Source organism: Mesoplodon mirus (genome assembly GCF_964341445.2).
Source record: "Mesoplodon mirus genome assembly, chromosome: 5".
NCBI lineage: Eukaryota > Metazoa > Chordata > Mammalia > Artiodactyla > Ziphiidae > Mesoplodon > Mesoplodon mirus.
The window spans coordinates 56906343-57143650 of NC_138980.1; the positions used below are offsets into that span (position 1 = coordinate 56906343).

At 39.4% G+C, this 237308-nt stretch overlaps 6 protein-coding genes across 15 annotated transcripts; 4 read left to right on the forward strand and 2 right to left on the reverse strand.

The window, feature by feature from the left end:
- Positions 1-18386: 18386 nt before the first annotated feature.
- Positions 18387-140018, forward strand: LOC309804872 (uncharacterized protein). 10 transcript variants are annotated; one of them, XM_082622544.1, is made up of 20 exons: positions 18387-18699; positions 22093-22408; positions 23120-23246; positions 23924-23967; positions 24293-24330; positions 29102-29228; positions 29472-29598; positions 30715-32486; positions 33226-33345; positions 33446-33523; positions 39239-39405; positions 56730-57008; positions 59490-59663; positions 65895-66036; positions 70396-70550; positions 84305-84581; positions 86139-86240; positions 97154-97418; positions 126119-126217; positions 138766-140018. In XM_082622544.1, exons 6-8 carry the CDS (start codon positions 29195-29197, stop codon positions 32261-32263), a joined length of 1710 nt encoding a protein of 569 aa, XP_082478670.1. In that variant the 5' UTR covers positions 18387-18699; positions 22093-22408; positions 23120-23246; positions 23924-23967; positions 24293-24330; positions 29102-29194; the 3' UTR covers positions 32264-32486; positions 33226-33345; positions 33446-33523; positions 39239-39405; positions 56730-57008; positions 59490-59663; positions 65895-66036; positions 70396-70550; positions 84305-84581; positions 86139-86240; positions 97154-97418; positions 126119-126217; positions 138766-140018. The 10 variants fall into 10 exon arrangements, with proteins under 10 accessions (XP_082478670.1, XP_082478672.1, XP_082478669.1 ...); XM_082622546.1 differs by lacking the exon at positions 24293-24330 and having other exon boundaries at positions 138766-138954; positions 139389-140018; XM_082622543.1 differs by lacking the exon at positions 24293-24330.
- Positions 113178-115770, reverse strand: LOC309804867 (putative monooxygenase p33MONOX). Its single transcript, XM_082622531.1, has one exon. It carries the CDS (start codon positions 115433-115435, stop codon positions 114524-114526), a length of 912 nt encoding a protein of 303 aa, XP_082478657.1. The 5' UTR covers positions 115436-115770; the 3' UTR covers positions 113178-114523.
- A 607-nt stretch (positions 140019-140625) lies between the features above and the next one.
- SMIM3 (small integral membrane protein 3) lies at positions 140626-162224 on the reverse strand. Its single transcript, XM_082623595.1, has 2 exons — positions 161943-162224; positions 140626-141927 (listed from the first exon to the last, which is right to left on the reverse strand). Exon 2 carries the CDS (start codon positions 141914-141916, stop codon positions 141734-141736), a length of 183 nt encoding a protein of 60 aa, XP_082479721.1. The 5' UTR covers positions 141917-141927; positions 161943-162224; the 3' UTR covers positions 140626-141733.
- Positions 141910-161934, forward strand: LOC309805578 (uncharacterized protein). The gene is made up of 2 exons (XM_082623594.1): positions 141910-141980; positions 161423-161934. Exons 1-2 carry the CDS (start codon positions 141915-141917, stop codon positions 161786-161788), a joined length of 432 nt encoding a protein of 143 aa, XP_082479720.1. The 5' UTR covers positions 141910-141914; the 3' UTR covers positions 161789-161934.
- Positions 162225-186580: 24356 nt separating the features above from the next.
- On the forward strand, positions 186581-219033 carry DCTN4 (dynactin subunit 4). The gene is made up of 13 exons (XM_082620288.1): positions 186581-186739; positions 189500-189570; positions 191962-192140; positions 197528-197571; positions 199685-199792; positions 201392-201465; positions 201695-201807; positions 202132-202241; positions 207572-207645; positions 210321-210375; positions 211393-211500; positions 213580-213677; positions 216407-219033. The coding sequence occupies exons 1-13, from the start codon at positions 186605-186607 to the stop codon at positions 216618-216620; spliced, it is 1383 nt and encodes a 460-aa protein (XP_082476414.1). The 5' UTR covers positions 186581-186604; the 3' UTR covers positions 216621-219033.
- A 6345-nt stretch (positions 219034-225378) lies between these two features.
- RBM22 (RNA binding motif protein 22) lies at positions 225379-233525 on the forward strand. Its single transcript, XM_082621861.1, has 11 exons — positions 225379-225511; positions 225941-225994; positions 226954-226983; positions 227584-227716; positions 228778-228878; positions 228983-229155; positions 229967-230167; positions 231136-231300; positions 232051-232139; positions 232344-232475; positions 233245-233525. Exons 1-11 carry the CDS (start codon positions 225458-225460, stop codon positions 233373-233375), a joined length of 1263 nt encoding a protein of 420 aa, XP_082477987.1. The 5' UTR covers positions 225379-225457; the 3' UTR covers positions 233376-233525.
- The last annotated feature ends 3783 nt before the right edge of the window (positions 233526-237308 follow it).

Below are 237308 nucleotides of genomic sequence, written 5' to 3' on the forward strand. Positions count from 1 at the left end.
TCTTACTGTCCCACTCCCTGGGACATAAATCATCCCTTTGTCCAGTGTATCCTGTCTGTGAAGTCACTTAGTAATTTCGTTTATCAGATCAACTGTCATGGTATCACAGTGCTTGTGTTCAAGTATTGCTTATTTTACTTAGTAATGGCCCTGAAGCACAATAGTAGTGATGCTGGCAATTAAGATATGCCAAAGAGAGGCTGTGAAATGTTTTCTTAAAGTGAAAAGGTAAAAGTTTTTGACTTAGGAAAGAAAAAAACTGTATGCTGAGATTGCTAAGACCTATGGTAAGAACAAATCTGAAATTGTGAAGATGGAAAAATAATTCATGCTGGTTTTGCCGTCACACCTCAGACTTCAAAAGTTATGGCCACAGTGCATGATAAATGCTTAAGTTAAGATGGAAAAGGCATTAAATTTGTACAAGAAGATATTTTGAGAGAAAGGCCACATTCAGATAACTTTTATTACAGTATATTGTTATCATTGTTTAATTTTTAGTTATTGTCTCTTATTGTGCCTAATTTGTAAATTAAACTTTACATAGGATGTATGTATAGGAAAAAACAGAGCTCAATTTCAGGCATCCACTGCAGGTCTTGAAACATATCCCCTGTGGTCAAGGGAGAACTACTGTAGTTATGAATGTCTTTAGGAACCAAAGATTTCAGGTGTATGATAAAAAATTACATACCAAAGATGTTAAGTAAAAACCTTATAATCCTAAATTTGTTTTTCTCCCTAGAGTTATTGAGATATAGTTGACATAGCATTGTGTAAGTTTAAGGTGTACAAAGTGATAATTTGATACATGCAATATATATTTATAATGCGACATTTACCACAATATGGTTAGTCAACACCTTCATCACCTCACATAGTTATCATTTTATTTTTGTGGTGAGATCATTTAAGATTTACTCTCAGCAACTTTCAAGTATATGATACAGTATTGTTAGCTGTAGTCACCATACTATACATTATATCCCCAGAACTTATTTATTATATAACTGGAAGTGTGTACCATTTGACCAACATCTCATTTTTCCTGGCCCTCAGCCCCTGGCAGCCACCAAACTACTCTCAATTTCTATGAGTTTAGCATTTCTATATTTTATATATGTGGGGTCATTGAGTATTTATATTTCTCTATCTGACTTTACTTACCATAATGCCCTCAGGATCCATCCATGTTGTCACAAACAGCAGGATTTCCTTTTTCCCCCCAGTTTTATTGAGATATAACTGACATATAACAAACATTGTATAAATTTAAGGTATGCAGCATAATGATATGCATATATTGTGAAATGATTGCCACTATAAATTTAGCTAACATCCATCACTTCATATAGCTACAGGTGTTTTTCCTGTGCTAAGAACTTTCAAAATTTACTCTGTTAGCAACTTGCAAACATATGATGCAGTATTGTTAACTATAGCCACCGTGTTGTACAGGAATTCCTTCATTTTTTATAGCTGAATTATATATATATATATATATATATAGTCATATGTAGTTTTTTAAAATAAATTTATTTATTTATTTATTTTTGGCTGCATTGGGTCTTGGTGGCTGTGCATGGGCTTTCTCTACTTGTGGTGAGCAGGGACTACTCTTTGTTGCAGTGCAGGGGCTTCTCTTGTTGTGGTGGCTTTTCTTGTTGCAGTGGCTTCTCTTGCGGAGCACAGGCTCTGGGCGCACGGGCTCAGTACTTGTGGCTTGTGGGCTCTAGAGCACAGGCTCAATAGTTGTGGTGCATGGGCTTAGTTGCTCCACGGCATGTGGGATCTTCCTGGACCAGGGCTTGAAACCGTGTCTCCTGCATTGGCAGGCAGATTCACCACTGTGCCACCAGGGAAGTCCTGTCATGTAGTTATAAAAATGACTATTGTGATTAATGCTGCAGTGAACATGGGGCTGTAGATATCTCTTCAAGTAGTGATTTCACTTCCTTTTGATATATATGCCCACAAGCAGGACTTTTTTAGAAACCTCCATATGTTTTCCATAATAGTTGTGCTGATTTACATTCATACCAGTAGTGTATAGGGTTCCCCTTTCTCTGCATCGTCGCCAACATGGTATCTGTCTTTTTGATAATAGCCATTCTAACAGGTATGAGGTTAGAGTGGTTTTGATTTGCTCTTTCTGATGATTAGTGATGTTGAGCACCTTTTCATATACCTGTTGACCATTTGGATGTCTTCTTTGGAAGAATGCCTCTTCAATTTCTCTGCCCATTTTATAACCAGATTGTTTCTTTTTTATTGGGTTGTATGAGTTCCTTATATATTTTGGATATTAACCTCTTACCAGATCAATGATTTGCAAGTATTTCCCCCTCTTCCATAGGTTGTCTTTTCATTTTGTTCATTATTTCCTTTTCTTTTCAGAAGCCTTTTAATTAATTAATTTATTGAGATTTCTAATTATTTTTATTTAAAAAAATTTTTATACATCTTTATTGGAGTATAACTGCTTCACAATGCTGTGTTAGTTTCTGTTGTACAACAAAGTGAATCAACCATATGCATACATATATCCCCATATCCCCTCTTGAGCCTCCCTCCTACCCTCCCTATCCCACCCCTCTAGGTCATCACAGCGCCGAGCTGATCTCCCTGTGCTATGCTGCTGCTTCCCACTAGCTATCTATTTTACATTTGGTAGTGTATATATGTCAGTGCTACTCTCACTTAACCCCAGCTTCCCCTCTCCTGCCACCCATGTCCTCAAGTCCATTCTCTATGTCTGCGCCTTTATTCCTGCCCTGCCATTAGGTTCATTAGTACCATTTTTTTTAGATTCCATATATATGCATTAGCGTATAGTATTAGTTTTTCTCTTTCTGACTTACTTCACTCTGTATGACATATACAATGGAATATTACTCAGCCATAAAAAGAAACGAAATTGAGTTACTTGTAGTTAGAAGCTTTTTAGTTTGATGTAGTTCCACTTGTTTATTTTGTTTTTATTTCCTCTGCTTTTGATGTCATATCCAAAAAAAATCATTGCCAAGACCAGTGTCAAGGAGCTTTTCCCCTATTTTCTTCTAGGAGTTATATGGTTTTTTAGTCTTTAGGTAAATTTAGTCTTTAATCCATTTTGAGATAACTTTTGTGAGTGGTGTAAGGTAGGGGTCTACCTTACACCACTTTCGTGAGTGGTGTAAGGTAGGAGTCTACATTCATTCTTCTGAATGTGGATACCCAGTTTTCCCAGCACCATTTAATGAAGAGATTATCCTTTCTCCATTGTGTGTTCTTGATGAAGATTAGCTGACTGTATGTGTATGGGTTTATGTCTGGGCTCTCTAGTCTGTTCCACTAGTTTATGTGTCTGTTTTTATGGCAGTACCATTCTGTTGATTACTATAGATTTGTAATATAGTTTGACATCAGGACATACATTGCCTCCAGCTTTGTTCTTCTTTTTCAGTATTGCTTTGGCTCTTCAGGGTCTTTGTGGTTCCCGATAAATTCTAGGATTGTTTTTTTCTATGTCTGTGAAAAATGCCAATGGAATTTTAATAGTGGGTGCATTGAAACTACAGATTGTTTTGCTACTATAGACATTTTAACAATATTAAATCTTCCAAACTATGAACACAGATTATCTTTTCATTTATTTGTGTCCTCTTCAGTTTTTTAAATTGGTATCATATAGTTTTCAGTTTACAGTTTGAGTTTATACCTAAGTATTTTATTGTTTTTGATGCTGTTGTAAATGGGATTTCTTTTTTTGGCCATGCTGTGTGGTTTGCAGGATCTTAGTTCCCTGACCAGGGATTGAACCCAGGCCCTCGGCAGTGAAAGCACTAAGTTCTAACCACTGGACTGCCAGGGAATTCCCTGGGATTGTTTTCTTACTTTCTCTTTCCAATAGTTCATTGTTTGTATATAGATGAATAACTGATTTTTGCATATTGATTTTGTATCCTTCAACTTTTCTGAATTTGTTTATTATTTTAACAAGTTTTTTGGTAAAGTCTCTAGTTTTCTGTACAAGCATACTTTGCTTTATCATGCTTCCCTTTATTATGTTTTGCAGATGTTGTGTTTTTTACAAACCAAAGGTTTGTGGCAAGCCTGTGTTGAGCAAATCTATTGGTGCCATTTTTTCAACAGCATTTGCTCACTTTTTGTCTCTGTGTCACATTTTGGTAATTCTTGCAGAATTAGAAGTGGAGCCTGAAGATGTGACTGAGGTGCTACAATCTCATGATAAAACTGTAACGGATGAGGAGTTGCTTCTTATGAATGAGCAAAAAAAGTGGTTTCTTGAGATGGAATCTACTCCTGGTGAAGATGTTGTGAAGACTGTTGAAATAACAAAGGATTTAGAATATTACTTAAACTTAGTTGATAAAGCAACGGCAGGGTTTGAGAGGATTAACTGCAATTTTGAAAGAAGTCCTGTGGGTAAAATGCTATCAAACATTGCATGCTACAGAGAAATCATACGTGAAGGAAGAGTCAATTAATGTGGCACACTTCACTGTTGTCTTATTTTAAGAAATTGCCACAGTCACCCTGACCTCCAGCAGCCGCCACTGATCAGTCAGCAGCCATCAACATTGAGGCAAGACTCTCCATCAACAAAAAGTAAGACTCGCTGAAAGCTCAAATGGTGGCTAGCATTATTTAGCAATAAGTTATTTTTAAATTAAAGTATTACATGCTTTTAGATATAATGCTATTACATACTTAATAGACTACAGTATATTTTTAACATAGCTTTTATATGTACTAGGAAACCAAAACATTTGTGTGACTCACTTTATTGTGCTCTTCACTTTATTGCAGTGGCCTTGAACTTTACCCTCAATATCTCTGAGGTATGCCTGTATATAAGGTCATGTCATCTGAAAACAGAGACACTTTTACTTTTTACTTTTCAATTTGGATGGCTTTTTTCTTTTTTTTGACTAATTGCTCTGGCTAGTACTTCTAGTATTATGTTCAATAGAAGTGTCAAGAGTGGGCACATATTTGTGAGCTTTTCAGTTTTGCTTCTGTTATTGATTTCTTGTTTCATACCACTGTGGTCAGAAAAGATACTTGATATGGTTTCACTCTTCATAAATATGCTATGACTCGTTTTGTGATCTATCTTATGATTTATCCTGGAGGATGTCCTGTGTGCCATTGGGAAGAATGTATATTCCTTTGCTGTTGAATGAAATGTTGTGTATGTGTCCATTTTATTTAAAATATAGTTCAAGTTCCTTTGTTGATTTTCTGTCTGGATGATCTATCCATTGTTGAAAGTGGGGTATTGAAGTCCTCTCTATTACTGTAGTTTTATTTCTCCCTTCAGATCTGTTAGTATTTGCCTAATATTTAGGTAGTCCAATGTTGGGTGTATATATATTTATAATATTGTATTATCTTGATTAATTGACCCTTTTATCATTATATAATGAATTTTTTGTCTCTTTCAGTTTTTAACTTACAATATATTTTGTCTAATATAAGTATAGCTATGCTTGATCTCTTTTGGTTTCCATTTGCTTGGAATATCTTTTCCCATTCTGTAACTTTGAACCTATACATGTTCCTAAAGCTGAAGTGAGTCTCTTGTAGGCAGCATATTGTTGGGTCTTGTTTTGTTGTTGTTTTTTTAATCTATTCAGCCACTCTATGCCTTTTGACTGGATAATTTAATCAATTTAAAGTAATTGTTGATCAGCAAAGATTTATTGATGCCATCTTATTAATTGTTTCCTGACTGTCTTGTATTTCTATTTTTCTTTTCTTCCTCTCTTGCTGTCTTCCTTTGTTAGTTGATGATTTTCCTTAGAGGTGTTCTTTGATTCCCCTCTCTTTATCTTTTGTGTATCTACTATAGGTTTTTGCTGTGATTATCATGAGGCTCACATAAAATATTTTATTCTATTGTAAGCTGATGATAACCTGATTGCATACAAAACTACCCTTTACTCCCCCTCATTTTATGTTTTTAATGTAACAATTTATGTCTTTTTATTTGTATATCCATTAACAAATTATTTTGGCTACAGTTATTTTTAATACTTTTATCTTTTTTAACCTTTCTACTGGAGTTAGGTGGTTAATACACCATTGTATGATAGTATTAGAATATTCTGAATTTGACTATGTACTTACCTTTACAACTGTGTTTTATATTTTCATGTTACTAGCTAGTATCCTTTCATTTCAGCTTAAAGAATTCCTTTTGGCATTTCTTGTAAAGCTGGTATAGTGGTGATGAACCTCCTCAGTTTTTGCTGTCTGGGAAAGTCTTTATCTCCCCTTCATTTCTGAAAGTCAGCTTTGACAGGTGGCTTTTGTTTAGGACCTTGATCCATTTTGAGGTAATTTTATATGTGGTGTTAGATAAGGGTACAAATTCATCCTTTTGCATGTGGCTATCCAGTTTTCCCAGCACTATTTATCGAAAAAGACTGTTCTTTCCCCTTTTAATGGTCTTGGCATCTTTGTTGAGATCATTTGACCATATATGCAAGGGTTTATTTTTGTCCTCTCTATTCTATTACATTGGTTTATGTGTCTATTCTTATGCCAATACCACACTCTTTTGATTACAGTAGCTTTGTAATAAGTTTTGAAATCAGGATGTGTTAGACTTACAACATTGTTTTTCTTTTGAAGATTGTTTTGGTTATACAGGGTTTCCTGAGGTTACATATAAATTTTAGGATGGATTTTTCTATTTCGGCAAAAAGCATTATTGGAGTTTTGATGGAAATTACATTGAATCTGTAGACCACTTTGGATGATATTTACATCTTAACAGTATTAAATCTTCCAGTCCATGAATATGAGATTTCTTTCCATTTGTGTGTTTCTTTAATTTCTTTCAGCAATGTTTTGTAGTTTTCAGTGTACAAGTCTTTTGTCTCCTTGATTAACTTTAGTCCCGTGTATTTTATTCTTTTTCTTGCTATTATAAATGAAATTGTTTTCTTAATTTTATTCCTGTTTTCATGCCTAAATGTTGTGCAGTCACTCAAACTGTTCAATTATCTGTGTATTTTAGGCCCACATAAGATCATGGAAATTCTCTATATTCAGATGTTCTATTCATACAGTTCAAATCAAAATAAAATTCCCATAACTGTCCTTGTACCTTTAAAAATCTAGAATCCTGAGCTTGGTGGTAAGAACATAACCTCACGTCTTCATAAAACCCATCGAGAGAGAAGACTTAAAATCCTCTGGGAAAACACTCTTTCCCAACCCCAAAATAATCTCACATAGGCAGTAGAACACAGTGACCTTCTAAAATGAGGGGGGACAAATTCACATTTTGTATAATATACACTACAATCAGTAATGCAACTAGTGACCATAAGCTTTCCAATGTACAATTTATTCAAAAGTCTAAAATGTTCAGTGGATAAGGAGACAGTTATGTGCTAGAAAGATGTAATATTTTTTGCATGGTTCAATTAAAATATAAAGCTATTTGTCCAAATAAAAGCCATATTCATTATGTACTTGGTTGTTTTTTTTTAAAGGTCACTGGTACATGTATAGTCTGGACATGCTGGTAGTATCAAAGTCAGTACCTCTTCCCATGGCACTAACAATGCATTTAACATTAACTCATGGGTTAAATCTGGAAATGACTTCATAGCATTACTTTGGCTAGCACAACAATTTTAGACAACACTCAGATAAATATAGGTATTTGAAATGTGAAGGATTTATCTTATGCAACTTAAATTGTGGTTGAAAACTATCAAATGCAAACTGAAAATAAAAGCACTTTACAGTAGAAAAGTTTTGTAAAGATAGGGTACCTTTTAAAGTCTTTACATCACATTGTTAGCAAATTTTGTTTTTAACACTATTATGGAATAGCCTACTTGTGTTAACAGATTTTTGAAATAAGAAAATAATCAAGTGTGCCACGGGGTTTTCTAAAAATCAAGCAACACACACTTATATATACAGTATCAATCAGTACCTGCAAAATGAATGTGAAGATTACAGGGTCTAATCTCTTATTCTACAATAGTAAACAACAGAAACAACATCCTACCAGTGAAGGCAGAAAGTAGGACTTAGAAGAATCTAATCTCAGTTGACTTTAAAGCATTCATGTAAGAAATAAATGCATATTGCACAAACAATGAGAAAAAATGTTCCTCCAAGCAACTCAGTTCCAGCTGGGGGACAACACAGCAGCATTAGCCTGCACCTAACAACAATCTCAGAAGAGCACATGTTCTTTTCTGTAAATGATAAAGGTATGAAAACATAGAAATGTCTGCCACATGAAGAGTTATAAAGAGACAATACAAACCCAAACTTAGATGTAAAGCAAAAAATCCTAAATATTGAAAAACTGAAAACTGGCAGATCAAAAAATGCTGAATAACTGTCTTCTGTGAGAGCTGAAAGTTTTTGTTGACACAAAAGTATTTACGTACAACTAAGGCTTGCTGATTAAATATCTGAGGCATATCTGGCCTTGAACACTTTCTTTATATGCTGGAGTTGTACCCAAGTTTTCTCAGTTATTTAAAATAAATAAATGAAAAACCCCACTTCTCAGCAGCTGCATTAACATGAAACAATGACCTTGATACAAGGGAAAAAAAAGAAAAACAAAATGAAGCAGAAATCCTAGATAAGTAGGCAATTGGCAGCATATCCAAAAATGATAGCCTCCAAGAATCCTTCCCAGTTTCCAGTGACTTTCAGTTATGGTCCATGGGATTACAAATATGTGCAATTCCATTACTTGCTGCTTTTTATTTAATTTGGAAAGTTTGCTTATGACTCTGATCAAGTCCCCATTTTCATCCTTTAGCCTCTGGTTGACTGCTTTTAGATGTGTTAACATTTTGAGCTCTTCTTTCACTTGAGATATTCTTTTTAGAGCTCTCTGTCCTCTTTTTTCCCAACTTCCAATAGTGACCCATCTGCAAATCTTTCTTGTCTCTGGGTGGCCTTTTCCAATTGCAGTTTAAGATCTGTCAGTTCCATATATGTATCATGTAGCTATGCTTTCAGCTTTCCATTTTCAGTTCGAATTTGTTCATAAAGCTTTTTAAAGTCAAGTGAGTCATTCTTTTCTAGCCTGCTACTGTAAGTCTTTCTTTTTGTAAAGTAACTGTATGATCCAGAGCAACCCAGCAAGGAATTAATACCAATCACTAGATGACATAGAACTTTTTTCACATCTAGAAATGGAATCCATCTAAGTTTCTTTCTTATTGGATCTCCCATCTGTATCTGATTGTTGTTCTTTTTCATTTTCATCTCTATCTTGTGTCCAAAATAAAACTCCTGTAGATCTTCTTTTCTCTCTTGGTCACTGTTGTTCTCTGATTGATTTAGGGTGTGCTTTATTTTCTCCTTTTTCTTCTCTCTTTTCTCCCTCTTTTTCATTTTCTTTTGTTAATCTTCTGGAATACGCAGAAGTTATACCTACAAGATTGTTTGGCCTGTTTAGATGACTTGAATCGTAGAGTGAACTGTTCATGGTAGAAAGTGAACAGGATGCCCTCGCCCCCCACCCTGAGGTCTGTGGCACAGGGTGACTCTGGTCACTGGGCCTGCTTGCTCTGTGGGCCATGTGCTGTGCTTCCACCTCCCACTCCTTCGCAGCTGCCCCAGCTCAGGGCCAGGGCCACATGGTGAGTGAGGCGGGGTCTGGGGAAGGCGGCACTGCCCAGGGACCCTGGGTCATCCTAGTTGTGGGAGGGGGTGCTCAGGAAGCAGGGGCCCGCGGGTCCCCAGGTGCAGTGGGGGAGGTGGGTACAGCACGGACACTAGCTGGTGGGTCAGGCAAGGAGGCCACAATCTTCAGGGTGGAGGTCATGCAACAAGGTGTGGCCCTGGAGGAGGGAGAGGTGGCGGGAATCCGGGAGGAGTTAGGGTTGCTGGTGGAGGACATCTTGCAAGTGGTGGAGGTGGTGGCAGAGGAGGAGCAGAAGGAGATGCAGGCGGAGGAGTGGGAGGAGAAGCTCCAGGAGCAGGGGCAGGAAGAGCCAGAGCCGGGACCCATGACCACCCGGCCCCTGCTGGAGGCACTGGGGGCCCTTCAGTTAGAGCTGAGCACTCTGAATGCCCAAGCCAGCAGGGCAAGCGCAAGATCACTCAAAGGTGGAATCCTCAGTTGGATCGCAGAAGGCCCATCATCCAGGGCATTCCTGGCTTATGGGCCAGAGCCATTATGAACCACTCCCAGATATCGGCCATGATCAGTGACCAAGATGAAGACACGCTCAACTGCATGATCAATTTGGAGGTGCAGGAACTGGGCCATCCCAGGCACCACTGCAGGTTGATGTTTTTCTTTCGGAACAACCCTTGCTTCTGGAATGACATGATCGTTAAAGAGTATCGCCTTAGCATTGCTGGATATAGGGCCTCTCGTTCCACTCCCATCCAGTGGTTCTGGGATTATGAATGAGGAGCCCCCAACTGCAGGCAGGACACCACCAGCCTTAACTTCCTCAACTGGTTGTCTGACCACAACTGCCCAGGGTCTAACAGGATTGCTGAGATCATTGGCGAGGAGCTGTGGCCCAATCCCCTGCGCTACTACCCCAGGGTGGAAGGCCCCACCAGGACAGACCCGGAGATGAAGGTGCGGGGGGAGCCTCAGAGTTTGGCCAAATAGCACAAGAGGCAGGAGGCGTCTACAGATGCGGGAGATGCGTGGATGTATCTACCTACGCGGTTCTGGTGCCCAGGGGAGAAACGAGGAAAGGATGGCCAGTGAAGGTTCCAGAGAGCTGGGCCCCACATGTGGGGAATGATGCCCAGAGAGACATAAACAAATTAACAAGTTACAAAAAAAAAAAAAAAAGAAAGTGAACAGGATGGAGTGGTTGAACTTGAAGTCAGTTATTGTCTGTAAGGCTGATACATTTTTTTTTCTTTTCCATTATGGTTTATTACAGGATATTGAATATAGTTCCCTGTGCAATACAGTAGAACCTTGTTGTTTATCCATTCTATATATAGTAGTTTGCATCTGCTAATCCCAAACTCTCACTCCATCCCTCCCCACCCCTTCACCTGCCCTTGGCAACCACAAGTCTGTTCTCTATGTCTGTAAGTCTGTTTCTGTTTCATAGATAAGTTCATTTGTGTCATATATTAGATTCCACATATAAGTGATGTCATATGGTATCTGTCTTTCTCTTTCTGACTTACTTTACCTAGTATGATAATCTCTAGTTGCATCCATGTTGCTGCAAATGGCATTATTTTGTTCTTTATTATGGCTGAGTAGTATTCCATTGTATATATATATATATATATATATATACCACATCTTTATCCATTCATCTGTCAGTGGACATTTAGGTTGTTTCCCTGTCTTGGCTATTGTAAATAATGCTGCTATGAACATAGGGGTGCATGTATCTTTTCGAATTATAGTTTTGTCTAGGTATATGCCCAGGAATGGAATTGCTGGATCATATGGCAACTCTATTTTTAGTTTTTTGAGGAACCTCCGTACTGTTTTCCATAGTGGCTGCACCAATTTACATTCCCAGCAATGGTGTAAGAGGGTTCCCTTTTCTCCACACCCTCTCCACCATTTATTACTTGTAGACTTTTTAATCACAGCCATTCTGATTGGTGTGAGGTGGTACCTAATTGTAATTTTGATTTGCATTTCTCTAATAATTAGAATGTTGAGCATCTTTTCATGTGTCTGTTGGCCATCTGTATGTCTTCTTTGGAGAAATATCTGTTTAGCTCTTTCTGATTTTAGTTATTTAAATCTCTTTTTTCTTAGTCAGTCTAGTTAAAGGTTTGCCAATTTTGTTGATCTTTTTGAAGAATCAATTCTTGGTTTCATTAATTTTCTCTGTTGTTTTTTTATTGTCTATTTTGTTTATCTCTGCTCTAATCTTTATTATTCTCTTTCTTCTGGTAGACCTAGGGAGCATAGACTCTTAATTATCATTATACTGTGTTTTATCACTGTAGAATTACACTGTATTATGAGTCTGAGTTCTTAGATGACTGGTTAGATCAGAATTCTCTAAGACTAGCAGACCTCCATGTTTGATACAACAACACTCCCCTAAGCATTCCTAATTTTCCTTGTTTTATTTCACTTTTTAAAGGGTACTTTTGTCATATTGTAACTTATCCTGTTTATTGTGTATTGTCTATCTATTTTGGTAGCATTTAAGCATGAATGGAGCAGGAATATTTAGCTATATTAAAATGATATAGCTGAAGCTATAGAAGAGTGCATGACACATAGTAGATGTTCACTGAATATTTGCTGAACAACTAAATGATAGAGTGAATGAACAGTTTTACTCATTTAATAACCTGAGTGGAATTACCCCCCAATTTTTGTGTGTGTGTGTGTGGTACATGTGCCTCTCACTGTTGTGGCCTCTCCCGTTGTGGAGCACAGGCTCTGGACACGCAGGCCCAGCGGCCATGGCTCACGGGCCTAGCCACTCTGTGGCATGTGGGATCTTCCCAGACCAGGGCACGAACCCGTGTCCCCTGCATCGGCAGGCGGACTCTCAACCACTGTGCCACCAGGGAAGCCCTACCCAAAATTTTATACATCAGAAAGCTTTTAAGGTGTGGCTAAATTGGGAGTAAGAAAGATGAGAAGAGAAGGGAAGACCAGAAGAAAAAGGTATTTTCATTTTGGGGAGGTAATCTAAATATTTCTTATTTGCTATGGTAATTGGTGAGAGTAGTGATAAATCTGTATACTAGTAAGAGGAGCATTCTCAAAAGCCCTAAAGTGAAAGTGAGTTGAGGAAGAACAAGAATGTCTGAAGTGGAATGAATGAGAGGAAGTGGTTTATGATGATGTCAAAAAAATTGAGGAAGATAATGTAGGGCATTTTAAGGCATGCTGTAGGGTTTTTTAAAAGCAGGTTTATTGAGGTTTAATAGACAAACAATAAATCGCACATATTTGATAACATTGGCTTATGTATACACCAGTGAAACTGTCACCACAGTCAAGACAATGAAAATGTCCGTCATCCCCAAAGTTTCTTCTTATCGCTTGGAAATTAATTCCTCTTCCCCAACTGGCTCTCTGCCTCATCCCCAGGCAACGACTGACCTGTTTTCTGCCACTATATATTCATTTGCATTTTCTAGAATTTGATATAAGTAGAATCATAACGTATGCACTCTTGTTTTTACTGATTTCTTTCACTCAGCATACTTATTTTGAATTTAATCCGATTTTCTATGTGTACCAAGAGTTCATTCCTTTCTCTTGCTGATTAGTATTCTATCGTATGGATGCCTATGATGGACATTTTAGTTAATTTTAGTTTTTGGCTTTTACAAATAAAGCTGCTATGAGCATTCCTGTACAAATGTTTGCATGCACATATATTGGATATTGTATGTTGTATTGTGTACATGCCTAATACTTAATTCTCTTGGATAAACATTAGGAATGGAATGGCTGGATCATATAGTCAGTGAATACTTAACCTGAGGAATTGCCTGTTTTTCAAAGGGATTGCACCATTTTACATTCCCACTAGCTGTGTGTAAAAGTTCATTACATCCTTGCCAGTATTTGGTAATATTCGTTTTTAAAATTATAGTCATTTTAGTAAGTGATTAATGGTATCTCATTATGATACCATAGCATTTCCCTGATGAATAATGATGTTGGGCATCTTTTCCTGTTCTTATTTGCCATCAGTATATCTTTAGTGAAGTGTCTGTTTAAATCTTTTGGTAAGTTTTAAATAATTTCGTTGTTAGAGGTCTTCATATATTCTGGCTGATGGTTCTTTATTAGATATATGACTTGGAAACAATTTCTCCTTGTCTGTGGCTTCTCTTTTTATTCCCTTAAACTGTGTCTTTTGAATACCAGAGGTCCAATTTATCATTTATTATTTTATGATTCATGCTTTTGGTGTCAACTAAGAAATCTTTGCCTCATCCTAGGTCACAAAGGATTTCTCCTAAATTTTATTCTAGGAGTTTTATAGTTTTAGATTTTATATTTAGGGCTATGAGCCATTTTGAGTTAATTTTTTTGTATGTAGTATGAAGAATGGATTAGGGTTCAGTTTAAGTGATCAATATCCAGTTATTCCAGCACTATTTGTTGAAAAGGTGATTCTTTCCCCCACATAATTGCCTTTGTTATTGTATCAGTTGGATCTATTTCTGAACTATCTATTCTGTTTCATTTATACATTTTTCTATCTTTACACCAATACCACACTCTCTTGATTATTGCAGTGTGTGTATAATAAGCCTTGAGATCAGGTAGTGTTAAGCCTCAAAGTAAAATTTTTTTTTTTTTTGCAAAGTTGTTTTGGCGATTCTTGGTCCTTTTCCTTTCCATATGAATATAAAACTGTCCTTCTCATACAGTGACAGTTTTATTTTTTTCCTTGTCAGTTTCTCCTCTAAAGCTTGCTGCTGTTTTGAATAGATTGCACTGAACTTATAAATCAATTTGCAGAATTTGACATTATAAAAATAATGAGCTGACACATGAATGTGATGTAGCTCCTTTAAGTCTTCTTTCATTTCTGTTAGCATTGTTTTATAGTTTTCAGTGTACAGGTGTTTCACATCTTTTGTTAGATTTGCCCCCAAACCTTTCATACTTAAAAATTCTACTGTAGATGTTTTAAATTTTAATTTCTGGTTATTTATTGATTGTACATGGAAGTACAACTAATTATTGTATAATTGATCTGGTATACTTCAACCTTCCTGAGCTTACTAATTAGTTCTAGTACCATTTTTTGGTAGAATACATTGGATTTTCTGCATAGAAGATTATGTTATCTACAAGTGAATGTGGTTTTACCCTTTCCTTTCCAAACCAGACAGTTTTAATTTCTTTTTTGCCCTATTGCACTGACTAGAAACTCCAGTACAATGTTTAATAGAAGTTGTGGGAGTAATTCCTTCCACTTTTTTCTTCATTGTCAAGATTGTTTTAGCTATTCTAGGGCCTGTTCCTTTCCATGTAAGTTTTTTTTTTTTTCAAAACAAGCAACTTTTTTTTTTTTTTTTTAATGCGGTATGCGGGCCTCTCACTGTTGTGGCCTCTCCCGTTGTGGAGCACAGGCTCCAGATGTGCAGGCTCAGCGGCCATGGCTCACGGGCCTAGCCGCTCCGCGGCATGTGGGATCCTCCTGGACCAGGGCACGAACCCGTGTCCTCTGCATCGGCAGGCGGACTCTCAACCACTGCGCCACCAGGGAAGCCCAACAAGCAACTTTTTATTGAAGTATAGTTGATATACAGTGTTGTGTTGGTTTCAGTTGTATAGCAAGATGATTCGTTTATATATATATGTATTCTTTTTCAGATTCTTTTCCATTATAGGGTATTACAAGATATTGAATCTAGTTCCCTGTGCCATACAATAGGTCTTTGTTGTATATCTGTTTTATATACAGTAGTGTCTATCTGTTAATCGTAAACTCCTAATATATTCCTCCTCACCTTTCCCCTTGATGACCATAAGTTTGTTTTCTATGTCTGTGAGTCTATTTCTGTTTTGTAAATAAGTTCATTTGTATCTTTTTTTAGATTCCACATATAAGTGATATCTTATGATATTTGTGTTTCCTCTTTCTGACTTACTTCACTTAGTATGATAATCTCTGGGTCCATCCTTGTTGCTGCAAATGGCATTATATCATTCTTTTTTATGGCTGAGTAATAATCCATTGTATATATGTGCCACATCTTCTTTATCCATTCATCTGTTGAAGACAGTTAGGTTGCTTCCATGTGTTGGCTACTGTAAATAGTGCTGCTATGAACATTGGGGTGCATGTATCTTTTCAAATTAGAGTTTTCATATTTTCTGGATATATGCCCAGGAGTGACATTGCTGGATCATATGGGAACTCTATTTTTAGTTTTTTTAAGGAACACCATATAAATTTTAAAATAATTTTGTCTAAGTCTACAAAAATCAAAACAAAACTTGCTGTCATTTTTAAGAGAAATTGCTTTAAGCCTATAGATCAATTTGGACATAATTAACATCTTTACTGTTTGTAGTCTTCATATCAGTGACCATGGTATATCTCTATTTATTTGATTTCTTTTAATGACATTTTGTGATTTTCTTCCTAAAATCCTACATGTTTTGATAAGTGTAAGCCTAAGTGTTTCAATTTCTTTGGAGTGATTAAAAATGGTACTGTTTTTATTTGTGCTTGCATGTTTTTATTATTAGTATAGAGAAATGTGGTTGATTTTTGTGTTGATCTTGTATTCTCTTACTTTGCTGAACTCACTTAGTTTTATGCATAATATTGGTAAATTCCTTTGGATTGCCTACATAGACAATCATTCATGTCATTTGCATATAGGGACAGTTTTATTTCTTTCCTTTCTGATCTGTATGCTTCTAATTTTTCTTTCTTGTGTTATTTTAGTGGGTAGAACTTCCAGTATTATGTTGAAGTAGAATGGTGAGAGCAAACATCATTGTCTTGTTCCTGATCTAAGAGGGGAGTCATTCAGTCTTTCATCATTAAGTATTATATTTTCTGTGGGTTGTATTTTTTTGTTTTTTGTTTGTTTGGTATATGCTCTTCATTAAGTTAGGGAAATTCCTCTCTGTTACTGTTTTGCTGAGAATTTTTTTTATCCTTCATGAGTATTAGATTTTTGTCAAATGCCTGTTTTGTGTCAATTGATATAATCATTTACGTTTTCTTTGTATCTTGTTGGCTAATTTTCTATTTTGAGCCAGCTTTGAATACTTGGAATACATTTCACTTAGTCATAGTGTATAATTTTTTTATAGATTGTTGAATTTGGTTTGTTAATATTTTTTTGAGGATTTTTATGTCTACGTTCATGGGACACATTGATCTGTAGTTTTCTTTCACTGTACAGTCTTGGTAATAATTTCCTGATAAAATGATTTGGGGAGTATTCTCTCCTCTTCTATTTTCTGGAAGAGATTGTGTAAAATTAGTGTTAATTCTTTAAATTTTGGTAGAATTCTCCAGTGAAACCATTTTTCCTTTTTTGTGAGGTCTTTAAAAATCAACTTTTTACTTAGTTATAGGACCATGCAGATGATCTATTTCATCTTAGTTGAGTTTTGGTGTTTGAAGAAAGGTCCATTTATTCTACCTTGCCAAATTTATGAGGCTAAAGTTGTTCATAATATTCTCACATTATCCTTTTAATGACTGCAAGATCTATAGTGACTTGTTAATATCTATCTCTACAATTTCCAACATCTTTTTCAATTCTGGTCTGTTTTTCTTCTTTGACTGATTTTTCTCTTCATTATGAGTATCATTTTCCAATTTCTATACATGCCTGATAATTCTTGATTAAGTGGTAGACATTGTGAATTTTACCTTGTTGGATGATAGATACTTCTGTGTTCCAATACGTATTTTTGAAGCTTTTTTCTATAGTTCAGTTAAGTTACTTGGAAACAGTTGTTAGGTGGCACCAGAGCAAGCTTTAAATATAGAGCTAATAATTTCCCACTATTGAGGCAAGACCCTTCTGTGTATTCTTCCCAGGGAATTGTAAAGTTTTCCAGTCTGGCTGGTGGGGACAGGCATTAATCTTGGCTTTTTGTGAGCTCCAGTTACTGTTTCCTCCTTCCTTTCTGGTGTCTCTTTTCCCACACTCTGATTTTCCTTACATATATGCACTGAGCAGTATTCTCCTAAATACTTGAAGTGGACCCTCTGCAAGTCCCTGGAGCTCTCTTTCTGTGCAGCTTTCTCCTCTTAGGCCTCTGTTGTGAATATAGCTGCCTTGGTCTTTCTGTACTATTAGTTCTTTCTCCTCCACTCTGGAAGTCTGTTGGCCCCTGCCTGGACTCTCTTGTCCTGTGTCATACCTAAAAGTGTTCTCAAGGCAGTAAACTGGGCAGTCAGAGGGGTCACCTCAATTTGTTTCCCATCTCTCAAGGGTCACTGTCCTTCACAGCCTGATGTCTAATACCTTTAAAGCCATTGCTTCATACACTTCTCTGGTTTTTCCATTGGTTCAGGTGAAAGTTCCCATCCGTTCCCTATTACTTCACTTTGATCAGAAGCAGAAGTTTGGAATTGGTTTATAAAATTTAATTTTGTTTTATAATTATGTACAATTTTTTGTGGTTACAAAGTCAAATCAACAGAACATGGTATATTCAAAGAAAATTAGGTATGATTTCTGTCCCTTCTATCTTATTTCCTTGCTCCCTGGGGTAGGAAGTGTCTAAGGTAGCTGCCAGTGATTCCCACCTCCTGATATTCATGGCCTTTTGTAATACCCTCTGCATAAGTAAGCAGCTTCTAACCAGTGGCATATGGCAATATAGAGGGGATGTCACTTATATATTGATAATAAGGTTATAAAAGTTTGTGACTTCCATCTTGCTTACAGACTCTTCTCTTGACTCCCTAGATAAGCAAGTTGTAAATTGGATGGCAAAGTACTGTGGGTGGCTTCCTCTCAACAACCAGCAAGGACATGAATGCCCTTCGTCCAACAGTCCTTGAAGCATTAAATTGTGCCAACAATCATGTAATGGAGCTTGGAAATGAATCTGTCCCCATTTGAGTCTTCAGATGAGAGAGACCCCAGCCTGGGCCAATACCTTGATTATAGATTTGTAGAAGACCCAGAAGCAGAGGACTCAGATAATCCACGTCCAGATTCCTGGCCAACATAAACTGTGAAACAATAGATGTGTGTTGTTTTAAGCCACTAAGTTTTGGGGTAGGTTGCTACAATTCAATAGATAACTAATAATACCTTTTGTAGATTATATTTTATTTGATGGCTTATTCTTCCATCATTTGCTTTTTATTTTTAAGGTAAACATATACAGTTGATTTTCATTATTCACAGATTCTGTATCTGTAAATTCACCTACTTGCTAAAATGTATTTATAATCTCAAAATCGATACTCACAGTGCTTTTTCAGTCATTGGCAGACATGCACAGAGCAAAAAATTTGAGTTACCCCATGCACACCTTCCCGGCTGAGTTTAAACAAGGGGATGCTCTGCCTTCCTGCTTCAGCTCTCATACAGAGATGAACAGATGACGGGGATGGTAGGGGCAATTCAGTGTAGTGCAAGAAACTCCAGCTCTGGAGTCAGTTGGATAGGGTTTGAATCTAACTCTGGCCTTTGTTACTGGACCTCAGGCAAATTACTTAACTGTTCTGAACCTTGGGGGTTTTTTTTGGTAAAATAAAGAAAATAGAATCCACCAACATAAGTTGTTTTTAAGGTTATAATCTTAATTATACAAAGTTGTAATTTAAGATTATAATCTATTTTATGTTGATTTATTCCCCTTTGGAGAAATGGTTCAGTATTCACTAATTCTGTGTTTGCAGCAACTTAACTGAACATAGCTACCATGAATAAGTAGAATTAACTGTATACATATTCACATTTTTAGAAAATAAATGGTAATAACAAACTATTTTCATTTTTTCCCCTCATATAACATTATATCCTGAAGTTACCTCCATATTAGTACATAGAGACACTTCTCTCTGTCTCTCTCTTACAGCTGAATAGTACTGTTTTGTGTGTATACTGTAATTTATACAGCTAGACCTGTTAGTAGATGTTTGGGTTGACTGATATCTTTTGGTATTAAAAATAGTAGCACAATGAGTAACTTTTTTTTTTTTTTTTTGCCAATGTGTATTTGGGATATATTCCTGGAATGGAGTTTCTGAGTTAAAAGGCAAAAGCTTACATGTAGTGTTGTGGTTTTAGACTCTTTGATAATCCTCCCCTTAAGAGGTAGAGCTCAATTCCCATTCATTTGATTATGGGCACCCTTAGTGATTCACTTTCAGGAAATAGAATACAAAAGAAGTAATGAGATGTCATTTTAAATTTAGGTTATAAGAAGACTATGGCTTCTATCTTGTGTTTGCTCTCTCACTCTCTTTCCCTTGACTCACTGGTCTGGGTAGAAGCCCGCTTCCATACTAAGAGGGAGGCTTGAGAGGGAAGACCCCTACCATGTCATGAGGATAATAGAGTAGCCGAAGGAAATCCCCCCATGGTGAGCAACTGAGCTTGGAAACTGAAATTCTGAGGCTTGTCATCAGCTACTTGATAGAGTTTAGAAGCATAACCTCCTCCAGTTCAGCCTTGAAATAATTGCAGCGCTGGCTGACAGCTTGACGGCAACCTCATGATAGGCTAGACCTGAACCACCCAGCTAAGCTATTCCCACATTCTCCAATCACAGAAACTATGAAACAGTTAACTACAACAATGTATATAGTGTCAGACTGCTAAATTTCAGGTAATTTGTTACACAGCAATAGATAATGAATACATATAGTTTTGTTAACTATTGCTGAATCTTCTATGTAGGGGCTATACCATTTTTCTGTCCCATGAGTAATATATGAGAATTCCAGGTTCCCAGGACTTTACTAACACTGTGTATTTCCAAACTAAGAATACTTTTTTTTTAAAACAAGGTAATAGATGAGAAATAGTAAATTACTGTGGCTTTCATTTTTATTTCTTTCATTATAGGAGAGGACTCCTCTCCACCTTCTTTTTAAATTAAATATTAAAATAAGGACAGCTTCCCATCATGCTTAGGATAAAGAGCTAACATTTTCACAATTTCTAAATGGCTCTGCACAATCTGATCCCTTCCCATATCAACTTCCACTGGTACCACTGCTTTAGGATTCTGAATTAATCATTACTATACCCTTAGTGCATAACACAGGGAGTGACTACAGTGTCTTACGCACAAGACATGCAATAAAGATTGATGTAACTGTGGAAGTTTAAATAGAAGTGCTGTTGGTTGCCCATTTCTTACCCTCTTCTTTGTCTTGACCAAATGTTAGGCCTTTTTCCTCCCCTCATACTCCTAAATTTTGGCTTGCCCCCAGGTTTAAACATACACTAGAGGGTAAGGATATGCGCAACATCCTCCCTCAACAGCTTATTCTCAGAATCCGAAGACCCTAGAAACATTTCCTGTTAAAGTACCCTGGTTTTGCCACTTCCACACCTCCATCTCTTGAAAGTTCCTGCTAACCCTTCTTACACCTCCCTACTAAAGAAAAGCCTTTTTCTGTTTGATTTTGTGAGGTGCTTGCAGATTTCTGAGATTGGTGCATTCTCCCTATTGCAATAATCTTTCTGAATAAAATCTCTTCATATCTAAATCCAGACATGTTTTTATTTGACATGGGAAACAAAACTGCTAATGTAAAATTGCTGCTCATTTAATTATACACAAGCCAGAAATCATGGCTCTTGTGAAATCTATGGTGATTCAAAATTGTATCTATTTATGTACAGGAAACATCAGTTTGTTAGTATGCCTTTTTTTTAAGTAAAAAAGCTTGATGTAAGGTATAGGTTATGATAAGTGTTTCGTTGGTTCTTTTTTTTTTTTTTTTAACCAAGTGATTATTTTTCCCTGAAGTCTAACCTCCTCACTCTCTTTCTCTCTTTTCTTTCCTTCTGTTGTTTTAGTCTCCTCCTTCTCGGTCTCAGTCTCCCTCTGAGTTTCCCGTGTTGTGTCCGGTTTCCCACTTCTGTTCCTGTGCTTCCATTTTTCACGCTTAAGTTTCCCATCTCTCTGTCTCCACAAGCTTCTCCTTTGCCCCCATTATTCTTGTTTTCTCTTAGTCTGATTCTCATCTCCTCTTCCCTCTCACTTTATTTTCTTCAGTCGGCCTCTGCAACTTGTTACTGCAGTAGTAGTAGTTTCCCCTAGAGAATTCCATATAATCGTTTTTAGCGTAAAGTTCATTATTTCTGTGTGTCCTCTTTCTCTGCTCCTCAGTGAACTCTTCCATCACTCTGGCCCCTTTTTCCCACAGTGGAATCTCCATTCCACGTTTTCACCCCTCTCAGCAAGTAGAATCTCCCGGTAGAGGGCTGTGCCATTTACAAACACTTTTAGGTAAAGTCGCCAATGAGAATATTTTACTGTTCCAAATTCTTCCTCTTCCACCAAATGAAGCTTTCTAATAGAGAACATTCAAACTTCTTACCAAGTCCTCCTATAAAATCTCTCTGCAAAATTTTGCATGTTACTGGTTTGTATAATTCTCCTTTATGTCATCTTTTCCCCCTCCCCTCGCTGCCGCGGTGGTACAGCCCAGCCTCCGAATAAACCGAATTCCTCTGCTTGTACGGAACTGGCCGGCCTCTCAAGATGGCGGCTCCCACTGAGACACAGCGCATGGGAGCGGCCATATTGCCTCCTGAACAAAGCCGCCCAGGGTGCGGAGTGGGCAAAGCTGCCCGGTACCGAACAGCGCAGGCCCGGGAGCCCAGTGCTTTGCTCACCCAGACAGGAAGCGGGAGAGTTCGCCGCTATGGATGTGACAGCTGTCCCGGGTTAAGCCGTGAAGGGCGTTTCTAGATCTGATAACGGAACTGAAGGTCAGAAGGCGGACATGTGTGGTGATGAGTGAGTCTTTTGGATTGGTAATGGGAAGGGAGGGGTCCGTGAGTGTCAGTGATTGGAGACTGATGAAGTCACTGGTGGGGAAGGTATGTAGGATTAGGGTTGGGCTTATTTGGGAGTCAGGGATGGGGTGAGCTATGAGGTTAGTAATTGGATAACGGTGTGTCAGTGACGGGGTTGTCTGTGGGATCAGAAATGGTGTGTAGGGGGACTGACTGGTGATGACTGGGTCAGGGATTTAAGGGACTCTGAGGAATCAGTGATTGGTGGGGGAGGCTGTGGACTAAATGATGAGGGCATCCATGTGGCAGTCAGTGATGTGGTGGGCATGGGGCAGATCTGTGGGGTATGTGATTGCTAGGTCCGAGGATTCAGAGATTTGGAGGGAGCAGTAACGGGATCAGGGCGTCTTGATGATCAGCCCTACTTTTTTTTACATACATTAAAATTTCCACAGGTCATAGGCAGCCTTAAAGGTCAAATCTCTTCTCAACCATTATGCCCTTAGTCTGGTGCCCTGCATAAAAATGATCATTTTGAAACAAGACCAAACAAATCAAAAAAGATAGGATTATTATGAAAAGTGTGATTTTCGTCCTACCTCTTTCTAAGTTTATTGAAATCATTTTATATTTTATTCAAGAAACATTTATTGAACACCTGTTGGTTGCCCAGAGATAAGTATGACTATTTCTCCTGGTTGTTTCCTTCCAGATCTATTTTGACAAAGCCTGGAATACCCCATATAAAACAGTCTGTCTATCATGGGAGCACCCACTTCCTCTGAACCAGTTGAGTCTTACCTACCTGACTCCTTCTGGGACTGAGAAGGATTTCCCAGGTATGTACCTTCTTACGTTAGGATATATTCCGTTGTATCACTGGTTCCAACATACCACCATTTTTATATGCAGACAACCATATTGTTGAAATCAGCAATAAAAATTTAAACGGAAAACATCTTAAAATTAACATTTTGGTCCATGAATATTGATTGGCAGGAAAGTCTGCTGAGTTGAAGGAAAATATGAGAGCTCTTGGGAGATTATTAGAATTCAGCTGCTGATTCCTTTCTGGGGAATAAGGGAATACATTCCTCAGTTTTTCATTTGGTCATTAGCCATTCTTATTGCCGGGGAGCTTCATCTTTGTGTATGTGTGTGTGTGTGTGTGTGTGTGTGTGTATTGCCTTATGAAAACATTACAGTGGAATTGCTGGTTCATAGTGGGGAAAATAAGTTGTTAATAAATCAACAGGAAACATATGTTCACATCTATACAGTTAAATTAAAAAACCTTGTCCAAGTTCTGTATGATCATAGTATGTAGTCACAAGAGGACTTCCTTCACATGATACGTGCTTATCTTTCTATAAAGACCGAACAGTCTTCTCCCACAGGTTGGCCTAACATCTACCTGACTTCTGTGGTAGTTGTTTCTAGACTGGTGAATATGGAACCTGCAGTCTGCGTCTGATCTGTGAAAATGTCCTTCTGATAACCAATTTTGCCTTTTCAGGCATCTACCTTTTTAGAAGAGAGCAGAAAATGATGAAGTCCCAGGTGAGTTGCTTTAATTTTTAATTTCTTAAATTTCTTTTTTTGGTTCTTCATACAATCAAATGGAAAAATGAAGATAGCTAAAATTTGGATTGGGGAAAGACAGCCAAAATAAAGATCCAGACCTAGAAAGAGTTGCTAGGTAATATTTAGATAACCTGGCCTGAAACCATTAAAAAAAACTGAGGTACCAATTTTTCTTATCTTTCTTGCTGACATCAGTTACATGATTTGCAGACCTCTGAAGAGAAAGCAGATACATTTCCTATGGGAAGAAATTATTTCTTGCCATATAAGACTAAGATTTCATTTTTGGATCTTCCTCTAGGTGGTGGAGCGTGCAGTGTTCTCACCAACACTCCTGTGGTAAATGCAATAATAAATTTCTTGTAGCTGTATCACACAGTGATTTCTTTTAGAGGGAAGTTATCATAATGTCATAGCCAAACTCCTTAACTTTATCCTTTAGAGCTGGAGTCACCAAACTATTGCCTAAATTCAGTTCTCCAACTGTTTTTGTAAATAAAGTTTTATTGGCAGCACAGCCATGCCATTTGTTTACATATTGTCTGTGGCTTTTTTTGTACTACAATGGCACCATATGGCCTGAAATGCTGAAAATATATACTTTACTGAAAAAGTTTGTTGACCTCTTCTTTAGAGGACCAGACTGATTATAGAGGCTTCCTGTTGGCCAGCTTTCTCTACCGATGAAGTCTAGATAATATAGGATGGATACATTTTGAATGATCTTCCAAAATACATATTTCTTTCAAAAAGCAGTTCTTGAAATATAATTGTCTGGCAGAGCTTTGGAGAGCAGGGGTCACTGATGCTCTGTACCCTTTACTGTGGTTTCAGAGTTTGTAGGATTACTGTCTAACTTGGGGCTAGTTCCTTCTCTGTGTTTCTGTTTTTAACAGTCTGTTATTTTTTCTCCCTGCCAATATTCACTATATATGCGGTATAAAAATCTTTAACTATATAAAAAGATAAAAATTTAAACACTGAGGGACTTTTTAACTTAAACTCCCCTCCTCCTGAGATTATCAGTGTTAACCATTTGTTTCTAACCTTGTGATGGAGCGTACATGTGTAATAGTACCAGTGCCAGGGGTGTCTCTTACTTTCTTGTTTCTTTTTTGGGGAAAAATAATGTTATAGTAAACATTCTGTTTTGCAACTTGATTTTTAACTTTACTGTCCAGTATAACAATTTTTGTATACATTTTGAATATCTTCCTATGCCAGTATATAGAATTCTCCTTTATTATTTTAGCAGATCCATAATATATCCTTGTGGACTGGAATTGTTTCTTCATCTGTAAAATGGAGATTGTAATCCTCATAGGGTTGTTGTGAAAACTGAGTAAAAACCACGCTTAGAACTGTAACTGGGGATGGTTTGTTTTATATTTAAGTATTAGCTATTATTATTATATCATCATTATTATTGTCAAATCTTGGAATCAGCTTTTGCATTAGGAGTTCTTATGTATATTTTACAATGGAGCTTAACAAATGAGTTCTATTGTGAAAAGACAGGTGTTTTTCCTTTTTGGATCTCAGTAGCTTTGGAGCTGTGCTGTCCAATACAGAGCCACCAGCCTCATGTGGTTATTGAGCACTTGAAATTGGCTAGTCTGAATTGAAGTGTGCTTTGAGTGTAAAGTACATAGTGGGTTTTGAAGATATAATTGCAGAAATTCATTAATAATTTTTAAAGATTGATTACATGTTGAAATGATATTTTGAATATACTGGGATAAATATATATTATTGAAAATAAGTTTTTGAATGTTGCTACTAGAAAATTTAAAATTACTTATCTGGTTGGCTTTATATTTCTGTTAGAGCTGCTTTAAAGATGAAAATGGATTTTTTATTGGCCCAATAAATCCAACTATCATGGCTAATTAACTTGCTTGTTAGCTCAGGAAGAAAGATTTGTATTTTTTCCATACAGTCCAGAAGTGAAGTCATTATTTTCACACATACCTATCTTTCTTTTCTCCCTCTTAACACCTACTCCCCTTCCATTTCCTCCATCTCTTCCATTCTTCCAGTCACTCAAGCTGTAAAAATTGCTTGTAGCTGATTGGAAAGTACATTTTTCCACTGATTATGCACTATTTTACTCAATTTTACTCAAAATTAACAAAATTTATACATATTTAGTATATTAAAGCATTCTAGTATCATTGATAAAGCAAAATTAGAATGTCAGCATTACGTTTATTAATTTTCTTATCAGAATGGTTTCCCTCTACATTCTACATTTATCTTCCTCATGTTACTGTTCTTTAGATCACAAGAATATTATTGACAGTGCACAAAACTGTTCTTAACTAAGCATGAAATTTATTTTATTCTCTATAATTTTCATTCATTCCTTTTTAGCAAACATTTCTTGAGTAGTCAATATATGTCACAGGTGCTGGCTGGCTGTGGAATATCTCAAGAGTTACACATGGTTCTTTCTTGGGAAGAATGCAGAGAAAAATGAGGTGAACAGATGTGGAAACTAACATTAACACATAAAGGCTCTATAATAGACATGGGAGCAAGGAACTTTTATAGTTGATAAGGGGGAGCAGCCAGCTTTATAAATAAGTCAAGGATAAGAGTCTTAAAAGATTATTAAACTCTGGATCATGAAGGAAGTAGGATGAGGATAGGAAACAGCATTTGAAAAAGTAGAAGAGGCTGAGAATTTGAGGAAAACTAAAGTGGAGGGTGTCTCATGGCAAGTTTGTCTGAAGGTGGCATTAAGGTAATAAAATATAAAAGGTCTTGTTTACAGTATCAAGGAAGGCATTGTGGAATAAGTACAGTGGTCAAGAACCCAGCTACTGAGTCAGGACACCTGCTTTTAAATCTGACAGTTAATCAGTCATATATTCAGTGTAACCTCTGGCAAGAAGTGACTTAACCACTGTAATCCTCAATTCTCTCATATGTAAAGTGGGAAAACTAAAGGGGTTGTTATGGGAACAAACTGAATGCTTGGCAGCTTGATGGTGTGAATATGAGACTTGATGTGGGGTGAGAGAAACCTTAACATTGAGATGATTGAGATGAGACTAATTATATATGCAAGGATGGACCCAAAGGAGTCTTTTAAGCAGGGGAATGTTGATATTTAATTTTTTTTATTCTGAAAGCAATATTTGATAATAATGGAATAATTAGGGAAAAACCCTCAGAAGTAGTTTAAAATAATACAAATCACTCAGATTCCACTATTAGGTGACAACTATTATGAACATACATAATGGTGGCATAATTAAAATAGTCAGTTTACCCTCCAGAAACACCTCTGGCTCTGCAGTTACCCAAGTCCTTTATTTCAGTGTCATGTCAGTGATTTGTTATAGTTTTCTCGTGAATGTTTCTTGCATATTTCTTAAGTGTGTTTTTCAATATTGCTGTTATAATTGATGTATTTCATTATATTCCTAGCTATTGCATATATATAGGAGAACTGTGAGATTTAGAAGAAGCTAAGATTTCTTTCCTATGAAATGAGGGGATTGGATTAGAATCTTCAAGAACTCTGACATTCTCTGATTCTCTAAATGCGGCTTTTCTCTTTTTTATATGTTATACTTTAAAAATCCTTCTATATAATTATTAATAAAGGGCTTCCTTGGTGTCGCAATGGTTAAGAACCTGCCTGCCAATGCAGGAGATACGGGTTCGAGCCCTGGTCCGGGAAGATCCCACATGCCGCGGAGCACCTAAGCCCGTGCGCCACAACTACTGAGCCTGCGCCCTAGAGCCTGCGAGCCACAACTGCTGAGCCCACGTGCCACAACTACTGAAGTCTGTGATCCCTAGAGCCCATGCTCCGCAACAAGAGAAGCCACCGTGATGAGAAGCCCGCGCACCACAAGGAAGAATAGCCCCCGCTCCCAGTAACTAGAGAAAGCCTGTGTGCAGCAACAAAGACCCAACGAAGCCAAAAATAAATAAACTAATAAATTAATTTTAAAAATTATTAATGAAAATCTTCCTAGCCAGGTTTTGTTTTGTTGTTATATAATTTTGGGTATTTTTAGAGCTTAAGTTTTTGCTCCATCCAGAATATATTTTTTTCTCTTTTCCAAGACATAAGATATCATTGTATTAGTTATAATTGATGTATTTTATTATGGCAGCTAGGGCTGCCCTAACAGAATACCACACACTGTGTGGGATAAACAACAGAAATTTTTTGTGTCACAGTTCTGGAGACTAGAAGTCAAAACTTAAGGTATCAGCAAGGTTGGTTCCTTCTGAGGACTGTGAGGGAAGGATCTGCTCCAAGTCTCTCTCTTTGGCTTGTAGATAACTATCTTCTCCTCATGTCTCTTCATACTGTCTTCCCTCTGTGTGTGTGTGTGTGTCTCTGTTCAGATTTCTCCTTTTGATGTGGATCTCAGTCATATTGGATTAGGGTCCACCCTAATAACCTCATATAACTAATCACATCTGCAGTAACCCTATTTCCAAATAAGGTCACATTCTGAGGTACTAGGGGTTAGGACTTCAACTTATGAATTTTCATGGTATACAATTCAGCCTCTAACATACGGCTTCAACATTATTATTTTCCTGTTAACTGTCCAGTTGTTTCAGTACTATGCATTGAATAATACATCTTCCTCTCAGCTGTGTGTTCTTTTTAATATTAAACTCAAATCTTTATGTAATGCTAGTTCTTTTCTAATTTATTAGTGCACAGAGATACATTTTCATAGTTATATTCAGTGTGTACATATTAACTTATGCTGTTTCTTTTCATTTATTCTTTCATGTAAGTATTTCCACATGTTGAAAGAGCTGTATATTATTCCATCAAATTTAAGTAATTGTTTCCTTATTATTAGATACTTGAATTGTTTTCCAAAATTCCTCTCGGCTGCTTTAATGCTGCCCTTATCACTTACTAAGTTACCATTTGTATTAGGTAGGCATTTTATGATTTACCTCTTCTGTTTTCCTGTACTGTCTGGGTCTTCTTGCTAAAGGCAGGATTTTACATTGGTTCTCCCAAATACTCTGATACAAAACTAGATGTAGGTATAGTTTTGCATACTATATTAGAGATTATAAGAATGATCACTTTAGATTGAACAGGAATATACTGTTACAGGGGTTAGTATCATTCAAGGATGTGGCTGTGGATTTCACCCAGGAGGAGTGGCAGCAACTGGACCCTGCTCAGAAGACCCTGTACAGGGATGTGATGCTGGAGAACTACAGCCACCTTGTCTCAATGGGTAAGGATGACTTCCCTGTATAACTCAGACTTGTCCATTCAAGTGCCTTTCCTTATCAGTCTCTGTGATTAGGTGGTTCCTGACATATGAATGACTTTTATGATCTTCGTACCTTCCCCAGTGGAGGTCATTACTTTGCTGAGGGCCAAATGTACTACTTCATTGTAGACCTCCTTAAACTGCACCTTCTCTTTTGCCTTCTGTGCAGTCTATCCCAGTTCCTCTGTGATTTCCATTTAATAGGGCATCCAGTTTCCAAGCCAGATGTCATCTCCAAGTTGGAACAAGGAGAAGATCCATGGATCATAAAGAGAGACGTACCAAATTGGATCTACCCATATGAAGATCAGGCAGATGGGCGACAAGGGAAGTGAAATATCAGGGTTTTTTTTAATTGATTGATGCCTGAGGCTTATGTTTCTCTCCTTAGTGAATTCTCTTATTCTTTGTTCCTATGCTGAGAATTTAGTAGGCATTCAACAAATAATTTATCAATTAAATAACTGTGAACCTTTATAGGGGATAGCTATTTCTTATTGATTGTATATGTATATATTATGTATTAAATATATATTTGTTTAATATATTTAATATATATTTAATGCATTTTATGAAAAGGCTTAATAGGCAATAGAAGGCAAATTCCTTCTAAGAACACAGGTTGCATTACAGAATTAAATACTGCTACTGTTTTTAAAAGTTCAGAGACAATTAGAGTCTAAAGAAATGAAACAGAATTTGAAAAGGCATTTTTCAGAGCATGCAGCTGTAGCTGCTTTGAAAAATATATTGAGTATTGATGATGCTGAGAGAGGGAGGTGAAGACAAACTGTTGATGGGGGGTGGGCATGAAGAGTATATGAACGAAACCTTGAAGTTAGGGAAATATGGCTTTTCTGGGAGAACTTTGCTAGTTTTATTTGATAATGTATAGAAAGAATTTATGGGGAACTGTGGAATTCAAGCTTGGATTCTTGGTGTGAATCTGATACTGAATCCACAGCAGGATTTTGGGTTTTTCTGTTGTTTGTATTAGTCGTTAATTAGGAAAGTAGACTGAGGAGAGTTAAAGTATTTTGAATACATAAGAGACCTTGTTTCTTTGGCTAGTGGTGGCAGGATAATACTAGTCAAGTATATAGAGCAAATTATAAAATAAACGCATTTGAAAGGTGAAAAGCATTTCCCTTCAGAAAGCAGGAGAAATGGGAAGACTCTAGAAGAGTAATCCAAGATTAGAGTGATAATAACTCAGATAGTTTTCTATCTCCTTCAGGTATAGTTTTTCCATAAATATTTCACTTTAACATCCTTGTCTAACCATTTCCCTCATCATACTATTTGCTGTCTGTCTTATGAAATGGCCTGTCTCCATCCCTGTTTTGAGTTCATCACCTTCATTGGATCAGTCATTTTTTATACTCCTCTGCATTCTGTTAATTATTCTTTATGACTGTTTTATCTTATCTTTCTTTCCTTTAGACAGGAAAAGTAACCTTGACAACACCCAATCATGTATTTTGGGGTCTGTTTCCTTCCGTAATAAGATACTGAAAGGAGTCACAAAGGATGGTTCACTTTACTCCATTTTAAAAGTCTGTCAAGGTGATGGCCACCTGCAGAGATGTCAGAAAAACAGACTTTTCAGGCGAGTAACAGTCATCAACAACAAAACAATGACTGTGGAGTCAGACCACAAATATAATGCATTGGGGAAAATATTTCAAGAATGCATAGGGTCAGATACTTCAAGACAAAGATCCCATAACTGTGGTGCATTTAAAAATGACTTGAAATCTAGTATTGACCTACCTAGTTGTAATAAGAGCAATTCAGGAAAAAACCCTGATGAGAGTTTTGGATGTGGAAAATCATCCATCCATGGTGTGTCCAATGCTGATCTTGAGAAAATTCACAATCGAGTAATTCCCTGTGATGATAATGAGTGTGGAAACATTTTCAGCAAGAAACAATCCCTTATTCAGTATCAGAATGTTGAAACTAAGGAGAAAACCTGTGTATGTATTACATGTGGAAAAGCCTTTGCTAAGAAGTCACAGCTCATTGTACATCAACGAATTCATACTGGGAAGAAACCATACAATTGTGGTGCATGTGGGAAAGCCTTCAGTGAGAAGTTTCACCTCATTGTACATCAAAGAATTCATACTGGGGAGAAACCTTATGAGTGTTCTGAATGTGGAAAAGCCTTCTCTCAAAAATCATCCCTCATTATACATCAAAGAGTTCATACTGGGGAAAAACCATATGAATGTAGTGACTGTGGGAAAGCATTCTCCCAGAAATCACCCCTCATTATACATCAGAGAATTCACACTGGAGAGAAACCTTATGAATGTAGGGAGTGTGGTAAGGCCTTCTCCCAGAAGTCACAGCTGATTATACATCATAGAGCTCATACTGGAGAGAAGCCCTATGAGTGTACTGAATGTGGGAAAGCCTTCTGTGAGAAGTCCCACCTCATCATACATAAAAGGATTCACACTGGAGAGAAACCCTACAAATGTGCTCAATGTGAGGAAGCCTTCAGCAGGAAGACAGAACTCATTACACACCAGTTAATTCACACTGGGGAGAAACCTTACGAATGTACTGCATGTGGGAAGACCTTCTCCCGGAAGTCACAGCTCATTATACATCAGAGAACGCATACTGGAGAAAAGCCCTATAAATGCAGTGAATGTGGAAAAGCCTTCTGTCAGAAATCACATCTCATTGGACATCAGAGGATTCACACAGGAGAAAAACCTTACGTTTGTACTGAATGTGGGAAAGCCTTCTCTCAAAAGTCTCACCTCCCAGGACATCAGCGGATTCATACAGGAGAGAAACCTTATATATGTGCTGAATGTGGAAAGGCATTTTCTCAGAAGTCAGACCTTGTTTTACATCAGAGAATTCATACTGGGGAAAGACCTTATCAGTGTGCTGTATGTGGGAAAGCCTTCATCCAGAAATCACAACTCACTGTACATCAGAGAATTCACAGCAGTGGTAAAATAATAATGAACTAAAAACACAGACAAGCTTTCAGTATTAGCTCAAGCCTTAATAAACAACAGAAACCTGATTAATTTGATAAATTTGTGGACAACATCTTTATAGAGAAAATTTTACAAGAGAATTCGTGTCTGTAGTGTGGTGATACCTAACTCAGCAGAGATGATGGGAAATAATTACATAAATGAAGGACATTTCACCATGGCATGTAAAGCTTTTAAAGTCATGAACTGAATGGTCAGTAGAACAAATTATGTATATAGAATATTGTCAAATTACATATTCCTTATTATACCATAACAATAAACACATTGTGAAATTGCTAATATTAGCTTGCCATTATTTTGGCCATGTACAGTAATTCCCTATAAAGGACATGAAGAAAACTTGAGTTAATAAAATCAATTCCTAGAAACTGTATTAATAAGGAGGGGCTTGGGAGTTCCTTGGTGGTAGGACTTGGCGCTTTCACTGCTGTGGCCCAGGTTCAATCCCTGGTCGGGGAACTAAGATCCTGCAAGCTGTGCAGAGCAGCCAAAAAAGGGGGGGGGGTTGCTTAACATGATCCCTAAATATACATGTAAAATTCTTATACAAAGATGGAAAGATAGGTTGATCAGATTCAGTAAAGGTGATAATTATACATTTTTCCATCTCAAGCATATAAGTTGATCTGTATCTCTGGAAGGACCCTGGACCTTGAAATTGATGCTTCTTGACCAAGTCTCCTCTTTACTCTCCCTTACTGGTAATTTGGTATTGAACTGACTTTGGTACTGACTTTGGTATTGACTTTGGTACTGAACCAAATGGTTTAGGTTTTAATCCTGGCTCAACTACTCAAAATATTGTGTGACTTCAGGCAAGCCTACTTTACCCATCTGAATATTTTTTCTTATTGGTAAATAAATGTACAGTGTAGAGCACATTTTCAGTTAATATTAGTTCTTTTCATCTTTCTATTGTCCTATAACAGGATCCTAAGACTAATATGATACATCTGAACTTCCTATGCAGTCCGGATACTCTGCTTATGTACCCCATTCCTATGACTGATTGATTTAACTGTCTTTGACCATGGTAGTCTTGATTCTTGGTATGTTAAAGTGAGATTTTATTATACTTTTATTATTTTTACATACATTTATATAAGCCATTGTGTTTGCACATAAAGACCCTGTCTAATGTCACTTTAGTTCCTTTATGACCCCTGTCCTGCAGCTGCAACTGTTCTCCCTGGAACTGAGGACACTTAACAAAGGAAAACTCTTGGGGTAAGAATTCATGCCTGCCATAGATTTGAGAACTTAATACCTCTAAAATTTCTCCTGCCCTCCTTCCTGTGATCCCACATATTCCTGCATGAGCAACTTAAAATGAGGATTCCTGCTGGAGCTGCTCTGCAGGAGAGCATACCTGGCAAGGATGAGGGTGTCTATATGGTCAAACATGGTTTACCCATGTTCACATTGTTCTTCCCTTAGTTCCTACTTGATTCCTTCACATTTCATGCCCACCTTATCCCCTTCCTGCATGGCTGAACTATCTATTATGAAACTGGGTGAGAATCTCTGCAGGGGAGAGGGCATACCTGATGGAGAGGGATGTGGGAACCTGTATGGGCAAATTTCTGGTCTCATTATTAACACTGAGTTGATAGCACTGTCATCAGATATAACTGGCCATTCAGATCTGGGATAGAAGGCCTAAGAGTACACCTCATGGGTTGAGCTACTCTGAGGGTTCCTCATGGAAGATGTCCTAACTGGCTCTTATGGAGACATGAGAAGGACAAGGGATCATATTGGGAATATAGAGAAATTTATTGAAGAGGGGGTTTTATATAGTGACAGGTATGGACCTTATATAGGCTTAACAAAGATTCACAGTTCCCACCTCATAGACTTCCCATTTGATCCTTCCACTGTTACAGCTCCCGTGCAGCCTCATTGATCTGATAATGGGTTTCTATAAAAATCTCATTTCAGATTTAGCACCTCCTGGTTTAACATTTCACCAGCTTTTTTTTTTTTCCAGCTTTTTACTAGAGGAGCTAGCCAGTGCAATGAGGCAAGAAAAAGAAGCAGTAGGCATATTCAGATTCTAAAGATACTTAAAAGTTATTGAAAAGATTTGAATACAACTAAATTAAAAAGAAAAAAGCCAATTCTACAATATCTATTCCAGAAAAGAGAAGAGGAAGGATCCCTGGCATTTTTTATGAGGCTACCATTATCCTGATGCTAAAGCCAGACAGAGACATTACAAGAAAAAAAAATTAGTGACCAGTATTTCTCCTGAACATAGCCACAACCATCCTTAACAGACTATTAGAAAATCAAGTCTAGAAATATTTTGAAAAAAAAAAGTACATCATAGCTAAATAGAGTTTAATTCAAGAATGCAAGTTTGGTCCAATGTACAAAAAATTTTTTGTATAATTCACCATACCAATAGCCTAAAAAGAATAACTATATGGTCATTTCTGTAGATGGGGGAAAATTATTTGACAAAAATTCCACATTGATTTAGAATAAAAACTCAGCAACTAGGAATAAAGGGCAGCTTCCTCAAATTGTTGAAGGACATCTATAGAACATCTAAAGTTAGCATATTTAATGGTGAAAGACTAAATGTGTGCCCCAAGATTGGGAAATGTTAAAGATGTCTGTTCTACTCTTCCTAGTGAATATTGTACTGGTGATCTTAGCCAGTGCAGTAGGGAAAACAAAACAAGGTGGGGGGTGGGGTGGAGTTGGGGGGGGTGGAGCATACAGTCAGAAAAGGAAAATAAAATGGTCTTTATTTGCAGATAACATGGTCTTCTACACAGAAGATTTCAAAGACTACAAAAAAATCTACTAGACCTGATAAATGGGTTTCACAAAATATCTAAAAAAGTGAGGAGATATACTGTATTTACAGATGGAAAGATTCAATATTGACTGTTAAGATATCAGTTTTCCTCAAATTGATCTATATATTTATTGCAATCACCCACAAAAAAATCTCAGCAGACACTTATGTAGAATTTGACAATCTGATTCAAAAATATACATGGAAATGCAAAAGACCTAGAATAAACAAGACATCTTTGGAAAGAAAGAAGAAGACTCATATTACCTGATTTTAAGGCTTATTATAAAGCTAGAGTAATCAAGTATATAGTATTGGCATAAGAATAGGTCAATGGAACAGTATAGTCTAGAAGTCAAACCACACATATGAATAACAGACTTTTAACAAAGTTGTCAAGGTAACTCAATGGACAGAAGGTAGTCTTCAACAGACAGTGCTGGAACATTTGGAAATCCATATGCAAAAACAAAACAATACAAAAAACTCTTGATTCCTAGCTCATACTCATACTATATATAAAAATCAACATGAAAAAGGTCATGAGCATAAATGTAAACGTGGAAACTATAAAGTTCTAGAAGAAAACAAAGTAATTGTGACTTTCATTATGCAAAGATTTTTCAAAGACAAAAACCCCACAAAACATGACATTAAAAGCTGATAGAGTTCATTATAATAGCATCTATTCTTCTAAATACAGTGTTAAGAAAATGCCTAGTTATAATATCCCAGTCATTAAGTTTAGACCGCCTTCGGTGGACTTGGAAAGGGATCAGAACATACTGTTTTAAATTGCAAGTCTGTACTGTTCCATTCATACTTTTCATAAAATCCTTAATATTTTACTAGTATTTCATCTTACACTGAAAATGTTTCCCAACCACGTTAGCAGAATTACTAAATTATTTTGCTTATAGTATGCTTAAACAAACTTCAAATTTTCAACACCAATATTACTAAAACAGTAAAAACAACAGATGAACAGTCTGTTCTTATGTCAATTCCTTAGCTTTAATATTTTTCCATTTCAATGGCTATAAAAATTCAACCAAGTTAAAAATAGTTACATTAATAAGCTAAAAATGCCAACAGGATAAGTATTCAAGGAGATATAGTTGGAAGATCTGTGAAAGCTCAACTTCCCCTTCTTTTATATATATATATATATATCTTTATTGGAGTATAATTGCTTTACAGTGTTCTGTTAGTTTCTGCTGTACAACAAAGTGGATCAGCTATATGTATACATATATCCCTATATCCCCTCCCTCTTGAGCTTCCCTCCCACCCTCCCTATCCCACCCCTCTAGGTTGTCACAAAGCATCAAGGTGATCTCCCTGTGCTATGCATCAGCTTCCCACTAGTCATCCATTTTACATTTGGTAGTGTATATATGTCAATGCTACTCTCTCGCTTCGTCCCAGCTTCCCCTTCCTCCCCTGTGTCCTCAAGTCCATTCTCTACGTCTGTGTCTTTATTCCTGCCCTGCCACTAGGTTCATCAGTACTGGGTTTTGTTTTTTGTTTTTTTTTTAGATTCCATATATGTGTGTTAGCATACGGTATTTGTTTTTCTCTTTCTGGCTTACTTCACTCTGTATGACAGACTCTAGGTCCATCCACCTCATTACAAGTAACTCAGTTTCATTCCGTTTTATGGCTGAGTAATATTCCATTGTATATATGTATCACATCTTCTTCATTCATTTGTCAATGTGCGTTTAGGTTGCTTCCATGTCCTGGCTATTGTAAATAGTGCTGCAGTGAACATTGTGGTACATGTCTCTTTTTGAATTATGGTTTTCTCTGGGTATATGCCCAGTAGTGGGATCATATGGTAGTTCTATTTTCAGTTTTTTAAGGAACCTCCATACTGTTCTCCATAGTGGCTGTATCAGTTTACATTCCCACCAACAGTGCAAGAGGGTTTCCTTGTCTCCACACCCTCTCCAACATTTATTGTTTCTAGATTGCTTGATGATGGCCATTCTGACCAGTGTGAGGTGATACCTCATTGTGGTTTTGATTTTCATTTCTCTATTGATTAGTGATGTTGAGCATCTTTTCATGCGTTTGTTGGCAATCTGTATATCTACTTTGGAGAAGTGTCTATTTAGGTCTTCCACCCATTTTTGGATTGGGTTGTTTGTTTTTTTGATATTAAGCTGCATGAGCTGCGTGTATATTTTGGAGATTAATCCTTTGTCAGTTGCTTCATTTGCAAATATTTTCTCCCATCCTGAGGGTTGTCTTTTTGTCTTGTTTATGGTTTCCTTTGCTGTGCAAAAGCTTAAGATCCCACATGCCTCATGGCCAAAAAACCAAAAAACATAAAACAGAAGCAATATTGTAACAAATTCAATAAAAGACTTTAAAATTGGCCCACATCAAAAAAAAATCTTTAAAAAAAATGATCAACGTGAGGAAGTATGTCAAGGATTCATCTGCAAAGGTGACTTAGAAAGAGAATTTTGTGGGTAGAAAGAGGAAGTTAAGGATTCTACATTTTAATGGCTTGTGCTCTAACTGGACTACAGAGGTTTTGATACATTTCTGCTATAGGGAAATACTGTATTTCTGACTTGGTGAGGAGACTGAAAATTTACAAAATTCTCTAGGAAATCATTGTTACTGTCCAGGAGCTAGTTTTGCAAATCTGGAGCTGTGGGGGATCTCAGGTAATCCTTGAGATGGTTATCTGGGGTCATCTCCAGTCTCCTAATGGACTGAACTTCTTTTTCACCACCAGAAGCTTCATCATCTTGTTGGTAATAGGCAGCACACCCATCATGGCCTATCTCTTTACCAATGCATGCTATTGTCATCACACCCTCCTCTCTGAATCTTTTCACCAGACCGAATAAGAGAGCATCTTTATAGAAAGGCTGATATCAATATTTTAAAACCAGAAAGCTGCTTTGAAAGTCAGCACACACTTTCCATCATCAAAAGAAAACAAATAAACAAAAAAACTGTCTTTAATTCCTTTCCTCTATACCTAAAAGAAAATCAAGATACCAAAAATAAAGCAAAACAAAAACAAAGAGTAACTTAGTTTCCATTCATCAGAAATCATAATTCAAACCCAGATATTCTGATGCCAGAGTCTACACTCTTGACCACTGTGTTATGCTGCCCCTCTTGCCTCACTCTCCATTGTAGACTGTTTTTTGAACTAGTTCATGATTTGCGATGCCTGCACAAAGGTGCTCCTTCTATTTATTTATTTTAAGTGGTTCTTGTTTACGTGTTTAATTTTTTTTTGCAATAAACCATACTTATTTATTATTAAAATTCTTTAACGGATTTAGAATCTCTGGTTTTGAAAACTTCTACAGCATTGCAAAGCACATCTCCACAAACTTAGATACAGGAATTAAAGATTATTAGTCAACAAAAAAGAACATTATTCTCACATGAAGCTTCGGATAACTAGCTGTTAACAATTTTAAAATCATTTTTCCCTTGTAACTGAATATATTATAATATATAAACAAATGTTCTGAATTGTATATAAATCTTGAAGCCATTTTCGGTTTTTTTATATGACCTCTGCAAGTTACAGGAAATGTTTGAGAAAACAATAAAATGCCATTGTGTGTATTTACATTGAAAATTAAATTCAGACTTACATGATGTGTATAAAAAGTTAAATCTTTTCTAAAAAATTGTTCTATAAGAATCATCAGCTCTAGATGATTTATTCCAATGTTGTCAGTCCATAAAATACTATTAATAGCTCCAGTAACAGTTGCATCAACAGAAAAATTCTTCTTAAAATGCTCCTTCTATTTAGCCAAGATATATTATTGAAAAAAAAAAACTCCTTTAAAAGTCACTATTTTAATTGATTTAAAGATTTAATCTTAATTCTTAAGTTTTGGTGTTCAGAGCAGACCTCTCCTAGGTCCTGGAAATGAGATAGCTTGTTGATAAATGTGGAAATCAAGTAGGATTTTTAAAAGAGCTCAGAGAATTGGTATCTGAAGAACATTGGGAAGCCATTGATACTACACATTCAGTGGACTCCCTAAACTCTGGCCCTCTAAGATTGAATCATCTAGAAATATAGAATCATATAGAAATATAGGAGGTGTGTCCTGATTGATGATACTGTCTCTTTGTTGCAGGTGGTACCAACAGACACTGGCTCCAGATTTTGTTGAGATGATCTAGAGGAAATCTAATCTAATGCCTCATATTGCTTTGGGATTCCTTATTTAAGGAGATCCTTGGAGACCTCCCAGGTATAGCTGTCTGAAGAGTGTCACATCATCCACAATTCTACCTGCCAGAGGTAGGTCAAGCCAATCTTTGGAGGAGCCACGTGGTCATATAATGGCAAAACATGACCATGAACATATTGTAAGGCTCTTATACTATATATGAAGTTGTATATTACTTGCAGGTAGATTGGGATAAACTAAAGGTATATAGTACAAATGCTAAATAAACCACTAAAACAACAACACAGTTATAGCTAATAATCCAAAATAGGTTAAAAAGGAATCAAAAGAAACATTCAATTTATCCAACAGAAGGCAGAAAAAAGAAAAAGAACAGATAGGACAAATAGAAAATAAAATGGAGATGATAGACTTAATCTAACAATGTAAATTATCACATTACATATAAGTCCAAACACACCAATTAAAGGAAGAGGTGGTCGTATTGGCTAAAACAGCACAGCCCAACTATATACTGCCTACAAAAACACGCTTTAAATATAAAGACACAAATAGGCTATTTTTTTTCCTGTACAAATGTTTGTTTTAAAATTTTTATTTTATATTAGACTATAATTAATTTACAATGTTGTGTTAGTTTCAGGTGTACAGCAAAGTGATTCTTTTATACATACACATATATCTATCCTTTTTCAAATTCTTTTCCCCTTTAGGTTATTACAGAATACTGAGCAGAGTTCCCTGTACTATACAGTAGGTTCTTGTTGGTTATCTATTTTAAATATAGTAGTGTATATATGTTAATCCCAAACTCCCAATTTATTCCTCCCCACCATCTTTCCCCTTGGGTAACCATAGGTTTCTTTTCTAAGCCTGTGATTCTCTTTTTGTTTTGTAAATAAGTTCATTTGTATCTTATTTTAGATTCCACATATAAGTGATATCATATGTTATTTTCCTTTCTCTGTCTGACATACTTCACCTAGTATGATAATCTCCAGGTCCATCCATGTTGCTGCAAATGGCATTATTTCATTTTTTTTAATGACTGAGTAATATTCTATTGTATATATGTACCACATCTTCTTTATCTGTTCATCTGTCGATGGACAGTAGGTTACTTCCATGTCTTGGCTATTGTAAACAGTGCTGCAGTGAACACTGGGGTGCATGTATCCTTTTGAACCATGGTTTTCTCCAGATATATGCCCAGGAGTGGGATTGCTGGATCATATGGTAGCTCTATTTTTAGTTTTTTAAGGAAGCTCTATACTGTTCTCCGTAGTGGCTGTATCAATTTACATTCCCACCAACAGTGCAAGAGGGTTCCCTTTTCTCCACACCTTCTCCAGCATTTATTATTTGTAGACTTTTTGATGATGGCCATTCTGAACGGTGTGAGGTGATATCTCATTGTAGTTTTGATTTGCATTTCTCTAATAATTAGCAATGTTGAGCATTGTTTCATGTGCTTCTTGGCCATCTGTATTTCTTCTTTGGAGAAATGTCTATTTAGGTCTTCTGCCCATTTTTTGATTGGGTGTTTGGTTTTTTTTTATATTGAGCTGAATGAGCACCTTGTAAATTTTGGAGATTAATCCCTTGTTGGTCCCATCATTTGCAAGTATTTTCTCCCATTATGTGGGTTGTCTCTTTGTTTTGTTTATGGTTTCCTTTGCTGTGCAAAAGCTTTTGAGTTTAATTAGGTCCCATTTGTTTATTTTTGTTTTTATTCCAATTACTCTAGGAGATGGATTAAAAAAGATATTCCTCTGATTTATGTCATAGAGTGTTCTGCCTATGTTTTCCTCTAAGAGTTTTATAGTATCCCATCTTAAATTTAGGTCTTTAATCCATTTTGAGTCCATTTCTGTGTACGGTATTAGAGAATGTTCTAATTTCATTCTTTTACAAGTAGCTGTCCAGTTTTCCCAGCACCATTTATTGAAGAGACTGTCATTTCTCCATTGTCTATTCTGCCTCCTTTGTCATAGATTAGTTGGCAGTAGGTGCGTGGGTTTATTTCTGGGGTTTCTATCCTGTTCCATTGGTCTATATTTCTATTTTTGTGCCAGTACCATACTATTTTAATAACCATAGCTTTGTAGTAGAGTCTGAAGTCAGGGAGCCTGATTCCTCCAGCTCCATTTTTCTTTCTCAAGATTGCTTTGGCTATTTGGGGTCTTTTGTGTCTCCATACAAATTAAAAAATTTTTTGTTCTACTGTGAAAAATGCCATTGGTAATTTGATAGGGATGGCATTGAATCTGTAGATTGCCTTGGGTAGTATAGTCATTTTAACAATATTGATTCTTCCAATTCAAGAACATGGTATATCTTTCCATCTGTTTGTGTCATCTTCAATTTATTTCATCAGTGTCTTATAGTTTTGGGAGTACAGTTCTTCTGCCTCCTTCAGCATGTCTTTTATCCCTAGGTATTTTCTGCGCTGGGTCTGCATTGCTGCACTTGGGCTTTCTCTAGTTGCAGGGAGCGGGAGCTACTTTTTGTTGCAGTGTGGGGGGCTTCTCATTGTGGTGGCTTCTTTTGTTGTGGAGTGCGGGCTTCAGTAGTTGTGGCACGTGGGCTCAGTAGCTGTGGCTTGTGGACTCTAGAGCTCAGGCTCAGTAGTTGTGGCGCTGTATGATCCCTTTGCCCTGCAATAATGTCATCAAGTCAAGCATTGTAGAATGGGGCTTCCTTCCATAAAATATCCACTCAGCAGGGAGAATTCATTGAGCTCAAAGGTTTTTTTGAGACCAATGAATCCCATAGACTCAGGCGATCCTTAATTTGTTCCTTGGTCTTGCCATACCCGTGTGATGATCCATCTCAGCATAACTCTCAAACAGCTGACACCTTCAAGCTCATCCAGTTCTGTGTACACTAGATGGGCCTAGTTTCTCTAGCATTCAAAAAACACTTTTTTGGAAAACAATCTCATTTCCAAACACTTTCAGAGTGGGTCTATCTTCTGCAGGATGGGTGATCGTGATTCAGGACATGCATCAATTTTTATGTCTCTCAGTTTGAACTCAGCTCACTTCCACCGGCCGGAGAGTGAGCTCAGTGCTACCTGGAGATGTGAGGAGATTTCTTTCCCAAGCCTGATAAAACTATGTTCTCCTTCAATCCTCAGGTTTGCTAAGACCTTAACCCTCCTCTACTTTCCTCCTATCTCCCACTTACTATAAAACAGCCAGGCATTCTGTGTTTCCTGCTGCTCTAGAGCCTTTTGCATGGAGAGAGGAAAGGAGAGTTAGTGGTCCATTGTACATTTTAAGGAAGATATGAGAAGTGGAGAGCAATTCTTATTCTCCCAGCCTATATCAGGAATGTAAGGGGGTTTGGAGGGCACGTGGAAGCTATTCTCCACCAAAATATTCGGGGTCATGGAGAATTCTTCCTTACCGTTCTAAACTTAGGACTCTCAAACTCCAGTTCCATTTTGCGAGCATGAGGAGTTTGTTGCTTACTATTCCTGGAGGTTCAGTGAGAAATTCTGGCCCTTTGATGCCTGTGTAACCCCAACCATTCCAACCATGGCAGTATACAGTTCAAAATAATGACGGAACAGGGGGAGGGCTAAGTCCAGCTCCTGGGCATGGTATTTATGGGTTTTCTCATTTTTCAAAGCTTCTGAATATATTTTTTTGGTTTTATAAGGGTGTATTATAATAAGTATTAAGCAGGATATCTTCAGAGAGATAAATGGAGCAACTTGAGATGGCAGTAGGTGCCATGCCACCATCACTGGCCCTTCCTAACCCTCATCAGCTTCAAGAAGTCAAAGCTATCTCTCAATAAGAGGTAAAACTGGCCTCTTTTTTTTCTCCAAGCTCTAGTTCTTCGGATACTCTAAACTTCTCACAAGTGCAGCAGAGACAAAGGACATTATTCTCCTTTTAGAAGAAACATATATATTTGAGATCATAAGAAACTGAGCACATCCTCTTCAGTAATGAGAAAGCCAGTTAATTTTCTCTAATTGTATGGAAACATTTGAGAGAAGTTTTGCTGGCAACAGGGAGGGAATAGAGGAGGAGTTTATGATTGACCAGAAGAAACACCCACCCCCAGAGACAGATCCTGGGGCAGGTTTGAGGCTGGTCTGTTAGACCTGGCATCCTTGGTCCAGGCTCCCTGATCCGCTTCAAACACAGTAGCTCATTCTGGAAGCTCACAATTTTCATGAGTTTTATGATTCTGACTGTGACCTGCCTATTGTTTAGAGCATTTAGCAACTTAAGAGTCTACTTGTAGGTATCAAAATGTGTTCCTCAGCCCTTTCATTTCCACAGGGATGTAGGGATCTTTGTAATCACAGGAAAATATATCTTTGAACTCAGCCTGGGCCTTGAGTTCCTCAGGCAGACTTCCTTTCCTTGATTAATTCTGCACATAATCCCATTTTTTCTTTAGGATCTAGCCATTGACTGACTTGTTCTTCTGAGTTTCAATATCCCCTTTGCCCATAGAGGCAGTTCTGACTTCTAGTGGATCTGAACTCTGCACAGAAGTTGACAGTGTCTTTGTTTTGTGCCATGAATCTATGTTTGTTCTATCCAGTGGATGAAACCACTGGAGCACATACTTATTCCTGTTTTCCAAGTACTGTTTCATGGACTCTATGATAGGTGGTAGGATGACTTGTTCCTAGGAGTGTCTGCAATAGGCTGTCCTGAGCAGAGACTCTCCTCCTTGGGTTCTCCAGTCTGCATTCCCTTTTTGCTCTTCTCCAGCTAAGGGTTTCCTAGAATACTAAGGATCTTTTCTCTATTAAGTTGGTGATAGATTCTTGTCCTGTTTGCTCCCCTCCCCAGCCTGAGCCTATGAGCAAAATTTTAGGGGGATGACCTCATGGCCATCTGGCCCTCTTCACCCACAGGTAAGCATGCAGAAAAATGATTTTTTCTTCTCCTTGATCTGCTTGAATGTTTCCTCCAAGGGGCTTTTCAGCTTCAGCTATATACTCAAGCTTTTAAATATAGATGACTGAAGAGGGAAAGGTATCTTCAGAAGTGTGGGGTCAGGTAAGGAGATATGGTACAGAGGCAAAGCGGGCCTAGTTGTGAAATAGGGTCCAGGATCTGAGTGTTCTCTAGGGGTACAAAGGAAAAGGGAAGAGGGTGGTGTGAAAGAAGGTCCATGGATATTGTTGGATTCAGCATTAAATGGAGCTCTGATGGAAGTAGGCCACCCAGTGTTGATATTGAAAGCAAGGAAACTGAGAAGGTGGTTCAGTCCAGTGGGAAATTGGAGGCCAGAGTGTGTGACGACGTGTGACGACTTAGTGAATCCCAAAGGTGATAGAGTCAAAACATTTCCTCCAACTTCTCCCATAACAGAATATTTGCTTCTGTGGTTGCTCTGTTACACTCCTCAGAGCAGGATGTTGCTCTGACTGCTCTAGAAAGCCACATCAAAAGAGAGCTTGTGCAGGTGCCTGTAAGAGACCAGAGGTAAAAATAGCATCCAGGAGCAGAATGGGGACAAGCTGGCCTAGCAGGCCTGGCAAAAGTCATGTTTCTCCACATTCCTATTCTCTCATTCCTATATCTCTTAACCCGAGGCTTCCTTTCACTTTCCATTCTCTATATGTCCCCTTTTTGTGCCATCCCCAGACTGCTATAGGGTCTTGGAATTCCAAGAAGCAAGCCAGGAAGAGGGATATGTGGAAAAATAAGAGATTAATCATTTCCAAAGAGAAAACTGGTGCCTTTAAGGGAAGCTCTCAAGTTAGGAAAATAGCCTATAGGTTAAAAGAAGGAGCAAGGGATCTTATAGGAGGCTTTGTAGAATGTTCAACTGAGAAAAGACTATTTCAAAATTTACCCTAAGAGCCTCAGGAATTAAGACTTAAGGTCAGTGAGAAAATCATAAGGCTGATATAGGTCCAATGCTGTCATTTACAAAGTGCTTCCATGCACATTGTTCCCAACTGATTATCACAACATTGCTGTGCTCTTGGCAAGCCAGATGCTCTCTCAAAGGATGAGTCTGAATATTAGAGAAGATAACAACTTGTACAAAGTCAGGCCCCAAAATGTTGCCTCCAAAACAACCTATATTGCTTCTACTATCTCACATCACTACCCCACCCCATGGGCACCACCCACTGCCCAGCTCCACCAGTTTAAATTCTTGTGGAGGAGAGAGAAGGGATTAGAAGTGTCCCCAATTCTGATTTACTTCCAATGAGCTCTCCTCAGAGGGCTATGTTTTTTGAGGATTGGCTTTAGGAAGTGACATCCCAACAATTGTGGACCTGGGACCATTTGCTCCACAATGAAAGGAGCAAAAAAGGTATCAATGGGAGAGGCCTGGGTTGAACAGCAAAACCTTAGCTCTTAAAGTTCCCCTTTCTCTTCCTGCCACTGAGTTGTTCCTGAAAGACAAGACAAGAAAAAAAAAATGAGAAGTGGGACCCATTTCTTATACTCCTTATTCTAAGCAAGCAGCAGACATTCATTAATGAGTAAAGTGACATTCTATATTGATAAAGTTGAGTCCTGTATTGTTTCCATGTTACTTATTTGTAAAGTAGATATGTTTTCTACTGATTCTCCTTTGTCGAAGAAGAATGACAAAGAATTCTTTGAGAAGAATCTTTCTCAAAGAATGGGCTTACTACCTTTGGTCCTCAATTGGTATTTCAGATAGTAGTCCTCTACTGTAAAGGGGCACAGAAACACATTTTCTGGCACATGTTTGCTCCATTCTATAGGATTCTGCTCCATGAGTAGAATCTGTATCAGAGGCTTTCAGAGGCTCAACATTGCCCTCTGGGTCAGCCCAAACACAAGAGAGAGGCTTGGCCGGGTAACACTATAAAGGGAAAGCAGCTGCTGAACAAGCATTGAAGGCCTCTTCTCTTCAGGTGCCCTGAACTCTCTTTATGAGCCAATCCATGACCCATGAATCACAGTGTTTGGATTTTAACCTGGAACTCTTTACCACATCTAGGTAGATGGTCTGTGAACTTTGGATAGAAACCCTAGTCTCCACTATACCCATTGTCCACCCAACCAGTTTTCCTAGTCAAATGATGTGCTAGTCTCTCCTGAGAATTCCCATTCCTGTTATCTCTCCATTCCAAAAATTGGTTTAGAATAGTGGGAGTAGGAAAAGGAAAAATAAGAGTCAAGTCAGTCTCTTTTGTGGGCTGAGCCTAGAATTCCCTTACCTGACTAATGTCTCTGTTTTTTTTCAAACACTGGTAATTATGCACACCACTGGGTGCAGTAACAAGACAAAAAGGTGATCCCAACTTTGTACAAAAGTAAAAGATGGAACCAAGGACCCAGGACTCACTAAAATGCAGAAATAACCAGCCAAAGTTCTCCATCATCTAAAATGCACTACTACCTCAGGAAGCTGAGCACAGAGACTACCCACTCCAGTCTGGAGTTCCAGACCTGCATCACAGAGCTATGGAACAGTCACAAAGGGTTCTGGAATGTGGGGGAAGGGAAAATGAGGAAGATGAACCCAATCCCCATCCCCTACTATCTAACCTAGCAGATCCCATCATGGCCCCTATATCTCTCCTGGTTTTTCCATTTCCTACCAACAACTTTTCAGCATATTTTATATATATATGAACTGATTACTTTTGCTAGGCACACTTTTACGCCTTTCATGTGTATTTACTCATTTAATCTTCATTATATCCTATTGTTTAAATACTATTACTGTCCCCATGTTAACTATAAGGAAACTAGGGAATATAGAATTTATGTTATTTGCTGAGGTTACACTGATAGCAAATAGCAGAGCCAGCATCCAAGCTGGGAACTCCAGCTCCAGTCACATTCTTTACCACCAAGCTGTGTTGTGTAAAATATCATGGCAGTCTGGATCAACAGTCCAAATCAGTGCAGTCAGACTTAGCTCCATTTAGCACTTTGCGCAGGATTTCAAACATACTCTTAATTGATATCCTTTCACCTATGGCTCAGAACACTGTTCAAAGGCATGAGACTCTGAGAGGAGGGACTTGCCTAGGGTCACAGATGTTAAAGAGCAGAGACAGATTTGAGCCCATGACAGATTAGGGTACATTATTTTCTTCTGCATTTCTCAGAAGGCAGGAAACTGAGGACAGGAGACGTTAAATGAGTAACACTGTCCTGTCTCCAGCTGGTCCAGCTTGGCACTCTACATGTGATTGTTGCTAAACTTGTATAAAGTCCTAGTTAGTCCTTGTCTCTGTATTGAATATTTAGGTGAAACTTGACTCTTCAGACTCCTTGGGGGAGTCTGGGTTCTTGACAGCACTCCTGCAGGTGATAGGAGGTTTTCTTACAGTCCAGGCAGATGCTATAGGAAGATAAGAGAATTAGGGAGATGAATGAGGCAGAGGGTGAGCAGGACAGAGGCTCTCTATGAATTAGGGGATCTGGTAGGAGTGACTAGTGGACACGTTACCTGTCCTTACAGCTCACAGTAACTTTTGGGGAAGAGTGAACAGCATACACTTAGTGCTATAGGCTTAAGGGTTTCCATCAGCACAACTGGGTTCAAATCCTAGCTCTGCCAGCCACTGAATGTGCACCCTGAATAAATCATTCCATCTCTCAGGGTCCTGCTTTCTTTGTTTGTAAAATAGTGTTGATAGTATGACTGCTCACCAAAATGACAGTTTCATTAAGTAAGGTCGTCTATTATTTAGCTTATAGGTGGCATGAAAGTTGCCATCAATACATTTTATTTCTCTTCCCTACATCCTGTCTTTGTTGAACTCTTCCCTTGATACTGATCTAGGGTAAGTATCAGTGAGATATTACTTCTTTGCAAAAGAGAAATGAAATGAAAAATAGTGTTTTTTTTCCTAAGACCACTTCATGACTGAAAAAAAGCTATACATATGTAATATATACAACTGGATGAGTTTGGAGATAATAGTGATGCTTTCTTTGAATGCCGTCTTAGCGTTGGGTGGTTTTATTAATCTTGCATGACTGGCAACAAGGCCTAACTTAGATATATTCAACAGAGAGAAAAGAACATTGGATATACAGGCAGAATGACTGTGAAAGAGAATAAAGATGTATTATGTACTGATGAGCAAGGATAAGAATGACAGGAAATTCATCAGTGGAAGTAACGCAAGTCAGAAGACAGCGGAGTAACTTCTTTACAGTACTAAAAAAAAGAAAAAAGAATAACTGTCCATCTAGAATTCTTGGTGCATCAGAAATACATTTTAAAAACAAAGGTGAAATGAAGATGTCTTCAGACCTACAAAAGCTGAAAGAAAATTTATCACCAACAGACATGCACTACAAGAGAGCTTAAAGAAAGCCCTGCAGTCGCAAGGAAAATAGAGGAGATGTAATCTGGATCTATAGGAGAAAAGAAAAGCATATAGATAAATATAAGACTTTTCCCCTTTATTTAAAAATCTCTTCAGAAGATAATTGACCTTTTAAGGCAAAAATAATAACAATGTAGTGAGGGTTTTCTAGCATATGTGTAAGTAATATGTATAACTTAATATATCTGCATAAGAGTGATACAAAGGCAAGGAGAAGATAAATGGAAGTATATTCCTGTGTGCTTCTTAAACTGTACCTAAAGTGGTACAATAGTTCCTGAATATAGTTTAAAATAAGTTAAAGATGTATGCTATAAATGGCTGGTTAAGAATACAAGAGCAAAACAGAATCATAAAAGAAATACTTGATTATTCCAAAAAAGACTGAATAAGAGAAAAAAAGTAGATTGACCAAAAAGAATGAATAGCAAGTTGATAGATTTAAACACAAACATATCATTAATAGTATTAAATATAAATGATCCAAATGACCCAATTAAAAGCCAGAGATTTTCAAATTGGATTAAAAAACAATGCACAACTATATGTTGTCTATAAGAAATTCATAAAGACCAGATTGATTAAAAATAACAGAATGAAAAAATATACCATGTGAACACTAATCCAAAGAAGGAGTAACTGGGGCTTCCCTGGTGGTACAGTGGTTGAGAGTCCGCCTGCCGATGCAGGGGACACGGGTTCGTGCCCCAGTCCGGGAAGATCCCACATGCCACGGAGCTGCAGGGCCCGTGAGCCATGGCCGCTGAGCCTGTGCATCCGGAGCCTGTGCTCCGCAACGGGAGAGGCCACAACAGTGAGAGGCCCATGTAATGCAAACAAACAAACAAACAAACAAAGAAGGAGTAACTATATCAGGCAAATCAGATTTCAGAGCATAGAATATAACCAAGGATAAAAAGGGTCATTTCATAATGATAAAGGGGCCAATTTATTAAGAAAATGAAGCAATACTAAATTTTTTTGCGCCAAATAACAGAGCTTCCAAATGCATGATGCAACACTGATAGACCTGCAAGGAGAAATAGACAAATCCACAATTAAAAATAAAGATTTTAATAGCAATCTCTCAGTAATTGGTAGAACACGTAAAAAGTTCTTTGAGAATATTGTAGAACTAAAACACTCAACTATTTTGACCTAGTTGACAGTTATAGGACACTCCACCAAACATTTTTCTTATGTGTGCATGGAACATTTACAAAGACAAATCACATTGTAAGCCATAACATCCAGAGACATAACCTTAATTTATACTCTGATTAGCATGAACCTACTGAAAAAAATCAAGAGGCAAAGGAAGAAATCTAAATAGGTACTAAAATGATTATAGTAAGTAATGATTGTTAACTTTCTGGATAGTGGTATTGTGGTTGAATTTTTTAAAACCCTTCTATATTTTTTAGAGATATATAGTGAAATATTTATGGTTGGAAAGGTGCTGTATCTTCATTTGCTAGTATTTTGCCCTGACGAGAACTGTAACTATAGGGTTGAATAGAAGTGGTGAGAGCAGACATCCATATCTTGTTCCAGATCTTAGGGGAAAAACTTTCATTCTTTCACCATTAAGTATTGTGCTTGCTGTGGCATTTTCCTATATGCCCTTTAGCAGGTTGAGGAAGATCTCTTCTATTTCTAATGTGTTGAGCATTTTTATCATGAAAAGGAGATGAATTCTTAAAATGCTTTTTCTACATCAATTGATATGATCATTTGATTTTTATCATTTCTTCTATAAATATCATGTATTACATTGATTTTCATATGTTGAGGTAACCTTGCATTCCTGGGTTAAATCCCACTTGATTATAGTTTATAAACTTATTTTATATGTTGCAGGATTCAGTTTGTTACTATTTTCTTGAGGTTTTTGCAATATTCATAAGAGATATTGATATATTTCCTTTCATTGTGGTGTCTTTATCTGGTTTTGGTATCAGGGTACTACTGGCCTTATATTTACAGTGGATTAGGAAATGTTCCCTCCTATTTTATTTTTAGAAGAATTTGAGAAGGATTGGTGTTCATGCTTTCAACATTTGGTAGAATTCACCAGTGAAGCATCTGGGCCTAGACTATTCTATGTGGATTTTTTAAAATTACTAATTCAATCTTTTACTTGTTATAATTCTATTCAAATTTTCTGTTTATTCTTCAGTCAGTTTCAGTAGTTTGAGTGTTTCTGAGAATTTTTTCTGTTTCATCTAGGTTATCTAATTTGTTGGCATAGGTTATTCATAGTGTTCTCTTAAAGCCATTTTTATTTCTGTTCAGTCAGCGGTAATAGTCCCACCTTCACTCCTAATTTTAGTAATTTGAGTTCTTTTTATAATCAGCCTAATTAAAAGTTTCTCAGTTTTATGATATTTTTAAGAATGAACTTTTGGTTTCATTGACTTTGTTTAATGTTTTTCTGTTCTCTATTTCTTCTGTAATCTTTATCATATCCTATGATTTTCTTGTTTTGCTTTTAATCTGTTTTCTTCCCTCTGCTTTTTAAGGTAGAAGGTTACATTATTGATTTAACATCTATCTTTTTTTTAATATTAAAAAATTTTTTTATACAGCAGGTTCTTATTAGTCATCCATTTCATACACATCAGTGTACACATGTCAATCCCAATCTCCCAATTCGTCACACACACCCCCCACCGCTTTCCCCCCTTGGTGTCCATACGTTTGTTCTCTACTTCTTTGTCTCAATTTCTTTTTTCTTTTTTTTTTATTAGTTTCTGCTTTATAACAAAGTGAATCAGTTATACATATACATCTGTTCCCATATCCCTTCCCTCTTGCGTCTCCCTCCCTCCCACCCTCCCTATCCCACCCCTCCAGGTGGTCACAAAGCACAGAGCTGATCTCCCTGTGCTATGCGGCTGCTTCTCACTAGCTATCTACCTTACGTTTGGTAGTGTATATATGTCCATGCCTCTCTCTCGCTTTGTCACAGCTTACCCTTCCCCCTCCCCATATCCTCAAGCCCATTCTCAAGTAGGTCTGTGTCTTTATTCCTGTTTTACCCCTAGGTTCTTCATGACATTTTTTTTCTTAAATTCCATATATATGTGTTAGCATACGGTATTTGTCTTTCTCTTTCTGACTTACTTCACTCTGTATGACAGTCTCTAGGTCTAGCCACCTCATTACAAATAGCTCAATTTCGTTTCTTTTTATGGCTGAGTAATATTCCATTGTATATATGTGCCACATCTTCTTTATCCATTCATCCGATGATGGACACTTAGGTTGTTTCCATCTCCAGGCTATTGTAAAGAGAGCTGCAATGAACATTTTGGTACATGTCTCTTTTTGAATTATGATTTTCTCAGGGTATATGCCCAGTAGTGGGATTGCTGGGTCATACGGTAGTTCTATTTGTACTTTTTTAAGGAACCTCCATACTGGTCTCCATAGTGGCTGTACCAATTCACATTCCCACCAGCAGTGCAAGAGTGTTCCCTTTTCTCCACACCCTCTCCAGCATTTATTGTTTCTAGATTTTTTGATGATGGCCGTTCTGACTGGTGTGAGATGATATCTCATTGTAGTTTTGAGTTGCATTTCTCTAACGATTAATAACGTTGAGCATTCTTTCATGTGTTTATTAGCAGTCTGTATATCTTCTTTGGAGAAATGTCTATTTAGGTCTTCTGCCCATTTTTGGATTGGGTTGTTTGTCTTTTTGATATTGAGCTGCATGAGCTGCTTATAAATTTTGGAGATTAATCCTTTGTCAGTTGCTTCATTTGCAAGTATTTTCTCCCATTATGTGGGTTGTCTCTTTGTTTTGTTTATGGTTTCCTTTGCTGTGCAAAAGCTTTGAAGTTTCATTAGGTCTCATTTGTTTATTTTCTTTATCTCAATTTCTGCCCTGCAAACCAGTTCATCTGTACCATTTTTCTAGGTTCCACATATATGCGTTAATATACGATATTTGTTTTTCTCTTTCTTTCTTTTTTTTTTTTGGCGGTACACGGGCCTGTCACTGTTGTGGCCTCTCCCGTTGCGGAGCACAGGCTCCGGATGCGCAGGCTCAGCGGCCATGGCTCCCGGGCCTAGCCGCTCCGTGGCATGTGGGATCTTCCTGGACCGGGGCACGAACCTGTGTCCCCAGCATCAGCAGGCGGACTCTCAACCACTGCGCCACCAGGGAAGCCCCAAAAATAAATCAATTAATTAATAAACTCCTACCCCCAACATTTTCTTTAAAAAAATTTTTTTATGTTCTTATATATCGCTATTACCTCTATTATATTTTGTAAGTAATAAAATATTTTAAAGGTAAAATCTTTATATTTAGTATCTTCAGTAGTCTTTTCTTTTTGATTTTTGAACAAGGGTTCCCATATTTCCGTTTTACAATGGAACCTAAGATTATACAATGTATTACACATACTCCTATTTTCTCAATTGTTTTTATTTTGTAATAAAAGTTTTCATTTGTTGGGCATATATAGTTTACTTTAGTATTCCTTCAGTCAGTTTATATGTTGATGCATTTTATTAAATTGCATACCTTTAAGAAAATCCTAAAATTTAACATTATGCCCAGAATGCACTGCAGTGGTGTATCAGCTGTACTTGAAGAAACACTAACAGTGATTTATGTTATTTGAAGGAAAAGTAACAAGAATCCCACTACCCCGGTTTTGATCCCAGTACTCTAAGCCACTCTCTCATTGCTGTTCCTGGAATTGTCCCCAAAACTTAGAACAGTTCTGTCACAGAGACAGCTGCTGAATTACTTGAATAAAAATTTCTTTGATCATGTGCAAGGGAAAAAGAAGATTTAGGTAGCGACAGCTCTTCCATGTATATTAAGTGTTACTTATATATTCTGTGGGGCAGAGAACATGACCTAGGATTGCCTCTAGCTGAAAAGGTGGTTGTTGGACAAAAGGTTGGCCTGGGAGAGTAGATATAACATTGTAAGAGTCAGAGAGCATCAGCTGAGATTGGCAGAAATGAGGTGGACTCACTTTTAAGACAGCAGCAACCATGTAAAGACTAAATCACACAGTAATTATGATCGGTTAATTTACGTGTATGATGACTTCTTTGTGTTCCTGGTACCTGCCCCGTTTATTGGCCAGAAAGCTCTGTGAATCAGACCTGCTGCTGCTGGCCTGGGTATGATGGCTGTTGTGATACTGGCAGCCACATTCCAGGGAGTGAGGTCATGAGAGGATTTGTTTGGCATCTGATTCAAGTGACACAGTCTGTAGAGAAAAGTCCAGATAAGTTTTTATGTCATTGCCATAATTATGATACTGGCCTGAATATTTTGAAAAACAAACATCAAAGCTCTCAAAAATTATAATAACCATGTAGCTTGAGGCTAATGCCTGGCAAGAAAAATTTAAATAACAATATAAGTGACCTACTTGAAAACTCTTCTACATTTGAGTTAATTTTTTGGATATGTTTTACTTCATCTTATTTTAAAATTATTTATATTGGATAAAAATTTTAAATGCATTTCTCTAAAGTGCTTATTAACTCACTGTAATTATGTATACTATATACAGATATAGACGATTTATCCCAGTTGAATTATTTACTTTGTCCCAAATATTCTTTTTTATGCTGAATCCCCTTAGATTTTAGATTCAAAATCTGAATGGTCTCACATGACATTTGGCACATAAGTTAGATCTCCATGGAAAACTAAGCCAAGTGTCATGGGCTCCATGATAAAATATTTAGTTCATAAATAGGGACCAAATTAATCATAATATGGAGTAATTTTTGTTTTCTAGTTATTGTGAAATTGAGATTATCATTTAGACATATAATTCTCAAAGTTTAGTTCACTCTAGGTTCACTCTAGTCCAGCTGAATTTTTGGAGTTGTGTAAACATGAATCCAAAATCCACAAATGTTTTCTAAGCTCTAGCTAATGGAAAACAAGCTTGAAATATGGTGACGTGGAGATGTTTTCTGGAAATATCAAGTGATAACTCTTTCTAGTTATAGTGGATCCAACAATTACCAAGAGTTTGGACTCTATCATTCTCAGATTCATTTAGAATGCCACACAGACACTGAGAATAGTATGCACATATACTCTGCAGATTTTATTGAGTGTTGAGTAAATAGGATTTCTTGAAATGAGCGTGAGAGAAACAAAAGGCTCATAATTGCTTGATGATTTTTGGCCCAATCTAACTGGAATGATGAAATTGCTATTCATTGAGTCTAGGATAATTGGTGAAGCAGGTTTTGGAGGGAAAATAATAGTTCCATATATAATGTTCATCTTTTTATCAATATGTAAGAGCTTCTTAATGGTAGGAAAATATAGCTTTCACTTGATAGGAGTTGTAATTTTTTAATTGTTTTATGAGTTATTTTTTAACATAGCTAATTATAGATATTGTTGAATTTAAAATTTTGATCATTGTATCTTTTTGTGGATTCATTTTTCATGCTTTTAAATTCCTTTCTTACACACAGGTTTTTAAAACCTTTTCTCTTAATTTCCTTTAGTATATTTTAATTTAATCTTATATCTTTGATCTATTTGAAACTATTCTAGAGTAAAATGTACAATATGAGTGAAAAAAATTTTTCCCCGTAGGGCTTTCCCATTCCATCTTTTCAGGACTGATACTAAGGACCAACTTTATAATATATAAAATTTTTGTGTATGATTGAGCTTTTAGTTTTGTTCTTTTGAGAAGATAGTGTATATAATCCAAGTTTGAAAATTTGGATATCAAGGGCCATTGGGACATCTGTCTGTCTCTGAATACTTCCTCTAATTTGTCTCCATTGTTCATAATTTTCTGCCTCATTGAAGTCTGATGTACTGCATATATTGAAGCATGCTTGAATTTCATCAGTTGCAAACTGATCGATAGTATCATTTCTATTTCTAAATTACTGTAAATTAGATCATTCCATCTTTCACGCTTGCTGCCTTGTTCCCTGATTGCATTGCATGCCCTTTGGGTCCTCAATGTGGATCAGAGATGGAGAGCTGGGAAATGTATAAAAAGAAGCTTTAGACTGTGAAGAATTATGAGCCCAGAGGATAGTTAAGAAAGGTGAGGGCCAGAAACATTCTCATTGGAGCCAAACATCCATTTCATGCATGCTCAGAAACATGTCATTGTCTTTGACCAGGTGACCTAAGAGAAGCCAAGTTCCACAAGGCACAGTATGGTGTCTGGGCACTGCATCTGTGAGTGATCTGACATATACTGATTCAAACCCCTGCTACTCTTAGTACTGCAATTCATGCAGATCCCTGCAAAAGGAAAAGAATTAACAACAGCTCTGTAACTCTCTCCTCCATGTAAACTTACAAGTAGGAGGATAGCCAAAGAAGGTCTCATGTGAGAATATTTTTACCAGAATTTTTACATTGCTTATTGTAAACAAATCTGGAATTTATTGATTATGGAGCACAGCTTAGAGAACAGAAATTAGTCTTGTAGATCCCCTCTCTGCATGACTGATGGAATATAAAAACTAAGAAGCTCTAAACTTAAATAGCTCCCAAGAGCTGATTTTTACAGCACGTGTCCAACACACACAGTGAACACTCATCTCTAACTCTGAAACCAGAATGCATCCCAGTACAAAAATCTATTTTTTGGAGGTGCATATGATAGTTTGGACCCTTCCAGAGATAGATGTTATGCTTGCTTTTTCGCTTGTATCCTTAATTAATCATTAGTAAAATTTGCTGTTAAGTAAGTTGCCTAATTTCTCTGAATCTGCTTTGACAATTTGACTTCTGTTGTGGTATAATAACTTTTGATTAGAACTGTGCCATTCAACCAGCTTTTAGGGTGCTTCTGAAATTACTATAAATTGTTAGACTCAGCTTCTCATTATTATCTTCTTTTCTTCCGTATTTTCAATTGTCTCAGTTCTTAAAAATTACTTGTTCTTGCCTTTTTCTTCTATATATGATTCCTTAGGATAATTATGTATTTTGATGGAAATTTTTCATTGTTTTTACCTAAGTTATACAGGAGATGGACCATCCTTTGATTTGGTTCATCATATTCAAAATACTGAAACTAGAATCAAACCACTTTTTGATTTCTTAATTGAGCTGCTTGTTCCCTTCTCATTTCACAGGAATAGGAAGTTCCTCACATGTTCTCATCAAGAACAGTGATGCCAGCGTGGTCCATCTGGTATGTAAAGATGCAGGATGGTACCCAGAACCTGAAGCAAGCTGGATAGATCTCCAGAGACATAATTTAAAACCACACTCTGAAAGTAACAGAGCAAATGGAAAAGGCCTGTTCTCCATTGAGTTTTCAGTTCTAGTAACTGAACTCAAAAAGATTGTGCCCTGTTCCAACCTCAACTCCAGGCTCAACCAGAAAAAGGAAACAAATATTTCTGATTCAGGTTAGTTTGTCTGTAATTATATCTCATTTCCTGGAGAAGTGTTTTAAGACTGAGTGCACACTGTTGAGTTCCTAATTGAAAGGGAAATGATACTGAGTTCCTGTACTGTACTTTTTAGGCAGCTTTACCTAATCTATATTACTTCCTTCTTTCTGCCAGCTTTGGGTTTAGGTTGTTCTTCTTTTTCTAGTTCTTTAAGAGAAAAAGTTAGGTTGTTGAATTAAAATCTTTCTTGTTAAATGTAAGTATTTACAGTTATAAATTGTCCTTTTAGCAATGCTTTTACTGTTTCTCATAAGTTTCAGTGCATTGTGTTTTGTTTTCATCTGTCTCAATATATTTCCTAATTTCCCTTGCAATTTCTTCTTTGACCCATTGGTTGTTTAAAAGTATGTTGTTTAATTTCCACATATTTGTGAATTTTTCAGTTTTTCTTCTGATATTAATTTTTAGTTTCATTTCATTGTGATTTGAAGGATACATTGCATAATTCCAATCTTTTAAAACTTATTAACAATTGCTTTGTAGTCTAACATATGGGGTCTGTCCTGAAGAATGTTCCATGTGCACTTGAAAAAAAACATATATTCTGTTGTTGAGAGGAGTATAGGTGTCTGTTGTGTCCATTTGTCTATAGTATTGTTCAAGTACTGTATTTCCATACTGATGTTCTGTCTGGTTGTCTTATACATTATTGAAAGTGGGTTATTGAAGTCTCATACTATTATTGTAGATCTGTCTACTTCTCTCTCTAATTCTAATAATGTTTGCTACAGTTTGGAGGTATGTTATTTGGTGCATATATGTTTATAGTTGTTATATCTTCTTGGTGAATTGATCCTTTTATCAATATGTAATGTCCTTTTTTGTCTCTTGTAACAGTTTTTTTTTTTTGGCTGCGCCACACAGCTTACAGGATCTTAGTTCCCCAACCAAGGATTGAACCCGTGGCCTCAGCAGGGAGCATGGAGTCCAAACACTGGACTGCCAGGGAATTCCCTCATGTAACAGTTTTTTACTTAAAAGTCTATTTTGTCTAATATTAATATAGCCACCCCTACTCTCCTTTAGTTACTGTTTACATGAAATACCTTTTCCCATAGGTATTTGTGTTTTTCCTTACCCCTGTGAAAAATGGAAAAATGATAACAGACAATAGATTTTTATGATAAAATATACCGTACTTGCAAAACTGTATATATAATATACAGTTAATATGGTTAAAAATTTAGTATCCCTCTGAATATAAGATGTCATCAAGTATAATACATATTGTATTTTATGTACCACTAAAAAAGAAAAAATTATACCAATTAAACTGACACAATGATTTTTTTGTCACTTTGAATTTTTTATACTTATTAAATTTTTTTTCAGACTTTGGTTTTAACATTTATCACCGTTGTAAATACATAAAAAGTAAAATGTATTAAAAAACTGACTAAGGTGTATTCATGATAATGACAGCTATATCTTGAGACCATCCAGACTTCAGAAATGTGAAAATATTAGAAAATAAATACCTGTGTACCCACCACCTTGTTTATGAAATAGAACAATCGCCAACACTATTGAAGCTGTTGTGTATACTTCCCTAATAACATCTCCTTCCTTTATACCCTATAGATACTTGCTTTTTTCTAATTTTGCCAAATATATACTCTAAATAATTTATTGCTAGGTATTATTATTAACTGTTTTATACATTGAACTAAAGCACATGTGTTCTGTGACTTACTGTTTTTACCCTACCATAGGTGAGATTCATTCATGCCTATGTGTCTAACTGCCACTGTTGTATAGTATCCAACGGTATATGTAGTCCATAATTTATCAGTTCCCCAGCTGATGGACATTTGGGGCTATTTCCAATGTTTTGCCCTTATATTTTGTTGCATTTTACAGTTGTCTCCTGGTACACATGTGTTAGAGTTTCTCTTGGGTATATACCCAGAAGTGGAATTGCGAAGTCAAGTCAAGATGGTAGCCCGACAAATACTGCTGTTTCCCTCCTCCCTCCCATGAGTATACTGAGGAAACATGAGTCTTGTTCTTGCTTGATCTACAGACCAGACTTAGTATCTATGTTCAGGGGCCTTCAAAGGGAAGACAAGCAAGAGAAGGAGGTGGTGGTGCTTTCCAGCCCATAGAAGGTGACTTTCAGCCATAACCTTGAGGAACCAAAGATAGACAGGGGTTAATGTGGGGTAGAGTGTTTCTATCAGCTCCATTGAGCATGGGTATGAGGTGAGGCTCCATTTGACTGGAGACTAGGGTCGTCTCAGGCTGAAGCTTGGTTGATGGCACAGAATCCACTGTGAAGTCACTTCTATGCTGTGGAATACATAAGTTCAAAAAGAAGATAGTAATTCATTCTAAAAATGAATTTAAAACTAAGGGATGCTAAACTGAAAACAGCTTGGTTTCATGTTCTGGCTCTTCTTCTGATGGGCTTAACAGGTTACTGTCTCCTTGTCTTAGATATGATGGCACCAGTGACCTCCAGCCCTTCCCCACGCTCTTCTGTCTGTGTGATGGATTACATGCTGCTCTCCTCCACAGCTTGCGACCCGATGATGTCCACCTCTGTATTATGCACAGTACAGTAGGCATTGAGGTTCTTGCAGAACCCCAGACCACTGTCTGTGCAATAAGGTAGGCTTTGAGCTTTGTCAGCAATGAGCCAGTCCTTCTGGGTCTCTTATTTTCAGAACCTGGGGCCACTATGGAGTAGTGTGGGATTTGAGGTTCTTTAACAATGAGCCAAAACTGCTGTATATTCTTACTCAGAACATGGGACTACTGTTTGTGTAATAGGGTAGGCTTTGAAATTTATTTTTTTAAAAAGCCAGTTGTACTGGGGCTCTTACTTGAAGCCCTAGATAAAAGAGCCAGAGCCATAAGCAACAAAGGACCTACAGGGACAACGAGGGAAAGAAGGGATTTTTACTTTGATCCTCAACTAATTCACTGATGGATTCTGATTCAAAAGCCATTAATAATGTCTATATTAATTCTCTGCTTTAAAAAAAAGCCACAGTGGCTCTCCATTGCCCAATGAATCAAGTGCAAACTCTTAACATAGTATTTGAGACCTTTGGCAATCTGGATACAACCAAATTTCAGAGTCTTATACATGAGTCCATACTGATATAAATAATTGAATAAATAAATGAGGGAGAAGAGATAGCTCTTCCTTGCTGTAGAATTCCAACTAATGAGTGTGAAAGGAATGAGGAAAACAGAAAATCACCATTAGGTCAATACCACAGGAATAACTGCAGATAAAATCCACTGATGGATGCTAAAATTAGGAGGTGAAAATTTGGGAAGAAATATACTTGTAGAGCTTCGTACCATCTCTTCCAAAATATTTATTAACTGCAAAGGAAAATATATTACCTTGAGAGTGGAGAGACCTGATAGAAACCCTCTTAACCAAGTGATCAAAGTCAAAGTCAAAGTCACCAGTAATAAGACATATCAACAACCTAAATCCTGTGATGGGATGCCCTCAGGAGGACACAAAATCATTTCTGCAGTGTTCTTGTCTAAAATGCACAACCTCAGACTAATCATGAAGAAATATCAGACAAACCCAAATTGAGGAACATTAAAATAGGAGATCAATACCCTTAGAACGTGTCAAGGTCATGAAAGACAAGGAAAGACTGAGGAACTGCTGCAGATTAGAGGAGACTAAGGAGAAATAACTAGTGCAGTGTGAGATCCTGGATTGGACCTTTTCAAAAATAGTTTCAGTGGAAAAACTTATGAAATTCAAATACAGTTTTTACAGTAGTTAATAACATTGTACTAATGTTAATTTCCTGATTCTCATGCTTGTACTGTGGTTATGTAAGATGTTAACATGAGGGGAATCTGGTTGAAAGATATCAGTACACTGTTATATTTGCAACTTTTATTTTTATTTTTTAATATTTATTTATTTATTTTGGCTGCGTCGGGTCTTAGTTGTGGCACACTGGATCTTTCATTGCGGTGTGCAGGTGCTTCATTGTGGTGCATGGGCTTCTCCCTAGTTGTGGCGTGCGGACTTCTCTCTAGTTGTGGTGCACGGGCTCCAGAGCACCAGGGCTCTGTAGTTGTGGCATGCAAGCTCTCTAGTTGTGGTGCATGGGCTCAGTAGTTGCAGTGTGCGGGCTTAGTTGCCACAAGGCATGTGGGACCTTAGTTCCCTGACCGAGGATCGACCTGGCATCCCCCTGCATTGCAAGATGGATTCTTAACCACTGGACCATCAGGGAAGTCCTGTAAGTTTTATATAACTTTTATATGCTTACTCTTTAAAAAAAATACCCATTTTCACTTATTACATTAGTAATTAGAAGAAATCATTCCCAGTATATGGGAAAGAGCACAGGTTATATAGTCAGACACAGCTTGATATTCTAGCTCTACTACATATTAGCTTGTTTGACTTATGCAGGTCACTTCAGTCCTCTGAGCCTCCATTTTCTTCATATGACTTTCTTCAAACTGAGATGACAATTCCTTAAGCATAAAATTGTTACAAGCATGAGTTATGCTTGTAAAGTACCAGGTGCAGCACCTGGCACAGAACAGGTAGCAGCAAGTCTAAGTTTTTCTTCCCATAAAGAGACATTCAATTCACTACACAATTGAATTGACCCTGTGCCCTATAGGAGATCATGGTCCAGAGATCATGTGCTATGGAAATCATAGTCCAGAGAGGAATGCAGTCAGATCGCTTCAATTTCACTCAGTTTCTTTCCTGTGCTTATCAATCTACCTTGCATGATCCATGTTTGGTATTTGTGATCCTCATGAGCAGCTGAAGAAAAAAAAAAACATAAAAGTTTGCAATCCACTCTACTACACTGCAAGCTCCTTGAGAAGAGGGTTACTGTTTCATTTATTCTTCACAGAGGCCTTAGTATAGGCCCTTTCACAGAAGGAAGGGCTTTCTGGCCACCCACTTAGACTCCTATGTGGTAGGTTGAGTCCAGTATTTATGATGGGGGAGAAGCTGCATCCTCTCTCCCCTGGGTTGCTCTGGCCTTTCCCCCCTTTTTTTCTTTTTAATTCTTAGTGGTTCCCTGGTAGGCTAACCAGCATATGGATAATATGAGGGTTTTTCTGTACTGCCCCACCTTATGGTGTTGGAATGGCTTTAATTGGAACTTATCCTTTCCCTTTCTTTCCATTTGGGTTTCATTCTTGGGCTGGGAAACTCTCTGGCTTCTGTTCCGTTCACTTGTGTTGCCTTAACCCTGCAAGTTTGGGATGAGATGTCCCACTACTGAATCTTTAGCTGTTTCTGCAACAGGCTTCTGTAATCACCACACTCATGCTGCCCTCTGGGGAGAGATCAGCAGTTCCTGCTGACATACTAGAAGGCCAGGCTTGTGGCCCTTGCTGCAGCCATTTTAAACATTCTTGAGTATATTTCACAGCGCCTGCCATGGACATGCTGGCTCCACTTCCTCCTGGGTCCATGAAGGCTGCTCTGGCCAGAGCTGAGATTAACTGTCCTGAGTCTGCAGACTCAGTTGCTCTCATGTCTATAGCACCTGTAGTGGTGCATGGTGCCTGTTGTCATTGCTAATGCCACTCCTGTTGTTGTCAGGCACCAAAAAAGTCTCTGGATTGCAAGAAAGAGTGTGCTTCTCTGCAGTAAAAGATAAACTCAGTAGGCCTGGGTTGTCTAAAACCTGCACATTTCAAAGAAAGGTTTGACCACTTGCCAGGCTCCCAGGAGGTAACCTCTAAGTTTTCGGAATATCCTGCCTGATAAAAGCATCTTTTTTACATGGGGCTTTGGGACACTTAGTATCAGTTTGACCTCTGAGAGGCTAGAGACTAAGTAACGAAGGTCAGCCATGTATGCACACCTTGTCTACATGACTGACCCTGAATAAAAACTCTGGACACCAAGGCTCAAGTGAACTTCCTGGGTTGGCAGTACTTTGTGCATGTTATCTCTCATTGTTGATAGAAGACTTAAATGTTGTCTGTATCAGTCCACTGGGGGAGGACAAATGGAAGCTCGCATCTGATGGCTCTTCTAGACTCTTCCCTGTGTACCTTTTTCCTGGCTAATTTTAATCTGTATCTTTTTTTCTTTTTTCTTTTTTTTTAAACTGAGGTATAGTTGATTTACAGTATTATATTAGTTTCAGGTGTACAACATAGTGATTCAAAGTTTTTATAGATTATATTCCATTTAAAGTTATTATAAAATATTGGATATATTCCCTGTGCTGTACAGTATATCCTTGTAGCTTATTTATTTTGTACACAGTTTGTACCTCTTAATCTCCTACCTCCCTGCATTGGTAACTTTTTTTTTAAACAAAATTCACATTTTATTTAGGTTGAAATAAACTACAGAAAATTGATTTTCTTCACCAAAAATAACAGCAATATTTTCTGTATTATTCCTGGATAAACCACAAAACACTTATTTTTGTAGGTTTTCTAGGTTTTGCTTGTAAATCAAGGTGAGGCAGTAGATACAGTCATGGAAAAAGACAGAAGAAAACAGACAAATCAGTTGTCAGTATCCATGGCCTCTGATCCTGTCTTGACCATGAAACAGAAGTGTTCAACATATTTCTGTCAAAAAGCTTATGAAGATCTGTAGGCCCAATAAAGGAATGTAAACAGCAACAATCAGATGTGGAACAACAATGGCAGGCTCTTCCATTCAAACTTTAACTATAACTTGTTCCTTCAACTTCATTTGATAAAGACAAAATCTACAATGAAATCCTTGTTTAGCAAGCTCACACGTTTCTCTTACAGTCTGATAATTTTAATGGTCCCTTACAGATTTTTAACAGCATACTTAAAACTCCTACTATTCAAAGGTCAGTCGTGAGCTTCACTGTAATGTTTTATAAAATGTATTCCTTCCTCCCATACCTCCTCAAAATTTATTTCTTCAAAGAACTGATAACTCAGTACCTGACAATTGGATCCACAGTGACAAATGTTATATCTAAAATGACTTAACTAATACAGTTTCAAAGTGCCATTAGCAGAGATCACACAGAGTGTAACATGGTACTTTCAGTGCTATCTTCTGGAAGAACAGTTAGGTCTCCAAAGCATGGGACTTCAAACGGGCCATTTAAACAGGAAGATTATCAATGACTCATGTACTCAATACGAGGCCTACAGGTCAAGATATTCAGTGATTAAGTGGCCTACGTACACCTTACAACTTTTCTGAAAGATATTTTCAAATTTCTTACAGATTTTTTCAAATATCAAATATAAGAGAAAGCCTATTTTTAAAAGCCTCTTAGGTATTTTCAATGGTTTCTGAATTATCTGTAGGAAGCTCTGACTTAACTTGTATAGAGTTTGATATATGTATCCACCATTAAATCCAAATCGTGTTTTATATCAAAATTTATGTTAAGCAAAGCCAAGTTACTTGACCTTTGGTCTGTCAAAGTGTTCCTCAGGTATGCTTTGAGATGCTTTCGCCCATTTTCATAGCGTTCATTCTCAACCTTCATCACAGGAAGAATACATAGGACCTTCAGCAATGCATAAACATTAGGAAGAAACTTGATGTCTGGCAGATGAAGGGCTTCATAAATAGTGGATGGAAGCTCTATATCTTTCCCTCTGTGTTTCCACTTGATTCTCCAACAATGCAGCTCAGCAGAGAGTGTCAGGATTAGGTAAGTCACTTTAGTACATGTCAGCATGATGCTCCTCTGATGTACTGAATTTAAGCTGTCCCGTGACATAAGGTACCAGAGATAAGCATTTAAGAGCTTTGAGGTGTTGTTCTGAGAATATATCTTTCAGTTCCTGAATAATGTGTTGCACTGTTGGAACACTTAGAGTTTCTTTATAGTAACTCTTAGAGGTTAGCTGAGATTCTAGGTTACTGTGCTGAGCTCTGTGAAATTTCCCTGGGAGTTTCATCTGAATATCAAGTTTGGTTGCCAAATTTGTGGCTTCCTCAAACCAAAATTCATGATAAACTTCGATATTTTCCATCACTTCATTTAGTGAATGCAGCACTGCAGTCAAACTGCTGGCTGAAAAGAAGACATCAGAAGTTTGCCCCTGAAGATTTTTCCCGAAGGCTCTTGTAAAAGATAGAACATTTTTAAGAACAACATTGGTAACGACGAAATCAAAATCTGTTACTGCACTACAGAGTACAAATGCTCGGCCAGCTATGCAGTTATTCCATCTAACATTTGTGTCACTATTTATACCATCTAAACATAAAACAAGTGCTTTTAGTCCACTAAGATTTCAAAAGCATCATGCCTGCCTGTCCACTGAGAATCGCAAATTTACTTCAGTTCTTTGCCCCTTTCTTCATTGTTCTGAAATAGGACAGAAATTACATTGTCAAGCTCTAAAAGCAGTTGTGGTGATCGATGGGAAAAAGAACAAACTTCCTCAATTGTTCCTAATGTGACAGATACTACCATAACAGGCACTGATTTTGCCAACCACATATTTAAGGCACAGGAAGAGCAGAGTGTGTAGATAGCTTGGGGATATTTCTCTAAAAGTCTAGAAGCAACAACTTTCATTTTGGAAGAAAATCCACTGGGCACAATGTAAGCCTGGCCATGGCAGTACTCCATGTTTAATCCCCACTTCTCAGTTATCGTAGTGTGAAATTTCACAGCCAAAATTTCTGCATCAGCTTCATAAGGCAGGAAGCCCACAAATTCCTCTCTCAGGTTGTGAGCTTCGTCAACAAACCTCACCAACACAGGCAGGTGCTCTTCCCCTGCTATGTCCACCACATCGTCAGTGACGATGGAAAAGAAGTGAGAGTCTCTCACTTCCCTGAGGGTTTCTTCCCAAATGCAGCTCTCACAGATCTCTAGCATCTGTTTCTGCTGTGTTTCCGAACAGAACAATGTGTTAACTGCTGTTGTCTCAAAGCTCCTTCTCAGAACCTCTTCACCAGAATGGATCCGGCACTCCAGCAGTGCTTGAAAGTTATCAGGAGTCAAGAGACCTTCTGGGATTTCATCAGTTTCATGTCCATCCAGAGGTATGTTCTGTTTTCCCGTAAGAATCAAAATTTCAAATAAAGATTTTAAGTATTCTTTGTTTTCCTTCTCTTCAAGGGTTAAAGGTAAAATGCTCTTCACCCCCTCCTTCTGCACTGGGGTTCTGAGCATTGCTGCTGTTTATTTCCTTATGTTTTGGTTCCTGTTCAGAAGTTTCATCCGTTTTTTTCTGTTTCAGTGTCCTGATTTCATCTTCACTCAATTCTTTTATTCGTTTTCTGTGTCTACTGTGTGGATTATTCAAATGGCTGGTAACATCAAATATTGTTGGCATTGCATTATCTCGAAGAACTGTCCTATAAGGACTCTCCCAATGACTTCATGTATCTGCTTCAATTAATTTTGAGAAGTACAATAACCCAATCATTCTTTAGTTTTCTGATGCCTCTGCAAAATGTATAGTTCTACAGATCATAGAAGTCTCAAAGTGTTTGGCACACAATCAGTAGTGTTTATTTAGTCGATCAGGTGTTTTATCTTCTAAGTCGGCTCTCCTGCAATTCTCCACCCACTTCTGGCATCTGGCTGTATCCCACGGGAACCTGGAGAAGGCCAGGTCCGACTGCGTGCTCTTCCGCGTGCAGCTGGGGGCCGCGCAGAAGTTCCGCATCGTCGTCTGCCAGCCGGCCGGGCCAGCCTTCCCAGCCCTCCCAGCCCTCCCCTCCCCGCCTCCTCAGGGCAGCCCGCCCGCCTGTCGGGGCCGGGGAGGGGAGCCAGGCCTACCGGCCGGCTCGTTAAGACCGGCGCACCGGTAGGGGAGGGGCAGGCGGGCGAGAAGCCGCGAGGGGCAGGAGGGGCGCCGCGGTCCGAGGCCGGGCTGAGGATGCGGCCACACAGTGCTGTGAGCGGCTGGGAGTATTTACCAGCGCCGCCGCCGCAGGTGCACCTCCCGCCCGCCCGGGACGCTGCCGCCTCCTTCCCACCCGCACTGGTAACTATTACTTTGTTTTCTATATCTGTGAGTCTGTTTCTGTTTTGTTATATTCATTTGTTGTATTTTTTAGATTCCATATATAAATGGTAACATACAGTATTTGTCTTTCTCTGACTTATTTCACTAAGCATAATACCCACCAGGTCTGCCCATGTTGTGGGAAATGGCAAAACTTCATTCTTTTTTATGACTGAGTAATATTCCAGTGTGTGTGTGTGTGTGTGTGTGTGTGTGTGTGTGTGTGTGTGTGTACGTATCACATCTTCATTCATCTGTTGAGGGACAGGTCATCTGTTGTTGACTATGGTAAATAATGCTGCTATGAACACTGGTGTGCACGTATCTTTTCAAATTAGTGTTGTTTTCTTCAGATATATACCGTGGAATGGAATTGCTGTGTCATATGGTAGCTCTATTTTTAGTTTTTTGAGGAACCTTCATACTGTTTTCCACAATGGCTGCACCAATGTACATTCCTACCAACAGTGCACAACAGTTTCCTTTTCTCCACATAGTCACCAACATTTATTATTTGTGGTCTTTTTAACAATAGCCATTCTGACAGGTATGAGGCGATGTTTTATTGTGGTTTTGATCTGCATTTCTCTGATGATAAGTGATGTTGGGCATCTTTTCATGTGCCTGTTGGCCATCTGAAAGTCTTGTTTGGAAAAATGTCTGTCAGCTCCTCTGCCCATTTTTTAATAGGATTGTTTGTTCTCTGTTGTTGAGTTGTATGAGTTCTCTATATATTTTGGATATTAACCTTTTATTAGATATATGATTTGCAAATATTTTCTCCCATTTGGTATGTTGTCTTTTCATTTTGTCGATGGCTTTCTTTGCTGTACAAAAGCTCTTAAGTTTAATTAGATCCCATTTGTTTATTTTTGCTTTTGTTTCCTTTGCCTTAGGAGACAGATTTTAAAAATACTGGTACAACTTATGTCAAAGTGTGTTCTGCCTATGCTTCTTCCTGGAGTTTTATGGTTTCCAGTCTTACATTTAGGTCTTTAATCCATTTTGAGTTTGTTTTTGTAAATGGTCTCAGAAAATGTTCTAATTTCATTCTTTTACATGTAACTGTCCAACTTTCCAGCCACCACTTATTGAACTTTTCCCGCATTGTCTATTCTTGCCTCCTTTGTCATAGATTAATTGACCATAAGTGTGTGGATTTATTTCTGGCTTTCTATTCTGTTTCATTGATCTTTCTGTCTGTTTTTGTGCCAGTACCATATTCTTTTGATTACTGTAGTGTTGTAGTATAGTCTGAAGTCAGGAAGCATGATTCCCCCAGCTCTATTCTTCTTTCTCAAGATTGTTTTGGTTACTCAGGGTCTTTTGTGCTCCCATACAAATTTTAAAATTATTTGCTCTAGTTCTGTGAAAAATGCCATTGGTATTTTGATAGGGATTGTGTTGAATCTGTAGATTGCCTTGGGTGAAAGTTTAGTATCTTTAAATAACAAACATTTATTATCTCACAGTTTCCATGGGACAGGAATTTAGGCATGACTTTGCTGAGTCCTCTGGCTCACAGTTTCTCACAGGACTTCAGTCAAGGTTTCAGGTGCTGAGGACTCGTGTGAAGATTTGATTAGGGAAGGATCTGCTCCCAAGTTCACTTAAGTGATTATTTCATTCAGTTACTCAAGAGCTGTTGGACTGTAGTCCTCAGTCCATGGATGAGTAACAAGCAGGTGATTTGAGACAGTGGACCAAGGAACTGGGAAGTATCCTCTGAGGGTTGAAAGGACTGAGCTGATGCTGAGGAAAAATTTATTCCAAACCTGGAAAAAGGCAAAATGCTTATTGCTTGATTCCTTCATATCATGCTAAAGCTTCATCAGAGAAATCAGTTAGGCTTTCATCTGACTCTGGAATATAACTAACAATTAACAATTGGCAAGGGTACAGACAGCTCTGTAAAGTTAGCGGTTAGTTTATTGAAAATTATAGGGTTTGATATTTTGCTGCATTGTGAAGAAGATAACCCTAAAGTTTATAGGCTTGTTCTCTTGAAGAATATTTATAGATTTTCATCTGACTGAGCAATTTTTTATTCTTTTCCCTTTGAATAGTACAGAATTATGTTCTTCAAATGCTCTTGCCACCAACCCCATTGTCTTCTAATTGGTTTTTTCGATAATAAGTTAAAATTTGGCACATGATTATTACCTGTTTTTTTTAACAGTGAGTGCCAATTAGACTGTGGAAAACAGACTTGACCGAAGATACTGCTCTGAGTATTGCAAGCCATAGAAATGATAAAAACAGATGACATTCTGCCATCTGCAGAGGGAGAAGCATGGGGATATTTTGTCTCTATACAATCTTAGAGCAAAACTAAAACAGCTGAAGTGAGACTTGTACCTACAAGTTCTGATTATGTTATCTTATATGATGAAATTCTAGTTGTTGCAGGAAAGGATCAGAGAAATAAGCAATACGTTTTTCCTAAGCAAGCCAATGTGTCATAGGGAATTTTATAAAAGGAAGCTGAAACTGGCTAGACAATGTGACTGTCTTTGGAAACTGGTTTTGTTTTTCAAGGAGAGGGAGTAAGAGAACAGTGTTTACCTCATGATCTCAGTTACTGAGTCAGTGGATAAAAGTCCAGTAAGTTCATACACAGCAAACACAGCAGAGAGTACAGTAGCTGCTTCAAAGTATTTTCAGAGAAACACCAGAAGGCAGAGTGATTCAAAAAAAGAAATAAGTGACCGGAAGCATATGGACTAGCTAATTTAGGGAATCAGATGTAAAATATATAACTCTGCCACTCTGATAGATTTTGGTAAATGCTATTCATGCCAGGGAGCTTCCTAGCCTACAGAACAAAATAGATTGAACAGGAAGAACCAAGGTAGCATGAAGAATTTCAGGAGTATTTTAAGTAATCCTACTATCTAGAGATCAAGGAACCTAATTTCTATGACTTGTAGAGCTTTCTCCTTAATTCATGATGACTAATTAATAAACTGAGCTCAGGGAATAGGATAGTTTTAGATCTAGAGAAGGAGTCTGAGGCTTTCATGAGATGGTTTTGATCATTAGTTTTAGTTAATGAAGGTAATTCTATTTTAAACTGGAGAATTTTCAAGAAAAAATATTTGCAGTAATATAATTATGTTGTACTCAAATGATACAAATGTTTTGTGAAAATTACATGTTCCTTCTGCTCTCTTAATAGACCTGTTTGATATAAGAATCTTTCAAACAATAGTTAAAATTTAGACACAGTTAGAGGTTAATTTACTCCAGTGGAAATTTGCTCAAATTTGTGTCTTATATATACTCACCTCTGTGACCACAGAATTCTAATATGTCAATGTGTATAAACACAGGGTTTGGCAACATAATCAAAATATCTTATTTCTTATAATTTTATCTCTTCCTCAAGGCCCTTATGTCTTGCAAACTTCTCTCCATACATTGGCTGGTTCTGATGGTGCTGACCACAGCACAAGGCCTCTGGGAGCTGAGGGAATTCCCCCATTGTGCTGGGTTCTGGCTCGCCTGCACTCCTTGCCTTCCTCTGGTGCTGCCCTGGCTCAGGTAAGTGCAATATTGTGCAGTGTGGTCCTCTCCCACAGATGAATCATCAGTGTTCCTAACAAGCCTGGCAGGTGACTTGTTGCTTCCTGTACTCAGACTCAACTACACAACTGAGGAAAACGGCTCAGGTTAAGTTCCAGGATCTAATGTCAATTAGAATTTAATTAATAATGAGTCAGTAAGGAAGATAGAGGTGAATACATCTAACATCCTAACCTCCACTGTCTTCTGAAGTGACTTTCATCCAATAATTTGTATTTGTATTATTATAGGAGAATTCATTCTTCTTTGAAAATTTTAAGACTTATGTAGAGTTCCCAATAATCCATGTGGCTATTTTTTCCTTGAATTTTATTTCTTTATTCTATATGGAATTATTTTACTTAGTACAAATACTTTTACTTATAAATGTAAATATCTTCAGATTTTAGATTGCAAAAGTGAAACAGAACATTCTCTAGGATAGCTCACATACTAGGGTACAAAACAAGCCTCAACAGATTTAAAGAGTAGGAATTATTTCAAGCATCTGTTCTGACCACAATGGCATGAAACTAGAAATCAACCACAGGAGGAGAAACAAAGAAAAAGGCAATTACATGGAGACTAAGAAACATGCTACTAAAAAACCCAATGGGTTAATGATGACATCACAGAGGAAATAAAAAAACAAATACCTCGAGACAAACAACAATGAAAACAAAACACAACCATATAAAACCTATGCATGCAGCAAAAACAGTCCTAAGAGGGAAGTTTGTAGTGATACAGGTCTTACTCAAAAAACAAGAATAATCCTAAATAGGGACTTCCCTGGGGAACAGTGGTTAAGAATCTGCCTGCCAATGCAGGGGACACAGGTTCGATCCCTGGTCTGGGAAGATCCCACATGCCACGGAGCAACTAAGCCCGTGTGCCACAACTACTGATCCTGTATGCCACAACCACTGAAGCCCACGTGCCTAGAGCCCGTGTTCCGCAACAAGAGAAGTCACTGCACTGAGAAGCATGCACACCACAATGAAGAATAGCCCCTGCTTGCCGCAACTAGAGAAAGGCTGTGCACAGCAATGAAGACCCAACACAGCCAATAAATAAATAATTAAGATAAATTTATATTAAAAAAAAGCTTTCTTCTTAAAAATATAAATCCCAAATAAACAACTTCTCCTACCACCCAAAAGAATTAGAAAAAGAAGAACAAATAAAACCTAAAGCCAGCAGAAGGAAGAAAATAATATAGAACAGAGAGGAAATAAATAGAGATGAAAAAAAATGGAAAAACTCAATAAAATCAAGAGCTGTTTTTTTGAAAAGAGAAACAAAATCAACAGACGTTTGGCCAGGCTCACCAAGAAGAAAAGAGAGGACCCAAACAAACAAAATAAGATATGAAAGAGGAGAGGGACTTCCCTGGTGGTCCAGTGAATAAGACTCCATGCTCCCAATGCAGGGGGCCCGGGTTTGATCCCTGATCGGGGAAGCAGTTCCCGCATGCATGCCACAACTAAGAAGTCCACATGCCACAACTAAAAGATCCCACGTGCTGCAACAAAGACCTGGCCAGCCAAAATAAATATTTTTTTTTTTAAAGGGACTTCCCTAGTGGCACAGTGGTTAAGAATCTGCCTGCCAATACTAGGGACATGGGTTTGAGCCCTGGTCTGGGTAGATCCCACGTGCCACGGAGCAACTAAGCCCATGCGCCACAATACTGAGCCTGTGTGCCACAACTGCTGAAGCCCACATGCCTAGAGTCCATGCTCTGCAACAAGAGAAGCCACTGCAATGAGAAGCCAGAGCACCACAATGAAAAGTAGCCACCACTCACCACAAGTAGAGAAAGCCCGTGCGCAGCAATGAAGACTCAACATAGCCAAAAATAAATAAATTTAAAAAAAGAATTTTTATTTATTTAAAAAAGACATAAAAGAGGAGAAATAGCGGGGCTTCCCTGGTGGCGCAGTGGTTGGGAGTCCGCCTGCCGATGCAGGGGACGCGGGTTCGTGCCCCGGTCCGGGAGGATCCCGCATGTCGCGGAGCAGCTGGGCCCGTGGGCCATGGCCGCTGGGTCTGCGCGTCCGGGGCCTGTGCTCCGCGGCGGGAGAGGCCACAGCGGTGAGAGGCTTGCGTACTGCAAAAAAAAAAAAAAAAAAAAAAAAGAGGAGAAATAGCAAAACCACAGAAATACAAAAAATCATAAGAAAATATTAAGAACAATTATATGCCAAAATGGATGATCTAGAAGAAATGGACAAGTTTCTAGAAACATACAGCCTGCCAAAACTGAATCAAAAAGAAACAGATAATTTGAACAGACTGATTACTAGAAGTGAAATAGAATCTGTAATTTAAAAAACTCCCTGAAAATAAAGTCCAGGATAGGATGACTTCACTGGGGAATTCTACCAAACACACAAAAATAACTTATACCGAAAAGACTCTTCCAAAAGACTGAAGAGGGGGGAACACTCCAAAAGTCATAATGTAAAGCCACCATCACCATGATACCAAAACCAGACAAAGACCCTACCAAAAAAGAAAATTACGGGCCAATAATCTTTGATAAATATAGGTGCAAAATTCCTCAACAGAATAGTACCAGACTGAATCCAACAACACATAAAAAGGATCATATATCGTGATCAAGTTGGATTCATCCCAGAGTCACAAGGATGGTTCAGCATCTGCAAATCAATCAGTGTGATACACCACATCAACAAAAGAAAAGATAGGGCTTCCTTGGTGGCACAGTGGTGGAGAGTCCGCCTGCCGATGCAGGGGACGCGGGTTCGTGCCCCGGTCCGGGAGGATCCCACGTGCCATGGAGCGGCTGGGCCCGTGAGCCATGGCCGCTGAGCCTGCGCGTCCAGAGCCTGTGCTCCGCAATGGGAGAGGCCACAACAGTGAGAGGCCCACGTACCGCAAAAAAAAAAAAAAAAAAAAAAGATAAAAATGACACGATCATCTCAGTAGATGCAGAAAAAGCATTTGATGAAATTCAACATACATTCATGATAAAAACTCTTGCCAAAGTGGGTATAGAGGGAACATATCTCAACGTAATAAAAACCATTTATGACAAAACCACAGCCAACATAACATTCAATGGGGAAAAGCTGAAAGCCTTCCTGCTAAAATCTGGAACAAGCCAAGGATGCCAACTCTCACCAGTTCTATTCGACATAGTATTGGAAGTCCTAGCGACAGCAATCAGAGAAGAAAAATAAATAAAAGTATCAAATGGGAAGGGAAAAGGTAAAATTATCATATGTGCAAATGACATGATACTCTATATAGAAAACCCTAAAGACTCCACACAAAAACTGTTAGGACTGATAAATGAATTCAGAAATGTAGCAGGATACAAGATTATTATACAGAAATCTTTTGGCATTTCTTTACACTAACAATGAAATATCAGAAAGAGAAAGTTAAAACAATCCCATTTAAAACCACATCAAAAATATAAAATAAAATGCCTAGGAATAAACCTAACCAAGGACGTTAAAAACTTATACACTGAGAACTATAAAACATTGATAAAGGTAACTGAAGATGATTCAAGGAAACAGAAAGACATCCCATGCTCTTGGATTGGAAGAATTAATATTGTTTAAAGGGCCATACTACCCAAAGCAATCTACAGATTTAATGCAATCCCTATCAAATTACCCATGACATTTTTCACAGAACTAAAGCAAGTAATCCTAAAATTTATGTGGAATCATAAAAGACCCAGAATTGCCAAAGCAATCCTGAAAATAAAACAAAAGAACAACAACAATGAAAAAAAAGAACAAAGCTGGAGGCATAAGCCTCCCAGACTTCAGACAATACTACAAAGCTACAGTAATCAAAACAGTATGATACTGGCACAGAAACATACACATAGATCAGTGGAACAGAATAGAGAGCCTAGAAATAAACCCATACACCTACGGTCAATTAATCTTTGACAAAGGAGGCAAGAATTTACAAGTGGTGCTTGGAAAGCTGGACAGCTGTATGTAAATCAATGAAGTTAGAACACTCCTTCACACCATATACAAAAATATACTCAAAATGACTTAAAGACTTAAATGTAAGATGACTCCAGCCTCCTGATTGCAACAGTGCCCTAGGCCATAGGTAAGAGGGCAGCAGCAGCAGCAGGACCTGGGACCCTATCCCTTCAGCTGCAGAGACACCCATAACTCTGACCGTACGTTCCCTCACTTACAGTGGTGGCACCAGCAAACCGAACAACCCCAGAGGCACAATCAGTGATAAGGCTGGCATGGGGTGACACCTCTATCCGAGGCAGTGGAGGGTGAAAGTGCGGACTCTCAAATAGAATCAGAGGCAGCTCAGGTAAGAGAAACCAAAAAGGTGTGCTATAGCGCCACTTACTGGAAATGAAAAGAAAGGCCTCTAATTTCTAAACAACTGAATCATTAAAATCAAGTAGCAAGTTGGTTACTTCAACGCACTGGCAGAGGAACAACTCATCAAGCAATACAGTAACAACAGTAACAATAACACTATACCACAAAAAGGTAATGACACTTGTACAGAAACCAAACTTAAAGTCATGAAATATTATGATCTAATAGAGGATTCAAAATAGGTATCATAAAGAAACTCAACAAGCTACAAGAAAACTCAGAAAGGCAATTCAATAAGCTCAGGAATAAAGTTAATGATCATAAGAAATACTTTACCAAAGAGATTGAAATTCTAAAAAGAACCAAATAGAAATTCTGGAGCTGAAGAACTCAATAAATGAGACAAAGAGTGCATCAGAAAGCATTGGAAATAGAGCAGACCATATGAAAGAGAATTAGAGAGCTTGAAGATAGAAATATAGAAATGATATAAGTGGAAGAGAAAAGAGAATCAAGATATTTTGTAAAGTGAGGAAAGTCTACAAGAGCTATCCACCTTTTTTAGGAATAGCAATGTTAGGGTAATAGGTATCCCAGAAGGAAAAGAGAGGAGAAGGGAGCACAGAGTTTATTTAAAGAAATAATAGCTGAGGTGGCCAATATGGGAGAGTAGGAAGACCCTGAGCTCACCCCCTATGTGCATACCAAAATTACAACTACTTATAGAACAACTGTTGATGAAAATGACCTGAAGACTAGTAGAAAAGATTTTCTGCAGCTAAAGATATAAAGAAGGAATCACAGTGAAATGGGTAGGAGGGGCAAAGATATGGTATAGTCAAAACCCACACCCCCTGGTTGGGGGACCCACAAATAGGGGGAGAATCACAATTTCTGAGGTTCTCCTCAAGGAGCAAAGGGTCTGAGCCCCACATCAGGTATCTTGGTCCAGTGGTCTTGGACTGGGAAGGAGGGCCCCCAGAATATCTGGCTTTGAAAACCAGTGGGTCTTGTGTATGGGAGAACCAGAGGACTGTAGGAAACAGAGACTCCAATCTTATAGGGCTCACACAAAATCTTACCTGCTCCAAGACTCAATGCAGGGGCAATAATTTGAAAGGACCTCAGGTCAGACCCACTTGCTGATCTTGGAGAGCCTCCCAGAGAGGTAGGAGGCAACTGGAACTCCCTCTGGGGACATAGACACTGGTGAAGGGCATTTTGGGGAGCTCATTCTACCACTGGTGCTGGCAAGTGCCATTTTGGAGTTCTTCCTCTAGCCTGTTAGTGCCAGGGGCTTACCTTCCCACCAGCCTGTTGGCAGCAGTCCCGTGATCCCCCAACCGAGCAGTCAGCCATCCTGGGACCCAACCCCACCCACCAGTGTGCCGGCACCAGCCACAGTACTCCCTGGTACACACAGCCAAACATGCCAGGACCCAGCCCCACTCACCAGTGGGTTGGCAGCCTCTGTGAGGCAGGACCTGACAGCCAACCAGGGTCGGGGCCAGCCCCACTTACCTGCTTACCCATAGGAGTCCACCCCACCGCAACAGAAGGGCCCACACAGTCCACCTGGGGTGCACCCCTAGAGCATGTAGCTCTGGTAACCAGAGGGGAGTGTGCTGCTGGGCCCCATAGGAGTCTCTGACATAAGGCCACTTCTCCAAGTTTGGAAAATGTAACCATCCTACCTAATACGTAGAAATAAAAACAGCAAATTAGGCAAAATAAGGTAACAGAGGAATATGTTCCAAATGAAGGAACAAGATAAAAACCCAGAAGAGGAACTAAGTGAAGTGGAGATAACCACTCTACCCAATAAAGAGTTTAAGATAATCATAAAGATGTTCAGTTAACTCAGGAGAAGAATGGTTAAGCACTGTGAGAAGTTTCACAAAGTGTTAGAAAATAAAAAGAGGAATCAAGCAGAGCTGAAGAATACAATAACTGAAAAAATACACTAGAACGAATCAGTGGTAGAATAGATGATACAGAAGAATGGATCAATGAACTGGAAGGCAGAGTAGTTGCCACCCAAACTGAAGAGAAAAAAGAAAAAAGAATTTAAAAAAAATTAGGATAGTTTAAGAAATCTCTGGGATAACCTCAAGGGTACTAACATTTGCATTATAGGGTCCCAAAAGGAGGAGAGAGAGAAAGGGGCAGAGAACTTATTTGAAGAGATAGATAATAGCTGAAAACTTCCCTAACCTGGAAAAGGAAACAGACGTCTAGGTCCAGAAAGCTCAGAGAGTCCCAAACAAGATGAACCCAAGAGATCCACACCAAGTCACATTGTAATTTAAATAGTAAAAATTAAAAGATAAAGAAAGATAGGAGTTAAAAAAAAAAAAGAAAAAAAAAAGAAAGATAGGAGTTAAAAGCAGCAATAGAAAAGCAACTAGTATGTACCAGGGAACTCCCATAAGACCATCAGCTGACTTTTCAGCAGGAACTTTGCAGGCCAGAAGGGAGTGGTATGATATATTTAAAGTGATGAATGTAAAAACCTGAAACCAAGAATACTCTACCTGGCAAGACTTCTATTCAGATTTGAAGAGAGAGAGTTTTACAAACAAGCAAAAACTAAAAGAGTTCAGCACCACTAAACCAGCTTTACAAGAAATGTTAAAGGGACTTCTCTAAGTGGAAAAGAAGAGACTACAACTAGAAGTATGAAAATTAAGAAAGGAAAAATCTCATTGGCAAAGGCAAACATACAGTAACGGTAGTAGATTAACCACTTATAAAGTTAGTAGGAAGGTTAAAAGACAATTGTAGCAAAATCATCTATATCCACAATAAGTAGTTAAAAGATAAAACAAAAAGATGTAAAATATGATGTCAAAAACATTAAATGTTTGGGTAAGGGAGTAAAAATACAAGGTTGTAAAAATGCACTTGAACTTAAGAGATCATCAACTTAAAAGAAATGTATTTACATATATATTTACAGTTATGTTTATATATAAACCTCATGGTAATCATAAACTAAAAATCTGTAATAGATACACACACAAAAAAGAGAAAGGAATCCAAATATAATGATAGTCATCAAGTCACAAGGGAAGAGAGCAAAAGAAGAAAGGAACAAAAAAGAACTACAAAAACAACCCCAAAACAATTAACAAAATGGCAATAAGTACATACCTATCAATAATCACTTTAGATGTAAATGGTCTAAATGCTCCACTCAAAAGACAGGGTGACTGACTGGATAGAAAACAAAACCCATATATATGCTGCCTACAAGAAACTCACTTTAGATCTAAAGATACACACAGAGTAAAAGCGAGAGAATGGAAAACGGTATTCCATGCAAATGGAAATGAAAACTGGGGTAGCAATACTTATCTCAGACAAAATAGACTTTAAAACAAAGACGGTGGGACTTCCCTGGTGGTGCAGTGGTTAAGAATCTGCCTGCCAATGCAGGGAACATGGGTTTGATCCCTGGTCTGGGAAGATTCCACTGCCATGGAGCAACTAAGCCCGTGCACCACAACTACTGAGCCTCTGCTCTAGAGCCTGTGCGCCACAACTACTGAAGCCCACACACTCTAGGGCCCACATGCCGCTGAGCCCACATGCTGCAGCTACCAAAGCCTGCGTGCCTAGAGGAGATAGAAAAATACCTGGAGACAAAAGAGAATGGAAAGACAGTGGTCCAAAAACTATGGATGCAGCAAAAGCAGCTCTAAATTTATAGTGATTCAAGCCTACTTCAGGAAACAAAATCTCAAATAGAAAACTTAACCTTGCAGCTAAAGTAACTATAAAAAGAAGAACAAAAAAACCCCAAAGTTAGTAGAAGGAAAGAAATCTTAAAGATCAGAGCACAAATAAATGAAATGGAGTCTAAAAAAAAAAAATAGAAAAGATCAATAAAATTAGAGATCACTGTTTGAAAAGATAAACAAAATTGATGAACCTTTAGCCAGATTCATTAAGAAAAAAATAGAGAGGGCCCAAACAAATAAAATATGAAATAAAAATGAGAAGTTACAACCAACACCACAAATACAAAGGATCATAAGAGATCACTGTAACCAATTACATGCCAATAAAATGGACACCTAGAAGAAATGGATAAATTCCTAGAAACATACTATCTCCTAAGACTGAATCAGGAAGAAACAGAAAATATGAACAGCCTGATTGCCAGTAATGAAATTGAATCAGTAATGAAAAAAATTCCCAACAAACAAAAGTCCAGGAGAAGATGGCTTCACAGGTGAATTCTACCAAACATTTAAAGAGGAGTGAATATCTCTCCTTCTCAAACTATTCCAAAAATCTGAAGAGAAAGGAATGCTTTTCAAACTCATTTTATGAGGCCAGCATCACTCTGATACCAAAAGCAGACAAAGACACTGCAAAAAAAGAAAATTACAGGCTACTGTTTCTGACGAACATAGATGCAAAAATCCTCAACAAAATATTAGCAAACTGAATTCAACAATGCATTAAAAGGATCATACACCATGATTAGATGGGATTTATCTCAGGGATGCAATGATGATTCACTGTCCACAAATCAACCAATGTGATACACCAAATTAACAAATTAAAGAATAAAAATCATACAATCATCTCAATAGATGCAGAAAAACTTCTGACAACATTCAACATCCACTTACGATAAAAACTCTCCGCAAATTGGGTATAGAGGGAACACACCTCAGCATAATAAAGGCCATATATTACAAGCACACAACTAACTTTATATTCAATGGTAAAAAGTGGAAAGCATTTCCTCTAAGATCAGGAACAAGACAAGGATGCCCGCTCTCCCCACTTTTATTCAACATAGTATCAGAAGTCCTAGCCATAACATTCAGCCAAGAAAAAGAAATAAAAGGAATCCAAACTGGAAAGAAAAAAGTAAAACTGTCACTGTTTGCAGATGGCATGATAGCATATACATAAATAAAAATTTCTAAAGAAGCCACCAAAAAACTTTTAGAACTACTAAATGAATTCATTAAAGTTGTAGGATACAAAACTAGTATACAGACACCTGTTGGATTTCCTTACACTAACAACAAACCATCACAAAGAGAAATTAAGAAAATAATACCATTTAGAATAGCATCAAAAATTATAAAATACCTAGGAATAAATCTAACAAAGGAGGCAAAAGATGTGTACACTGAAAACTATGACATTGTTGAAATAAATTGAAGAAGACACAAATAAATAGAAAGATATTCTGTGCTAACGGATTGGAAGAACTGACACTCTTAAAATGTCCATATTACCTAAAGCAATCTACAAATTCAATACAACCCATTTCAAAATCCCAAGGACCTTTTTTCACAGAAATAGAACAAAAAATTCTAAAATATATATAGAGCTGCAAAAGACTTCAAATAACCAGAGCAATCCTGAGAAAGAAAAAGCTGGAGATAGCACACTCTCTGATTTCAAACTGTATTACAAAGCTATAGTAATAAAAGCATACGGTATTGGCAGAAAAACAGATACATAGATCAGTAGAACAGAGTTGAGGGCCCATAAATAAACCCATGTACATATGGACAATTAATTTATGACAAAGGAGCAAAGAACATACAATGGAGATAGGATAGTCTCTTCAATTAATGGTGTTGGGAAAACAGATAGCCACATGAAAAAGAATGAAACTAGGCCACTATCTCACAGCATACAAAAAAATCAACTCAAAATGGATTAAAGACTTAGAGGTAAGACCTGAAACCATAAAACTCCTAGAAGAAAACATAGGCAGTATGCTCTTTGACATTGGTCTTAGCAACATCTTTCTAAATATGTTTTCTCAAGCAGGGGAAACAAAAGCAAAAATAAACAAGTGAGAACACATCAAACTAACAAAGGAGACCATCAACAAAACAAAAAGACAGCCTTTCAAATGGGAGAAGATATTTGCAAATCATACACATCCAGTAAGAGGTTAATATCCAAAATATATAAAGAAGTCTTAAAACTCAACAGAAAATTCCATTTTCTATGTCTGCATCTTTATTCCTGTCCTGCCCCTAGGTTCTTCAGAACCAATTTTTTTTTTTTTTTAGATTCCATATATATGTGTTAGCATACGGTATTTGTTTTTCTCTTTCTGACTTACTTCACTCTGTATGACACAGGGAGGGGGAAGGGTAAGCTGGGACGAAGTGAGAAAGAGTGTCATGGACATATATACACTACCAAATGTAAAATAGATAGCTAGTGGGAAGCAGCCACATAGCACAGGGAGATCAGCTCAGTGCTTTGTGACCACCTAGAGGGGTGAGATAGGGAGGGTGGGAGGGAGACGCAAGAGGGAGGGGATATGGAGATATATGTATACGTATAGCTGATTCACTTTGTTATACAGCAGAAACTAACACACCATTGTAAATTATATTCCAATAAATATGTTAAAAAATTAAAAAAATTAAAAAACAAACCACCCTATTAAAAAATGGGCAGAAAAACTGAAGAGACATTTTTCCAAAGACATACATATGGCCAACAAGCACATGAAAAGATGTTTAACATCACTAGTTATTAGAGAAATACAAATCGAACCACAATGAGATATCACCTCAAGCCTGTTATAATAGCTGTTTTCAAAAAGGCAAGAAATAATAAGTGTTGGTGAGGATGTGGAGACAAGGGCACCCTCTTATACTGTTGCTTGGAATATAAACTGGTGCAGCCACTATGGAAAACAGTGTGGAGATTCCACAAAAAATTAGGAATAGAATTACCATATGATCTGGCTATCCTACTTCTGGGTATTTATACAAAGAATATAAAAACACTAATTTGAAAAGATATATGCACCCGTTTGTTCATTGCAGCATTATTTACAATAGCTAAGTTATGGAAACAACCTAAGTGCCCATCAACAGATGAATGGATAAAGATGTGGTGTATATATATACAATGTAGTACTACTCAGCTATAAAAAAATAGAAAATCTTGTCATCTGCAACAGCATGGATGGACCTTGAGGGTATTATGCTAAGTGAAATAAGTCAGATGGAGAAAGACAGATACCATGATTTCACTCATATTGAAGTATAAAAAATGAACAATAAAATAAAATAATAAAATAAAATAATAAAATAAACAAACCAAACCAAACAAAAACAAACATAGATACAGAGAATGGAGAAGGGGCTGAGGGGAGGGCAAGAGGGCTAAGTGGGTAAAGGGGATCAACTATATGCTGATGGATGAAAACTAAATTTTTGGTGGTGAGCATGCTGTGGTGTATACAGAAGTAGAAATAAGATGTGCATATGAAACTTATATAATGTTATGTCACTATTACCTCAATAAAAAATTATTAAAGTATTCTCTCTCTTTCGTGTGTATACGTGTGCACGTGTGTGTATGTTTACATGTGTGGCATGTTGAACTCACCAAAGTATTCAAGAAAGAATCTGCATTTAATTGCTGTTTAGGAAATAAATTATTAAGGATAGGCTAGGATTTGGGAAAGCAAAAATTAGAAGACAATTCAAGGAGGAGCAAAGATGTCATTGTGAGATGGTATGTACTGGGTGGAACTTATGAAAGGCTGGAATGGTCTTGGAAAGAAGATGGAGACTTGGAGTTTATCATGAAAGCAATGTCAAGCCATTGAAAGGTTTTGAGCTAGGAGGTAACAGTTAATATTAGTTTGTGGCACAATTTCTAAGGTTTTACTGTGGAAGTTTGTAGTTAGATTTAATCCAAGGAATTCATATGTGGGGAAAAAAAGGTGAAAGAATGGACTGATAGATTTTCGTCTTGCCTTGCTTCATTTTCTGCATATATTGTCCACTTAGAAAACATAAAAAAGTGTTATTTCTCTAATGTTTCCCCACAGGTTTTATTAGGGTACCCAAGAGGAATTCACATGCCAGGATCCTTTATAAAGCTATCATTCCTGAGTTACTGTCTTTTACCTCTAAAGACATTCACTTGCCCATCCCATGTGGTCATTTTGGGAAGTTGCCCCAGTTTATAGTTTTGAGCAAAGCTTATTAATTGGAGAGTTATTTGAGACATCTCCTTATTGGTGCTTCTGAATTTTTACGTATCTCCCAGCAGCAAGTACCTCATGGAAAAGTATTTGTTAACTTTCTCAATTAAGAATGTGTTGTCCATTGCACCCTCACTCCTATTTACCAACTTTGATTAAACCTCCTCCCACAAACAATATATTTGTTAATGCCCAGGCATTTGGATTGCGTTTAGAAACAGTAACTAATTCATTATATTCAAACTTGGCAACTCTGTGGCAGAATTCACTCACTGCCTCCCCAACTACAGATAGGGTTTTATGTAAATATTTATATAAGAGTTTTGTATTTATTGATTTAGACCTTTTCAAAACCTTATTAGCTAATTCTGTCTTGGGTATTAAAGGAAAATCATTGAGAATAATTTTATTTGGATTTCCTATAATATCTGTGTGTTCTGCTTACTTAACAGAAAATAGATGAGAAATTGATGAGTTTTATCTACTTCTATTTTTATCAAATATGTGAGCTCAAATTATGACTCTCCTTAAAGAGATCATTTTCCTGGGGATAAATTCAAAATGGAGAGTTGCTTAGCAGCTGTCTTTGTTCTTTACTGTGTTTCACAGGGACTAATAATGTAAAAGAGATAAGAGGTGACCAAGGTCAGGAATAGACATTAATATTAATTGAGTACTGACTGCTTGTCAGGTGCAGGCTCAGGCTCCTTCTCAAAGTATATCTTAAAAATTTTCTTCAGAATTCAAACAACAATTTTAAGAATATTATCTCTAAAATATTCTGTAATATTAGATATATTAATATATATGATAATGTGTGTATATATTTATATTATACATCTTATATTAATATATTTTGTATTATATGATAGTTCTATAATGTTATACTATATTAATATTATAATAGACATTAGATTATCTAATATTACTCTTAAATATAATATTACTTTGATAAATATTCACCTTCCTTCTTTAATGTGCAAACTATCCTCCCACTCTCCCTAAGGGAGGCAGCCAAAATGCCTATCATTTGGCTTAGTCTCAGAGTCAGTCTCATGATAGTTTCTGTATAAGTTTCAGATGTGCCTCTCTTAATCCAGAGACTAAACTCACACACACCTATCCTTCAGTGAAGGAAGAGGGACAGGATAACCACTGTGAACACTCCTGTTTGAAAATAGAAAGATTGGGAAGCTTTGGTAATCTCTATATCAGTGACCAGTAATGAATGACTCCTTCCAGTGGTCTCCTCGTTTGGTCTGCTCCCCTTGAATCTGATCTGGCCCTGTGGCTTGCTTTAATAGAATAGAATGTGACACAAGTGCTATTACGTTACCCCTGGCCTAAGACTTAAAAGAACGTGACTACTTCCAATTTTGTACTCTTAGGGTTCGGCCACCATAGAAGAAGTCTGATTATCCTGAGACTACCAGACTCTTAAGGAAGCCTAAGTGAGCCACTTGAAGATGTCACATGAAGGAGGATCAAAGTGCTTTGATTGACAGCGCCACATGAAATCCCAGCCTCCAGGCAGCACCAACTGCCACTGTCTTGGACATTACAAATCAGTTGCGCCTCCAGTGAGCCATCTTGGACATTCCAGACCAGTTGAGCCTCCAGATGACTGCAGCCACAGCTCAACCCACGTAAGGAAGAACTACCCAGGTGAGCTCAGCAAATCCACAGACTCATGAGCCATGATGCTAGTTGTTGCTGATTGAAGCCACTAATTTGAGGGTGATTTGTTATATAGTAACAGATAATTGAAACACACAGAGATCACTGTTCAGAGTAATTCAGAACTTTCTCTTTGTAGATCCTGTGAAAGTTCCTTATCTGTGGTTAGGGATGTGTCTTGATTAAGCCTAATGTGCCTTAATACAATCTTTGTGATAGCTGCAAGGGAGAAGACCTTTTCTGAATGATAAAGATCACAAGCTAAATACCTCTTCTCTGACAGGTATATCTTCTTAGAACACAGGACTCATTCTCATGCTAACTGTAGCATCTCTAACTGTAGCATCACATGGTTTAAAGAAAATCCTCCTTAATAGACAACTAATGGAAACATACTGTATAGCACAGGGAACTCTACTTAATGCACTGTGGTGACCTAGATGGGAGGGAAATCCAAAAAGGAGGGGATATATGTATATATATATGTATGACTGATTCATTTTGCTGTGCAGTAGAAGCTAACACAACATTGTAAAGCAACTATACCCCAATAAAAATTAATTAATAAAAAAAAGAAAAGAAAAGAAAATCAGCCTTGCTTTAAAACTTTACAACCAAAAATGACATCCTTTGGATAATATTGCTCTTCCTTTCTGTAAGCTTATATTATTACCTATCTGCATTATTCTCCCTCTCCACATAAGAGCTTGCTAGATCCTTTGTATAGCAGTCAGCAAACTGAATTTATAAGTCTGAGTGGAAAGCATGTTACTCCTTCCAACTCCCAGCAGATCTCTCCTGCTCTTTGTTACCCAGGTCTCAGAGCTCCCCCAGCCTGTGCCTTCTTGTGCTCATGGCAGCACTGACTGGCCCAAGCTTCTCTTTGGCCCTCAGGATCCTGCATGGCTGCTTCTGCAGGGACACCCTCACCCAGATTATTTTCTCAGCTCTCAGGCAAGCCTTCACCTGCAGTTTCTTCTTTAGCTTTTAAGAAATGCATCATGCTCGATCACAGAAAGACTCTTGGGTCTTAGTTCAAGATCTCTGGGAAGCAGATTCAGAGATGAACATTTGAGTGCAGGGGTTTTATTAGGGAGGTAGTAGGGAAAGCTCAAGTTGAACTAAGAGGCAGTGTTGAGACTTTGATCCCACAAGGAGCTCTGGAGCTAGAATGGCCTTGCAAAGTGGTTTCAGATTGAAGCAAGTGACTGGGCCTTTGTATGAGCTGTATTCCCTCAGCTTTTGACTACCAGCGGGCAATTACATGTAAATTGCAATGAGATGTGTGTGGGAAATAGAGGATGAGTGGTCCTACTGTGTGCAATGTTTTAAAGAGTAGCCGGAACACTAGCTAGGATCATTTTGTCACGAAATGTATGTTATAAATCTTCAGCTATTTAATGGTTTAAACATTTTCCCATTTGTCAATGAACCTTTTTGGCAACAATGAGCCAAAGAACCTGAAAAACTTATGTTTAATAAAATATTGTATAATTAAATTGTGTTCCTTTTAAAGAGAATTGATGGTGTATATGCTCCTTACAGGAAATGTTTTCCACCTGCCTTAAGAATAGTAGCAATATCACTGACCCCATGAAAATGAGAAGACACAAATTAGCTGAAGAAGCATCAGCATTTTTTTAAAAAGTAAGTATTCTAAGAAGACTCTAGCCAAAGATGATAAATTCACACATTAGGCAGCAGAAGAGGGTTTACATGTCACTTTGTGACACATGTCCTTTTATATAGTCTAGTCACTGTTCTTCTAAAATAGTTTGTCTCATTTTTTCCTTCAAGTTTTCTTGAGCACCATTCTAGTGCTACTGTGTTGTTTCACTGGAAGAACTTTGCCAAGAGTTTGAATGAAGCCAGTGTCATTAGCTGTATCAACCAGAAAATTAGTTAATTCTAAGAACAATTTGTTTCTTTTATTCGATTGACACAGTAAAAAGAATTATTTTGGAATTTCATTTTGTTGAGAAATGTTACATAATTGTAACATTTGTGAGACAAGTTACATAACTGAAAGTATAAATTCAGCTCAAAACTTTAACATTGACTCTAAAATTACAATTGACTCTTTTTTTTTTTTTTTTTTTTTTCTTTTTGCGGTATGCGGGCCTCTCACTGTTGTGGCCTCTCCCATTGCGGAGCACAGGCTCCGGACGCGCAGGCCCAGCGGCCATGGCTCACGGGCCCAGCCGCTCCGCGGCACATGGGATCCTCCCAGACCGGGGCACGAACCCGTATCCCCCGCATCGGCAGGCGGACTCTCAACCACTGCGCCACCAGGGAGGCCCACAATTGACTCTTGAGCAATGCAGTATTTAGGGGCGCTGACCCCCCCTCACAGTGAAAAACCCATGTATAACTTTTGACTCCCCCAAAACTTAATTAGAAATAGTTTACTGTTATATGTATATCTACATATATTTTGTGCATTCATGACATAGCTTTTTCTTATTTTTTTTAATATTTCTAGGCTATGCAGTTCATCTGCAAGTTTTTTCAAATTGTCACAAATCTCCAAAAAATTTTCCAATATTTTTATTGAAAAAACATCGTTGTATAAGTGGACCAGCCCAGTTCAAACCCATGTTGTTCAAGGGTCAACTGTATGCTTTATGATGGTGATAAAAATAAAAATATTGGTGTCATAGTGAAAACTATATTCTTACTAAATTAAGAAACCCATGGAAAATATTTCAGTTGTAGTACATACAAAATTCATATTTTCATTCTAACAAGCTACAATATTCCACCAAAAAGGAGATTCAACAGTCAAAAAACACTTTTTTTAATGTTTTTATATTCATAGAATTAGAGGAGCGAAAATGTTTGTGTGTACTATAGCCAATGTTGAATATAAAAAAAAAAATTACTTCAGCATGGTCGTACACATTTTCAGTTGGATCCTAAAATGTTTGAACTTGAAAGAACTAATTTGGAAGTGAATCTAAGTGTTTTGAAACATTTTTTGCTGGGTGTAGAATTTTAGGTAGAAATGTTTCCATTTTAACTCTTTAAAACTGTCTCTCTATTGACCTTCATTGTTTGTGACCATAAGTTTGCAGTGATTTTTTATCTTACTTCTTCTCTATGTAATTTCTCTTTTTCCTTTGGATGCTTTAGAATTTCTTTTTATCTCTTGTATAGAATTTTATTATGGTTTTCAACTTGTTTTAAATATTTTCAACAATTATTTTTTCTTTTTTGTCCTCTCCTGAGACTCCAGTTACATGTATGTTAGACTGCTTGATATATCCCACAGGTCCCGAGACTCTGATCATTCTGTAAATTTGTTTTAAAACCTGTCTTTTATTTTGCCTAATGTCTGTTATTACACCTACAATTTCACTGATTTTTTTTCCTCCTTAGAGTTAGATCTGGTTTTAGTTCCATTCAGTGACATAATTTCAGATATTGTGTTTTTCACTTCTAGAAGTTCCATTTCATTCTTGTCCATTTATCTCATTATGTTTATTTTTTAAATGCTTGAACATATGTGTAAAGTCATTTTCTACTCATTCCGTCATTGCTTTTTCTTCTTTGTTTGTCTCTCCTGGTTACCAGCCACATTTTCCTATTCCTTCCCATGTCTACTTAATTTAATTGGTTGCTGGATATGTGATTTTTACATTATTGAGTGACAGATTTTGTTTTATTCCTTTAAAGAGTTTTGGACTCAATTCAGTAAGAATGGCAGGGTATCTATTGATTCCCACTTTTTGTGCAGGTGCCTGGAAATCACCAGGTATCAATATAAGAAAATTGGCCCAATCTGTTCAATAAGTCAGAAACAGAAGAAAGGGACTATGCTAGATTAAGAGTATGATTAAAGTATGATCCTGGAATAGGAAAGGACATAAGTGTAAAGACATTTCAAGATCACGAGAGAAATTTTTAAAATTACTGAAACACAAAGGAGATATTATCAACCAGGATACAAGTTACAAAACAGCAGAGACACTATGTTCTCACTTTGGTTAAAAACCAACACTTGCAGGTATACATACATGTGTAGAAAAAGATCCACCAAGACATATACTAAGGTGTCAACCTTGGTGGTGATCCCTGAGTGTAAGATTATGGTGTTTTCATTTGCATAAAAATAATGGATGGCGAGGAGATAGAAAGCTGGGGTGATTTTAGGGCTCAGTTTATGTTTCCCTTCCTCAAAGATCCCAGTCCTCTATTACCTGTTGTCCATTGTCTGAAAATAGCTGTCTCATAAATTTTATTCAGTTTACTCATTTATGATGAGAGAACTTTTTGTGTAGCTGTTACCTTTTCATGGATGGAAGTAAAAGTACATTAAATGACCTTCCTTTTCAAAATGTGGTGACTTTGGATCCCTACTTTGTTATACTTAATTATAGGAAACTGGTTTTCTCCAGTTTCAAAAAGCATCATCCTTCAGAGAACAGGAAACAGTTTGAAACTCTGATATGTACATTGGGTGAAGAGATGTTTTCTGATGGTGGTCACTACTGGGAGGTGAAGGTCCCAAGAAAGTCTGTTGAATTTTTGTTTGGACTCAGGTCACTGGGAAGGAAGGGATGTAGATACTTAGCTGACCGTGGTTTCCTATTCACTGAGCCTCAAGAACAATCCGTTTGAAGTTCTTTCTCAGCATTCCCTCCTTTCCTTCAGACAGTCCTGTCACTATGGAGAGGATCTAGTCTATAATGTGACAGAGTGGACCCATATTTATAGTTTTAATTACACCTTCCTCCAATCTCTTATATTTCTCCCTTAAGATCCTAGACAATGGAATGGATCTTCTTTCACTGACCACCCTGCAACTGCAACTGATTTCAGCCTTGGACAACCAGAAAGTCACACTGATGTATATCATAACCCAGGCTAACTGGAGCTTCCTTGGCTGACTACTGGATCTTGGGGTCTCTTAGTGTTGCTTATAGTTTGATAAAAATTCACTCAAGCAAAACAAAACTGCATTTCCTACCATTCACACTGAGAAGGGAATGACAACAGTGCAAATTTTTCATAGTTATTTGAAAAGCCTGTGGTATTTGGCGTAGAAAAGGTATTCAGAAAGTAAACTTGTGTTTTGGAACACTTTATATAGACACAGATACAAATCCCTATTGTTGCTGGTAAGCCATATCTCACATAGTCATGACTTTAATCATCTATTTTGAAAATATTTAAAATAGTATAAGTATGGATACCACCACAGCTTTATTAAAATCAGCATCCCTCTTCTGTTATTTGTATCACAAAACTTCTTGGAGACACCAATTTTTCAATGTTGAAACAATTATTTTCTTTTATCCATGCCGTCCTGCCATCTCCATCTCACTATCTATCTCTCATTTGTCTAACCCTCAGGCTGCCTGCATGGATCATTCCCAGCATGTCACACCCAGCAACAACTTTGCAGCTGCCTGGTGGTTCAGTTTGGCTCTTGGCGGGGGGGGGGGGGGGGGTCTTCCCAAGAGTATTCCCTTGTCTAGCTTTTGTTCTTTATCTTCTCAGAGAATCTGGTTGTGGGCAGGGGAGCTAGTAACAAATGAGCAATGTGTATTTAAGTAGATAACCTCTATGAATAATTTGTAAAGTAGTTTGTAAATTAGGAAACTTTAATTTTGATTGCCAGTGGATGATGTTTCAAGCTACTAAAATGAAATCATTTCCTATAGAAATCCAAGTACTTTCTCCACTGAAGCACAGTCAATTATAAAATATTTTAATGAGGTTTCACTCTATAAGACAAAAATTTAGACCAGGTTCCAGCTAATGAAGTGTCTTGTCCTTTCATTACAAACTCTGTAAAGTATTATTACTACTTTATTGCCTCACTTGCTTCAAATAAGGCATTATTTAAGCAATACTGAAACTTGAGGAAACAGGGAGGGACAGCTGCTCTTCGACACATTTCTTTTTGTTTTTGTTTGTTTTTATAATTTCTCAATTCCTTACAGTCTACTTGTAACGGATTTTCTGTTACATTATTGCATTACTGACTTGGTGAATTAATTAGATAACCAAAATGGAAATGTGAACATATGGTTTCATTAAACCTACAAAATGAAGTCACTGACAAGTTTGTGCAAATAATTCTTCTTCAAAAAGTATTTCCCTAAGGACTTCATGGTAAATTGAAAACTTTTGTTATTGACACTCAGTGCTCTCTGTCAACTCACACGTTTAATTACCTTTGTGATGCAAGTGTCTTACAACACTCCCCAGTTATTTTGTGCCCTGACCTCAAAACATCTACACGTAACCACTTCTGGGCATTTGCTTGTATCGTATTCCTCTGGCTGCAATACTTCATCTCTCTCACTTTGTTTCTAAATTCCCTTTATTTATTATTTTGCTTTCTTTATTCTTGTTTTTATTTCCCTTTTTTCTACAATGAATGTTTATTATTTGTATTTAAATACATTTTTCACATTACATTTGAATCATTGGTTGGACCTCCATATCCATTTGAAGGCCTGGTTTTAGTACTGGGTAGAAGGTGAAATGTTGGCTAAAATGTGCCTTTAGAGTGTGGAAAAGCATCTGATGGGCTGAGAGGAACCAAACAGTCCCTCTCCATATTGTTTACACTTACACCCCTTGCTGGTGTCTCTCAGCTTAGAGACAAAAACAGAGTTACTCCATTCCATCTCCAAAACTCTGAACATTCTTGGAATATTATTTAAGCACTATTTATCTATATCCAAGAAAATCCAAGCTCAGCAGAAGAGAAAGATATTGAGTTTGTTCAACTTCTTTCTTCTATCTATGCAAAATAAGTGTTTACCACGTGTGTGTGTGTGTGTGTGTGTGTGTGTGTGTGTGTGTGTGTGTTGGAAGTTCTACCACTTAGGATGAAAATGACACAATATTCTGAAGTGGCATCCAGGAGTAGGCAGGGTAAGTGAGTGATAGTGAGTGACATGGTTGGCTCTACCCAACTCATGATGGAAGCCACATTGTCTCTACTCAATAACCCCAGAATCAGTTATTTTCATTTAATGGTGATGAAATATTAGAATTCTAGGTGCTTTTGTTTGTTGGTTTGGCTTGGTTGGTTGGTTTGGTTTGGTTTGGTGGTTTTTCCTATACAAGTTATCGATTTAGTTAAATCTGTATGCTAAGAGCTAGGGTCAGAATTCTTGTTCTTCCACTCTTTGCCAAGAAGACACTAAGCAAATCTGTTAGCCTCCCTCTGTCTCAGTTTTGTCAACTATAAATGAGGATGATCGTACTCACCTTTCTCATCGCATTAGCAGAAAAATCTGTAAAAGACAGAAAAAATGTCTGGCAAATAAAAGGGACTAAGATAAAAGTTTCAAACTGGCAGTATGTTCGCTATCCTGGGGCTGTAAGTGCATATGTATTCCACTGGGGGCGAACACCACAAATATAGGGATCTCCTGTTATCTGGACTTTAATTATAAAAATATTTGCTATAATAACTTTCAGATATTGAAGATTGTGAAGGAGTGAGCCCTGCATGGAGAAAAGTGGTACAGAGAGAGGGAGCTTAATTTTAAAAGTCCTTGAGTTGGCATCAAGTCTCACTTTCGAAAGGGAAAATCTGTTATAGTGAGTCCACAGACTTCTAGTGAAACCACTTAAGTTGTACAGGAGTCCAGGCAAGAGGACAGAGAGTGTGCTGCAGTCACACTTCAGCCGTACTTGAAGGAATAGTAACAGTGACTTGCATTATTTGAAGGGAAAGAAACAGGAATACAGCCATGATAAACCACATTTGCTCCCAGTGCTCCAGCCACACTGGCCTCCTTACTGTTTGTGGCAATGCACGCCCTGTCCCTAAGGCTTGGAACATGATTGCCACATAATAGAGGTCTTAGTCCGTTTGGGCTGCTATAACAAAAATACCATAGACTGACTGACTTAAAAACAAATTTATGGGCCTCCCTGGTGGCGCAGTGGTTGAGAGTCCGCCTGCCAATGCAGGGGATACGGGTTCGTGCCCCGGTCTGGGAGGATCCCATGTGCCGCGGAGCGGCTGGGCCCGTGAGCCATGGCCGCTGGGCCTGCGCGTCCGGAGCCTGTGCTCCGCAACGGGAGAGGCCACAACAGTGAGAGGCCCGCATACCGCGAAAAAAAAAAAAAAAAAAAAAAACAAACAAATTTATCCTCACAGTTCTAGAGGTTGGGAAGTCCAGGATCAACACACTGGCAGATTCAGTCTCTGGTGAGAGCCCTCTTCTTGTTTCACAGATGGTGGTCTTCTCACTGTGTCCTCACAAGGCAGAAAAGGTGAAGGAGCTCTCTGGGTATCTTTTATAAGGGCACTAATTCCATTCATGAGGACACCACCCTTATGACTAGTCACCTCCCAACAGCCCCACCTCTAAATACCATCATATTAGGGGCAAGTTTTCAACATAAGAATTTTGAGGGGACACAAACTTTAGTCTATAGCTGTGTGTCCAATAAATAATAATTTGCCAAATAATTTGAATAAATAAAGTCTCTTGCATCTGAGCATGAGAACATGGAGATTTTGGTAGCTGAGGCTCTTCAGGTTATTAAGTGTGATTTAACATATATTTTGTCAGAGCAGAGAACTTGACCTGGGATTCCATATAGCTAAGGAGGCAGCACTTGGGAGAAAGGGTGGTCTGAGAGCTCAGAGACAGTGATCTAAGAGTCTGTGAGCATCTGTTGATATTGGGAGGACAGAGATGGATTCTGTAATAAACCAGCAGCAACTGTGAAAGGACTGAATCACCTACTAATTATGGCAAGTTAATTCACCTGTATAATTACTTATTTATGTTCATGGTACCTGCCCTCTTTGTTGACTAGAAAGCTCCATGAATCAGACCTGCTCTTGTTGGCCTGAGATGGTGGCTCTTGAGACATTGATGCCCATACTGTCAGAGAAGGGATTATAAGAGAATTAGTTTGGCATCTGATTCAAATTGCAAAGTCTGTAGAGAAAGTCCAGATAAATTCTTAAGCTGCAAGTGTCTCAAGAGTAAGATAAGTTCTTTGGGATTCTGAAAGTAGAATTCCAGAATATGTGGGTTTTTCTTAAGCTAAGTATCATGACTCCATCAATAAAATATCTTTTTCATAGATAAGAGCTAAATGAATCATAATACAGAGTAATTTCTGTTTTTAAATTATTGTCAAATTTTGATTATCATCTAGAAATATGGTTCTGAAACTTTAGTGTTTCTTGTAGTTATAACTAGGGTGCACTCCAGTCTGACTGAATGTTTGGAGCTATGTAGGTGTGGATTCAAAATCCACAAAGGTTTTCTAAGCTCTAGCTAATACGAAAGGAGCTTGAAAAATGGTAACATGGGGCAGTTTTCTGGAAATAGCAAGTGATAGCCTTGCCAATTATAATGAGTCCAAAAAGTTCCGAGAGTTCTGACTCCTCCTTTCTTTGGCTCAGTTAGGATTCACTTAGACAGTTTTTGTTTGTTTGTTTGTGGTTTTTTGCAAAGCTCCTTTTTCCCAGGGAGGTTCTCAGTGCTGGAGCCAACGAGCCAGTCATTGCCCTGATGGGGCAGAAGGCTGTGCTCCCCTGTCACCTCAGACCCTCCCCCCAAGTGGACGCCCAATACGTGGAGTGAGTGGACTCAAGATCACCCCTTAGCTAAGACAGTTTTTTAAAATGTCTGATCATCAGGGAACACCATGGGGAGTGTTGCTCTAAGGCTGCAAGATACACCCTTCTGATGAAGAGCAGTACAGATGCAGCTTTGAGCGTTTATCCTGTCACAGTAATGCTACTTTAAGTGTATGTGGCAGGTGAGTCTCTGGGATAGGAGTCTGTGTGGCTGAGTTCTAGGATAAGACCTGTCATTTCTCACATGACCACTCTGCTCACATACAAGGAGAACTGGCAAGAGAAAATGGAATTTCATCTCCTCCTGGTGATTTTGTGCAGTATATCTCCATTCTATGCAATTTTCTTGTAGCACATCCCTCCTCCCCTTGAATCATGGTAAGAACCCCCATAAACTCATTGTATCAGACCAGTGAAATGTTATATTCATCTCTCTGTCTCAAGTTTACTATTCTCAGATGTCTATAATTTAATCTCTCCACAAATATTTTCATAAATTCAGTATCAAATATTTATATCAAAGTGACTTACTGGTACATTTCTTAAATTTTATTAACTGACGATTGCAATCAATAAATGTTATCCCAACAACACTGCAGAAGGCCTGAGACAATGTAGGAGGAAGTACCACATCATCTCTTTCCTGTCAGCACAGAGGATTTTAGTAGGGTTGAACAACTGGACACTGGCCTAAAATGTATAATTCCAGGGATTGAATCCTCTCAGATTATGTTATTTATCATTTCAAGGTGAGATTTTATACCTTACTGATGGAGCACAAATAAACTCACACGAAGTCACCTCTGAGAAGATAATATTCATTCCTTATTTTGTAACAAAGAATTTAAAAAAAATTGGGAAGAATTTCATGCTCTACTATTTTTTAGAAATACACTTTTATGCAAGTTACTTGACCTTTGACATTTATCCATTATTTAAACAAATGTGAGAAAAATATAGCGACCCTTGAATAACGTGAGGGTTGAGGCACCAACCCCTCACTCCCCAACACTGCCCTTGAAAATTGGGTACTGCTATCTCTCAAAGGAATTGATAAATGACTCACCCAAGGGCAGGAAGCTGAACCAGTTTGAACAGAATCAGAACTCAAACCCTAGTTCTCTTGATTTCACATATTATGATCTCTAATCAAATATACTTTTCCCCACACTTAGTATGGGGATCTGTAAAATGAAAATACAAAAATCATTGGAAAAAATCTGCATGTAGGTGGACCCACACAGTTCAAATCTGTGTTGTTCAAGGGTCAACTCTACTACCTACTTCATTGAGATATTATGTAATTTAAATAAGAATGCATGCAAAGAAATTAGTACATTGCATAGTACATAGTAAGTGCACAATAAATGCTGCTGCTGCTGATCTACCCTTGGTAGATCAGCAGCAATCATCTTGACATTTACAATAAACAATGCCCTGAACCTCTAGTCCAAAAAATCATATCAAAGTCTAGCAGCCTCCTCCAAATATTTCCATGTTTACAGTCTAAAACTCAAATTTGGTACTAGCATCTGGATTCTGATAGTAGCTAAGTATAGTGGTTAGTTTGTTTTCCCTCAGTTGCTTTTATTAGTTTCCAAAATATCACTCCAGACACAGAATACAGCATTGTTCCCTGATTTCACCAAATATATCAACCATGAATGGTGCTTCTATGTGTTGTGTGCTTTAAAAATTGTGTTGAGATCCAGAAATGTCTATTACCTTGTAGTCTCCCAAACCACTGGACACTCTCTAGTGGGCAGCCCTACTACATTTCCAAGAGCATCCCAAGGACCAGTTTAGTGTCTCCTGTGTATTCATTCCTTTTTTCACACTCTCTCCTGTTGCCTGTAGCCTTGCTTTTTTCTTAGCATTGTATGTTTAGCATTATAGGCCTCAGTGTGAGTCAGAGATGGAGACCTGGAAGATGTATAGAAAGAAGTGCTAACTTGAATAATTCTGAGCCCAGGAGAAAGGTAAGAGAGTAGAGGGCCAGAGACACTTTCATTGGAGCTCAAGGCCCATCTCGTGGATGCTCAGAAATCTGTCAATGTCTTCCATCAGGAGTCCTGAGAGAGCCCAGGGTCCACAATGTACAATAGGGTGTCTAGGGAGTAGATAATCATCCTCCATATGCAGATTCAATCTCCTGCCACTCCCAGGACTGCATGCACATCCCCAAAAAGGAAGGCTACAGCATTGATTCACCCACTCATAACTGGGAAAGGAGGAGTTAACAGCATCTCTGGATACTTGATCTTTCTACATTACTTATTGTACATAAAACTGGAATTTATGGTTTATAGGGCACAACTGGAGAGCAAAATTCAGTCATGTAGGTTCCCTACCTGTGTGATTGATGGAGTGTAAAAGCTAAGAATCTAAAGTGGCTTCCTCAGGCTCTAACTTTTAAATCACATGTGTTTCACATATTGTTAGCACTCATCTCTTAATGTAAAACCAAACTACATCCCAGGGTGGAAAAATGACTTTTGAGAAGTACGTCAGATGGTTTTAGACCATTTCACAGGTGGATGTTGCTGTCTCTGTCCTTGCTTTTTGTGTCTATCACTAATCATAGTAAAGTTTGGTGCCAGGTACAGCATGTGATTTCTGTGAATCTGTTTTGACAGTTGAACATTTGTGGTAGTGTGATGACTTAATCAGAACTGTGTCCTTCAACAAACCTCTGAGATTTCTGTAAATCCTAACACTCGACATCTCATTATTACCTTCTTTTCTTGACTATTTGTTAATATCTCATTCCTTCAAGATTTCTTGTTCTTCCCTTTTTCTGCTACCTTTGATCTCTTAGGATAATCATTCATTCTGAGGAAATTGTTCACAGAATATTCTTACTACCTAAGTTACACAAGAGATGAGCAATCATTCTGTTTGGTTAAATGTACTAAAACCTAGGATCAAAACAATTTTTGGTTGTTGCTCTCTTAATTGAGCTCCTTGTCTCCTTCATATTTCACAGGATTAGGAAGTTCCCCACACCCTCTCATCAAGAACAGTGATGCCAGAGTGGTCCATCTGGTGTGTCAGGCTGCAGGCTGGTACCCAGAGCCTGAGGCAAGCTGGGGAGATCCCTAAGGACAGAATTTAAAGCCACACCCTGAAAACAACAGAGCAGGTGGAAACAGCCTGTTCTCCACTGAGTCTTCAGTCCTGGTAACCATGACCTCTTTGGTCCTCAACCACAGGCTCAACAAGAAGAAGGAAATAACTATTTCTGTTGTCAGGTTAGTTTCTATATTATTACATCTCATTGCCTTGAGTATTGTTTTAAAAGCTGTGTTTCTTGTGTATTGTTGAATTTCTAATAGCAAAGAAAATGATTTTGAGTCCCTGAACTGTACTTTTTTAGGCAACCTTCCAATACCAAATTGAATTATTCTATTCAAAGTCTCCTACTTGGACTGGAGTTGCTAGCATATCTTTGCTAAGTGAGGTGTGATACGAAATTCAAAATTCACAATATTCTTTTTTGAGCTTGGGTTTCTTACCAGAGTCTGATTTTTTTTAACATCTTTATTGGAGTTTAATTGCTTTATAATGGTGTGTTAGTTTCTGCTTTATAACAAAGTGAATCAGTTATACATATACATATGTTCCCATATCTCTTCCCTCTTGCGTCTCCCTCCCTCCCACCCTCCCTATCCCACCCCTCTAGGTGGTCACAAAGCACCGAGCTTATCTCCCTGTGCCATGCGGCTGCTTCCCACTAGCTATCTATTTTATATTTGGTAGTATATATATGTCCATGCCACTCTCTCACTTTGTCACAGTTTACCCTTCCCCCCCCCATAAATTGACAGGAAGCACAGTGAAGTTGAAGCTTTCCTTTATCCTTACATAAGCACTTCTTTTATTCATAATATTTATGCACTGCTGGTGGGAATGTGAATTGGTACAGCCACTGTGGAGAACAATATGGAGGTTCCTTAAAAAGCTACAAATAGAACTACCATATGATCCAGCAATCCCACTACTAGGCATATACCCTGAGAAAACCATAATTCAAAAAGAGACATGTACCAAAATGTTCATTGCAGCTCTATTCACAATAGCCCGGAGATGGAAACAACCTAAGTGTCCATCATCGGATGAATGGATAAAGAAGATGTGGCACATATATACAATGGAATATTACTCAGCCATAAAAAGAAACGAAATTGAGCTATTTGTAATGAGGTGGCTAGACCTAGAGACTGTTATACAGAGTGAAGTAAGTCAGAAAGAGAAAGACAAATACTGTATGCTAACACATATATATGGGATTTAAGAAAAAGAAAAAATGTCATGAAGAACCTAGGGGTAAAACAGGAATAAAGACACAGACCTACTTGAGAATGGGCTTGAGGATATGGGTAGGGGGAAGGGTAAGCTGTGACCAAGGGAGAGAGAGGCATGGACATATATACACTACCAAACGTAAGGTAGATAGCTAGTGGGAAGCAGCCGCACAGCACAAGGAGATCAGCTCGGTGCTTTGTGACCGCCTGGAGGGGTGGGATAGGGAGGGTGGGGGGAGGGAGATGCAAGAGGGAAGGGATATGGGAACAGATGTATATGTATAACTGATGGACTTTGTTATAAAGCAGAAACTAAATAAATAAATAAATAAATAAAAATTTATAAGTAAAAAAAAAATGTTTATGCAATGGCACAGTAAATAGTTGAATTATATTAAAATCATTGAAATGATTGTTTTGTCTGTAAGACACCAGGGAAGTTATTTGTATTATTTTACTGGTCAATTTAAAAATGGTGGAGGCAAAAAAAAAAAAAAAAAATGGTGGAGGCATGTGTGTGTGGAGTGATCAGATTAGGACTGACCCATCCCCTCTAGTGTAGACAGGGGCCACAGTAGAGAAGAATTTAAATGTTATCAAAAAAAAAAAAAAAAAGACAGAAAATGTAAGATGCTTAAAGGTCAGCATGAACTAGATATCTGGCTCTTTTGAGAAATTAAGTATGTACTGACACACATTGCCACTTGTCGAAATTAATGTCTATATTTTCCTTCATGACAGAAATAATATATGGATAACTTTGAGTATTATTTTAACTGTGGTCTGAATTTCCGTGGTTGTTTTTTTCATTGCAGTGCAAAGAAGATCTAAAAATAAGTGGGCTGGGGCAATGTGATGACTGTCATTTGAGTTTGTCCTTTGTTGGGACCGGGTGGAGTAAGATGGTGACTTGGAAGAGTAAAACGGTTGTCTAAAAGAGTTAAATGATATGTATGTGACAGAGACTGAAGGCTTGGAAAGCAGGAATATGAAGGGTCATTTTTTGGTAGCACTTCTTCAGTTGGGAATCTTGGTTTTATCTTGGTACTGAATGGCATGTTATTCTCAGTCTTGCTATTGTGGAAAAAATGCTATTTGCCCAACAGAATAGATTACCACATGGACCCTAGTCCTTCAGCCTCCCTTAGTTTGGCTTCAGTTAGGATTTATATAGGGGCCCTGAGTAACCTGGTTCCCATAATGGAGCAGATGAGATGTCCAGCAGTGAAGTGTGGGACACCACTGTGCACACGGCGGCAAAAGAAAAACAAACTATCAAAATAAGTTAATGAAAAAGAAGCCAAAAGTATAGATATAACCCATTTTTGAATAAGGGGATGACAGAGATAATTTAAACTTTCTCAAACATTCTCCTGGAGAACACTTTCCCCAGATGTTAATTAGGGGAGATTTGGGGAAATATCTGATTAAATAAAGTTGAAATTTCTTACTTTAAAAATGATCAGAGATATTAAATGATAATATGAATTATGAATCTCTAAAAGCATTTAATTTCATGAAAGAATACTTCAGAAAATATGAAGTTTAAAATGTATAAATGTCCATATTTTGTAAAGTTAATATATAATTTGAAAAAATACAAAAGATGGAATGAATTAGAGTTTTCTTTTTATATCCAAGGGTGATATTTATTTTATTCTCCATACATTTCTGATCCTCCCTATTATCCATAATAAGAATGTATAATACTCTGAAAAAAAATTTTAGAAAAAATAGAGTCAATAATTTTTTTCTAGTTATACTTTCCATGCATATCAGTTAATCAGACATAAGGTGAGGATCCCCATTTAAGGAGAATGGCGGATCAGCTGCAAACCAAACATCATTTAATAGATGTTCTGCTGAGCCACAGTTCTCCACAGACTCTGACCTCCTTGCTGGGTCCCTGCCTTCTCCTTTGCTTGAGCAGACCCACCAGGAAGGATCACCTGAGAATGCTGAGAGGGTAAGGGGTGGATGAGGAAGGGCAAAAAAACCCTTATCTCAAGAGGGGCCTGCTTCCTGTCTCATGATTTGGTCCAGTTGTTTCACATGACATCGCCTTTTCCCATCCTGGACCACTTCCTCTACATTTGGCATCCCTAGCATGGAAACCAAAGAATGTTAGCATGGATGCGGAACTGGATTTGCAGTTTCTCCACCCAGACACTAAATAAAGGTGTAAACAACAGTTCGTTTTCTTGTTACAGAATCATAAAATTGTAACAGGAGCCCCCAAATGGTAAGAATCCTAACAATTTATTCTTCCAGTAAAATTCCTGAAACATAGGAAGCACTTGATTAATGTTGTGTTGAATTACATATTGAACCCAATCCCTCATTTTCCATGTGAGAAAACTGAGGTCCAAAGGCATTCAGGGACCAATTTAGTCCTAGTAACAGAACTGAGATGGGGATTCTGAACACACAACTTCCAGTCTTGCAGTCCCTTCTCTGCCATGGTGTCTGTCTCAGGCAAGGGCAATTTTGAGTTGAAATACAATGTTGGTAATATTTATGTTCAACAACAGCTGCCAGCTGGGACTTTCTTCTTTCCATGATCTAAGTAAACCTATGCTCAAAATGCTGCTGCATTGTCCTAATCCCACATCCTCCTCAATCTAATATACCTGCTATGGACCCTTACACTTCACAGTGCTGACTTGGTTATCCAGAGTGACAGCTAGAAAATAGGTGAAGGGCTTCCCTGGCGCAGTGGTTGAGAGTCCGCCTACCGATGCAGGGGACACGGGTTCATGCTCCGGTCCAGGAAGATCCCACATACCGTGGAGCAGCTGGGCCCGTGAGCCATGGCCTCTGAGCCTGCACGTCCAGAGCCTGTGCTCCGCAACGGGAGAGGCCACAACAGTGGGAGGCCCGCGTATCGCAAAAAAAAAAAAAAAAAAGAGAAAGAAAATAGGTGAAGTCATCCTCAGCAGTCATCCAGGAGAACGGAGAACATGGCTTAGCATTGGCACTTATCATCCATTGAGGAAGACTTCGTATATTTAATTTGTCCAGTTTGGCCAAATAATTCATATTAAGCAAAACACATATTTTAGAATAGTGATGGGGTAAATAGCCATGTGGTTTCCCTATCACACTTATTTCTATAGGGAGAGAAAAAGTTCTGCAATATAATGAAAGACTCAAAATGCTTCAAAAGTTGTAATAGTTGTTCCAGGACTGATCCTTTTACCCAAAGCATAGTTTCTGTTGCATCTTTCCGAAGTTTGATTTCTGGGTAGTTTGGGGCAAACCTCTCTCTGGCTTTGCCCTAGTTCTTTTCCTTCAGTTTTGGAGGACATGAACATCTTCCATGGAGTGGGCTTGCCTGGCCCCAAGGCTGGATGGGCTTAGAGAGCTCCAGTTGGATTAGAGCACTTATTACCCCCTCCCCAAGCCTCTCCTTTTATCCAACACATCTCCAAAATTGTCCAACCTTTTTTGCTACTTCAGAATTGACACTTGGAAAGTTTCTTCACTCCCAGTTTTTTCTCTACATTTTTCTATATGGCCTTCATATTTTAGATTATTCAAAAGCTTTGTTTTCATAGTCTATCTCATATAAACCATGTTGAACAATTTTTTAAATATATCCCGCCTCCCTCACTTCCTTCCTTCCTCTCACTTCCTCTCATCCACAGCCGGGTCAGTGTGAAAGAGCCAGTTTTCCCTTTAACCTCATATTCAGTTGAATACACACCACATGTAATTTATGATCTAATCATCTGTTTGCCATGAGCAATGTTACCATTTTGATGCCTAGATTCACAGTCTCATAACTTTCAAAAGATAGTCAAAATAAATTTCTCAATGGAGCTTACTGAGACCACTTCCAGGAATTCACAGTATGCTTCATTTTGCTAATTGTAGTAGCAGAGAGCTAGTAATTACTCATACTTGTGTGCCAAGTTTTTTTTCTGTCTCTCCATTCTCTATGTCTTCTGAATTTCCATGGTCTACTAGAAATGTCTTCATCACAGTTGACCTTGGTCTGAAAATCAATAACTCCATCTTTTTACTCTTCATCAATCTCTGTAATATGCTTATTTTTTATACATCTTTATTGGAGTATAATTGCTTTACAATGTTCTGTTAGTTTCTGCTGTACAACAAAGTGAATCAGCTATATGTATACATATATCCCCATATCCCCTCCCTCTTGAGCCTTCCGCCCACCCTCCCTATCCCACCCCTCTATGTCGTCACACAGCACTGAGCTGATCTCCCTGTGCTATGCAGCAGCTTCCCACTAGCCATCAATTTGTAATATGCTTATTTTTAACTAAAGTAAAACTACAGACATTTCAGTACATTGAGTTTCTACCAGGTTTTGGCTATCTGAAACAGTAAATTTTGGCAGACTATTTTTGTTATAGTCTTCGCCCTCTCTTTTTTCACATCGCATAGTCTGATTACCCATAACAGTATGTATGTCTGGCATCGGTGGAGATACGGCTCAAACTTCCGGATGCTTTCTGATCTGTCCATTTGAATCCTGTCTCTCACTTGTTGAAAAATATGGATTCTTTTCCTTTCTTTTAAAATTATTTATTTTTACCTTTTTTTTTTTTTTGCTAGAAGTATGTGAAGGCTACACGTGTACTGGGGAATAGAATTGATATTGTCAGGTTTCCATCATTGCAGTAATAAATTCCACTGAAAGGGCCATCATGTAGTTGATTTTCAGAATCACAGTGGAAACCCCTACTTTGATTCCAATTTTTAATACAGGTGCTTCTCTCTCTCTTTCCCCTACTGGGTTCTTTTACTGAGCTCCTCCTTTGCCTGTGAGGCTCCAATTCCTGCCATCCATATCCAAGTGCTCTCCTTAGCTGAATCAGCTCTCTTTTGGGGAGGTGGGTGAAAACATGCTTTGGCAGCTTTGGTGCTCTCCAGTCAGGCTTCAAGAAGGTTGGCCCTAGGGTAATAAATCATCCCAGTTTGTCTGGGACGAGCCTGGTTTTAGTAATGAAATTCATGTGTCCCAGGAAACCCCTTTTCATGATGCAAAAGTCTCCAGTTTTCTATAATGGGTACAGAAGGTTAGAGGAAAAATGTAAAACCAGTGCAGCAGCCCAAAAACTAGGTCTGAAAGCAACACTTTTTTAAAAAAAATTTGTTTATTACTTGCTTTTTATTAGCTTTTATTTATTTATTTTTGGCTGCGTTGGGTCTTCGTTGCTGCGCGGGGCCTTTCCCTAGTTGCGGTGAGCGGGGGCTACTCTTCTTTGCGGTGCACGGGCTTCTCATTGCGGTGGCTTCTCATTGCGGAGCATGGGCTCTAGGCGCACAGGCTTCAGTAGTTGTGGCACACAGGCTTAGTTGCTCCGCAGCATGTGGGATCTTCCCGGACCAGGGCTCAAACCCGTGTCTCCTGCATTGGCAGGCAGATTCTTAACCACTGTGCCACCAGGGAAGTCCCTAAAAGCAACACTCTTTTTAATATCAAATGAATACAGCATAGATTATCTGCCTTCTTTAGTCACTGTTTTTTCCCCTGATAACTGATGTTGGCAATCATGATTTGCAGTTCACAGTAATGAATCACCTGTTGTTGCATCAGTCTGAGTGATATGACTTGTGTGCAAAGTAAATGCATTGTAATCATGAGCATTACCCATCCATCTCTGACTTTGCTTGTAGATTAACTGTTGTGCATTGCACTGAGATAGCTAAAAGTTTTTTGAAAGAATACTGGCTGAAAATTTCCCAAATTTGATAAATAGTGAACACTCATAGATCTAAGAAGCTCAGTGAACCCAAAGCATAAGAATCATGAAGAAAACTGCACAAAGTCCCACAATAATCAAATTACTGAAATCTAGTGATAAAGGAAAAATCTAAAAACCAGAAAGAGAAAAAAGATACATTATTCTTATTCTGTAATAAGAATAAGGATTACAGCAGACTTGTTAGTGGAAAAAATGCAAGTCAGAAGAGAGTAAGGGTAACTTCTTTAAAGTATTAAAAAAATTTTTTTAACTGTCAGTCTACAATTTACCCACCAGAAATAAATTTCAAAAGCAAAGGTAAAATACTTATTCATCCCTAAAAAAGGTGAAAGAATTAATTACCAACAGAGCTTCACTACAAATGTTAAAGGAAGGCCTGTAATCCCAAGGAGACTAGAGCATGTGGAAATCCAGATTTGTACAAGGAATGAAATTTATGGAAAATAAATACAGAGACAAATATAAGACTTTTTTCCCTTTAAGATTTAAATCTCTTCAGAAGATGATTGACTGCTTAAAGCAAAAATAATGACATATTTGTGGGCTTTATGACGTACACAGAAGTAAAATGTGTGACAAGAATAGTACTTAGGCAAGGAAAGGATAAATGGAAGTGTATTATTGTATGGTTCTGGGTTATTTTGTTTTTTTGTTTTTGGCCTCGCTGCAGGGCATGTGGGATCTTAGTTCTCTGACCAGGAATCAAACCTGCACCCACTGCATTGGAAGCGTGGAGTCTTAACCTCTGGACCGCCAGGGAAGTCCTATTTTATGGTTCTTAAAGTGCCATGAAGTTTAATATTACTTGAAGGTGGTCTGTGGTTAAAGATGTATACTATAAATATTTATCTAAGAATCCATCATTATGTAAAACAAAATTATAAAACATAATTAATTAAAAATAAAGTATAGGGCTTCCCTGGTGGCGCAGTGGTAGAGAGTCCGCCTGCCAATGCAGGGGACACGGGTTCGTGCCCCAGTCCTGGAAGATCCCACATGCTGTGGAGCGGCTGAGCCCGTGAACCATGGCCGCTGAGCCTGCACGTCCAGAGCCTGTGCTCCGTGACGGGAGAGGCCACAACAGTAAGAGGCCCACGTACATCAAAAAAAATAAATAAATAAAATAAAGTATAAGGGGCTTCCCTGGTGGCGCAGTGGTTGAGAGTCCGCCTGCCAACGCAGGGGACACGGGTTCGTGCCCCGGTCTGGGAAGATCCCACATGCCGCGGAGCGGCTAGGCCCGTGAGCCATGGCTGCTGAGCCTGCGCATCTGGAGCCTGTGCTCCGTAACGGGAGAGGCCACAACAGTGAGAGGCCCGCGTACCGCAAAAAAATAAATAAATAAATAAATAAATAAATAAATAAATGAAAATAAATATAAGAAGAGGAAAGAGAATGCAAACAACAGATGGGCGAGTAGAAAACAAATAGAAAAGTGTTACACACAAACATATCAATAGTAACATTAAGCATAAATGTTCCAAAAGACCCAACTAAATGTCAGATTGTCAAATTGGATAAAAAAAACAAGACACAACAATATGTTGTCTATAAGAAACCCAATAAAAATATAAATAAACGTTGCTGAAAAGTAAAAAGATAGTAAAGAATATAGCATGCTAACACTAATCCAAGAAATTGGAAGTGGCTATATTAATAGCCATATTAATATCAATCAAATTAGATTCCAAAATATAGAATATTACCAGGTATAGAGGACCATGTAGAAATGATAAAGGGCCAATTTATCAAGAAGGTAAGACAATCCTAATTGTTTGTGTGACAATTAACAGGGTTTCAAAATACATGAAGCAAAAAACTGATAGGTCTGCAAGAAGAAACTGACATATCTACAATATACTCAGAAATACCAATAACAATATCTCAGTAATTGATAGAACAAGTAGAAAGAATATCAGTGAGGACATGGTAGACTTAAACATGACTCTCAACCAACTTCACCTAATTGACGGTTATAGGACATCCCACAACACAACACAACAGCAGAGTACAAATACAACTTTTTCTCAAGTGCCTACAGACCATTTACAAAGTGTCATTTACATTCTGTGTCATAAAATTAAGAAAGATTTCAGCAAAATGCAGGGTATGTACCTTATTTGTAGCCTCATTAACATGAAACTACTGTGGAAAAGAAATCATGAATGTGGGATCCTGGATGGAATCCTAGAGTGGAAAAGGGCATTGGTGGAAAAACTGATGAAATGCAAATGAAAGCTTTAGTTTAGTTAGTAATATTGTTACCAATGTTAATTTCCCGGTTCTGATCATTGTACTATGGTATTAAGATATTAACATTAGGGGAGGCCAGGTGAGGACTATATGGAAACTCTCTACTATTTTTGCAACGTTACTGTAGGTCAAAATAAGTCTTTATTAAATGTAAGTCAGTTTTTGCCTATTAAATTAGCTTTTGTGGACTGCTGCCAAGAACATAGTTTACGTAGTCATAAAGACATAGGTTGCAATCCTAGCTTTATCACTTATTACCTGTGTGTCTGTGGGTAAGTTACTCAAGTCCTCTGGGCCTCCATTTTCTTAATCTGTAAAACTGAGATGATGATACCTTCATTATAAAATTGTTGTGAGAATTAGGTATGTAGGTTAAGTGCCAAGTACAATGCCTGGCACAAGAGTAGGCAGCAGCAAGACTGTTTTCCTTCCCACTGCACGATTGAGTTGACCTATGTGCTATGTCCCTATCCTTTTGGAGCCCATAAAACATTCCAGTCATTTCAGCTTTACATGATTTCCTTTCCTATGGCACTCGTCAATCTGCCTTGTACTATCTGTGATTCAGCGTTAGTGATTCTCATGAGCAGGCAAAGAGAATAAGAGAAAAGATGGCAATACACTGTACTATACTGTGAGCTCCTTGAGAAGAGGACTAGTGTTTCTCACTTCCCTTGATTCACCACCCAGACCTGAGTACAGGGCCTTTCACAATTGTATTGAAGTCAATCGAAAGTAGGAAAGGAAGAGTAATCTGATCACCCACCCAGACTCCTTTTCAGTAAGGCTGAGGCTGATGGCTTTTTGTTTTTGTTTTGTTTTTCATCTGAGGAGGATCTGTGTCCTCTGCATCCTGGGCTGCTCCAGCCTTTTTCTTTTCCAACCCTAGTGGTTCCATGCCAGGCAAAGGGCCAGCAGGAGGATGATATTAAGGTTGATTTGTCCTCTTCCAGTCATATGGTGACGGGAATGCCTTCTATTGGGAGTTCTGTCATTTTCCTTTCTTTCCCTCTAGCCTTCAGCATGGTTTGGGAGACCTTCTGACTTCCATCCTGTTAATCATGCAGCTTTCAGTCTGCAAGCTTGAGATGAGGGGTCCCACCACTGGAACTTTAGCTGTTCCAGTAGAGGCTTGCTGGTGGTATCTGTTCCTGCAAGCACCACATGCATGCTGCCCTCTGGGGAGAGACTGGTACCTCCTGCTGACATGCTGAATTGCCCTCTGAGGACATCGAGATGCTTACAGCCATTGCCACAAACATGTTAAGACCTCACCTCATAGGTGGGGACATGTCAGAAGCAACTGCCCTGGCCATGCTGGCTCTGCTTCCTCCTGGATCCATGAAGGCTGCTCCTGCCGTGCTGAGTTGATCTGTCCTGAGTGTGAAGACTTGGTGGATGCCATGTCCATAGCACCTGCTGTGGCTCCTATTGTTAGTGCTGCCTCCCCGGCCCCTGCTGCTGCCCCTTAGTCAGGCAGCGTAGGTTTCATGATTGCAGAAGAGTGTGTGCTTCCATAAACACAGTATGTCTGGGAGGACTACTGGATTCCTCCTTGCTCCCACCTAAGCATAACAAGAAGAGATGACGTTAAATATCTCAGGGATCATGGAAGTCACCTGATTCTGACCTGACCTCGATGCCCTTCTCCATAGATACTCATGACCTGTGCCAAGGGGGAAAAAACAAATAGAGAAAATGAGTGAGACCAGAAAGGCCTGCTCCCTCTCTTACCGTAGATGAATACGTCAAGAGTTTGACTTGAAGTCAAGTCCAATCTCCTGTTTAATCCCCTCTCTAGTATCCATATGATGGTGATTCAAGTTTTGCTTGAATAGTTCCAGTGTTGGAAAGAGAACTGCCCCAATAGACCTTTATTTTATATACCTTTGTTCATATATCTGCAGAATATATTCCTAGAAGTGAGACTGCTGGCCATTTTGATAGCGACTAACAAATTGTACACGTGCACACAGCTTGTACCACCTCTGATGTAGACAAAAATCGGTACGTGACAGTCACAGGGAGATGGACTAGGACTCAAATAAAGGGAGGACTTTCTATTAGTTAAAAATGCCCCGCAACAGATCAGACTGCCTGTATTGGAATTATAAGTGTTCAAGAATAGATTGGATGGTCAGTATGATTTAGAAGGCATTACAACAGTGGGTATTCGAATGGAGGAGCTGGTGTCTAAGAAATCTCACTTTGGAAGCACTAGGAACCTTGTGGCAAGGCCTCTGAATGGTGGCTCATTTGGCCTTGAACCCTTCCAAATGCAATGCATTTTTCAGGTGAGCCCCAGAGCACCACCTGCTTTGCAGGAACCAAAACACCCTGGCCCCATTTTCTAGAGTATCTGCTAAGTCTTACTTCTAGACTCTTCTTGTCCTCTGCCTCAAAGGGAGCTAAATCCATTGTGTCCCAGCTGGGATGGCCTGAGCACTGCTAGAACTCTCCCCTGGTGGTCTCAGGAGGTTTTCCCAATAAACAAAAAGATCTCAGGGCAACACACCAGGAGGTAAAAAGAGCAGCTAGTGGCAACCTTCAGATGGAGATGTTGTTTTTCCATGACTATGGATTGATATCTTTATTAAATTGAAGGGCTACAGCCTACAGGGAGCCGAAGAGTGGGAGATTAGGTGGAAACAAATAGGAAGGAAAGCAAATAGACTCAGCCACATTCCACTTTTTCTGTTAAAAGAGTTACCAAGTCCTGTACATTCTACTTCACCTCTCACATCCATCTCTTTTTCTTGAGAGGTTGAGCCCTAATTCTGATTAATAAAGTACATCACTGATCTCATCAGTACATCACTGATCTCATCATGCCTCAGCTCAAAAACCTTTAATGGCTCCCTGCCACCTATACCTAAAAAAGGTATAGGTGAATTTTTTGTACCTAAAAAAGGTACGTGTGAATCCCTCCCTCCCTCACTCTGGCGTGCAAGGCCCACTATACATCCCCAACCTCCTTGTTTGGTGTTACTTTCCACAGTCCCTCTTACATACTCAGCCAAAGGTCTCTTCCTCCACAAAGGCTTGGTGAACCTCTGGGGCTGTGTCAGATCTCTCTTTCCTTTGAATCCATGCCATATTTGGGAGTCCTCCCATGGGGAGGCCCCTAACAGCTTGGGTTCCATGTCGGAGTGTATTATTTGCAATACTGTCTTTGTTCTGCTGTATCATTTTTAAAGGGAGGGACTGAAATGCCTAGACTCACCTGGTCAGCTCTAACGTCTTTGTAGGCTTCAGCCATTTGAACCATGTAATGCAGTAACACAGATTTATTGCTTAAGGCTATATTTTGTCAAGACAGCTGAAAAGCCACATTATCTCTTGTCCCAGTTTCCTTAACAGCCTCATAAGGGTCTGTTTCCATAGCACCTACAAGCACAGCACCTACTAAATGCAGTTAACCCATACATAGTGCCCTTTTAGACAAAGGGGCCCTCTGGGCAGACACAGCCCCTCAGACACACAGTTTGGCTAGTAGCCAGGTGCCCTTTCCTCCAGGCTATGGCAAGCCAGCACCAGGATGACTATACAGCTTGGTGAAAGTAATGCAGCCTGGATTGTATACTCTCACCCTCACCTCTGAACCAGGTGCCCTTGTGCAGTGAGCAACCTACACAACATTATGGGACGGTCTTACCGGCCCTAGAGTGACTCACAGGCCTCAGACTTGAATTCCGCGCCCCCCCACCGCCCCGCCTTTTCCACCCCAGGCCTATTGCAGTTCACTTGTTCAACTCCCGGAGCAGCTTCGCCATCCCTGTAGACCAGATGGGTTGTAGAGAGCTGTGTAAAGTTTCCATTAGTTTATCAGCAGTATCTTTGTCAAGCTTTTTTTTGAAATCACATTTGGTTAACAAAGCACAGTCATTGTGCCCTGTCTTCAACATTTAACATCATCCAACTCATCCATAGTTACGTCCCTCACTGTGAGGTTACCTGAGTCAAGCCATAGGGACACATTCCAATCTTCCAAGACTTCTCAAAGCCTTTTTTTAAAAAAAAAAAAGAATTATTTATTTGGTTGCACTGGGTCTTAGTTGTGGCAGGTGGGCTCCTTAATTGTGGCTTGCCATCTCCTTAGTTGCGGCACATGGGCTCCTTAGTTGTGGCATGCAAACTCTTAGTTGTGGCATGCATATGGGATCTAGTTCCCTGACTAGGGATTTAACCTGGGCCCCCTGCATTGGAAGCACGCAGTCTTAACCACTGTGCTACCAGTGAAGTCCCTCAAAGCCTGTTTTAATTTTGTGTCTTAAATCAGGATTAGCCATTGCTCTGGAGAAAACACATATGCTGCTAAGTCCTCTTCTTTTCCCAAGTTGGTCATCCTGACACCTCGCAAGTGCATTGTCTCCAGCTGTTAGGGTGATGAATTCTCCCACACTGGGACCCATATAAGTCCATTCCCGCTACAGGAATTTCCAGACAGGACAGGGAGAATGACATTAGCTGCCTCAACAACTGACTTGGTGAAGATTACAATCAGAGACTCAAACACAATGGGAACTCAGAATCACAGAGCCACTGAACTTAAGCTGCAGAACAGAATTCACCTGATAGAATGCATTGCCTTTACTTCAAGACATAAAGACATCTTTTCCTGATCGGGGGTATATTTTATCTCCTTTACAATTTCGATTTAGTGAAAATGAGTATATTGTCACTCAACAGAGAAACATGCCATTATTCAATGACTGCTGATATTTAGGCTGAAATAATTATTATATGTTCCTAGTGAATTGAACTTTTTACAGTTGTAAAGTGTCTCTTCATAAGTCTAGTTATACTTAATGCTATAAAGTCTACTTTGACTAATTTTAGCAAGCCACCCAAGCTCTCCTTTTGTTAGACTTTATATGGGGCTTTTCCCCCCAAACCTTTTAACCTAAATTTTTAGTTTGCTTTATATTTAAGTTATGTATGTCTCACATAAGGAACATGTAGTTCAGTATCTTATTCAGTCTAACAATCTTTACATCTACTTGGTGTAGTCTGTTTACACTCAATAGAATCAATGTTTATTTTGGTTTAGTTCCATCATCTCAATATTTGTTTCCTATTTCACTTATCTATTGTTTAGTTATGCTTAACTTTTTAACATCAAACCATAATACAGCACTGTGGGTAAAAGCATTGGCTCTGGGGTCAGGCAGCTTGGGAACATTTCCTAGTTCCACTACTTGCTAGGTGTGACCCTAACCATGTTTCTGAACCTCTCTAAGCTTCATTTTCTTAACAGGAAAATAGGATGATAATAGCAATTATCATAACTATCTGACAGGAGAGAGTTACTTTTTAAAAATCTCAGGTAAAAAACATTTGATATGTTTTATCGTAATGTTTATATAATATAGTTTCTATTAATCTTACCTATTTTATTAAACAGTAAACATAATTTCTAAAGCTAATACATTTCTATAGCTCCCCTGACATAGAAAGTAGGAGCTGCATCTGCTACCCTCTGTTGCCTTCCATATCAGTGTTTTCTGATAATTTAGATTGACATTTGTATTTCTTTTCCACAAAGAAAAATTAGCTCTTAAATTTTTTATCAGATTTTTGTGCATGACTTCTTGTCTCTTACATTATCCTCTTGGATTCTGTAGCATATGCTATCGGTGCCCTGTCCCATATTCCCTTGGCCCACCTGGGTTCAGCAGTAACCACAAGAGATATTTGCCCTGGCAGCTTTCCACATCAGGAGACTTGATCTCTCTTCTCTGCCTGAGAACTTTCTCAAGCACCAGGGGAGCTTTCTCAGCTGCTAGAAGGAGCAACCAGAAGTGCAGGGAATGGCAATCAGTGGATAAATGTCTCAGCATCCCTGTCCTCTGTTAGTGTGATTCTGAGCCATTTTTCTCACATGTGTTCAGAGAGTTCCAATTTCCCACAATATTAACCTGCTCATTAATGTATTTTCCTTAGCTTTTTTCCCACCCTTGTCTCGCTTTCCCAGTTTCCTCATTTGTGTTTCCTAGGATCATCTTCCAAATAAATACTTACATCCAAGACCTTCTCAAATTGAGATTATCATGTTTTTTCTCCTTTGTCTCTTACATTGTGGTGGTTTTCAACAATTTATTTTCAAATATTAATAAACATTGCATTCTGAAAATAAACTTAATATGGTTTTGACACAGAGAGATCAGTAGGTAAGTTGATTTATTTTGTTAACATAGATACCCTATAATTTTCATTTCTTGTTATGTCTTATCAAGTTTGGGCATCAAAGTTACATTGCCCTTACAAAATGTGGTGAAGAGTATCCATATTTTTCTATTCTCTAGAAGAGTTTGTGGGAGATTTTTGTTTCTTCCATTTTAATTGCTTAGAGGAAGTCCTCATGAAAGTCATCTGGACCTGTAGCTTTCTTTATAGGATGATTTTTATTTTTATTTATTTATTTATTTATTTATTTATTTTGCAGTACGCGGGCGTCTCACTGTTGCAGCCTCTCCCGTTGCGGAGCACAAGCTCCGGACGCGCAGGCTCAGCAGCCATGGCTCACGGGCCCAGCCTCTCCGCGTCATGTGGGATCCTCCCGGACCGGGGCACAAACCCGCGTCCCCTGCATTGGCAGGCGGACTCTCAACCACTGCGCCACCAGGGAAGCCCTATTTTTATTTTTTTTTCAATGAGAAATTGATTGATTGATTGATTGATTGATGGCCACACTCCCACAGCTTGCAGGATCTTAGTTTCTCAACCAGGGATGGAAAACCCATGCTCTGCAGTGAGAGCACAGAGTCCTAACCACTGGGCCGCCAGGGAATTCCCTGGGATGATTTTTTTTTTTTTTGAGAAAGTAGTAAGGATTTTTATTGTCAAAACAAGAGATACAAGCATAACAGAAGACACAAATAAATTAACTGTTCTGATCATTTTAGACTCCAGGGCATCTCTGTGGGAAGGTCAGCTCAGCTCCTTGTGTAGCCACCATACTGTCTAAAGCAAAAGACAGCAGGAATTTGAGACAGTGTTCAAGACAATGATTGAACATGTACACAGTGAGGAGAAATGAAAAGGTGGTTCCCCTCGTCCCTTTCCTCAGTGAGGTACGTGTTTATAAAGGTATGAGGCTCATTTGGGGGGAAAATGATTGCATACAGAAAATTTTTTAGTTCTTCCACCTCCCAGGAAAACATTTTTCAGACCCTGGCCTGAACAAGAAACTCAAAATAGGGTGACATTAGTTTCGTATGAACCGCAAGACTATACTTGAACTGCAGTTGCCGCCTCCTTTAAGAAAGTTTAACATCCATTTATCTATACCAAACCAGTAGACTGGATTTTCTCCCTTAGGAAGTTTTCAACCAAATGGGAGTTAAATTAATCTCACTTTAAAGTGCAACAAAGGATATGTAAGGCTAATGTTTGTTCTGTGACACACAAAAGAGAAGCATCCCTCCAACAGCACTGGCCCAAGAGGTACTACAGTAAGAACTGGCTGCAGGACAAAGTGATCCATGAGGTCTACCAAAAAGCAAGGAGATTCCGGTTTCAGCAGAAAACAGACAGGATCCCTGCCAAGGCTGGCTCTTAACTATACCCAGATCTCAAACAGATCCTGGGTCCCCATAACTGACAAGGCTGGAGCACACAGTGTCAGCACAGCCAAGATGGCCAAAGTTGTCTAAACTAGTCAGTGAACACCTCTACGCCATGATTTGTCCAGGCGCATGTGGACAGTGGTAAAGGAATCAAGAAGCCTTGGTTTTGGAACAACACAAATATTATTTACCTAGTAAGTAATGATCAAAGTTCTTGTGTAGGGTAAATGATACAAAAATAGTTAATGAGGTCCCCATACATCACTGCTGAGGTTTAGTCTAACTTTAAATTAAAGCAGTACAAAATGGCTTCTTCCACACAAGGACAAGCTTTGCCCTAATGTTTCTCAAAAACCAATTATGTCTCCAGCTCTAGCCTCAGTTTGAGAGATTTTTAAAAAGAGAAAACAAAACTTTTCCTATGTCAGAGCCAAGGTAAAGGGGAGCTGGGCTCAAGACACCTCTATCCAGAGTCCCTGGAACAGAAAGAGCTCTAGAAGCCAGTGAGTGTGAGAACATTCAAGTCCCGCGGTTTTAGATTGTGGGCCCGCGGCAGCTGTTTCTTCCCTTCTATCACTGGGATGTCCATTTTGGGTGGCTTGAACACTGCTGGATCCTCGGCCATTCGGGTGGCCTGCATGCGAATCAGTTCCATTGGAGAAGGCTTCTGGGCTCCTTTGTAGGCCTGGATGGCAAAACCTCCTGAATCAGACTTCTGGAGGGATCTTGGTCCAAAGAGGCTCCATTTATCTGCCGAGCTTCTGTCTTTTTCCCCGCTTCCAGAATCCATGGTGCTGAGATTGGGGCCAGGTAAGGCTGTGGAAGAACCAGAAGTGAACCAGCCTCTGGGCTTCTGCTTAGGGGACGAGTGGGGGCTGCTGCTTGGGGTGGACTGGGTGGAGGCCGGCTGCTTCTCCTCTCTTGTTATCTCTCTGCTCTGGAGCTTTAGTTTGTGGAGTGCTTCTGCCACTCGAAGGTACTTGGTCTCCTTGGTGGTAAGGCCCTTGTGGGGTGTGTAGCCAGCATCTCTCAGCCCTGCCTGTTGCTCAAAACGCTGAATGCTCTCCTGGGTCTGTTTTGTGATCAGAGAACTCATGATGACATGGGTAGCTTTAGCCTTCACCACGGGGGCCTTGTCCGTACCATCAATGGCCGATAGCAGGGCACGGGATGAGACGCTGGCCTCTCCTTCCTCCACCTTGGCGCGGTGCTGATACTTGCGCTCTGGAATCACTGGCTTCCAGGGGATGCTGCCCATGTCCGATGGAGGAGGAGTCACGGGCGTAGGGTCCTCGAGGGCATCATCATAGCTGAATGCCCAGCGGTACATCCCGATGGGCAGGGACATCTTGCCTAGAGGCCCACTAGGCTCAAGAGCAGGCACTTCTGGTTGTCTCGAAGCCATTGAAAGACTGGGATCCAGGTGCTTTTTCTATACAGAATTCAGAGCTGAGTCCCTGCCACCAGAGTGAAATGATGTGACGATTATGCTGACAGACAGATATTAATGAGGAACATTGCTCAGCTGCTGCAAGTTAGCAAAGCTGCTCGGGAAGAGTCCATCCATTCCAGAGGTTCTGTTTTTCCGCTGCCGCGGAGCCCGAGCTCCGGCACTAAAGAGGCTCCGAGGACCCACGTCTCTCGAGAGGCTCTGGCGCATTCGGGACCCAAGCCATGGTGTGAGCGGCGCTGTGCCCGTGGCGACACAGAAGGCCCCCCTGGGATGATTTTTAATGTTTCATTTAGTTGCTTTAATAGATAGACTTGTTCAGATTTTCATTTTTCCATGAATTGGTTTTCTAAGAATTAATACATTTCATCTAAGGTGTCAAATTTATTGTCAAACTAGTTCACAATATCTTCATATGAATTTTGTAATCCCTGTGGCATATTTTCTCTCTTTTCTAGCCCTTCTAAGGATTTATTAATTTAAAAAAATTTTTTGTCATGACAATGGTGTTTTGAACATGAGAGGAGGCAAACTTAGCTTACTGTTCCCTATTTAACCATAATTCCAATTATTTTTAATGACTCATTTACTCAAGTCAGGGCAGAAAGAAATGGAAAATTTTCTCAAAGAGATTACCTTTCACAAAGGATGTAAATCAACTCTAATGGCTTCTGAAGTGAAAATTTCTGAAGCTCCCATTCTGTGCTTTCCCCCACTTCCCCCCAGCATTTTGCCCTAGAGAGATAGTCACACACAGGCTCTTTATTGGAGCCAGAATTTAAATCATAGCCCAAATATCTTTCTGTTTTCCTCATTAAACCTCCTCCACTGGTATCCAGGTTGAACTCCCTACTTCCAGGAAAAACCACCCTATTTCACCTGAACTGTCCAACTTGACCAACCTTATTCCAGCCTTTTATTGTTTAAATGGGGACAGAAATCACATCTCAGAATTGCGGTAAGGATTAGAGATAATGCATCAAAAGTAACAAGCATAGTACTTGATTCTTAGTTGTACCATAAATAGTAGTTATTATTATTGATTCCCCCGCTTCAACACACTAGACTGTAAGCCCATAATGAGATGGGCAGTGTTTTATTTACCTATGTAAATCTCTTCTTTGTGGTCAGTAACTGGCACAAAAAGACATATATTTTTTGTTTGAGAGTCTGAATTGAAGTCCTGATATTCCAATAAAAATTTTGTCCCTTAGACTCTTGGAACCACTACAAAGTTTCACAATTTAATAAATGTACTATGAATATTTCCTGTATTATGTAAGAGGGCATGGTTGAGTGATAAGCCATGGACATATCACCAGCACTGTGATATGCCTAGTACATATTAGATAGTTAATTTTTTTAAATTGATTGCATGTTGATGGGGTAGAGAAGAAAACAAAACTCCCCTACAGAATTTGAGCTATTTTCAAATATGTGCTTTAGCAGCACTATGCCTGGCCTGTAAGGATATTCAATGTTTTAAAATACAGTATTACTCTTTTATTTTATAAAGAGCTCTTTCAAATCAGTAAGTAAAGAAGAACAGGTGAAAAGACCAGCAGAAAAGAAAACCAAGAAAATTTACAAAATGTGTATCTGAATATTAAACATAAGTAGTATTCAGAAACTACAGACTCACAGAAGAGGAAATTCTATCTATATACAATTAAATAAACTCAAATAGGCAAAGAAACAGCTTGAAGATCTTATGTAGAACTGGTGAGGGTGCAGGGAAGAACATTCCCTTATAAAATGATGGCATGTTGGCACAATATTTCTGAGAAGAACAATTGGAAAATGCATGTCAAAAGTTTAAAAATTAAACAATACTCTTTGACACAGCATCTCCTTTCTTAGGAAATTATTGCAAAGAAATTATCAGACAACTGTATAGGGATATAGATGCAAAATTTTATTACTTATGGAAATAAAAAGTAAAAACAAAATAGACCTTTTTAGCAGGGAATGTTACAGAGACAATGCACTGAAGGAAAAATGTCAACAATTAAGGAAACTTTTATATCTTAATTACTGATGGGTATTAATGGATTTTCTTCCAAACACTCAAAAACAAAAGAATAAAAATAGCAATTATTATGAACACCAGATGGCAGCGTGGCTCTTTTTTCAAATGGAGCACTTTGCCATTGGTTCCAGGTTGTCACTCCAGAAGTTCACAACTTTTTTAGCCAACCAAGATTTGTAGTGTTAGTATTGAAATCAAAACTCAGAGTTATAAGGGAACAAGAACTTACCTAGTTCTGACTCCTCATATCTTATCCATGCCTGACTTGCAGGAGTCCCCTTTATAGTATCACTCACTATGGTTAACTCCAGCACATTAGAACACCTCCTACTGAAGCTGCCCACTGAGATGTTAGGGAACTTTGTACTTTAAAGTTCTTCTTTAAATGAAAATATACCCCCAGTGAGCCAAGTCAGCTATGGTTCCTGGCACCACAGAGAACTCTCCCCTTCAGAATTTGGAAATATTTGAAGATAGCTAGCACTGTTTTCCCACATTTAATCTTATTATTTTTTTCCAGGTGGAAAAGTTCCCAGTTTTCTGCTTTTCTCATGTTTCTGTGTTGCTTTAGTTTTCTCTTTGTATTCTACTGTCATTCCCACATTTTCCAGGCAACCATGTATCTAGCACTTAGAGCATGGGTCTTTGGAATCCTGACACCAATGCTTCCTACTTGTATGTGCTTGGGCACATTACTTAAACACTCTGTCTTTCAGATTTTTCAACTGTGAATTAGGAAAATAATAGAACCTATGACCTCATAGGTTGGTGGTGAGGATAAATAGGACAATTTGTGAAAAGTAGACAGCACGATGCCTGGCACACAAGAAGTGCTCAATTTGTGTTAGCTAGAACTAAACTTCTGTTTTCTGTAAAATAATACTCAGCTCATAAGTTATCATGGGAATCTAATGAGAATGTCAGTAAACTGCCTAACACAGCACCTGGTGCTCAGTAAGCATGACACAGGAGAGCTGGTGTACAGGGTTGCCTAAGGCCTCCCTGACTCAAGACTAATGAAAACATAAATGATGGCAAGAGTGGTGGTTTGGTTTTTTGTTTCTTTGTTTTGTGAGACTACTTTTTGAAGGTAGTTTTATATTTGAAGCAGAATGAAAAGGAAGGCGGAGAAATTTTCTCATAGATTCCCCTGTCCGCACACATGCACAGCCTCCCCCATTATCAACATTTCCCATCAGAGGGATACACTTGTTGCAATTGATAAACGGACATTGAACATCATAATCACTCCAGATCCATAGTTTACATTACGGTTCACTCTTGGTGTTGCAGTTTCTGTCTACTATAACATTCCTCCTCCCTAAAGAATGTCCTTAACATTTTTGTAGCACATTCTGCTGGTAGTGAATTCTCTCAACTTTTATTTGTCTCATAGAGTCTTTGTTTTACCTTTCAAGTAGTCCTGTTTCTGACTAAAAACCTATGTGTGATTTTTTTTCAGATCTGGCCATAGGCAATTACAAAGTCTTTCTGGACCTGAAACATAGATTGCCAGATATTTCTCCAGCAAAGATGGGTTTATACAGGATCAGCAGAGAATTGCAATTCGGGATCTGCAACCATGGCAAGCCACATGCAAGTCCCCACACAGCAAAAGAAGAAAAGGGGAAAAGGAAGTTGGGAGGGCTGCAGTTAACAAAGAGTCCGTGGCTTTTCTTCGGCTGAGTCCTTGCCAGGAAAGGAGAGGAGACTTCTTCCTCTTGGGCTCTGCAATGGTGCTGGGTGTGAGAGCTCCCCTTTCTGGTCTCTCAACTCTATTTAATGGAGGTTTCTGTTTATTAATTTTTTATAGCTTTATCTGGCTGCCCTCCCCACACCAGACTTGGAGCACAGCCTGTGCATTGCAGTCTCTGAAAGGAATTGCAGTCAGTGACGCAGGCCCACCCCACCCCCCAACTCCACCACCCGCCCCCTGTCCACCTATGCTCTTATGTATATCTGCATTCCTAGTTCAAGTGCCTCTGGAGGCCTCTTCACTGGGGCTCTTGGCAGAAGCCTTTGTCAGACACTTCTGCCAAAACCCCTTTGTTGGGAAGAGGGGAGGGAATCTTGAATCCTTGTTCTCCGCACTGACTCAGCACTCAGTACTTTTCCAAGTCTAGCCTACTCTCCCTGCCCCTGGCTTCCAGGTCCATGAAATTGTGGGAGCTTTCTGATCAGGGCTCCCTCAGCAGTGAGACAAGCCCCACATCTTGTGCTAATCCACTTAACCCTTAACTGAGGCACCATTCCTTGAGGGAAAATGGAATGGAGGAGTCAGTGCTTTCTCCTGTTTAGCCTCTTGCTTGTACTGTGACAGTAAGTGATTAAAAACTTGTCTGTTATTTTCATTTTGCCTTGTTGTCTAAATTGGCTACTCCAACACCTGGCAGCTCAGCTGTCTCTAGCTCAGCTGAGCTCCTGACACCTTGACTTTGAAGATATTTTTATCATGACTAGAAATCTGGTTTGACAGTTTTGAGATTCAGAAATTTAAAGATGTCATACCATTGTCTTCCAGTTATGACATATACTTCTTATTGTTATTCCTCTGATTTAATGTCTTTATTTTCTCGATGTCTTCAAGATTTTCTCTTTATCGTTGATTGTCAGCAGTTCAAAAATGATGTTTAGATTTGTGGGTGGAGTTGTTTATTTGGTTGGTTATTTGAGGGTTTTGTTGTCTATATTGCTCATTATTTATTCTACCTGAGGTTTTCCAGACATGGACCTTTGGCTTGATATTTTTCATTGTTTTTGGAAAATTCTTAGTCAAATATTACTTCCACCTTGTTCTCTACTTTTTTCTGCCTATAGGACTCCAGTTGCATTTATGTTTGTCAAAATGAAAAATCATCTAATGACTGCTGGATTTATTGTGCCAATAATTTGTTTTAATTCTTATATAGACATTCATGGGTAAAAAGACACTCTAGTGTGCCTTTCTTATCCTGTCTTCATCTGGTTTTGTTATCAAGTTAAACTAGCTTCACAGAATAAATTAAGATGTAGTTCCCTCCTTTTTCATATTCAGAGATTTTGTAAAGGATTGGAATTAACTCTTTTTGAAATTGTTGGAGAATTGCCTATATAACTGCTGTACTTGTGCTTCCTATAAGAGAAGATAATAACTATTTTTGCAGTTTCATTTATTGTTGTAGGACTATTTAGGTTTTTTATTCTTGACATATTTTAGTAAGTTATATTTTCTCAGGAGCAGTCATTTCATCTAAGCTGTTGAATTATCAATATAAATTATTTGATGGTACTCTCTTACTATATTTTAATCTATACTGGATTGGTAGTTATGTATTTTATTTATTTATTTATTTATTCGTTTGTTTATTTATTTATGGCTGTGTTGGGTCTTTGTTTCTGTGCGAGGGCTTTGTCTAGTTGCAGCAAGTGGGGGCCACTCTTCATCACGGTGCGTGGGCCTCTCACTCTCGCAGCCTCTCTTGTTGCGGAGCACAGGCGCCCGATGCACAGGCTCAGTAATTGTGGCTCACGGGCCTAGTTGCTCCGCGGCATGTGGGATCTTCCCAGACCAGGGCTCAAACCCGTGTCCCCTGCATTGGCAGGCAGATTCTCAACCACTGCGCCACCAGGGAAGCCCTGGTAGTTATGTATTTTTTTAATTCTCTTTTGGCTTTCTTGATTCTCTCCATTTTACCTTTGTTTTCTAAATCAATCATTTTTATTAGTTTCCTTTGTTTTCTTAATCTACTCTTAGTGCCTTCCCACTGCTTTATCGGGAATAATTTTGTTGTATGTTTCTTACCTTCTTTATTTGGACTCACTATTATCCTGCAGTCTCCATTCCTAATATAATAAGCCATAAGTATAAATTAAAATATACAAAACCAAAAAGGTTTTGATACATGATTTATTCACAATCATTAATTCACTTATATATCAATTGGCATGATTTCTTCTTTGACCCATGGGTAATTTATAAACGTGCCTTTAATTTGCAAACATATTAGGGATTAAAGTGACCTTTTTTGTTACTAACTTCTAACTGTGTTGTGGTCAGTAAACATGATCTGTAATGATGCCTCTTCTTTGAAATTTGTGAAGATGAGCTTATGACCTAGTTAGTACAGAATCAATTTTTGTAAATGTGTTTTATAGCCTTGAGAAGAATGTGTGTTCTTTAACTGCTAGATACAGATGTCTATATATCTATATTAGCTCAAGATAAGATTACTCGTGTGGTTCTAATCTCCTTGACTTGTCGATAATGGGAAGATATGTTTAGCTATTCTATTCTGACAGTGGGTTTCTTAGTTTCTCTCTGTGATTCTATTATTTTTTGTGTTATCAACTTTAAAGCTCTTTTATTAGGTACATATATGTTTGGAAGTGATGTATCTTCCTAAAGAATTAAATTCTTTGTCATTTCGTACTTACTCCCCTATGCCTAATGATATGTTTCATCTTAAAACATTTTCATAATGTAAAATAGTCACACCAGTTATTTGGTTTAGGTTAATTTTTTACTGACATATTTTTCCATTCTTCTATTTTCAAAATTTCTATGGTCATATGTTTTGGGTGTGGCTATTGTAAATAGCATGAAGTTCAAGTTTTAAAAAATCTAATCTGACCATTCATGTCTTACTAATTGTAAGTTTAATACACTGGCCTTTTAGTATTTTTTTTTTATATTTGACATATTTACCATTTAACCATTTCAAGTTTTAATTGATAGTAGTACCATTTAAAATATCCCCCCCCTTTTTTATTGCATCAGTTTATTTTCTTATTCCGCTTCTCTCTCTGATTTGTAAATTATGCTCTCTAATCTTTGGTTACACTTGAAATCTTAGCGTGCATTCTTTTATTTTTTTTTAACATCTTTTATTGGAGTATAATTGCTTTACAATGGTGTGTTAGTTTCTGCTGTATAACAAAGTGAATCAGCTATACATATACATACATCCCCATATCTCCTCCCTCTTGCATCTCCTTCCCACCCTCCCTATCCCCCCCCTCTAGGTGGACACAAAGCACCGAGCTGATCTCCCTGTGCTATGAGGCTGCTTCCCATTAGCTATCTATTTTACATTTAGTATGTCCATGCCACTCTCTCACTTCGTCCCGTCTTCCCCTTCCCCTTCCCTGTGTCCTCAAGTCCATTCTCTACATCTGTGTCTTTATTCCTGTCCTGCCCCTAGGTTCTTCAGAACGTTTTTTTTTTTGTTAGATTCCATATATATGTGTTAGAATATGGTATTTGTTTTTCTCTTTCTGACTTACTTCACTCTGTATGACAGTCTCTAGGTCCATCCACCTCGCTACAAATAACTCAATTTCATTTCTTTTTATGGCTGAGTAATATTCCATTGTATATATGTGCCACATCTTCCTTATCCATTCATCTGTTGATGGACACTTAGGTTGCTTCCATGTCCTGGCTATTGTAAATAGAGCTGCAATTAACATTTTGGTACATGACTCTTTTTGAATTATGGTTTTCTCAGGGTATATGCCCAGTAGTGGGATTGCTGGGTCATATGGTAGTTCTATTTTTAGTTTTTTAAGGAACCTCCACACTGTTCTCCATAGGGGCTGTATCAATTTACATTCCCACCAACAGTGCAAGAGGGTTCCCTTTTCTCCACACCCTCTCCAGCATTTATTGTTTGTAGATTTTTTTTTTTTTTTTTTTTTTTTTTTCTGTACGCGGGCCTCTCACTGTTGTGGCCTCTCCCGTTGCGGAGCACAGGCTCCGGAAGCGCAGGCTCAGCGGCCGTGGCTCACGGGCCCAGCCGCTTCGCGGCATGTGGGATCCTCCCGGACCGGGGCACGAACCCGTGTCCCCTGCATCGGCAGACGGACTCCCAACCACTGCGCCACCAGGGAAGCCCTGTTTGTAGATTTTTTGATGATGGCCATTCTGACTGGTGTGAGGTGATACCTCATTGTAGTTTTGATTTGCATTTCTCTAATGATTAGTGATGTTGAGCATCCTTTCATGTGTTTGTTGTCAATCTGTATATCTTCTTTGGAGAAATGTCTATTTAGGTCTTCTGCCCATTTTTGGATTGGGTTGTTTGTTTTTTTTGATATTGAGCTACATGAGCTGCTTGTATATTTTGCAGATTAATCCTTTGTCAGTTTCTTCATTTGCAAATATTTTCTCCCATTCTGAGGTTTGTCTTTTTGTCCTGTTTATGGTTTCCTTTGCTGTGCAAAATTAGCGTGCATTCTTAAGTCATTGAATTTTAAACAATAGTTTGACATTCCTCCCTTCCCTTTCCATTCTGTAGATTGTTTTAGTCTCTTATATTTAGATGTTACTACCACTATTATATAAAAATCTTTCTGTTAGTTGTTTCTACATATTCACCAATTTATTGTTTTCATAGACCATACATCCTTCTAGGATCATTTCCCATCTCCTTAAAGTGCAATTTCCACATTATTCTATGGATTTAGAGAATTCCACATCTCTTAAAGTCCTTTTACACTCCTAGTTGTAATATTTATAAATATTCTTTCTAAATTCACCAATTACCTTAGTAGTGCCAAAGCCAATGGACATTTTCTTTATATGTTGCTTCATCTTTATTAGGTATTTGACGCTTATACTTCCTTAAAGATCCATCATTGGATTTTGTATGTCAGCTCTCACTTTCATCTATCATTTTTAGTCACTCTTTAGTTTCATGTAATGCTTCTGATGCTTCACATGCTTCCCCAAAATCATGTTTTATACAGCTCTATCCTAGGCTCTCTTTTTCTTCATGGAACAAATTCTTAACTATAATATGCAGCCCCTAATGAAATTTTTAAAATAAAAAGCTCTGAATAACATGTTAATAAATCAGAAACTATATTCTTAGTCTAGATCTCTTTGATAAGGTCCAAACATACATCTTATGTATGTACTGGACATCTCCAATCAGATTAATGAAAGCCACCAGAGATCCAAATTTTCCACAGCTGAACTCATTTTCCACCAAACTGCTTTTATTCCTCAGCTCAGAGTACCATACTTTACCCATCTAGCTGAATAATCCAGAATCTTGAGAATTATCCTACATTCTCTCTCAAGTCCAGGGTGATAAATCAATAAATTATCTTCAGTCATCACTATACAGTGTCTCAAACTTCCTGTTCCCACTGCCTCTGACTTCTTTCTGGGATTACAGCATGCTCTCCTTACTCACCAGCCTGTTGCCACAGTGGCCACTGAATACTTGTGCCTTCCACGCTGCACCCCAGGCAATCTTCTCAAAACTTAAGTTTTTCAGTGGCTCCTACTGCCTAACAGAGGTGAAGTTTGGTTTGGATCTCTTGATAATTGACATATTTAGTTACCAACATTTAAAAATTATATTTTACTTACCTTCTGGATTTGAGTGTCTCTTGATAACCGGGATGGCCTGGCAACACTGAGCCTACATTGCTACATGGCAACATTTGGCTGGACTGATTAGCAGCTGCCCAAATTTCACTGAGCTTGCATGTCACTTAACAGTTGGTCTCTGACTTAAAGATTAAAACCAAAAATCTGTGACTTAGAACATACAGTACTTTGTAATATTGACGCTTCCTAACTTTCTGTTACTGCTCACACGGTTTCACATACTTTCTTTTGTCTCCAGCCAAAGAGTACCAATCATTTTTTGTATAAACATGCCACGATGTTGGATACGTATGTGCCTTCAAACTTGTTGTTTCTTCTGTCTAGAATGCCCTTCACTCTTGTCTCCATCTAGTGAATTACTACTCCATTTTAAAAATTCAAGTCAAGAGTCATTTTTTCTGGACGACTTTCTCACACGTGGTCCATTGCATGCACAACTTTTCCTCTGTTCCCCTGCAGTACCTTGCACATATCTATTTTATAAAATGTGAGGCATATCCCTGCATGGCCATTGTTGATTTGGGTGACTGTCTAACTTTTTAGATTCTTTTCATAAGTAGGGAGGGAAAAAGGAACACAAAGGCTAGGCTTTATTTGTAATTATGTTTCGAGCCCTGAGTTTGCTCAGTTCTTAACACTTGGTTAGTGCTCAATAACTTTGTCATATGAATGAGTTTTCACTGATTTAGGAATTCTAGGAGTTTAATGGTGAAGATGGGGAAAATGTAGATATAAGTGGAAGATAACAGAGAGGAGGGAGGAATACATAACAGAGGAAAGGAAGTGGGAGGAAGATGTAGAGAGCAAGGGAGCAAAGCAGGTGATGATATAGTCATGGGCCCATCGCCATGCGTTCTGTTCTCTCAAGTTTTTCTGTAGTGTCTTAAGATCAAAATAAATTCTGAAACTTCCTTCTTTCTCCTATTTTTGATCCAGCTACTACTGTTTTAACACTGCAACTGAAATTGCTATCCTGCGGTACTTCCTTTGCATAAAGATGACTGACAAACAGAAAGGCATTCTTTGTTTGCGATAACTAAAAAAAAAATAATATAGCCAGAACTGTTTGAGTTCCTAGAAAATGACAAGTAGTGTATGTAAAAGTAGTCACAAATACTTACATAGAAACTACTATCATCCTTCTAAATCCCTTTATGTATATATCTCAAATAGTATTCACATACACCCTATAGAGTCTCATACTGTTAATATCATCATTTTTATCTTACAGATGATGAAACTGAGGCACAGAGAGGTTAAATAAGTTGTCCAAGGATCACAGCTAATAGCTGGAGTAGCCTGTGGATAAAAGCAGGGCGTCTGGTTTGAGGTCAGTGTTCTCAACCACTAAATCACACCGCTTATCAATGAACATGAGTTGAAACATAACTAAGCAGATCCAAAAATTCAGGAGTTAAATGAAAATGAGAATTACAGATATAAAATTAAAGAAAAACTGAAGTGTTGGAAGAAATGGAGAGAATAACATAATGGGATATTTACAGACATACTGACAAAGTGTGTATAGAAGACACAGAAATATCTGCAGCTACAAGATGATCCCTCTCGCCTTCATGCCCATGTCCACCACCATGTCCGCCACCTCCCCCTTGACCACTCCCATTCAGAGGCTAGTCTCCTGCCTCCACCAGTTTTAATTATTACACTCTTACTGCTCAGAGCAAGACTGACATGTCACTTCATCCCAACCGCTCTCTGAGCTGTACATTGTGGTGATTTCTCCCAGCTACTACTTTCTGGGAGTCCATTTGTAGTTGAATTGGCTCATATTTTAAGAGCTCAGTCTGTGTCAGCATGACTGAGAGCCCCTGTCCCCCACCTTCCCATCAGTAGCTGGACAATCACCATCTGATTAGATCTGGTGAATATACTGCAATTAAGATCTCTTTGTATTGTGTTATTATCCACGGTATTGAAACTTTAACTTCACAGAAGTTCACAGGATTAGAAAAGTAACTATATATGTGCTTATAAGAAATGACAGTCCTGGCTGATAGGCCTGGCCGAAATAATGTCTTCAACTCCTTGATGGTCACCATTTCTGCTTGATTCAAGGGCTGGTTAAGGATCCCTAGTATAAGTGCACCCTCCCCAGAAAATTCAGTATCCAAAAGCTCCATACATTAGAGGAATTTATGAAAAAGGCTACTTTTCCCAAGTCATCATATAGGAGTCGTTGAGCTTATTCTGTCTCCAGACAAGGACAGCATTGACCCTCTGCTGGGAGCTGTTCTCAGGTTCCTGAAATTGAAGGATTGCAGGTTTTTGAGCTGAGCTTAGAGACTCAGGGAGATAACTCAACAACCAGCCACTTTCCAGGCAGACTCTCTGGACCTAAATGGCTGGACCCTCCCAGCAAGAAATACAAAAAGAGAAGCAAGTCCTCCCACCTCCACAGGAGGAAGAAAGGAGTGGCTTGGATTTTGGTGCCTAGAACAGAAAACCTCCAGCAACTACTGCTGCCAAACACACTGTACTCAGGCCCAGATTATTAATGGCCAGGGCAGCCCTGAAGCACCTTCCAGTGCTGGGCTCAGGGGCTCGCCAATGTCCTCCTGGTAAGGTACTAAGCTGCAGTGAGAGAGCCCTGGGAAAAGATCAGGAGGGGCATGGGATGGTTTGTGTCTTTAGTTTGGGGTTTCAATTTGATACACAGAAGTCTAAGGACACTTAGAGATAATAGGGTGGGGACAACATGTTTCTTCTGGGTTTTCTCCAAGCACAATGAAGAAAACCAGCCCATTCAAACAAAATGCCAGAGACACTCACTTATAAACATTACAGGCCTGGTAATGTAGCAGGTACGGATGTTGCTTAAACAGTTTCCATTCAGTAAAACTGTTCTCATCTGACCCAAAAGGGAAAAAGCCCCCAATCATTAGGGTCCCCATCTCTACAGAATCCAGCCTTTAGTTGCTGGAAGCAGAGAGGCTTGCCCATCCCACACTCCATGAGAGGAACCAGGGAGAAGAGCATGGGTGAATGTAAACCCAATCAAAATTCTGGCTGGGGGCTTCCCTGGTGGCGCAGTGGTTGAGAGTCCGCCTGCCGATGCAGGGGACAGGGCTTCGTGCCCCGGTCGGGAAGGATCCCACATGCCGCGGAGCGGCTAGGCCTGTGAGCCATGGCCGCTGAGCCTGCGCGTCCAGAGCCTGTGCTCTGCAACTGGAGAGGCCACAACAGTGAGAGGCCCGCATACTACATTAAAAAAAAAAAAAAAAAAATTCTGGCTGGGTTTTTTCACGTGTCGATTCCTAATTTTATGTAAAAATGCAAAAGATATAGAAAAGCCAAAACAATTTTGAAAAGAAGTTGGAAGATTTACACCATGTGACTTCAAGGCATAATTTGGGATGGTTCGTAGACCTCACTGGAAAACCATAACCATAAACCTAAAAAAAATAGCATAGAATATCCTCACAGGCTTGGGATAGAGAAAGATTTCTTGGACAGAACACGAGAAGCGTGAACCATAAGAGGAAAATTATTCAGTTAGGCTTTATCAGATTAGAGATGTCTGCTAATCAAAACACCATTTAAAAATTAAAACACAAGCCACAAAACAAGGCTGAGAGACAATATTTGTAAAACACATATCAGCAAAGAACTTGCACGAGACTATATAGAGAATACCTAGAAATCAACAAAAAGCCTAATTTTTTTTTAACATCTTTATTGGAGTATAATTCCTTTACAGTGATGTGTTAGTTTCTGCTGTATAACAAAGTGAATCAGCTATACATATACATACATCCCCATATCTCCTCCCTCTTGTGTCTCCCTCCCACCCTCCCTATCCCACCCCTCTAGGTGGTCAAAAAGCACCAAGCTGATCTCCCTGTGCTATGAGGCTGCTTCCCACTAGCTATCTATTTTGCATTTGGTAGTGTATATATGTCCATGCCACTCTCTCACTTTGTCCAAGCTTTCCCTTCCCCCTCCCCGTGTCCTCAAGTCCATTTGCTACATCTCCGACTTTATTCCTGTCCTGCCCCTAGGTTCTTCATGACCATTTTTTTGTTTTGTTTTTTTAGATTCCATGTATATGTGTTAGCATACGGTAATTTTCTCTTTCTGATTTATTTCACTCTGTATGACAGACTCTAGTCCATCCACCTCACTACAAATAACTCAGTTTCATTTCTTTTTATGGCTAAGTAATATTCCATTGTATATATGTGCCACATCTTCTTTATCCATTCATCTGTCGATGGACACTTAGGTTGCTTCCATGTCCTGGCTATTGCAAATAGAGCTGCAACGAACATTGTGGTACATGACTCTTTTTGAATTATGGTTTTCTCAGGGTATATGCCCAGTAGTAGGATTGCTGGGTCGTATGGTAGTTCTATTTTTAGTTTTTTGAGGAACCTCCATACTGTTCTCCATAGTGGCTGTATCAATTTACATTCCCACCAACAGTGCAAGAGGGTTCCCTTTTCTCCACACCCTCTCCAGCATTTATTGTTTGTAGATTTTTTGATGATGGCCATTCTGACTGGTGTGAGGTGATACCTCATTGTAGTTTTGATTTGCATTTCTCTAATGATTAGTGATGTTGAGCATCCTTTCATGTGTTTGTTGTCAATCTGTATATCTTCTTTGGAGAAATGTCTATTTAGGTCTTCTGCCCATTTTTGGATTGGGTTGTTTGTTTTTTTGATATTGAGCTGCATGAGCTGCTTGTATATTTTGCAGATTAATCCTTTGTCAGTTGCTTCATTTGCAAATATTTTCTCCCATCTGAGGGTGGTCTTTTTGTCTTGTTTATGGTTTCCTTTGCTCTGCAAAAGCTTTTAAGTTTCATTAGGTCCCATTTGTTTATTTTTGTTTTTATTCCCATTTCTCTAGGAGGTGGGTCAAAAAGGATCTTGCTGTGATTTATGTCATAGAGTGTTCTGCCTATGTTTTCCTCTAAGAGTTTGATAGTGTTTGGCCTTACATTTAGGTCTTTAATCCATTGTGAGTTTATTTTTGTGTATGGTGTTAAGGAGTGTTCTAATTTCATTCTTTTACATGTAGCTGTCCAGTTTTCCCAGCACCACTTACTGAAGAGGCTGTCTTTTCTCCATTGTATATTCTTGCCTCCTTTATCAAAAATAAGTTGACCATATGTGTGTGGGTTTATCTCTGGGCTTTCTATCCTGTTCCATTGGTCTATCTTTCTGTTTTTGTGCCAGTACCATACTGTCTTGATTACTGTAGCTTTGTAGTATAGTCTGAAGTCAGGGAGCCTGATTCCTCCAGCTCCATTTTTCTTTCTCAAGATTGCTTTGGCTATTCGGGGTCTTTTGTGTTTCCATACAAATTGTGAAATTTTTTGTTCTAGTTCTGTGAAAAATGACATTGGTAGTTTGATAGGGATTGCATTGAATCTATAGATTGCTTTGGGTAGTATAGTCATTTTCACAATGTTGAATCTTCCAATCCAAGAACATGGTATATCTCTCCATCTGTTTGTATCACCTTTAATTTCTTTCATCAGTGTCTTATAGTTTTCTGCATACAGGTCTTTTGTCTCCTTAGGTAGGTTTATTCCTAGTTATTTTATTCTTTTTGTTGCAATGGTAAATGGGAGTGTTTCCTTAATTTCTCTTTCAGATTTTTCATCATTAATGCATAGGAATGCAAGAGATTTCTGTGCATTAATTTTGTATCCTGCTACTTTACCAAATTCATTGATTAGCTCTAGTAGTTTTCTGGTAGCATCTTTAGGATTCTCTGTGTATAGTATCATGTCATCTGGAAACAGTGACAGCTTTACTTCTTCTTTTCTGATTTGGATTCCTTTTATTTCTTTTTCTTCTCTGATTGCTGTGGCTAAAACTTCCAAAACTACGTTGAATAATAGTGGTGAGAGTGGACAACCTTGTGTTGTTCCTGATCTAGAGGAAATGGTTTCAGTTTTTCACCATTGAGAACAATGTTGGCTGTGGGTTTGTCATATGTGGCCTTTATTAGGTTGAGGTAAGTTCCCTCTATGCCTACTTTCTGGAGGGTTTTTATCATAAATTGGTGTTGAATTTTGTCAAAAGCTTTTTCTGCATCTGTTGAGATGATCATATGGTTTTTATTCTTCAGTTTGTTAATATGATTTATCACATTGATTGATTTGTGTATATTGAAGAAACTGCATTCCTGTGATAAACCCCACTTGATCATAGTGTATGATCCTTTTAATGTGTTGTTGGATTTTGTTTGCTAGTATTTTGTTGAGGATTTTTGCATCTATGTTCATCAGTGATATTGGCCTGTAGTTTTCCTTCTTTGTGACATCATTGTCTGGTTTTGGTATCAGGGTAATGGTGGCCTCGTAGAATGAGTTAGGGAGTGTTCCTCCCTCTGCTGTATTTTGGAAGAGTTTGAGAAGGATAGGTGTTAGCTCTTCTCTAAATGTTTGATAGAATTTGCCTGTGAAGCCATCTGGTCCTGGGCTTTTGTTTGTTGGAAGATTTTAAATCACAGTTTCAATTTCGGTGCTTGTGATTGGTCTGTTTATATTTTCTATGTCTTCCTGGTTCAGTCTCAGAAGGTTGTGCTTTTTTAAGAATTTGTCCATTTCTTTCAGGTTGTCCATTTTATTGGTATATAGTTGCTTGTAGTAATCTCTCATGATCCTTTGTATCTCTGCAGTGTCAGTTGTTACTTCTCCTTTTTCATTTCTAATTCTATTGATTTGAGTCTTCTCCCTTTTTTTCTTGATGAGTCTGGCTAATGGTTTATCAATTTTGTTTATCTTCTCAGAGAACCACCTTTTAGTTTTATTGATCTTCACTTTTGTTTCCTTCATTTCTTTTTCATTTATTTCTGATCTGATCTTTATGATTTCTTTCCTTCTGCTAACTTTGGGGGGTTTTTTTTTCTTCTTTCTCTAATTGCTTTAGGTGTAAGGTTAGGTTGTTTATTTGAGATGTTTCTTGTTTCTTGAGGTAGGATTGTATTGCTATAAACTTCCCTCTTAGAACTGCTTTTGCTGTATCCCATAGGTTTTGGGTCACTGTGTTTTCATTGTCATTTGTTTCTAGGTATTTTTTGATTTCCTCTTTGATTTCTTCAGTGATCTCTTGGTTATTTAGTAGTGTGTTGTTTAGCCCCCATGTGTTTTTATTTTTTACAGATTTTTTTCCTGTAATTGATATCTAGTCTCATAACGTTGTGGTTGGCAAAGATAATTGATATGATTTCAATTTTCTTAAATTTACCAAGGCTTGATTTGTGACCCAAGATATGATCTATCCTGGAGAATGTTCCATGAGCACTTGAGAAGAAAGTGTATTCTGTTGTTTATGGATGGAATGTCCTATAAATATCAATTAAGTCCATCTTGTTTAATGTATCATTTAAAGCTCATGTTTCCTTATTTATTTTCATTTTGGATGATCTGTCCATTGGCGAAAGTGGGGTGTTAAAGTCCCTTACTATGATTGTGTTACTGTCCATTTCCCCTTTTATGGCTGTTAGCTTTTGCCTTATGTATTGAGGTGCTCCTGTGTTGGGTACATAAATATTTACAATTGTTATATCTTTTTCTTGGATTGATCCCTTGGTCATTATGTAGTGTCCTTCTTTGTCTCTTGTAATAGTCTTTATTTTAAAGTCTATTTTGTCTGATATGAGAATAGCTACTCCAGCTTTCTTTTGATTTCCATTTGCATGGAATATCTTTTTCCATCCCCTCACTTTCAGTCTGTATGTGTCCCTAGGTCTGAGGTGGTCTCTTATAGACAACATACATATGGATCTTGTTTTTGTATCCATTCAGCCAGTCTACGTCTTTTGGTTGGAGCATTTAATCCATTTACGTTTAAGGTAGTTATCGATATGTTTGTTCCTATTACCATTTTCTTAATTGTTTTGGGTTTGTTATTGTAGGTCTTTTCCTTCTCTTGTGTTTCCTGCCTAGAGAAGTTCCTTTAGCATTTGTTGTAAAGCTGGTATGGTGGTGCTGAATTCTCTTAGCTTTTGCTTGTCTGTAAAGATTTTAATGTCTCTGTCAAATCTGAATGAGATCCTTGCTGGGTAATCTTGGTTGTAGGTTTTTCCCTTTCATCACTTTAAATATGTCCTGCCACTGCCTTCTGGCTTGCAGAGTTTCTGCTGAAAGATCAGCTCTTAACCTTCTGGGGATTCCCTTATATGTTATTTGTTGGTTTTCCCTGGCTGCTTTTAATATTTTTTCTTTGTATTTAATTTTTGATAGTTTGATTAATATGTGTCTTGATGTGTTTCTCCTTGGATTTATCCCATATGGGACTCTCTGCACTTCCTGGATATGATTGACTATTTCCTTTCCCATATTAGGGAAGTTTTCAACTATAATCTCTTCAAATATTTTCTCAGTCCCTTTATTTTTCTCTTCTTCTTCTGGGACCCCTATAATTCGAATGTTGGTGCATTTAATGTTGTCCCAGAGGTCTCTGACACTGTCCTCAAATCTTTTCATTCTTTTTTCTTTATTCTGCTCTGTGCTAGTTATTTCCACTATTTTATCTTCCAGGTCACTTATCCGTTCTTCTGCCTCAGTTATTCTTCTATTGATTCCTTCTAGAGAATTTTTAATTTCATGCATCGTGTTGTTCATCATTGTTTGTTTGCTCTTTAGTTCTCCTAGGTCCTTGTTAAACATTTCTAGTATTTTCTCCATTCTATTTCCAAGATTTTGGGTCATGTTTACTATCATTACTCTGAATTCTTTTTCAGGTAGACTGCTGATTTCCTCTTCATTTGTTTGGTCTGGTGGGTTTTTACCTTGCTCCTTCTTCTGCTGTGTGTTTCTCTGTCTTCTTATTTTGCTTAACTTACTGTGTTTGGGGTCTCGTTTTCGCAGGCTGCAGGTTCGTAGTTCCCATTGTTTTTGGTGTCTGCCCCCAGTGGCTAAGGTTGGTTCAGTGGGTTGTGTAGGCTTCCTGGTGGAGGGGACTGGTTCCTGTGTTCTGGTGGATGAGGCTGGATCTTGTCTTTCTGGTGGGCAGGACCACGTCCATTGGTGTGTTTTGGGGTGTCTGTGACCTTATTATGATTTTAGGCAGCCTCTCTGCTAATGGGTGGTGTTGTGTTCCTGTCTTGCTAGTTGTTTGGCATAGGGTGTCCAGCACTGTAGCCTGCTGGTCGTTGAGTGCAGCTGGGTCTTAGCATTGAGATGGAGATCTCTGGGAGAGCTTTCACCATTTGATATTACGTGCAGCTGGGAGGTGTCTGGTGGACCAATATCGTGAACTCGGCTTTCCCACCTCAGAGGCACAGGCCTGACACCCGGCTGGAGCACCAATACCCTGTCAGCCACACGGCCAGGTATGTGGGGAGTTTCTTGCCTTTTGGGAAGTCTGAGGTCTTCTGCCAGCATTCAGTAGGTGTTCTGTAGGAGTTGTTCCACATGTAGATGTATTTTTGATGTATTTGTGGGGAGGAAGGTGATCACCACGTCTTACTCCTCTGCCATCTTGAGGGTCTCCCAAAAAGCCCAATTTTTAAAAATAGGCAAAAGACTTGAACAGTTACTTCAGAAAAGAAGAGTAGTTTGCTAATAAACTCCTGGAAAAGTGCTCAATATCTTCAGTCAATGGAGAAATGCAAATTAAAACCACCAATGATATATCATTTCACAGAAATGTCAAAATTAATGAGTAAAATAAAAAAGACTATACCAAATGTTGACAAGGATGTAACTCAACTGGAACACTCATGCATTGCTGCTGGGAGTATAAAATGTACAGCCACTTTGAAGATCTGTCCAGCAGTTGGTTATATAATTAAATTTGCATCTTACCCTATGACGAAACAATTCCACTCAGGCACTTATCCAAGAGAAATTAAAGCATGTTCACAAAAAGATTAAAAGAAGAGTGTTAGCAGCCCGGTTCATAATAGCCCCAAATGGGAAACAACCTAAATGTCCATAAACAGTAAAACGACTAAACAAATTATAGCATATTCCTACAAAAGAAGCAGCTTTTATACTTTTTAGACAATAAATTTGTGAGGAATCAACGGGACAAACTTAGGCTTTGGGTGCTTAATTAGTGAAGAATCTAAACAGATTTGGGGCTTGGGTAGTGAATTAAAGAAGTAACAAGGTTTGTTTATACAGGATTCTCAGGCTGAATTCCCTATCTCTGGCGATAAGTGTGTCCTTTTACCTCCAGACGTGGGGAGGGCACCTTTCACATGGGAGATTTATTTCCTGCCTTCCGGGAGACAGGAGGGTTGACGTGTCCCTCTTGTGTTAGCCGTTTCTTAAATAACTGTAATTCAAAATAATGTGCCACTGTGGAATATTTGGGGGCAGCCTGCCCTGGACTCCAACAGTTTATACTTTTGCTGGAAGCCTGACAAACCTTAGCTTACATTATGATTACCACCCTTCTTTTTCTCTCTTCCCTGAACCCCTTCCTTCTCCTTCTCCTTTCCCTTTCCAGTGTGTATATGTTATCTCTCCTTATCCAGTATTGTTTACTTTTTAGAATTTTTAGCATTCATACAGTTGTTGAAAAACTTTGTCATCCCACATCAGTTTACCAAGTGTATTAGTTTCCTAGGGCCGCCTTAACAAATTTCCACAAACTTAGTGGCTTAAAACAAGAGAAAATTATCCTCTCACAGTTTTAGATGCCAGAGGTCTGAAATTAAGGTGTCAGCAGGGCCACACTCCCTCCAGAGGCTCTGGGGGACAATGCATTGCTTGGCTCTTCTGTCCTTTGCTGGCTCTGAGCATTCCTTGGCTTGTGGCCACATCACTCCTGTCTCTGCCCCCATGGTCAGATTGCTTCTTCCTCTTCTCTCTCTGTGTCTCTCCTCTATGTGACTTTCATAAGGATGCTTGTCTTTGGATTTAGAGCCCACTCAAATAATCCAGGGTGATCTCTTTATCTCAAAATCCTTAACTTAATGACATCAACAAAGACCTTTTTCCCAAATGAGTTCACATTCATAGGTTCAGAGAATTAGGAAGTGGACAAAGCTTTTGGGGGCCACTGTTCAATCCATTACACCAAGAAAGAGTATTAGTCCCTTTTGAAAGTATCAGGCTTCTTGCAACAACATGAAAAGTTGTGGTTTATTTAGCTTGACTTCCCATAAGTTCAAAATAATTTAGTACTAAGTATGGAAAAATTGAAAATAAGAGCAATCTACTGCCCTGATGTTCAGGGATTCCATAAATCATTCTTTGGCCAACTGCGGTTCGATTCCTAGAGCACAAAATATCTTCATTTTTAGTACGCATTCTTTGTTATACATGTCCCAGATAATTGCCATGAACAAGTGACACAGCAGCAGTCATACTAGATTTTTTCTAACAACAACAACGATAACAACAGAATTTTAAGTATGTTTTCTGAGGTACAAATCTTGATTAAAAGTAATGAAGTATAAAAAACCCCAGTAGTGGAAATTCTAAAGCCACTAATAACAATTTAAAGATTCATTAAAATATATTTCTTATACTGTTGTGATAAAGTGAGTTCATTTATTGGGCCACAAAATGGAGGGTGAGCCCACAGCCCAGCCTACATCACAGATCAAAACCTCAGTCATTTACTGGAAACACCCACAAGGAACCCTGACATTCACCAATCACAATCCTCCAACTCAGCTTTAGCTAGCTTACCTTACCCTAATTTCTCCTCAGACTCTTTAGCTGTTGTGATATTGTAATTTATAAGAAATATATATACTTGGTCATTCAGATGACCAAAATATGTTTCTCATTTTACTTGGTCTTCATCCACAGTTGTGGCTTTCAGCTCCCCAAACCTTTGGAATTTCCTTAGCAATAAGAGCAATACTCTTTTGTTATAATATTTGGTCTCGTTCTCAGTTCCTGAAAACCCTTCAGAGCCATAAAGGTGAAATAGGTCTTGTTATTATTCATAACAAGCCCCTTTTCACCACTTCTGGGTTATGTTCGTGAGGTGATTTTTGGAAAGCACTTACGAATGGGGGCTGGCTGCCAGGAATAGAGGGGTGGAACTTTCAGTCCCGCCTCCTGATTTCTGGGTACGGGAGAGAGGCTAGAGGTTGTATGAATCACCAATGGTCAATGAGTTAATCAATCACGCCTATTAATGAAACCTCCATAAAAACCCAAAAGGAGGAGGTTTGGAGAGCTTCCAGGTTAGGGAACCAGAATGTTTTTCATGTTCTACCCTTACCCAGCCCCAAACTCCATGAGGACAGAAGCCCCTTTGTTTGGGACCTTGCCCTATACGTCTCCTCATTTGGCTGTTGATTCAAATCCTTTAATATCCATTGTAATAAATGGGTAATGTGGGAGTAAATTTCCTGAGGTCTATGAGCTGTTCTACCAAATTAATCAAACCCAAGGAGGAGGTCATGGAAACCCTCTGATTTATAGCCAATGGGCCAGAAGGACAGGTAACAACCTAGGCTTGCCATTGGCATCTAAAATAGAAGGTGGTCTTATAGGACTGAGTTCTTTACCTGTAGAATCTAATGCTATTCCCAGGTTCCAGAATTGAGTTGAACTCTTGGACACCTACTGGTGTCTGAGAATTGCTTGTTGGTGCAGGGAATGCCCACACCTCCACAACTCACATGCACTTTGGAACTGGGTCCAGGAGCACAGAAAAGCTGTCTCTTACCGTCTCCCACCCCACTTCCACCCCAGCCTGCTCACCCTTTCCACCCTCCTGCTCATGCCCTGGGAATGAGTGTTCCCTGAGGTATTTGGGTGAAACCAATCTAGGGAGACTAATCCAGCAGAACTGCCCCACTTGTATCTATATTCTCTACGATAGAGCTAACAATCCTCCTTTGTTTTTAGGTAACATAAACATTGAGTATTTACACAGGCCCAGCTCTCTGTAAATATTTTAGGTACAGAGCCTGACTTAATTCTTCCAGTGGCCCTGCAGAGATCAACAAACCTTCCCTTTTACTAATGAGGGCAGTAAGACTCCAAGACAGCTACTTTCAAGAACACACTGGCGGAGCCAGATGGGAATTCAGTCTGCTTGACTCGAAAGTTTGTGCATGTAAACAATTCACTGTATAATGGTAGCTGTCCAAATTTAAATACACACAATAATTTTTATGATTTTGATAAAAAATGTTAGAGACCTGCTAACACAGAAACTTTCTTTCTAGCATTGTAAATCTTTACGGGAATTGAAGAGCTTTCATACACCTCAATTAAATTATTTGTGTGACTTGGACAATTTAAAAGTTGCTACTTCAACTTTGGGGATTAAGGGTTTCAAAGGCAATTTTATTCTTATTTCATCTCACAATCCTTTTCCATTCTTTCTCTTTAGCAAGAATTATGTAGAGACCTGATTAAAGTTTTATCTTAAAGATTGTAAATGTTTTTTTGCACTCTTAAAAGTTTAGAAGGCAATTTCTATGAAGAATTAAAACTGGAAAACGTTGTATTTTATTAATTGTGAGTTAGCTATGAAATAATGTCTGAAGGGAGAAGAAGTACAATTTTTATATTAGTTCTAAGGACATTTGTGAATTTAGTGTCAATCCTACAGGGTGCCAGTGGGGAAGTTTTCTGCTAAACTCACTGCTTTAACTAGTGATTTTTTAAATCCCACCCCATTAGGATCATAGGCCTTTAGTGTTTTTACATTATTGGCTACCTTATAGTTACCATTATTGAGAGACTCCTATGAGTCAGACACTGGCCAAATCCTTTACTTACATTATCTCATTTAATCGTCCCCACACTCAGAAGTAACTGTCATGACCATCAGACAGGCTCGAGAAACTGAGACTCATTCATATAGATCACATTGATTATTTGCTGTATTTTACCTTTTCACCTTGCATTTGTGACCTCATTTAATACTCGTAACAGTTCTGTGATGTAAGTATAATTTTACATCTGTCTTACAGGTGAGATAATTGAGGCTCAAAGAGTCTATGTTACTTGCCCACAATCATAAAGCTAGTGAACAGCGAAGCCAAGATTCTTCAGGCCCTTGCTCTTAATCTCTGGCTATACTGTCTCCCGGAAAGGGAGGGAGGGAGGATGACAGCCAATGCCTAATGCAAAGTGTGAATCTTTCACTTAGAGAAGATGAGGTAAGTCATGATAGCTATCTTCAAATTGTTCAGACATTGTCACAGGAAAAGGAAGTTGATCTCTTCAGGGTGGCCCCAAGAGGGCCGAGCTGGTGCCCCTGGGTCCCCACCTCTCTCCCACTGAAGGAAGAATTCTAACAGAACAGCTATCAAGGGGTTGTTTCAGCAAGAAGAGGACTCCTTTTCCCTGGCACTTGGTTCTCCAATTTTGACATGTTCACTGATCACCCATAGAGCTTGTTTTTACAAAGCAGACACTCAAGAACCCTCTTCCAGGGACTCTCAGTAAGTGTGAAGCAGAGCCCTGGAAGCTGCGTGTGTAAGCGAATGTTCCTGGGTGAACCTGAGGCAGGTGGTCTAGGGCCACACAGGGAAATACCAAATAGGCAACGACTGGCAACCCCAGGGTTAATAAGGGGATTCCTTCATTACAGGGGAGGTTGGACTGGATGGTCCCTCTGTTACCTCCAGAGTCTCTGAAACCAGAACTGTAAAATAAACTCTTGACCTGCTAGGAATATGATGGGATTGACTCTGGAAACTTCTGTGAGCTGACTGTTCCATGTGAAAAAAGAGCTGTATCACCACCTGGTGGACTGCCTGAAAGTCTTCACGTTCAGTCACCTAGAACCTTGGAAGGATTTTCACATTTAATTCTGATACCCTCCGCCTTACAGACCAGGAATCCGACTCAGAAAGACTGGGCAGCACACACGGCCTTGGCCGCACACCCAGCAGTTCCCAGTCTACTGATTCTTATTGGATTCACATCAGCACCATGAATGCCTCACACCTGGCAGTATCTCTCCCAACCCAACTAGATTCCAAACTCAGCTTCCAATGCATGCATCCAATTAGCAAAATCTAAATCACACATGAATCTCTGGCTAAAGTTTAGTTAGGAAAATGGGAGTTTTTCACGTTCAGTATAGTTTTTCACTTTCTAGCCTCTGCCACCCAGGAAGGCATATTAGAAAAAAAAAATTGGAATAGATGCTGAGCAAACCAATCAGAATCTTGTCACATATATCTATCCCCCCTTGACCATTTTCTCCGAACCCTTCCTCTCTTACCTCTATACTACGTTCTATTCCTGGAAAGAGTTGTCTGTTCCCACTGTCTCTAATTCCTAACCCCCCAACCCCAGTGAGTTATTAGTCGTACTCACAGAGTACGACTGCATCCCTCTCATAATCAGTTCACATCACATGACCTTTTCCATCTCCTTGCTTTGTCTTTTCCCCCCTCTTCCCCTTCCACTCCTCTTTAGCATTTTCCCAGTTCTGCATTAGCACCTCACTTCTCCCAGTCTAATTATGCAGATAACCCCCCCAAACATAATCCCAGCTATAAAATCTTTCCCAGGTTTCCAACTACATCCTAAAAGTACCCACCTGAATATCACAAGCACCTCAAACTCAACACGTTAAACCAGATACTAAATACTAGTCATCTTACTTCCAAAATCTGTTCTCCCTCCTGCATTCTATGTCTGTGTAAACTGCACAACTATTCACCCACTTACTGAAGCTAGACCCACTTACTGAAGTTGATTTGATTGTCCTCTTTCCCTTTCTATTCCTATATTCAATCTGTCCCTAAGACCATAATTTCAGTGGAATCCTCTTACTGAGTTTAACAGGTGCTCTTTAAAGAAAGAATTCAGGCATGCTCATTCTAGCACTTTATTGGAAATTAGTTATGTACATCAATGAAATCAGATCAACGTAAAAGCATCATTTTCACACAACAATATCCCGATAATCTGTGCTATCTTCTTACATAATTTAACAAATCCCCAGATGCTCCTGATTTCAGCTTGAGTGGTCCAGAAATCTCTCTATACATATAAATATAAATTGTAGCATTTAAAATAAACATCATTGTTTGAGTTAGTTCCAAAGGTGCTGGGAACATCTCGTACCTTGGAATGGTTGCAGTGCTGGTGGGAGGGTATGAAGGGAGTACACATTATGCGGTGGACCTAATTACAGCAGGGGCTGGGGCGGAGGGGCACACAGAGGATGGGGCTGGTGCTGGGTATCCTGAAAGCTGGCCAGGGAACTCAGCCACCCTGCTTCTGCCAACACTGCTTGAGCGTCAAAGCTATAGGACGCTAATGCAGAAAGAAGCCCATCGCCCCAGCTCCCTTGGCGTTGCCAAGAAATGTCAGAGCCCCTCCAAACTGCAGATTCCAGTGTCCTGGGAAGATCCACCCATCTCCCTCCCCCTGCCATGCTCAATTCCCTCCCAAATTAGACAACTCAAGGGAGTGGCACCTCAAAGAAAATAATGTTGAGCCACATGCTGTTGGTCCCTTGGAATGATGACAGGGTGCCTTTGCTTGCCTTCACCTTAGGGGCACTGGGAAAGACTGTGCCCCAGTGTCTCCCTCACTACCTTGAAGACCCTCATCAGCAGCTAGGGTCTTTGGTTCTTCAAAGCTTCTCAGCATTCAGCAGTAACACCTGTGTATCTACTCACCAACAGCTTTAACCTCCACTAGGTCATTGGTTCTCACAACCCCATGAGGTAGGACGGGCAGGAATCACGATCCCCATTTGGAAAATAAGGAACCTGGAACTGATAGAATTAGGTCCCTTGACCAAACTCACACCACTGGCCAGTGGCAGAATCAAAACCAGGACTCAGGTCTCCTCACATATCGAGCTCCAGTGTCCATGCTCCAAAGTCCCTCCTGTGGCTCTTCTGAGAAAGGGGAAGAAGCTGGGGGCAGGGACGCTGTCCTCATCCCTCACCTGCCCCTCTTGGGAGGTTCTCAGACGGCCCCATTGAGGACAGGATGAGTCCGCATGCGATAGATGATGACCGCAGTGGCCGGGCACAGCAACAAGGAAGTCATGATGACAATGGTGGCCAGGATGATGAGGACAATGACCCAGATGTCCAGGATGTGCTTGGGGAGCACGACTTCCATGGGGACCTGGCTGACGGCATCCATGCTGCTTCACTCTGCAACAGACAGGAAAGAAGAATTCACCGTTTTGTACCCCAGGAGTCAGAAGGTAGGTCACTTACCAGCTGCTGTGTACTCGTTAATTTGCCTGATCAATAATAGTAACGGCCTCATTTACTGTGGGCTTCCTATGTGCCAGGCCCTATCCTAAGCACTTTACGTGTATTAACTCACTTATTCCTCACTTCAACCACCAACCCTTTGCGGTAGGGACTATTATTGTCATGCTTTTTTATTTCTTGGCCTTTATCTTCAGTTACCTCCATTTTGGAGATGAAGACTCTAAAGCCTTAAAAGATGTAGATGTAGTTAATTTCCCCAAGGAAGCAAAGCCAGGTGGGTGGGACTCCAGAGTCTTCATGTTTAACTATTAAACTATCATACCACGAGTCTGTTCCCTCATCTGTAACATGGGAAATTCATTGTTTTTGGTCCTGCATCCCTTCTCCCTTTCTCCTGGTAACAGGTCCTCCTCTTTTCTGGAGAACCTACCTTTTCTGTGTAGTTTAGTTAGGGCACACACATGAGCACAGGGAAGCACATGTGACCTAGGCTTGGCCATTACAAGTCTCCATAGCCTCAATTCAGGAATAGGCAAGTGACCCAGGCTAGGTTAACCAAAGTCCTCCCAGGGCTTTTATTCACAAACTATTGGGAAAGATGATTCTTTCTGCTGGGATTGCTAAACTGAAAGGATGTGAGTCTGGAAAGAATGGGCATGGGGCTATCTTGCCCACATGTGACAGCATGTCCTAGAGATGGAAAGAGAAGTGGAGTCCTGACGACCTCATTTGAGTACCTGAACCCAGCCAGTCTGACACCATCTGCAACCTCGGACGGCCCAGATATATAAGCGAATAATCCTCTAGTTTTGCTAAAGCCAGGGTCAGTTTGGTTTCTCTCACTTGCAGTTTAAAAGAGTTCTGATGGATAAAGATGTAAATCAGTTGTTCCCAAACTTTTTCGATTCACAGCGCCTTCAGTAATTTTCTCACAGCACTCCAGGCCAAAAGAAATACCTAGCAGTTCCATTTATTACGTAGTTAGGTTCAATTGAATAAATATTTATGTCCTAACAAATGAGTAGCTGTTTGAAAATATAATACACAGAAATTGAAAGAAAAAATTTGTATTTCACTCTTAGCCAGTTACTTATGGCATGTGTGCGACTGTGAGGCATTGCACAACTTTTCAAACTTTGGAGTCAGATGGGACGATGCCGTGCTCACTTCCTATTCCACATTCATTTGTGTGCAGTGCTTGCAGTATCATGGCAACTGCCAAAAACTCAGCATCACAAAATATAGCATCACCAAAAGGAATGTAGTATGATTAATGTTAGACTGTAAATTATCTTGAACTAGTAGTTTGCACAATGTCTGAGAGTTGTCAAATGTCAATATTCCTGTCAAAAATTTTAAAGATCCCACAGCTCCCAGACACACACTTTTCCAATGAGTTCACTGCGGCTCCCCAGGCTCAGCGCACAACCTGGGAATCACAGGTGCAACATGTTCCCTGCCCAGAAGTCACAAGGCCGGAATAAGCAATCTCCTACAGTTCCTTCTAGATCAAAGATATATAATTCTGTGATTCAAGGTCCCAGGCAAAATCCCCAGTTCCAGTCCTATTTCCTGCTTTTCCTTAAATCAATAGCTTTTCCTTTCTAATGCCTTTGGCTCCATGCCCACTGTGGCCACATTAAGTAATTTTATTGATTACCATACCCAAGGTACAGTCTCCAAGATATGCATACTAGGGTGTTTGTTTCTGCACTGCCTGCTATAGCAACCAACACAACAGAAGTATCCATAAATAGTAGAGTATATCCATATAATGGAATACCAGGCATCAATTTTCATTCATTTAACAAATATACAGTGCTTGCTACACACCATGCACTGTTCCAAGTGTGTTACAAATATTAACTTATTTAATAGTTATTATCAAAAAGAATGATGATCTGTAGTGAGCTCCAAAATAGTCCTAAGTGGGGAAAAAAATAAAGTGCAGGATAATGTGTATAGGATAACTCCTTTGGTTCAGATTTTGTAGAATTAAGTAGATAGATAGGTGAGGATATATAAAAGTAAAATCATTTATAAGCAGAATCCGAAGAAAATGTTAATAGTGATTACCTTTGGGAGATGGACTAGGAGTGGGAAAATTTCCTGCTTTTCATTCTTCATTTGTTTTTATACTGTTGAGTTTTATAAACATGAGCATGTCTTACTTTTAATTTTTATCAAGTCAAGCGGTTGATGGAAAAATGGGCTTTTTTTCTTTATTAAAAAAGACTAAATACATACACATACAATTTTCAAGCCAAATAAAATTAAAGTATGAGACTAGATTAGTGGTCACCAAATGCCATATACTGTGCTAAGTGAGAACCACCTAAGGACAGTTTAAAAAACGTTCCTTCAAGGTCCCATCACAGGCTTACTGAATTAGACTCCAGAGGGGCCTCCCCCACTCCCATTTCCCAGGTGATTTGAATGTGCAGCCAGCTTTGGGAATCCCTGATCTCTAAGGCCTCTACCACTCTTCCTAGCTCCATGATTTGGGAACTGATTCCTCCGTGCTCTGTAGCCAGTCTAAGTCAGATGTGGGCACATTCTCACCAGGATGGAGGAGAAGCCTCTAGTGAGGCTCTCAGGGCCGCAGGATTATAAGGCAGGGGGCCTGCCCTGGAGGAAGAGGCACAGGCTGGCCCTGCCTCAGCCTCAGAAACATGGTCACTTTCTCCAAGGTCTAAGGCACAGAAGCGTGAGTCACAGGAGACGCACACTGTTAAAGAGGGATGGGGTGGGGGAAATCGTTCGTTGTGGTCTCCTGATTACATCAATAGCTAGCTTGCCTTGGGCCAAAAGAACCACACAAAAGCCCTTTCCGGTAAACCCATTAACATCAAACCATCTCTGTAACTCCAAATGCCAGGAACACATAATCTCCCTGGCTGATTTTCATAAGGAAAACCTGTCATTTACGGGAACTCAGGCTTCAAGGCTCATCCACAACCAAAAACCCCTGAAGCTAGAACTAGCCTTGTTTCACAGGTGGCAAAACTGAAGCCCAAAGGTCTTCCCCCACCTTCAAGCCCACCCGCTTCCAGAATGATCACTCAAAGACATAAACCTGATCAGATCACCGGCCCTAATTAAAACAAAACAGAACAAATCGATGAATAAATGAAACTTCGTCTGTAACCTGTATTCCAGACTGCACCACTATTACTTTTTCACACATGAAATTGTTTAAAACCCAGTTACAAAAACAGATAAAATTGGAGCTCCTCTAGACTGCTGGGGAGTGCTCAGCGAGAGGGGTTTGGGGTCCTATCCAGTAAGCAGAGCTGAATAAATGTCCTTAGAGGCCCTAAGCACTAGAGATTAGGGTGCCCACCCCCTTCACATATATAATTCAAACTCAGAGCAATACTAAACCATAACACCAAAATGTACATGTTATAATGAAATTAAAGTCATTTTTTTCTTCTAACTGAAAAGATCTGAGAACATAACTCTTCCCAGTTATATTTCTGGTGTCCCCACTTAGCACAGCCTGCTCACTTGGTACAGCACAGCTGTTCAGCTACTCCTTGACCCCTTGGGCTCCTCAGAACACAGATTGAAAGCCACAAGCTGTGATGTTCCCCAAGGGCCCTTCAGGGGTCTAAGGCTGGCCATACACGTGGCCAGGAGTCAGAGGGCACAGGGAGCTCCCTCTCCCTGTTTCAACCCTCTCAGTCCTCCAGCGTGTTCTCTGATGAGCTGTTCCCTCCCATGTAACGGAGGTTCCAGTAACTTCCACCTTTCCCCACTGTGAAAGAAAAGATATTTTCCCCCAAATGAGAACTACACAAACCATATGTTCAGCACCATTAATGGCATGCTGGAAAAACTGGCTTGAGAAAAAGCAGGACTAGCTGACCTCTGTTTGACCTCATCTGGCATCTGGGTGACTGGTTCCTTGTGAGGGCATAAAACTCCATTTCTTGGTACATCTAATGAATAACTATAGATCAATAAGCTTATTGTTTGCTTTGCAGATATATTACTTGTGATTTCTGATGAATACGTCAAGTTGGAATATGGCACAAGCCATTCATGTCACAAATTTAACCTTATCATTGATAAAAATATAATGTTTTTATGACCACGGAAGATAAAACAGCAGCCAGGCCTAAATTCTTGTTATTTCAAACTGGTATACTTTATCTATTTACCTCGTTAATAAATAATAAACTTTAACATATGTTCGATGTGTTTGTCTAAGAAACTATGTTAAAGTCACCCTAAGCTGACAAACAAAGGAGCCACTGGCTCCATCAGCCACTGACACCATCTAGGCCCTACACCACCTGCCCTGTGACCTGGAGACATCATGGCTCCACTTTAGACCACGAGTTTAAGCAATGGAAAAGTTAAGAATCCCAAAATGACTATTTTGTATCCATTAATAAGACTAAGTGTAAGGGCAAAAAAAGAAAAAAATGGTAGTTCCTCCAAAGGAGGAAAACACTGTACCTTCTCCAAAAGTGGGAAATTCATCCCATCTATCAAGTAGTCTGTTTGGTCCAGTCTAGGAAGGAAAGCAGAGGTTCCCTCCTGCCTGCTTCAGAAACATCAAATTTTACTTTTGGGACCATTTTTCTTAAGTAACTGAAAGTTCTTTTACAAAAAAAAAAAAAAAAAAAAAAGAATCCTTCCAGTCAGTTCTATCATATGGCAAATTTTCTAGTGCCAACAAAAAAATATACATTTCATAAATTAAAATTTCCTACAAGTCAGGCGTTTTAGAATAACCAAATTCAAAGTGACTAATCTGTGCTATCTATCTACCTCTCAGTTGTGAGACTCACTCCCCACCAAATAACTTTCACCTCTCTGACAGAGCACTGTAGTTTTTGGTTGAGCACTCTCAGGACTAGTAACTCTGTCTAGGGTATTCATTCATTCATTCACTTGTTAAGTACTTGCTCTATACAAGATACTCTCTTAGGAGTTACTATTATTTACTCAAAAGACATGACTCTTTTAATTCCAAGGAGCACAAAGAAGTTAAGTATCCCTCCCCTTAAACACAGAATTACACAAGCCAGCATTTGCTTAACAAATACCAACTGCTAAGGACTGTGCTAGGCCTTGTCCCATACACACATTTATTTAAACTTCACAGTAATCCTGTGCAGGATATATTATTTTACAGATGTGGAAACTAAATCTGACAGAGGTTAACAGGCTTGTGATCATAAAATTAGTAAACAGGATTCAAACTCAGGTCTCCTGACCCTGTATTCACCACTACGTACAGCTACCTCCAAAGCACCCACACAGACCCAGGAGTATGAACAGGGAGGTGCCAGATCCATAGCTCTCTTTTAAGTCCAGGTCAGACTATTACTGTTTTTGGTCAAAGGGCATTCTAGATTTAGAGAATTAAGAAAAGGTATGCACAGAAGTAGAGCAAACAATCCTAAAATGTGTATGGAACCAACAAAAGATCCTGCGTTGCAAAGCAGTCTGGAGAAAGAACAAAGCTGGAAGCATCATGCTCCCTGATTTCAAACTGTATTACAAAGCCACAGTAATCACAAAAACATAGTATTGGCATAAAAACAAACAGATCATTGGAACAGAATAGAGAGCCCAGAAATAAGACCACACATATACGGTCAATTAATTTACTACAGAGGGGGCAAGAATACACAATGGGGAAAGAACAGTCTCTTTAACAAATGGCATTGAGAAAACTAGGCAGCCACATGCAAAAGAATGAAATTAGATTACTATCTTACAACATGCATAAAAATTAACTCAAACTGGATTAAAGACCTGAAACCATAAAACTCCTAGAAGAAAACAGACAGTAAACTCCTGGACATTTGTCTTGGGAAGGATCCTTCGGATCTGACTCCAAAGGCAAGGGCAACAGAAGCAAAAATAAACAATAAAAAAAACTACATTAAACTAAAAGGCTTCTGCACAGCAAAGGAAACTATCAACAAAATAAAAAGGCAACCTATTGAATGGGAGAAAATATTTGCAAAGCATATATCCAGTAAGGGGTTAATATTCAAAATATATAAAGAACTCATACAACGCAACAACAACAAAAATCTGATTAAAAAAATGGGCAGAGGATCTGAATAGACATTTTTCCAAAGAAGACAAACAGATGGCTAACAGACACATGAAAATATGCTCAACATCACAAATCATCAGGGAAATGCAAATCAAAACCGCAATGAGATATCACCTCAACCTGTTAGAATGGCTATTACAAAAAAGACAAGAAATAAGTGTGGGCAAGGATGTAGAGAAAAGGGCACCTTTGTACACTGTTGGTGGGAGTGTAAATTGGTGCAACCACTATGGAAAACAGTATGGAGCTTCCTCAAAAAATTAAAAATAGAACTACCATATGATCCAGCAATTCCACTTCTGGGTATTTAGCCAAAGAAAACAAAAACACCAATTTGAAAAGATATATGCAGCCCTATGTTCATTGCAGCATTATTTTTAATAGCCAAGATATGGAAACAAACTAACTGTCCATCAATGGATGAATGGATAAAGAAGGTGAGGTGTATATACACAATGGATACTACTCAGCCATAAAAAGAATGAAATCTTGCCATTTGTGACAATGTGGATGGATGGACCTTGAGGGTATTATGCTAAGTGAAATAAGCCAGAGAAAGACAAATACCGTTTGATTTCATTTATATGTGAAATATGAAAAAACAAATGAACAAACAAAACTAAACTAAACCAAACCAATAGATACAGAGAAGAGATTGGTGGTTTTCAGAGGGAAGAGGCATCAGAGAGTGGGTAAAATGGGTGAAGGGGGTCAAGAGGTACAAACTTCCAGTTACAAAATAAATAAGTTGTGGGGATGTAATATACCACATGGTAACTATAGTCAAGAGTATTGTATTGCATATTTGGAAAGTGATAAGAGAATCTTAAAAAACTTCTCATCACAAGAAAAAAAAATTTGTAACTTTGGTGACTAGATGGTAACTAGAATTATTGTGATGATTATTTCATAGCATATACAAATTTTGAATCATGTACACCTGAAATTAATATAATGTCATATGCTAATTACACCTCAGTTTAAAAAAAGAGAGATGCAATCTACAAAGATCAGGACTTTCACTTCTATTAACAACAAACTAGATAATTTTGACCAATCTTCTTACTAAGGACTGGAAAAATTAGGCCCCCAAAAAATCTGCTCAAAGGCACTAAGAAGTAGCAAAATAATGAAGAATTACCAGGCTAAGATCTGGAAGAAGACAGAAATTCAGGGAGGTGAGCCTGGCATTTGAAGCAGCATTTCCGTTAGTGGAGGATGGAGGCTAAGCAGTGTTTCTGACAGACTCAAAAGTACAAGACTCCCAAGACAGAGAAAGCAAAACCCCTGCATTTTGAGTTTGGACTTCAAAGAGCATTCTCAGTGCTAAGAGTGAACAAGAAGTATACCAATTCCGGAGACTGCGACCCAGCTTTGAATCATCACAGTCCCTGAAATTGAATTAAGTTTGTTCCATATCACTAGTACATTCAGGTGCTTGGCAGAAGCAAACTTACATCCTCTCTAGAGGAGATAACATCACAATTCAAACTTTCATTCAAATGTCCAATCATGACCAAAAATTAGCAGCAGTGAAAAAAGGCAAGATGACTAGAATGGAACCATCAGAAACAACAGAAAATAGAAAAAGATTTACAGGGCTTCCCTGGTGGTGCAGTGGTTAAGAACCCACCTGCCAATGCAGGGGACACGGGTTTGAGCCCTGGTCCGGGAAGATCCCACATGCCACAGAGCAACTAAGCCCATGCACCGCAACTACTGAGCCCTCGTGCCACAGCTACTGAAGCCCACACGCCTAGAGCCCATGCTCTGCAACAAGAGAAGCCACCACAATGAGAAGCCCGTGAACTGCAACAAAGAGCAGCCCCCACTCACCGCAACTAGAGAAAGCCCACGTGCAGCAACGAAGACCCAACACAGCCAAAAAAAAAAAAGAAAAGATTTACAGGGGGTCCAGATATTGGAGTTGTCAGACAGACACACACTTTAAGTAACCTTGATTACTATGTTTGAGGAGAAAATAAAACAAGATTGAAAATTTTCACAGAGAACTGGAAACTATAAGAAAGAACACAACAGATTTTTTAAAAGAACCAAATAGAAATTCTAGAACTGAAGAATACAGTTAATTGAAAGAAAAAAACCTCAATGAATGGACTTAACAGCAGATGAAGCATAGCTGAAAAAAGAACTAGTGAATTAGAGGATCAGAGAGAAAAAATCATAATGAAGCAGACAAAAGGGTGAAAAATACAGAAAACTGGGTAAGGGGTATAGAGGAAACAGTGACACAATACAACATACATGTAACTGGAGTCCTAGAAAGAGAGAAGAGAGAATGGGGCAGAAACAACATTAGAGAAAGAAAGAACTAAGCTGATGAAAGACATCAATTCACAAACTAAAGAAGCCCTATAGTCCTAGCGAGATAAATAAAATGAAATCCATAGTTAGGTGCATTATAGTAAATCTGCTGAAAGCCAGAGACAAAGAGAAAAAAAGATTATCTTCAAATGAAAACCAGTTAGACTGAGAGCTAACTTCTCAACAGAAACAATGGAATCTAGAAAGCAGAATGATTTCTTTAAAGTGAACAAAAATAACTGAAAAGTATTAAGATGGAATAAATTTTCAGATAAAAATACAGGATTTAAATATTCAATAACAGTAAATAAATAGCAGAAGAAACAGAATTAAAGTGTTCTGATTTTCTGGCATTGTCTGGGAAAGGGCAAGATAACCAAATAACATTGGACTTTGTTAAATTAAGGATGTATATTGTAATCTCTAGGGTAGCCATTTAAAAGTAGCAAAAGGGTACATGATTTTTAGAGAAAACAAGAAAAAGGGGGGGAAAACACAACAGGTGGGACAAATAGAAAGCACATAAAAAGATAGTAAATTTAAACCCAAACTAACAAAAACTATCAGGGCATATAAAAATATAATTTTTTTTTACAAGAGACACATGGGGATTCAGAAATGTTGAAAGTAAATGGAAACAAAAGACATACCATCTATCACAAATTTTGGAAGCTAGTAGAGCTATCTTGTCATCGGACAAAGTAGACTTTTAGGCAAAAAGTATAACTAGAGATACCAAAAGATAAAACTATTTTTTTTTTTTTTTTTTTTTTTTTTTTTTTCTTTTTGCGGTATGCGGGCCTCTCACTGCCGTGGCCTCTCCCGTTGCGGAGCACAGGCTCCGGACGCGCATGCCCAGCGGCCATGGCTCACGGGCCCAGCCGCTCCGCGGCATATGGGATCCTCCCAGACCGGGGCACGAACCCGTATCCCCTGCATCGGCAGGCGGACCCCCAACCACTGCGCCACCAGGGAGGCCCGATAAAACTATTTTTAATTTTAATATATCTAATCTCAGAATTATAAGGAGAAATGGACAAATTTACAATTATAGTGGGAGAGTTCAACACATCTCTCTCAAATACTGACGGAACAAAAAGATTTTAGAAATCACCTAAGGACACAGAAAACTTCTTAAATTAGTAGTTTTCTACAATATATAATTTCAAGTAGAAAAACTAATTTAAAATAAAAAGTTAACATTTAGATTATTTCCTCTATGAATAATTATATATTCATTAATGGTATTGGAAGAAAATAACTTGGAGAGTAATTACATTAGAATAAAGGGAAGCATAACGTATTGCATTCAAAAAGCAAGTTCAAAGCAGAGTAGCTTTAGTGTAGGAACAAGTAAGTTTTAGAACTTATTTCATACATTAAGTCATTTGACCTCAGAAAATAGAGAGCTGGCTCTAGTATGCTCCAGTTACAACTGTAAATAGGCTATTTCTGTAAAGCAATGACAGTAACCAGAATTCTAAGGTGGCTCCCATAATCTCCGTTCCCTGGTGTTACCCTGTGATTAGGTTAGGTCACATAACAAGGGTGAAGGGATTTTGCAGATGTAATTAAGGTTCTAGAATTGCTTACTTTAAAGTAATGGAAAAGATTACCCCGGGTGGGTCTGACTTAATCCGGTAGAAGTCCTTTAAAAGAGGGCTGAAGCTTCCCCTAGGTCAAAGATACTCTTCTGCTGGCCTTGAATTGCAAGAAACAAATCTACCCACAACCTGAAAGAGCTTGCAGGCAGATTCTGCCCTAATGGATCCCCCAGATGACAATGAGGTCTGGCTGACACCTTGACTGAAGCTCTGTAAGGACCCAGCTAAATTGTGCTTGCAATCCTGACCCAAGGAAACTGTGAGATTCTGAATGTATGTTTTAAGCCACAAAATTGTGGTAATTTGTTATGGTAGCAAAAGAAAACTAATACAGCAATACTGTATCCTACTGGGTTTGTTCCGTGGAGGTGAAACTTCTACAAAGTAATGGTATTCTAGAAATCTACACAGAATTTAGACACTATCTAGTTTAAACCACATAATCTACCTTCCATTTTACAGATGAAGGACATGACTTGCCCAGGGTCACATAGCAAGTTAATGGCAGGACCCAGGGGAGAACTCAGGCCTCCTGATTCACAGTGCTCTTTTCAATTCCATCACTGTCCTGTTTCAGATGGGAGCTGGGAGAAGATGGTGGGGCATCGGGAAAGCAGTGATAGAGAATAAACTAATATAACGAATGCGAGCCAGCCAGGCTTCTTTTTTTTTGTATTGAAGTATAGTTGATTAACATTAACATTAACAATGTTAACAATGTTGTGTTAATTTCTGCTATACAGCAAAGTGATTGTTATACATATATATATTCTTTCTTAAAATATTCTTTTCCATTATGGTTTATCATAGGATACTGAATATAGTTCTCTGTGCTATACAGTAGGGCCTTGTTGTTTATTCATTCCATGTATAATAGCTTACATCTGCTAACCCTAACCTCCTTCCCCCAATCCCCTCCCCCTTGGCAACCACAAGTGTGATTTCTATGTCTGTGGTCTGTTTCATTTGTGTCATATTTTAGATTCCACATATAAGTGATATCATATAGTATTTGTCTTTCTCTTTCTGACTTCCTTCACCTAGTATGATAATCTCCAGTTGCATCCATGTTGCTGCAAATGGCATTATTTCATTCTTTTTTATGGCTGAGTAGTATTCCATTGTATATATGTACCACGTTTTCTTTATTCATTCATCCGTCAGTGGACATTTAGGTTGTTTCTCTGTCTTCGCTATTGTGAATAGTGCTGCTATGAACAGAGGGGTGCATGTATCTTTTGGGATTAAAGTTTTGTGCAGATATATGCCCAGGAGTGGGATTGCTGGTAATTCTATTTTTAGTTTTCTGAGGAACATCCATACTGCTTTCCATAGTGGCTGGTACAGGCTTCTTGACTGTACCTTTTCTACTATATAAAAACCTAAGGGGACCTTTAGGCCCAGAGCCCTAACCAACTTCCCCAAAGGTGAGGCAGTGAGATAGTTTTCCAGGACCACACGCGCACCCACACACCAAAAGCAAAGCAAAGCAGTGTCCTGTCAGAAGCACTCATGGATATAGTTCCATCGTTTGTATTTCATCCCTTTGACTTAAGGTCCAAATGCAAATCAACCCAGTGAAGAACGTAATGACTAAGCCTTGTAACTAATATTTATTCCTCACCTTGGGTAAGAACATCAGAGAAGAGAGGGAGAGACAATGGAATCCTACTTGTAGTGGGAGGTTCCACCAAATTGGAAAAAAAAGCCAACATGCATAGAGGACGAAAGACTAGGAGAGGAATGGACTTTGCCTGGGTTCCAGCTCCGCCCCAGCACTGATTTTACCCAACACAGCTCCGTTCTCCTCACAGAATGCCTTCCCTCTCTACTCAAGTGTATAGGTACTGAATAAACATTTCTTAAGTCAGCAAAGCCCCAAGCTCCTGTAATCTGGTAAGGTGATGGAAGCTCTTAGAGTGGAGAGAATACTTGGAAACAGCAGGGAGTTAGCTCCTAAACACTCAGACTGCAGAGTAGTGTTAAAAGCCCAGTCTTAGAGGCCAGTCGGCTTGGATTTAAATGTGGCTCTACCACTTTCTAGCTGACCTACCTTGTATAAATTACTTTAACTTCCTAATGCTTCCATTTACTCAGCTGAAAACAAAAACAAAAATGGGAAAATAATAGTATCTGCCTTGTAGGGTTAGGAGAACTCCATGAGATAATCACATACAGTACTTAGCAGTGTTCTGACAAACAGTAAGCACTCTACAAATGTTCGTCCTATGATTAATAATTCCTGACCATAGGGACCCTCTGCAAATATCTACCCCTTTGGCTAGAGTTTGTTAGCATCCCTAAATTGGACTGTGTCTTCGCTTTATCAACAAAGATGATAAATGCTTAATCCATATTAACAATTTTTTTTTAATCAACCAGCATCAGCACTGGTTAAGCTGACCTATTTCTCCAGTCCAGGTATAAAGCTAGTAGAGTAGCAATTCATTCTAATTCAATAAACATTTATGGCACTGTGATTAACACTGGGGAGTGGGTGTGGAGATAGAGAGAAATACAGTGTTTTCCCTTAGGAGGCAGAGAGAAATACAGTGTTTTCCCTTAGGAGGCAGAGAGAAATACAGTGTTTTCCCTTAGGAGGCAAAGAGAAATACAGTGTTTTCCCTTAAGAGGCTCAGGCTCTTCTGGAGGAAAAGACATGAATTACAATAGAAGGCAGAAAAGTGGACTAAAGGTACAAACTACATGCTATCTCCAAGGAGGAAAGAAATAGAGTACTTGATTTGAATCCTGCTTTCCACCCTCAGAAGTATGACTTTGGACAAGTTATTTAAAAACGCTAAACCTGTCTTCTCATCTTTAAAATAGGGACACTAAAAGCACTGCACTGCACCATCCTATTGCGAGGATAAAGTGAGATAATATGTATGGAGTCCTGGAAAATAACAGATGCTCAAAAAAATATTAATCCTCATGCCTTCATTTTTGTCTAAGTAAAATTGAAGACAAAAAAGGAGGCTTTTGATATGGACTTCGAAGGTAAGCAGGAGTTCAAAAGAAAGAAATACGGGGAAAGGCAAGATCAGTAGAATAAACATCATCAACAAAGCCCAGAGCTGATGAGATACTTGGTGTGTTGGGAGCACATATAGTCCTTTGGCAAGAAACTTAACCTTTTAAAGCTCCAGTTTCGTTTGTAAAATGGGAATAATAATAACTATTAATAGTAACTTCTTCATAGGGATGCCATGGAAGTTGAATGAGCTAATGCACATAAAGCACTTACTTGGACAATGCCTGGTACACAGTAAGGGCTTCATAAATGTTAAACTGAGCTAGTGAACACAGCTCCCAAACTCACACAAAGTTCAGAGGCTCCACCATTAGTTTGGGCACCATGACTGCTCTGCGACTGATCTAGGAAACTGCAGTGATAGTTTCATAAACAAACAGCCATTGATGTCTGTCCCAGCTTTGACCTTCCACCAGAAATGCACACCCTCCACATCTGAACTGCAGCTAACAGTTAACTTTTGAGAGACTGCCAGTGGTTATCCAACCAGTTTTACCACCAAGGAGTTCTCCAAGGAAGAATGCAATAAAAGAAATGACTTCCTGATGGCAGGCAAACTTAATTATGCCAGAGTGAAAGGCAGATAGAGGCAGGTGGCTTCCTGCAGGTGTGGCCTTAGTCCGGCACTGCCAGAGCTCTGAGAAGACAGTGCTGATGATTCCTTTCCACTAGACACGAGGCCAGGGAGGAGGCAGCTAGAACCAGCTCTGAGTCATTTAGGCTGGAGGCATCTCTTGAAGCAGCTTGCAGAATGTGAACAATGAGGTAATGGTTCACAGGGGAGTAGACTAGGGGGTTTACCAGCAAGGCCCAGTTTATAGCAACTCTTCCTAAGGCTCTACCCTCTGAAAGAGCTGGTGAGATTGTCAGAAAAGAATGGAGCATTTAGGCCAGACAGAGAGGGCAACTCAAGTACCAAGAAGGGACCCCACTGGCCACCTAGTAGTCTGGGGTACCTAGTGACCTGTGTCCCAAGCGCTGTTCCATTTCAAGACCTTTGCGCTCGCTGTTCCCTCTTCTTAAAATGTTCTTGCCGCCAGATCTCTTCAATATCCAGTGTCTCAGTGGCCATGATCTCAACTTAAACGCCACCTCTTTGGAAAAGCCTTTCCAGACCCACCCTATTAAATTACCATCTTATCCACCAGCCATTCTCTATCTCATACCTTGTTTTATTTTCTTCATAGACTTTTCATAGCCTGAAACTAGCTTGTGTGTTTGCTTGTTTGTCTGTTTTTATTGGCCACCTTTGCCCACTCAAAGTACAGTGCAAGTACTAGGAGAGTAGATGCATCATCTCTTGTTCTTTGCTGTTCACTTAGCACCCATCACAGGCTCTGCTCCGGCACACAGTAAGTGCCCAGTGAATGTGAGATTGACAAAGAAATGAATATGGACAGACTGGGGAACTTTAGATTTGAGCTTAACTCCTAGTACTTAGTTAGTGGGGGAGGTCCAGAAAGGATCCTCATCCCTGTAGAAGTCCAGTGACCTTAAAGTCAGAACCTTATCTCTTGAATAAAATAACACCTTCTGACCCTATCTCTGTACACTGAGGAAGGATTATGGGGCCTCTTTCTTTCCCAGTCCACCTTGTACGTGCCAGGCAGAGGAGCACTGGCCTTTCAGAATAATGTCCTCTAGGCTTCCCACCTACTGACTTGCTTGGGCTGGTGAGTCAAATTCAGGTTTTGATTCCCTGTGTTCAGGGGCTGGGCATGGAGGCGGATGTCCAGGGGTTGGGGGGTTACTGCCCGGAGTATGGACTTTTCTCTCTCTGCCCTCCAAAGAGGACAGAGAGGCTGATAAAAGGGAAGGAGATTTCTCACGACAAGTCCAGTGTGAGAAGGCCATCCCAGCCTCACACTTACTCTTGGAAACAGTGTTATGTAATAGTTAGCCTCAAGTATTTACCAACTCAGTAAGGAGTCCATTTCACCAGGGACCTTTGTTCCAAAGAAAGGGGCCAGTGGAAGGAATGGGCAGGACACACAACTATCAAAAATGTGAAATAAAGCAAATCAGAGGACTTTCTCCAATGACCCGAGGTCCCTGAGGAGCACTCTGTTCTCATTTTACCCCAGTTGGCTTCTATCTCCTCCAAAATTCTTAACAGTCTAAAGACTTGTTCCCTGCCTGAGTTTCTATCTGCTCCTCCGTGGCTGGAAAAATGGAAAAACACCAGGATATTTCAAAGAGATCAGAAAGCAGCCAGAGCTGTTCAAGACTGCACGTACTATCTGACCCAGCCAATCACAGAGTCTTAGAAACCAACAGGGAGCCAGCAGAGGAGAAACCCGGGCCAAATCCACAGCATCCTGTTTAAGCCTCTACCATCCATCATTGTTATTTGCCAGTGACTAAGTGCCTGCTGCTGCTGGGCTGACAAAGGAGACCTCCACGAGATCGGCTCTCGGAGGGCTGGGGGGTGGAGGGGTGTCAGTGATAGAGCTGCAAGGGCACCACAGTGGTGCGAATCCCTGCCAAGATGTGTGATCCAGAACAAGTCCCTCTGCTAAAGTGGGCCTTGCTGTGTAGAATAACGACCCCTCAAAGATGTCCACATCCTGGTCCTCAAACCTTAAATATGAACAAGGAAGCATGGCCCAGAGGGAGGAGTCAAGGGAAGAGGCAAAGGGACTCTGCAGCTGTGATTCAAGTTAAGGACTTTGAGATGGGGTGATTATCCTGGATTATCCAGGTGAACCCAATCTAATCACACATGTCCTTAAAAGTGAAGAGGAAGGCAGCAGAGTCAGAGAAAGGACCTGACTGGCTGTTACTTACTCTGAAGATGGAGGAAGGGGGCTATGCACCAAGGAATGCAGTGGCCTGAGAAGCAGGGAATGGCCCTCAGCTTGCAGCCAGCAAGAAAACAGTGACCTTGGTCCTACAACCACAGGAACTGAGTTCTGCCAGCAACTCAAATAAGCAGGGAACCAAGTCTCCCCTAAAGACTCCAGAAAGAAACGCAGGCTGATGATGCCTCGATTTATTCTAGGCAGATCCATACTAGATTTATGATTGCTAGAACTGTAATACAATATATTTGAAGCCATTAAATTTGCTTACAGCAAAAATTGGTAATTTGTTACAGCATTAGAAAACGAATGCAGGGTGTGATCCTCAGTAAGTCCCTCTTTCAAAGTGAGCTTCAGTTTCCTGTAGGTCAATAGGAGAGGATGGACAAGGTGACCCCTAAGGGGCCAGCTCTCAAAAGACTGACTCTGCTCCCTGGAGAGCTCCGCCCCAGGTCAAGATGGTGTGTTGGGTTGAAAACCATTAAAGAAAACATAGAGAAGAGTGAGGGGAAAAGAAGATTAATCTTTAAAAAGCCCCAAGGTGTTTCCTAAGATCCCACCCAGGGCACTCAAAAAGAAAGGTCTCCTGTTTTGCCCCTTGTTACTCCCTCGACTATACATATCCCAGAGGAACGAAGTGGGAAGTCTGAGAGGGCTGGATAGACGCTTCACAATCAATCCGTAGAGGCCGTCCAGGGCACCGTGTTAAGAAGGATTCTCCTGCCCTGTGGAGGTTTGTTGAAAAGTCCTGAGTATCAGTGTCAGCCTGGGGCAGGGAATTAGGAGGAGTGATGTGTGTGACAGATATGTGTCATCATTAATTGAAACTGATTTGGGGAACGCAGTTGTTTTCTCTGTCTTTCCTTCTCCCTCCTCCATTTCTTTTCCCCTGGTCCTATGTAGCGGGTTACCAGCAATTCACATGCCCAATCAGCCAACCAGGGTCCAAATCAACAAAATAAGGAAGCTGTATCTACACACAACTAAGTAGTTTAAAGTCACACAATTTAGTCACTGAATCTGTTTTGCTGTTGTTTAATGTGCCAGGCAATTATAATTCTGACCTGATGCCCTTCCTGGCTACCCTAACTCTTAGCCTTTACTCCCAGATGTACACCACTCTCACTTGAGGTTCACTGTCTGTTTCCCTAGTGAGTTGGAAGGGTACTAGAGTCCCTAGTGATGTACTCCCAGATGTACTCCCAGATGTACACCAGATGTACTCCCAGATGTACACCACTCTCACTTGAGGTTACTCCCAGATGTACACCACTCTCACTTGAGGTTCACTGTCTGTTTCCCTTTACTCCCAGATGTACACCACTCTCACTTTACTCTCAGATGTACACCACTCTCACTTGAGGTTCACTGTCTGTTTCCCTAGTGAGTTGGAAGGGTACTAGAGTCCCTAGTGATTCACTAGTCCAGTGGCTGCCAAATTCTCACTTAACTCCCCCAGGTCACCCTGTAAGTAAATAGCAGAGGCAAGATCTGAATCCAGATCCTCCCAACGGCAATGAGGTTCAGAGCATAGGCCCTGGAGCCAAACTGCCTGGGTTCAAATTGCAGCTCTGCCACTTACTTCCTGTGTGATCATGCGTGAGTTACTCTCTCTGGACCTCAGTGTCCTCATCTATAAAATGGATACAGTGATGGTCCCTACCTCATAGGATTATGGTAAAGATCATAGCATTATGTAAAATGCTTAAAATAATGCCTGGCTAATAGCAAGCACTCAATAAATGTCAAGTATGATTATTATTACATTATTCAGCTTACCTGGCCAATCAGGGAGGGGGTCAGCAATGTGTGGTAATACCAACATTTACTCTTATAAACTGTGAGTGCGAGTACACGTGTGTCTTTGATACCACTGCCAATAGTGGCAGTGTAAGACAATCAAGATAAAGATCCTCTTTCCTTGGAAATATTTCCTGTGTTTTTATGCTTTAATCCACGGAGAAGAAACAGAAGCACTTTTCTTTTCTCTTTTTTTTTTTTTGCACTTCATGTATTTATTTGAAACTTTGTACATGTCTCACTAAAGCATTCTAATATTTCGTTAGTGTGTGATAGGCAGTAGAGCAGGCACCTCTGTGTAGGGGAACAGAACATCTATTACAAATATACTGTGCTTCACTGAGCTTTCCCCTGGAAGAGCAGACTCTACACTTTCTGGCGGCATGTTTTGTTTTTTTTTTAAGTCCTGTGGGTATTATTTCCTCTAGAATATGTTCTTTTATTTTACCTGATAGTCGACAAGGTGGATTTTGCGGGGGCCTCTTTTGGAAACGCCACAAGAAGGACCAGGTGCAGGACCACCACTACATTCACCAGAATGGTCAGTTACCCATTCTCTAGCTACTGCTAACAAAAATTGCTTGTAAGTCATTTTATTCTGAGAAGCATTTTTCTTTAAAAAAAAAAAAAAAGGATCAGAATATGGCTGGGAAAGCATCTGAGGCTTGTAACTACCTCTTTACCCCCTTGGTCTGGCACCCGTGGGCCCAATATGTGACCCAACCACACTTGGCCCCCAGAGTCTCTGATTTGTTTTATGTCTCAAACACCTCACCATGGCTGAGTGATTCTGAGGCTGGGCCAGAGACAGGGAATCCCCAGACGTTTTACGGGACGGAGCCCAGAGCACTGACGCTCTGAGAGGTCAGTGTTTGGAAGATCTGATGGGACATGAGTTATAACCCCCGTGGCGCGATTCATAACCCCGAGACAGCTGGAAACAAGAGGTCTCGGTTGGAGCAGAGAAACGCTTCTCCTTGGCTGTTTTTGGTTGTTGTTATGACAGAAGTACATGATGTCCTGAGGCTCAGCTGGGCTGTCTCGTATGTGCTCAGAGGATTGCTGAGTGCCCGAATAACCCTCAAAGCACATCCCCCTTAACCACAGACACCCAACTGTTACACCTCCACTTCCTCATTTTATAGGTGGGGGAAGCAAGGTCCAGATAGGGAAACCCCTCAAGGTAACTCAGTGTCTCCTGGCTCCCAGGGAAATGTTCACCCAACCCCCAGCCCCACCCTATTCAAGCATTCACAATCCTTCTGGACTATGGACTATTTACCCACCTCACTGGGACCACAGATCATAGCAGATGATCAGGGAATCTTACATCCTTGAATAACTGAGCAGCTCTCAACACTACAGCCTAGAGCTTTGAGGGAATCTATAGACAAATGTGAGACTCAAGCTCCCAGCTGCCAACAAGACTAAAACGAGTCAAGAAGAAACAAGTGGAGCTGCATGCATAAGAGCCCAGCCTGGCCACTGAATCCAAAAAACAACCTTGACGGTTGTATGGGTTTTTAACGATTTACATCTCTCTCTCACTCAGTAGGCAGTATCGGGCACCTGTTCACCAGGCCCTGTGCCAAGCGCTGAGGATGAGAGACAGTCCCTACACTCAAGGGGGTTCAGTGGTGCAAGAGAACTGGCAATTGGAACAACCAAGTCCTAAGCGGCAGGAGGAGGAAGCTTGGGAGGAAGGCTTCTCTCCAAGTTACTTTGCACGTTCCCTTTCTCATTTGATCTGTATACAAAGGGTATTTTCTCCATTTCACAGATAGAGAAACTGCTCGTGACAGACCAGGGCTGGAACCCACCACCCCTGACTCCAAACCCCTGGTGCCCTCCACGCGGGACTTTAAGAAAAGTAAGACAGGTAGCCTGCTGCTCTGGGTGGTGCAAAGACCCAAACTGCCGGCGCAGCGCCCACAGCGGTGCTCAGGCTGGGGAGCTGAGCCCTGACGCCGCGCCTGGAGAGCAGAGGCAGCAGAGCCTGCTGGAGGAGGGGGCGCGCTCCCCAACCCCGGACAGGGGCAGGGAAACGCGAGAGAGGCCCGTTTCCGGTGGGGCTGGGAGCCCACCCATCCAAGCTCCGGCCTCCGGGGAGGCCCAAGGTCGAGCGCCGAAGGTCTTTGGAACTTAGGGGCGGACAGAAGGAGAAAAGAGAAAAGCAAGAGTGATGAAGGGGGAGAAATGTGGAAGAAAAGGAGATGAAAAGTGGGCAGTTGGGAGGGCATTGGGGTGGAGGCAGCACGAGAGCCAGAGTCCCAGGCACGACACTTGATAACCCCACTCACCCTGGATCCGCACAGCTCCTTTGAAAACCCACGGCCCCCGCCGCTGCTGAATCGTGCCAGGTCTGCGAAAAGTTCCTGGGGTAGAGGCAGCCAGAACGCGCCTCCAGGTCTTCTCGGACGGTACGGGCCCCAGCAGCGGGATGCGACCCCTAGCCCTGGGATCTCGGCCCCGAATGTGCCCCGTAGCTCCAAGCCCCGGGCAGGCGGGAGCGCGCAGCAGTGGCCGGGACGCGCGGCTGGGCACGGGGCACGCTCTGCTCGGGTGGCTCTGGAATGCGCGGCCGCCAGGGACCGCCCCCGGAACGCGGGGGCCTCGGCAGCTGCGGCACGGCTCAACTCCTCCCCCTGCCTCCCCAGCGGGCCGCACAGGAAAGAAGAAACCGAGTCTCGGGGTTCCGAGAGTGCCACTTGTCACGCACTCGCTCTGTGACCTTAGCAATCACTTCTGTCGAGGGTCTCCACTCTCTTGTAGTGTAAACAGAGAGAATTGACCTAAAATGTGTCCTCCGTGATCCTTTCCAGCTGTAGTCTTACAACATGGGAAAGTCTAGCCCTTTAGTTTGGTTGGAGTTTGGTTTGGAAGGAGGTTTGAATGGAGGAGCAGAACTCAAAGCTCCTCCTTTGCAATGTACTGAGCGTAGGATCCTTAACAAGAGGCTTCACCTCGCTGACTGTTGCATTCTCTGTAAAATGAGGACAGGAACACCTGTCTCCCAGTCGTGTTGTGAGGACAGGGTTGGAGGGCCAGCATCAATGACGTTGGATGGTTGCTTGCTATAACGTGCCTCTGCGCCTCCTGTTTATTATGTGATAACAGTGAAATGGCCCAATCTAAGGCCCATTAAAGCTCAGTGTCTGAGAGGCCTTCCAGGCCCTACCAGTTCCCCACCCAGCTTCCACAAGGACAGTGCCAACTCTGCAATCTCCTACACACCTCTGTGATCTACCCAGTGAAGGGGACTCCCAGTCCCATCTCGGCACCTACAATATTTAATTCCTTAGCCCAGCGTCCTTCAGTCTTACTCTTTTAAAACACAGGAGCGCAGGCCTTGACCATCAGTGCAAACTTGAGGAGTCTTGGAGCCCAGCTGTGTTTCAGTTTCTTCCTTTGCCCAGTAGATATGTACAGTAGGAACCATGCTTGCTCAGGACTAAATTTCATATGGAGTAAGCGCCGGACTTAACCCCTACTCTTTTCTCTGAATCAGGAATGAAGTGAGCAGAAATGACTTCTAAATCATCACTACCAGATGCCAGTTTTTTAGAGGGAAAGCAATGAGGATGAAGGGGACTGACATGAGAAGTTATCTGATGAAAATTCTAGGAACTGTCACTCAACAGCATATTTTAATGAAAAGAGAAGTATGGGATCCTAAAAACAAGTACCACACAATTCTGAATAGTTTAATACAAAACTATTGACAGGGAAAAATAAAAAGTTAAAGGAGGATAATCTCAACTTAATATAAAATATTCCCTGGTTAGTGGAAGGGGGCAGGGGTTCCTTCGCATGGACAGCTGGTAACTCCATGTGCCCTGTATGAACACTGGCTTCCTTCTTAGAGAATGAAGAGGCTCCAGACAGAGCCAGTTGCAGCCAGGCTTGGTCTGCCTTTCCCATTTGGCAGTGTCTCAGTCTCTCTTTCGTAATGATTTGCCCTGGCACCCAAAAGGCAAGCCAGAAGAAGAAATTTGAATATCCTATGGGAGATATCCCACATTAGGTCTGGTGTCTCAGCTGGGCTGATTTTACCAAGACAGCTTTGGAAGGGAAGAATAATGGATGCTGTGTTGGGGTAGTAGGAGGGAGAGAATAGCTAATTTCAGCAACAAGCTTTTGTTACAACAAAAATCAGGGGACAACTCACATTTCTCTTTCTTAATCCTCCATTACAAGTACACCAAAGGGAAAAACAACAGGAGCTCAAAGAAATAAGTAATACCTACTGGGAGATTCCACCCTCCTCCCCCCGCATAGTGGGGGGAATTTGAATAAAAGAAGCTGTAGTCTGATGACATTGGCTTCTATCAAAACACTGCCTAAGGGTGCCCCACTAGGATGCAATCCATTTCTAATACCCTCATCTGTGCAAGAATATTCTTCTTCAGTATATTTTCTTTTGTATATTTTTCACTTGCACATGAGCATTTATTTAGTTGTGAGAAATAATGTGGTATGTTGCGTTAGAAATGAGGAAACCAAAATTCTGAGTCTGTCACTCAGTAGCTAAATGATCATTAATGCCTCAGTTGCCTCACTTGTAAAGTAGTAAAATGAGACCTATTCCTCCTGTCTGATACAATTATTGAGTATTCATATATTTCTTTATTCAAAACTGTTCATTGAAAGTCTTCTACATGTTCTGGTCACCAAGGAAGGCGAATGCTCTTTTTTTTTTTTCTTCCTTAAATTTATTTATTTATTTATCTATTTTTGGCTGTGTTGGGTCCTTGTTGCTGCGCGCCGGCTTTCTTTAGTTGCGGCGAGCGGGGATTACTCTTCGTTACAGTGCGCGGGCTTCTCATTGCAGTGGCTTCTCCTGTTGCGGAGCATGGGGTCCAGGCGCGGGGGCTTCAGTAGTTGTGGCTCACGGGCTCTAGAGCGCAGGCTCAGTAGTTGTGGCGCCCAGGCTTAGTTGCTCCGCGGCACGTGGGATCCTCCCAGACCAGGGCCCGAACCCGCGTCCCCTGCATTAGCAGGCAGATTCTCAACCACTGCGCCACCAGGGAAGCCCCCAAATTCACTTTCTTTATTGTGTTTACCTCTAGTGGTAAAAAGTTCACAGTAAGTAAGTAAACAAATAAATAAGCGAGATGATATCAATTTGTGAAACCATGAAGACTACACAACAAGATACTGTGACACTGTGATGGAGAGTGTTTTATCATGGAGATTGTAGTTAACCTGAATTTCCTAAATTGTTTATGTCATTTGTGATTATGTTACTCTGTAATATATCAGCTTAAACATAATTTTCAAGGCCTTTAAGAATTTTAACTGATATTAAATCAAGTAAGTTGGAGAATAATCTTTAGATGGCTGAATAATTTCTAAGGAAGACAATACAAAAACATTGGTCACCAAGCATGGTGTGTACACACACACATACACACCACACATGCCTCTTATTTTTATGTTTGAGAGTAGATAAGCCTTTGGGGTATATTAATGTGTATGTTCAGTTTTGCCCCTTTAAAAAATTTAAAAGGGATGTGTTTGGCCATAGGAAGTTTTATGTTTGCTTTGCTCGTAGCTAAAGGTTTGTATATTTCAAACCATACTCAGTTACTTGCCTACAGTTACCTCCATGAGGAAATAGAAGGTAGTTACATTGGTTAAAAGTTGTAATTTAGGGCCTCCCTGGTGGCGCAGTGGTTGAGAGTCCGCCTGCCGATGCAGGGGATGTGGGTTCGTGCCCCGGTCTGGGAGGATCCCATATGCTGCGGAGCGGCTGGGCCCGTGAGCCATGGCCGCTGGGCCTGCGCGTCCGGAGCCTGTGCTCCGCAACGGGAGAGGCCACAGCAGTGAGAGGCCCGCATACCGCAAAAAGAAAAAAAAAAAAAAAAAAAAAAAAAAAAAAAAGTTGTAATTTATATGCTAAGAGAGTAGAACTTAATGTTCTCAGCACAAAAAAAAGGAATGGTAGCTATATGATGGGATGGAGATGGTAGCTAATACTGTGGTGGTAATAATTTTACAGTTTGTAAATGTATCAAATCAACATTTTATACATCTTAAACTTATACAATGTTAAGTGCCAGTTATATCTTAGTAAAGCTGGAAAAAAAGAGAAATGGATAGGATCCCATTTTTTAAATTGAAGTTTGGTTGATTTACAATGCTGTGTTAATTTCAGGTGTACAGCAAAGTGAGATATATGTATATGTATATATATGTATATATATATATATATCTTTTTCAGATTCTTTTCCATTATAGGTTATTACAAGATATTGAATATAGTTCCCTGTGCTATACAGCAGAACATTGTTTGTTATTTATTTTGTATATAGCAGCTTGTATCTCTTAATCCCAAACTCCTTATTTACCCCTCCCCCACTTTCCTCTTAGGTAACTATGACTTTGTTTTCTGTGTCTGTGAGTCTATTTCTGTTTTGTAAGTAAGTTCAATTGTATCATTTTTTTTAGATTCCACATATAAGAGATATCAGATGATATTTGTCTTTCTCTGTCTGACTTGTTTCACTTAGTATCATAATCTCTAGGTGGTCCATCCATGTTGCTGCAAATGGCATTATTTAGTTCTTTTCTATGGCTGAGTAATATTCCATTATATATATATATATATATATATCCATTCATCTGTCAATGGACATTTAGGCTGCTTCCTTGTCTTGGCTATTGTAAATAGTGTGGCTATGAACACTGGGGTGCATGTATCTTTTCAAATTAGAGTTTTCATCTTTTCCAGATATATACCCAGGAGTGGGGTTGGTGGATCATATGGTAGCTATTTTTAGTTTTTAAAGGAACCTCCATAGCAGCTGCACAAATTTACATTCCCACCAACAGTGTAGGAGTGTTCCCTTTTCTCCATGCCTTCTCTAGCACTTATTATTTGTAGACCTTTTGTTGATGGGCATTCTGCCCAGTGTGAGGTGATAACTCGTTGTAGGTTTTTTTCTTTTTTTTTTTTTGCAGTACGTGGGCCTCTCACTGTTGTGACCTCTCCTGTTGCGGAGCACAGGCTCCAGACATGTAGGCCCAGCGGCCATGGCTCACGGGCCCAGTCGCTCCTCGGCACGTGGGATCTTCCTGGACTGGGGCACGAACCCCTGTCCCCTGCATCAGCAGGCAGACTCTAAACCACTGCGCTACCAGGGAAGCCCTCGTTGTAGTTTTGATTTGTATTTCTCTAATAATTAGCGATTTTGAGCATCTTCTCATGTGCCTTTTGACTATCTCCATGTCTTTTTTGGAGAAATGTCTATTTAGTTCTTCTGACAATTTTTTGATTGGGTTGCTTGTTTTTTTTTGATATTGAGTTCTGTGAGCTGTTTGTATATTTTGGAAATTAAGCTCTTGTCAGTCACATCATTTGCAAATATTTTCTCCCATTCTGTAGGTGGTCTTTTCATTTTGTTTATGGTTTTCTTTGCTGTGCAAAAACTTATAAGTTGGATTAGGTCCCATTTGTTTATTTTTGCTTTTATTTCTTTTGCCTTGAGAGGATGACTTAAGAAAACATTGGTGCGATTTATTTCAGAGAATGTTTTGCCTATGTTTTCTTGTAGGAGTTTTATGATATGATGTCTTATATTTAAATCTTTAAACCATTTTGAGTTTATTTTTGTGTATGGTGTGAGGGTGTGCTCTAACTTCATTGCTTTACACGCAGCTGTCCAGCTTTCCCAAGACCACTTGCTAAAGAGACCATCTTTTCTCCATTGTATATTAATGCTTCTTTTGTTGAAGATTAATTGTCTGTAGGTGTGTGGGTTTATTTCTGGGCTCTCTGTTATGTTAGGATCCCATTTTATTCAATATGATGGGAACTAGAAAAATCTTTTTGAGATACACAAAATAAGATACGAGCAAATGTATGAACCTATCACTTTTCTAGAAGAAAAATCTAGTTGTGACAATGTCAATTCTCTTCAAATAAATGTATAAGCTTAAAAAGTTTTGGGCTTCCCTGGTGGCACAGTGGTTAAGAATCCATCTGTCAATGCAGAGGACATGGGTTCAAGCCCTGGTCCAGGAAGATCCCGTGTGCTGCGGAGCAACTAAGCCCGTGAGCCACAACTACTGAGCCCGCGAACCACAGCTACTGAAGGCTGCATGCCTAGAGCCAGGCTCCACAACAAGAGAAGCCACCGCAATGAGAAACCCGCGCACCGCAACGAAGAGTAGCCCCCACTCGCCACAACTAGAGAAAGCCCGCGTGCAGCAACAAAGACCCAATGCAGCCAAAAATAAAATAAATTTATTTTTTTTAAGTTTTAATTTATATGGGCCATTGAGACTATATTAAGAATTGAAGTAGCAAAGAAATATGAATGTGTATGTAAGATTATGAGTGTGATTGTGTTTATCAACGTAAAAAGAGCAATTTTGTCTTGAAGTAAAATAAATGGCTGACTGTGCCAGAATGTGAAGATTAGTAAGAGACAAAATTTGAATAGGTAAGTTGTAGAAGTTTGAGGGAAAGAAAACCTTGTTTTCTATGGTTTATAATACCTACAAATTGTAAGTCTCAAAAGAAAGAATGAAATATGTTAAAACTTTTGACAAAATTGGCTCTGCTTTAATGGGTTTACTCATAGGACTTCGCTGCAAATTGTTATATTAATACAAGAGTAGAACTTGATTTTTTTCCTTTATGTTAAAATGACAAACTAGTCTTGGACTATTCAGTTTGTTATCAACAAGAGATAGTGAGATAGTAAAAGTTATTTTTCACTTCTGTGTAATCTGCCCAAATATCAGATATTATATATCTGACCAGAAGAACTGTCTATACTTTCTGCTGACTTTGTCATGGCCTTGATTATTTCGAAACAAAAAAAAAACAGTAGCAGAAATTCCTCATTTCTTAGTTAGTTGAAGTTCCTTATAATTATACCTACAGTTATGTTTATTTGGTACCAGTGTATTGTCACGCTGGTTAATAGGTAGCCAAGCTACAACCATTCATTGTTCCCAGGAATCTAGGCTTCCATCTTAAACTACTGATGGTTTTATGAAAATTCTTTTCAATATTACCTTCCCAAGATCTGTTCCATAGTTTATAAAAATGTAATTATTAATGTGTTTTTACATGTCAAACCATCTTTGTTGCTTCCTAGATGACTAAAATACTAAAGGCTTGGCCTCTTACCATATAACCCATGATGTGTCATTCACAATCAGGAGGGATAGTAAAGTTAATTAGCTGTGTTTAATATGATCTATATTTCTTTTTTTTTTATATTTATTTATTTGGCTGCACCAGGTCTTAGTTGCAGCATGCGGGATCTTTGTTGCAGTATGTAGGATCTAGTCCCTTGGCCAGGGATCAAACCTAGGTCACCTGCATTGGGAGCGTGTAGTCTTAACCACTGGACCACCAGAGAAGTCTCAGTATGCTCCATATTTCTTACTTGGCTTAATCCTGTTGTAGGATATGCATTAAATATTAAGCCCACAAACTGGGACAAGCTGTCCCATCAAAAAAATAATTTCTATCTTCCCTATGTTCATCTTTTAAAGTAGATTTGTCAGTATCCGCATGTCCACAGTTTATTCTTACCTTTGAGGAAACACTGACAAAGTCCACAACCCAATAGAATTTTACTCTCCTCTATTCTGATATAATTGTTTTCTCTAATAAATTAACAGAGCCTTCAGTCTAATCAAGATCAAGTGACTTTTGCTTTCCTTGCATGCTTACCTCAAGTCTTCTGCTGCATGCTAAAGTCTTCAACATAGGACAGTCAAATGACTTGGTGGGAAAGATTGCACCAGGCACTCTTAACTGGAATAGACTTATAGGGCTAGGCTTCTCCACATAAGCTGACATTGCAACCACAAGTAGATATCTATATCTATATCAGGATTTCTAGGACTCTTGTTAGTCCAGAAATGAAAACTTCATGGAAGTACACTTCTGGTCCAAGATTTGTGAGTCAAGAATAAATCACATAAGCCTAATAAGTTGATGAGGGGAACATAATTGTAGACTGTGCTTATGCATTGTAGAATATTGTTGTTGGACTATTTTTAATGTTTTGTATTTGATATGCCTATGAGGATGTCCTTTTTTTCTCTTTTGCTTCTTTGCTTTCTTCCTGATCTATCTCTAACCCTCAGTTTAGCAAGGTAGGCTTATACAAACTAAAAGGAAATTTTTTTTTTTTTTTTTTTTTTTTTTTTTTGCGGTACGCGGGCCTCTCACTGTTGTGGCCTCTCCCGTTGCGGAGCACAGGCTCCGGACGTGCAGGCTCAGCGGCCATGGCTCACGGGCCCAGCCGCTCCGCGGCATGTGGGATCTTCCCGGACCAGGGCACGAACCCGCATCCCCTGCATCGGTAGGCGGACCCCCAACCACTGCGCCACCAGGGAAGCCCCAGGAAATATTTTTAAATGATATTTTGTTCCCACTGATCCCTCGGAGTTCAGAAGTGAATACTTTCTCTGAGCCCCTAGTAATGTAATTATTTGCAAAGTATAACCGCCAAGATTCAAAGAATCTGCCCGTAATCTTTATCAGGCTGCAATTGGACAAATCTATTATACAAACAAAGCCATCCAAAGAGTTTTATATTTGAGAAAATATAATTGTGTAACCATTAAGGAACAAGAGTTGTACCTCCTTGTGGAAGCAAGACTATGAAGTCCTCCCAGGAGACTGGTCTGATAAACCTATTTTATGGCTTACAGAGCCCAGCATTATGCTAGTAAGATAGTAAGAAGTTCACTTGCTGGCAGGTCAGGAACTTTAGTAAATGTTGAGGACCTTGAGAAAAGATGAATTCACTTATTTTTAGGGACTGCAAGTAAAGCCTGATAGAGGTTAATTTCTTAGCTTTGGTTTTCTCATACTGGAATAGATGAGCAAAGAAGAGCAGTTTTTAAACATCAATCATTAAATGATTGAAATATTAACACTAGAAAATATTACTTGATACAAAAGAAAACAGTAAAGGAGGAATAAAAGAACAAAAATACATATGTGATATTTAAAAAATGAAATGGTAGGTATAAATCCAATTATATTAAAAGAGCTACATTTTATAATGGGTCAGTTTGTCAGGAAATTTTAAACATATGTGCCTAGCAACAAGGCCACACACACACAAAAACACCATGACCAAGTGGGACTTATTCCAGGAATACAAGGTTGTTTAACATCCAAAAATCAATGTAATATGCCACATCCAGAGAGTAAAAGACAAAAATAACATGATCATCTCAATAGACACAGATCTGATGCAATTTTGTCAAAACCCCAAGTGTATTTTTTGTAGAAATGGACAAACTTATAAATTAAATTCATATGAAAATTCAAGGGACCCCAAGTAGCCAAAACAATGTTAAAAGAAGAATAAAGTTGGAGGATTCCCACTTTCCAATTTCAAAACTTACAAGGCTACAGTAATTAAAACAGTGTAGTACTGGAATAATGATAAGCATATAGATCAATGGAATAAAAGTGAGAGTCCAGAAATAAACTCTCACATTTACAGTCAATTGATTACAAGGGTGCCAAAACAATTAAGTGGGAGAAGACGAGTCTCTTCAACAAAAGTGCTGGGACAACTGGATATCCAAGTGCTAAAGAATAAAATTGGATCCCTATGGATGAAAGGCATAAATGAAAGTTAAAACTGTAAAACTCTAAGAAGAAAACATAGAATAAATCTTCATGATCATACAATGGAATATTAGTCAGCAATTTAAAAAAATGAAGTACTGGTGCAGACTTCAACATGAACCTTGAAAATATTATGCTAAATGGAAGACGCCAGCCACAAGGACCACATATTATATGATTCTATTTACATAATGTATCAAAAACAAGTAAGTCAATAGAGATGGAAAGATTAATGGTTTCCTAGGGCTGGGGGTAATGAAGGGGTGGGGAGCAGCATGTAAAGAATGTGGGATTTCTTTCTGGGATAATGAAAATCTGAATTGATTGGTATGATAATTGCACAACTCTGTGAACATACTAAAAGCTGATGGATTGTATACTTTAAATGAATGAATTGTATGATATGTGAATTATATCTCAATCAAGTTAAAAATATGTGTGGAATGATAGTGGGTAATGAACATTCAATTCTAGTTCTTTGTGAAATCTCCAAACAGAAGTCGTTCCTCTGGCTGTAGTAGTTGTTCAGTACCCACGCCCTAGATTTGCTGACCATACAACAATGAAGCTTCTATGCACATGAGTCAGGTCAAATATCCCCAACATATAATGAAATCAGCCATTTTTGTGATCATAAATAATTTTTGAAGTTTGTAGTCATAGAGGTGGACTGATAAGAAAACTTATCCAGAACTCAGAAATAAACCAAAAGGATAACCAGACGTCTTGTCAACATCATACAAGAGCATGGCCTAACAAGCCTGCCTAAAGATTATCTGATTCTCTAGAAATATGTACGTTTGTTTGATTTACTATTTACTGTTTTTTGGGGGGGAGGTTGTTTGATTTTTTGAAGATTTTTTTGATGTGGACCATTTTTAAAGTCTTTGTTGAATTTGTTACAGTATTGCTTGTGTTTTATGTTTTGGTTATTTTGGTCGCAAGGCATGTGGGATCTTAGCTCCCTCTCCAGGGATCAAAACCACACCCCCTGCATTGGAAGGCGATGTCTTAAACACTGGACCCCAAGGGAAGTCCCTTACTGTTAATTAGGGTCCAGACATTTTACAACTCTATAAAGTTAGATGCTAACTTGTAGAAAATTTGATAAGGTACAGTTAGTTTGTTTGGTTGATTGGTTGTTTAGTCATTTGGTTGGTTGGTTTGTCTAGTAGAGATGCAAATTATTTCTATCTGATGGAAAAGATAACCCCCAAAGTTGTGTTTTTATTCCCCTATATGGTATTAACAAATTTTGCATCTAACATCAATATTTTGTCAGCATTCTTTGTCATCCTACTATTTCCTTCGTTAAACATCTAAATAAAAATTTGACACACACTCACTATATGTATGAATATTTTTAACATTTTCAAAATTATACTTGGACAAACTATTTGGAGAGAACACAGCATTAGAAACAGATCCCGGTTCTGACACTTACTAACTGTGTGACTTGGGCAAAGTATTTAATGTCTATGAGTCTCAGTTTTCTCTTCTACAAACTGTGAATACCAGTGCCTACCTCCAGGGGTTTTAGTGAGCATGAAATAGGATCAACTCATGAACGTGAAAGAGCTTATGACTGATAACACTGCTTATTTGTATACATAGTAAATATGAATTTTATATTCATCTATAGGTTTTTCTCCTGGGCCCTAAAGTAGATGTTTTTCTTGCCTTATAGAACATCAACCCATTTTGCATCTAATTTATCAATCTTATTTCAGCATCCTTTGTCATCCTATTGGTTGACTGATACTATTTACAGCTCTTCACTTCCTGAATTTTTGATAAATTAGGACACTTTGTACAAAATTAAAGGGAAAACTAAAGATCGTCTAATCTAATCCCCTCTTACAGATGGGTAAACTAAACTGAGGCTCAGGGAGGATGAGTGACTTCCCAAGATCACTGGCAATTGTCAAAGCCAGACATGAACCCAGGACTGTCTGACTACAGAGCCTAAATTCTCTGTTGCTCTGCGCTATGATTTTGGCCAGGGTCTGATTTTATCAAGGCCCTAAGTTCATAACTCATATTGCAATATTTCCTTTTCTATCACCAGCACTTGGTACAGAATAATGTTCCCTCTATTGAATGAATGAATGATGGATGCTGAGAGATCAACCAAGGCTTCTCTTTCCAGGTCTGATGTTCTGCCTAAAGGCAAAGTTCAATGCTTGAAAACATGGTATTAGGGTTCTCCAAAGAAACAGAACCAATTGTGTGTGTGTGTGTGTGTGTGTGTGTGTGTGTGTATTATAAAGAGATATGGGGGGAAAGAGATTGATTTATTTTAAGGAATTGGCTCACATGATTGTGGAGGCTGACAACTTCAAAATCTGTAGGGTAGGATAGCAGGTTGGAGGCCCAGGGAAGTGTAGATGCTTCAGCTCAAGTCCAAAGGCCATCTGCTGGCAGAATTCCCTCTTCCTCAGAGGTGGACAGTCTTTTTTTTTTTTTTTTAAACTTTTGTACTGTGTATTCTTTCTTTTTTTTTTTTTAACATCTTTATTGGAGTACAACTGCTTTACAATGGTGAGTTAGTTTCTGCTTTACAACAAAGTGAATCAGTTATACATATACATATGTTCCCATATCTCTTCCCTCTTGCGTCTCCCTCCCTCCCACCCTCCCTATCCTACCCCTCTAGGTGGTCACAAACCACCTAGCTGATCTCCCTGTGCCATGCGGCTGCTTCCACTAGCTATCCACCCTACGTTTGGTTGTGTATATATGTCCATGCCACTCTCTCACTTCATCACAGCTTACCCTTCCCCCTCCCCATATCCTCAAGTCCATGCTCTAGTAGGTCTGTGCAACCTAAGTGTCCACCAACAGATGAATGGATAAAGAAGATGTGGCACATATATACAATAGAATATTACTCAGCCATAAAAATAAATGAAATTGAGTTATTTGTAGTGAGGTGGGTGGACCTGGTGTCTGTCATACAGAGTGAAGTAAGTCAGAAGGAGAAAAACAAATACTGTATGCTAACACATATATATGGAATCTAAGGAAAAAAATGTCATGAAGAGCCTAGGGGTAGGACGGCGACAAAGACACAGACCTACTGGACAGTCTTTTTCTTAAGGCCTTCAACTGATTGGATGGGGCCCACCCATATTATGGAGAGTAATCTGCTTTACTCAAAGTCTACTTATTAAAATGTCAATCTCATCTAAAAAATACCTTCATAGCAGGACATCCCTGCTGGTCCAGTGGGTAAGACTCTGCACTCCCAATGCAGGGGGCCCGGGTTTGATCCCTGGTTGGGGATCTAGACCCCGCATGCATGCCAGAACTAAAAGATCCCACATGCCACAACGAAGATCTCACGTGCTGTAACTAAGACCCAGTGCAACCTAAATCAATCAATCAATCAATCAATCAATCAATCAATCTTCCTCCCTGGAGGCTGTAAGTGCCTTGAGAACCTGATTTCATTTGTCTCTGCCTCTCCTGTGCCTGGCATGGTTCTTGCCACAAAGTAGATGCTTAATAAACGTTTGCTGACTTGAGATGAAAAAAAAAATACCAAAAATACCTTCACAGCAATACCAAGAAGTGTTTGACCAAGTATCAAGGTACCATTTCCCAATTAGGTTGATGCATAAAATTAGTCACCACATTTGTGTTCCTGCAGTCCGGAGGAAACCTTAACTAGGTAATTGCATATGTGTAGAATATAAGAGATTCCTCTCAGCTTCTAAAGCAGACCAGAAAAATACAGAATTGCAAGAAACCAGGATCTAGAGATGGGGGGTTCATGGAGGCCATGTGGACTCTGAGCAAAGCTCCAAGATACACTGGGACAGAGCAAGCCATCTTGAGGGCCAACCTAGAACCAAAGAGTGTCAGCCAAGGAGAGACAACTCTTAGTTCACTCTAAGAAGCAACTTTTTTAGAGCTGTCTGAAAATGGAACAGAATAAACTTTCTTGGGGGTGCTCATGAGCTCCCTACACTGGAGGCACACAAGCAGAGGATTCCACTGGAACGGTGGAGGGCCTGGGAGACAGAGGGAAGTGAGTGCAGCACGGGCACAAGGTAATGGGCACGAAACTCCACTAAATCATACTACACCATGGCTTCTTCTGCTGGCTCTATCACAAGTTTGCTATGTGATCTTCAATGAGTCCCTACCACTCTCTACGTCTTTTGACCCCAAAAGTGAAAAAAAAGGAGTTAAATTAGATATTCTTTGAAGTCACTTACACTTCCAAAATCCCTTTAAAGCTAAGACTCACACATCATAAAATGACTACCGTTTTGAGTTAAAAGCTTGTGAATGTGAGGTGATCCATCTTGTTCCATATATAGTTATGTCCTGGCTCAGACATAATCTCCCTCTTTACAGGCCCCTGAACAGCTCAGTTCTTTCCAGGAAGTCTGGAACTGAGCACCAGAACTCCGGAGATCACTGTGCTCCCTCCCTTCCTCTTCTCCCCTGAAAAAATTCCCAAGGTCTTTTTGCTCTACACATCCTTGGGCAAAATGCCTTCCTACTCTTTGGGGAAGCCCCACTTGCTTGCTAATTCTCTAAAGAAATATGCTTTTAGCCTGAAAACTAGGTGCAGGAATTTTTTTAATTACAACTTTTTTTTTTATATACTGTAGCTGAAAGAACTAATTGAACTAATGATTAGGCAAGAAGGTAAAATGATGGAACTCTCCAAACATGTCAAATTTGAGATTAAACAAGTTTCTGAGCAGATAGGAAGAAAAAAAAGGAAATGAAAGTTTCTGTTTTATAGCTTTCAAGCAGAGTGATGGTCACATGGTCTCGTTAATGTGGTTATAATTATTTGAATCAATTCTCATGGCTTAATTCAAAAGTGTTCAATTATCACACAGTCATGTAGCTGAGAGAAAAGAGAATGCCTATTACTGGAAGATATCTCAGTACAGTTGGACTAATTTTTGATGTAAACTGTGAGCTCAAGAAAAATATATGTAATAAAAGCCTTTGCCTTTTTTTTTTCCCAAAGAAGATTACTTACTTAAAAGACATTTCTTTAAGAGCACGTACCGTGTAGCTAGGATTTTCCATGCATCATACCACTTATTCCTTGTAACAATTCTATGGTGAAAATGTTATTACCCCTAATGTTATTAACTTAACCTCCCAAAGAGGATAAGTTAACTTGTCTAAGATAACCCAGCCATTAAGTGGCAGAACTTACTCTAAATGTCCTGCTCCTAACTGACTCTTACTCAGTTAAGTCCTCTCTATGCCTCTGTTTTCTAATCCATGAACTGGAGTAATTCCTGTTGTAGTTAGTGCACAATCAGACCATTAGATGCATGACAGTGATAGAGGGTAGAGGACAGTAATTGTGAGAATCAAAATGAAAAATTGTTTTGAAATTGAAACAGTGCTTCTAAATTTTACAGGGTATTGGTAAATATTACTTAACTACTTTAGATATGCATGTAAGTTTTATTTGTCCCTCCAGATTCACTCTCCAGACACTTCTCCATTCTGCATTGTACACGGGGAGGTACATCTGTACCACATCTAGCCCACATCAATGGGCCCTGTAGGAGACACTGTCAATGCCTTACTCAAATCCTTTGGACCTCACCCACTTCTGGTCTCCACAGACTTCCAACTGCTACTATCTGCACCTTTGTGTCTGAGGGCTTTTCCCAGAACCACACAAGGCCAAGTCTGCCAGCCTGGCATTCCATATATACCCAGGAATTAACACCCATCCCCAGGAGAGCTCTCGACCAAAGACTGTAGAGGTATAAATACCCCAACTCCCTCACCCTTTGATGGAATTATTTTTTTAACAGAAAAATTGTTGGAACCATTTTGAGGCATGTGTTTACATTGTTTTCCTGAGTTTCTCTGTGGGAATCAGCTCCAGTCACCCACTCTGATAACTGGTTTAATACACAATCTTATTGGCTACCTTCTTTTCCCTGTGTCACTTCCTCACTCCTCTACTAGTTTACCCTGAACCTCTCAAATAAAAGACTTTTACTTAAACCCTTATTGCATAGTCTGCTTCTAAGGGAACCCAAACTAACATAGGTTTCCTTGATGTCTGACTTTCTGCTGGGTTTAGCTAAGAGGGAAGCACCAGCAGGAACTGAGGTGTTTTGCATTCTACCCTCTACCCCCGGGATGTCAATGCCTGGCTCTGTCCTGTACCCAAAGGTCCAACTCCTGTCAGGGGCCTTCTTCACACAGTTCTCTCTGTCTCCAGATCCCAGCAAGTGCTCCCTCCCCTTACCCTGTCAGGCCTCAGGCTACAAACAGAAGCCCACCTCCACTAGCCCTGGGGTACTGCAGTATTCCTTCTGATTACCCTCCACCCCACTCACACTTTTTGCAAATAGTCCCTTTATTAAATTTTCTTCAAATTCCAAGTTTAGTCCATGATCTGTTCCTGTTGGTACCACAAGCGGTTCAGCAGGTTTGATGACTTCTGAGTTTGGCCACAGATACTTGGGTGATGTGAAGTACACAAGGTGACGACAAGGATGGTAGAGGGGGCAGAGGTGAAAGGACCAGTGTACAGTGCAACAAAGGCTAACTGCTGTGGTGGGAAGGGAAGCTGGTTATATTAGTTATCTTATTGCTGTGTAACAAAGTATCTCAAAATTTAGCAGCTTATCAGAAGAAAAAGAAAACACTAACTTGAAAAGATATCTGCACCTCTGTGTTCATTGCAACATTACTTACAATAGCCAAGACATGGAAAAAGTTGTTTCCATGGGTGAATGGATGAAGAAAATGTGAAAGATATGTATGTATGTATGTGTGTGTGTGTATATATATATAATATATATAATATATATATATAATATATAGAATGGATTTCATGTAATCTTGGCCAAGTTACATAAGCTTTTTTTTTAAAAAACTGAAGTATAGTTGATTTATAATATTGTGTTAGTTTCAGGTTTACAGCAAAGGGATTCAGTTACATTTTTTCAGATTATTTTCCATTATAGGTTATTACAAGATATTGAATATTGTTCCCTATATTATACAGTTAATCCTTGTTGCTTATCTATTTCATATATAGTAGTTTGTATCTGCTAATTCCATACTCCTAATTTATCCCTCCCTCGCTCCCTTTCCCCTTTGGTAATCATAAGTGTGTTTTCTTTTTTTTTTTTTTAACATCTTTATTGGAGTATATATGCTTTACAGTGGTGTGTTAGTTTCTGCTTTATAACAGAGTGAATCAGTTGTACATATACATATGTCCCCATATCTATTCCCTCTTGCATCTCCCTCCCTCCCACCCTCCCTATCCCACCCCTCTAGGTGGTCACAAAGCACCGAGCTGATGTCCCTGTGCTATGCGGCTGCTTCCCACTAGCTATCTATTTTACGTTTGGTAGTGTATATATGTCCATGCCACTCTCTCACTTTGTCCCAGCTTACCCTTCCCCCTTCCCATATCCTCAAGTCCATTCTCTAGTAGGTCTGTGTCTTTATTCCCATCTTGCCCCTATGTTCTTCTGATCATTTCTTTTTTCTTTCTTTTTTTTTTTTTTAGATTCCATATATATGTGTTAGCATACGGTATTTGTTTTTCTCTTACTTCACTCTGTATGACAGTCTCTAGGTCCATCCACAAATAACTCAGTTTTGTTCCTTTTTATGGTTGAGTAATATTCCATTGTATATATGTGCCACATCTTCTTTATCCATTCATCTGTTGATGGACACTTAGGTTGCTTCCATGTCCTGGCTATTGTAAATAGAGCTGCAATGAACATTTTGGTACATGACTCTTTTTGAATTATGGTTTTCTCAGGGTATATGCCCAGTAGTGGGATTGCTGGGTCGTATGGTAGTTCTATTTTTAGTTTTTTAAGGAACCTCCACACTGTTCTCCATAGGGGCTGTATCAATTTACAATCCCACCAACAGTGCAAGAGGATTCCCTTTTCTCCACACCTTCTCCAGCATTTATTGTTTGTAGATTTTTTTTTTTTTTTTTTTTTTTTTTTGCGATACGTGGGCCTCTCACTGTTGTGGCCTCTCCTGTTGCGGAGCACAGGCTCCGGATGCGCAGGCTCAGCGGCCATGGCTCACGGGCCTAGCTGCTCCATGGCATGTGGGATCTTCCCGGACCGGGGCACGAACCCGTGTCCCCCGCATCGGCAGGCAGACTCTCAACCACTGCGCCACCAGGGAAGCCCATGGGTGTTGAATTTTGTTGAAAGCTTTCTCTGCATCTATTGAGATGATCATATGGTTTTTCTCCTTCAACTTGTTAATATGGTGTATCACATTGATTGATTTGCATATATTGAAGAATCCTCGCATTCCTGGGATAAACCCCACTTGATCATAGTGTATGATCCTTTTAATGTGCTGTTGGATTCTGTTTGCTAGTATTTTGTTGAGGATTTTTTTTTTTTTTTTTTTTTTTTTTTTTGCTGTACGCGGGCCTCTCACTGCTGTGGCCTCTCCCGTTGCGGAGCACAGGCTCCGGACACACAGGCTCCGCGGCCATGGCTCGCGGGCCCAGCCGCTCCGCGGCATGTGGGATCTTCCGGGATCGGGGCACGAACCCGTGTCCCCTGCATCGGCAGGCGGACTCTCAACCACTGCGCCACCAGGGAAGCCCTGTTGAGGATTTTTGCATCTATGTCATCAGTGATATTGGCCTGTAGTTTTCTTTCTTTGTACATCATTGTCTGGTTTTGGTATCAGAGTGATGGTGGCCTCGTAGAATGAGTTTGGGAGTGTTCCTCCCTCTGCTATATTTTGGAAGAGTTTGAGAAGGATAGGTGTTAGCTCTTCTCTAAATGTTGGATAGAATTCGCCTGTGAAGCCATCTGGTCCTGGGCTTTTGTTTGTTGGAAGATTTTTAATCACAGTTTCAATTTCAGTGCTTGTTATTGGTCTGTTCATATTTTCTATTTCTTCCTGGTTCAGTCTCGGAAGGTTGTGCATTTCTAAGAATGTGTCCATTTCTTCCAGGTTGTCCATTTTATTGGCATAGAGTTGCTTGTAGTAATCTCTCATGATCTTTTGTATTTCTGCAGTGTCATTTGTTACTTCTCCTTTTTCATTTCTAATCATAAGTGTGTTTTCTATGTCTGTTTTGTATATAGATTCATTTGTATTTTTTTAGATTCCACATGTAAGTGATATCAGCTGATATTTGTCCTTCTCTGTCTGACTTACTTCACTTAGTATGATATCCTCTAGGTCCATCCATGTCGCTGCAAATGGCAGTATTGCATTTTTTATGGTTAATATTCCATTGTATATTTTATAAAATATTTAAACATACCACATCATCTTAAACCAATCATCTATTAATGGACATTTGTGTTGTTTCCACATCTTGTCTATTGTAAATAGTTCTGCAATGAACATTGGGATACATGTATGTTTTCAAATTAGAGATTTCCTCTTTTCCAGATATATGCCTAGGAGTGGGATTGCTGGATCATATAGTAGTTCTATTTTTAGTTTTTAAAGGAACCTCCATAATGGCTGCACCAATTTACATTCCCAACAACAGTGTAGGAGTGTTCCCTTTTCTCCACACCCTCTCCAACACTTATTATTTGTAGACCTTTTGATGATGGCCATTCTGACCAGTATGAGGTGATACCTCATTGTGGTTCTGATTTGCATTTCTCTAATAATTAGCAATGTTGAGCATCTTTTCATGTGCCCGTTGGCCATCTATATGTCTTCTTTGGAGAAATGTCTGTTTAGGTCTTCTGCCCAATTTTTGATTGAGTTGTTTGTTTTTTTGATATTGACTTATATGAATTGTTTGTATATTTTGGAAATTAAGCCGTTGTTGGTCATATCATTTGCAAATATTTTCTCCCATTCTGTACCTGGCCTTTTTGTTTTGTTAATGGTTTCCTTTGCTGTGCAAAAGCTTTTAAGTTTGATTAGGTCCCAACCTAACCTTCTTTATTTATTTATTTATTTGGCCATGCTGTGCAGCTTGTGGGATTTTAACTCCCCGACCAGTGTTTGAACCCTGGGCCCTCAGCAGTGAGAGTGTGGAGTCCTAACCACTGGATCACTAGGGAATTCCCCCAACATAACCTTTTCAAAACATGCTGTTTAGACTGTAAATTGAAAAATATATTATTAATTGTACTTGTATAAAACTGAGCATGTAAAAAAGAAATGGGCATGTCAAGTTGGAAAGGTGGGGAAGGAATCCATTATTTGCTGAATACCTACTGTATGTCTGACATTGTGCTCGGTGCTTTACACGTGGTATGTAATTTAACTCCATCCTCAAATTAATCCTGTGATTTAGATAATGCCAGTCCCAAATTGCAGATGTGGAAACTGAGATGAGGTAAATTAGTCACACTAGGTTAGGAATATCATTGGGGACACACAAAGAATTGCCAGCAGTCCATGGGCACATTCAGTTGTAAAGAAACCAATTTCTAGACTCTTGACTTCCTAAAATGATCTGCCTGAGAACACTGTCTCCTTTCCAACCTCCTCTTTCTCAACAGCCCTTCTCTCATTTTACAGAAAAAAACATTCCTCTTTCCCCGCTACCCGCCATGTGGCTAATCTGAACTTGGTGCATTGCCCCAAGGGACAGAAGCCTCTGGGTACCAAACAACAGGACCAGCCAAAATAAGGGTGTTGATGTGGAAAAATGAATGACCCTAATCTCTGCTTAACAAGACCTTTTGCAACATAGGAGGTTTATAATTCTTTGCTTTCAACAAAATTGCTGAAGTAACTAATGGAACTGTCAGCTAATAAATCATGAAAATTAATTTTTGAGGCTGAAATGGAATTTTTGGTACATAACTCAGAGGAAATACAAAGAATTGTGTGACAATGCTGTGAGAAAAACTTTTCATTTCCTTCTACTTATTCATGTGAACAAAACTTCTTAGCATTTACATTTTTTCAAAGTGAAAGAATCAAAATAAAACTGATACTGAACCCTGTCTCAAAAAAAAACTAGCAGCTTAAAACAAACATTTATTATTTCACAGTTTCTGAGGGTCAGGAGTCCAGGAGCTGCTTAGGTAGGTGGTTCTAACTCAGGGTCTCTCAAGAGATTGCAGCCAGGCTGTCAGCTGGGTCTGTAGTCATCTCAATACTTGACGGGAACAGGAGAATCCACTTCCAAGCTCATTCACTAGTTGTTGGCAGGCCTTGGTCCTCACTGGCTGTTGGTGGAGGCTTCAGTTCCCTACTGCATAAGCCTCTCCATAGGGCTGCTCACAAAACGGCAGCTTGCTTTTCCCAAACAATTGATCTAAGAGAGCACCCAACACAGCAATAGGGCACCCAGCATAGAAACCACAGACTTTCATAATCTAATCTCAGAAGGGTCACCACCACTTCTATTGTATGCTATTGGTCACACAGACCAACCCTGGTACAATGTGGAAGGGGAATACACAAAGGTATCAGTACCGCTGAAGGACAAGTTGCAGGCTGGCTTCTACAGGTGGTCAAGAGTAACAAAACATCCCATTGAACTTCCCTGGGAGGGCAGAAAGATTCTCTCATGTAAAGTGACAGCTCAAAGTCTAAAAGAGCTTCCCAGCTCTTTTAGTGCCCTGTAAGAGGCACTCAAGAGGCACAGGTGAGAGTGTGGGCAAGACTGGAGATCCCAATCATCCAAACATAATAAAAGAAATCAACTTAGTTAGCGCTCATTAAGTAAGCTGGAGATCCATGTAACTTCAGACAAACACTTCCTCTCTCTGAAACTGTTTTCTCACTTGTAAATGAAAGGACTGGACTAAACTCTGTGGCGGAATAACAAACACGTAGCAACTTATCATGTTTTGTGCTCTACCCACTTTAACTTTTAACTCATTTTACCTGCATGGTGAAAGGTAAAGCTCGTTTGGAAGAGCCCTTGGCACCATTGCAAATGTGTTGGGTGCTCCCACACCAGTTTCCTATTCTCAGCCTGAGCTGGAGCTCCGAAGATGTGATTCATGTGTTTAGTAATGGGCTGGCTCTTTCTCTGGGCTTCTTGTGAAATATGCTTTCCTCTGTGGCAATCACCATGCTTTATGACTTGGAACAAAGTAAACTAGAGACAAAACAAATTAGCTTCATCTGCTTCCTTTAAATATAAAAGTGTCTGATCCTTTCTGTGATGTTTTTATTTTGACCTCCGGAAGAAGAGAGAGTCTTGATAATTTCTGAGGAAATAAACTCCCAGCAGCTGAATTTGGCTAAACCATGAAATGGATTTTCCCCCAGCCTAACAAGGGCATCTCTGCTGAGACTCCAAACTACCCTTCATATGACAGTCTATGTACATGTCTTCCCAGGGTTAGGCATTGGGAAATCCTGTGAGTTCTGCTTCAAAATATAGTCATAATCCCTAGTCCATGACACTGTTGCCTGTTGCCTGGTCACTGCAGTAATCTCCAAACTCACCCCCTGCTTGTATCCTTGTCCCTCTACAGTCCATTCCCAAAACAGCATCCAGAGTGACCCTTGTTAAATGTAGGTTAGATTGTATCACTGTTCTGTGTGAAATCCTATAATGGCTCCCCACTTCCTTCAGAGCAAAATACAACGTCCTTAAAATGCCTTCAAGATCCTACATGAGCTGCACCCCCATTACCTCTGGGACTTCATCCCCTATACCTCTCTCCCTTGCTCACTCCTTACCAGCCCCACTACCTCCTTGCTGTTCCTCAGTTAGGCCTTAGAGACTTTGCTCAGACTCTGCTTGGAAGGTTCTTCCCCCAGATGGCCACCCAGCCCTCTCCTCACCTCCTTCAAATCTTTGTTCCTATCTTACCTTCTTATGAGGCCAATCCTGACCACCTTATTTAAAATTGTGACCAGTCTCCTTCCCCTATTTCTTCCTTTACCTTCTGAAAGAAGGAGTTACTTAAAGACCAAAAAGAAAAAAAAATTTAGTTACTGGATTCCATCTGCAGGAAGTTCCAGATAGTTGAAGATAGTATACTGAGTTAGGCTGGAATTCAATTTTCAATTCTCTTTTATTCAATTCAACAAACAATACACTGGTGGTCTCCCAGAAGCAAGCTTTAGGGTTGGATGGTGAATTGTGGAGAGATGGAGGTCCAGCAAAGTGTAGTGAAGGCAATAAAATTGGAACAAAGACCTGCATTCAAACCCTAGCTTCACCTCTAACTTCCTTTGGGAAGCTGGGCAAGTCTCTTCCCTACTCTGGGCTTCAGTTCTCCATCTTGAAAATAAGGAGAGGGAACTAGTTAGTCTCTAAGGTCACGTTTGGCTCTATAGCTACATGACTTTACCCTTATTTCACAGAGAGCTATGGTCTCTTGTGTCAGTTGCGAGTTCTCAGGGGTGAGTGGGCACAGAGAGTGCCCACTGAGCTATCTTTTATAAGCCTGCACCTCAGGGGCCTGAGGTCTGCCTTAAGCACTAGCAGCAATTGGGTAATAGCTGCAGTGGTTAACCTGAAGCCACCCTGTGCATCCTCCAGCCGAAAGAGGATGCCCATCTCACCTTCCTGCATCCTCAGCAGAACACAGAGGAAGTGTTCCATGTTGCCACAGAATTAGCATTAGCTTCCGGTTAGTCTACTAAGCAGAGAAGGTGGGGTGGGGTGGGGTGGGGAACAAACCTTGGTTAGGTTTGAGGTATGCTTGGGAAATTACTGTTGAAGCCAAGCAGACAGCATTCTAGAGGTGTGAAACTCATGTGCCCATAAGGGGAATGATGCAATTCCAGCAAAGTTCCACGGCAAAAATGAGCAGGCCATCGATAAATGTTCCACTTTCCCTTGCATTTGCTTTCTTCTCTTTTTAAGTTGTTAGAAGAGCAACTGGTTTCTTACTCTGCTGTGAACATGAATGAACTGCTGTAGTGTGCAGGGAACTGCATTTATGGAATTAGAAAACAGAATACTGTACCAGGAGTGAGAAAACCTGGGGCATGTTCCTGGGGCATGTTGACGCTCAGGACCTCATTTTCTTCATTTGAAAAATACAAGCATTGAACTAGGATCTTTCTATTATATGATAATTCTAAGGTATCCAGTCCACTACCCCAGGAGGCTATAGCAGGCGTCAGCAAACTCCAACCCGTGGCTGTTGTCTGTTTTGGTAAAACCTGCCAGCACCACTGAAGCAGGCTGGCCCTGGGAGCCTCAGAAACCAAGCCAGGTAACTTCCTGACTCACTTTCTCCCTCTGCTCCCAGTGCCTGTCTGCAGTGCCAGTGCTTGTGCCTTGCTGCTGCCCAGGGCCCAGGCTGGTCCCTACCTACACATTGGGGATTCTGCCACTGCTGACTACCGGTCACAGAGCAGAGGAATCTCAGTCTTCCCCAGTTGAGATGGCCAGGCTTTCTTGGGAGAAGAGAAGGGCATCCGGATCTCAGTTTCCTGCACTGTAAAATAGAGATAATGATAGTACCTGCCTTTTGAAGTTCTGGTGAAAATTAAATGAGACAATGTATGTATAGTTTTGACACAGTGTTCTGCATTCAATAAGTGCTCAATAAACGTCAACTAATATTACTATTCAGTTCTATTTCTTCTCAATCACCAACTCTAATATCAGGTAATAATACAACACTAGTACAAAGGGAAAAGCACTGAACTGATGGCAGGTAACATGGGCTCCAGTCTCTGCCAGCCCAGCTCTAAGTGGTTATTTTACATGTCTAAGCTTTAGTTTATGCACTAGAAAAATGTAAACGACACCTAGCAACATTGTTCATTCATTGATTCCATTCCTTCACTAAGCAATATTTATTGAACACCCACAGTATAGACTAATTCCTAACGCTAAATATGCAAAACCTGAAAATGAATGGGATATGGCTTCTGCGTGGAGGAGCTCAATCTAAGAAACTTCAAACGAGATAACGTCCGTGAAAGTTTCCTATAGGTCAGTAACAAGACTGTCAGAAGAAAGTGCTGGTGTGGACTCTTAAATTTTCCAGTTCCCATGAAACTCTGTGTCAGAGATCCTCCCTAACTTCCGGATGTTTGTCTGGAAGGTGAGGGCAGTAGAGGCAGTGTTAAATAAAACAGAAGAGCAGCCTTCCTTTCTGTTAGAAACAAAGGAAAGGAGCGCACTGAGTCTGTCTGGATTTGTTCTGCGACTCCGTACTTAGCAAAAAAAGGTCTAAGCTCAGCCCAGACGGCTGACGCTCACAAAAATTCTGGAGGGGTAAGGTGGAGGCGTAAGGTGGAGGCGGGGGAAAACCTGGAACCCCAGATGAGCATGCGCACTTTGACTTTCGTCCCTCGCAAAGCCCCTCTAGCTCGGAAACCTTACGTCAAAGTATACGTTGAAAGACGTAGGGAGCGAAGCCAGGGAAACGCTGGCTCTCGGGTCACGTGATGCGACGAGAGCGTCGTTGACTCCTCCCCCTCAAGATGGCGTCGTTGCTGCAATCGGAGCGGGTTCTGTACGTAGTCCAGGGAGAAAAGAAGGTTCGGGCTCCGCTCTCGCAGCTTTACTTCTGCCGCTATTGTAGCGAGCTGCGGTCGCTGGAATGTGTGTCTCACGAGGTAATGCAGTCGTCCCATGAAGAGTGTGTGTGTTGGGGGAGGGGGGAGGCGGTTCCTCCTAGTCACCGCGACCAGCGGGTGGTAATTTTCCTAGCATGCTGATTGGCTCTGCCTTCCGTCACTCAGATTTGCCTGAGATTTAATTTGCTTATACGTACGTAATTTGTCACTTGGAAAGGAGGAGCGGCCTTGGGTGGGGCTGAGCGGCCTTTCTGTTCTAGGGCGCCCTCTGGGACAAACTTGACTTTGGGGACCCTGGCCATCTCGGGGGGGGGGCGGGATTGGTCATTGTGTGGGTCAGGGGGAAAAAAGGTATGGGGATGCTTAATTCAGGCCACTTGAGGGGCGAGATATCGTCTTTCCAGCATTGATTGAGGGAGTGGGGAGGTCCGCGGGCATTCTCATCCAAGCCCCTCCCATCCTGGAAGTTCTGCCCCTGCTTGGGCAGAAACTGGGCCCTCTTCCAACTGCCTTGTTCTGTTTCCTGACCTAGCCCAAGGCTGCAGCAGATAAGAGGTTGGGATGGGGTGAGCTGAGTGAAAAGCGCTTACAATCGGGTCTGTCGTTTAAGAAGCTCAAAGTGTTATATTCATGGCGCTTCTCCTGAGGGTACATTTCTGACCTTCACTGGCGCAAGTGGGCGTTGGAGGTGGGATTGCTCAAAATGTAAAAGACCCCCGGAAAAAAAAATCACCAAATAACAAAACCCCAGAACTTCTGCAGCACTTGGAACATGTTTTACATTCAATAGGCTCCGCGGATTAAAAGACGCGTTAAGACGTAAATCTTGCTGTTGAGTAACTTGCAGTCTCGTGAAGGAAAAGCTGATTAGTAATAATACATAGTTAATGCTTATTCAGTACTTTCTATATGCCATGTGCTTTACATAATCTTTAATCATCCTACAAACTAGAATGGATACCTTTTTTTAAAAAGCACTTTACAGTTAAAGAAAGAGGCACATAATGTTTGCGCTGGGTCACACAGCCAAAAATTTGTGGGTGGGAGGGGGCAGCAAGATTTGAAACCAAGCAGCCTGATTCAGAGGACTTCAGTGAGGATCCCTGGACGGTTAAAAATGCATATGAGAATATGTCCTATACTATAAGCCATTTTACACATTATGAATAATTATTATTTTATTGGGAATAGTTTTCATACTGTTAAGAATGGTCAGAGAAAGCAGTTAAATAACACAAGAGAAAAATCAGTGCTGTATTATATACATGATTTTTTTTTCTCCATCTCCATTAGCACTTTGTATGCTTATTCTTTGGCAGGTCCTTTCTCTTTAGGATGCTGTCCCAGCTCCACCTCTAGAATTTATTGGATTAGATTCTCATTTGGTGATCATTAGGGAGCTGAGTCTCCATAATCTGTAAGGATCTCTTCAGCTAGGACATTCAGTCTGTGACTGCATCTTTTTATTTATTTATTTATTTATTTATTTTTATGTTTGTTTTTGGCTGTGTTGGGTCTTCGTTTCTGTGCGAGGGCTTTCTCTAGTTGCGGCGAGCGGGGGCCACTCTTCATCGCCGTGCGCGGGCCTCTCACTATCATGGCCTCTCGTTGCGGAGTACAGGCTCCAGACGCGCAGGCTCAGTAGCTGTGGCTCACGGGCCCAGTTGCTCTGCAGCATGTGGGATCTTCCCAGACCAGGGCTCGAACCCATGTCCCCTGCATTGGCAGGCAGATTCTCAACCACTGCGCCACCAGGGAAGCCCTGTGACTGCATCTTTTACGGACTGGTGTGCACCTGTGAAATGGAGGCCATTAGGGTTTGGGGAAGGATGATGCTAGTGAGGGCTGAATCAGTCCAGAAATTTCTAATGACAAGCCTGGGATTGGAGCTGCATGAAGGGATGAGCATAATTTGGAAAGGGGACAGGGAGAAGTGAATTATATTTTGCCTTTTATGATGAGTAAGTGCAAATATAAGTTAACAGTATTATATTTTGTGTTCCTGGAGACAGGAACTTGAGCAGTAACTTTATCTTTTCAAAGGTGGTTCTGTTTGTAAGCAGATGATGAAAAAAGAAAACAGTTTCTGTCACAGTATTTATGTTCAAGTGAATCTGTCCATCTGCAGGTGACTAGAGTTCTAGAATTATCAAATAGGATCTACTACATTAAAGAAAATATTTAGTCCTTAAAAAAATACAATGAATTTAATTTTTGTACTATGTTTTTGCATTAAATACAATAAGACTATGTTGTTAACTTAGTAGTTTAATTTGCCATTTAAAAATCTCTAATTGGTTGGCTACAGCTGACTTTGTAAATGTTAATGTATGCTTTTCTTCGGTGGACATGTAATACCTCAGTGATGGGAAAACTTTTAAAATCTCTTAACAATTTGTGTGGTCAAGTTATTGCAGCTAGACTAGACAGAAGGATATTTGATCACAGCCTCATAAATTGGGTTATTTTATTTGTTAAACTATTTAGATTATCATAGAGATCTTCTTTTACATAAACATGTTTTAACACGTCTAATACATAAAACCCTGATGAAAGGGAATAGGAAAGATCAGAAAGGAAAAATAGAAGGATTTCAGGAAATTCAGAGGTTAAGACAACAACAGGTGATTGAAGAATAAACCCGATGCTGAAAACAGTCCAGGTTCTTTGCCAGATCAATGGTCTCTCACCTCTGCTGCAGAATAATGTAATTTAAATTTCACTAATTGGCATAGGCATATATACAAGCCAAGCTAAATGTCTTTTCCTCTGATTTTTTGATTTCTTGTTTCTTTCTAGGTGGACTCCCATTATTGTCCCAGTTGTTTAGAAAATATGCCATCGGCTGAAGCCAAACTAAAAAAGAATAGGTAAGACTGGGATCAATTTTTTCTGTTTTCCTCAACTATTTTTTAAATAGCTGGTAAAAAAGGCATGGAATTGACTCTCATTTTTAACAAGCTGGTTTTTTTTTTTTAGCATCACTTATGCCAAAGATGAAACTTTCATTTTAAAAAAATAAATTGTATTTTAGAACAGTTTTAGACTTAAGAATTACTGTGAAGATGATACAGAAAATTCTGTTTATTCCTTACCCAGTCTCCCCTACTGTAAATGTTGTATGTTAGTATGGTATATTTGTCTCAACTAATGAACATTATTGGTAACATTATTATTAAATAAACTCTATTTTTTATTTAAATTTCCTCAGTTTTCCCCTAATCTCCTTTTTCTGTTCTAGGATCCTATTCAGGATACCCACGTTATATTTAATAGTCATGTCTCTTTAGGCTCCTCTTGCTGTGATATTTTCTTAGATTTTCCTTAGTTTTGAGGAGTACTGGTAAGATTTTATAGAATGTCCCTCAACTGGAAGTTGTCTTATGTTTTTCTCATCAGCTGGGGGAATGTGTTGTGGGGAGGAGAACCACACAGGTAAAGTGCATCTCTCATCACATCATATCAAAGGTATATACCACCAACATGACATTACTATTTTTTTTTTCTTTTGCGGTACGCGGGCCTCTCACTGTTGTGGCCTCTCCCGTTGCGGAGCACAGGCTCTGGACGTGCAGGCTCAGCGGCCATGGCTCATGGGCCCAGCCGCTCCACGGCACGTGGGATCCTCCCGGACCGGGGCACGAACCCGCGTCCCCTGCATCGGCAGGCGGACTCTCAACCACTGCGCCACCAGGGAAGCCCGAACATGACATCACTATTGATGTTAACTTTGATTACCTGGCTTGAGCTAGTATTTGTCAGGTTTCTCTGATGTAAAGTTACTCTCTTTTTTTTTTTCTTCTCCTTTTCCATGTTGTACTCTTTGTAAAGAAATGCACTATTATAGCCCACACTTAAATAGTGGGGAGTTATGATCCCCTTCCGTGAAGGCTATCTCCATGTATTACTTGGAATTCTTTTGTATGGAAGATTTTTCTCTTCTCTCCTTTTTATTTATTTAATCATTTACTTCAAGCAGTATGGGCTTGTGAATATTTATTTTATACTTTAGGTTATAATCCAGTACTACTTTTTTTTTTTTTTTTTTTAAACACAGATTGTTCCAGCTTTGGCCATTGGGACCTCTTTAGTAGACTTCCCTCTCCCTTTGGCATACCTCTGTCATTATATGGCAGTGAGGAGGAGGGAAGTGTTATTCAGTTGTTTGAGAACTTTCTTACTTGCTCCAGGCTCATCCTCTATATTTTCTGCTCCAGTCCTAGAATTAGCCATTTCTCCAAGGAGCCCTGGTACCTTTTATTTGAGATTGGTATTGCAAACCAAGATTGGTATTAAAAACCAAGATCTGGTACTCACTGCTACTGGTGCCATTTTGGTTTTTAGCATGGTGTGGAAGTCCTTTGTAACCAGTCACACCTCTGTACCTCCATGGATATGAACCACTGTTTTGTCTTTCCTGTCCCGGAGAAACAGCTCCTTATAAACCAGTTTTGTATGCTTTCCATACATTAAATTTTGTCATTTAATCCTCAAAATATCCCTATGAGGTGGGTACTATTATTATCCTTATTTGAGGATATTATCTAGTAGCAAAATATCACAGAAAATTGGAGTTATGGAATGGAACGTCAGAACAAGTCCTGGACTGGAGGTGAAATCCTGATAATCTCAGATGGTGGGAAAGTTAAAAACAACAAGGCATGGGGGAGACTGTAGGGGAATGTTGAGTGTTTCACTAGGAAGAGTAATGCCTAAAGAGAGCAGAAAGCCCTGAAAATGCCCCGCTTCTGAAACATTTCATCTTGGTAACATTGTTTAGTATCTGTTTCAGCTCTCTGGCACAGCAAACAAGCAGTTATTTTCCAAAGCCAGTTTCACAGCTTATTGTATTGTTGCCTCTCAGTTTTCCATTGTGCAGTTGGTCTGTCCTCTCTAAAGTCATAAGCTGTGACATTTCTCTGTCCCACAGAAATCTTTGTGGTCTGTAAAAGAGTCTAAAAGTTAACTCCAGACTGTTAACTGTGATTCCCTCTCTGGAGTAGGATTGGGTCATGCTGTAACTCTTCAGGAACTTTGATGATGATTGCATTTTTAAAAATAATTATCGTAATACTTTTGAAATTTTAAAATGAAGTTTGTAGGAGCCTCTTCAGAGTACTTTTTAATTTCTTTTTGCTTGAGAGCCACCCTTCCCTTATAGTTCTCTCTTGAATTCCTAACGTGTAGAACAATGTCTGGCACATAGTAGGTGCTCGGTAAATATTTGTTGAATGAATCAATGGTTGTTTGTCGTGTCCTAGATGCGCCAACTGCTTTGACTGTCCCGGCTGTATGCACACCCTCTCCACTCGGGCAACAAGCATTTCCACACAGCTTCCAGATGACCCAGCCAAGACCACGGTGAAGAAAGCCTATTATCTGGCCTGTGGATTTTGTCGCTGGACATCTAGAGATGTGGGCATGGCAGACAAATCTGTGGGTGAGTGAGTCGGACTTCAACATGAGATTTTGTGAAATCGGCAGTACTGTAATTGCACACAAATCATTATTTCTGTTACCTGTTGGGAGGTAGGCGATAAATTCAGAGTATTTTGTCATTAAATCTTCTATGTTCCCACATTCTCACATGGACCGTGATGTTTCATCTGAGACTTGGTAAACTATTTCATTTTCTTAAAGTTGGTAAAATAGCATTTATAAATCTGATACTTTTTTAAATCAAAAGATTAATGTTCTTCATAAAAAATAAATGCTCCTGATGGTGGAACACACCATGAGCAAACCTAAAAGATAAAAGTCACAAAGCTTGGATCATATATAACAGTAAAGATAAATAACCAAAAATAAGGAACCCTTAGAAATCAGAAAGCTACCCAATAGAAAGATATTGTCAGAGGATATGAACAGCAGCTCTCAGAAATGGAAATAAAGATGGTCAATAACCAAAGTGCACAAATCATTGGATTTTTTTTCTTGCACACAACTTGGTGAGGTGATTTTTTTAAGTCAATATGCAAAAAGATAAGTTCAGTTTTGCTAGTAATCATGAAAATGGAAATTAAAACTTCGTCCATTGAGTTGGCAAAATTTTAAAAATCTGGTAGTATGACAAGAATATGGGAAAATAGTTCTTTTGTCTGCTGCCATTTTAGAGAGCAGTTTGACAACATTTATTAAAATTTCAAATTGCTTATATTCTTTTACCCAGAAATTACATGTCCAAGTATCTATCCTGGAGCATTCAAACACATACTCAAAGATACATCTATATGTATCATAAGTGAAACAGGAAAGTTATGTATGTTTGGACCTAAAGAAAACCTAAGGTATTAAATTACCTTTCCATCATTTGCACATTTCAAAGCAGAGGTTGCATTTACCTTCATTAGGAAACTTCCTTTATGTTTTCATATCCTGTACTCCATGGTTAATATCAGAGAGTAGAAACACTCTTTATTACAATCAGTTCAAAATCTTGAGTTGCTGTTTATTTTTTATATAAACAGCAACACTGCTAACTCCCCATTGTCTTTTTTCTTTCTGAAATTTCATTTGTTTAATTTTGTGAAAACTTTTTAGACTTGTTAAAAATTCCCATTTTTACATTTCCATTAAAAATATCAACTTACTATTTACATGAGGAAGCCAACTAAAAACTCATTATGTTATTTGACATAACTAAAATGAAGATGGACTTCAGCTAAAAGTTTTCTACAGATTCTTACATAGTTTGGAAGTAAATATGGGTGAGGTTCCTTTAGATTCAACTCTATTCTTAAAACTTAATCCTTGGTTCTCTTGAGTTCGCCCTTTGGTTTAGAATGCTTGAGCTCTTGGTTGTTTTTCTAACTTCATACATTATGTTGATAGTATACTCTTCAAAAACAAAAAGCTAACTAAACAAGTCCCTTAAAAATGCTCATTGGTGGGTAGGCATTTCCTGAAATGTGATTTATATTGGAAAGTTTCTGTAGCATCTTCTTAGATTGTCAGTAAATATTTGTGTGTGTGTGTGTTTTAATGTCAGTGTAGCAAGTAAATTGTTTGAATTTGTTTATGAATTTATGTTACATGTAAAAAACAACCTCAAAGTGGCACTTAGTTCAGTGAGTTAAAGTGTATTTTTTCCATGTTTGTATTTTGTTTCTTTTTATCAAGTTAAAGAAAGGAAGCCTAGAAATCCAGATAGATTTCTCAGTTTGTTACTCTGTAAGTGCTTTTTTAATACTTTCTGGACTGTAAGCTATTAGGATTGGATAATTTATTTTTCAGAATTTAAAGGCTGTGCTTGTTTCTAGAAATCTAGCTCCTCTAGGGTATCTTGACAGTGATAATTGAATACTAGGAGTTCTTAAGGAGTACAGGTAATTTCATTTCTTCCATGATGTCACTGGTGTCTGAGAAGCCCTGAAACCACTTTAGTTAGAACTATTTGTTTATTTTTAAGTAAGCCATTGTGTCAGTAACATGCAGAAACTTTTTAATGTCTCTCAAATTTGTATTTAGAATAAATCACCAGTTCTAAAAACGCAATTAGGTAAAACATTCAGATTTTCTAAAATATTACTAAAATACTTCTTTCACATAATTATTTTTCATAATTGCCTTAAGGCAACTTTTAAAATATAAATATTGTACTTAAGGATGTTATTGCTGCCTTTTCTTGTAAGGGGCTATAGTGTCACCTTCAACAGGAGTCCTTTTTATTTGGAAAAAAAGTTATTTTAAATTATACAACTGGTACACTTTCATGAACTTACCACCCAGCTTAAGAAATTAAACATAACCAAAACAGTGTAAGCCCATTGTATAGCCTTCCCCCAACTGCATCTGCCTTCTTCTTCCTTCTAGACAGAGGTAGTCATCACAATCCTGAATTCAGATGGTCATCAGTGTCCATCTGAAAAAAAGCATGCATGTTTTTGCACTTCTTCATGTATGTATGTAGCCACTAGCAAAGAATGCTTCTCAACTTGAAACAAATAGAACCATGCTTTGTGCATCCTGCTACAATTCATCTCTATCAGGTTTGTCTGTGGTATGTAGTTGTGATGGTGGGTGATTCATGCATGACTTACCACAGATTACTTCTTCACTCTTCTTCACATTTAGGTTGTTTTCAATTTTTTGGTTCTGACAACAGTGCTGTTAGAAACATTCTTGTGTGTGTTTCCTGTCACAAGAGCAAGGGTTTCTCTGTATAACAAAGTAAAATTGGTGGTTTTAAGATGTGTACATGTTTAGCTCTCCAAACTGGTTTGCCAATTTTTGCTCCCACTAATAATATATGAGTAGACTACCCATTGCTCCAGATCTCTGGCAGCTTTTAGCATTGTTGGACTTCTTTCAAGTTTTTCCAAACTGATGGTTGTGAAATGGTATTTAATTACAGTTTTCCCCCCCTTTTTTTTGGTTAGCTTTATTGAGATATAATTTACATATAATGAAGCTCACCAATTTTAAGTGTAAAATGCTTTGATTTTTGACAAATGTGTATAGCCATGTAGCCACCTCCACAATCATAGAACATTTCCGTTACCCCAAAAAGTTGTCTCATGCCCCTTTGCAGTCACTTCCTTCCCCCCACCTCCTGGCCCCTGACTACCACTGATTTCTTTCTTTCACTGTAATTGTGCCTCTTCTAGAAGTTCATATAATTGGAGTAGTTTAGTCTGTTGTGTCTGTCTTCTTTCACTTAGCATAATGCTTCTGAGGTTCGTTTGTGTTTTTGTTTTTTATTTTTGAGTTGTATTCTATTGTATGGATATACCATAATTTGTTTATTCATTCTCCATTTAATGGATATTGAATGTTTTGCAGTTTAGGGCTCATATGAATAAAGCTGGCTATGAACATTTGCCTAGAAATCTTAGTGTGAATATGTATTTTCATTTTTCTTGAGTATATACCTAGGAATGGAATTGCTGAGTCACAGGGTTAAGTGTATGTTTTCCTTGACTGAAAACTGCCAAACTGTTTTCCACAGTGGCTGTACTATTTTGGGTCCTCACCAGCAGTGTAGGAGAGTTCCAGTTCCTCATCAACTATTAGTATTGTTTTTTTTTTTCATCTTGGCCATTATAGTGAGTGGGTAGTGATACCTCATTGTGGTTTTAATTTGCATTTTCTTAATGTGCTTGTTTGCCATCTATGTATTTTCTTTGGTGAAGTGTTTGTACAAATCTTTTGCCTATTTTTAAACTGAGTTTTAATCTTTTTATTGAGTTGTGAGAGTTCTGTATTGTAGATACAGGTCCTTTGTTGAATATATATTTTGCAAATATTTTCTCCCAGTCTGCGGCTTGCCTTTTTATTTTCTCAACTGTGTCTTTTGAAGAACACAGTTTCTAATTTATTTTTATTTTTATTTTATTTTTGGCTGCATTGGGTCTTTGTTGCTGCACTTGGGCGAGCTGCGGTGAGCGGGGGCTATTCTTCGTTGTGGTGCGTGGGCTTCTCATTGTGGTGGCTTCTCCTTGCAGAGCACGAGCTCTAGGCGTGTGGGCTCAGTTGTGGCTCATAGGCTCTAGAGCACAGGCTCAGTAGTTGTGGCACACGGGCTTAGTTGCTCCTTGGCATGTGGGATCTTCCTGGAGTAGAGCTCGAACCCATGTCCCCTGTATTGGCAGGCAGATTCTTAACCACTGCGCCACCATGGAAGCCCTACAGGTTTCTAATTTTGATGACGTTCAGTTTATCAATTTTTTATTTTATAGTTGTGCCTTTTGTGTTCTAGTAAAGAAACTTTAGCCTAACCCAAGGTCACTAAGATTTTCACTTCTGTTTTGTTCTAGAAATATTATAGTTTCAGCTCTTACATATAAGTTTATTACCATTTCAGGGTAAATTTTGTAAATGTTGTGAGGTAGGGGTCAAGGCTAATTTTTTGTAAATTGTTACAGCACCATGCGTTGAAAGTATTCATTATGGTTTTACTTTCAGCTTTCTGGAATAATCTTTTCCCTTATGATTTGTGCTTCTGTCTCTTATGTAAGAAACTCTTCTCTAAACTGAAGTCATAGAACACAGAAATTGCCCAGTGTTGCAGATACGGGCAAGTTCTCTGGAGTCAGACTGCCTGAGTTTGAATCCTGGCTTTACCTCTTACTGTCTCTATGACTTTGGGCAAGTTATTTAATTCTCTGAGCCTCAATTTCCTCATTTGTAAAATAAGACTAATAATGAGAGTCCCTACCACAGAGGGTTATTTTTTTTATTTTAATGAATTTATTTATTTATTTTTGGCTGCATTGGGTCTTTGTTGCTGTGCACGGGGGCTTTCTCTAGTCTCAGCGAGCAGGGGCTACTCTTCGTTGCGGTGCGCGGGCTTCTCATTGCGGTGGCTTCTCTTGTTGCAGAGCACGGGCTCTAGGCGCGTGGCTTCAGTAGTTGCAGCACGCGGGCTCAGTAGTTGTGGCTCGCGGGCTCTCGAGCACAGGCTCAGTAGTTGTGGCACGTGGGCTTAGTTGCTCCGCGGCATGTGCGATCTTCCCGGATCAGGGCTTGAACCCGTGTCCCCTGCATTGGCAGGTGGATTCTTAAACACTGAGCCACCAGGGAAGTCCTCAGAGGGCTATTATGAGAATAAAATGAAGTGTGATACATTTCAAATACCTGGCACAGAAGTTATACATGTGTTAGTTGTAGCTGTGGTTCTAGTGGTGGTTATTGTTATCACCATCATTATATTTAAAGAAAAAATTTCATTCTGAGCCCTTTGGTCTGTATAATTTCTAGGACTCTTCCTTGGAAATTGTGTGATTTTATGTTTTTAAGCTTTATTTTGTGGCCTGCAGATGACCTGTTTTTGTGGAAATAAAATTATCAAATTATGTAAGTCTTGTTTAATATTCCTTTATTTTGCAGCTAGTGGTGGTTGGCAGGAACCTGAAAATCCTCACACGCAACGGGTAAGTAAAGGGTCATCAGAGGATGAAATGAGAAAAGATGAAGAAAAAGACCATTTTATCAGTGTATGTGGCATATGCTTATAAATCCATGTGTATTTTGGTGGTTTTTACACTTAGAAAGTACTTCTCGTTGTAAGACATTAAATCACAGTGGCAGTTTTTTCCAGTCTGACTTAAGTAAATAGAGAAACCTAGGTGTAGTTTTAGTTCTGTACTCAGGTTGTGAATTGGAAAAGGGAAATGATACATTTCTGTTTTCCACATACCCACCAACTGTGTTAAGGATCCATTTGTTCTCAGAAATATCATCCACGTATAAACATCGTATCTCTTGGAAACACCACTAATTTGGAAGATGCCCTTGGACTCAGTAGTGTTTGCTTATAGAATCATGATTTAGACATCCTTTAATAGTTCACAGTGAATTGATCTCTGCAGTATACATTAGAACTGATTTTGTTGCCCCTGGAAGTAGAATATTAGAAAGATGATAATATGCTATCGAAATGAAGTTGTACAGACTGCAAATTAAATAATAATTTATAATTATTCACTTACGACATCAGCAAAAATTAGAAATAGTGAAAATATCTTGGATGGGAGTGTATGGAACTTGACCTTTTCACATGTACTATTGTTAGTGTAAATTAGTACCGATTTATTGGTCTCTCAGCAGGATCTACCTCCTGGGCCCTGACCGACAGAAATACTTGTACTTATGCACAAAAATATGTATATTCATTTATCAAACACTTATCAAGCATGTGCTGCATACTGTGTGTCAGGGATTGTGCTGAACAATAGGAATACATGGTCCTTACCCTCATAGAGCTTAAGTCTAATGGGAAAACAAAAATCAATTAAATAATCCCCAGATAAAGGAAAAACTCAAGGTAATATGAAAGACAGAGAAATTGTGCATGTGGACATTTATTAGGGGGAATTTCAACTAGGTAGGTCCACATCTGAGGATTGTGCTAGGATCTGAGGATGACAGGCAGAGAAGGGAAAGAATTCAGGGCAGAGGAACAGCATAGGCAAAGAGCTTGTAAGTGGAAGGAGCAAAGCAAGTTATAGACAAGAAGGCGAGTGTGCCAGAGTGGAGCATAGCAGTAGGTGGATGGAGAAAAGGATTTGGGGTCAGACTGTGCAGAACCATGTGGACCAAGTTAAGGAGTCTGAAAAGGCTTTAAAGGAAAAGAGCTGACAGGATCAGGTTAGTGTCTCTAAAAATAATTACTGCGGAATTGAGAGGACACGAGTGGGTACCAGGAGACCATTTAAGTGCTCTCAGAGGAAATGGTTAAATACCTTTAGGACATCTGTACTGTTTAATAAGATGCAGCCTTTCAAAAGAATGAGGTAGATCTATTTGTACTGAATGGAAAGTTCATGGCACTTAGAGTGAAAAAGTTTTAAAATAGTAAGTTTTTTCCCCTTATATGAAAAATAAAAAGAGCTGTATTTATTTTACACATATAAAAGCAGTATGTCTATACATGCATTTTTTAATGTATGCAGGATATAATATCATACCTGTGTCTGTAAGTGTGTAAGAAAGATATCTAAACTCTAATGGTGGATACCTGTGGGGAGGGGAAGGGTGGACTTGGGCGTGAGAGATAAAAGAGAAGTTTCACGTTTTATTCTTTATGTTTCTATATTGTTTGAACTTTTCACAGTTATCATATATTGCTTTTATGATTAAAATATATTTTTTAAATGAAAATATGTGATGGACAGTGGGAGAAAATAAAGTATGAAATGTCACATCCTTGGAAATAGGTGGTCCTCTGGTCATGCAGAGAAAATAGGAGCAGTTGTGAGGGGAAGTAAGCAATGAAGTTAAAGAGCAGTGAAAAGAGAACATGAAATTTTCAAGCCTTTTCATTGCTCATTTCTCCCTGTTGTTGAACTTGAAGGTTCCATTTCAATTCTGAAAATAGATCATGTAATGAAGACAAATTCTCTTTGAAGAAGAGGGCAAACTTGCCCACCTTAATAAATTTGTCTTGTCTATTCGTTATATGTCTAGTCAGTGGAGTTGATTAATTTTGTACGTTTCTTGTTAGCTTTTTCGTGAAACGAATACTGAGTCTTTGATTTCTTACAGATGAACAAACTGATTGAATATTACCAGCAGCTTGCTCAGAAGGAGAAGGTTGAGCGAGATCGCAAGAAACTGGCACGGCGTAGAAACTATATGCCTTTGGCTTTTTCGGTGAGAAATTGGTACAGAAAGGAGTTTGCAATTCATGGATCAAGACCGGTGTGGCATAAGAACAGGGAACATTTCAGAAAGCGGCCATTGTCCCTAGATTCCGGAACGATGGCTAGCAGACGAAGGTTCCTCAGGTGATAGGTGTCTAAGTCCAGCGGTTATGCTTTTGCCATATCATAAGTTCTGTTTGAGTTCTTTGAGTTTTAAGTACATTTGTGTTTCTTTCTCCATCACACCCCTTTCTCTTCTGATTATTCCTAAAGCAGCTACTGTTTAGTTTTGTAGGCACCCACATTTACAGCGTTTGGATATTACAGAAAGTCAGGAGAATATGGGTGAGTGGTAGGTTTTATCCATATTACCTACGTAGCCCACCCACCTTTGGCATCCTGGTAGTAGTGATTTCCCAGCTTTAGTTACCATAATTTTTTGGCCCCTTCCAATATTTCTCCAGTATAAAAAACCCTGACTTTTACACAGAGCATTTTTGTGGTTAAATAAGTAGTGATATATGCAGGTGTAATTTTTGATAGGAATTATTTACAAAAGTCATTCTCTACTCATTTGTAAACTACCAATTAGAAGCAAGAAATTAGGATTTGGAGCTTTTGCTTTTGTCCCCCAAGTTTTATTTGCTCTCACAGAACGGTTTATTTTCTGTGTGTTTGCTTGGAGCCAAGCAGGTTGGCATTTAATAAATAGTGTTTATTGAATAGCAGTGATGTGGCAAGCTCTGTGCTAAGCACTTTATACATATTATTTTGTTTAATCCTCACTACAATCCTGTGTAGTAGGTGGTATATCCCCATTTTACACCAAAGGGAATGAGACCTGTAAAGGTTAATTAACTTCTTATACTATCTCTGCATGAGAATTAGTTAAGGCATTAAAACCCTAAGAACTGGTAAGGTTCATATAAAAATATCTAGTTTAGAACTTAATACAACATTAAAACTTGAAAAGCATCCATATTTGCCAGAGACTTGTATGAAGTCTCAGTGAATTTTTTGAACAATCCAGTGGTATAATCAGCATATGCACTAGTATATTTAGGAGAGGAATTTGAATTAAATGTGTTACTCTTCCAACTTTCCCATATAACCTGCCTGCTGTATGAGTTTGCTTCTATCTTATGCTGCATTTTTTTGTCTCTGTTGCAACCTGCTGCTATTTTGGGGCCTACAGCAACATACTATTCATGTAGTGGTAAGTTCTCTTTTATGATTCTTGCTAACCCTGAAGAAGTTAGCAGATGATCACTGGTGTTCCAAGAAGACGTTCATTGTGTGTCTTAGATACTCCACATAGTTCTGGTCTAAGCCATAGCTTAGATATTCTTAGATTATCACATTTTGCTCATTTTCACTGCATTAATGTAGTTTCAATCTCCATGTTGGGTGCTTTTGTTATTATTTTAAGAGTAAGATTATGTGGGGCTATAATTACTCTCTTTAAAAGAAGCTTTAAAATTAGCTTTTTTTTTTTTTTTTTGGCTTATTTCCCTGAGCTTCTCATGCTGTCCCTCCCAAAATTCTTTATTTTGATACACAGGATATATAAAAGTAGAATTTCTAATAGGAATTTCTGAACTCTGTTTAGGACAAATATGGTCTTGGAACCAGGCTTCAGCGACCACGAGCCGGTACAACCATCAGTACCCTTGCTGGACTTTCGTAAGTTTGGATGTTAAATGGCTTTGAGGGAAAAAGCTGATATCAAAATGAACATTGAAGGAATGTGGTTTTAAAGTTAGTAACAGTTGCCAATGGGGAAGAAGATACTCATACTTAGGAAAAACCTAAACAGAATATTCTACAGTAGAGGAATACTTTAATTATTGATATCATGGACTTTGAAGATATTCGGGTGGACCCTTGAGAAATGATGGCTTTTATCTTTTAGCCTTAAAGAAGGAGAGGACCAGAAAGAGATAAAGGTTGAGCCAGCTCAGGCTGTAGATGAAGTGGAACCTCTACCTGAAGACTATTACACGAGACCAATAAATTTAACAGAGGGTAATTTTATACATGATTCTGCTTTGTTTGTATTTTACATCTAATTCTGTTTTTGTTACTTATATATGCCTTGTGATTTGAGGTGTTTTTTTTTTTGATTTGAGATTTTTAATAGCATAGTTGTTAGTACTAAAATGAGTCATGTAGAAAATAAAATAGATGTAATCATTTGAAGAACTTTAAAACATTTGTCAAATTTCTATATTGTAGTTTTTTGAAGAGCACTATTCACAAAGGCAGTGTTATTTTGTGTAATTATCTCATATACGTCTGATTTTGAGCAAGTCCCTGTAAACCAAGCTTGGTTTCTGCCTTTCATGCTAGTGACCACCCTTCAGCAGCGCCTCTTACAGCCTGACTTCCAGCCAATCTGTGCTTCACAGCTCTATCCTCGTCACAAGCATCTTCTGATCAAACGGTCCCTGCGCTGCCGAGTAAGTATTCCTTTCTGTAGAGTTGTCATTTGTGTAAGAGAAAAGCAAAAATAAACACGATTGGCATCTGGTCAGTATCAAAACCTCTGGAATGTAGTAAATGTAGAAGATGCTTGTACATAACGTTCCAGTGGCCAGGCACTATTTTAAAACTTTCAAGATAAACTTAATCCCCCTAACTCAGTGAGGTAGGTACTGTTGTTACCCTTGTTTTACACATGTGGAAGCCGGGGGTATTTGAAGGTTAAGTTCATACTGCTAACCCCTAAAAGAATGGTGAAAGAATATAAAGCTTTTAGTCCAGTAGAGAGGGGGAAAAAAGGACTAATAAAAAAAATCAATTTGCAAGAAAGAAGAAAAATCAGCAAAAGCCTCTGGGAATCTATGAAACTAACAGCAGGGTTTCTTCAATAAATAAAAGAAACATTGTAAAAGAAAACAAAGTATGAAAAAAAAATGGAAAGGAAACCTTTGCGATCAGTACCATCCAACAGAACTTTTCTGTGGTGATGGAAATGTTCTTTATCTGCATAGTCCAGCATGTTAGCCACTAGTCACCTGTGGCTACTGAGCACTCGAAATATGGTAGTGCAGCTGAGGGCCTGAATCTTTCTAAGATGAAAGTCATTTAAATAATCACATGTGACTAGTAGCTCCTGTTATCAAATAACACAGCATTAGATGAGAAGAGGCCTATCAACCAAACGCAGTGTATAGACTTTAATTCCTGATTCAAACACAGCATAGAAGGATAGAAAGAAAGGGACCAGGGGAGGAGGGAGGGAGGAAAGAAAAATGTGTGAAACCTTTGGGGAAATTTAAATACTGACTGGATTTTTTAATGCTATTAAAAGAATTATTCTTTTTCTTAGGGATAATAATGGTATTGTTATTTTTTTTAAGTATCTTTTAGAGCTGCATACCAAAATGTTTAAGGATGAAATGACATGATGTCCGATATTTGTTTCAAAATAGTCAGGCATGAGGAGTGGGTAAGAGTCTAGGTGAAACAAGATTGGCCATTGTTGCTAACACGTTGCTGATTGTTGAAGTTGGGTGGCTGGTACCAAGGGATTTATAATACCACTCTGTATTTTTGCATATGTTAAAAAAATTTCTATATTGAAAAACCTTTTTAGAAAGGAAGGGGCTTCCCTGGTGGCACAGTGGTTGAGAATCCACCTGCTAGTGCAGGGGACACGGGTTCAAGCTCTGGTCCGGGAAGATCCCACATGCCGCAGAGCAACTAAGCCCGTGTGCCACAACTATTGAGCCTGCGCTCTAGAGCCCACGAGCTACAACTACTGAAACCCGCAGGCCTAGGGCCCGTGCTCCGCCACAAGAGAAGCCACCACAACGAGAAGCCCGCTCGCCACAACTAGAGTAAATCCCGCACGCAGCAACAAATACCCGAGGCAGCCAAAAATAAATAAATAAATTTATTTAAAAAAAAAAAAAGAAAGGAAAAGCCCACTTTAAATATAAAGACACATATAGATTAAAAGTAAATGGAGGGGCTTCCCTGGTGGCGCAGTGGTTGAGAATCCGCCTGCCAATGCAGGACACACGGGTTCGAGCCCTGGTCTGGGAAGATCCCACATGCCAGGGAGCAGCTGGCCCCGTGAGCCACAATTACTGAGCCTGTGCGTCTGGAGCCTGTGCTCCGCAACAAGGGAGGCCGCGATAGTGAGAGGCCCGCGCACCGCGATGAGGAGTGGCCCCCACTTGCCACAACTGGAGAAAGCCCTCGCACAGAAACGAAGACCCAACACAGCCATAAATAAATAAATAAAAAATTTAAAAAAAAAAAAAAAAAAGTAAATGGAGAAATCCAAAAATGGGCAGAAGACCTAAATAGACATTTCTCCAAAGAAGACATACACATGGCCAAGAGGCACATGAAAAGCTGCTCAACATCACTAATCATTAGAGAAATGCAAATCAAAGCTACAATGAGGTATCACCTCACACCAGTTAGAATGGGCATCATCAGAAAATCTGCAAACAACAAATGCTGGAGAGGGTGTGGAGAAAAGAGAACCCTCTTGCACTGTTGGTGGGAATGTAAATTGATGCAGCCACTATGGAGAACAGTAAGGAAGTTCCTTAAAAAACTAAAAATAGAATTACCATATGATCCAGCAATCCCACTACTGGGCATATACCTAGAGAAAACCATAATTCAAAAAGACACATGCACCCCAGTGTTCATTGCAGCACTATTTACAATAGCCAGGTCATGGAAGCAACCTAAATGCCCATCAACAGACGAATGGATAAAGAAGTTGTGGTAATATATACAATGGAATATTACTCAGCCATAAAAAGGAAGGAAATTGGGTCGTTTATGGAGACGTGGATGGATCTAGAGACTCATACAGAGTGAAGTAAGAAAGAAAAACAAATGTCATATATTAACGCATGTATGTGGAACCTAGAAAAATGGTACAGATGAACTGGTTTGCAGGGCAGAAATTGAGACACAGATGTACAGAACAAATGTATGGACATCAAGGGGGATAGCCACAGGGGTGGGGGGGATGGTGGTGTGATGAATTGGGTGATTGGGATTGACATGTATGCACTGATGTGTATAAAATTGATGACTAACAAGAACCTGCTGTGTAAAAAAATAAATAAAATTAAAAAATTAAAAACAAAAGTAAATGGAGAAAAGTATACCATGTCAGTACTAATTGAAAGGAAGCAAGAGTAGCCATATTAATTTCAGACAGAACAGACTTCAAAGTAAAGACAGTTATGAGGGATAAAGAAGGGTATTACATAATGGTAAAGGGGTCAGTTCTCCAAGAAGATGTAACAATTCTTAATGTGTATGTGCTGAACAATAGAGTGTCAAACTGTGTGAGGCAAAACCTGATAGAACTGCAGGAGAAATAGGTGAGTCCACCATCGTAGTTGGAGTCTTCAACACCTGTCTCTCAGAAATGGACAGATCCAGCAGGCAAAAAATCAGTTTCATATTGACCCATCGATCTCACTTCTAGGAGTCTATCCTGAAGGTACACCTCTACAAACCAAAATATATAGAAGTTAGGGTACATCCACACAATGAGTACCAAAAATCTATAAAACAGAATGTACTAATGTGGGATGTATTTTTAAATGCAAAAAGCAGGGTGCTCAGCAGGTACATAACTTTTTGTATAAGAAAAGAGGGAAAATAAATATATAAACATAAAAAATATTTGTGCATGTTAGATTAATAGACTGTTGGAACAGAATAGAGAAAGCAGAAACAGACTCATGCATGTGAGGAAACTTGATTTTACTAAATAGGCCTTGCAGGTCCCTGGGGAAAGAATACTATTGAAATTTTGCTAGGTCAAATGATTCTATGAAAAAAAAATAAAATTGGGTCTCTAACTCACAGCATACACAAAAGTCAATTTCAGGAGCATTGGAAACTTTAAAGAGTAAATATGATGACCAGTATGTCTAGAAGGAAATATGGGAGAATATTCTTTATGGCTTCTAGTTAAGGGAGTAGTCCGAAAATAAGACAAACCATAAAGGAAAAGTTATATATTTGACACGTTAAAAGTAAAATTTATACCCCCATTCCAAAGAAAACCGATAAAGAAATGAAAAGGTAGGCCATAGACTGAGAAGAGTAATTTGTAAGGTATATAATTGACAAAGAATTAGTATCCAGAATATGTGAAGAAGTATAGCAAATCAGTAAGGAAAAGATACCCAGTATAAAAATAACAAATAGGTACTAACTTGCAATTTATGGCAGAGGAAATCCCAATACCCAATAAATAGGAAAGATATGCAAACATGTACAGTAATCAGGGAAATGTACATTAAAACTACAGTGAGAAACTATTTCATAATCATCAGATTGGCAAAAGTTAGCAGTTTGGCAATATCCATCAAAATAACGCAGGCTTCCTTGGTGGCGCAGTGGTTGAGAGTACGCCTGCCGATGCAGGGGACGTGGGTTCGTGCCCCGGTCCGGGAAGCTCCCACATGCCGCGGAGCGGCTGGGCCCGTGAGCCATGGCCGCTGAGCCTGCGCGTCCGGAGCCTGTGCTCCGCAACGGGAGAGGACACAACAGTGAGAGGCCCGCGTACCACAAAAATAAATAAATAAATAAATAAATAATAGATGCATGCACCCACTTTTAGGAAATTATCCTACAGATATATTCATACGTGTGGGAAGCGATTTGCATACAGGATTACTCATTGCTGCATTATTTGTAGTAGCAAAATCATGGAAACATTTATCAGTTTGGGTCTGGTTACATACGTTACGGAACTCATTACGGTCGGACACAGAGGTACATCTGTGCGTGCTGGTGCGTCATTCCAAGATCGATTCAGTGAAAAAGGCAGAAGAATATAAAATGTTCTCTTTTGTGTTACCGTAAAAAAGAAAGGTGATGTATGTGTATACTTCTGTGTGCATCAGCTATCTGTGAGAAAACACATGAGAAGCTTGTTGGCTCTGGGGAGAGGAACAGTGGGACAGGTAACTGGTATCTTTACACTGTTTCTTTTTTATACCATTAAAAAAATGTTTTAACCGGATGCATGTGGAACCCATTGAAGAAAGTAAGCAAGTAATTGTTACTGTATTTTAAAGCATGAGATCTGGAATCACACCACTTGGATTTAAATCCCAGCTCCAAGTCTTGCTGGCTCTGTGAAGTTTGCACAGATTATATACCTTTCCTGTGTCCCATTTTTATCATCTGTGACATAGGGACAATAATAATTATAGTACCTACACCTACCTCGTAAAGTTGATGTGATGTTTAAATTCACTTAAACCAAGAATGCTTATCTTTTAGGCTAGTAGAAAGGAAATTATAAAAGACTAATAATAATATAAAAGAAAACAAGGAAGGGACTTCCCTGGCGGTCAGGTGGTTAAGACTCCACACTTCCACTAGACTCCACACTTCCACTGCAGGGGGCACAGGTTCAATCCCTGGTCAGGGAACTAAGATCCCGCATGCCGCAAGTCACGGGCAAAAAAACAAACAAAACAAAGCAAGGAAGAGGAAAACTCAGAAAAATCCACATCTTTCATACTTAATAAGTCTGTGTTACTATTTCAGTAGTTTTGAAGCACTACAAGGTTATTAATATTTGATAGTGTGGTTGCTAATTTCCAGAAGTCCAAAACATCTTTTGTATATTTTGGTTATGGGTAGTATACATTCTATTTCAAAACATCTGTGATCTTTCAGCAAAGTAAAACCAAACTAGTAAATGCTATGCTTCTGGATTTGGCATGTCTCTGGATCAGTAGAGTGTGTTCCTGTTTTCCTCTGATACATATTTTTTTCTTTTTAGAAATGTGAACATAATCTGAGCAAGCCAGAATTTAATCCAACATCTATCAAATTCAAAATCCAGCTGGTTGCTGTGTGAGTATTTGGGATTGGTGTTTTGGGTTACTGTTTTTTTTTTGTTTTTTCACTATGACATGTGCTTACTCTTGGCTTAAAAAAGGAAAGAGAAACTACTTCAGAATAATCTTGCTGTTTTGTTCCTGTTTTGGTTTTGAAATACATACCAGGAAGTTGAAGGCAAATTTACAGACACAGAATCCAGGGTGTTATATCAGGACACATGATAGTATGGTCTGTGGCAATGTGGTATGTTGCTGGTTGGAGAGTCACTAGTCATTCATCGCAAATGATAAAGTACCTCCGTTTGGGAATGATCTCTTTAAAAAATTAATAAAATAAAATATAGCAGATGGGAGAATATCCCTGTAACAATGTTCCTGCTATTTAACTGTGTTCTGATAATGCTTTGTTGAGTGGGATAAAAGTGATTTAATTAGTGTTAACTCACTGAGACTTGTCAGTAGAAGGGAATTTTGTGTATGAAAATCATCTATCAAAGAAGAAAAATTAGGAAACTATTGTCTTGACTTTAGGGTGAGAGAGCCCTTCCCAAGTAAGGCAGGAAGCCCAGAAGCCACTAAGGAAAGTCGCCAGCTTTGACCTTAGCAGAAAGATATGAGTTGTAAAAACCAAAATTGACAACAAAGTCCCGAGACAGTAGAGCAAGAAAGAATATTTGCTACTCCATGATAAATAAAAGTTTAGTATCCCTGGAATGGGCTTGTTGAGGGGGGCGGGATGAGGTAGGGCAAAGGATTTGAACATGTAGCTCACAGAGGAGAAATTCCAAATGGCCGGTAAATATATGGAAAGATGCTGAGACCTGATAGGAAAAATTTTAAATAATAAGTAGTATTGAGTGCTAGTGAGCGTGTGGGTAAACGTACTTGCATACATTGTTGGTAGACTGAATTGCTAGAGTCTTTTTTTGGAGAGAGACCTGGAATATCAAGACAAAATGACATTGACCTTTTAACCTGGTAGTGCTGTCTCAGGAATCTATTCTCTAGAAACAAAGCAATATATAAAGACCAATACATAAAGATGTGTGTTATAACATTTTAAAGGCAAAAAGCTGGAAACAATTTTAATGTCAAACTGATTAACCATTAACAAAAAAAATTGATTAAATTGAGATACACTCATGTAGAATATTATGCAACAATTAAAAAGAAATCATTGGCAGTCAGAATGGCAGAGAAGTGCTGGCCTCATGACTTAGGAGGGCCAGATATGGGTTCTGGCACTTACAGAATTTGTCTAAACTGATTTCCCTCATCTCTGAAATGGGCATAACACCAGTCCTACCTCTCTCTTGTGGTTGTTGAGAAGGATCAGATGAGCTATATGTTCACAAATGCTTTGTAACTGTAAATCACCGTACAGTATGTTCTGTTTTCCCAACTATTATTTAATGCATGACTGGTTAGGACTACAAAAATGGCATGTGAAGTGTGGTACGAACTCCTTTCTTAATTAAGAATTACACTCATTACAGAAATCCTGAATGGCAGGATGTGCTTTGCATCAGTTTCTTAAGATTGCTTTGAAAAAAAGTGCTTTTCTTCTGGCATCATGGCAGAGTCACCGGGGAATCTTAATACATGTGTTCTGGTCACACATCAGACCAGCTAAATCCAAATCCTTGATAGTGGGGCTCTTGAATTTGTATCAAGTTACTCAGGTAGTCCTGATGACTGTCATGAAAAATACCTAGTCTGAAGTTAAAATACCTTAATGCTAAGATGCACTCCTACCCGTGCCCACTTGTAGTGTTTCTGCAATAGATTTTGTCTTATGTTAATATATGCACGATAACATTTATGCATGCTTTGTTCCAAGCACTTTTTGCACTATTATTTAATTTATTCTTCACAATAACCTCAAGATAAAGGTACTTTCAATGTTCTCATTTTATAACCGAGACACAAAGAGGTAAATATCTTGCCCTGCTCTTTACAAAGAAGTATCTTGGTATATAAACACTAAGCTGGAATTTGAACCTGGGTTTTGACGTTTTGAGTCCAGAACAAGCACATACAAGTACAAAATTCTATTGTCTTATTTAGAGAGGTAGTGTAACATAGTGGTTAAGAGCAAGGACCCTGCAGCCAGACTGCCTAGATTTGAATGCTGGCCACTTACCAGCAAGCTACTTCTCCCAAGCCTAGTTTCTTCCTCTTTATAATGGGGATAATAGTAATATCTATTTTACGCAGTTGCAATGCAGATTACATGAGTTAATATTTGTAACATACTTCAAATGTTACACATAGTAAGTGCTATATAAAAGTGGTAAGTAGGTGGTAGTGTTTTTATACCCCTATAATGTAGTATTAAATCAGTCTTGGATCTTGTAACCAGTTGCCTATAGGTTTACAGAAATGAATTAATAAAAATCTCAAAAAATATATCTAATACATATATAAGGTAGAGATACCTGCCATGATGCACACACATATATAGGCTCTAAACTAGAGGTATATGTAAGATTTCAGAAAGAATTCATTACCAGTTTGGTTTCATATCTTAAGTTCTTATCGAAGTGGTATGATTCTTTAAAATTATCTCTGACATGTTCTAATTAACGTGAAGAAATCATTTCTTTGCTGCACTAGCTTTAAAAAAAAAAAAGTAACAATTTTAAGAGACTCCAATGACCATTAATGCATTTTTTTATTCACGCATAGCAATTATATCCCAGAAGTGAGAATCATGTCAATTCCCAACCTTCGCTACATGAAGGTTAGTACCATGCTTATTTACGTGAAGAGAAAGAATTAATTGATCAAAGATGTGTGCATATATGTATGTGGTGGCTGTGTGTATTTGACATGGGATGCAATGAGCAAGGGATAAAAAAGAAGAAAGTTTGAAATAATAAAGGGATTGAGATTTTAAGTGTCCTTAAGCTGGGATTCTTGATAACAGCATCTTTGAAATATATGCAGAAGGAGCAGTGTGCACATTACACTGAGGTAGAATCATGGCAGGGAAAGAAAGGAGATGTTAGACCCCACAGGCATCTTCAGCTCTCCTCCAGCCAGGAGATTCTCCACCATCTCACGTGTGTGTATGTGTGAGATATCAGGAATCAACTAGATTTCTTCTTTACCACAGCCCCTCTCTTCTTTGAGGTCCTTATCTCCCATACACTGACACCCCAGTGAATTGCACAGTGTTCTGCAGCAGCGTCTTAGTTCTTTCATGCTGCTCATAAAGATACTTTTATAGTCCCTGTTCATTTTAATTTTATTTATTTTTTTACTAATGTAAAGAGCATACCAAACAAGGGTAAATTATGGTGCAAGAAAACTTAAAAGTCTTTTACAGTCTTGATGTGCCTTTTTTTTTTCTATGCTAATATATCTGGCTAGCCTGTGGCTCCCATATTTTATTTATGAGGGCTTCCTTCTTTTTAGTCCTTAAGTGGAGACCTGGGTAGGGCAATCACTTAGATAATGTGTATTTCTCAGAATTTCTGCATCTAGTAACTGGCCCTTTCTGTGGGATCTATTCCATTTCCTCAGTGAAATAGAAGCTCCAGAGAGTGTGTAAACTAGCATATAAGTAACAATAGGAGTTAGTGAGCACTTGGAGAATGCAGTGATGTAGAGGCACAGGTGGGTGTTACTGTTGGAGAGTAATGCTGGAGGCGTGGAGGTCGGAGGGGGTGATGGTTTTGTGATCTAAGCATCTAGGGAAGTGGACCTAGGTGGCAGCAGTGGACCATGTCTGAAAGATGCCTTTCCTTTTCCCCAGGAGAGCCAGGTCCTCCTGACTCTTACGAATCCAGTGGAAAACCTCACCCACGTGACTCTGTTGGAGTACGAGGAGGGGGACCCTGATGATATCAACAGCACTGCTAAGGTAGGAACGCTTTGCCTCATCCTGAGTAACCCTGACTTCTCCTGGAGTGGCCTCATTTGCCTTGGCTTAAAGGACTCCACACTGTCTCATTTTCACCTCCGAACAGTCATCAAGTTCTTCTGATTTCACCTCTTGAGTTTTTTTTACTTTATCCGCAAGCACACTGCCACTGCCCTTTTTGAAGGTCTCATCATTTCTTACGTGGACTGTGACAGTAACTTCCTAACTCCCTGTTTTTTCTTCACCCCCACTTTCATGCCAGCCCATCTTCCATCTTGCCATTAGGGTGATCTTTCTAAGATCTAACTTTGATCATGGCATGCAGCTTGTTTGGTGTCCCTCTGACGTTGGGATGAAGTCCACATTCCTTGGCATAGCTTAAGAGCTCCCTGATGTCCTCACCTCTCTCTTTTCTTCCAGGATGACCTTCCCTGAAACCCCCAAATCTAGCATTCTCGAAATTGTGCATATTAATGGTTGAGATCCAAGCATATCCAATGGGTCATAAACTTTCATGCTTCTGAAGGACTGCATATGCTATTCATTTTATCTAGAATTCCTCCTTCCCATCCCCACTCCCCTGACATATATGGCCACACCTCTCTTTCTGCCTGATGCATACTCATTTTTCAAGACACAAAGGAAATAACATTTCCTTTTAAAAGCTGGTGTGCCTCCACTAGATGCCCTCTGCTTACACAGAGTATACATAGCACTAAATATATTTTTTAATAGTCTATTTATTTATTGATTGATTGATTGATTGATTGGCTGTGTTGGGTCTTCATTGCTGCACGCGGGCTTTCTCTGGTTGCGGCGAGTGGGGGCTACTCTCCGTTGCAGTGCACGGGCTTCTCATTGTGGTGGCTTCTCTTGTTGCAGAGCATGGGTTCTAGGTGCGTGGCTTCAGTAGTTGTGGCTCACGGGCTTAGTTGCTCTGCGGCATGTGGGATCTTCCTGGACCAGGGATCGAACCTGTATCCCCTGCATTGGCAGGTGGATTCTTAACCACTGCGCCACCGGGGAAGTCCAAGTACTAAATATTAAAATAGGTGATTTTGACTCTCAGTGTTGGTTGAATGAATGAAATGAGGCCTTTCTTCTACATTTTGCTACTTCATGATTCATCTAGTACTTGAAATTTTAGAACAAGAACTTTTCTCTATAGACCGTCTATTACTGACTCATAATTCAGCATGATACTCATAACAAAAGTTGGTAGAAAGGATGCCTGTATCTTTAATTAGCTGTTATTCAAGTTATACTTATTAGTAGAGAATTTATCTTTTTTTTTACTTCTGCTTTTTAATGATTTCATTTACTAGCATCACTTCCAAAGAGAGATGACACTCATCTGTCCTTGCTCCTTTTTAAAATAACATTAATAAGCTGTGCAAGTGAGGATAGAGACAGAAATACGTGCCTGATGAGTATACCCAGCTTATGGATTTGCCATTTTTCTCTCTCTTCACAGCTCCCCGGCCACATTTATATCCATAATTAGTAATGTTGTTTACATTGTTATTTGTTAACTTCTAACATAGCGAAGTTGAAGCCTAGTTACAACATAAGGCTAAGTGTAAAGAATGCTTAACTGTTTTTCATGGCCATAAACATACCCAATATCTGCATTTCAGAAAATATGTTGGAACCACTGTTTCACATTAGGTTTGTTTTTTTTTTTAAAAAAATGAAGAACTGTTTCAGATATACCACAAAGCATAAAGAATAACATAGCAAACACCCATATTCCCCCAGCCCCTTAAGAAATAAAACATTAAAGACACAATTGAAGCCCCCGCGTCCTGCCCACTTAAATTCCCCTTAGCATCCCCAATGAAGAAAGCACTCACCTGACTTTACCATTCCCTTAAATTTCTTTGTTCTTATACTTTTATCAGAAATGTCCAAACAATATGTTTGTTAAACTTTTTATAAGTGAAATAATGTATGTTTCTTGAAACTTGCTGCTTACTTCTGCATGTCTAGCTCAGGGCAATACTTTTCTGTATTCCACTGAATGAATGTTCTACACGCACTGATTCCTTCTGAGGCAGCTCTCTTTGTGTTGCTCTCCAGGTGGTGGTGCCTCCCAAAGAGCTTGTTTTAGCCGGCAAGGATGCAGCAGCAGAGTATGATGAGTTGGCAGAACCCCAGGACTTCCAGGATGATCCTGAGTGAGTGATCCTTTTCTCTCTCTCTCTCTCTCTCTCTCTCTCTCTCACACACACACACACACACACACACACACACACGTCACAGTTGGCTCGTACACGAGGCCCACTCACAGATCTCAATTTTCTTATCTGAATTTTTAAAGTAATTTTTTCTTCCTATTTATAAAAATAATTACTATAGAAATTTGGTGAATATATATTTATATTTATATATAAAACCATGAAGAAGAAAATAAAATCTCACCACCAGAGATTAGCACCATTAACATTTCCATCAGTGGGATCTTTCTGTAAGCACAGTTTTTTTGTTTTTTTGGGGTTTTCTTGCGGTACGCGGGCCTCTCACTGTTGTGGCCTCTTCCATTGCGGAGCACAGGCTCCGGACACGCAGGCTTAGTGGCCATGGCTCACGGGCCTAGCCGCTCCGCGGCATGTGGGATTTTCCCGGACCGGGGCACAAACCCATGTCCCCTGCATTGGCAGGCGGACTCTCAACCACTGCGCCACCAGGGAAGCCCAAGCACAGTTTTTATAACCTATGTTTCCTGTGTTAAAAAATTTTCAAGTGCATGATTGTTAATGGTTGTGGACAGGATATAGTATTCTATCCCCAAAGATTTACCATTGGATTTGTCTACCTGGCCCCCAACCTTTCCATCTTAGAGTAACAGATTTTACTCTCTCATACCTAATAACTGAGAAGTAAAAAACCAAACCTTTCCCAGATGAGAAACAGAAATCACATCAGTTATTTGAACAGAGAGAATTTAATATAAAGACTTGTTAACTGGGTAACTTCAGAGGTTAAGAAGAAATCTGAAATTTCCCAGAGATGGTAATTTTATGAAGCAGTTACCACTCCTAGGGCTGAGGGAACAAAGGGAAATGGTTTAAATGATTCAAATTTAGAAGCTTGAGGGAGGAGCCCCATGGAGCTGAAACTCAGACCTCTGGGAAATGGGAGCGGGGACACTGCCTGACGGGTGCTGGCATCACAGGGTGCCAGAGGAGGGGTGGCATGCTGAAGCTGGTTATGCAGTTGGAAAACCTGGACACTGCCACTTCCTGAGTGAAGAGGCATTGCTGGAGTGCGGCCCACAGGAGCTGCATGCAGACAGGAAGCTCACCGGGAGAACCAGGCCCCTTCTTCCTGCAGGCTTCTGGTCTCCATTAGAGCCCCTAAAGGGAGCCTGGTAAGGAGCCAGCCTACCAAGCAGAAATGTGGTTAGCAGAATCCTGTGTCACAAAGCAGGCTACAGAAAGTGGGCTTGGAGCTGAAAAGCAATAGCATTTAATACACTGGTGTAGGGAATATTTAAGGTTTTTTAACAGAATGATCAAAAACTCCCTCCACAAGATCCCGGAAAGAAGAAATAACATGGGACAAATTAGAAAGACAAAGTGAGGGCAAAGAGGAGGTTAGTACGGTGATTACCAAACTTGGGTGAACTTCAGAAAGCACCAGCATGGGTGTTTTAATTTTTTTTTTTTTAATTCTGTATAGAGTACCAGACCCCACAGCTTCTCTTTAACAGGTCTAGGTAGGCACCAGGAATCTGAATTTTTTAAAAAAAAGCTTCCCAGGCATCAGTGGTTGCCTGGGAAATTAAAGCTAGAAAGACATTTTCTTTTTTACTATTTTTGAACTGAATTTTTAAAATGAATCTGATGTAAATCAAAGGTTTGATTAGTTACTAAAAAATGATTGTGTTAGTATAATACAAAATGCATTCTCTATAATCCTTGCTTTATATAAATTAAGTACAGAAATTTGTTAAGCCAAGGTGAACTTCTGGAAAGATCATCTGAGATAAATTCCAGTCAGATTACATGACAGATTAATGAAAGAAATGTAATTATATTCCACATTACTGTACTTTATAGGACTTCCAGATATCTGGAAATTAGTAGTACTAATACTGGATAATATGTAAATATTTTATTTCAGTAACTTTTCTTAAAGTAATTGAGTATCATCTGGATAGTAGATCAAATTCTGTTTATTTCATTGCCTTTTGACTTTTTGAAGCTAAGTTATTTAAACACAAACTTCAAGTGCATATCAGAAAACTGAAATGGAAACTTCAACTAAAGAGATTTTTTTCTATTCTAAAAATTCCTAATTTACAGACTCTATTTACAAAACACACTGATTTATGGTATTCCAGAGACTCCTTTAAAGCTCCGAGTTAGCATCCGTCTATATCCTATAGAAATAATACCATATGTATATAAAGGTTAATGTGAAGGGATGTGTATAACAGAGGAAATCGGTGTATACTAATTATGGTCGCTATGCACCCATTAAGTAGAAAAGGCCTATATATACCAATATGGACAGGTGTTTGTGATAAACAGTGAAAAAAAGCATGTTACAGAATAGTGTCCCTTTTGTGTTGGTTAAAAAAGCAGAAAAGTGTAAGTGCACAGAAAAATATTTGGTAGGTTAAGAGCCAAACCGTTTACAGTTGTTCTCTGTACTGAAGAGGAAAATAAGAGGAAAGACTTACTTTTCCCCATTTAAAATTTTTATGACTATATTTTACTGTTGTAATATTAAAAAGATAAGGAGGTCAGCATTTTGCTGAAGAAACTCTTCATTGTTGACAAACGGGATGGTGGTCATATCTTGTCAACAGAGATTTCCTGTGGGGCATAAAATGACTGTGAGTCTAACAGGCTTGGCTGACTTGTGACCTGCCTAATACTATGCTTATTTCCTTCCATAGCATTATAGCCTTCAGAAAGGCCAACAAAGTGGGTATTTTCATCAAAGTGACCCCACAGCGTGAGGAGGGTGAAGTGACCGTGTGCTTTAAGATGAAGCACGATTTTAAAAACCTGGCCACCCCCATCCGCCCCATCGAAGAAGCTGACCAGGGTACAGAGGTCATCTGGCTCACCCAGCATGTGGAACTCAGCTTGGGCCCGCTTCTTCCTTAAAGTGTTCCAGTGGCGGGCAGATCCCAAAGGACAGTACCATCACCAACCCGCGTTAAAATGTGGAAGCCGCTGCTTCGTTAGGCCTTGTTTATAATGATGTACCCATGCACTACTGAATCCTGTTCCTAGGAGGTTGGGGGCATAGGCAAGGCATTAGGAACACAGGGTGACTGCTGTTCCTCTGGCCCTCTCTTCTGTTAACACCCGTAAGTCTGTGTCTCCCTCACTGAACCCTGCACGTTGACTAATAACAGCATAGTTCCATCCCAAGAAAGGGGGTGGCTGTTTCCTGGAGTGGCATTCGATTGACCACTTGAGAAACTGACCATACTATCTCCCGATCTGATCTCATAAAGGATCACAATCTCACAGATGAAACTTAAAATAACCGAAAGGTAGGCCCGCTATTGATGACCCAGCATTGGTCTCAGTATACCAGCTGCTTTTTGCATTCCACTAGATATGATCTAGCACTCTAAACGTATCCCTTCACTTGCCATCTTGGCTCCCATCCATTTGACAGGATAATAGAATCGTCATGTTGTCTTTAGTTTTGTGATGATTGGAAAAACCAGTGAAATAGTTAAGGCACCTTAATTTGCCCTCTTTTAAGTGAATATAAGATACTTATTTATTAATTGTTCTTAAAAAATTTTTCCCAGTAGAATACAGAACTTTTTCTTCTAGGAAGAATTTGAGAAGCAAGCAATTACGTGTCATGTCAAGGGGGTGGCAAATTCTGTTCATTTTAACTGTCGCCACAATATCCAGGGACTGATGCTGCCGCAGCGAGCCCATCTTTATGTCTTACTCCCTACCCTTCGGCTCGGCCTCTTTAACTCAATAAGTTGTTCTGAGTACTGGGGACCTGGAAAGAGCCCAAAGAAAACTTGGTGGACAAGTTCACTTCTGGAATGCAGAAAACATTTAAAATGTTCGATGTTTATCATGATCTGAACTAATGTTCTTTCCATTGATTTGAAGGGGAAAGTTAACATTTGTAATCTCTTGAATCCAAAACTGGATATTCAGAAAAAGAACCTTCTCCCTTCCTGCATTTAAGGCTTTTTATCATATGGTTTGTCAAATAAGAGCGTTTTGACCATAAGTCATAAAGAATACTTGCCTAACAGCACACATGCTGTTTTCACTTGGTATCCTGGAGTTGGGTTGCTAACCTTAATTTCTGTGATGTTTTCTCAACTGAGACTTGACAAAGTAGACCACCACCTGCACCACACTTTCTGTAAATGTATTGTTAGCAAGCAGCCAACAGACTTTTGGGGAAAGAGAAATTTCCTGTTTATTCTGGTTTTGTCTTTAAGTTCAAGCCTTTCATTTAAAAAAAAAATTAAAGGTATATATAGTAATCTAGAGTACAGACAGGACATAGTTACTTTTCAGCTCCCCTTGGAAGATAAAAATATTTAGGAAGCCTCTGAAAGACACTAAATAGTACTCTTAAGATAAAGCCAATATTATGAAACAGTATTCCACAGAGCAATATGTATGCTGCAGTATGAGAAAAAAACACTCATGTCTCCAATATTATGACAGTAATAATGCTTAGCCTGTTAGGAGTTGGGGCAGGGTGTTGTATAATGACAAATCTGCAGACTATAGAAATAGCTTAACTTTTTGTGACCCCACAGAGTGTCAAATTAATTTTTATTTCACTACTCACTAAAGCCTCCTGTGACGTGAGTGCTCCATATTTGCCAGTGGAGGAGATAAGCCTCAAGGTAGAGGATAGCTTCCTGTGTTTACACATTTGCATAGACTACACACAGTTACGTGTTTAAGGCATATAGCTGGTGTTTGTTCCCAGAAATAATAATGTTGAAGTAATGGGTCTCATCACGCCCATGTGACACAGAAACACAAAAACACTATTGATCGTAGAATTTTTTCCTCAGAAGCCAAATTAACTTGCAGAATAACAGAGCCATTGATTTAATGGTTCCTCAAGATAGTTTTCAGTGCAAGCTGGTACTTCGTGTGTTAGTAGAAATGGTTCAGTATCTGTGTGTTAGTAGAAATGGTTCAATACCTGCAGCTGGTGAATTTGGAATTCTATTTGTTCCTTTTCTGTATTCGATTAGGTGCAAGATTTTTAAAGTATAGTCAGTGTGCACCACTGCAGGCAAATTAGATGTCATTAGCACTAGAAACTACAACTTTGGAAACTTAAAGCTAAGTTAATTTGAATTTGTGATTTGATTAGCCCACCAGTGTTTTCTTTTGTTCAGACTGTTTAATGAGCTAAATGTAATGCATATTTATAAAGAAACATCCTTTGTGGTCCCTTTTGGGAATGAGAGGCACTCCTTGGTCTTTATGAATGACAGGTTACTGTTTTGCCTGATTGCTTAACTTCGTGTGGTGAAATAAAGCAGAAAAAGCTTGAAAAGTGTCTTTTGTTTGGTTTTGTGAAGACTGATTGGAGTAGCATGCCAGGGGTGGAGTTAGGGTTAGCATGCGAGTCAGTGGGGCATGCTCCCTTCTTCCATTTGTCTAAATGAACTAAGGTAAAACCTCAAGGTAGTTCACTGTAACATTATATAGATAGATGTTGCTTGTGCTCCTTATGAACGTATTATCAGAACCAATATGTAAATGTTATGTTGTTAGGACTCTACCAGCTTTTATCCTGGGTCATTGCTCCCAAAGATATCCTTTTAAGTGTACAAAGTGGCCCAGCGCTCTCAGGTAGCCACTCGTCCACTTTCACCTGTACTCAACTTTTCCCTCCTCTTAACTGTAGATTCATCAACTACTTCCCTTGCTCTCTGCACCCTAGCCACACAAGTCTCTGCTATTCCTGATTCACCCCAGGTTGTGCCCTCTCAGGTTCTTTGCACTGGCTGTTCCCTCTGCCTGGAAAACTCTTCTCCCAGATATCTGTACAACTCAAACCCCCCGCCAGTCAGGTCTGTGCTTAAATGCTTCCTTCTGAGGCTTTCCCTGACCTCCCTGTGTGATAATGCCCTTCCCTAAATGCGTATCCCCCTTCTTTGCTGCTTTTTTTCCCCGTAGCACTGATTACCATCCAGCACTATATTTTTTGTTTCATCATACGAGAACATAAGCTCCATAGTATAGGGATTTTTGTCTTTTTTAAAAAATTGATGTATCTGCAGAGCATAGAGCAATGCCTGGCAAGTAGCAGACAATGAATATTTGTTAAATAAATTAATACCATCTTCCTTTTCCTTGTTTACGTAGCTGTTGGTCTTTTATCTTTTTAAAATATATATATACATATGCCTCTTTTTGTCATAAGCCAAATATCTTAACTTCCCTTGAGCTCTCTTGTTCCGGTGTTAGCTCAACCTAGGATACTCCCTAGGTATCCTACTCCCATCTAGATGTGGTCTTAATCTGTAGTACTTAACCTCTCCAGGGCATTTACCTCTGCCTAGTATTGGGTTTTGTATGTGTATCGTTCCTTTGCTGTAATGCACACCCTTGCAGAGCCAAATCCAGGCCCCTTTGTCATCTCTTTCTCCTATATTCCAGTCAAAGGGTAGCCTGGAATAAACTCAAAAACTCAGAGCCAGGTCACTTGCTCAATTGCAATATAGTTGATCCTTGAACAATGCAGGGGTTAGGGACACTGACGCTGGGGCAGTCGAAAACCTGTGTATAATTTTACAGTTGGCCCTCTGTATCCAAGGTTCTGCATCCATGCATTCAACCAAGTGCAGATCATGTAGTATTGTAGTATGTATTTAGTGGGGGAGAAAAGTGTGTGTAAGTGGACCCACGCAGTTCAAACCTGTGTTGTTCAAGGGTCAATTGTAGTTAGCTTTATTTATCCCCATTTTCTGGTGGTCAGGGACATCAATAGTGAAATATATTTCACAATACAGACCACCTACACAAGATAATGACTTTAAGTGTTAAGTGAAAGTAACATTAAATGATATGGAATCAAATAGTGAGAAAGTTGTATCATTCTCATGCCCTGCTCCCCTCTCCCCATCCTTCTGTCAAATAAGGATAAAGTATCAGTTCTCTTATGTAGCACTTTTTTTTTTCTTTTAAACATAGGCTTCTGTCTCAGAGCCTTTGGCAGACAACAGAGGCTTACTTACTAAAAAATATTGTTTCATTTTCATTGTACTTGTTCTTAAGGCTACATCTACACAAGCGATATTAATTTTCCATTTACAGAAGTGATAAAAAATGTTCCTCTTAAAATATATTTAAGTAAAATGAGGAGACTCCCACTTGTGCCTATGATGTAGATGTGTGGAAAGAGTGTCACCCTGACTCAAATAAAAAAAGTGGATAGATGACAAAATCATAAATTTTATTGGATCTATCAGATAGTTGATGTGGCAGGGCAGTCAACTAGCCTGAATTTCAAGGAAGGACAGACCCCTCCAAGGAGAGATGGGATGTAGACTGGCTCACCTGTAGCAGAGCATGGGAGGAAGAAGTGTTGACCAACATATAAGCAGGTAAGAGGAAATCAACTAAAAGAATTGCTAAAGGCCAAACTGGGGCTAACATGACAGTATAAAACCCCTGGGAGCCTGAGATACTAGGGGACCTTGCATGCACTGACGAGCTCTTTCCAAAACCTCCACCGGGTGTTCATGAGAAAGACCTGGTGGGAGTGGGGTGCTGGAGCTCTACAGAGCCTCCCTTGGTTTGGAGGCATGCAAAGGAAGGAGGAGTAGGAAAGGCATGAAACCTTGCCTCCCCCTGGCTAGGCCCTTCCCTCATTAGGAGCAAAAAGGCCTAAGCCACTGGGGGAGGAGCAGAAAACCCTGTCTCCCTAGAACACAGGTAAAGACCCGTTGCTGCTGGGACAAGGTAAGAAAAAACCTCTACCCTTGGGAGGGACAGGATTCAGTCCTGAGCGCCACCCCCCCCAGGATTTTATACCAATACCATTAAAGGCCTCTTGCAAGAAGGGCAAGAAACTCTCCCCCCTCAAGACCAACCACAGATACAAGTCAGGGTTTGGCTGCCACAAAGAGGAGGGGCAAGAATGCTGAGAAAAGACCCATTTCCAAGGCCTGGGCACGAAGGACCTACTAAAGACAGGCTTTGGGACCTCCCTGGTGACGCAGTGGTTAAGAATCTGCCTGCTAGACTTCCCTGGTGGCGCGGCGGTTGAGAGTCAGCCTGCCAATGCAGGGGACACAGGTTCGAGCCCTGGTTCGGGAAGATCCCGCGTGATGCAGAGCGACTAAGCCCGTGCACCACAACTACTGAGCCCGTGAGCCACAACTACTGAGCCTGCGTGCCACAACTGAAGCCCTTGCGCCTAGAGCCCGTGCTCCACAACAAAGAGAAGCCACCGCAATGAGAAGCCCGCGCATCACAACGAAGAGTAGCCCCAGCTCGCCGCAACTAGAGAAAGCCCAAGTGCAGCAATGAAGACCCAATGCAGCCAAAAATAATTAAAAAAAAAAAAAAAAAGACTGAGGCTTAATTAGAACAAAGAATCCCTGAGTCCTCCCTGACTCCCAACGTAGTTAGCAGCTGCTGGGGGCATGGGCAAAGGCATAGAGACTTAACCATATGGTGCAGGTATGCAGGACAGCTGAAAGCTAAGGATGAAGTATGAACACTTGAGAAAAATTCTTCAGCCCCAAAGCACAAAATTAGTGGATATGAAACCTGTGGTTTCAAACACTGAAGGCAACCATCGCAACAACAAAACCCAAACCTAGCTCAATTTCTGACCAGAATGACCAAACCCCACACGAATGTCCTGACAGAAGAGGCTTGCCTATTTCCAAGCATTAATATTATTGACTTCAGTCTCTACTGTTATATAAGTAATGACGTGGCATTCAATAAAAATTTTGAGATACACAAAGAAGCAAGAAAAACCAACCCATTTGTGATAGTCAATCAATGAGACCCTATACAGGTATGACCCAGATGTTGGAATTATTGGTCAGGGACTTAAACTCTGATTAACATGTCGAAGATCTAGTTGAAAATAGGGATAATATGCATGACAGATTTCAGCAGAGAGGTAGAAACTATAAGAAAGGGACAAATTGAAAACCACAGGATCAGAGATGAGGAATATTTTCTCTGGGCTCATCAGAACACCTTGTCATACCTGAGAAAATAATCAGGAAACTTGGAAACAGATCAATAGAAATTATCCAAACTGAAACTCCCAAAAAGAAAACAACAGCGTATTCAAGGTCTATGGGATGATATCAAATAGTCTAACATGTAACTGGAGTCCCAGATGGAGAAGAAACTGGGCAGAATATTTAAAGAGATGACACTTAAGAATTTTCAAAATACAATGAAGGACAACAAATCACAGATGCACGAAGCTCAGATAAACGCAAGCGCTTTCTTATACAGGAAAAAAACATACCATATGATCAAGTAATCCCACTCCTAGGTATTTACACACACAAAATGAAAACCTATGTCTGTACAACAACCTGTATGTGAATGTTTATAATGCCTTTATTTATTTATTTATTTTTGGGTTTTGTTTTTTTTTTTAACATCTTTATTGGAGTATACTTACTTTACAATGGTGTGTTAGTTTCTGCTTTATAACAAAGTGAATCAGCTATACATATACATATATCCCCATATCTCCTCCCTCTGTGTCTCCCTCCCACCCTCCCTATCCCACCCCTCTAGGTGGTCACAAAGCATGAGCTGATCTCCCTGTGCTATGCAGCTGCTTCCCACTAGCCATCTATTTTACATTTGGTAGTGTATATATGTCCATGCCACTCTCTCACTTCATCCCAGCTTACCCTTCCCCCTCCCCGCGTCCTCAAGTCTATTCTCTACGTCTGCGTCTTTATTCTTGTCCTGCCCTTAGGTACTTCAGAACCATTTTTTTTTAGATTCCATGTATATGTGTTAGCATACGGTATTTGTTTTTCTCTTTCTGACTTAGTTCACTCTGTATGACAGACTCTAGGTCCATCCACCTCACTACAACTAACTCAATTTCGTTTCTTTTTATGGCCGAGTAATATTCCATTGTATGTATGTGCCACATCTTCTTTATCCATTCATCTGTCGATGGACACTTAGGTTGCTTCCATGTCCTGGCTATTGCAAATAGAGCTGCAACGAACATTGTGGTACATGACTCTTTTTGAATTATGGTTTTCTCAGGGTATATGCCCAGTAGTAGGATTGCTGGGTCGTATGGTAGTCTATTTTTAGTTTTTTGAGGAACCTCCATACTGTTCTCCATAGTGGCTGCACCAATTTACATTCCCACCAGCAGTGCAAGAGGGTTCCCTTTTCTCCACACCCTCTCCAGCATTTATTGTTTGTAGATTTTTGATGAAGTCCATTCTGACTGGTGTGAGATGATACCTCATTGTAGTTTTGATTTGCATTTCTCTAATGATTAGTGATGTTGAGCATCCTTTCACGTGTTTGTTGGCAATCTGTATGTCTTCTGTGGAGAAATGTCTATTTAGGTCTTCTGCCCATTTTTGGATTGGGTTGTTTGTCTTTTTGATATTGAGCTGCATGAGCTTTGCCTTTATTTATATTCATTCAAATCTGGAACAACTCAAATGTCCATCAACTGGCAAGTGTGTGTGTGGGGGGACGGTGTGTGTTTAACCCCAGGTGCATCCATACAATGAAATTCTCAGCAATAAAAAGGAACAAATTACTGATACATGTAACAGTATGGATGAATTTCAAATGCAATATGCGAAGAGAAAGAAATCAGACCCAAAAGGCAATACAGGATTCCATTTATGATATTCTGGAAATGGCAAAACTATAGGGGCAGAACACAGATCAGTGGTTGCCATGGACCAAGCATGGGGAGAAGTGGATTCACTCAGCACGAGGGAACTTTTGGGGATGATAGAACTATTCTATATTTGTATGACTATATGTAAAAATTCATAATTGTTCAAGTAAAAAGGGTAAAATTTTACTCTACACAAATTATGCTTTAAACCTAATTGTTAAGACATAAGGTGGCATAAATAAAAGTATTTGTTTGATATGTCAAAAATTATGAAAGTGATACCAGGACGCTTGAAATTCATAAAATATCGGCAGTGTGGTTATGAGTTGTTCCATAAACGATGTAACAATACATGTGTTGATCCATAGGACCCTTTTCATTTCAGAAGTTGCAAACACAGCACTATTGTCTTTGGATTTGTGACTTCACTATTTTCTAGCTACACGATCAGAAGCAAGTTACTTAATCTCTCTAAACCTCAATTTCCTTCTATAAAAGAGGTACAATAATACTTGCCTAGAGGGTAGTGGTTGCCAGATAAAGTACAAGACATCCTGCTAAATTTCACTTTCAGAAAAACGAGTCATTATTTGGTGTAAGCATGTTTGGAACATATTTGGAACTAAAATAGGGTTCGCTGTTTATCTGAAATTCAAATTTAAGTAGACGTTCTGGGTTTTCCTTGCTAAATGTGGCAACCCTACAGAGAGAGGGCTTATTGTGGGAATTAAGTAAGACACGGTCACGGCAAGACGTTCGTTACCCCACCGTTTGGCATAATAAGCGCTCAGTGGGGACCAACGCTGTTTTAATCCCAACCCCTCATTCATTACTTGTTCCTTTATTCTTTCACTCAAATACTAAAATAAACCGATTATACTTCTCACTTCATCCCTTGCTGTCACCACTCTGAAGAAGCACCAGGAAGCCAGCTATAAAGCAAAGAAATTCTGAGCGGGCGACGTCATGACGCACAAGGCCCGCCCAAGGGCGCACGAGACGCGTAAATAAGACGTCGACGGCCGGCAGGCAGCCTCGGGGCCTGACGGGATTGTGGCGGTCTTCTCTCCCAACTCGGAAGCTGCGGCTATCTCCAGACGCTTTCAAGATGGCGACCTCTCTGGGTTCCAATACCTACAACAGGCAGAACTGGGAGGATGCGGTGAGTATGCCTGCCGGAGGAGGACGGAAAGAGGCAGCGAAGCCAGGCTTCCAGCGGGCGGGCAGGGACATGGCTGCGGCGCAGCCGAGGGAATTCCGGGGAGAAGCCAGCACCGCGGCCTAACTCGGCCACGGCTGAAAGCTGAAGGGCGGCCCTCCTACGGGCTTGGAGGGAGAGGGCTTAGCCAGGGTCCGGCATCAGCCCCCTTTCCATCCCTACTCCCTCCACTCTTTTCGAGCGGGTCTTTTCTCCCGCCGTCTGCCGGAAGTGCAGACAGCACCCCGTCCGCAACCCGGCCTGTGCTGGACCTCGGGTTCCTGCCCTGTTCCCCAACCTCGCTCCTCGTCCCCTCCCCCCGCCCCACCACTGTGGCCGAGATGGCAGGGTCTTCGGAGCCTGGCGTTCGACCAGATTTCCCATTTTCACCAGGACTTCCCTATTCTGTGCCAGACGTGTCTTGGAGAAAACCCATATATCCGAATGGTGAGTGATCGTGTGTGAAACGGGACTTACTGTGTTCTGTCAGTGTTGTGGTACTTGCACACTGTCGGTGATGTGTTTGTTTTAGTCGAGAAGTAATAATGCCCCTTTACTAACCCTAAGAGTACGACGAATTTGCAAAGGACTGTCATGCTTGTTCTCTCATTTTGGAACTCAGCAACAGTCCTGTGATATAAGAGTCATAATAATAGCTAATATTCGTTGAGCATTTACCTAGGAGATAGGTCTGTTAACCAGAGGCAAAGGGAGTTTATGTCTTTTCAATATAGCAAATAAGGTGTGGAGCTGGGATCTAAGTTCAGATACTCTGACTCCAGGGACCTCAGCAAATTAGGAGGAGAACCAGGACTAAAAATCTAGGTTTCCTGACTCCTAATCAAGTGCCTTTTGGCCTCTGCACCTTGTAATCTGTTTAGTATAAGGTACCCTCTATCCTTACAAATAAGGGTAAAATTAGCAGCAGTTAACATTTAATACTTAGATTAGGGCTGTGTTGTGATCAATCTTGGAGGTATTGGTTGACTATATGCAGGGGACCAGCACAGGATGAGTCTGTAGTAGTTAACTCTGACTAAACTTTGTAAAATGGGCTGGCCATGGCTGCATCCTCCATTTAGGGACTGTGGAAACCATTAGGAAATTGTTCTTGGGAGAGAACTTCGGAGCCAGAAATGAATCTAAGAGTTGCGGTTGTGGAAAGGTACATACTTACCTGGTGTTAGATCTGTAAGATTCTTAAGAGGTTATAACTTGTAGGTGACTAGATTATGTCCCCAGCCCTCCCTTACCCCCCCTCCCTCCCCAAAAGGGTGCATTTTTTTCTCCTCTCTTCAAGATGCCAGGGATTTCCAGATAAATTTCTTAGGTCCTGTCTAGAGAAGCATCAGGCATCAGGTTTTCTTCTTTCCATAACTCATTCTTTTCTATTTTTTCTATTTCAGACCAAAGAAAAGTACGGGAAGGAATGCAAAGTAAGTATGTTTAAAGAGTAATGCTTTAGTTTTATTTTCCTTTTCTCTTCCACTTGCTGAGGTATGAAATCCTTTATAAAAGTGAGTGCTACACAGACATTCATGTGTCATTTATATACTCATTGGCTGTTAACTATTTAGTGTAGGGGTAAGAAAATGAGCCCTTTAATGTAAGGATTCTTAACTTGGTGTCTGTGGTTGGGCTTTGAACCCCCTGAGATTGTATATACCAAGTATTGTTTGATTATGTACATGAGCATTTTAGCTGAGGAGGAAGGTCATAGCCATCATAAGATTCTCAAAGGAGTATATGACACTCCCTACTCACCCCGTAAAAGATTAAGGGTAATATCATTAATGGTGGTGACCTCTAGGGTGGGGAGGGCTTTGATTTTTGAGTATTTTATTTCTGTACTATGTGAATTTTTTAACTACTGAGGAAGGGTGTTGTAAAGGATTGAAACATCATATGGTGTTTAGACTAGATGATTGCTAAGATCTCTTCTACACCCTAGATTCAGGGATCCTTTTATTAAATCACCTGGATTGATCGTCCAGATCAGGACCATTAACACTCTGTGGATTTATTTTGTGTTCCAGATCTGTGCCAGGCCATTCACAGTGTTTCGCTGGTGCCCCGGGGTCCGCATGCGTTTCAAGAAGACTGAAGTTTGCCAGACCTGCAGTAAATTGAAGAATGTCTGTCAGACCTGCCTCTTGGACCTAGAGTATGGTATGTTTGCCCTGTCCCATAGGTCTGAAAGTGTGCAACTACTCTACACAACAAACCAGTTTTCTTGTCTCCCACTTCTCACCCCTTCTCTGGTTCTCACCCACTTTGGAGTGTCTGCTGTGCTCTGCTTTTCCCAAGAAGAAAAGAACCATACTAGTTTATTCTAGCGTTCTGAACAACAGTAGGGACTTAAAGAAAAGTTGGTAATTGATCAGCACTGGCCGAAACCTCCCTTCTGTATACCTTTGTAGCCAAGGTAAGTTAAAGGCATTGTTGCTATGATAGGTAATTTCTTTGCCTTTGGCTTCTTTCTAAATCCAGAGCTTTTTTTCCCACAATCCCTGACAAAGTTCTGGCTAATTGTGCTCTAGATTTTTGTATCAAATATATTGTTAGGACTGATACACTATATTGCTACTGTTTCAGAGTAACTGCTTTTGGGAGTGATTTTTTTTTTTTAACTGCAGATGACTTTTTATTTATGTGAAAAATATTCTTTCAACAAAAGTTTCTACTATACAGTAAAATAAAAGGGAAAAGGAAAATACAAGTTTATCTATGTTAAGTTCAGAAAGTTGACTCTGCTAATCAGAGTCCTGGTCACATATTGTTTAATATTATTTGTATGTTTGTTAAGGGGGTGTTCTGATTCTGGAATATAATGACCCTTACATGACTGTGATTATCCAGAGGATGTGTAAGACAAGCCTAAAAATAATACATTTTTTTATATTTATTTTAAATAAATTATGGCATAGTAAAAGCTAGATGCATTATTAATTGCAGGTCAAATCTAACTATAGTAAAAGTTTGTTCATCTAAAAGATTTTCTAAAACATTAATTTCATGAAATTTCATGAAAACTCAGGAATTTGGATAATTTCTTAGAATGCTCTGTAGTAGTATTGGCCTGATGGTGCTAAAGATTTTGAATTAAAATAAAGCCTCTGGTACCAAATAAGAAAGTGGAGAAAGGAAGAATGATGTATTCTGTCTACATATTCAGTTTGGATATGGTTTAAAATATATTTTGAGTTTTTTCCTCCTTTCCTTTGTTCTAGGCTTGCCCATCCAGGTTCGTGACGCAGGATTGTCTTTTAAGGATGACATGCCAAAGTCTGATGTCAACAAAGAATACTATACACAGAATATGGAGCGAGAAGTATGTTGCCACTTGCTTGATGTAGTTTTATATTTAATGAAAGAATCCTGGGGGATTGATACAACCTGTGTAATTTATCTTTTGAATGTGTCATTCCTTTATAGATTTCTAACTCTGACGGAACACGGCCAGTTGGCATGTTGGGGAAGGCCACATCCACCAGTGACATGCTGCTCAAACTGGCCCGGACCACACCCTACTACAAAAGAAATCGACCCCACATTTGCTCCTTCTGGGTGAAAGGAGAATGTAAGAGAGGAGAGGAGTGTCCATACAGGCAAGAGCTGAACTGCTTTTTCAGTTTTTGCTTTCAGATGATTAGTCATCTAAGAAGGGGGAGGTGCTAGCTTAAACTATTTCTGCTTTAAAATGTAAAAGTTTATAGAACTAGTGTCATATGTCTTATATCTTAGGACTAGAGCTTGATTAAATTGTTTTTACTTATAATGGAACTTTTACATACAACCAAGCCTTGGGAAACTAAATTGCTCTGCCATAAAAAATGCTGACCTCAAAAGTTTCTGCCTAAGATGTAAGTCTTTGCCATCATGGTATGATTGGCTTGAATCTCAGTGTATAGTTGAAATCAGATTAAGACCAGACTTCTAAAGAATGTGTAAGTGTGTTTGAGTCAAGACTGCCAGGCATCTGGATTAGGAGTTCTTACTTTGGGGTTGGTGAAGCCTACACCCAACAAAAAGCTAGCTATGTTTTTTTTCTGGGGTTGGGTCCATAGATTTAATAAGACTCTGAGTGGAATGCAAGACCTCAGACACATTAAGAACCCTTGACCTAGAGGAGTGTAATCATGTTTTGGTTACCTTTTGTTTTGGAGTGGATTGTGTCAGAAACATTTCTTTATAAGGAAACTCTGCCACCCTGTGGCCGTTTAAGTGGCTTTTCGGAGGCTAGCAAGTCCTTGTGTGATACAGTAAATCCCTTGATATTAGCTCTGTTTTAATAGTTATGTTTTGGTATGGCCATGGTTTCCAGATTAAAAGGGGACTTTTGTAGCTGCTGTTGGGTGGTATCTGTAAAAATTTTTTCCCTTGTTTCACCTTTATGCATTGTTCTTTCCTGAACCATAGACATGAGAAGCCAACAGATCCGGATGACCCCCTTGCTGATCAGAACATTAAAGACCGATATTATGGAATCAATGACCCTGTGGCAGATAAACTTTTGAAGCGGGCATCAACAATGCCTCGTCTGGACCCACCAGAGGACAAGACTATCACCACACTGTATGTTGGTGGTCTGGGCGATACCATTACTGAGACAGATCTAAGGTTTGTGAATATAGTTTTGTGAGTTATTTTTGCTTTCACCTGCCCTAGAATTTTTTTTTTTTTTTTTGCGGGGGGGGAAACATGATGATTCTGTATAAGGTACATTTTTCTTTAGTTGCTCTAGAGTTAGTAAATGTCATGCCGACTGTAATTTTTATAAAGTTTTCCTTTGTGATGCCACATAATGTTCCTCAACAGTGGTTATTCCATGCTTGTGTAGGGTATTAATTACATGAGCTTCTGTTTGGCCTAATAGCCATTAGAATTCCTAAAGATGGCACATATCCAAGTATGATTAATTTTGTAGGGGAGGGAGAGCTTTGCAATTATAAAACCTTACAGTTTAACTTGTTGGCTTTTTAAAGAGATTGGTATTTGGTAAATTTGTGTTATTCTTGGCTTGCATTTTGCATGGCTAGATGAAACATCTGGGCAGATACTGATGGAAATTGCCTCTTGCAAAGAGATAGAGGGGAGAAGAAACTCTTATAGGTGTACAACCTGCCCTTGGTAGCTTGTCTGCATTAAACCCTAAGTGAGCTAGAGTGTCCCCAGGGGGTGGCAGACTTTTTCCCACCTGATCTTTCTCTTCTTCTTTTTTACAACCTTAAAAAAAATTTTTTTTAAAACGTTCTTGGCTCATCAGCCATGGGGGCTGTAGTTTGCCAACCCCTTATCTAGGGTTTAAGGTCTTTAGGGAACCTTCTGGAGCCCCTTTTCCTCCATGGGAAAAACCCTGAGATGTTTGATAGCCTTTATTTACTCATTATTTTTCTTTCCCTTCCTCAGTACACAGCACCCACAATAGGGTGTAAGGTATGGGGGGAACCACCTGCAGATAATTAGGCAGATCACCATGGGGCCACCTGCCTTGTGGTGAATATGTTAAAGAGTTAATAATCCATATTCAGCTTCCTGGGAATGTCTGTGTTATTAACTCTCGTTTTTCTCTACCTGTATCCCTTCAGAAATCACTTCTACCAGTTTGGAGAGATCCGGACAATCACTGTTGTGCAGAGACAGCAGTGTGCTTTCATCCAGTTTGCCACAAGGCAGGCTGCAGAAGTAGCTGCTGAGAAGTCCTTTAACAAGTTGATCGTCAATGGCCGCAGGCTCAACGTGAAATGGGGAAGGTGAGCATTAGACTGTATTAAAATAGCATTATTGAGATTTTCAAGAACCTTTTCATTATCTGGGGACTAGTAAGCTTTTGGTGAATAGGCTTAAATCAATAGGACCTTTAAAAAGAATTTTTCATTCTGTCTGGCACTCCATTCCTGTGGATATTAGGAAGATGCTACTTTGGAAATTTATTCAGGGTTTTGGTGTAGTGATCTGATCCTTTGAAGGTTCATGTGTTTTGTGACCAGCTGTTATAGGCCAAGGGTAATGCCAGGGCATGAAATGTGGCATGAGAGTTTACACAGGAATTAGACCTAGATTCTGTCCTCTGTAGGCCAACTATCTAGTGAAGAAGAATAGCTAACATAAGTTTGAAGGTGGTGATTGCATAAGAGAGACACAGGTAAAATGCCCTGGACTTCAAAGGTGGAACGTGTTTCTGGCTTGGAGCCAGGGAGACCTTTCACGGCAGCGGCAGCGGCAGCAGTCCTCGCGGAGGGCTTTTTGAGCACTGAGCTCAACACATGGGTGTTGCCTCCTCCAGCCCCTACAGCAGTTCTAGTGAATTTTGAACCCACGTCTTTCTGGCTTCAGAACCTTTGCTCTTATCCACTGTGCACTGTGGCATTTATGGGAAAAGAGTGTGTGCTGAAAAGGAGGCCAGGAGTGAAGGAACTCCATTTGTCTAGGAAACATGAGAAGCAGAGGTGTGAGAGAAGGTGGGACCATGTGCTGATGGCGTAAGGGTCTGTGTCTCCCAGGTCCCAAGCAGCCAGAGGAAAAGAAAAGGAGAAGGACGGAACCACAGACTCTGGAATCAAGCTAGAGCCCGTTCCAGGGCTACCAGGAGGTGAGTGCAGACTTTCTGCCTACCTGGTAGCTTGCTAACTTCAGTTGCTCACACTGCCCTCGTGTCCCACGGATGTTAGAAGAGACCCAGGTCTCTGGCTCCCAGCAGCTGTGTTCTCCCAGCAGGACCTCCCAGGATTTCAAGGCAGTGGAAGCGCTGTTGCACAGTTGTCCTCTGCTGTAACCAGCTGTTTCTCTTCTTTAGCTCTTCCTCCTCCTCCTGCCGCAGAAGAAGAGGCCTCAGCCAACTACTTCAACCTACCCCCCAGCGGTCCTCCAGCCGTGGTGAACATCGCCCTGCCACCCCCACCTGGTATTGCCCCGCCCCCACCCCCAGGTAACCAGCTTCCTTCTGAGGAAATCGGGAAACCCTGGCGAAGTCCTGTAGGCTGTGGTGTGTGTTAGCTTGCAAAGCCTTTACCACCTGCCTGCAACAAGGTCAGGAGTTTGCACCAAAATGTAAATTCGTCAAGAAAGTCGTGTTACCAAGACATTGTCAGATGAACTGAAGAGTGTGCTTGGTCATGTGATGAAGTTACATTTTGGCTCCAGCTCTTTATCTTGTTCATGCCAAGTAATAAACAGTTCAGGGACTAGCACTTTGTATGGCACTGCTGTTTATAGCACTGTCGATGCCAGTATGAGCAGAGTCAGTAAATCACAAGCAGCGGGTTCTCCTGGGCAGAGTTCCCATACTCTCTGGAGAAAGTCCTGGTTTCTGAACACCCTTCACTCGAGTATAAGGCATTGCGGTTAATGACGACAGGGTCTTGCCATCAGCCTGATTTCTCCCTCACCTCCCACTTCTGATCAAATCCTGTCTGATAGGCGTGGCATGTTTGATGGATAGCAGAGGCTCAGATGACATGCTAGCAACACCTGAGACGTGTGGTGGTTTTTTTTTAAGCCATCTTGAGGGGGAAGGTTTCTAAAACCAAGGAAGTCATGCAGGTAGACATGCCTAAGCAAGTCTTGTGAACTGACATTTTCTGAAGCCCCATGTCAATTTGATTTATGTGTAGGTGGTATTGACCTTAGAAAATTCAGGGTTTGAAAGGTTGTCAAGAGAACTGCAAGCCTAACAGATTTTTCTCTCCTATCTGTAGGTTTTGGGCCACATATGTTCCACCCAATGGGACCACCCCCTCCTTTCATGAGGGCTCCAGGACCAATCCACTATCCTTCTCAGGACCCTCAGAGGATGGGAGCTCATGCCGGGAAACACAGCAGCCCCTAGCACATTATCACCACTCTGGGGCTCTGTGGAAGAGAGGGCGCTTAAAAATCCCAGTAAATGAATCTTGGAATAAATATATTTTTCCCTCCTTTGTAGTTTCCACGATAGCGGAATGTATTCAGATGTGGGCAGTTGGAGAACAACAGTCATGCTTTCCTACATGCGCTCAAAGGATTGATGGACCTGAAAATAAGCTGCCATTAACACATCTGGTTACTACTATAACATTACTAATAAAGCTTAATGCCTCTTCCCCTTACCTGTGTGGGGAACAAGCAACTGGGTAAATCGGAATGTCCAGCGGAGTTACCATCCCAATTAAATGTTCATTTTGTATCTTTTCTGGGGGGAAAAAGTTGACCTGCAGTAAAAAGACAAACAACTTTGACCATTTTTATGTCCATTGGATATTTTCCTTTTTATCATCTAAAAAAAGATTACTAGTACTAATCATTGTAGTGGCAAGAGTGTGATTTAACACTTCTAAAGTCACTCTCAGAAAGACAAGTAGAAACCAGCACCCAGCACAGCCCAGGTCTTTTCTCGTCTCTCCTTTCCTCATTTATTACTAAAGGGATCTGGCTGATAGTTTTACTTCTTTATGCTACCAAAAAAAGACAAAGATAAAAATTACTTTTTATTCCTGTCAATCAGATGGAAACAAATGTCATGGGGCTGTGTATCATTGAAGAAACTTGGTGTCTAGGATGAAATTATTTTAAAGAACTTCCAGTAAAACACTTGAACAGACTGTGAAAGGAAAAGAATTAGAATGTGTTTGAATGGAAGACTTGTGACCTGTAGCTGGAACTTTGATCTTCAGCATTCACCTTTGTGTGACTTCAGCGTCTCATTTTAATTCCCTGCTTCTGGGCAGGGGACTCCGGTCTTAGAATATTTGGATATAACTGAATTGTAGATGGCAAAAAAAAAAAAAAAAAATTGATGTTGTGTTGTGGTTTTGTTTTTAAAAAATTAAAACGGGTCAATTTTCTAAATGTCATAGGTTTATTTCTGTTTTCTTTATCTTTGGTAGCTGAACTTGAGGTCAGTGGGAGTTAGATACAAGTTATATATAAATATGTTTTTGCTTTAGACTGTTTTGATTCTGATCTCTATCCATTCTAAAAGAACCAGGCCTTTTTAGTGCTTATGTCAAAGGTTAGTTGTGGGCTTGAAATAGGAATACACAAAACGCACAGCACAGAGACTGTCACGTGGTTGTTGATACATGGTAGCTTTAAAAAGTTGTCCTAGTATTATACAAGTCATTTTAAAAGGAAACAGGAAAAATTTATCTACAAGTGCATTTTTCCAGAAGCCAATTCCCATGTCATTTTAATCTAAAATATGTACTTACAGAATGGATATACCCCTTATTACCCTATTTTAGCTTCTCTGGAGAATTTTTGTTGTCTTCTTCGAGAGGACTTTATCTTGCCTTTTTTTTTTAAGATCTAAAATTAATCTAGAAGCACTTAGAAATTTTGATTTTAATTCTAGTAATATCAGATGTGAAGCAATGTAGGGGTACTTCCAAGTATTTTGACACCCTTTGGGGTTGGGTTTTTTACTTTTGATCAGGTGAGAGGTTTTTAGCCAATTTGTGAATAATGTGAAACTTTTAATAATTGCCAAATTCCATTATATCTATACATATTTATATACACGTGTAAATATGACTATCCAGTTTGCGTATTCTTGCCCTTTTGAGAAAGATTCTAAATTTTGTGCACTACCTGGCTGTGGATGTGTATTTGTTTTTAAAGCATAAACCAACATAAATTGAAGTATAGAAGAGATGCTTGATTAGTCTTTCTTATGGAAAGCAGAATTATGAGCAATTAGATTTTGGCAAAAACTCTTAGGTCCTTACCAAACTCCATTTCCTTCTCTAGGGCATACAGCTAGGGGTACACTTGGCAAAAAGTAAACTTTGCCATTCCCAGACCTCTGTAAAAAACATCTCACCCACCCAGTCCTATGAGCTCTTTCCCCATCTGCTGGCTGAATGCACAGGAGGAGGATCCCTGGAAGACGGCAGAGTCACACAATGGAAGGAGCCTGGGTTACTTTATCACTGCTTCAAGGAGAGCATTGTGGTAAGAGGAATTTTTGTTACAGTAAAAGCCATTGAGACTTGGGGATCTGTCTGTAACAGCAGCTAGTGTTACTCTCATAAAAGATGTAATCAGATCTGATCACAAAAAAAAAGCAGAAACCCATTTTTGTACTGAGTAATGGTGATTTTTTAAATTTATTTTTATTCAAGTATAGTTGATTTATAATGTGTTAATTTCTGATGTACAGCAAAGTGACTCAGTTATATACAAATATACATTCTTTTTTATATTCTTTTCCATTATGGTTTATCCCAGGATATTGAATATAGTTCCCTGTGCTATACAGTAGGATCTTGTTGTTTATCCATTCTATATGTAATAGTTTATATCCACTAACCCCAAACTCCCAGTCCATCCCCCCCCAACCTTGATAACTACAAGTCTGTTCTCTACGTCTGTGAGTCTGTTACTGTTTTGTAGATAAGTTCATTTGTGTCATATTTTAGATTCCACATACAAGTGATATCATACAGTATTTGTCTTTCTCTTTCTGACTTCCTTCACTTAGTATGATAATCTCTAGTTGCATCCATATTGCTGCACATGGCATTTCACTCTTTTATGGCTGAGTAGTATTCCACTGTATATATGTACCACATCTTCTTTATCCATTCATCTGTCAATGGACATTTAGGTTGTTCCCATGTCTTGGCTATTGTGAATAGAGCTGCTATGAGCATTGGGGTGCATGTATCTTTTTGAATTACAGTTCTGTCCAGATATATGCTCAGGAGTGGGATTGCTGGATCATATGGTAACTCTAGTTTTAGTTTTCTGAGGAACCTCCATACTGTTCTCCACAGTGACTGCACCAACTTATATTCCCACCAACAGTGTAGGAGGGTTCCCTTTTCTCCACACCCTCTCCAGCATTTGTTATTTGTATACTTTTTAAAAAAATAAATTTATTTATTTTTGGCTGCATTGGGTCTGTTGCTGTGTGGGGGGCTAGTAGCGGCAAGTGGGGGCTACTCTTCGTTGCAGTGTGTGGGCTTCTCATTGCGGTGGCTACTCTTGTTGCAGAGCACAGGCTCCAAGAACGTGGGCCCCAGCAGTTGTGACACGTGGGCTCAGCAGTTGTGGCTTACAAGCTCTAGAGTGCAGTCTCAGTAGTTGTGGCGCACGGGCTTAGTTGCTTCGTGGCCTGTTGGGTCTTCCCGGACCAGGGATCGAACCTGTGTCCCCTGCATTGGCAGGCAGGTTCTTAACCACTGTGCCACCAGGGAAGTCCCCCATTAACTTTTTTTGTTGTTGTTGTTGTTGTTGTTACACGGGCCTCTCACTGTTGTGGCCTCTCCCCTTGCGGAGCACAGGCTCCAGATGCACAGGCTCAGCGGCCATGGCTCACGGACCCAGCCGCTCCGTGGCATGTGGGATCTTCCCGGACCGGGGCACGAACTCATGTCCCCTGCATTGGCAGGCAGACTCTCAACCACTGCGCCACCAGGGAAGCCCCCCCATTAACTTTTTTAAAAGGAGGGATTGTCTTGGTAAAATGTAACTCATGTACAGAAAAAATGCCTAAACACAGAAGCACAACTAAATTAAATATTTTAAAGTGAATATCTGTGCAACAATCACACAGATCTAGAAATAGTCCAGCTTTCCCCAGAAGCATTTTATTATGTCCCTTCACAATCACAAACCTTTCTTCCTCCAGAGTACCACCATCCTGACTTTTATATTCAACACCTCCTTGCATCAGTAAACATATGTTTGTATATATGTGCCTTCCTTTGCTCACCATTTTGTTTCTGAGATGCATCCATATTGTTGTATGTAACTGTAGTTCATTCATGTTCACTGCTGT

Excerpts from the sequence above, each read along its gene's own strand:
- LOC309804867 (XM_082622531.1), bottom strand. The coding sequence starts at position 115,435 with ATGGCTTCGAGACAACCAGAAGTGCCTGCTCTTGAGCCTAGTGGGCCT.
- SMIM3 (XM_082623595.1), bottom strand. The coding sequence starts at position 141,916 with ATGGATGCCGTCAGCCAGGTCCCCATGGAAGTCGTGCTCCCCAAGCAC.
- DCTN4 (XM_082620288.1), top strand. The coding sequence starts at position 186,605 with ATGGCGTCGTTGCTGCAATCGGAGCGGGTTCTGTACGTAGTCCAGGGA. Across the intron at positions 186,740-189,499 it reads TGGAATGTGTGTCTCACGAG|GTGGACTCCCATTATTGTCC; the intron begins GTAATGCAGTCG and ends GTTTCTTTCTAG. Across the intron at positions 189,571-191,961 it reads GCCAAACTAAAAAAGAATAG|ATGCGCCAACTGCTTTGACT; the intron begins GTAAGACTGGGA and ends GTCGTGTCCTAG.
- LOC309804872 (XM_082622543.1), top strand. Across the intron at positions 29,229-29,471 it reads CAGCCACCTTGTCTCAATGG|GGCATCCAGTTTCCAAGCCA; the intron begins GTAAGGATGACT and ends TCCATTTAATAG. Across the intron at positions 29,599-30,714 it reads GCAGATGGGCGACAAGGGAA|GAAAAGTAACCTTGACAACA; the intron begins GTGAAATATCAG and ends TCCTTTAGACAG.
- LOC309805578 (XM_082623594.1), top strand. The coding sequence starts at position 141,915 with ATGCTGCTTCACTCTGCAACAGACAGGAAAGAAGAATTCACCGTTTTG. Across the intron at positions 141,981-161,422 it reads TGTACCCCAGGAGTCAGAAG|ATAGAGAAACTGCTCGTGAC; the intron begins GTAGGTCACTTA and ends TCCATTTCACAG.
- RBM22 (XM_082621861.1), top strand. The coding sequence starts at position 225,458 with ATGGCGACCTCTCTGGGTTCCAATACCTACAACAGGCAGAACTGGGAG. Across the intron at positions 228,879-228,982 it reads CACAGAATATGGAGCGAGAA|ATTTCTAACTCTGACGGAAC; the intron begins GTATGTTGCCAC and ends ATTCCTTTATAG. Across the intron at positions 229,156-229,966 it reads GGAGAGGAGTGTCCATACAG|ACATGAGAAGCCAACAGATC; the intron begins GCAAGAGCTGAA and ends CCTGAACCATAG.